The following is a 288,358-nucleotide window of genomic DNA, read 5'->3' as shown; positions in this document are numbered from 1 at the left end:
GGGGCCCAAGGTTGGAAACACACAGCAGATCAGAAAAAGATGCTATGGTTTGTCCCCATCTATGCTCCCTGTTTGTCTTCAGCATTAATAAAACTTAATGGAAAGCCCTACCTTTCGTTGAACTCATAATCTCATTTTAGCATTTTAATGATTATCCTTCATGATTTGTAGGGGCCACATTGCCCACAATGCACAATTAGAGGTAGCATGTCCTTTCCAGGGTCAATGGCTTTATGCAACTTTTGTAAATATGACCGGTGTGTTATACTTTTATTATTTGATTAGCTTTGGCAATCAGGAATTTAAGATATAATTGAATCATGTCAAGTACATTTACATTGCACATGTATCCAGGAAAAAAATGTGATGAGTACACCATAGGTTTAATTCAGGGTTATCTAATTGTTTTATCCTAAAATACAACTCCTCTCATCTCGCTGAACCCACACACTAAATTAGGGACTTCTGGCTGCCAGAATTCATTTGTGTTCTTGGATTTTCACTTTGAAAACTTCCAAAGGAGACCGGGAATCCTGCTGATAGCAGAGTAAGCCTCAGCTATGAAAGTCAAACTGGTGATAAATATGAAGAAAACCTTAATCAGTTTTAATGAATACAAATAGCATAATGCCTGGATCAGGGGAGTCCAGGGAAATGTTCAGCATGGTTCATGGGTGGAATTCAACAATTTTTTAAACAGGGAGACGGTTGCAGAAAAGGGCCTCTGGTTGTGGTAAACAGTAATGGTGGAGAATTTATTCATGCTTACAGAATACATCTTTCAAGGCATAGGCTTTAAAAAAACAACGAGTTTCCTTATTCAAGGCAGCATGAACTTCCATTGAGCTGCGGAGTGGGTAACTGTCATTTGGAAAGCATGGCCAACCGAGCTCTGTCCCAGAAGGTAGTCCAAGCAAATGAGAGAAGCCGAGTGCACCCTGGTTAGGCAGGTTCTTGATTCAGACTCCCTGGGTGTGGATCCTGGTTTTTCCAATTTGTTCCAACACTAGAAGAAAGCCTCACTGTGTTGGATTTACTGAAAAGCACTTATGTGTGTTTTCTCCAATTCTACCGGGCAAGTTACTCGGTCTCTCTGTGACCCTCTGTTCTCCTCTGTAAGGGGAGAATGTAATAACAATTCTGTACATTATTAGAAGAGTCTCTATATAATGTATGTAAATAAATATATATATACACATATGCATATATATATTTATTACATATAAATATAAATATCTTAGAAGAAGGCCTAGCATATAAACTACAAGCATCAGTGTTTGTTCTTATTGATGTGGTTGTAATTATAATAATAATTGTTATTGATGTTGAGTTGCAAATGAACTGGCATTACAGGAAAACAAATCAACAGCACGGCGCCACGGAACACAACTGTTTCTAAGTCTCTCACTTTCCTTAGAGTGTTAAAAACATGGAGTGATTGCTTTTGGACTTTGAACTGCCAGCCATGGGTTAGAAATGCACAGGCTTAGCCGGTGGGAGAAATGGCAGTGCTATAGATATTTGAGGAAGTTCCTTGAGAAGATGATGTCTAAACTGAGCTCTTAAGGAGGAAAGAAAGTTAGTTAAGCGAAGGCGGAGACAGAGGGCATGTGCAAAAGTCCAGAGGCAAGGGAAAGTATTGCTTTTTTACAGAGTACAAGTAGTTGAATTTCACTGGAAGTGGCAGCAGGTGGGAGAAGAGGCATGCAGAAAGCAGAGAGAAAGCTCTCAAGGGCTCCTAGGTCACGCCAAGGACTTCCTGCTCATCCCCAGGACAATGGGAAGCAGGTGAGCGATTTTACAGAGGGAAGTAACAGCTAGCCATGATCAAATCTGTGCTCTTGAGCTATCATTCTGGCCACAATAGGTAATGGTTTGATGAAAATTAATACCGGAGGATTAGGGTCTCTTTAGAAGACCTTCACTGTAACTCAGACAAAAGATGTTGGTACCTTTAAATCAGCACAGCGGAGTGTCGCCGTAGGTTTACTTGAATCAACTATAGGCTTGAAGTGACAAAGTGAGAGGTGGGAATTGGAGAAAGTAGAAGACGTAGAGAAATAGCCTATTAAGTAACGCCAGCCATTCCATTCTGCCATTTGTCCCAGAGAGAGCCCAGACATCTCATCAAGTGAAATGTCCATCTAGGGTTCAAATATAAGTGCATTTTCATCCAATATGGCCCCCAAATGCAAACCAATGTCTTCATCTAGGGCTTAGCTGAAGAAACAACCATTTGTTCTGACACTAGAGAGAAAACTGTGTTAGATTTGCTGAGAAGCAGTATGTCTGTCTCCACGGAGGCACCTTCCTGAGGAATTCTCAAGGGTAATCATAACTATACATGACTCACAGCCAGCCTCAACTGTTTAGAGCCTAATCCTTCCATGAGGTGTGACTTCCCTGCAGTGACAATGAGAACAGAAAAAAGGAGGAAGATTGGACAGATATTTAGTGGGTGGAAATGACAACACCTGTGGTAGCTTGAATGTGTACAAGGGGTCAGAAGGGGTCGAGATGGATACCCAAGGTTCCTACTTGACAATAGGGTCCAATCCTCACCTTTCATTCCCTACTATTGCAAAAAAAAAAAAAAAAAAGTAAGGAATTATCCCTCTACACTCTTGAACTCTGGACTTTATAGGGACAAGCTGGGTTCACCCGTGAAGAATAATATCAGAAAAATCATGCTGTGGACTCATATCCTCTCTCCTTATGTGTGTACAGTGATAGGTTCGGATTTGAAGAAATAAGAAAGACAGACAAAATTGAAAAGCTGTGATCAGATTTCTCCAATGGTTAAGTCTGCGGAATTCCCAGAAATTAAGCTACCCAGACCCCGTAATCTACCCAGTAGATTCAAAGCAAGTAAACTCCCTGGAGCTAAAAGAAATATAGTTGCCATCTGACAGGTGAATAAGCAGAGTGGCGATGAAAGGAAGAAAACGAGGGATTAGTCTAAACTCTAGGGAGGTAAATAATTTCCAGGGTTGACAGACAGTCAAAGGCAATCCAGGAAGATAGATGAGCCAAGTCCAGTAAATTGTAGTGTAATCCTTGTGCCAGAGGCTGCTCTGACATGAATGACTGGTATATATTCTAGGAATTTATCACATTTCTTTGGCTAGAGCCTCCATCCAGAAATCTGCCTAAATGCACCCATGCTAGCTCCTAGAGAGGATGAGTGGGAGAGGATATTGGAAGGGTGATTTGGGGGATTTATTTGTCTGGGTTCTCTAGAGAAACAGAAACAGTATGAGAAGGGATTTATTATAAGGAATTAGTTAGGTTAGGGGGGCTGAGAAGTCCCAGGATCTGCAGTCGGCAAGCTGGAGGCCCAGGAGACCACTGGTATAGTCGCCGTCCGAGTCTGAGTCTGAAGGCAGGAGAAGACACCTTGCCTTCACGTTGAAGACCATCTGGCAAGAAGACAAAATTCTCTCTTACTCCTCCATTTTGGTTCTATTTAGACTTTCAATAGGTTAGATGAGGTTCACCTCACTAAGTCTACAGATTCAAATGTGCATCTCATCCAGGAACACCTTTACAGACGATAATGTTTAACTAAGTATCTGGGCACTCTGTTGTCAAGTTGATACACAAAATTAGCCATCACAGGGCTTCAGGGCTCCACACTCTCGATTTAAATCAAGTAAGTCTGATTGGACCCTCCCGGTGGGATATGACTTGAAGACAGGGCACTGCTTTTAAAGGAAAGTTTTCTAGAGACTTCTAGAAGAGACTTCCTTTGAGACTTCTAGAGCTCAAGTCGCCAAAGCACTTACACTATTTGCTGACAAGAGTCCACCTCCCGCTTGCTTGTTTTCACAATCAGCTAGATGCACCTGCCGGTGGCGATCTTGTTCTCTTGTACAATGCCAATGCCGCGCAGTGCATTCAGTTGGACAAGGCTCGCCTTGCGTATTCCTTTGGGTTTCTCAGGTCCTGCAGGGCATCTTTCCTCTATGACCTGAGGCTTCTTCCCGAGAGGTGTCAGTCCATCTCTTGGAACGAGTTTTTTTGTTGTTGTTGTTGCAGAATTCACCCTTCAGTTCGCACTGTATTATGACACCATTACTTCTAATGATCCCATCACAACTAGAATCAAGGGCTTGTCTGCGGAAGGCTTGGGGTTGCCCTAAGAAGGATGCCAGCTCCTTCCTAGATCTTTCTCTAAGGCTCCTACTAGAGGCAATGAGAGGAAGACAGAATGGGATTCCAAGTCAAAAGACTTGCAGAGAAATCTTGGCCAGATTCTAATTTTTGCACCTCTTGGATTCCCATTTAGCATTGGGGCAACTCTTTAAACACCTAGATATTTAGGAACAGCAAACATATACTCCAGTAGGATAGTGTTTCACTTGGGTGAAAGTGAACATAGCCACCCAAAGGAATGGCATTTTTTTAAATGTTTTTTATTTATTTTTGAGACAGAGACAGAGCATGAGCAGGGGAGGGGCAGAGAGAGAGAGAGAGAGAGAGACACAGAATCCGAAGCAGGCTCCAGGCTCTGAGCTGTCAGCACAGAGCCCGACGCGGGGCTCGAACTCACGAGCTGTGAGACCATGACCTGAGCCGAAGTCGGACGCCTAACCGACTGAACCACCCAGGCACCCCAGGAATGGCATTTTTCAATAACACCATGAGTTTATCAAGTTTATATTACAAAATAAATATGTGACTGTACTAAATCAGGTATTACTGTCGACCATATTCTAGGAGAGGCCAGTGAGGCCAGGCGCCGAAGGTGTAGGCCAAAGCTGTGGAAGAAATGCTTAAAATAGAAAAGATGGTATCTATAAACTTAATTTTTCCAGGGATGTGGGGAATGGCTGCCATCAATCAATTTTAATGGTAGATTTCTGTGGCTCTTCTGAACACCACTGAACTAGGTTATCAAGGTTTGCCAGAAAAGGGGAGGTAATTAGAAAAACGATAGAACTTTCTAATCCCATAAGGGTGGATGCTCTTGTCAAAAATAATCACTCGGCTGACCTGTACGAAAAGGTTTACCCGGACAGCATGTATAGCCTAGAGTCCAGTTTTATTCCATGGCTGCTGTGGGATTGCTACCTCTTAATGTCATGTTCCAAAACACTGAATCCCTGTTGGGAAAAGCAGTCACATGCACTCAGGTTTTCCAACCTCTGAATGGTTCCATAAGAATTTGCCTTGGACCCTAAACGTTCCCTTGGAGAGATAAAGAGCCCTCATGGCCTGGTTGGGAATATTTGTCCCTGTTTTGGACTTGATGGGTACCTCTCTGTTCTGCTCAAGTGTGTGCACAGGATGGCGCTGGCCAACACCACTTGTATCTCTTCTCAGCGTGGAGGGAATGGGGTCCTTCACCTGCAGCCTAGAGGGCCGTGTGCACACCATTTCCCTGCATCGACTATACAGTGAGGTCTGCTGGCCCATGGGGGACAGACAGGCTAGGGAGGCTGATCGGTCTGTTGCTTATGTGAGTAAAGCATTGCCCCATCCAGTGCCTGCGTGAGTCATGTCTTTCTCGGTGCCCTGACACCTGCCAACCATGCGGCGTGTTGGCATCCTGGGACTGTCGCCTCTGGTCGCAGGCATTGCTATGCTCTTTGCTATCCTGCGGGCAGTGAGACTCTGCCGCTCGAGGTGTAACAGGTCTCGTTTGCTCAGACCTATTTCCTCCCAAATCTAAGGAACAATCTAAGTTTGAAAAGAGTCTCTTCTGCGCTGCTGTCCCTGGCACTTCCCTGCCCTGGCCTCTGCGGTGAACTGCCAGGGGTCAGTTGTTGAGATCTGTTGGGGGCGGGGGGTCCTGAATATGCACCTCAGCGTTAGAGGGAGGGAAGGTCAGAGGATTCATCTAACCACTCCAGCCACACTGGTGAAGGGCTCCCTGTGCCACCTGCTGCCGGAAGTGGAGAAACTCCCGAAGAGAGGAGTCTAGTGTCCAGCCGTGGTTTGAGTGACAGAGGAGTTAAGGCGGGTCACAGAGGTGTCTTGAGTTAATGCTTAATGTAGAAATGTGGACTGCACAGAAGAGGCAAAGATTTTGTTTTCCTCCTAATCACGCATCATCTCACCACCAGAGAAAAACCACTGGCTAACCTCCTTGCATCACTCTGACTAGGCATTTTTGTTCTAATTTCGCATTTCATAGCTTCTTTTTTAGTATACATGTTTCTATCTCCAATATATGTTCATGTTGAGAAATACTCCTCTCGGCATATTTTTTTATATGGTTGAACAGCATTCTCCTCTACAGAAGTGCTAAATAACATCCCTCACTTACATCGTGTTCTTACGGTTGGCTGTTTAGACTGTTCTTGATCTTTTGCCACTAAAACAAACAAACACAAACCCCTGCATAATGGTGCACTTGTTCAATTACTTCTTTAGCATTAACACCGAGCGGTGAAATTTTTAGGTCAAAAGTGTAAATTATATACATTTTAAGGCTTTTAGCCCCAATTAGCTTCCAGAGAAGTTATAACTACCCCCCACCAATGTATAAAAATCCCCATACTCGCCCCATTTGATGCGATTATTGTTTTCTGGCTTCTGGCACTCTAATACATGATTCTCTTTTACAATTAATTATTGTAAAATATTTTGGTTTTTTCTTTGACTCTCGTATCCTTCACTCTAGTGAATTCGAAAGTTTTCACAGGTTTGTTGACGGTGTGTATGATTATTTTTGTGAATTGTTTATTCATGTTATTTCCCCATTTTGCTATCCAGAGCGTCATCATTTTTAAAAAAAAAATTAACTTGCAATTAATCTTTTCCATATAGTGATGAAATTAAAAATAAAATATGTATCTAGCTAAAATATGGAAGTAATCTAAGCATCCATCGACTGATGAATGGATAAAGATGTGGTATATATACACAATGGAATGTGTAAGAAGAATGAAGTCTTGCCATTTGTGAGAACATAGGTGGCCTAGAGTGGAATAAGTGACATAAGCCAGACAGAAAAACAAATACCACATGATTTCAATTTCAGTTATACGTGGAATCTAAAAACACAAAGCAAACAACGACAACAGAAGAGAAACAGACTCATAAATGTAGAGAACAAAATGGTGGTTGCCAAAGGGGGAGGGGTGGGCAACATGGGTGAAGGGAATTAAGAGGTACAAACTTCCAGTTATAAAATTAGTAAGTCACAGGGGTGAAAAGTGCAGCACAGGGAATACAGTCAGTAATACTATCATAATACATTTATCATGGTGAGCGTTTCATAACGAATACAATTGCTAAATCACTGTGTTGTACACCTGAAACTAACTGAATATTTTTGTCAACTATATTTCAAATAAAAAATTCAAAGTAAATGAATACATTGCCATATACAAGTTTCTGTTATTTGCTCATTAATGGGGCTTTTTGACATTCAGATTTTAACTTTTGATGTAGTTGCATCTATAAGTACTTTATCTCAGGTACTCAAGCCTTTGCTTCAGAACTAAGTTTATTTATGAAGATGAATATGATATGTATGATGTCAGTTCTTATACCTAAGTGTCTTCCATTTTCAAAACCCTTATAAGTCTTTCTGAATTATATTTTTGGCTGTCTGGACCCAAGATTTATGATTTATCTTTAGTGAAATTTTATTACAGTGAGATTAGGGTATCTTCATTGATTGCAAACTGCTCTATTGAGCTAATATATGGATGGTGTGTGGGTCTATCCTCTCTACACAACCTCCCGTCCTCAGCTTTTATGGCATAAAATACAAAACAAGAAGGAATAAAACTTACTACAAACACAGAAGAATCCATATGCTGACTTCACATGTATTGATGCTAAAATAAATATAACATCCAAGTTGAATCTATCTTTAAAAATAACTTGAAGAGTGTAAATGGAAGTTTTGATAATGACATGAGAACCAAGAGATGGGGAAAAAAATCCCATTATCTAGATAAGGTGTTACTTCAGTAAATGGACCATCTGGCTCTGAAACAGAATGGTTTTTTTTTTTTTTTATAATGAAAAAACAATTGGCCAAGACAGGGTACGAATAATGACAAATCAGAAACATAGGGCATTAATACAAAGAATGGAGACCTTGTCACGAACAAGTATCACAAGAAAGAGGACGTTCACCCTGTAGCTTTAGACAGACATGAATGACAAGTTCTTTTAAGATACCCTCTCACCTGAATTACACATTGCACAAACCCTTGTTGAGCCCAGCTAAGTGCTGTGACTGAGGTACTAGGGGTTAAAGCATCAGCGATGTTGTGAGCCTTCCCACAAAGATATAAAATCTAGTGAGACAGACAGGTGGTAAAATAACCATACTACAGAGCTGAATGAGAAAACCAACAGAGAAATTCACAGCACAACATGGATGGTCTGTGCGATGTGCGATTGGGTGATTGAGTCAGGGAAGGTTTAGTTGAGTAGGTGGTACTGGACCTGAGATTTGAGAAATGAAAGGGTTTTGAAAGGAGGAAAAATATAATTCTGCACTGAAATAGGATCTCAGAAGAAGGCAAAGGTATGTGAAAATGCATGTACACTTTTGTTTAGGGTCTGTTGAGTAGTTTAGCGTGAGTAGAACAGAAGACACATTGAGGCATACAACAGGAAAGAGAGCCAAATAAAGTTCAGCTATGACTCTTTTGAATGCATGTGATAGGATTCCAAATGAGACCAGCGTTAGCAACAGTGGAGTCAACAGAAGTGTACAGAGTAATTTATTTCACGGACTGCCCAAATAACAGAGAGCACGTGGGGATCTGCGAGCCTCAGAAACAATGAGAAACAGTTCCTTAACCATCAAGGCCACCTCATTCTCTTCTCTTTCCTCCCAGAAATGGTGGCCTTATACCTCTCTGATTGGCATGAATGCAGTGGCCCGCATGGTCACGAGTTTTACATTCTATGGTTTGGGACTTATTCACCCAGCTTGGGTCAGGTACCCACCTCAAACCAATCACCTTGGTCAGGGGCAGGGAAAGACACTTCCTTCAAGAAGAAGGGGCGTGTGGGGGGGCTATGGAGCTATAGAGATAGTTAACACAGGTTTCTTCCGAGACTAGGTAATGACAACCCCACAATTAGTTGCAGGAGTCAGTTGGTTTCTTTGGTGCGCTAGGCTTCTTTAGATAAGTATCTACCAATTAGTGAAGGTTGCTTGTCACTAAATATTAAAAAATAGTCTTCTATGAAAAATGTGCCTGGTTTAGCTTGTAACTTAAATCATCACATAAGGGCTTTTCCTCGCGGCAACCGTTGAACTTTGGTTACACAGCAGAAATGCTATGTGCGAACTCCCTACCTGACTACATAAGAATATTTAAAAAGCACGTACTTAGAGTCACATTTAATAAAATCAAGAATTTTTACTGCTTCGTCAAGACCATTCCTAAGTGAAACTGGCAGAGTTTTACTGCAAGCGTGTGGCAGAGAAGAATTCAACGTTTGATGCCTTAATTCATTTGAGTTACCAGCCACCTTAGTCGCCATTTGCTTTTATACCATCGTTGCAAAGGTCAACAGAGCGAAAAAGGTAAATAACGTATATTATTATGAAAATAATTTTGACCTCGACACCCTTCTGTGACACACTAATGGCATAAATGCTGTGGTATTGGTCTTAAGAATGACTTGGTGGCATTACAAAGTCTGCAGCCACAAACTGCCTCCACTGCTGGTCCCAGGAGGAGTCGTGAGTTCTGAAAGGAGGCTCCTCATAGCTCAGGATTCACCTCTCTCAACCTTCCCAGCTCTCCCTTCTCACCAACAGATCTAACAAACTTATCCACAGGAACAGAGGGGCTAAGAGGAAACATTCCAAATTCAGATGATGTCAGCAAGGTCCTATTAACTATAATCTTGGACAAATTATCATCGCTGGTCTTGCTTCCATGTTTGAATTTGTCAAATGGGGCAACCGGTTGGCTGTTTTGAAGATGAGCAGAGTTAAATAATACAAAGAACTCTTATGAATATTGTAAGCTATCGGGAAATTGGTTGTTGCCATTGGTATTATTTAATAATTTACTCCTGTTAGTGAGATTTGCACGTGAGACAGGAATGTGTTGGGCAATAGTATTGAATGTTCAACGATGGAATTTCAAGTGCAGTTAGCAAGCAGGTTGTTGTTGTTGTTGACTTTTAGGATCTTGTTTTGGGGGAGGAGAGAGGCTTCACGGCCCCTGAAGTCATCCATGTAGTTCTAATTACTCATATTAAATGACTCTGTTAATAAGCTCATTCTTAATGTTCAGCCAGCACTATACTCCCAGAGAATTCACGAGGAGGTAGTTATGTCTTTGTTCAGTTTTTATGCTCTACTAACATCGCTCTCCTAAATGGCTCACACAGCAATTTGCATATGGTCAAGGCCTGACAAGTGCATATAAACTACGGATCCTTACAAGAGAAAACATTCATTTGCCAGAGAACCGTTCCTTGGAAAAAAGAACTCTCCGCCAGCAATATTTCCGGAGTTTCACTGAACAAACCAAACGCAGTTTTTCAAAACAGAAAAGAAAACTTGAAACAGCGTGGGTCTTCTGGCTCTAACACCCAGCGGTACACACTTTGAGAAAGCTATCACTTCCCTCGCCCCTTTGGAGACTGAAAAAGCAGCTGTTGGTTGAATTACAGAAATGAAAGCTTAGCAATAATTTCCCCACCAAGAGAAGCACAGCTTGTTGCATGTATCCATATTAGTTTCTTCTCTAGCAGCCAATGGCTGGTATAATTGCATTTTGAGAACTCTCTTGTAGAGAGAGATTCATCGTTTTTTGCTTATAAAAACCTATTTCTATTTTAAAATATAGACTCTTGGCAAGTGTCACCCTGAAGAATTGGGCCCTGCTAGACTATTTTGTTACATTTTAGGGGATAAAAAAGCATGCGGCAGTTACACAATTAAGCCACAGAAATGGAGCTGCCACTCGCAACCTCATTACTCAAGACTCTCTTTAGTTCAATTATACACCTCTACAGCTAAGGAAGATAGATGGAGGTCATTTGGGAGCTGTAAACCACAATGCCTTGAATGCAGAACTATGTTCTTAAACTGATTTACACCTTGTTCTCTAGTGTTCTACAGCGGAGGCTTGGATTGAAATGCAGGGGCCATGATTGAAAAGGCTTTTTCTTGGTTTTAGCATGACAGTCCACGCAGGCTGGCAATTATTACCTCCATTAAATGGCAAGGGACAATGAATGTCGCCTTCATTACTTCAGTAGTAGCAGCCAAACTCAACCCAACCCAAAGGGAAACGGGGTGGGGGGCGGTGTTGGTCAGAATATCCCTTGGGGAAGGAGAAATGACATGTACGTCTCTGGTAAGTTTTAACTTGATTGTCTGAATCGGTCCAGCCAGAAAGGAATTGGGTAATTGAAAGGAGCGATTTGCTTTTCCAGCAGTGACAAAAATACCGTCATGCTGCTCTGATTTCACTCACATATATCTCTCAGTGCCAAAGACGTAAAGTGTACTCAAGGAAGGTAATTAAACAAGGCAACTCCATATGAAACCGCACAGAGAAATGAAAGATCTTCACGAATTGAAGGTAAGTGTATTTAATGTCCTATAGCCATCCTCCTTGATTGCCCTGGTTTGACTTCTGCAGCTTCACCCCTAGCTGCTTCTTTAGTGTCATTTCAGACTGCTGTCGCTACTGAGAATTACGAAGTACATTAGCAAAACAATTAGCAAAAACAACCAAAAAACGTGCCTAGAAGAACATGATGTTCTTCTTTCCCTTCCCTTGTCTAAAGGTGGATGGGAGGATGTATCAAGACAGAGGACAGCGTGAACTGGGGAGGGACAGAGAGAGAGAGGGAGAGAGAGAATCTCAAGCAGGCTCCGTGCTGCCAGCACAGAGCCTGATGTGGGGCTTGAACTTACGAGACCGTGAGATCATGACCTGAGACAAAGTCGGCCGCTTAACCAACCGAGCCACCCAGGTGCCCACTGAGTTTATCTTAATGCCTCGCCAGAAATGAAACAACCTAGATTTTTCAGTTGTACGTGATTCCATTGGGCATATATCCACAGTGCCAAAGTGTTTCATAAAAGTTCACTTCAGAATTACAAGCTATAAAGAATTTTATTCCCACAGATATATTTTCATTTGGAAAGGAATAGATCCTTTCAAGAACTTACTGGAGGCCAGTACAAAATCCATTCTGTTTCCTTCTCAGAAGAAAATAAGAATTGAATTCAAGTCATGTACCTGGTCTTCTGCGACGTATTTTCTGTATGCAGGTTAATTTTAAGTTAGATGATTTTTTTTTTATGAGATGGTATTTAAGAAATTCTTTAGACTCCTGACAGGCTTCAAAACAGCGGACTTATGAAACATTTCATTCACATTTAAAGTTATCTCAGACACACTGCTGAGCTGTAGAAGGTGTTCTTAAGGGCTAAACGTTGTATGGCCATCCTAATGGTGCCTTATAAAAGAGCCAAAACATTCTAGGGCTCTGTTCAGCCTTTGGGATTCAAGATATCTTATGGAATGAGTAGAAACTGAAATGAGAAAATGTTTCCCATTCTGCACATTTATTAGTTTGCCTTTGAAATTATACTACTGCTGTTAACAAAGACTCTACCCATTCCCTCTTTGAATACCTACAATGTATCCACATTATCAGTCTTCTTTGTTGACCTCGTTCCTAAATCACACTTCTCCTCACACACTCCAGCTGTACTGGCCCTTCTGGTCCTCAGACATAGCAAGCTTGCCCCATTAAGTGCCCTGTGCTTGGCATGCTGTTTCCCCAAATATGTGTAGGACTAGTCCCTGGTCACCTTTGGGCTGAGCTCAAGAGTCCCTCCAGATGACTTCTGTGACCCCCCTCTGTTCTGGGTCACTTCCTACCTCATTACCACACTTATTGTTATGTTCTGTGATGTCCATCTGAAATATTTTATTTGTGTTATTTATCCATGTCTTACAACTTTAACAGGAGCTCCCTAAGTGTAAGAACCCTGTCTTCTTAATGACTGCCAAGTCTCCAGACCTTGGAATGGCAGGCATGTAACAAACATTGCTTGGAATGGATAAATGATAAGTTTCAGAAACCTCGAGAAACTCATAATTCTTAAGAAGGTGAATACTGTTGCATAGTTAAAAAAAAAACAAAACTGAGAAATCGGTATAAGTAACTTTGAAACTTTCCAGGAGTAATTGTTATATGGGAAAACAAGCTATAGAATAATTCATTTAGAAGAACATATTCCTTTGGTTAAAAAAAAAGAAGAAAGCAATACGTGCAATGTATTTACATGTAAGTTGGTATATAAACAACACAATTTAGAAAAAAAAATTATAAACAACAGTAATTATTTCTTGGAGAAGAAATTGCATGGGCTTTTGCTTTCTAAATTATACTTACCTGTAATATTTTGATTTTTATAACAAATAATCATGTATTCAGCAAATAGCTAATGGTCATCTACACTGTGCAGGGACTATACTTGTTGCTAATTGGTATATTAATCAACAAAGCAAAGTCCCTACCTTCAGGAGCTTCCATTCTATTGAGATAAATAGATCCAATGAAGGAAATAAAGCCAAGCTGGGACAGAGAGAGAAAGTAGGGAGAGGGCTACTCTTTTGGATAAGGTGGTCAGAAAAGACCTCTTGGATGAGGTGACTTTTGAGCAGAGACTTAGATGAGGTGTGTCTATTAGAAGAGTCTAGGTTATTCTGGAGTAACCAACAACCACAAAACTTCAGTGCTTACAATGACAACGGAGGGTTTGCTTCTCACTCACGCTGATGTCCAACATGGGCTGGTGAGTCATTGCGTGGTCATCCTGGCCAACAAGGGCTTTGCCATCTTGTAGTGATGCCATCTGGAGCCCATGTCCTATCCTGATCACGACAACAAGAGAACAGAGGGCTGCAGAGTCAAGCAACAGAATTAGATTCGCCTAAACCCTTCACTTAGAAGTCACATGTCCCTTGTGTTCACATGTCATTGGCCCATCATTAAAGTAATCCTCTGCGTACCTGGAAGCGAAAGAAAACTGGAGTTAGTGATCATTTGTGATGTGCACTGTAAAAAGTAAGCTGTGTCAATATCTGGAGGAAGAGTTTTCAAGGAAAGGAGACCCTGAGGTGTGTGTGCGCTTGTGTTCCCTGAAGGTAGGCGATGTAGCTGAAGTTAAGAGAAGAAAAGACGAGTTTGAAGAAGTTGTCAAGGGGTGGATCATGTAGGTTCTTGCAGCTCATCATTATTATTCTAAGTACGATGGGAAACCACCGGGACAGAGTTGTGGATGTGCCTGATACTATCTGATTAATGAATCACTCCTGTTATCACAAAGAGACGGCAACAGAGCAACAGCAAACAAAGATAGGCTATCAAACTGAACAGATACGGAAGAGGAAAGAAGATTCACTAATCAGCTGGATAAATAGAAAGAGACCCAAATGGTTTTAAGATGCACACAGTTCCAAGGCTTTGACTGCACCTGGGTAAATCCCTCAGCTCTTTTTTTTTTTTTTTTTTTTTAACACCAGCTGAAGCCCTAAAATGTCAAAAGACACAAAAAGAATATGAGCTCCTTTAATATGGATAAACAAATTGATTATGCTCAGATGGCTCCTGCAGGGAGCAGGTGATAGGGTAGCTTTCAACGGAAGGTGCCCAGAAGCTGCTGCTGCTACCACTTAGGGAAAGAAACCCATGGGCCCTTTGAGAGGGTCTGCCCATTTTAACACAGGTGTTTTATAGTCTCTAGTTCCTTCTCAGTGTTTCTGGAGACTCTGGGGTCATGTGTGCCTTCTTGCTAGACTCAAGTAGCCAGAAACAGCCCTGGTGTGTTTAGTATATTTCTGAGTGCTTAAGGTGAAGCAAAACTCAGTCTCCAGGGTCGCATTGCTGAACATCCTGTCCCACTAGGAGACCTTCAGGCTTGCTCTGGTCTGCAATAATTAAGTGAAATTGTAAAGGGCAGATAGTGCCATAGGAATATAAATTACCATGAATGGAAGACATCAGGCCTCCAGGCCTTGCAGGATATATGTGGTGTATTTAAAATGAAAGCAAGAAGTTAAGCTTTCCAAAAAAAAAAAAAAAAAAAAAAACTGGCTCAGAGGCAAGAAAAAATTCAACTTGTTTGTGGCTCTCGTCTTATTGGTACTTTCATCTATTTATTTCAACAAATAAGACACTCCCTCTTCTCCTTCCTAACCCTCCAGCCAAGGCATCGCCGAATCTTATAAGTACCCCGCTATATGTCACACGTCACACCATTCATTTTCATCTCTGCCTTCTGTCCTGCTCCCATCTTGGCCCAAAGCCCCATCATCTCCTGCCTGAACTTCAACTTTGCATCCTAACTGACCTCTGGCCTCCACTTCTCTGCTTCTGTCCGACGTCCATACGGTAGGTACGAATACGTTTTCCTCATCCGAATCTGATCGTGTCTGCTGCTTTTCTTAACCTTTTCGTGCCTCCCTATTGTTTTCAGGTAAAGACCAGGGTCTTGGTTCATAAGAAACTGATCCACAAACGGTTGCTTGGTCTGGCTCCTGATTACCTGGCCGCTACGTGCCATCCTGTCACCCCTCCTCCACTCGTGAATTCTAGCCACACTGTTCCCCTTTCCCTCAAAAACACCAAGCCCCCTTCCCCTGTAAGGACATGCATCACAGCTCTTCTCGAGGCCTAGAACAGTGTCTCCGTAACTTGCACTCAAGGACTGTGCGTGCATGCGCCCTCTCTTTCTCTCTCTTTTGCTTGCTCTCATTTATTTATTTATGTTTGCTTCTTTTTAGAGATGATGCTGTCTGTAATGCAGCAATTCTTCGATCTTTTTGAGATTTGCTTTGGGGTATAACGTGGGCCCAATTTTTAGATATGTTCCAGGCGTGCTTTAAAAAAAACCCAAAACAAACAAAAACATGTATCGGGACGCCTGGGCGGCTCAGTCGGTTAAGCATCCAACTCTTGGTCTCATGGTCATGGGTTCAAGCCCCGCATCAGGCGCTGTGCTGGCAGGGTGGAGCCTGCTTGAGATTCTCTCTCTCCCTCTCTCTCTGCCCCTCTCCGATTTGGGCTATCTCTGTCTCTCTCAAAATGAATACATAAACTTAAAGAAAATTTTTTAATATGTTCTCTGATGGTTGGATGTAGTATTCATAAACATTTATTGACAGGTGTATAAATTATATTACTAAATGATACAAATATTTAATTTAGCTTTATTACTACTGAAAAATGCATGTTAAAATCTTCTGTGGGCATGAATCCATTTCTTCTTGTGATTCTCTCAGTTTGTCTTTAGTTTTTTGAGTCTGTGTTGTTAGTGGCATATGAATTGAGGATTTTCTTACAAAAGTGTCTTTTCAGCATTGGGTATTGCTTTCCTATGTCTCTTATGTTTTTTGAAAAAGTTAGTGCCTTTTCCTTGAAGCCAATTTTTCATTGGAGAGTGATCTATCTTCTTTATGATTGCCTATTTTTTTTGAGAGAGTGTGCACAAGAGTGGCAGGGAGAGGGGCAGAGGAGCAGAGAGAGGACCTTATGCAGATTCCACACTGAGTGTGGATCCCAACACAGGGCTCAATCCCACAACTGTGAGATCATGACCTGAGCAGAAGTCAAGAGTGGGACACTCAACTGGCTGAGTCACCAGTCTAGGCCCCCTTTATGATTGCTTTTAAGATTGACTTTTACCTCTAGTATTTTGGAGTTTTACTCTAAGTCTAGGTATGGATTACTAGTTGTTTGTCCTTCAGAGGAATTATTTTGCATCCTTAACCTGAGGATTAATTTCTTTGGTCAAATGGGAAATCTTTCCTTCTTATCTTTGAAAATTACCTTTCTCATTTTCTCTACTCTCTTTTTTTCAGAAATGCTACTAATGGATACTAGACTTTTTTATTCTATCCTCTACTTACCTCTTTTTAAAAGTTTATTTATTTATTTTGAGAGACAGAGCACATGTGCATGAGAGGGGGAGGGGTAGAAAGAGAGGGAGAGAGAATCCCAAGCAGGTGGCTGGCTGTCAGCTCTGACTCAGGGCTCAGTCCCATGAACCATGAGATCATGACCTGAGCTGAAATCAAGAGTCAAATTCTTAACTGACTGAGCCACCCAGGTACCCCTGTCCCCCTGTCCTACACGTATCTTAACTTCTTTAAAAAAAAAATTCCATTCCTTTATCTCTCGGAACTTCATTCTGTGAAAGTGTCACATCTACTTTCCAGTTTACTATTGCTTTCCTTAGTTTGTCTGATACTAGGTTTAATCTATTTACTGAGCTTTTCCTTCCAAAGACTTTGTGTTGTTGTTTTTAATTTCTAGAAGTCTCATTTGGTCTTTTGCTTAGAGTGCTCCATTAGGCTTTTGATTTTTTTATTGGTCTTTTCTTTCTTTATCCATTTTAAACATGCTTGTTTGATACTCCCCTGTGATTGTTTCATGTTATCTCAAGTTCATGAGATTCTAGTCTTGCTATTTATTGAGTCAGCTTTATAATTATTTCTTTCATAGCATAGCCCTTCCCCTGAAATATTCTTCATGACCTTTTTGGGGATCATATCTTGAGAAGAGTTTTCGTACTTCTTCCAGGAACCACCTTGGATAGTATTGTCCAAACATCAATTTTTATATTACCAGACCATGAGGGTACGTAATAGCTAGGCAAACATAAACAATGTTTTTTGTTGTCTACATAAGCCAACGGGAATTTTTTTTTCTTGCCCACCCTTCCATGAAGGGTATAGTTCTTTGAGGATTTTGGCTTTATGGGGGGGTATAGGTTCTGACTCTTTGCCTCACACTGACCCACGAGCTGCTGACATAAAAACTCATGCCCCTAGACTACAAATCCTGTGGTTCTCACCTGTGTGCTTATTCTCAGTGCAGCTTCACTGTAACTGCATTGCTAGTCGTTCTGGTATTCTCATATTCAATATTCCCTGCCTTTCTAGCACTTTACAATTTCTCTTTCTTTATTTAAATTCAGCTATATAGATATATATATGAATGTTTATTATCTATGCTGCATTCACACGATATTGTGAAAATGAGGAAAATCATTGTAAACTGGTATAGAATTATTTCCAGGATATATTGTTGAATAAAAGAACAAGGTACAAGAGAAAACACATACTCTGCCATGTTTTATGTAAGAAAGAAGATAAAATATAAATGCATAAATAAATCTGTGTATGTGCATGCAGGCAGTTATTTTTTGCAGAAGAAACAGAGGAAGGCTAAGTCAGATTCCAATTAGAAATGGTTTCAACTATGGGAGTAGGTAGACACATGGAGGAAAGGTTAGGGATTAGAGTGAGATATCACCAGTATATGTTTTTATATATTTTGACCTTCCAAATTTGTAAGAGTTCTACATGTTCAGAAATAAGGGCATCTGGGTGGCTCTTGGCTAAGTGGCTGACTTGATTTCAGCTCAGGTCATGATCTCGTGGTTCATGGGCTCGAGCCCCATGTTGGGCTCCACACTGTCAGTGCAAAGCCTGCTTGAAATTCTCTCTCTCCCTCTCTCTCTCTGCACCCCTGTCACTCTGTCTCTCTCTCTCAAAATAAATACATAAAGTTTAAAAAAATTATAAATAAATTATAAATAAATTTATATATAAATTATAAATAAATATATATATTTATATATATTCATATATATTTATATAAATTATAAATATATATATATAAATTATAAATAAAAAAGATATAAAATTTAATATATACAGAAACAAATGGAGCTACCTGTATGTTAAACTGATAATGTAATCACGCAGATAAAATTATTAACTTTTATAATTTTTACACACAATAATCTAATGTATACCCTTAATGAGCTACAGACAGTCTAAGGTGAAAAGGAACTGCAGAGAAATTTTGAAGTTTCATTAGAAAGGTTCTTTTTTTATATATTAATATTGGTGTAATAAATATGAAACGAACTTGCATGAATTATAAGACAAAACAAATGAGTACATACATTGGTATTGTTAGAAATCAGCATTGTGACTACGGAGGAAAGGAGATTTTGATGTGGAATGGAGAAAAATAAGAAAGAAACCTATAAAGCTGCATCTGAAAATCTCAGGATGAACCCATGATTTAGAACTCTGAATTCTTAGCTCTGTCCATTGAAAGGGCCCAAGAAGGAGTGACATCCAGTAGGGACAAACACACTAACTGCCTGGGTCTTGCTTTCCAAATGACTTCCCCCCACTGTTCTATGCTTGTATGGATACAGAGAAAGCTGAAAAAAATAGACACCAAAGGGTTTCAATGATAATGGAGAGGAGATGGGCAGCGAGCAGACGGAAAAACGGAAGGGAACATCTTCACACAGATTAACCTGTTGCCATGATCAGACACTACTTGTACATCAAAAATTCTAATGCAGTAAATAAAAACAATATACACAAAATGAAGAGAGAACCACATACGTGTCTTTTAAGCAAGAAAGCAAAATAAACCTTGCTCTATTTTTTTGTAATGTTTATTTATTTTTGAGAGAGACAGAGACAGAATGTGAGTTAGGGGCAGAGAGAGAGGGAGACCCAGCATCCGAAGCAGGCTCCAGGCTCCGAGCCATCAGCACAGAGCCTGATGCAGGGTTCGAACTCACGAGCTGTGAGATCATGACCTGAGCTGAAGTCGGACGCTCAACTGACTGAGCCACCCGGGCGCCCCGATATTGCTCTATGTTTTCTTTAAAAATTTTAATAGTATTAAGGAGGATGCTTGCTGTGATGAGCATGGGTGTTATATGTAAGTGATGAATCACTAAATTCTACCTCTGAAACTAATATTATACTGTATGTTAACTAACTGGATTTTAATTTTTTTAATGTTTATTTTATTATTTTTGAGAGAGAGAGAGACAGAGCGTGAGTGGGGGAGGGACAGAGAGCGAGGGCGACACAACAGAATCTGAAACAGGCTCCAGGCTCCGAGCTGTCAGCACAGAACCCCACTTGGGCTTGAACTCAGACACGGCGAGATCATGACCTGAGCCAAAATCTGGCGCTTAATCAACTGAGCCACCCAGGCCCCTGAACGAACTGGATTTTAAATAAAAACTTGAAGCAAACAAAATAAATAAAAGTGAAATTAAATTTTTATTAAATGCATTTCAAACTAACGTTTGAAAATACGCTTCATGAGCTATCCCATGCCATTCAAAGACGGAAAGGCAATCTCCTGTACTCCTGCATCTCTGAGGTCATAAGAAGACACATGCTGTGTATCTCTATATGTCTTTCTCTCTGTCCTACAAATATCTAGAATTTATTGCTTTATGACGTCAAGTTGGGGTCCAATGTTATCTTCTTCTATATAGCTGGCACCATTTCTTAATTTTTTCTTTTAATACTTTCTTTACTAAATACATTCCTGAACCTTTCTTCCCATGAGCAGCCCAGCTCCCTGGGGAAAAGCTCTCTCTGATATTATGCTAGCTGCTTATTCGGTGCCTGGATATTGTTGATACTGATACTCATATATTGGCTGGGAATAGTGTACCTGAGTATAGCTGCCCTCCAGGGGGGGCTTTTACAGAGTTTTATTGCAGTTTGAACCTTTACCTATTTAAGTAACTTGTTCTTTCTCCAAAGAAGTGTACGAGTGTCTCTTTATCCTTGAGATTCAGCAATTGGATAAGAATATACCAAGGGAAGTATCTTATGGATCTTTCTTGGCAAACCCTTTAAAACTGTAGGCTCAGTTCTTTTCAGCTCATAGAAATTTTCTATCACTAGTTTATACTTGGTCCCTTCTCCATCTGTTTATTGCTACCCCGCGTTTATCATTATATATGCATGAGACCTCATCTGTCTATCTAGGAAGTCTCTTACATTTTCTGTCCCAATGCTTTGCATTTCAGTTCTAGAGCTTGAGAGATTTCTTCTACTTGACATTTTAGGAACATTGGGACAGTCCTCTTTTTTTTAAGCTCATTTATTATGTTTTTTAGTTCAAGACAATATTTGTCATCCCCCAAAGCCTTTTTTTGTGTTGGTCTTAAATCCACTCTACTGTTCTAATTGTTCAAGTTGTCAGCTGTCCCCTTAAACAGCTCAATTTCAGTAGGAGACTATTTATTTTCCGTTCCCTGGCTCTTGAGTGTTTTGTTTTGTTTTGTTTTCTTCTTTCTTCTCCATTGTGATCCTAAAATGTCAGATCTCCAGCTGCAAGGCGATGCTAAGAGGCAGTGGTCCTGTGGGCTAATGGTGCAACAGCTGACAGGTACAGTGTTTAGAATTCCTGATGTGATCTCAAGGCTCTCCTTGTATCTTGGATGGAGAGGACTCTACCCTTCTGCTCACTCCTCCTAAGCCCTTGTGGGCAAAGATGGTCCAGCATAGTCCCATGGGCAGAAGGTAATTTCACTGAGAGTTCTTGGGACCACCCCCCCAATCCCACCCCGGCTCCAGGTGATTCTCAGGTGGCTGGTGATCTCCTCAGCTGGTTCCCAGGACCTGAGCATAAAAGGAAATTTATGGCTTTTTATTGATGCTTTCCAACCTCACCTGACTGCTGGCCTCAGGAGTCACTTGCTGAGAAGAGACAGGTGAGTTGGAACGAAGTTGAAAGTAGAAAACAGGGGAGACCCTTGTCTTCCCAGAATCCCTTGCCTCCTCCTGAATTTAGTTTGATGTTAAGTCATTTCTCTTCTCTGGAATCAATACCTCAACCCATTAATATTTTCATAAGCTTATTGGTCTGAGGGCAGTTGTCTTGTGTAAAGGTGACTACAATTAAAAGCATTGTCAGCATTATGAAAGGACAGTAAAGCAAATAAAATATGCTTGACCGTCAGTTGAACCTCTGTTTGGGAGAACAGTTACCAAAGTAATTTTTTTTTTTTTGGAGGGGAGAGAGGAGGAGGAGGAAGGAGGGAAAAGGAGAAGGAGGGACATTGTAATGACTCCTGATGTCCAGATGAAAAGAGCTTTGTAAATTTTTAAAATTATTTAACAACAGGCCCCTTATGACCCTTTCTCTTACTTAACAAAATACTTCTAAAATTCATAAAGTAAGGGAAAAAAGAAAAATCCTGGATTTCTTTCCATAATTACACATACATTAATGCCTTTTTAAAAATATTCATGGGGGGGGGGTGCCTGGGTGGCTAAGTCAGTTAAGCGTCCAACGCTTGATCTCAGCTCAGGTCATGATCTCACGGTTTGTGACATCGAGCCCTACGTGGAGCCCTGTGCAGATACTGAAGAGCCCATTGGGATTCTCTCTCTCCTTCTCGCTCTGGCCTCCCCCCCCCCCCCGTGCTCTTTCTCTCAAAATGAATAAACTTACAAACGAAATAAATTTTCTTTTCGAAGTGGGAAAGTTTGGCCATAAGTGGTGAAAACAGAATAAACCAAAACAAAATTTTCTACTTCTATCTGATGGGTTAGAAAGAGGCACTAAAGTGGTATATATATATTTTATGGTTCATCATTTTAGGCTAGAAACACGAGCAGGTCCTTCCTGTATTAGTTTTCCGTTGCTGTGTAACAGATTAGCACAAATTTAAAGGCTTAGAACCACATGCATGTATTATCTCATAGTTTTTATGGGTCAAGAGTCTGGGTGCAGCTTAGCTGGGTCTTCTGCAAGCAGCAGTTGAAATGTTGGCTGGGGCTTTGTCTCATTCAAGGCTTGTCTGGGGAAGAATCCACTTCTCCACTCGTAATTTTGTTGGCAGCACTCAGTTCCTCGTGGCTGTAGGAAGGAGAGCTTCAGTTTTTTGCTGGCTATTGACTGGAGGTCACTCTCAACTTCTAGAGGCCACCCATAGTTCTGTGCCACGTGACCCTCTCCATAGGGAGTTCACAACATGGCAACTTGCTCCTTCAGAGCCACCAAAGGAGAAAATCTATCAGAACCAATCTGTTAGTGAACGTGATCGTGAGAGTAGCAACCCTTCACTTTTGGCATATACCATTCATTAAGAGCAGGGCATGGGTCCTGCCCAAACTCAAGGAGAGAGGCTTATACAAACCTAGGAGCATCAGGAACCCAGGAACCAGGAATCACAAAGAGTGGGGAGAGTTAGCTTACCGTCTGTCTATGATACCTTCTATATTATAAGGATTGATTTATTTGTATGCTTACTTCTTTTGGATTCTATAACTATACTAATATTGCATAGTAAGTGGTTAAGAGGTTAACTCATGTCTGGGTTCAAGTTACAGGTTAAATATCTCCAACTTTATATGAACTCAGGTCATTTTCATAAACCTTTGTGTCTCAGTTCCCTCATCATTAAAATCAATATCTTAAGAATACCTACCTCATAGAGTTGCTGTAAGAATTAAATAATACTAATAATTTTAAAGCACTTAGTGCCTTAAATATGTTCCTGGCACATATTAACTGCTTGTAATACTTAATGAATATAAAACATAAATATATAATAGGACACCTTTAAAGGTAATTTTAAAATAAATGCAAATAAATAAAGTTCTAATGAGTTCTTCCCATACTCTGGAAATTGTTTTATATGCCTCCTATGGTCCACAGACTCCACTTTGAAACCGCTGTATAAACTACCATGTAGACTATGGAATTCTGACAATAATCCCATTCATGAAGTAGAATAGACATCCATTTACATAAAATCACAGAATTCTAAAGCTGGAAGAAAGTTTTGGAACCATTTTCCCCAGCCTCTCCTGTTTTACAGATAAAGAATCAAAAATCCAGAGAGATTAAATGCTGTGCCAGAGGTTAACATGGCTCCAGAGTACTGGAAGAAATAAAAGAAAGGATCTCCCTTGGATCTCAAAGAAAGGAGCCATGAGATAAAAGACAGTCATGCTTTATCCAGCCTAGAGTAAAACAATCTATATACAATTCAACATTATCAGTATGTACCAGTATGTTCCTGAAAGTATCTTGCCAGTTTGGGGGATAGCCATTTCAGATATGCCGATGTCTGACTTTTGTATTAGATTTAAAAAAATCTTCCTTAGAAAACGCAGAAAACAAGTTGTGTTGAGTTGGTAGTTATGAGACATATTTGCTGGGGATAATCCCCATAAAAAAGAAGAATTAAATACTACTTAATCATAGTGGGATGATAGATAACATACTAATATTATGTGAGTCCAATGGGCATTGTCAGATGATTGGAGTCCCCCATTTAGGGTCCTACTTAATTATACTTTCTATCATGGCAGAGGCTTTGGTGCCTTTTGTTAATCAGTATCACTCTAAACCACTATGGGACATTCAGCCAATCAGACCGCTCAATTACTGTGGTTGAATGTCCTGACCTCATGAATATGAATAGTGGATGTACACAATAGCGTAGTACTTTTAATGACAATGAAACTGCCAGGAGGGATGAAAGAAAGTGTGGATTTAAAAAAATAATTAAAATTGCAAAGAGAAAAATCATAATTAGCTGTGAGGATTACATATATTTGTTAAAATGTTTCTCACTTGCCTTTTGGACAAAGAGCCAGAGTGAGTCATTTTATACTTCATTTCCTCTCGATATGGATGTCCCAATTGCTGACAGCTGGACCGATCTTGCATTTCAATAATATAAAGGTCCATGTAAATATTTGGAAAACGGAAGCAGAAGGATGAGGGTTCACACAAGCCCTTAAACCAAGTGTCATAAGGTTCAACTGTGGATATACAACTTAAATGGTGCCTCCTCATAGGTTGAAGTTCAAAGGCAGCACAATGCAAAGGGTGTCCGTCAAATCCTAGGAAACCAAACAACATTGTGAAGGAAGAGACCGTAGAAAATGTGTAACATTTAGTTGTCCAGTCCTCTTATCCCACGCTCGCTCCATCCAAAAAGTGCTCTGCTTTTGTTTACGGAGAGACAAAATATAGAGCAAAACGACACAGATTCAAATCATTTTAGAAAGGTAAAACAAAAGGAAGTAAAGGAAGACACGGATAAAGTCAATGTGCACACGTACACGCCGTGACATTTTCCTTGGAGGGGGCTGGTGTGATCTGAATTCATTTGCAGAGTCCCAGAAGTTACAAGGACCGCGTAAGACAGGCAAAGGCTTCAGGAAGACATTCACTGATGACTCTGAAAATGATCTTTCTTAGCCGTGGCACCCATCCCCACCAATGAGTCTTCTATCCATCTCTCCCCGATTGTTGCACTTGTACGATGGAAAATAGGGCGTTGTACGCTGAACTTGCTCATCTTGAAAAAGATGCCGGGCGTGGGGAAATAGGTGCGAGTCAGGTGGAAACTGCCTGAGGCACAAGCCCTTGGCAAATGAGGATCTGGCAGTCAGGTTAGGTAACAACTAAATAAGGGAAAATGGATGAGGAAGACGCCATTGGTACATACTTCAAAAGCGAAAGATTTGAATATCAAAGGCTTAAGAAAACCCCTTGGGAGAATCAATGAAGCTCTTGAATATTTCTGCAGAAATGACCTTCTATATCTCACTATGAAAGTCAAATGTGAAAGATGTCTTACTGAGCCATCATATAATTTTATCAGAATAAAAGCACCAAATAATCACCATAAGGGCATGTTTTCTATTTGGCAGAAAGTATGTCAAATATTTGAGAAAATAAACTTTTAAAACTAAGTGTAATGTCACTGTTTTGAGATAAGATTTCTGTAATCCTCTCTACGCCTGCCAATCTTCCACCCCCACCACGACTCATCCCCCACCATGATCCTTTACTAGAGAATTCTGCTCTTTGATCTAAACGCTTCTTTTTTAGCATTAATTATTGCTAATAATAAGTGCCATATATGGCTTCTAAGAGTGGAGCCCTATCTTCCAGTAGCAAAATCCAGGTGCAAAGTGCAATCAGTTGTATGATTCATAGTGTGCCTGAGATTTAAAAAAGAGTCAGCTGCTCAGGTTTGAAAAGAGACATTTACTCCTGCTACCTAGCCTGGACCCACACAAGCAGGATACCGTGAGGTGTTAAAACAAAAACAAAAACAAAAACAAAAACACAATTCTTTTTCTTGTAACAAGCACGACTATGGTTTCCATGGGGTTATGTTTTCACTGTAGCTCATGAGATAAGTGAATGGTTTCTCACCAGAGCCGAATTATTATGTAAGCAAGTTGTGTACCAGACTGATGTAGTTTTTGCTTCAATGACCAGCATTTATATTTACATTTTTAAAATTTTTTTTAAAATATATGTTATTGTCGAGTGAGCTAACATACAGTGTATTCGTTGTGCTCTTGGCTTCAGGAGTAGATTCCCATGATTCCCCTGCTCACATACAACACCCAGTGCTCATAAGGAAACCATCCAAACCTTAGAGGAGGAAACAGACAACAACCTCTTTGACCGCAGCCACAGCAACTTCTTACTTGACACGTCTCTGAAGGCAAGGGAAATAAAAGCAAAAATGAACCATTGGGACCTCAATGACCAACATTTAGATAATCTTGTTTAATCCCAGAATGGAATTTAAGAGTTTGTAAAGCAGTGTTTCCCAGAATGCGTTCCAGGAGCATTACTTCCAAAAGCTTCTCTGGGACAGAATGGGGGTGGGGGAAACGGTCCATAATCAAACGAGTCTGAAAAAGAACAGACGGTATTCTTAGAGATTCCCTGAGCATGTGACACTGCTAGGAATTTGGGTAAATGGCTATAGCATGGTTTCAACACCCCAGACTCTAGAGCTCAAGTGTCTGGGCTTTCCACTGGCTTTTCCACTTACCAGCTGTGAAGCATACTCTCCCCACCTCGGTGTCCTCATCTGCAAATGGGAATAAAAATAACAGTACCTTCTTCATGGGGTTGCTATTTGGCTTAATTTTTTCATGCACGATACCTGACACCAACAGCTACTGCATAAGTAACAACTATAGATTTGTCCTGAAGAGTAGCTAGCTCAACATTATTGAATTCTGTATTCCATGGCATATTTGATCACAGGAGCCTCCTTTCGTCCTTATAAAAAGCTATTAACAACTTATAACAGCTACTAACATGCTGAAAATTCCCGACTCTAGTTTTCAAATAGATGTGCATATCACAATCACTTGTAAAACTTTTTTTAAAAAGAAAAGACCCACCCTCCACCACCTCAAACCGAGATACTGATTCAATAATGTGAGATGGACATAATTATCTGAATTGGAGAAAGTTTCCTAGGTGAGCCTGAAATGGTTCTTAACCACTGTCGGGAGCAGTGGTTTTCAAGGTGTTCTTGCATCAGCATTACTGGGACTTGTTACAAATGCAAACTCTTGGTCCATGCTCCAGACCTAACAAGATTAGAAACTCTGTCGTGGGGACTGACGATCACCTCTGAGTGGTTCTCTTTAAGAGCCAGTGATACGGGGGAATGAGTAGAACTGACTGCCTTCAATCATTTTTCCATATGTTGAACTTCTTTCTGCTGATTTCAGAAAGATGTGATAAATTTCAGGTAGATTTCAGTGAGTCTTGATAGTATCCCCCTGAAAAGAAGGGTAGTTTTTGCATCTTGCCGATTAAATTCAGAGCCAATGGTTTTAGAACTCTGTTGAGCTTGGATCAAAATTAGCATTGTCCCTACAAGGAGCTGCGTCTAAACAGAAGGTCACCTGGGGTGGTTTTGCACATTGTCAGCTTAGCCAGACTGGAACCCGTTTCTGGTATGGCTCTGGGTCAGGGCAGGCCACAAGAAAAACATGCATAAGGTTGAGAAAATAGATGTGAAGTAGCAGCCATCACTCTCTGAAGGTCCACGTAGGGTGTCAGGTGCTGTTAAAGCCCCTGGATGTTGTAATGTATGTTGGCCCGCCTTGCTGGCAGAGGCCAGGAGCTAGTCCCATAGCTGTTGTGTCCCAGAATCTCCTCCTAAGCTTCTCCAGGCCTGGGCCAGTGTGTGTGTAGCTCCTTGGTGAAGGTCTCAAGCTTCTTTTACAGGTCATCCACATCGCTGGGGTTAAACATGGAGGTTCCAGTTTATTTCCACTCTCCTCTGCTTGACGGTCACTCTTTTTCCTCTTTGCCTGCCCTGCTGACCTGTGGTCACCTGAGTCCCCTCTAACTCAATTCAGAGACAGTTGCCATTCATATACCCCTTGCGCCGTCCCGTCACGGTTGTTGGTTAGCGTCTTGTCCTTGATCCCCCAACAGCCCCATTCCAGAACGTGTGCTTCCTGCCTGACATCAAAACTGCGATGCAGAAGTGTGTGCTGTGTGTGTACTGGTGTCCATTCTCTTGTGTAGAAGGTCCACACAACTCTAAGCAAAGAATTGTGTATCCTAAAAAGAGTTGCAATGAGATGAGCTATCTATAAACTTCCCTAAAGGCAGAAAGTTTATTCCTCCCTAGAGCAGGAGGGATAAATGGCTTCTGGCCCTATTGGTGGACTTGACAGTAACCGTGAGCTACGGTGCGTGTTTACAATATGCCAGGGCTTATGCTAAATGCTTTGCAAGGATCGCCATTTAATCCCCACAATACTATCAGACTGACACATTCATCCCCCTCATTTCACAGGTGCCGAAACTGAGGCTCAGGAAGCTTCCATTGCTGACCAGCCTCTTGCACTTTTAAGAAGTTTTTGTGAGGTTTTGTCCCAACCAGATGAGCAGAGAAGAGTTCTGACTCACAGGAAACCACACTGCCTCAACTCCGTGTTCATTAAATAAACTTACCATGATTTGCCCATTCTTAGACTTTTTTTTCCTTATGACAATAGTAAAATATTTATTGGAAGAAAATTGGACAATTCAGACAAGTGTAAAGAAGTAAATAAAATCACCCAGAGTCCCATCAATTAGGTAATTTATGTAAAAATGGCTTCCTACTTCTTCTACTTCTATAAAGATAAAATCCATTTTTATAGGTTTTCTGCTCCTACCATTTTCATTTTAAATACATGTCTGTTCCTATTAAACATAAGATGATTTCAGCTTAAGTTTTATGTAAGAATGGGCTCTGGTGTGAATAGAACTAACATTTGAAATGCAGTCGTTTTGTTAATGGTTAACATGCCAAGAAAGAGCTTAAGACACAATAAAAAAAAATGGCGGTGGTGGAATTTGCCTTTAATGGCCTCTGATCAGTTTTTACTTGCGTTCTGAAAAAAAAAAATCTTTTATACCCTTTTATGGAGATGCCACGAAGTCACTGCGATCAAGATTTACTGTTGTTAATATGCCCTTCAGTAATGCTAAATTCAAGTATGAAAGGCTTATGAGGCTCCTTGTGACATAAAACTCCGTGGGTTCCTGGACTCACCGTCATAAATGGTTCCTTTATGGGAGGAACTAACCAACAGGTCAGAGAGTGGCAACAAAGGGCAGGAAAAGATTTTTTTTTTTTTTGGCACTTCTTTGTGTTTTCAAGTGATATAAAGATAAGTGGGTTCTAAGGGTATAGATCATCATTCATTGTGAGTTTCCACCTCTTAATATATAATCTTGCGAATGATGAACTCTGCGGTGTCATTGTGGCACTGTGCAATTATCTAATAGAAAAGTGAGAGCCGTTCTGCATTTTTTGAGTAGCACTCATCGGGTCAATTAATTAAATGAGTGCAGTGCCTTCGAGTGAGAGATTCAGGTCCAAGCCAGGCTGTCTCATGACATCAGACTATAAGAAGCTAAAAAATGAGAGGAGACTGGGGGAAAGAAAAGGGAGGCCATTTTAAAGAGACTATTAAGATTATTCCACTTACATGAGGCACCTACAATTGCCAAACTCATAGAAGCAGAGAATACGATGATGGTCGCCAGGAGATGTGAGGAGGGGGAAATGGGGAGTTGTTCAATGGGTATAAAGCTGTAGTTACAAAGATCATAAAGCCTATAGTGAACAATATGGTGCTGTGCACTTAAAAACTTAAGAGAGTAGATCTCATGCCAAATGGCCTTAACACACACACACACACACTCGCACACACACAGCAAAAGGACACCAGAAAGTTTTTTTTTGGGGGGGGGGGTGATGGATATGCCTATTACCTTGTTTGTGAGGATGGGATCACAGGTGTATGCATGTCCAAACTTATCAAAATATATGCATTAAATATGTGCAACTTTTTGTATATTAAGTATACCTCAATAAAGTTGAAAAAAAGACCGAGAATTCTTATTCTCTGCACCCAGAGATAAGAGTCATGTTAAGCCCATATTGGTTTGGCCAGTATGAATCCTTGAAACCCCTTCCTCACTACCATGTAGTTACTTTTTGAGCATCTCTCCGTTCAAGCTGACTTGGATCGTAGCGTCTGTATACAGTTGACCCTTGCGCAACCCAGGGGTTGGGGGTGCCGACTCCTGTACAGCCAACAATCTGCTGTAACTTTCAACTCCCCATAATCTGAACTACTGCTAATAGTCTACTGTCGACCGGAAGCCTTACCAGTAACATAAACAGTCAACTAACATACTTTGAATATTATATGTCTTCCGTGTGGTATTCTTACCATAAAGCAAACCAGAGAAGAGAAAACGTCATTTAAAATACCATAAGAAGCAGCAAATACTACTTCAGTACTGTTCTGCATTTATTGAAAAAAGCCTGAGTATAAGTGGACCCGCACAGCTCAAACCCATGTTGTTCAAGGGTCAACTGGTACCCTGAAAATAGAGCACTGTGAGTGTATATACAGTCTTCTTACCAATTTGGATTTCATGACACTGAAAGAGCTACCTAGTTTTTTCTAGGTACTTCGCTCTTAGTGTAAGCTTCCTGTTTATGGGAAGTTCATCTGCGGCTATGATATTTGATGCTATAACAGGGAATTGATTTAGAGAATCCAATGCACACGTAATCTTCACCAAGCCAAGAAGCAGGAAGAGAAAACCCTGTATTAAAACAATGGGGCAAAACCCTTAAAGAGCATAATTTCAGGCCAAACACAAGAAAATATGATTCAAAGAAATTAGAAAAGCCAGATACAATTAGACATCGCATATTATTAACCCACATCCCCTCGGGAGGCCTTCGTACCACAGGAGACCCATCAATTGAACGGACCCTCAGAGTCGGAAACCCGTACTGGTTCTGCACGTATTTGCTCCTCACCACCTCTGCCTCCAAGACTGTTTTCTTCTTGAGCTCTTTGTCTTTCTCATTATACCTTCCTCGAAGTAGCATCTCGTCCCACAACCAACAGCAATAACAAAATCATTCTCAAAGACTGTTCTGTTTAGGAACTTTTACTAAACATTCGAAAGGGTAGCATGAAGGCGTTATATTTTCTGCCCCTAAACTCTGCACCTTGTTTCTTGTTCCACCTCTCCTCTTTGTCCCCTCCCCTGCCCTCCCCTTCCCTCCCCTCCTCCCTTCCCTTCCTTTCCCTTTCCTTCCTTCCCTTCCCTTCCCTTCCCTTCCCTTCCCTTCCCTTCTCTTCCCTTCCCTTCCCTTCCCTTCCCTTCCCTTCCCTTCCCTTCTTCCTTCCCTTCCCTTCCCTTCCCTTTTCTTCCCTTCCCTTCCCTTCCCTTCCCTTTTCTTCCTTTCTCTTCCCTTCCCTTCCCCTCCCTTCCCTTCCCCTCCCTTCCCTTCCCTTCCCTTCCCTTCTCTTCTTCTCTTCTCTTCTCTTCTCTTCTCTTCTCTTCTCCCCCCTTGGATGCTCAATCTATTATGGGGAACACTTTTCCTGCCCTTTCAGAAACCTTGGCACACTGACACCAATGCCTCACATAGGGCAGCAAGTGGAAGGTAGAATAAAAGGGAAGGAAAGAGGCCCACCTTCCACCTTGTGTCCCGATCAACGCATTTTTCGAACGGGCCAGTTTTCCCTTAAAGATCATTTTTTATCGAGGCATATTTTATAGTCTATAAAATGCATCCATCTTAAGAACACAGTGCGATGAATTTTGACCACTTTATCTGATGGTGCTTGAGTAACCATCACACGGTTACTCAGCATGTATCAGTAGCTTGTTCCTTTTTATTATTAAATAGAATTCCACGGGGTGGATACGTTATCCATTCCGCACTTGGACATTCAGGTTGTTTCCAGGGTTTTGTTCTGACGAACAAGCTGATCTGAACCTTCTTGAACAACCCCTTTTGTAGACATGGTTTTACTTCTCTTGGGTCAACAAAGGGTACAATTGTTAGGTTACGGGGTCAGTATAAACTTAACTTTATAAGAAACTGCCCAGCAAGGTTTTCAGAATAGTTTCAGCACTTTATGCTCACACCAGCAATCTAAGAGAGGCTAAGTGTTGCATATCCTCACGAGCACTTGGCATCGCAGTCTTTTCGATTCTGGTTATTTTAGTGGTGGGTGTATAGTTGTTGCCCACTGTGGTTTGTGGAGAAATTTTGATGCTAGCTCTTCAGGTAGTCAAAATTTCTCCACCTTGTTACAAAAACCATACCTGAAGTGTTGCTAATCACTGCTTGATGTGATCCCATTATCTCCAGTTTTGTAAGCAAGTAATTCGCCCCAGAATTTTCTTTTTCTCTGGAGTACATCAGTGTTTTTGTTCATGGTTCTGCAGTCACTAGTTACTTTTGAAACCAAAAGCCCCGCCTATACTTTTCCCTCCATCCAACAATGTTCAGCAGCTTATTTAAAAATATATATATATATATTTTTATAAAATCATTCTCTTGTAGAGACGTGTACGAAAATATTTATCAATGAAATTGGATGATAAACGGAATTTGTTTCAAAAATAGCGTAAAGTGGGAGAATGCTGTCTAGTGGTTAGGATATAGACAAAACAAAAGAAAACATAAATTCCTAATTGTGAATATGGGTTTGGGTACACGAGGTTCTCCTTTTATATATATTTGAATATGACTTCATGAAAGTTAAAACATGTCTTGAATTTTTTGTTGATCTCTGCTCCACCTTATTTCATCAGTAATTTGTGGTGGCTAATAAGCTATTGTCATAAGATGGGAAACTACAAGCAGATAAAAACCATGGATCACTAAAAACAAATAGAAGGGCAAACACAGAATTGAATGGACAACTGTGGCTGGACGTGGCAGGAAGATGCAGTGAGGGACGATGGGCTACGTTACAAAGTAAATGAGCAAGAGGGGATACAGGTGAATAGCTTCCGCAGGCTCTCTCCAGCCAGCAGGTGGGGGACATTGCCTTGGGACTTGGGAGAGAGCCCTGGAAGAGGGGGATTGGAATTGGGGTAAGGAAGGGCAGCGGGGCGTGGAATTGGAATCAGAATGCAGAAATGCAGAACCTAGAGTCTTACATCATGGATGTTGGGACACAACACGGGCTCCTGTCTTCCTGGTGGATAAAGCCCAGGACGAAATATGATCAGTCACATAATTTTCCATTTCACATGAGGGAAAAAATCTATCTGGTCTCTAGAGACAGCACAGTTTTTCCTAACACATAGTACTGAATATATATATATATATATATATATATATATATATAGTATTTTAACATGGGAATTGGCCTCAGGGATGCTGAGAGCTGGTTTAGCCAATGTGGAAAAACATTTTGAGCCCTCCAGCAAGGGCAGATGGAGAAAAGACAAAAACAAAACCCGGAGCTTCCCACAGCATATGCGTGCCTCTGAAACACCAGGGGCCTGGCTCCCCCAGGCCTCTGGCCAGTAATGTACCCAGGTCTCTTCACTACCCACTTGGGGCCCTGACTGGCTCTCAGTGATTAAGAAGGAACACTTTTTCTTCCCATTACCCCTGTTCTCTCTGCAACACTTTATTCTTATATTCTTGTCTGTGAAAACTCAAAAGAAGAAAAATAGCTGATAATTTTGTGCCTGGCTGAAAGGAATGTCTTCTTTCTCTTTGATTAATTGATCAGACTCCTCTCCCATTAAGAATATACCTTCCCGGGGCGCCTGGGTGGCTCAGTCGGTTAAGCGTCCGACTTCGGCTCAGGTCATGATCTCAAAGCTTGTAAGTTTGAGCCCCACATCGGGCTCTGTGCTGACAGCTCAGAGCCTGGAGCCTCTTCAGATTCTGTGTCTCCCTCTCTCTCTGCTCCTCCCCTGCTCATGCTCTGTCTCTCTTTCTTTCTCAAAAAGAAATAAACCTTGAGAAACATTAAAAAAAAAAAAAGAATATACCTTCCTCAGTGGCCTTTAATGATTAATTTGAGTGAATAGAGAATTTAGATCTTTCTGGGTCTTTAGAAACCTCCTGTTTAATTTCTTCACTTCACAGATGAGGAAACTGAGGCCCAGAGAGATTGAGTGATTTTGCCCAAAGCTTCTAGCTGGCTATGGCTGACCCAGTCTCCTGGGTCCCAGGCTCAGGCTTGTCCCTGTGAAGAGACAAGCGGCCCCTCATCATTGCTTGCGGGTTCCCTGCAGGTTTAACCCCCTCGGCCGCACAATACAGATGTTCTTTTTTTTTGTTTTTAATTTTTTCAACATGTATTTATTTTTGAGAGGCAGAGAGAGGCAGAGCATGAGCAGGGGAGGGGGAGAGAGAGAGAGAGAGAGAGATACAGAATCTGAAGTAGGCTCCAGGCTCGGAGCTGTTTGTTAGCACAGAGCCCAATGCGGGGCTCGAACTCACAAACTGCCAGACCATGACCCGAGCCGAAGTCAGACGCTCAACCGACTGAGCCACCAGGCGCCCCCAGATGCTCTTCTTTTTAAAGAGACTTGCTGTCTCTCACAGACCTTCACTTGCGTAAACACTTTCAAAGAGTTTGCAAAGCTGGGTAGAAAAACGATTGTAGCTCAAGCTTTGGCAGAAACATTTGCTGTTTTCCATCTCTCCTCTGCGATTCCAGGGGCGAATTTCTTCACACAACACGTGTCTCGGACTCTCTTACCTTTTTAAAAAACAAGGACACCCATCAAATTCACTGAATGGTGATGCCAAAACAGCTGGTCCCATCGCAGCGTCCCAGGCTTGCGGCCCTCGTCAGGACATCACCCGGGAGAGGAGAGCATCTGCCAGGAGCAGAGAGAAGGGTGGCCGTGTTCTGTGTGCTGTGTGGAAGCTGCTGCATCCAGAAGGCCTGTGTATGGACTGAAATGTCCACAGGGTCCAGCCGGAAGCTTGGTGCTCACGCAGATTTCCAGCCCCCTGCCGTAGACTTTCTAACCAAGGTGGGGAGACGCAAAGGAGGGGTTCTGGGGAGAAGGCTCTGAATTTGCGTTTCCAGGAGGCATGGGAGGAGACCCCGTTCCGGGCGTAAACCTGGCTTCAATATTCCATCTATAGAAACAGGGAGGATGAGAGTACTTTCCTCACAGGAAATAATGTGAACCTGCCCTAGTATTTCTACATCAGGCACTCTTCCAGGGGCTTTGCATGGCTTAATCAACAATGCAACGGGCTCCATATCATCTCTGCTTTACAGATAAAGAAACCGAGGCACAGAAAAGCTTTTTTAAGAAAGCTGGCTCGAGGCCATGCAGCTAGAAAGCCGCCTTGGTGGAACTGAGGGTAAGTAGTTTGAGCTGAATCTTAGATTTAACCACCACTTTAAACCTTATCTTAATGTGTTACCAGCTGTAGTTGGGTCCTGCTTTCTGCGCAAAAATGTGTGCAAAACAAAATTCAGACTCACAAAAACATAGAGCTGGGTTTTATTTCTTTTACTGACACAGTTTTTATGGTAATCTGGAAAGGGTCAACGCAAATATTAGTAGTAGAATAACAGTCTTATTTTTATTTACTCTGGTGAAGAATATATCAAATATTTATTTCTGAAATACTATAGTTAGGCTTTCACAAAAGAAATACATGGAATCGATCCCTAATAGAGGAATGACTCTTTTTTCCTCACCGAAAATTCTCACCCTAGATATTTAAAACATTCATTCGGAATCCCGTAACTTAAGATATAATCGCCAGTCAAGTTATGGATAGTCCTGGGAAGCTGAATGGGTGGCCATCAACCCTTTGTATGTATAGACTTAATGCCCTCTTGGTTTTGGTAATTTGGAAGAAGAGTCAGAGGCCTGGAGAACTTGCCAGTTTGCTGTGATAAAAATAATAGGCTTATTTAGAATAAAAATTAAAATTACAGTTGGGCGTATTTAGAACAGTGCCTCACTATTTCAACACACCACTGATTGACATTGTGCCAGGCCCGGAGGGTATAGCAGAGACCAAAGCAGACATAGCCTCTGCCCTCTTGGGATTTACATTTAGGGCCAGGGATTAGCATTAAACAAATAATCACAGAAATGACTTTGAATGTGGAAGTGTTAGCAAGGCAAAGTAGATGGTGCTAGAAGGTCATATGGCAGAAGCTAGTTTAAGTTGAGAAGGGATCATCATGGAAGAGGTAAGTGTTTACCAGGAGTTGCAAAGGTCAATGTTTTGTGATGTAAGGAAGGTGTGGGACACGGGAGACTCTTACTGGAAGAGTGACTCAGAAGCAAGTCCCAAAGCCACGCAGGAAATTCTACACTTGCAAAGGTAGGGATTCAACAAGGTCTCCCGAGCATACCCTCGCGAAAAAAGGCATGTGTCTACCATATATAACCAAGTATGCACTGCGATATCAAGAACAATCACCTGGCTTTGTGAGAAACGAATAAAGGAGCAATTTCGCTCTTTGAAGCACCTTAGGACCTGCAATGAAGGAGCCAAATACATTTCGAAACAAATGAAGACCGGACGCTTGAATTGAGCAGAATACCGCCGTCCAATAGCTTCAGAATTAAGACGTCCATATCCCTTCAAAACCTCCCCCAAATGTCCCCCTTCCGATTATCATGGGAAAAAATAGCAAAATGATTTGGGGTTGGCAAGTACGCTTTCTTAGAACCGTCTGGCGTGCTCTCCTGCCCTGCTCCTTCCACCTGTCCAGGTAATTACTCCTATTGACGTGTGTGGATCCTTTCAGAATTCCTAGGTGTATGCAAGAAAATACGGAGATATTCCCGCTCACGTGTACCCACAAGAGATCCTGTTATACAAACGGTCCTGCACGTTGCTTTTTTGGCTCTTATCAGTCTGTTTTGGAGATCGATTTCATTCTTTACCTATTTGCACTCTTCTCCACAGCCTCACACCAGTCCATTTTATGAATCTGTCTAATGTATTTTATCAGTACTCTCTTGATGGGCGTTCATATTGTTTCAGTTCTTTGGCTGTTACAACCATGGCACATGAATTACCTTAGAACTATCCATTAGTCTGCATGAGTGTATCTATTTTTAAAAGTGTTTTTTTTTTAACGTTTATTTATTTTTGAGACAGAGAGAGACACAGCATGAACGGGGGAGGGGCAGAGAAAGAGGGAGACACAGAATCGGAAACAGGCTCCAGACTCTGAGCCATCAACCCAGAGCCTGACTTGGGGCTCGAACTCACGGACCGCGAGATTGTGACCTGAGCTGAAGTCGGACGCCTAACCGACTGAGCCACCCAGGCGCCCCTGCATGAGTGTATCTAGAGCATAAACCCTGTGAGGCTTAGGCACTGTCTCCTTTTTCTAGATATTGCCAAATATCCCTGTGGTTCCGTTTGTTTGCCCGCAATTTTCCAACCAAGTGTTTCTTTAAACTTTTGGAATTTTGTTACCGTGATGGGTGAAAAAAAAAAAATGGTATCCAGTATAGGTTTGCTTCGTTTTTATTTTATCTTTAGTGAATTCAGGCAACCATTCGCATGTTTAAGAACCTTTTTTATTTTTATTTTACTTTATTTTTTTGGCCAGGTCATAGAATATTCCATGTTGAATGAAATCACTGGTCTTTTTTATAAAATCAAGGTTTTGTTTTGTAACATCTGCAAAATTAAGCAGCCTCTATGTTGTTGTTCTTATCCTTCCATAACTCTAAGCAACTGGGCTAACTTGCCTAAGCAAACTGCTTAAAATAACTCAAACTAAAAACAAGACCATTATGGAAATGAAGATAAACAATTCTCCAACTTGACATAAAATTCCTTTTGAGGTTTTAAATCAATTTGAACCGTGCCTCCTCTTTTGTGGTCACGGGCTTTTTAGAGCACAGCTTGAAGAGAGAAAAACGTATTTAACGCATTTAAAGATTTTTTTTTTTAACCGGAAAACTAGAAAAAGAAAGAGAGGCACTTTTGTACTCAATCTCTATTGTATAACTTGGATAACAATTGATCGTCTGAGTGTAATCAACACGTCATTTCCATCCCCGTTATGCTCAATGAAGGATTTATTAAATGAATATGAAGTTCACACAGGATTAAATGAGTGACTGATCTTTACGGGGGTGATTATGTTGTGTAAGTATCTGGACATTTGCCTATTTATTCTCTTGACTTTAATCTAGCCAGGAGTACGGATTCTTAAAGTAAATGCACTATAAAAGCCAGTTAGTCCTCATTTAATATGTGATAAAAGTACAGACTTGTTCTCTTTCTTTACAGGCATGACTACTTTTTGTCTGTGATACATAAGACTTTGTTAGCAAAGTCAAGATTCTCCAGCTATTGAAAGGCTGATTTCAGCACCCCCTGGAAAGCATTCTTATCTCCTAACAGATTCCTCCTTTGGCCACTTTGACTTTCCCAGACATCCAATGCAAGTGCTCACAGTCTAACTTGGAAGCCCCAACTAATGGATAGATGTGTCTGTGGGGAAGCTTGGTTAACTCCCATCCATTGCCATCGACCTTGCCCGGCACAGCCCCCTGTATACACTTGAAGCACAATGGCTTTGCTTATCAGATTAATCAACAGATACTCTATCTTCAATCTTGATGCTTACAACTTTTCAGTTGTTTTATAGAATAGGTTTTCAGACTGTGGAGATTTTAGAGACAGCTATTGTAAAAATTGCTGCTACATCTGCCCTTTACCTCTCTTTAGGCTTTTCACCAGCCATCCATGAATTCTCAGAGATAATGAACTGTGGTTCTGTGCGTTCAATTCCTTAAGTGCCCCATGACGTATCGTCAAGGCTCATAGAGATGATGGCTACATCCAATTTACTTACAGAATCTTCCTATTTTATGGTGGCTTTTGATTCTCCAATCACAAGTGCCTCTTATTTTATATCATATGTGACCCTCTTTATTTAAAAAAAAAAGTCTATTAAAAAAAGCCTCCTAAATTATTGAGAATAGTCTGTCTTCTCAATGTTGTTGATTTAGAGACATTTAAAATGGGTAAACCACACAGTCATAAATACCCTCTGATTTGTTATACAAAGATAATAGAGGACGTTAAAAAGTTCAGTTGAACCCAAGCAGCTCATTACCATGTGTTGATGATAATGTCTATGTCTATGAAGAGATCTTGGGTTTTGAAAGCACAATGACCACCAGGAAAAAGCAATCTGCCCCCTCCCCGTTCCCTATACTCCCTTCTTTTCTTTTTATCTATTTTACACCCTATACCCAGAGAGCCCACTGCTGCTTCATTTACAGGGCCACTATAATTTTTCTTGACATGGCAATTACTTTTTAATCTGGTTAGCATAGACTGTAATGGAACCAAGTTGTAAAACATCCTTTCTTGTTATTCTTTTGTTTTGCTTTTAATTTATTGCCTTGATTTCAATCCCTTTTATAAACCCATTAAAACTCAATTACTCACTTTGAAGTCAATCACTAATCAATTCCATTTATTTTGGTATTAAGGGGAGTAGGGAGAGTAGTTACCCAGTATGTCTCAATTTCAATAAATTTTGTGATAAAAATCAGATTATTTTAGGGTTTGCTATCGAGGCAGAGGGAGAATTCTACGCAAATAAAGAGAGAAGAGGCAAACTCCATAACCTGGTTGATGTTGTAGGAGGTAGAAAAAATGAGGTATGTGCAGTATCTGAAACGGGCACTGACTTCATGAATTTAAATTGATTAGTGAAGATAAATGAGGAACTGTCACTCTCTTACTGGCTGGGGTCTCCTTTATGAAACTGAATCTAGGAGCTCAAAGCTAGGAAGAAGAACATATTTTAATAACAGTTCACAATTTTAAAAATTCTTATGCACACATGGATTTCTTCATTTTTTCTTCAGTGTGACTTTTGAGATACGTAAGGGAAGGCATTAGTTTTTCCACTGTGTAGGTGATGGTATGAAGGCCCAGAAGAGATTCAAGCAATTTGCCTAACGTCTCATAGCTTGCAAGTGGAAGACTGAGGAAAGTCCTAGATTTTGGTGCTTTGGTATATTTTACGCCATGCCATTCTGAACAGTGAAGTTTCCAAGGCTTGGAGCTATGTGCTTTACTTACAAACGGTGGCTCTCAAGATTGCTAAATGTATTTTTCCTATTAGATCGGATTCTATGAAGGCACATGGGAATTCTATGACTATTCGGTTGTTGACAGTGGTGTACTAGCAAATCATTCTCAAAAAACAAAACAAAAAAAGACAAAAAACAAAACAAAACCCAAACCCTGACGTGTAATATTTGCTGAGGGCACCTGCGTGGATCAGTTGGTTAAATATCCAACTCTTGATTTCAGCTCGGGTCATCTCAGGGTTGTGGGATCGAGCCTTATGTCAGGGTTTGAACTGAGTGTGGAGCCTGCTTGAGATCTCCCCCCACCCTCCCTCACTCTGCCCCTCTACCCTGCTCATGCGCATGTGTGCACGTGTTCTCTCGCTCTCTCTCTCATAAATAAATAAGTGTAATATTTGCTAGTCTCTGTGGTGTGAATACTATCACTGTGATTGGTTTCAAGCTTACCCAAAAGATGTCACTGAACTCAAAGTTGGGGAACACACCCACACCCACGTGTTTTTTCTAAACCCATATAAGCTAGCTCAACACGACACCTTGCCATTTCACCGATACAAATGAGGCTACTCTGTCCCATAACGGCAGGTTCTACTGCTCTCAGGACAAGATGCATTATTTCACGAAATGTGGCACATATATGCAAAGTGTCAAATTTGGTCATTCAGCAAATATTTAAAGAGTATCTATGACGTACAAACTTCTATGTTGAGCACTGTGGTTGGAAAAAGGAGTAAGTAGGAACTGGTCTGCTTCCAAGAGTTGCACAGTCTAGTGAAGGCAAGAGGGATGTACACAATAAGCAGTCATTCAGGAAAAAGTCTACCACCCGGGATGACGGAGTGCATCACAATAGTGTGTCAGTGCCTTCTTCGGAGGAGAATTGGTGAAGAAAGAATCTATGGAAAAGTTAGCAGTTGCACTGAGAATTTAAAAATAAGCCGTTTTGCAACAAAGTTGAGAGAGTAAAGAGAATTTCCTGGCTTGAAGGGCGTAAAAGCAAAGGACAAGTTCTAAACATGTTCAGTTTGTACAAATGGTGGGTTAGACAAAACCATGAACAAGGAAATTAGCCTCAAGGGACCATCTTAGGGTGGTGTTTCTCAGATTGTGGTCTGAGCCAACTAGCATGTGAATCACCTAGCAAATTTGTTAGAAGTGTATATATCTCAGGAACACATTTCAGGCCACATTCAGAACCTCTCTGGTTCACTCTACATAGAAAAGTTTGAGGACCAGTGTATCCAGAATAAAAAAAAAACAATCAAAAGAATTTGAGTAAGAAAATGTTGTTTTAGAGAAAAAAGATTCTGTGAGTGTATGGAATCTAGGTAGATGAAAGAACATACTGGAATCCGGAGGACAGGCTGGATTAGGCAGGAAGTAAAGAGGGTTGAAACTAGCATGGAGGCCAGAGAAATAAAAAGAATCATTTAGATTGGAAAACTATTTCGGAGTTGGGTTCTCAACTTGAGTCCCTAGACACCTAGAGAGTACCCATATGGGACTTGTGGGGTCCGTTTATCCTAAAAATGTCCTATGAAATTTTGTACACTTGGGTGCATTATCCTATGGAGAGGGTTCATGCTTTCACAAATTCCCAAAAGGGTCTATAAATGACAGAAAGGTGGGAATCATTGTTTTAAAGGAAAAAAAAAACAGGGAGTGAAAGAGGTTTGATTAACTGGGTTGGAGGATAGGGAGGCTAAAGGACTGGGGGAAAAAAACAATAAAAAGTCCAATACGTCTCATTTTTCAGTTGGGAGATTTCAGCTGAGAGATTGATGATATTATTAATCAAAATAAGGGCAATGAGAAGAGTGAGCTTTGTTGAAAAATAAAGCAAGTTCTCTTTTATACAGAACAAACTTGGATATTTGCACTTCATTGATATAAAGATGCCCTTCAGGCTCATAGAGATATCATAGGACACAGTGACAAATAATAATATTTTATTCAGTGCTAAATATTTATTGGGTGCTAAATATTTTATCAGGTGCTTGCTAAGCCCTTTATATACATTCTTATTTAATTCTTACAACAACCAATTAGTTATTATTTTTCTAATTTTATAGAAGAATCACGGTTCAGAATATTAAGTGAATTTGCTAAGGTCATAACTCTGGTAAAAACCTTGATGGTCTCTTCCCAGCTGGCTCCAGAGATGACATTCTGAGCTTTTCTCCTATGGCTGCTACCTGGGTATTCAGTAGGTGAAAATCAGGTCTATTTGAGCAAAGGGATAGTACATTTGTATGGGGATGAAGCTTAGCTACACTGTCTACAGACTGGATTGTGTCCACACATTTAAGAACACTTTTCTCTATGACTAAATAAGAAAGAGACCATTGCTATGGCAAGAGATGCTGGTGAGAATATCATTAATCTACATGGGAATTATCCTAATTCTCCCAATTCTCTTGGAATCAATCTCTGCACCAAACCCAATACTCTTTCTCTACACTATTCACTTCTGCTCATATTTTTGTTACTGTTAGGAAAGTCATTAATTTGATTTAAAAGTCCATAAATTAAAACTCAACTGCAGTCAATGTATTCCTTTAAAAGGTTCTATATGACATTGTTTGAGCCATGTGATAGACATGCGATTTGAGCATAACATTCAAAATAAGAAATTAGTAGAAGCATGTAAATATGTAAATGACCTGTGATATGTGTAAGGCAATATTTAATGCCAAAGTAATTTTTCACTGCTTTCTATGGCGTTAGAGGTCAGAGAAGGGTGGTTCCAAGCATTTTATTCCCACTTCTTTAGTTAGATGGATTCCTTGGCTTAGAGTGAAAAGAATCAAGATAAAGCACAGTAGGACTCTGATTGTATGTTAACTTACTTTCTGGTTACCTAGCTCTGTCCTGTTGGGGTTGAGGGCAGAGAAAAGTTCTTGGTAGGAAAGGGGAGAGCTGAGAGCAGTCATTGGAAAGGAAGAGGAAGCCTGTCTGAGTTGCAGGGCACAATGCAAAAGAGTATTTCATATTAGTGGTTAGGAATGAGAAATATGTAGAAGGTGGAAGAAGGCTGTGTCAGGACAGAGCAAGGGAGAGGTCTAGGGTCTCTATACCATCAACAGGGTTATAAGAACACAGAGCAACAGGCACGGAGTTCTACATTTTCCTCTTTATTGATTTTATTTCTCAAAAAATATATACACTGACATTGCTGTGATAAAACAAAAAATGCAATAAATCAGGCCCTTCGTCAAATCAATAACTTTTCGTATTTGAAAGGACTTCTTCAGAAATACCATTTAGTCTCCTACCCAGCTTGGACAGAGTGAGAGCTAGTTTTTGTTTTTGATGTTGTTTTTCCAGTCCAGATTCTCTTTAGGGAAAACCTACAGGGAGTCTCTTCTGGGGAAAGAGACAGGAGGTCCTTCCTAAATCTTTGGAAGACTTCCTTCTATGGGTTATAACTGTCCCACTTCCGGCCTTGGAATCACCTTCAACAATGCCTGCTCCCCAAATCCTCAGTCACCACACCTTTTAAAGGGCTCCCCAATTTGGCTTTGTCTTCCTCCCTCCTCTTCAATGACGATGAATGCAAGTCCCCGTTGCTGAGTACCTATTTCTCTAACTTTCCCCCAAACTGTGCCCTGCTTAATCAGTTTTGCACACCGAGGCTGCTTTCGTCGTGAACTCCCCTCCCAAGACCCTACAAGAAACTCTATGGCTTGTGGCCACAAGCCCAAATTCTTCTGTTGAGTTGTCAAGGTCCTTCATTCTGTTCCCATGACACTTCACCCATCTTATTTTTGACTCCCCTCTACTAACAACCTATGTTTTGTCAGAAAGACCTTCTGCCTTTCTGCCACATTCCTATCCTAATCCTACTGAGTCATGCCAACTGTTTATTTGTGCTGCTCCCCACATTTAAAATTTCATCTCCTCATCGTGACATATTCAAATGCTGAGGCTCAAGGTCCAGTTCAACTGTTATCTCCTCAAGGAAGTATTCTCTGAGCGTGCCAACCTTCATTTTTCTCCTCTGAATTCTGAGAGTGGGCTTAACATCCACACCCCAGGACTCCTCTGGCTTGATCAGATGCTATTGGTTTTTCTCTCTGTCGTTGCTTTGAGTAAGTTAGCACTGCTGTCCAAACGCCCCCTTAAGCTCTTCAATTACAGTAAAACTGCACACCACACTTCAGTATAATTTTCACAGGAAAGGACACTTAACAGGAACTCAGAAAGTTCTTAATGCTTGACATACAATCCACAGATCCATAATTTAGACCTAATAAAATTGATTCTCCTCAGTATGCAAAATCTGTCCTCATAGGAGACTTTCTGAAATTTTGTATTAGAACAGAAAGAACGTTCTTCTGGAGAGAAGCCCTCATGGGCAGGAATTCGGCTGTCTAGTGTTCTGGAACATTCTTCTGATATGTGCACAAAAGCATACCTTACCTAGGGAATTTTCTCCCCACCGCGGCAATATTGAAGAACAAGTGTAGGAGAGTTGAGAGCTTCTGTAACTCAATGGTGATGATATTCATTGGTGAATATCATCTCTTTTGCCTGTGATTATTTCCAATTCTACCCTAAGTACTACAGAGCCAGAGCAGTGATACATGGGGTCAATACTTGCTCAATTATTAATAGATTTGGGGGAAAAATCCTCACGAAGCCACTAACTACGCTGTGCTATGAAAACGGCCGAAGGCCTGGAAGGTTAGAGTGGCTCTGCCCCGCATTCAAGTTTTCTGGCCACTTTGCTGGAGATTCTCCCTTTGATGAGATTTTTACAGAATATCTGTGTACAGCTCTTAAAATAGCGATCCCAGGGGCAAAAGGAGTATTTGGTTGGAAATGAGAGGCTAAACCTCTTGGTAGCTTTTCTGCTTTCTTTTGGAAACTTTTTCATTTAAATAAACAAATTAGATATTCTGAAATTCAAAGGCCCATACAATGAAAGCAGTCTCTGTTCATGATGGATGAGTCTGATGTTTAAAAAGAAGGCAAAAAAATGCAAAACAAGCTGCCACCCCTAGTTACAGAAGAAATAGATCACAGGTGACACTGGCTTCCCTTCCATCTGTGGGAGTTAAGGAATGCATTCAGAAAAGAATACATTTCACTCCAGGTGTAACTGGTGGGAAGCTTCTGGGCTATGTTTTGTATTATTCTTTTGAGAACATGTATACACCCCCTGAAATTCTAGCTCTTTAGAATATTTTTCAGCCCCAAACTCAAAACCAAGCTCGGATTTATTTATTACCACTAACTACCACATTTGTAATGTGTTTTCTAAATCCCCAGGCCCTAAAAGACAATGGTGGGTCACTTTGTTGGTAAAGACTCAAGTGTTTTAAGGGGAAAGAAGTCTTGCGACGTTGCTTTTGAGTTCTGGAAATGGGTTGTTTATTCGCCGCATGTGAGGAATGCGAAGGGGCACCTGCGTGGCTCAGTCAGTTAAGTGTCTGACTCTGGATTTCTGCTCGGGTCATGAGCTCACGGTTCGTGAGTTGGAGCCCTGTGTTGGGCTCTGCGCTGGTCGTGCAGAGCCTACTAGTGATTCTCTCTCTCTCTCCCTCTCTTTCTGCTCCTCCCCTGCTCCTCTGTCTCAAAATAAATAAATTAAAAAAAAAAAGAATATGTAGGTCTGTAGGCTGCATATGTCTAGGTTACTGGTCTGAGATAGCGGTAAGTATTTGTGGCTAGTTCAGGGTGGGGTAGCACAGACACAGAATGTATACAAAGACCTCCCTAGGGTAGTTGTTTACCCTCCCAAATACTCTGACATTATCTCAGGTGGACTGTGGCAGCTTGTAGCAAATTCTGAGTTGATGTCTTCACTTCCGGTCTTCTACCCCTAGCGGTTGCAAGTAGGTCCTGAGGAACTGCCGTCACCCTTTAAATAACTTTTACTTCTCCAGCTAGCCCATCTACTGCCAGATTGGAACCTTCTAAAGACAATTTCTAGCCAGCTGCTGCAAGATCAACCCCCAGCCCTCCACTTCTATTAAATCCAGATTGCCTACAAAAGCGTTCGGGAGCCTCAACCATCTGACCCCGAGCCAATTTCGCTTTGACTAGCTTAAGGGGAAATTACGTTAGCATCACCTTACCACTGGCTGGCTTTCTAGATGCCCTGGGTTTTTATGTTCTCCTGTCTCTACTCACTCTTTTTTTTGTTTTCCTGGCTATTGTGCTGGAAGTTTTCGATTCAAATTCTGCTGCCAACCTCTTACGTACGTGAAAAACAGCATATTTGAAGGGAGACACGTGGATTTATTCGGGGATGGGAGTTTGTTCTGTTAGCAAGGGATTTCAACCTCAGCACTAATGATATTTCAGGCTGGATACTTCTTTGTGATGGAAAATTACCCTGGGCGTAGTAGGGCATTTAGCAGTATCCTTGGCCTCTGCCGACTAAATGCTAGAAGCTACCCTTCCCACAGTGGTGACAACTAAAAATGTTTCCAGACACGGCCCAGTGCTACCCCTATTTTATTTCCAAGGCAGGGGGAAAAACTCAACCTACTAAGAATCACTATTAGAAATTTCAGAGACATATTATGTCCGCATAACTGTCCTAATACCTTGAACACAATTTTCTAAAAGGACATAGTTCCTGCCTCAAGGGCCTTATGAACTAGGGGGCAGACAGATATGTAAGGAACTCCCTGTAAAACATGTCCAAAACAAATGAATGTTGTGAAAGAAGCATAAACTCAAGATTTGAGCCGTTAGAGGCACAGAAACAAGGAGCCATCCAGATTTGGAGAGTGGAGGTTGCAATACATGGAAAGGACAAAGAGACATTGGCCTCAGCCATCTGTCTGGAGATCAGAAAGGCAGCCTTTGGCTCCTGGCTAGCTCACCATTGAAAGTCAATTTCAATACAGTTGTTGCTAAGGGAAGATTTTCCAGAGACCGAACAGGTGAAAGTTTTTGCAGAGGAATTGAACTCTAAAAGAAGCAAGGGCAGAGATGAAGAATGGAAATGGAAGGGTCCAGGAGAAATGTCAGACTTTGTAGAATCGTCATATTTTAAATTCCTTAACTCTTGCGTGAAAGCAATCATCCCTGCCCATTCTGGTAGTCCCTTTTGCTTTGCTTTCCTTTTCACTATTCCTCCTTCCTACAAAATGGTTTTTATATGCTCACAGTTCAGGTTCCTGAAGCCATTGATACAATCACGCCTTCTCCCAACACGCGTGCACACACACACACACACACACACACACCCCTTGATGGTATCAGAGTGGATCTAAATTACTGAAACCTTCAGGTGAGCCATAGCGGTGGCCTTTCCTATTTTGTCACAGGCAAGGAGACAATCAACACTGAGTGTGCAGAGTGAGGACAGTTGGGAACTCAGTTTTAATGTGACTCCTCTATCCTTATCTATAAGAAATTAGAGAGGTAGTCAGTTTAACAATGGGGGCTAAAATACACTTGCGAGTGCATAGCTGTATATCTGGTTGTCACGGTGGGGATTAAAAAACTGGAAGCCGGAGAACGTGCCATAATTGACAGGGCCCAGCCCAGGGTTTTTGAGGTCATGGCTACATGATACCAGCCTTTTATCCCACCCTGCTCAGAGAATGCAGAAAAAGCCAGGAAGGATGGAGCTAGCGTGATGCAAAACACAATCACTGTAAATATCTCAGCATGCGTCTTGCTGACAGTGGGAAGTCCAGCTCTGGAAGAAACACTGTCAGCAGTAGTATCTATTTATGTGAAGGATTAAGCTAGAAAATGCTTATTCTTGTTGATATTTTTAGTAGTTCTCTGAGAAATTTGAAACTGTTTTCTATATGCTTTTTTGCTTGTTTGGACTTTCATACTTATAACTGATTCTATCGAATGCATCCATAAGGTTTAGATTGACCAACAGACTTTTAATATCTAAATTAAATAGCAGTTGGGTGGTTAGAAATATTGGGGGGGGGGGCGGAATCCTGCATCAAATGTTAGGAAACCTGAGTTGAAACTCAGATATATCAACTACTTGACCTTGACAAAGTCACGAGTCTTATTTGTAATACTCAAGTATCATTCTCGTGGTCGTACTTCTTAGGATTCTATGAAGGTAAGATAAATCGATATATGTGAAAACATTTGGGAACTTTATGGCTAGAAAGGAAGGAGCCCACACGGTTCAATATTCTATTTTAAAGCCTTGACCAACTCAAAACACTCTTTTTTTTTCAGCTTTATTGAAGAATAATCAACAAATAAAGCTACAATATATTTGAAGTGTACAATGTGATGATGCGATATATCCATTGTGAAAAGGTCCTCCCCATCAAGTTAATTAACACATTGACCCATCCATCACCTACCTCACATATTTGCTTTTTTTTTTTCTTGGTGAGAAATTTAAATTCCACTTTCTTAGCAGAATTCAATTATAAAATACGGTATTGTCAACCGTAGCCACCATGTTATACATTGGAGCCTCAGACTTTATTCATATAATAACTGGAAGTCTGTGCCCTTTTACCAGCCTCTCCCCATTCCCCCACCCCCCACCTGCCAAACGCTTTTTCATCTTTGTATCTGTGAATTCAAGTTTTTAAAAACATTCCACATTTAAGTCATAGCATGCAGTATTTATCTTTCTCTATCTGGCTTATTTCACTTAGCATAATGTTCTCCAGGTTCATCCACATTGCCATAAATGACAGGATTTTCTTTTTTTTTAAGGCTAAATAATATTCCATTACACATATATCACATCCCCTTGACCCCGTTCATTTACTGGTGGACACTTACATTGTTTCCATATCCTGGCTATTGTGAATAATACAGCAATGAACAGAAGAGTACAGATACCTCTTTCAGATAATGTCCACATCAAACTAAAAATCTCCTCAGCAAAGGAAACCATTAACAAAATGAACAGACAACCTATGGATTGGGAGAAAATATTTGTAGACCCAATATCTGATAAGGGGTAATCTCCAAAATATATAAGGAACTCATAGCAATTGAAAGCAAAAGCAAAACAAAACAGAATACAGTTCATAAATGGGTAAACAACTTGAATAAACATTTTTCCAAAGAAGACATACAGATGGCCAACAAGTACATAAAAAGGTGCTCAACAGCATTAATCGTCATCAAAACCACTATGAGATACCACCTCACACCTCTTGAGATGGCGATTATCAAAAAGGCAAGCGATAACAAGTGTTCATGACGATGTGGATTAAAGGGATCCTTGTGCAGGTGGGATTGCAAATGGGTGCAGCCAATGTGGAAATCAATATGGAGGACCCTCAAGAAATTAAAAATAGAGCTATCGTGTGAATCAGCAGTACCACTGCTGGGTATGCATCCAAAAGAATCAAAACTCTTTATAGTGAGATGAGAAGTATTTCTGACAGAGAAACTCTATCCGGGTCAATGGCCATCCCGTTACACACTGTGCGTGTATTTTTAGGTTGTGGTTTTTATTCACCTTACTCTATTGTCTTCACCATATTTCTTGGAGAGAAGAGGGGGTAAGCAACTTCCTTTTCATGTGTGAAAAAGCCTGGTTAATAGCAAAAGTGTCACCTCCAACGTAGATCTGCAATTTGGCTGATGGCTCTTCACCAATGGGTGAAGCCAGTCTACCTGAGACCCTTTGGGGAGACTTATTGTTAGTAGATGCTCATGTTTCATGTGTTTCCTTTAAAGGGTAAACAGTAGCTACAGAGCTAGGGTAGTAACCTCATTTAATATGACTGAAAGGGTCAGTTCTGACACAGTTTTGTTAAACTGTTTGCGCCCCAACTGTTTTTGAGGGTAATCTCGTAGAAAGAGCATTTAAATTTTGAATAAGCAAACTTAAAAATTATATATTATTTACTCATAATAATAGGGGGAGGAGGCACAGAGTGGCAAAACTGGTTTGTAACACCTTAACAACGGATGGGGTTTTTTTTTTGTTTCTTTGCCTGATTGATTCAGTGTTGTAGTTGTTTATATTTTCTTATGATAAGTGACTGAGGACATTTTTTTTTTCCATTTTACTTTCCCATCAAAGGAGATTCCTACCATCAACCAACCAGATCCAGATGTAATTTCACTGATGAGCAAGACATCTCTGCCAACTGAATTCCTATTGATTAGCATCTGATTTTGTTTGTCAGCAAAAAGAAAACCTTATTCTTTAATGGCATGTTTCAGTACATAACCAGCGGGTGTACGTCAGGGGGAGGGTGCAGACGGAGGGGTGTCTTTCAAAAGCTGATGAAAATATATTAGTGTGTATAATCATTTTTGCTTGCAACCATATAAATAACACCCATAATCTTAAAGCAGCCAACATCTTGCCCTGAAAATGAAAAGAATAGTTGGCTTGATGTTCTTTGGAATTGGAAGCTATCATGGGTTGGGATGGAGGAGACACTTTGCTGGCTCTGGTATCAGTGTCACTGTCCACACACCTCATGGGTTCCGCCTCCCTGGAGGGCTCAGAGGGGTCACACACAAGCCAGTCATTCTCTCCAGATGGGAAGAATGACAGCTTCTAATGACGGAGTGTATAGCTGTTTTGGGAGATAGGTTTCTCACCAGAATAGTCTGAATGGGATTTTTTTTTTTTTTTTTTTTTGCAAACAGAGTAGACCTAAAGTATTATAATCACACACCAAGACAGATTAAAGTTACAGAATACTTCAGCATTTACCAAGAAGATTTTTACATGTTATTTCATTTGATCATGAGTACAGTCCCATGAGGTAATTATTATTATCTGTACTTGAAAACTGGAGAAAGAAATCAAGACCCGGAGTGACTCAATGTCTCATCCAATATTCTACAACTTGTAAATACAACTTGTTATAGACTTAAGGTTTGAGCCCATGCTTATGGCCCTAAGTTCAGTGTTCTGTCCAATACAACAGGCTTTCTATCTGGTTTTACTAAGGGAATATATATATATATATATATATATATATATATATATTTTCTTTTGGAGAGAGAGCACGCAAGCTGGGGAGAGGGGCAGAGAAAGAGAGAGAGAGAGAGAGAGAGAGAGGGGTTGGATCCCATGACCCTGGGATCATGACCTGAGCTGAAATCAAAAGTTGGCTACTCAACTGACTGAGCCACTCAGGCACCCCAAGGGAATATATTTTCTACACTTTTCAGGAAAAACCTTAATTTCCCATGGGTAAGATTTTTTTTTCTCTTAATGAGGACGTTTTATCACTCATCATATAAAATTTCAATAATTTATGAATGCAAATAATATATTACTTAAGCATCATAAGGAAAAAGCATAAGGAGTCATTGTTAATATTACAACTAACCCATATACAGCTGTTACTTAAAAAGCTTGATTTCTTTGTCAAATGGATATGCTTCTCTCATATTAACCTGTGTGTCCTTACATGAGAGGGAAGCAAAAAGGTGCGCAAAATACTTAATAGAAAAAATATTCCAGGAATGACTTCAACGAAATAGATGTTCTTTTTTTTTTATTTTTTTTAACGTTTATTTATTTTTGAGACAGAGAGACAGAGCATGAATGGGGGAGGGTCAGAGAGAGGGAGACACAGAATCCAAAGCAGGCTCCAGGCTCTGAGCTGTCAGCACAGAGCCTGACGCCGGACTCAAACTCACGGACCGAGAGATCATGACCTGAGCTGAAGTCAGGCCGCTTAACCGACTGAGCCACCCAGGCACCCCCATGAAATAGATTTTCTTAAGTGATTGACCAAAGACCTATCAAGTGTTCTTTTCAACTCCCCATGCAGTTGAGAGTATTTCCAGTCAATTGTAGCCCTCAAGGAATGAAGAGGCCAGCATGCCCACACAGGGCTAAAATAAAATACAGAATAACAAGAGGAAAATAGAGAAATTGGCATCAAAATGTGGGACCATCCAGGCTGTACAAGCGCAAGGTTTCTGACAGACCCCACCTGCTCTCAAGTGGTAGTAAGAATTTAGTTAGCTGAATATCAGCAAGCTATCTCCTTCAAGCCAATGAAACCCTATTTTGTATAGCCTATCAGGAAGCACAGTTCAATAGGGAAAAGATTTTTGTCACAGAATTTTTATAAATGGAATTTTAACTCTGAGAGCATGCAGGAGACTCTCATCTTGGCTCTTCAATCCGACTCCTACTCAGATAATCTTTCCCAATAATCCGGTCACTTACTGTCCATTAAGACAATATCCTCTTAACGAATTCAGAAATCTCCAAGCCACACCCGTTCTCTGTAGATCCTGCTGGAATTTCACAGTGCCCTGCCCATGATCTCGAATGATCTTCCTTTCTTGGCCTGTTCCCTCAGAGACCCTATTTCACTAGACACCCTTCTCCTGCTGCCCACCCCAGTAGTCACGTGCCTAGTTTATACTTTTTCATTTTTTGACTCCTTCTTTTCACATCATTGCGTCTGCATCTAATGTTTTCTCCCTCTACTTTGCCCCTGAAGTTGATGTCTTGCTGGCTTTAAGGCAACATAAACATGGTGGCGAAGCACCTGTGGCAGTTTCAAAGAGGTGGCTAATTAAAATTTTCAAATGTCTTCTCTTGATTTAAAGAATCAGCTAAGGTTCTAGGTGTAATATTGATAGCAGGGAAGTTCTTCTTAATTAGAAAACCAAGAAGTTATATATATGTATATGTTACTATATGTATGTATTTGTATAAATATAAAAATAAAAATAAATATGAAACAAAAATATATATATATACTTCTCTGTATAATTGTAATGTATACATATAATAAAGTTAGAGTGGGATACAGAGAAGGGAAAAGGGAGAGATAGAGAGAGCTACATTAGGTACCTAGGAAGGTATTAAAAAACAGAGTATAAAAAAGATCTTTCCCTAAAAGATCACTCAGTCTTACTGACTTGCACTTCAGTATTATGTTTTGAACTTTTTTCCATATAAATTTCATGTTTGTATTTCTGTGAAGCCCTCATTGAAAATGTTATTATACACCTCAAATGTGTCTCCTACTAACACAATATGAAAAATATTTTTGGCATGGAGTCTTGGGAATAAAAACAAAATAAAATACAAATTTTCTTTTTTTTCTTTTTTTTTAAATTTTTAATGTTTATTTATTTTTTCAGGGGGGGGAGGGGTAGAGAGAGAGGGAGACACAGAATCCGAAGCAGGCTCCGGGCTCTGAACTGTCAGCACAGAGCCCGACGTGGGGCTCGACTCACAAACTGTGAGATCATGACCTGAGCTGAAGTTGGATGCTCAACTGGCTGAGCCACCCAGGCGCCTCTAAAATAAAAATTTTCTAAAGACAACCACCAATTTATGTAACCTGTCACGTATCCATTTTCAACTTGGCTGTTAGGATGCATAGACCCAAATATTGTGATTAATTACAACACACATTTACACTATGGTTAGCATATGTGTGTCCTCTTTTTCACAACTGTGTTTTCCTCTTTTTTTTTATTTATTTGTTTATTTTGAGAGAGAGAGAGCACGTGCACGCGCACAGCATGAGTGTGGGAGGGCAGAGAGAGAGGGGGAGAAAGAGAATTCCAAGCAGGCTCCCTGCTGTCAGCATACAGAACCCCGACTCTACTCGGGGCTTAATCTCACAAATCACGAGATCATGACTTTAGCCGAAATCAAGAACTCAGATGCTTAACCATCGGTGCTACCCAGGCACTCCTGTCTTTTTCTTTATTTCAAGCAGCTTAAAATCACTTTCAGAGGAATCGAAGTATAACTAAATTGAATAAATGGATTGAAAGTGTGCTTTCAAGGAGAAGAAAAATATCAATTAAGGGAAAGCATTTATTACGGGATGAGTATGTATATATTGAGAAAATGTAGATATGGTACATTATAAAAATGGGAGGAGAACAGAGAGAAACAAAGCTTTTAATTGTTAACAATAATTATACTGGTGGTGATAGTATGAACATTATTACTTAGAGACCATGTATGTGACATGGAATAAAGGTAATGAATAATTACGGAATGTTCTCTTTCTATAACCTTCAGTGTCCAAGGGAACCAGGTCGTTTGGTGTGGAAGAAGAAAAAGATATATGAAGAGGTTAAGTGAAAAATCTCTGTAGTTTTCCATTTGAACTGGAATTGAATTCAATAGAATTCCAATCCAAAATCCCGGCAGAATTTTTTTTGAGGGAATTGATCAGCTAATTCTAATGCATTTCCATTTGAACCGGAATTGAATTCAATAGAATTCCAATCCAAAATCCCAGCACAATTTTTTTTTGAGGAAATTGATAAGCTAATTTTCAAATGCATATGGTAATACAAAGGAACGAAAATAGAACAATTTTGAAAAAGAGTAAAGTTGGACAACTTACATTACTTGATTTCAAGACTTACTCTGAGCTATAGTAATCAAGCCAGTGCAGTAATAGCAAAAGGAGAAAGGTGTTATATCAGAGGAGTGGAATAGAATCCAGAAATAGGCACACATATATATGGATTAATTGATTCTTTTCAAAGTTGAAAAGGTAATTCAGTGCAGAAAGGATAGTTTTTTTCAGCAGACGCTGTCAGAACAATTGCATACCCATGTACAAATACAAACCGTCATCCGTATCTTACTCCATATATAAAAAATTTACTCATGGGCACTTCGGCAGCACATACACTAAAATTGGAACGACACAGAGAAGATTAGCATGGCCCCTGTGCAAGGATGACATGCAGATTCGTGAAGCTTCCATATTTTTACAAATAATCCAGCGAAGAAATGGGCAGAAGATGTGAATAGACACTTCTCCAAAGAAGACATCCAGATGGCCAACAGGCACGTGAGAAGATGCTCAACGTCGCTCTTCATCGGGGAAATACAAGTCAAAACCACACTCAGATAACACCTCACGCTGGTCAGAGTGGCTAAAATGAACAAATCAGGAGACTCTAGATGCTGGCGAGGATGTGGAGAAACGGGAACCCCCTTGCACTGTTGGTGGGAAAGCAAACTGGTGCAGCTGCTCTGGAAAACAGCGTGGAGGTTCCTCAAAAAATTAAAAATAGATCTACCCTATGACCCAGCAATAGCACTGCTAGGAATTGACCCAAGGGATACAGGAGTGCTGATGCAGAGGGGCACTTGTACCCCAATGTTCATAGCAGCACTTTCAACAATAGCCAAATTATGGAAAGAGCTTAAATGTCCATCAACCTGATGAATGGATAAAGAAATCGTGGTTTATATACACAAAGGAATACTACTTGGCAATGAGAAAGAATGAAATATGGCCTTTTGAAGCAACGTGGATGGGACTGGAGAGTGTCATGCTAAGTGAAATAAGTCATACAGAGAAAGACAGATACCATATGTTTTCACTCTTACGTGGATCCTGAGAAACTTAACAGAAGACCATGGGGGAGGGGAAGGGGGAAAAAAGTTACAGAGAGGGAAGGAGGCAAACCATAAGAAACTCTTAAAAACTGAGAAATAAACTGAGGGTTGATGAGGGGTGGGGGAGAGGGGAAAGTGGGTGACGGGCATTGAGGAGGGCACCTGTTGGGATGAGCCCTGGGTGTTGTATGGAAACCAATTTGACAATAAATTTTGTATTAAAAAAATTTACTCAAAACAGATCATAGACTCCATGTGAAATCTAAAACTGTAAAAGTTCTAGAAGGAAGAAAAGGAAAAAAATCTTGGTCTGCCGTGTCTTTATAGCCCCTCCAGAAATGAGGGAGATTTTAGTCTATTTATATCGTCTCCTGAAATTTGCTGGATGTCGGATCCACAGGTAGAAGGAAATGGTGTTTCTGGGGGGACCTTGTGACTGTGGGGACCCTGTGGTCTAAAATAGTTCCAGAGTGCTTCAGCTTTTATGACCCAGCTGCAGCAGGTGCAATATAGCCATTGATTTGGCACAGTGGAGAACATCATATATTCTCTAGCTTTTCCCATTTGTGCAAGTGGCCCTACTGGGCCTAAACGGCCATTTGGATGGAGCCAGCCTACTTTTTGTCCTGTGAGTGAGAGGGAAGAGCTCCTCTTGCCCAATGATGGAAGAAACGTGTGGCGTTCCTCACTCCCTTTCTCGCCGATGATTTGTTTTGCAGCCTCTCCCCTGGTAGAGCCCTGCAGCATCTGTTCCTTTTCTTTGCTGTGTATATGTCTCCTTTTTATCTTGGCAGACAAGGCAATTTCTTTGAAATAAAGGCCCCTTCTCTGTAGCAAGTGACCTTGAGACATTCGGCGCTATCATTTCCCAGCTGTATTAGTGGCTCCAAATTCAATTTCAAGGTTCTTGAAAGCTTTCCCTTGTCCACCTTGTGCTCACTTGCCTTCGTTTAAGTGTCCTCCAAGGCAATTGCTTTGGGATCCTTGTATCCATTTTAGCATGTGTCTAACTTAGCCAAAGAGAATGGCAGCAAGCGTGGCTTCAATGCCTGGGGCCTGGCAGCGATCAGGGCATCACAGTTGGGGCCTCTGTCATGTCTTTGGATGCTGTGAATAGCCAGTAATGAGAAAAGAGGGAAATGTCAGGCTAGGACCTCAGGGTCCAGATCATGCAAATCACTTAACAATATATAGTTGAGACTCAATTACTCACAGTATATGGGACTATGAGTGCTTTTCCAACAGTCAACTTGAATAATAAGCAATTATAAGCATATTTTAAAATGCAGATGCTTGCTTCTGATTGATGGGTGGGATGGTGTACATGGTGAGGCCATTGAAACATGCTATTTATGGTTGTCATCAATTATGTTGGTGTTCGTCAAGGAACAGCCTCCTGAAACTTAGCTTCCTCATTTGTAAAATTTATGTCTAAGGCATTTTTCAAATCAGGCCTGCTAGGCCACCTGCTTAGTGAGTATTCAGAAATCTATTTGATTCAGTTGTCCATGATTTCTCATCTTTTGTCCCATAAATCCTATCCAAAAACAAAAAAACAAAAAAAAACCACAGAGAAATGTGTTTCCTCTCTAGTGCTCACGATCGTTGAGTGGTTTTGGCTGCCTGAGTTGTGAGGGATTCTGAAACTGCACTTGGGATAACCTAGGCACAGGATGGAGGTGATCCCAATTATATTCTCACTTCCCATGTCTGGTCCATTTTACTCCTCTCCTCCATCTTTCTCCCTCTTGGTAGAATTCAGATTTCCTGAATGAAAGCTATCCCCCCACCTCCCCTCTGGTAACCAGCAGTCTGCTCTCCAAAGTTAAGAGTCTGTTTCTTGGCTTTCCTCTCTCTCTCTTCTTTTTCCTCTTTGCTCCTTTGTTTTGTTTCTTAAATTCCACATATGAGTGACATCATATGGTATTTGTCTTTCTCTGACTGACCTAAGCAGAATACTCTCTATCCTAGCAGAATACTCTCTATCTCCATCCATGTCATTGCAAATGGAAGGATTTTACTTTTTAGGGCTGAATAATATCCCATTGTGTGTGTGTGTGTGTGTGTGTGTGTGTGTGTATGCGTACATACATACATACATACATACACCACATCTTCTTTATCCATTCACCAATCAACGGACACTTGGTCTGTTTCCATGATTTGGCTATTGTAAATAATGTTGCTATAAACATCGAGATACATATATCCCTTTAAGTTAGTGATTTTTTATTCTTTGGGGAAAGGTCTAGTAGTGCAATTGCTGGATTGTAGGGTGGGTCTGTTTTTAACTTTTTGAGGAAACTCCATACCATTTTCCACCGTGGCTGCACCAGTTTGCATTCCCATCAACCGTGCAGGAGGGTTCCTCTTTCACCACATCCTCGCCAACACCTGTTGCTTCTCGTGTTTTTGACTTTAGCCACTCTGACAGGTGTGAAGGGATACCTTATTGTGGTTTTGATTTGCATTTCCCTGACGATGAGTGATACTGAGCATCTTTTCATGTGTCTATGGCCATCTCTGTCCTCTTTGGAAAAAGTCTGTTCATTTCGTCTGTTAGAGGGGAGGGTTTCAGTATTCCCTAGACAAATACACAGAGTGAGTGTTGGGAGGATGAAGGTGAAATGGAGCAGTGGGTCCTAAGGCATCCCAGACTGGTATAGGCTTGGCCCTACACTTCTCCGTCCCTTTGCCTTCCGGGGTTTATTCTATCCCATTCTAGTAGCTCTGCTAGAAAGGGTGGGGAAGAGACCTATTTCCATATGTCAAGATACCTCAGGGTTATGGGTAAGTTCCTAAACTTTCCTTTAAATATGGAGATGATTAAAAAAATAAGGCAGACCCCATTATGAGGTTCTTCAAAGAGTCTTGTGAAACATTGTTATGTGTCATGAGAAAGTATCTATATGTATTTTCACGCCTAAATAAGCAATTCCCTTTAGCTGTGGCTCCAGTGCCTGAAATTAAGCAAAGTGCAGAGCAGACGGTCAATAAATGCCACTGAATGGATGCAATTATTCAATATTGGTGATATTTTTAAATGTTATTTTCTTAGAGTCATAGAATTTCAGAAATTCAAGAGGGCTTAGGGTTTATCCCGCCCAGAGCCTTTATTTTTAAGTAAAAAAACTCAGAGAGCGAATCTTGTTTGTAGGTCTTGATAGCATAACATGAATTTACTGTTGACTCTGAACAACACAAGGGTTTAGGGGTGCCAATACCGTGTGCGGTCAAAAATCCATAAAAATGACTGCTTGAAGGGATATCCTAAGTATAACAATCCTATCACTTCAATATATTTGGTATATAAAAGTCAGAAGCACTGGAATGGAGGCATTAGTGAGTTATTTTTGTTTAAACTCTCTGCATTTTCCCTAGAGATTCTGCCTTCTGTCAAGATTAAGTTGCCCAGGCCTTAATATTTGTTGTGAAATAAATGGCTTTGATCTCGCAGATGCCATGGAGACAGAGGGTGGAAGAGCCCCATTACTCAGGAAGAAAACAAATTTCATGGGCTGTAGGCATACATTCTGCATGTCAAGCCAGATACAGTAGTCATTCTCAAAACAGAAATGAAGGACCTGCAGAGAAATGGCTTCCCTAAGAGGCAGTTCATCACGGAAAGCATGACAGATCAACCTCCACATGGTCAAACTGGGCTTTACTGATTCGAGGCCAATCTGTCCGGGGAACAGTTAGACGTTCATGTGTACCACCAACTTTCTTCTTAGACACATTTCTGTGCGTCAACGAGACACAGCTATCTAAGGCCAGAACCAGATTTTTCCTTTCCCCCCAGCCTGGGATATAGTGAGTACTCAACAGAAGAGTTCAGAATGAACCGATTTCTAACAAATAGAACCAGAGTCTCGGCCGGTGGTTCTCAACCAAGGCCAATTTGACAAGGTCTAGAGATATTTTTTAGTTGTTGCACCTCAGAGCAAGGAGGTTATGGGCTATTAGTGTCCAGTGAGAGGGGCCCGAGGATGCCACTAATATCCCACAATGTGCAGGACAGGGCCACAGCAAAAACGTATCTGGTCCAAATTGCCAATAGGGCTGAGGCTGGGAAACTCTGGCGGGGGCCATTATAAGGACAAAGTTGTTTCTCACCTTGTTAGCTTTTTTCTCCACTGAAGGTAGCTCCACGTGCTTAACACCCAATTCCGCACAGAGGAGAGTGGGTGATTTCTCAGGCTGGTGAGACCTGGCTGAGGACCTGGGAATGAGAAGACCAGCCCTTCCTTACCCCTTTTGAGGATGATCAGCCCACAGGCTCCTGCTCTGTTTCTCCACACCACAAGCTTCCTAGTTCAGACCCCAAGAAAGCCTGCCCAGCCTGGGCCTGAGGGAACGAGTCTAACTTGGCATTTCAGTATTAGGGGGCCCATTGTCCTTCCTGACTTAACACACGTCATAAACCTCGCACTTGATTCAGAATTCAGACGGGAAAAAAACCAGTGCTATTTATGGCCATCCCAGTTTCCCCACTAAGTCATGTTCGCTACTCATTAAGACGTGTGAGTTGTTCCATTAGGAATATCCTGTGCTATGCCATCCTGGAAAATTGTGGGTATTTTCTCAGCGGACACTCCCTTCCAGGTACAGGCCCTGCTCAGACAGGTGCAGTGAAACACTCTTGCTTCCAGGAAAAGGCCCTTAAATTATTAGGAAGCACAGGGCTTAAAGGTATGTTTGAAGTCATTGCCCAGCCAACCCTGCTGTGACAGTGTCCTCACAGACATAAGCCACAGGGAAGTGAAGGTTTCTGATTAATGACTGGATGGCTTGGGGGAAGTAGAGTATGGCCCTCAGGGATAAGGTGGTGATATTCTCTCAGGCTACAGAGATACAGAGGGTGGCAGAGAACCAACCTTTTCTAGAACGTGGCCGCGCACGTCCTCGCTGTACTGACAGCAGAAGGTGTAACTTTTCAGGACACGATCTAGGCCTGAGAGGTTTTGTTCACGTTATCACTCTTCTATAATAATGAGACTTACCAAAAAAAAAAAAAAAAAAAAAAAGCATCTGAAAATGCTCTCACCAAAAAGGGCAGAGAAAAACGACTCTAGTGATTTTGAATTCTCACAGCTCGGTTCCCCGAAGACACATTTGTTTTTATTTTTAGTGCTTTCCCTATAGCATCATTGATTATATCTGATTCATAATTAACTTAGAAAATATGAGGGAGGCTTGTGATTTCCATTTAACACTTAGATTGAGGAAAGAGAATACCGATGATTTTGTTCGCTTATGTGAGTATATCTCAGTGAACTTGGAGCAGACATCAGTTTTACGTTACCCTTTCTACCACATGGAATAAAAACAGACGTTTGACGTGGAGCAAAACCAATTTATTCTGTAGGAAGTCTTCCCCCAGTCATTACTGCTAATTTGTTTTGCAGCTTCCGTTCTTTCTTTCAGTTGGTAAGACTAAGCTAGGATTGGGGCGCCTGGGTGGCTCCGTCGGTTAAGCATCCGACTTCGGCTCCGGTCATGATCTCGCGGCCCATGGGTTCGAGCCACGCGTCGGGCTCTGTGCTGATGGCTCAGAGCCTGGAGCCTGTTTCGGATTCTGTGTCTCCCTCTTTCTCTGACCCTCCCCTGTTCATGCTCTCTCTCTCTCTCTGTCTCAAAAATAAATAAATGTTAAAAAAAAAATAAAAAAAAAAAAGATAAAGCTAGCATCATCAATGTCCCCAGCATCATCAGGACCACGGTCACAGCTCTTATTACTTGAGTACCTACTTTGTATCCCACATTGTGTTGGGTTCTTTACGCAGCATCTCTTGGAAACCTTACAATAATCCCATGCAATGGGCATTATATTCTAGATTTTACAGACAAGGAAATGGAATCTCAGAGACGTTACATTACGTAGTTTGCTCAAGGTCACATTACTATGAGGGACAGAGTCAGATTCAACTGAGGTTTGTCTGACGCTCGTATTGGGAATCCAGGCACAGGATCATCTCAGTCAGGCACAGAGGGATTCAACCAGTATCAGTTTTTGAATGCCCTGTGCCAGCCACAGCGAGGAATAATCAGATGGCAACTGCAAAGTAGCCTGGCCTCAAGGAATGCCATGAACAAGGAGGTGGAGGATAGCAGGTATGGCAGTCACTAGCAGTGTTTCTCAAAGTTTTTACCAATGGGGCAGAAAAGATGACTGAAGTACTGTGTTAAGTTCAACAACATGTATCACATTCTTCTCCGCAGTATATCCATGCTGTATTAACATAAAAATACACTTAAGAACTGCTTACCATTGACTAGGGGTGCCTTGGTGGCTCGGTCGGTTAAGCGTCTGACTTCCGCCTAGGTCATGATCCCGCGAGTTCAAACCCCACTGCGGACTGTGTGCTGACAGCTCAGAGCCTGGAGCCTGTTTCAGATTCTGTGTCTCCCTCCTTCCCTCTCTCTCTCTCTCTCTCTCTCTTTCTCTCTCTCTGCCCCTCCCCTACTTGCACCCTGTCTCTCTCTCTCTCAAATATAAATAAACACTAAAAAAAAAAGGTTTTTAATTATTTACCATGGACTAGAAAGGGTGGTCCCAGGAGACAGAGAATTTTCTCCTTGTGATTTCAGGTACCCTTGGCACATCGCACCGCGATGAAGTTCTATAGGATAAGTCATCAAAATGGACACCCAGGAGAACAGATCATTTTGAAGACAGGCAGGCTTGCGACTGATATTTCAGTTCAAAGGCAGTCAGGCAGGAGTTTTCTCTCAGCATTTTTATTCTATCCCAGGTCAACTGATTAGACAAGCCCCACCCACGTTACAGAGAGCAATCTACTTTACTCAAATTTATCTTTTTTAAAGTTTTTTTTAGCGTTTATTTATTTTTGAGAGAAACAGACAGAGCACGAGTGGGAGAGGGGCAGAGAAAGAGGGAGACACAGAATTGGAAGCAGGCACCAGGCTTTGAGCTGTCAGCACAGAGCCCAACGCGGGGCTCGAACTCACGAGCAGTGAGATCACGACCTGAGCTGAAGTCTGACATTCAACTGACTTGAGCCACCCAGGCGCCCCTGCTTTCCTCAAAATTAAATGTTAACCTCATCCAGAAACACCCTCAAGGATAAAACACCCAGAATAATATTTGATCAAATATCTGTCCACCTCATGGTCTAATCAAGTTGACACATAAAATTAACAATCACAAAGCAAAACAAAAAAAAAAAAGCAAATTGACAATCACAAAGCAAAACAAAAAAAAAATGAAAATAAAAAATGAAAAATATCAAGATATCCTAAAATAATAAAAGCTTTCATTTTTTTAAAAGTGAAAAAAAATATCTGTAGATAAAGAGAAAGTAAATCTGGACCTGATATAGATAATAAGATCCTGGACTCGGAGCTTGATGCTATGATTGGATAAGAGTTTGGAGGTCTTGGGATGGGGGTGGGTGTATCTTTCAAGGAGAAGGGACGTGAATAATCATGACCATGAGTGTGGACAATACTAGGTTAAATGATTAGCTTCAGCTTTTCACTCCGTTCTGCATCCATATTGTCATATGACTTTGTAGCTCTTTCAAGTAGACTCAAAGGACTCCCTCTGCTCCCTGTCTTTGGCCTTGACCATCGGCTTTTTCTTTAGCAATGAGATATTCACAAATATGACACAAACAGAGGCCTGAAATCTGTTCTTGCTGATGACCGGCATGCTGCCCGTACCTTGACACCAGCCCCAGCTGAACCCAGCGTCAGTCACTTGACTCAACTGATCTTCAAGGATACGAATGAGAATCATACAGAGTTAGTGTCATGTCTTCAAGGCATAAGACCGAGTGCTTCTGTGGTGTGCCCTGTGCTAGCTACTGCCATGAGTAATGGCAGCTACAGCGTTCCTTCCAGATTGTTGTTAGCCATTGAATTTTGGGCCACCTAGTTTCGCAGAAAGCTAACTGATCCTACTAAGTTAAAATACTGTTCTTTTATTCCATAAATATAGGAGTACATACTCCATACCAGGAACATCTGGGAAAATGGTTGTAAATAAGATGGACATGTTACCTGCTCTCCAAGAGCTTATAGTCATGAATCTGTCGTTCTTTGTGTGAAAGAGAAAAAGAATTCTTCCACATTGAAAATAATCGCCCTCCACTATCTACTGCTTTTAAAATTCAACTCAGGTCTTGGAAGTATTCATGGTCATAACAATTCGGGAAAAGGCTATGGTTCCAGAAACTAGACAATGTGCAGAGTTTTGGCGTTTTGGTTTTGTTTTCGTTTTCTGCAAATCAGAGCAGTATAATCGGGAAATACGTTGGCTGAATGCGATAAATAGCACGGTGGGTTTCTGAGTGTATAAACCTGAGTGTGTGTGAGTGTGTGTGTGTGTGTGTGTGTGTGCATATGCATATAGAGAATCTCAATAAGTGGCATCATCTACTAATTTATTCAACTGGAAAACCTGTGTTACCTCTGACTCATCTTTTCCCCCAATGTTCCTAAATGTTCCTGGAATATGTGAATGTCTCTCTCATAGTGTCATCCTAACCAAGTCATTACCATCTGCTCCTGGATTATGAGACAATAGCGTATTACCAGGTCTCTCTGTCTTTGCTCAGTCTGCTGTCCTTGTTCATTCAGCACCAGAGAGATTTATTAAAACTGTGAAACCGGCCTTTCGCTCCCTTGCATTGATGCCTTTTGAGGTTTTCCTATTCCTGGAGAACGAGGTCCAAGTTTTCTAAGACACAAAACAAGACCTTTCCTTATCTCACCTTTGCTACCTCACCTCCTACTACTCTCCCCTTCAGACCCATCCACCAGGAAGTAGACACATCGTTAGGATGGGAATTGGTTGGTGCTGCCTCTTGGCATCCTGTAAGGACACGTCCGCAAATGCTGTGCCTTAGGAATCTCAGGTGCCTCACTTCCTCGAGGGATCTCCACCTTGCCCTGCATGCTGTATGACGTGTTCTACTCCTTGGCTCCTACTATTTCCTTTGCCAGAATATCATTCTCACCTTCCTTTTCCCATCAACACGCATTCGTATATTTTAGACTTGCCTTCACCTGGCATTTTGGGGGAAGCATTCCTTGACCCCCAGGTAGTGGGAGTTTACTCATAGCCTCTATGCTCCCATAGGGGGTTTACTTCTATTTTAGCTCTTACCTTTAGCAGGTCACAACTGGTTATTTACCCTGCCCCTTGACTCGAAAATCTCTTAAGATGGAATATTTTGTCCCTCATCTTTGTAGCATAGAATGCTAGGCCAGTCATTCTTCAAACTCTCCCTCTCCCTAGTCTCCCATATGCAACCCATCACTAAATTATGTGGCCGTTGCCCCCAAACATTTTTCAAGTCCGGCTATGTTTGTTCATCTCCATCCAAACCACAAAGCTAATATCATGTCTTACCTGCACCGTTATAGTAGCTTCTTACTGGCCTTCCTGTGTGCCGTAGCACACCCTTACCCCCACCACACCCCCCTCATTCATTTTTTCATCGTAGCCAAGGTAATCATCTTTGCAAAATGCAAACGCGATCTTATGCCTCCAAACTTTAAAGGCTTCTTATTATTCTTAGGACAAGACTCATATCCTCAGATTGCCCTAAAGCCCCCCCTGTATGGTCTGGCCATGTTTGACCTCGACAGCTAATTGCACGGAACTTGTGCCATTGTTTTTTATAGTCCAGCTTTCTTTAGGTTCTAAAACATTCCGTGCAGTCCTCTACCGAATGGTCTGGACACAGGTAGGTCTCACTGCTTGGAATGTTTTACCCGCCCCATTATTTCACCAAATTAGCAGTTCCTCTTCCTCAGGTGAGTCCAGGAGTCACTAATCCAAGCCTTCTTGATGACTCAATCTAGGTCAAGCTCTCTGCTATTCATTTTCCTAGTTCCATGTTCCATTCCTTCAAAATACTCCTCTCAGTTCATATGTTTCATGTTTCCAGGCAATTGTTTTTGTTTAACGGCATCTAATTTTCTTGGTGCTCAGAAAAAAAAAAACAAAAAAACATTTTATTATGGAAATTTTCAAGCACGCGCAAAGTAGAGAAAATATAATGCACCGCATTTCCTCCTCCTGCTTTAACAATTAACAACCTATGCATCTTTTATCTCTTCTGTCTTTTATACTGCCCTACTTCCTCCCCAAATATCATATCTTACCCTTAAATCCCTTAGTCTATATCTCTGGACAATAAAAAACCGTTTTTTAAAAAACCCACAAAACACTTTCACGCTCTCACACTGCCAAAAATTAACGAGTGTCCTACAATCATCAGCTAGCCTGTCACTGTTCAAATACTGTATAAGATTTTGATTTAAGTTTTGACTTCCCATCATATCGGAGACAGAAACAATCAGTCTGCCACACTGCTTGCCACATAGCAGACAGTCAAAATATAGCTGAGCAAGTGACTGACTGAATGAATTATTACTTAATGAACTGGACACCGGAGTTCAAGGAGACCTGGGGAGCAAGACCGGAAAATGGCCAGTTAAATACGATTCTACCACTTTCCTTATGGGCCATACCTCCTCTTCAGGTGGCATTCTTGGGTCTTGGGGCAAGATGGTACACTGTCACGAGGGGTTTTCCTTTTTTCCTTCCCCTTGTTCCCTTTCCCAGTCCCAAAGAGCACTGGACATCTACAAGTGCCCACTAGTCAACCGGGCTGAACTGGGCATCGCAGGGGTTGGTGTTTGATCAGGAGGCTCCGCGTTTCTGCGCAGACACTTGATCACTGGCTGAGTGTGCTATTAAGTACCCCAAGGTTTATGTGATCTCACCACTGGGGAAGAGAGCTGTTGTAGTCAGATTTGATCAAAGGGAAAGCTAACCTTTGATGCTTGTTACTTCTATTTTCTTTTCTTTTTCTTGTTCAAATACGCAGTTGATATGATATTTTTATACAAATAGTACTTAACCCTAGTTGCAATTTTTCACTCTTTTGTGAGAAGTTTTCTATGTTATTATAAACCCTTTGCATTATCTTTTACTCCATAATATTCCATGAGGTGGCATTTCCAAACTTTATTCAGCGAATATTTCAGTTGCTTCCAATTCTGAACTATTACAAATAATGCTTTGATAAACAACTTTGTACGCAAAGCTTTTTCTGCATCAAATTTTCTTAGGGTAGGTTCCCAGAAGTAGAATGACTAGGTCAAAGAATACGAACAATTTAAAAGTTTATGTATGCACATTACCAAATTGCTTAGAAAGCATGTTGTTTGCTTATAACATTAGTTTGCCTTTAAATTTAATTTAATTTTGAAGTAACTTTTATTATTTTTCTATTGCCTGGATGGTGCATATTCATTATAGAAAAACTAGACAACACAGATATGTAGCAAGAAGGAAGCAAAGAGCATGAACTACTCCAGTACTCAGAGTTAACCGCAGTGTCTTACTGCATAGGCTTCCAGATCTTTCTTTATGCATAGAAACAATGAGATTATGTTTTGCATATATATCATTCGGCTCTATAAAGTCTCAAGGAAGAAACATCATAGATGACTATTGATAACAAGGATATGTTTCAGGGGTAACACAGGGTCCTGGATGGTGAGGGAAGTCAAATCGAGAAGCAGACCAGGGCTTTCTCTTTGTACATCTAATCCCAGTTCAGTAAATGCTTTTAGCATTTTTACTTCCTGAAAAAGAGATTCAATTGGGCATTTTGGTGTCCTCCAGATAGAACACTCGTTTTTCTTTCCCCAAAACTTTATTATTATTTTTTTTAAATAGACCACCCAGTGCTCACCCCAACAAGCATCCTCCTTAATGCCGTTCACTCATTTGGCCCATCCCCCCACCCACCTCTCCTCCAGCAACCCTCAGTTTGTTCTCTGTATTTGAGAGTCTCTTATGGATTGTTTCCATCTCTGTTTTTATCTTACTTTATTTTCCCTTCCCTCCTCCTATCTTCATCTGTTCTGTTTCTTAAATCCCACATATGAGTGAAATCATATGATACTTGTCTTTCTCTGACTGATTTATTTCACTTAGCATAATACGCTCTAGTTCCATCCACGTTGTTGCAAATGGCAAGATTTCATTTTTTGGATCACTGAGTAATATTCCATTGTATATCTACACCACATCTCTTTCTCCACTCATCAGCTGATGAACATTTGGGCTCTTTCCATACTTTGGCTATTGTCAATAGTGCTGCTATAAACATTAGGGTACCTGTGCCCTTTCGAATCAGCATTTTTGTCTCCTTTGGATAAATACTTAGTAGTGCAACTGCTGGGTCATAGGGTAGTTCTATTTTAACTTTTTGAGGAACCTCCATACTGTTTTCCAGAGTGGCTTCACCAGTTTGCATTCCCACCAACAGTGCAAAAGGGTTCCTCTTTCCAGATGGAACACTTCTGCCTCACTGTTGGGGAGTGCTCACCTCAAGCCATCTCTAAGCAGCTGTGTTCTCTCATACGCATATCCATTTATCTTGTGCTCTTGTATGGAGCCTTCCATCAACTGTGGAGAGAGTAGCATGACTGGTTCTTCTCCCATCCGGCAATTTATGATGCAAATAACTAAGTCAAGCCACTTTTCTGGAAGTGCAGGATCTCCGGAGGATGTCCATTTTTGAACTGTCATTCATATTGGTGTCAGTATAATATAACACTAAACGTCAACCCTGACTTCTAGCCTTCTATGGGAGGAATGTGCCAGATATGAATTATCCAGTCCCTTGCAACTAGATACGAGCCTGCTTCCAAATTGGGGCCATAGATTTTTAATAACAGAATCTTTGTAAACAAATTCTTTTTGGTTTTTTTCTATCCTATAAATGTTTGTCCATCTCTTTGATTTTAACGATTTTAACCCTTATAAGTCATTTCTTTTCTTCTGCTTTTTTTTAAATTTACTTACAGAGAGAGAGAGAGAGGAGAGAGTGGGGAGGGGCAAAGGGAGAGGAAGAGAGAGAATCCCATGCAGGCTCTTTGCTGTCCATGCAGAGCTCAATGTGGGGCTCAATGTCACGAACATGAGATCATGACCTGAGCCCAAATCAAGAGTTCATAAATAGCAAACTCGGCCACCCAGGCACCCTTGCTGTCATTTTTAAAAAATTGAAGTATGGCTGTACGTCATGTTATTTTAGGTGTACATCTTAAACTAATGTAAAGTTTTTGTTTTTAAATTAGAAAGTTTGGCCTATTCACATGGATTTTAATAAGCAAACATATATTATCTGTTTTCTTTTTTAAATGAATCTCTCTTTTTAAATACAGCAATTTATATAAACAAAAAAAAATAAATTCACCCATTTCTCTCACCCCTACTTTCTATCTATGTGGTTTGTTGTTTCCTTGTGCATCCTTGATTATGTTTTTCCTTTTAATCTCATTTATTACGTCACTTGAGTTTTACTTGGAAATAATACAGTCTCTGATTTGGAAGAATACATTTCATTTTTCTGCTAGCTATCTTTAAAAAAAATCTATGCTTCCCTAAAAAATGAGAAGTAGAATCTTCTAATGTTTCTCCTAGAGGCTCATACATTTAGAAAAAATGTAATTCTTCTGCCTCTTGAACTTACCAACCAGATTTTTATAGGAATAAACTGATCATGATGTGTAAATAAGCACATTTTATTCCTCCTTACTCAAGAATTTCAAGAAAATGTAAAATCCCAAGAATTTTAATGTCTTCACTAAGTTTTATAGTGAATCATTACTTCTACATAAGTTATGATGTATTGACTTTATTTATCATCATCATTTTATATACCTTCCTTATTCTTTAGTGCATTATTTTTATTAACTTATTAGTCAGCTCTAGTGTTTCTTCACTTAATTTGATGAGTAAAGCTATGCGGCTACTATATTTTCTCAGGGCTTGCTCGTCTCAGAATACGAGGATTTCTTGGTTTGATTTTATAGTATCTGAACTGTTTTTTTGTACTAGTCAGTCAGCTACCTGTGGCCCCACTTCCTTCTAGAATTAAACTTTCATGGAAACCCAGTCTTCTCTGGCCGTACTTCTCCCCTTTTCCATGACTCAGTGTTCCAAGGAATTATATTGATCCTATTATGTATTCGATCATTTCGAGAGATCGGTTTCTCTTTCTTATTAGTGGCTTCCACAGAGGCATGTAATCTCGTTCCTCAGGTTGGTCCTTCAGAGTCTTTTAACACCTTGTGATTTTTTTTCTGCATTACTAATTTATGAATCTGAGTGTGGGTGCATGAGTATATATCAGCGTGGGGTGGAGGTTGTCTTTATAGATCCAATTCTAGGAGCTTAGATGGTTTCCCTCATAGAGTCTGTAAGACTCAGTTAAGGGGAAAAGGAGCATTGGCGCGTGTAGTATGTGTTTCTGTTTGTTATTGCACCATTTTGTCTGTGTATGTGTGCAGTTATGTCTTTGAATTAGTGTTTAAGTTATGTGTACAGATGAAATGATCCTACAGTTAGAGGCAGACCTGTCAGGACCTATTATTAAGATGTAGGGGTTTTTTTTCCCTCTTTTTTTTTTTTTTTTTTTTACGAGAGAGAGAGAGAGAGGAGCAGAGGGAGCGAAAGAATCCCCAAGGAAGCTCCACGCTCAGTGCAGAGCCCGGACGCAGGCCTTGATCCCACGACCGTGAGATTATAACCTGAGCTGAAATCAAGAGTCAGACGTTCAACCGACTGAGCCACTCAGGAGCCCCTCCTCCATGCTTTTGTGGCATTCTGAGCTCTTCTGGGGGCACTCTTCTGAATCTTTTCTCTCATTCTGTCTTCTAGCTAAGCTGTTTCCACATCAACTTTATGTTGTTACAGACTTAAACTTATTTTTTTTTCCAATTTTTTAATGTTTATTCATTTTTGGGAGACACAGAGAAACAGAGTGTGAGCAGGGGAGGGACAGACAGAGAGAGGGAGACACAGAATCTGAAGCAGGCTCCGGGCTCCGAGCTGTCGAGAGGTCAGCACAGAGCCTGTCGCAGGGCTCGAACCCATGAGAAGCGAGATCATGGCCTGAGCCGAAGTTGGACGCTTAACCGACTGAGCCACCCAGGCGCCCCTAGATTTAAACCTATTAATCTTCTAATAAAAACATAACTAACTTTCTTATCTTGCTTAGGAAGGTCCCCTTCGCTTCAACGTTTAACAAATATTTGCCTATATTTTCCTCTGATATTTAAAAAAAAAAAATTTTTTTAATGTTTATTTTTGACAGAAAGAGACAGAGCATGAGCGGGGGAGGGGCAGACAGAGAGGGAGACACAGACTTGGAAGCAGGCTCCAGGCTCTGAGCTGGCAGCACAGAGCCCAAAGCAGGGCTTGAACCCACAGACCACAAGATCATGATCTGGGCTGAAGTCGGATGCTCAATTGACTGAATCACCCAGGCGCCCCATGGGGAACTATTTACCTTTGAGAGAGAGAGAAAGAGGGAGCAGGGGAGGAACAGAGAGAGAGGGAGACACAGAATCTGAAGCAGGCTCCAGGCTCTGAGCTGTCAGCACGGAACCCGACGCGGGGCTCGAGCTCACAGACTACGAGATCATGACCTGAGCCGAAGTCGGAAGCTCAACCGACTGAGCCACCCAGGCGCCCCCGCCTCTGATATTTTAAATTTACACAGATATTCAAGCCTTCTCTGAGTTATTTTTGTGTATCTTATGAGATGGAAGTCCTTCATTAGTTTCTCGCAGACAGCTGGCCAGTTGTTTCCGTGCTGTATTGAATAATCCTTCACTTTTCCATTGGCCTGTAGTGTTACCTCTATCATATACATCTCCATATGAACATGCCTTTATTTCTGTGCTTGAGATTTCAGTGAGATCTAATAATATCTAGATTTCAATGAAATATTTTGCTGATAATATGCCCGTATCAAACTCTTTTGATTATACTTGCTTTTAATGCAGAGAATTATTAAGTTTTCTTGTAAAGTAAAGCTAGTCTTTTGGGACACCTAGGTGGCTCAGTTGTTAAGCATCCGACTCTTGAGTTTGCTTCAGGTGGTGATCCCAGGGTCGTGGGATCAAGCCCTGCCCTGGGCTCCAAGCTGAGCATGGAACCTGCTTGAGATTCTCTCTCTTGGGGCCCCTGGGTGGGTCAGTCAGTTAAGTGACTTTAAGCGACTTTGGCTCGCGTCATGATCTCATGGTTTGTGAGTTCAAACCCCGCGTTGGGCTCTGTATTGACAGCTCAGAGCCTGGAGCCTGCTTCAGATTCTGTGTCTCCCTCTCCCTCTGCCCCTCCCCTGCTCGCACTCTGTCTCTCTCTCTCTCTCTCTCAAAATAAATAACCATTAAAATAAATTAAAAAAAAGAGATTCTCTCCCTCTCCCTCCACCCTTGCCGCTCTTCCCCACTTGTGTCACTCTCTCTCTCTAAAATTAAAAAAAGAAAAAACTTCTCTCCCTATTTTAAAAAGTAAAAAATAAAGTAAAGCTAGGGTTTTTGTTTTTACAAGAATTCATTTTTAATATGGGATTTATTATCATTATTCAGCCAAATTTTACTCTACATATTGCATCATTTTTTCATATGTTGTCTTTCCCCATCTTAAGTTCTTGATCTGACTCATTTTTCATTAAGTGGAAGTAATTCCTCGGTCTTTAGCAAGAATTCTTTGGTGGTATGCTTTCTGAAGTTCCACCTATCTGAAAATAGTCTCCTTTCCTCCACAGGTGAAGGACGTCCTCATTGGTTACAGAAATCTTGGGATTCACAAGTTTATGCTTCCAGCTTCCAGGTTTACAAATACCTGATATGTTTACAAATCTGGCATGTCTCTGATTTTCTTTTTTATGTAACCTTGTTTTCTTTCTTTCTCTCTTTCTCTTCCTTCCTTCCTCTTTCTTTCTTTCTTTCTTTCTTTCTTTCTTTCTTTCTTCCTTTCCCTTTCTGCCTACAAAGAGGGTCAGATCTGGCCAGCTGCTTCTTTCTGTAAATAAAGTTTTATTGGGACCCAGCTACAACCATCCATTTTCCGCATTGTCTAACGACCGCACAGGCAACAAGGCACAATTGAATGGTCGCAACAGGGACCATATGGTCCACGAAACCTAAACTATTTACAATCTGGCCCTCTACAGGAAAAATTTGCTGACTCCTTACTTAACCTAACTCACGGAACAGACCTCGCAGAACAGATCTCCAGTATGGCATTTCAGACCCGACTCAACAGCGATGTGATAGACTCTTTGGAGCTTGGCGATCTTAGGGCGGTGCTTCTCACCCCACGCCTTGACTGTGGCCTCCTACAAATATGGGAGACCAAGCTTGTAAACCCTCCTCTGAAAGGGTGAACAAGCCAGACATCTGATACCCAGATGGGTCTGTACCAAGTGTAATTCCACGCGGCCTGCAGGTGCCAATTTCATTCTCTGGGAGTGAGGTGGGCGCCAGGCAGAGAGAAGAGGATGACCTTTTGGAATGGCTTTATAAATTCCGTGGCAGATCCAGCTGTCATGTTATCGAAGCTGCTTATTGCCTGAGAGCAACACTTCCTTCAGGGCAGTGCAATCTTACTAGTGGAAGACGTTTAATTTATAAGCAGTCTAATTTAATTTTCTCTGTTTGGACAATCTGTAATTTGGTGCTAGAAAGAAACCCTTCGAAGAGCTTTGTTGTCTTAGCTGACAATTACATGGCTTTAAGTTGCCCCAGCTCAGAGGCCCGGTACTCACACTTACGTGGCAGATTTATGTTCTTTTTTTCCTTTAGGTGCTATTTCAAATCAGCACTTGGGTGATAGCAATTTAGGCAGACAAGGTAGCTCGTCTAATTCTACTTATGCCAAATTATGTTCGGTACAAGGGAGCAGAACATTTTAAATCATAGAATCCAAAATCTACAGATTCTTTTAGAGCTCCTAATTGGGGAAGGTAACATATTCAGGAACACCCTGGGACTCTGGCAGAGCTAATTCGTCTCACCAGAAGGAGCAATTATTATCAAAGACCAGTGTGCCTGGCTCACTCCACATAGGACCAGGCTCACAGAAAGGAATCAGGCTTTTTTAGAATACTGCATTATTCTAAATTTGCTTTCTGTTCCATCTACGAGAATTTAACTTTCATAAACCACTGAGCAAGCAACACAAGTTTCAAGACCATTCTAGAGTTCACTGTGTTCATATGTGTCTAGAAATAGTCCAACAGTCTTAGCAGAGGGAAAAATCAAACCCATCTGTTTTGGACACTCAAAAAAGCTCCCCTTTTCCATCACTGAGTGTTTTGAATTGAGCTCTGGAAAAGCAAGTCATATGGGTCAAGTCAGGCACTGCAAGGTCCTTATTTCTTTTCTGTCTAGCAAACACTGGCGTAGCACTTGCTGGACTGACAGGCACTGTGGTAAGCACTTGAAAAGTTAACCTTTTAATCTTCACAATAGCCCTATTAGAACAGATAGTATTATTAAAATCCACTTTGGGCGCCTGGGTGGCGCAGTCGGTTGAGCTTCCAACTTCAGCCAGGTCACGATCTCGCGGTCCGTGAGTTCGAGCCCTGTGTCGGGCTCTGGGCTGATGGCTCAGAGTCTGGAGCCTGTTTCCGATTCTGTGTCTCCCTCTCTCTCTGCCCCTCCCCCGTTCATGCTCTGTCTCTCTCTGTCCCAAAAATAAATAAACGTTGGAAAAAAAAATTAAAAAAAAATCCACTTTGATGAGAACACAGAGACATGAAGCGGTTAAATAATTTGTCCAGGATCATGGAAATAGGAAAAGCCAGGATCAGGATTTATACTCAACAAGACTGGATCGCAAAGCCCAAGCTTTCATCCACTCAACCCACGCTGCCATCGTGCCCTCTCCACCGGCATCGCCAGCCACAAGAGAGAGCTACTCAAGTCTCATGTCTTCTGGGAAGCATCCTTGACTCACCCTGAGCCACCAACGGCAAGCTCTCCCACCACAGAACTCCTACAGCATTTATCTGCTTCTCCAAACCTCCACTGAGGATACTTGTCTTGGAAATAACATTTCAGAGGTATGCTATAAATCTTACATTCTAAATTTCTTGGGGAGAGTGGGAGCTCAGCACCGTGCTCACTGAATACTTAGTACTGACTTCTGCATTGATCCCTATTGTTCTTAGAATGATTGAGACCCTGTGGATATTTTATTTACTAAAAATGGAGGTGTCCTTTTAAGGTGAGTTGTATGGGAGACGGATTGCTGGATAGCATTACAGCTATCTCCCAGCGAGATGAAGACATCTCACTCAGTCCATGGTGATCTGAGGGCTGTGGCCCCCACTATTTTTGAGTGGACATTTGTAGTTCTTATTCTCTGTTGATAAACCAAATTCCACAGTTTATAACAATCTTTCCCCTCCCTAGCATGAACTAAAATTGCACGTGTTCAAGGTTGGTGTATGAAAAGAAAGTCACTTAGCTATAGAGAGACTTGCTCATCAACCAGTTTTCCTTTCAATGCAGCATGGTGGTCTCTCTTTTTTTCAAAATATGACTGCATTTAACTCCCACAGCCTGTGATGTAATCATTATTGGGACCACTTTGCAGAAGAGAAAACTGAGAACACTAATTGTGTGGTCATTATTCGCAAATGCTACTTTGAGACTCGCGAAGATCTCGGGATCCAATTCTGGAGACTACCAAGATTTTCTTGTAGTTAGCAACTTATAGACTGATTCTGTCATAGACCACACCTTTTCAAACACATTTATGGCAGTGGAACTTTCTGTAAAACGAAATGTACACGGAACCAAAACATAAAGCAAAAAAAATAAAAAGGCAGAGCTCCTCAACTTGGCCTCCAGGACTTTATAGAACACAATCTGAAAACTACTGCTATAGGTCAAGGATAGCTAAGGGTTTTCTGTGTTATTGGTTAGAAAGGATACAGACAGGAGCAGGGAGTGGGCAGACTGCATTTTTGATAGCTTTGTGAGTATGTACCTTTTGATTTTCATTGAATACTTTCACATGCAAAGATGCCAAGAGCAGAACTTGTTGAAGTTGCTTAGAATTCCATTTAGATTGTTACTTAAACATCGATTTAGTTCCACTCAAAGCAGATTTTTTACAAAGCAGGAATTCAAACTCTCTTATTTCACTGGGAGGACATTCTCAGATGAATTAATGGTAGTCTGAAGGACCTCTATCTACCAAGATGGCTCCATACGTTCATAGTGTGAAATACCTTTTCATCTCCTTGGCTCCAAACATTTCACTAAGACTGATGGAAAGCAGAAAGGGGGCAGAAGGGTAACAATGAATAGAGCTGAAATCCCTGTCCTGATGGGTTCCATTGCTGGAAGCTAACAGTAGTAGCTGAGAGTGCAACTTAGGAAGGGTAGCAGGGACTAAAATGACAAAATGGAGAATTAGAAGTCAGTGCCCAAAGATAAGAGCTGGGTTTTAACAAAGCTTGCAGACTTGTTAAAATAGACCAAGGCGGGGGTGGGGGGTGGGGGGTGGTTGAAATGCTGCCCAACTGAGTTCTGGGCTTAGGGCTTTAAAAGAAGCTGTGTAGTAGTTATTTGCAAATACTACTTTGAGACTCATAAAGATCTCAGGATCCAATTCTGGAGACTATCAAGATTTTCTTGTAGTTAGCAACTTATAGATTGATTCTGTCATAGACCACACCTTTTCGAACACATTGATGGCAGTGGAACTTGGGTGCCTAGGTGGCTCTGTCCGTTGAATGATTCGACTTTGGCTCAGGTCATGATCTCGTGGTTCATGAGTTCGAGCCCCACACCGGGCTCTGTGCTGATAGCTCAGAGCCTGGAGCCTGCTTCAGATTCTGTGTCTCCCTCTTTCTCTGCTCCTCCTCTGCTGTCTCTCTCTCTCTCTCAAAAATAAACATTAAAAAAAGTTTAAAGGAACCTGTGTCCTGACATTTGTACAAACAACCAGCAATGAGGCAGCTCATGGCACTGGATCTGTGACATCTCGATGCCACTGCAGAACAGGTACTCCTAATTGCATAGTAAGGCATGTTTTGAAATCGGAGACAAAGTGCCTCAATGCAGAAAAGTCAAAATTATGAAAGTGATAAAGGCATAGAAATAGAAAAACAAAAATAAAACAGAAATCAACATTTCCCTGAAAATGAACCTGCAAAGCCGACTTTCATGCTCAAGAAGAAAACTAATGCTATGAAAGACAGTAATATTGACAGAGGTTTTCTATTCTGTTCCATGAGTTTCTCAGTCCCTCTCTTTGTCAATATCAAACGCTCTTGATTATATGTTTTACCATATGTATACATTTTACCATATAGGACAAGGTCCCAATCTCTTACTATTTTTCTTCAAAATTGTGTTGGTTTTGACCCTTAGCTATTCCGTCGTACTTACTAGATAAGCTTGCCACATTCCATTCAAATCATGTTGGGATACTTATTGGAATTGAATGGAATTTAGAAAGCATTTGTATTTTTACAAAGATATAAATGAGATTTGCTTACATATGAAGCTGGACTATTTATGAGGCTATCCAAGTCTTTCTGTAAATGCTTTGTAATTTTCTTCAAAAAGGTCTTGGACATATAGTTTTTTTTGCTATTGTGGATTAGACTTTAAACATAACATTGTAGATTAGTTGCTACTGTTGTGTACTTTACCTTACATGAATGACCACTGAGTTGACAAAGATTTCTTGGGAGCTGTAACAGAGACCAGGAGACGATGAACTAATATCGTCATAGTGTCAAGGAGAAAAAAAATGACCAACTTAGAATTTTATGTTCTGCTAGACTGACATTCAAAAGAGAAAAATAAAAGAGATGCTCTTCAGAGTACAAAGGCTATGAGAATTTACCACCTACAGATCCCTGCCAAAATACAGATTAAAAAATGATGATTTATTTTAGCAGAAAAAAAATAACCCGGTGAAAAAGTGGAGGAAGCAAAACCATAGGAGATTGGTAGATTGTTTTTTTTTTCTTATTGTTCTTCAGCTTCATTATCATTTTTCTAGGTGTGGATTTATCTAGATTTATCCTGCTGAATATGCAAAATATACTTTGTTCTGAGATCCTTTCTTTTCTTAATTCTGGAAAATTCTCAGTTATTATCCTTCCACATTTTCTCTTTTTTTTTCCTTTGAAACTTTTATGAGAGTACCCTAGAAAATGCAAAAATGCTATATTTTTGGTGGATGTCATTCCTTTGCTTCTCCTTTTAAACGTCTTTGACATAGTCACTTTAAAATTCTTTATCAGTTTCTCAAAATCGGTTTAATTTGGAGTGAATCAATAAAATAAAGACAAATGACCAGATAGTGAAACGGGCAAAGGTTATATCCAATAAATAAATAAATAAATAATCACAGGATAAGAAATCTAAATGGCCAAATAAACATACAAATGTTTGCTCTCATTATAAAAATAATGAAAACACTCACATAGCATTTACTGATGCCAAGCACCATTCTAAACCCTTTATCTTAACTCATTAAAACATCAAAAACTCCTATTTTTTGATGAAAAGGGAACATAGAAATGGAAAGACTAAGTAACCTGCTTAAAGATAAACATGGGGTAGTGACCTGGGATAAACCCAGGCAGAATGGTTGGCTTTGAGCTGTGCTATCCAGTATGGTAGCCATGAGCTACGTGTGGTTATCTAATTCAAATTAAAATTAGTCAACATTAAATAAAATAAAACATTCAGGTCCTCCATTGCACTGGCTACATTTCAAGTGCTCAATAGCCACATGTGGCTACATGCTTTACCATATTGGATGGAGCAGGTATAGATGATTTCCATGATGCAGCATCACTGAGAAGGGAAACTGAACCTCAGTTTTTCTTCCTGCCAAGTAAGACTGTTTATGGGCTTTACTTTCTTAAATTTTTACAATGTGCAATATACATTTATATTCTTCTCTGAGCCTTCTACTCCTTTCTATTCCTCCCCATGTGGACTAATGAAATTAACTAGGCAGCCTCTGCCAGATTTGATGACAAAGTCCATTTCTCTACAGTAGACATGAGCCCAGGGATTCAGGGGAGCTGTGTGATGCCTAAGCTCCCCTTCTGGCATCTCAGGATAAAGTCTCATCATCTGGTACCTGAGGTGTCTCTTACTTTCAACCTGAAAGAGCCTACTAAACTTAGAATACTTGGTCTTCCATTTCAAGCTGGTGCTCACACATTCATTACTCATTATTTTTAAAAATGTTAAATATATATATATTTATATTAAAAGAAAATATTAAAAAACATAAACCATTGTCAATTCTGGTTATTCAGAACCTAGATGTTTGTTATATTATGTTTCGTACTGCTCTGTAATTTGTAAATTTTCCCTTCAGAAAATAAATATTATGATAAAAATGTTGTAATACCCATTTGACAGATATGACTCACGAGCCCCCAGAGAAATCAAATAACCCACGCAAAGTCATAAAGCAAATAAGTGATTTGAGAAATGGGATCTCACCTGGGCACCTGGGTGGCTCAGTCGGTTGGGCATCTGGCTTCGGCTCAGGTCACGATCTCACAGTCCGTGAGTTCGAGCCCTGCATTGGGCTCTGTGCTGACAACTCAGAGCCTGAAGCCTGCTTTGGGTTCTGTGTCTCCCTCTCCCTCTGCCTCTCTCTCTCACCCTCTCTCAAAATAAATAAACGTTAAAAAATAAAGGGTTCTTATCTTATGTTTCTCAGAGCCAAATTAGTTAGCTACCCCACAACTGAAAGCTCCTAGAGTCAGTAATTTATTTCTTCTTTGCTGCCACGTAGAAATAGCCTGGTTTTACTCTGCCTTTGGAGAGCCTGGAAAAAAAGGAAATGCATGATTTTCTCTGGGACTGAAAGGTGATGGGTCTCTCAGAGGACAAGTGCCTCATGATGGGCTGGTGCATGGTAGTCACACTGTGAAGATTTGTTGGGTTGAACTAAACCGAACTAAATTCAATTGAACTGAGCTCAAAGAAGAGGGGTGGGGATTCCCCTTCCCGAACATCTTGGGTGAAAGATGTTCTTCTCCAGGGCTGGTAGAATCCAGGCATGCATCCACAAGCACAATGTAGCTACAGTGTTTATAGCTGAGGTGAGTTATGCCTGTTGAGTAAAGCAGTCATCTTTCTAATTTCATAAACAGCGACGGAACTCAGGAAAAAGAAAGAAAAGACAAAAGGACTCAGGACGATTTGTCACTGAAAATTTATTTTCCTGGTTTTGCTTCTGTTTTGTTTTACTAATAACTTCTTTACATCTGGGAACAAATGTGTCAAAGCATTTATTAGAATGGATTCTTTCATTTTGTTCAAAACAACTTGAGGAAATATTTTTTAGATGTCTAGAAAAGGCATCGTAGGTAACTTTGGAATTAGCATCAGAAAATCCTTTCTTTTATTACAATCTTCCAGTATTTGCTGGTTTGTCCTTCACTCTCTATGTACATGTTGCCTTTAACATGTCACTTTTCCAGGTGACAACTGCCCTAAAGAGGCCAGGTTCCCACAGCAATATGTCAGAAACGATAAGCTTTTTTTTTTTTTCGTTGCACACAGCTAAACTAGGACTTTTAAACATGAAGCTTTCCAGTCTATTACATGCTTAAGAACCTTTGTTTTGCTGTGACTCGGAGGGAAAAAGTGTACAAATCAATTGGGCCAGGGTTGGTTTTTTTCTTTGAATTAACTAGTGCAACCTTTTTCTTCTCTATTCCTTTTTACTTACACGACTTGTAGTGTCTTAATTCCTACTAATGGTTCCAGCCAACTGTACCGCCTGGTCCTCCAAGTTGCAGGAGGCACAATGCTTTGGGATCAAATCAATCATAGCTCTACAAACGAGAACAAACTACGGAACTCATGCTAAAATAGCAAAGCCAATTGTCCCTACTTTTAATAATGCAGCTTTGCACACGGAGCACATAATGGCCTTTAAATTAAGAAATTAGTTACATTTCCTTGATAGCTCACATTCTTATTAGCATGATTGGCATGCTTCCTTGGCCTCCGTCTAATTATTCATAAAATGTCATCTTATACGAGAGGTCTCATTTTCCATTTAATTTTTCATTTTTAAAAAAATATTATTATTATTACTAGCATTATTATTATCAGCAGCATTATTAAATGGCATAAGCCCAGTTTTTGTGTAAAAGGAAGAAAAAGAAATGAAAAGATCTTTTCTGTGAGATGGAAACTGGTAATTACGCTCCGCTAAGCACATCACGGACGCCCAGCTGGCGCAATTAAAGAAATAGCTGATCAGTTCCAGTTATTGATTCTGCTAACATGTTTGTTCACGGTTGCTTCTTGTCTAATTAGTTTTTTCTGCTTTCTTAGTCTAAAAGCATACCTTTCCACACAGGGCTATTTTCAAACATTAGTGAGCAAGACTTCCTTCGGCGGCCTTCTAGGGTTTGTTTGTTTGTTTTACACACACAGTTTGTGTATTCATTTGTTCATTTGGCAATGAAAACTAGACTTTTCTCTGAATTCCTTATTGAATTTCAAACCTGGATTTTACATGCGTCTCCTTTTAAATGGATATCCCCGTCGCGTTGCTACAGCCACGTTTGACGCTGTTGTCATCGCCCATGACGTGCGACTAGGGCCGCTGCGCAAACACTGGACAAACTGAAAATACCTCCAAGATGTCGCGGGTCCTATTTGGCGAGGCTTGGGGGAAACGATTATTCTGTCTTCTGCCAAAAGGAAATCTCTAACTCACTGTAATTTCCATTTCCTTAACGTAGACTCTACCGGAACAGCGAAAACGTTTTCGCTGTTAACAAACCGCAGGCAACCTGCGTCAATTTCCAGGAACAAAAGCTCACGATCTGGGTCCTGGAAAACTGACCGAACGAACGCAGCGCTGCGGCAGGAGCGAGGGCGTGTGGTAGAGACGCGCTGCCTTTGTCAAAGTTGCGGAAGTAGAGCCTGAAAACACGACAGCAGATGCTGGTGTGAAACGGAGGCAGAGTGTCCCTGGCCCAGCAGAGTTGTTTACCAATAAATCCCGCCCTGGCTCTGTGGTCCTGCTCTGTAGAAATGGCAGCTGTCACGAAAGCCCAGGGACGCTGGTGTGCCGTCAACGTTTTAATCACTTCATGGGCAGGAAAAAAAAAAAAAATGTTGCTTTTTTTTTAAGACTGCTATTTTTTTTTCCCCCAATGCAAAATTTAGGAGCAAAGGCGTTTGTTTACCTAAGCATTAAAAATGAGACAGAAAAAAAGTTGAGTCTTTCGGTAAGAATTCCTACTCTCTGGGTAAAATAGGATGGGACCCATCCATTTTCATCTGGTGTTTTTACTGGTAATTGCTGATTTAGTTGGTCCTGTTGCTATAAACCTTTCAAACCATGGAGGATGAGCCAGTTTTCCTTCTTCAACAAAAGAGCATCTTGCAGATTATAATATTCCATTAACTTTACAGTTTTACTTTTAGCACCACATCGAGGCCTTGGGACACTTTGATTCAAACGATAGAAAATTAATTTTCACTTTTTTATTACATTTGCCATGGAACACTACTGATGACATCGCTGCTGTGGCATAAAAATGACACAAGAAATTATGAATTTTATTTCCTTCAGGGAAAAGAAAGCGGACAATTAAAAGCTTTACTGTTCCCTGTATCCATCCTCAAAGTTCACAGAAGACTGACGTTTGGGGGTGGGTAGAAAGAAAAGGAAAATGCAAGACAAGAAAAAAGAAAGAAGGAAAATACGAAAAAGGTTAAGCTTTTAAAAGTTCTGTTCAAATCATTAGATTTGGGTGTAACACATGATATCAAGTAAGAATAAGAATGAATTATAGCAACGCAAATAGAAAAAAAATCCGACAACAGAGGCAGACTTTAAACATGGTAATGAAACCCAACTATGGCTCTTGGGGCAAACCCAGCCCACTACCTGCTTTCCTAAATAAAGTTTTATTGAAACGTAGTCGCATTCAACCTCCGTTTACATACTGTCTAGGTTGCTTTTGCATTAAAATGGCAGTCCTTAGTAGCCCGGACAGAGAATATGGCCCTCAAAGCCTAAAATAGTTACTATTTGCTTTGTACAGAAAATGTTTGCCAACTTTGGGCATTTTATCCTTTAAAAAGAAAACAGAAATAATGTAGGAACTCCCTTGTTTGATAGTTCTTTTTTTCTGGCACAAAAATAATCAGTTTAGTTGTTGTTGTAATGATTTATAATTCCAGGTCCTTTCCGAAAGGGAATCCCAAAGGAAATCCAGTGAGAATCAAAGCCTAAAGGAAAACTGGAACTTTGGAGCACTCTTCAAGACATAAATGTGCTGCTACAGTTCATTTACTCAGATATTTAGAAGGCACTGAGCCAAATAGGAGATCCTGTCTGCACACTTTTTATTCAGTGTATTACAAATCGGTAATTTGTGGAGCCCGCTTGGGATTCTCTCTTTCCCTCTCTCTCTCTCTCTCTCTGCCCCTCCCTCGCTTGCTCACTCTCTCAAAATAAATAAATAAACTTAAAAAAAAATCAAACAAAACAAAACCCGAAAAAAAATTGGTAACGCTTTAGCTTCCGTAATATTGCTCAAAGTCGCTCGTTTCCCTACTAATTTCTTCCATAGCTTCTGTCACTATCTGGCTTACCTCCTTTACATCTGTTTAACTCCATCACCTCCACTGAGCCACAGAGTTCATGTCCCACTATTCTGTCCCTCAGGATCAGTTTACCTTTTTTGTCACCAGCCCCTATAAATCTCTGCCTCCCCGTTTCCCACCCTCATTTCTACCTCAAGCATTTAGTCGTTGGAGACTCTCTTTTTCCCATTCAAAACTCATTCAAAAGGGAGGATCCACACTGAGGTCACTAGGGTATGGGAACCGATCAGATGAAGACCACTCTCATCAGAACCACTCTCATCAGGGTGGTCAGATGAAGACCACCCTGGGGGATATCGTTTCTAGAGGGCAGTCTGTGAAGGTTGGGGTGAGGCGTGGCCTCTGAACATGAGGCTTTGATCATCGTCTTTACGCTGCTGAAGGTATGTGACCAAGCTTCTGCCCACATCTAAGACTTGTGGCCAACCATATGCTTTCTCCACTACGCTTGCTCTGAACCCACCATGTCCCTTCATTAGGTGGCATCAGGGACCAAATTCTCCAATAAATTGCGAAGTCCCTGAGGGCAACAGCTGTTTCACACTCACCACTGTATCTCCAGCACGTGGCATAACATTGGGTCTGAAACCCAGGCTCACTGAATATTTGAATACGTGAGCATATTCTGCTGCACAAAATGCCCCCATAACTGTCGTCTTGACTCAGAGTAAAAGCCAAAGTCCTCACCAGGGTCCCCAGGTCCCAACATGGTCTGGTTCTCATTTTCTTTCATTTTCTTTCTGACTCACCCTTTGCTCTGTCCTCTAGTGACTCAGTTTTTCTTGCTGCCACCTCAGGGCCTTTGTACATCTTGTTTCTTCTGTCCAGTTATACCCATGGCTTACCACCTTCCTTTCTTTCAAGTTTCCTCTCAAATGGCATTCTTTCCCATAATCCTCCGTCCTCTTAAGCCTGCTTTATTTTTTTTCCCCACATACTTGTCACCTTCTAAGATGACACATAATATGCCTTCTTATTTTTCTTGCTTTGTACCTCTCTCCATTAAAACATGAACTCCACAAAAGCAGGGTAATTATCTGTTTTCCTTGTGATTGTCTTCCCAGGATGTAGGACAGTGCCTAGGACACAGCGGGCACTCGGTAAGTCTTTTTTGAATGAATTTTTTTAAAGCATGTGAGCAAGAAGCATTACTCCCTCCATCTTCCCACCTTGACTCTGCATTGTAGATACGCACAATGGCTAACTTATAAAAATGTGCTTCTTTCCCTGCTCCCCACCGCCCCCCTCCCACACACTGTGTTTTCTATTCCGTGAGCTTCATTTCACCTTCCCGCTGAAATCTTCTCAAATTAAAACAAACAAACAAACAACACAACACCTTATTCCACAACAACAACAACAAACACCTTATTCCTCCCATCCCCAGCTCCATATGCATTAAGACCCTTGTTACAATGGACTCCTTCAAACCCACGCAGTATCACTGCCCTGCTGCTTGAAAAACCACAGGATCTACACCCCAAGTGGTCGTCTTGGCCCATCCCACCGGGTCCCAGATGGCACAGATTTTCCAGACAGCGAATCTAATATATGTGGAGTCAACAGGCCACGATGTCCTATGCCTACAGAGGAGAGAACCTCTACAGAGTGATCATCATTATGTAGCCATATGACAGTCCTTTCCCCTGACATATGGGCTGGGAATTGGGATGGCTGTCACCCCACATAGATCGTAAATTGCTGAAGGGCAAAAGAGCATTTCTTCGGACCAGGTAAAACCTCATCGCGGCTGGCGTGGTGCTTTTGTCTCGGTAAGCATTCGGCAGAGATGCTGATAGACAACAGAAATGAGAAAACAGAAGAGAAAGCGGGCAATGGATTAGCTATTTGTTTAGAATTATGACACCGCCATATACAGGTAATGGCGCTAGTGGGAATGGGGCGCTGCGCACAGGGGAAGCTGTTTTGACAACATATGTGATGTGTATACGGAGAGACGCAAATGCAAAGACTATGCATACGTACAGCGAATCCAGATACGTTTATATCTGGATGACTCCGTGCTCTTTCCACGTAATATCCAGTGTGCAAAACAGATATTCACGGAAAAATTTATTCTTTTATTTCTGCAATTTTCAATGTGTAAATATTTTTTAAAACTTTTTTAATGTTATTTATTTTTGAGAGAGAGAGAGAGAGAAAGAGAGACAGAGCGCAAGCAGGGGAGGGGCAGAGAGTGAGGGAGACACAGAATCCGAAGCAGGCTCCAGGCTCCCAGCTGTCAGCACAGAGCCCGACGTGGGGCTCGAACCCACAAATGGCGAGATCGTGACCTGAGCCGAAGTCAGACGTTTAACGGACTGAGCCACCCAGGCGCCCCAATTTTTAAATATTTTTTAATGTTTATTTTATTTTTGAGAGACAGAGAGTGCGAGCAGGGGAGGGGCAGAGAGAGAGAGAGCGGGAGAGAGACAGAATCGGAAGCAGGCTCCAGGCTCTGAGCTATCAGCACAGGGCCCGAAGTGGGCTTGAACTCATAAACTGTGAGATCATGACCTGAGCTGAAGTTGGAGGCTTAACCAACTGAGCCACCCAGGCAACCCTGCAATTTTTGATTTTCAAGCAAAATTACAGTATGTGCTTTTCCATAACAAAATATAAGATGTGGCATTTCCTGAGTAAGCTTTGAGTCTCATAGTCGATAGGTAATTTTAAATTGAATTAAGCTAATTCAGCTCTTATTTATGATATCAACTTATTTATTTTTCAGTTGGGGAAAAAATATGACCACCTTACCAGGGTGGCTGATGATTAAAAAAAAAAAAAAACCACAAAAGTATAAATGATTAAAAGGTGATGTGAGCTTCCTCTGGGGAGTGTGGGAACTGAAATCTGCATTAAGGTCTGGGGTGACAGCGCCCGCTGCCCTCCCGCAGAATCTGTCCCTTTGTCGCACTTCTGTATCTGCTTTTGTCTCCTTCTACTGCAACCTTACTGTTGTCTTTCCTTCCCTGCCCTATTATCCCTTCCGCTGCTCCAAATACCCTTCTCATCAGCTTCTCCGTGATGGCAGGACAGGTGAGGCACAATGATGAAGGCAAAGGAGGAGGACGGTTGGCCCTAATTCCACCGTCACAGCCGTGAACCAGTGTCCCCATCCCCGCCTTCCCTGCTGTCCACCACCACAGTGCCTTCTCATCTCAGTCCTGATTCCCTCCTTTTCCCCCGTGTCTGCTCCCGGTGTCTCAGGATGCCTCTCATACTACACGCCTCATTCCAGAGTTCCTATCATGGTTCTGTATTCAGAGAGTAAGGAACTTTTAACGCAAGCCATGGATCTCCTTTGTCTGGCCATAGGAGCCCCACCCCCAACCTCAGTAGCTTCAGACCTACAACCAACACATGCAAGCTGAATGGTGTGAGAAGAAACCTCTGCTCTCACTTCCAGGCCTGCGGTAAAGAATAGGAGCGTTCCCCATATTCACCTTGGCCCTAGTAATGCACTTCCCCCCAGGGACATTGTCATGCCCGGTGACTGGAGCGTTCAGTACCATAGAGCAGAAGAGCCTCAGTAAGTACGTGAGAATGGGGGTAGGTGGATCGTGGCCACAAACACCCAGCCACCAAGTTCAGAAGGGAAGAGAGAAACCTCGCAACCGTTGGAAGCTTTTTCTTTAGCTTTACTGAAATATAATTGACATATAATATTGTGTTCATTTAAGGTGTATGTATGATAATTTGACACACGTATCTATCGTGAGATTAGTACCACCGTAGGGTTAGGTATCTCCTGCATCACTCACATAACTACTGTGTGTGTGTGTGTGTGTGTGTGTGTTGCGATAAAAAGCATTTAAGGGGCGCTTGGGTGGCACAGTGGGTCAAGTGCCTGACTCTTAAGCTTGGCTACGGGTCATGATCTCAGGGTTTCTGAGTTCAAGCCCCGCATTGGGTTCTGCACTGATGGTGCAGAGCCCGCTTGGGATTCCGTCTCCCTTTCTCTCTGCCCCTCCCCTGCTTGTGTTTTCTCTCCAAACAAATAAATAAACATTAAATTTTTTTTTAAACTTTAAGGTTTACTCTCAGCAATTTTCAAGTATATAGTACAGTCTTGTTAACTATAATCACGACGCTGTGTGTTAGATCCCCAGAACTTACTCGTATTGTAACTGGAAGTTTAAGCCCTTTGACCAACATCTATTGACCAACACCTATTTCCCCATTTCCCCCACCATGCAGGCGTGGCAGCTACCATTCTACTCTCTGTTTCCATGTTTGGATTTTTAGATTCCACATATAAGTGAGATCATATAGTATTTGTCTCTGTGGTCACAAATGGTAGGATTTCCTCCTTTTTTTACGGCTGAATAACATTCTTGATGGAGGTGTTATCACTGTTAGCTTCCTTCTTGGAACTGTTCTTGCTGTATCCTCTACGTTTTGATGGATTGTGTTTTCAATTTTGTGTGTTTCCAGATATTTTTTGGTTTCCCTTTTGATTTCTTCTTTGACTCATTCGTTGTGCAAGAGTGTATTGTTTACATCACACCTGTTGTGAATTTTCCAGTTTCCCTGCTGTTATTGATTTCTACTTTCATACCAATGTAGTCATAAAAGATACTTGGTATGACTTCAATCTTCTTAAATTTGTGAACACTTGTTTTGCTTGTTTTGTTAGCACTCTGTTCTGGAGAATGCTCCATATGCACTTTAGAAGAATATGTATTCTGCTGCTGTTGGATGCACATGTCTTTTTGTGCACTTTCACTTTGAGCCTATGTGTGTGTCCTAGAAGCTAAAATGATTGGAGAGTTTAATCCATATGTTTAGAATAATTATTGATAGGTATGGGCTTATCAGTGTGATTTCTTAAATTAATTTATTTTTGAAAGAAAGAGAGAGAGAGAGAGAAAGGACAGAGGAGAGAGAGAGGGAAAGGGGCAGAGAAAGGGAGAGAGAGAATCCCAAGCAGACTGTGCACTGTCAGTGCAAAGCCCAACACAGGGCTCGAACTCACCAACCATGAGATTGTAACCTGAACTGAAATCAAGAGTTGGACATTCGACCGACTGAGCCACCCAAGCACCCTTTACCAATGTGATCTTATTAATTATTTTCTGACCCGTGTTACTTCCTTCCTATATTGATGTCTTTCTTTGAGAATTGATATTTTCCATGGTGGTATGTTTTGATTCTCTTCTTTTTATCTTTTGTGCATCCACTATATATTTTTTTGCTTTGTGGTTACTATGAGGCTTGCATAAAACATCGTAACAGATATAGCTCTCTATTTTATGTTCATAACAACTTTGATCACATACGAAAGCAAAACAAAACAAAACAAAACGAAAACCACTACCCATTTACTCCATTCTTTTATGTAGTTTATGTCAGAATTTCCTTCTTTTTATATCACATACTCATTGAAAATTATTGTTGCTATCGTTATTTTTAATACTCTTATTCTTTAATCTTTATGCTTGAGTTAAGCAGTTAGCACATCCAACATATTACAGTATTAAAGTATCCTGAATTTGATTATATACTTACCCTTACTGCTATAACGTTTCTGCTGAGAAATCTGCTGATAGCTTTCTGGGAGTTTCTTTGTAAGTTGCAAGCTTCTTTTTCTCTTGCTTCTTTAAAGATTGCCTCTTTGTCTTTGATTGTTGACCGTTTTGTTGTACGTATCTCAGAGAAGATCTCTTTAAGTTGAGTTTTTGGTGAGCTTATGAGCCTTGTGAACTTGGACGTTGAAATCTCTCCCCAAATTTGGGAAATTCGTAGCCATTTTATCTTTAAATAAGCTTCCTCCCCCTTTCTCTTTTTCTTTGTCTTCTGGGACTCCAATAATTTGCAGATTGTTTCTTTAGAAGGTTTCCTATAGACCACAGACGGTTTCTTCACTCCTTTTTCATCCTTTTCTCTTTGTTCTCTTCTTGGGTAATTTTAAAGGTCCTGTCCTCTAATTCACAGATTCTTTCTTCTGTTTGAACCACGTGGCTATTGATGCTGTCTACTGCATTTTTCTGTATTTTATTCATTGTAATCTTCAGCTCCAGAATTTCCATTTGGTCCTTTTTCACAATTTCTTTTTGTTAAACGTCTCCTTTGGTTCATGTATTCTTTTCCTGATTTCATTTCATAGTCTTGCTTTGTTTTCTTGTAGATCATTGAGCCATTTTGAATCCTTGATGGGGTAAATCACAGATCTCCAAGTCGTTAGAGTCGGTTCCTAGAAAACTTATCGTGTCCCTCTGTATTGTTAGGTTTCCTTGACTTTTCATGGTCTTTGAAGTCTTGCCTCGCTATCTTCACTTTTGAAGTGGCACTCACCTCCTCCAGTCTTTGCTGACTGACTTCAGGAGAGACATACCTCCCATCAGCACCGCTAGGGATCCTGAGACTCTCAGACCTTCTACGGATATACCTGCTCCACATTTCTTGCTCTCTCTTATGGCAGAATTCTTACGTTTGTATGCCCTCTCTAGATCCTGCAGGGCCAAGCCATATGTCCATACCCTCAGTTTTGGTTTTCCAAGGGGATTCTCTCCCAGGCCCACAGATTCAGAATGGCTTTCTGTACATGCTTACTAGCCGCCTGCAAAATCTCACTCCTGCCGCCATCTGGACCATGCACAGGCAATCCACCACAGAGTGAAGGCAGGTGTGTGGATGAGGCACATGGAATGCTGCGGGTGCCAGTGGGCCAGGTGGGGGTATCTGTGGGCAAGACATCACCGGTGGCTCACAGACAGGCCTCCTGATTGAGTCCTGATGTGCTCAGAATGATCCTTGTCCCCTACATATGTTTTGTTCTGAGTCCCAGCTGCTGTTCCTCCAGTCTGTCATGTTGCCTAGCCATGCAGCTCATGACTCAGTGCTCTGGATGTGGCAAGAGGGAAATGGGCCCCTTTGGCAGGGTCCCACAAGGCTAGGGAAGCCAGGAACTCACTCACACGCCATCACTTTCCCCCACAGAAGAAATCAAGGCTCTCTTGTCATCAAGCTATACTTCCCTGGGGGAGGAGGAATGCAGGAAAAGTTAAACGTTTCCTCTCACCCTCTCCAAGACATCCAATCTTATTATTTTTCTTTTCTACAATGGTATGCTAGAAATTTTTTGCTGGGCTCTGGGACTTCCACAAAGCCTCTCTCCTCTGTGAGTGATTATCTCCAGGGAGTCTCAGACCATGGTTGGGAGGGGCGGGAGCCAGTCTTTGGGGCACTTTGGGTCCACAACCAAGACTGCAGTCTTCTATATGCCTATTACCTGATGCATAGGTGGGTGAGAATTCTCCCAGGTCCCTTGATGTATGGCTGCTGACAGAACTAAAGTAACACGGGGCTGTAGTCAAGTCCTTGGAGGTACAGAACTGTTTGCTGGTCTAGTGCTGGGACCATGGTTGACAAGTCAGCTACCTAAGTGCAGACCTGTTTTCTAAAAACAGCTCTCCTCATTTGTCGACTACACCGGGTTTCCCAGTCTCCTATCTGGATCCCTCAGCTCCCGCAAAAACACTTTTGCCCATGGATCAATGCCAAATTGTTGCTGTTGAGGGCAAGACATGAATGAGGGATATCTTATTTGGCCCATGCCACTCTCCGGAAACTTTAAAAGTTGTCAAAAATGTACAGCCCAGTTGAAAACTGTCAGCCTGAATTCCATGATAAAACTTCCTTTATCTTTGGTTAAGCTTCATCTGTGTAGATATTTACACTCCAACAGTTAACTAATCTACCTTCCATACCAGTTTGGCCTAAACTACGTCCTCCAAATTCTAATGTCGAAATCTTAATCCCAAGTACCTTAGAATGTGACTATATTTAGAGATAAGATCTCTAATGGTGTCGTTAAGTTAAAATGAGGTCACTAAGGTGGGCTCTAATCAGACATGACTTGTATCCTCATAACAAGAAGAGAAGGACACAGATACACATAGAGGGGAGACCACATGAAGACACACAGAGAAGATGGCCAACTACAAGCCAAGGAGGGAGGCCTCTAGATAAAAAACAAAACAAAACAAAACAAAACAAAACAAAACAAAACAAAACCAACTCTGCTGATCCCTTGATCTCTGGGATTGGGAGAAAACAAATTCTTGTAGTTTAAGCCACTTAGTCCATGGTAGTTATTACAGGAGCCCTAGAAAACTAATACAACGCCCTCCTATACACTGTCAGTGATTTGCAAATGACATGGCCCTAAGTGACAATTTAAATACATCTAACTTTGTTTCCATGTGAATATTTTGTGCAAACTCTTAATCCATTAGGGAAAAACTTTCGAAATGCTTTCTCTGTTGAGGACTGCTACCCAGAAGGGATATCAAGTACTTTTCAGATCCCACTTTTGTCATTTTAAAGACACACACTAGAGGTACCTATCTGAGAAATCTTTCTAATTTCTAAATTCAGGGATTAGAGATCTGTCAATTCTGGCAGTGGCAGAGACTGCTATCGTTCTTTCTCCCCTTCTCCCACTATAATAGAGGCTTTAGAGAGGCAAAGCCAGCACCAAAGTAAGAGTATATATCCCAGTAAGGAAGGTTTGGCCATAAAGCTAAGATCTGGCTAATGAGATGTGACTTGAGGTATACATCCTCTGAGATATATCAAGAGAGTAGAAAAAAAACATGCCCTTCTTTTCTTTCCTTTTACCCTTGAGTCCAAGTGGAGAAATGGTGACGAGTGGAAATGATGACTACCTTGGGGACAAAAGCAATGCCTGTAGGATCGCAGAGATTGAGATGGAAGAAGTTTGGTTCCCAACACAGCCGAGCTACTCAACATCCTGAGCTGTTCAGACTGCTACGTGAGAAAGATATAATTTCTACCACCTTTAAGTCACTGCATTTTGGAATTCTTATTATAGTAAACTAGATTGTATCTTGACTAATACAGGGGGAACTGTGAAAGAAGAAAGCAGGTAAAGATCTGGGAAAAAGTGCAAGTTCCTCACGTATATGATTTATCCCTGCATTAATAGTTAAAATCCATACTTTTCTACAAATCAATAAGGAAAAGACAGATGACCAGGTAGGAAAAAGGAGCCAGTTACTTGAAAAGGTGCTTCCCAAAGAAGCTATCCATATGGACCACAAACATGTGCAAGGGTGTTCCGTCTCATTAGTTATGAAAAACAATACTACCTCGCAACCTCTGGAATGGCTAAAATAAAAACCATTGGTGACACCAGGTGTTGGTGAAGATGTGAAGAAACTGGAATTTCCTATGTTGTTTGCTGATGGGAAGGTAAATGGAACAGTCATTCTGAAAACCATTTGGCAGGTGTTTACCGCCAAGAGTTGCTCGTGTCCCACCACTTAAAACACCTAAAGAAATGTGTACGTGTATTTCCCAAAAGATATCTAGTAGAATGTTCATAACAGCATTGTTCATCCCGGCCCCAGATTGGAAACATGCAAATGTCTCCCAGTAATAGAGTAGATGAATAAATCGTGGCATATGCATACAATGGAATAGCATACGGAAATTATACCAGACAAACCACTGCTACACAAAGCAATATGGATAAATATTGCAAATGTGATGTTGAGTCACAGGAGCCCGTACACACAAGTAGAGAAACTCTCTGACCTAGGGCTTCCGGCCAATGAGAATCCTGGGTTCTAGTAAATCCTGGCCCGTTCTTCTCCGTTTGCTTCCTGATTCCTTCGTGACATCAACACACAAACACAACTTGAATGAGGATATTCAGGACTTAAACAAAGAGATATTCTTCTTCCTAATCTAGGCTAGCCAATTAAAATAGAAGGAAAGGCTAAATGATACATGATCATAAAAAGGTAAAACTTTATAAGTAGGAATTTACAAGACAGGAACGCAGGAGTTTTAGATTACAAAGCAAAGGGCATAAATTTCCAGTATCTGAGTGCATTACTTGAAGCTGAGATTCATCAAGGAAGGGTTGTAATTGACTGACAAGAGATGAGATGGGCAGAGAAAAGCGTTGGTAATAGGAATAGAGAAGAAAGCCCTTATTAAAAAGTCATCTGAGGGGCACCTGGGTGGATCAGTCGGTTGAGCTTCCGACTTCGGCTCAGGTCATGATCGCATGGTTTGTGCGTTTGAGCCCTGCATCTGGCTCGTTTTTGTCAGCACAGAGCCCACTTCGGATCTTCTCTACCCTGCCCCTCTCTGCCTCTTCCCTGCTTGCTCTCTCTCTCTCTCTCTCTCTCAAAAATAAATAAATCTTTTTTTAAAAAAGACGTAATCTGAATATGGAGTGCCTGGGTGGCTCAGTCAGCTAAGCGTCCAACTTCAACTGAGGTCATAATTTCATGGTTCCTGAGTTCAAGCCCCACATCGGGCTCTCTGCCATCAGCACAGAGCATGCTTGGGATCCTCTGTTGCCCTCTCTTACTGTCTCTCCCCTGCTGGCACATGCTTTCTCTCTCTCTCTCTCTGTCTCAAAAATAAATAAACATTAAAAAAAAAAGACATAATCTGAATATATGGCAGAAAGAAGCTGTGTTTAGAAAACTAGGCTTTGGAGCCAGACAGCTCTAGGTTCAAATCAGAGCAATTTCCTACGTGTGTAACTTTGGGCAAATTAGCTCTCTAAGCCCCCATTTGCAAAATTGGAGAATGTTTGTTTCCACCTTCCAGTGATTTGGGGAGGATTAATGACTCCACAGAGCACCTGGCATGTACATAATGCTCTGTTAATTTAAGGTCTAATTATTTCTATAATTACTGAAATTTTACTATTATTATTAACACATGCACAGTTTAGGAGGGATATCGTCATTAAACTATATGATTCTTCATAATTCTGGCTTACATGGTTTATAAAGTGCTCCTATGCTCAGTATCACTGAACCTTGGGAAGACTTCATATTTAGAAGATTTACTAACCGAGAGTCGAGAGTCGTTGTCCTTAAAACATTTTCATAGGCCATATTCTGATTGTCCTTGTCTACACATACATTGTGAGTGCCCTTTAGAGGTCCCCAGTCTTAATATGCAAATATAAAACTGAAAAATGCCATTTAGCCTTTGTTTATCATATCATATGGTTGTTTGAGGCTCCTTATGTCTCTGTGACTCTATGCCACACACACTAATTGAAAAGAAAAGCAAGGATAGTTATCCGCATCATTCAAAGAGCAAACATTTGCTGGAAATAATTAAAAGAAAAACTTTCTTGAATTACGTTTTCTATGATACAGCTCACCAAGGAGCTGTTCAACTTAGCAATTTCTTCTATTTGTGCCCCTTTTCTATGCCTTCTAACTCTGCCTTTACTTGCTTTCATAAAATGATGTTTCGTGTTTGCATAAATGGGCCTCTAAAATATGGAAATCTTGTTTATAGACATGGCCTTGTAGAGAAATACCTGAGATAATGCTCACAGTCAACTGTTATTAGGAACAAAGAACTCTCTGGCTTGCTACAAATTGGAATTCCTAATCTTACCCCCAAAGAAAGGTGTACGTTCTTTATGGCAGTCTGAATTTATAGACTGTTTTGGATTCTCACATTTGTATAGTCATTCGCATAGAACAGAAAACATATTACATAACAAGTCAGTCAAGCTAAATTATAGGCAGCTCTTTTCAATCAGGCCACTGCAGTTCTGCGTTGCTCAGTTCAGCTCCTGTCTCCCACTGTTCAAATGTTGCCATGGTGACCAATTTTTGTCATGTATATTCCCAGATCCCGTGCGGCCTCCTTATTCATAGCACTTTGCCATCACTACAGCGACCGCTAGCTGCTGTCTTATTATCTAATCTCCCCTTAGTAATACATATCACCTTTAAACTACCTGGGTGAATTCTTGAAACCTGAGTATAAATGATATGTTACAGAAACCAGAAAATAAATTCACATTAGATAACGTTATAATGATAATAACAAATAAATAAGACTCCTTAAGCCAGCCATAAGCAGGGGCTTTGTGAATTCACTCCCTTACCATTGCCTCGCTGTGTCACCGTCCATGTCACTGGAGGACCCATCTGATTCTTTTACGACAAATGGAATAACAAGATTGCAGAACTGTTGAGCTGAATTTGATCAACCGTGTCGCAATTCATCTGACTGTTGAGCTTTTTGCTGTTATGACAGCTGAAAAACACAAATTATCGGCATATTGGAAGAAGAAGCCGAGAGGTGCAGAGAGAGTCTAATTTATCCACGCGCCTAAAAAGACGAGGTCGTCTGGCTAAACCAAATGTCGCCCCTTTTTCCTTTTTAAATATTGTAGGCTGACTGTCTTTCGAGTAAAAACACAACCTTAAAAAGAATCACAAGAAACCAGATCAAAGACATAAATAGAACAAAATATGCACAAGAGATCTCCTCCAAGATCAAAGATGTGAACGGAATTGCCATGAATAAGAAGTGTAGAGCTCACCAGAACAGAATGTCTTCGGCATACATAGAATTCTACCAAAAAGAGAAAATAGAAGAAGAAGAAGAAGGAGAAGAAGAAGAGGAGGAGGAGAGGAAGGGAGAAAAAAAGTCTCTGGGAAATCAGGCCCTCTGCAAAGCAAGTAAGATGTCTTTATTTTTCCCTTTGCAGTAAGCAAAATTTCTATGTCATTTCACTGAAATGACCAAATACAGAGCACTGTAATCTGAAGGAGGGAAGCATAAGAGACCCTTTCCTTTCTGGGGGCTAAGCATCTTTCATGTTGTTTTTTTTTCTTTTTCTTTTTTCTGTCAAAATCCACTCCCAAAACTTCAATCTTTAAATGTGTTTCACTGTAAATCAACCCGGTACAGAGAGTTTTCAAGAGTGTGAAATATTGAGGTAGTAACATTCGAGAGAGCAGCTTTGCTTGTGAAAATGAAGTAATTAATTTAATGCATATGGGGAAAAAGAAAAAAAAAAGTAAAGGGAGTTCCCTTTATTAAATATTTATCACTGGAGCCCCGGTGGATGCCACTCAGAAAAGCAATCATTAGAGATGGGACATTGATTGAAGTGAATATTAAGTAGCACTCTACACTAAATAACAGTTGCTGATTTCTTGGAAGAAAAGTTCTTGGGCTTCTTAGCTACTTCTCTTTGAGTGTCTTACAGCATGTGCTTAATTTTAAGTAATTCGGTCTTTTAAAAATGTGTCTCTGTCCCTGACCTTATAGAACTTTCATCTCATTCAAGTCAATGAACCCAACTCTTTTCTACCCTCTGTAGGCACAGCGTGCAGGAGAAAGAGGGACAGGGAGCTTGAAACAGTGAGGGAGAGTGGCTAGTTATCAGAATGCAAACTCATGCCTGCAGAAGGAGGAAAAATAACAAATTAATAATCCATGATTCTATTTAGCCTACTAGGGGGAGGACAAATTTATGATTCAAGGTAAACTTTGATCAGATATGTTAGCGCTGAAGGTAAATTTTCTGAACTTGAGTCTTTAAAGCAAAAAAACATTCACGAGGCAAGATATTTCCTAATGATATTTAGTCTTAAATACGTACATTAACATATACATTCTTTTTTACCCTTAGAAGATAAATATAATAATTGCAAATATATATTTTTAAGTAGGCTTTCCACTCAACATGGGGCTTGAACTCACGACCCTGAGATCAAGAGTCACATGCTTTACTGATGGAGCCAGCCCGGTGCCCCCCTTTTTAAAAAACTCATGCGATTTTGGAGCAATCTCTTTCTATGAGGCTCCTGTCCCCAACAAATGTGACTGAATTCATGTTGAGACAATTTCTTATACTGTAGTATCATTGCAAAGAGCAGGATTTTCATATTATTCTAGATCCTGAGTATCAGCGGACTTCTATTCTGACTAAAGTCTTTACGTGCTTTGTACTCCTGAAGAAGTAATTGTCTTCCTGCAGTATCTGGAATTTCTAAGAGAACTCCTTCCTCCCTCCATCTATGCACGTTAACGTGACAACGGGCAGGCTGCTTTGGAGGAATTTGATTGACTCCACGGGCAGGGACGTTAGACATGCTGGGATAAGGTTTTTTAAAAAATGGACGTTTTTTTGGCACAGCCAAAAAGTACAATGTTATATCGACAGTTTGGGGCCCTTTTCTTCACAAGCAACAAAGTGGTCTGGTAAAATGGAAGAGCATTCCTTGGAGTGATGCTCACTTTAGAGTAGTGGTTCTTAACCAGAGGCAATCTTCCCTCCCTCACCCGGGGATACCTGGCAACGCTTGGAAGCATTTTTGATTGTCACAATAGGGCGAGGTGCTCTGGTGGCATCACGGAGGTAGAGACCAGAGACAACGCTTAACGTCCCGCAATGCAGTTCCCATGACTTATCCTTGGATTTCATGGGAACATTTTTACCAAGAGATGAAGTTTATGCTTTCCTTAAGGGCAACCGAATCACAATTTTTCGCAGGTAACCATCACGTATTCATGATCCATTTACAGCAATGGTGCTTATGATGCTTCCAATTCATGTATTAAAATTGTAAACTTTTATTAATATTCAGCTTGAGGTTTGAATTCATAATTTAGCACCCTGGCTTAAGCCTATACGTTTCGTTGGAATAAAGTGATTCTCCACCCTGTCATTTCTCTCTTGCGTCCCTCTCGCGATTAGGGTCTGACGCCCAGAAATGGCTTGGCAGCTTTACAGACAACACTTCCACACTTTTCCATGCGTGGGAACTTTTGGGACATGATACGTGATTGCCTTGGAAATTATTTGATGTTGACGAATTAGGTCCTTTCCAAAAAAGAGAAGTGATTTTCAGCCACCTTGAGACGCCATTTTCTCCTGTTACACAAAGGTAGACTTCTGGCAATCTTCTCAGAAAGCTCAAATAGTTTTCTTGAATGAGGGACTCGCTATGGTGGGGATTCCCGAAAAAAATAACACGCTCTTTTCTAGTCTTTTTGACTCACAGAGTCCTGCTAGTTCAAGTCAGAATTCTAGATGATTTGAAGTTGGTAAAGGAGGCTTAGAGGTTATCTGTGCAGCCATCCCTTTAGAATGCAGCACCTTCTTGTAGATGTTTCATACTTCGGTGAAGGAAATGGCCCTGGACGCCATTATGGTGTCAGAAACCATCACTGATCCACACATTGTGGCCGGATCCACAGCACAGTAGGTCACCAAGTCGTTTGGTGACGTGCAACGTATTCGTCACTAGTCATTGATTTCTAAGAATTCTAATGAAAAAGGACCAAGCAAGTTGGTTATTTGAAAACTTCCTTTTACCAATTGTGAGGCTGCCCTTGAGCTTTAGGCTACCTTCCTTTAGTAATGTTCTATAATCTTCGGTTTTCATACAATTAGTCAAAGATATGTGTTGAGTATCCACCGCCAAATATATATGTAAAGTCTATATTTTTGCTAGGCTTATCTCTGGTTGTCGAAGTATTCTCTTGAAAAGCAAAACGACAGGGGCGCCTGGGTGGCGCAGTCGGTTAAGCGTCCGACTTCAGCCAGGTCACGATCTCGCGGTCCGTGAGTTCGAGCCCCGTGTCAGGCTCTGGGCTGATGGCTCGGAGCCTGGAGCCTGTTTCCGATTCTGTGTCTCCCTCTCTCTCTGCCCCTCCCCCGTTCATGCTCTGTCTCTCTCTGTCCCAAAAATAAATAAACGTTGAAAAAAAAAATTAAAAAAGAAAAGCAAAATGACAAAAAAACTACACAACTTTTTACTTTTCTCAAAGTCAGTGCTTTCCAAAATGTCCTCAGCATAAAAATGACGTGAATTGCTTATTAAAAGAAAAGACACTTAGTTCCACCCAGACCTCTCTGGGAAGACCCTAAAAGTCTATATTTTTGAATAGCACCCAGGGAGCCATATGATTTGGTAATTTGGGAGACAGTGCCATAGGAGAACGCACATATTTGGAGACCACAAAAGACACCATATTAAATTATAAATGGATTGAGTAGCTGCCCTTCAAAAGGTTGTGTGATGCATATGCAATACTTCGGCAAGTGTCTGTATCCTTTCACAAGGTGAGCCTTCCAAAGCCATTAGCCTTTTCAGCCACTTGTATTTAGTATATCCTTTCATCTTTTTACTTCGGTGTTTGACCACATTCCTGTCTCTTTTTCACTAACTCTCCTATTTTGGTTCCTTTCTTCCCTCTCCTTTTAACTGAGTGTGCCTCCTGATACTGACTTTCCCAAGAGTCCTTTAATTCTTTATCTGTGCACACAGGAGCCCTTCCTGGGAATTCTAGCATTCCGTTGATAACTATCAAGGTACGCTCCTTGATCCTACTCTCTAGACCCAATTAACCTGGAACCTGGAGCCTGAGACTGATTATTTAAAATTTATCTATAATGTCCAGGCATCCGTGTGGCTTTCACCCTCCAGAACTAATGTCACTTCAATCCGCAAATATTTAAATGCTAGTTTGGAGTGTTCCATTTGAGTGGTCTAAACCACCCACACGTTGCACCTGCCGTGGGGGATATGTTGAACCTGAGAGCACCCAGACGACATATTGATTTCTTTCTACGATTCAGAAGGAATCTCTGTGCTCATTCGCTGGCTTATCCATAACTACAGCTTGTATTCTCTTTTATAGAATGCTTGGAACAATTGTAAGAAAAGAACAGGAAAGACTGTGTGCATAACCAATCTGTTCCTTTCTACATTACTCATGCTTGCAGACTCTCTTAAGTAAAAAAAAATATTTGCTGCATCAATGAGACATGCAGTCTATGTCATTGAGCTAAAGAAAGAAAGAAGAAGCTATTACTCTGGACTCTATCAACTCATGTACATTTCACTTCTGCATCTAATATGAATACCGTTGGGCTGAATTTTGCACTTGAGAGATCACTCCACCTTTTGTCGGGAGTTCATGCGTGTATACAGATGGCTTTACGCACAAAGAGAATATGTTTTTCTCTCTAACGAAGACGCGAATTCTGAAGTGGGTGGAAAACACACTCGTGTGTATTTATTTTGCCTACCGAGTCTCTCCGTTTAGACCTTAATGAATTCTATCCGCGGCACCTCTGGAAATTCCGAAATGGCCACAATCGCTACCAGTCCTCTGGTGTTAAAAGAGGTCAAAGTGCCCAAAGACATAATTTCAAGTCTTAATTGAATGCTAGCAACTGAACCATGAGCAGGATCCCTGAAGAATGGTAAAGTCCTCTGTGGGCTTCACACAATGGGAATGTGTGGGTAGATGCCATCTGTAGCTCCGGGGTGGGGAAACAAAAGGACATTTGAGGAAGAGGGGATTGCTTACAGATATGATATAATGGGAAAGATCTGAAAGTCATCCATCATGCCCGTGACACACATCACACCCAACAACAGCCAAAAGCCACGAGATGTCACACACCGCCTGCAGCGTGTCAGGCCTTCTGGCATCAGCACTTTTGTGCACCCTGCCACCTGCCCTCTCTGGCTGCTCTGCGTGGGGAGGCCCAAGAATGCCTCTGCCTGCCCCCCACCCCAACGTTTGCTAACGCGGGCTTTAGCCTCACAGCCCCCCCCAGGCGCTCGGGACACATTCATCCCGTGACAGGGAGTGACAATCAGAGCCGAGCAGGGATGCCAACGCTACCAGATGTTGCCGAAGCTCCTAAATTGGGTTAGCCCAACCACGCTGCTCTGAGACGGTCAGAACAATGTGGCCCAGGCGGGGACACAGGGCCGCTCGGAAGCTCCCATGCGGGCAGCGGCTCAGCGGCACGGAGATTAGGCCGAAGCTTCCCTCCTCTTCTTTCCGTTTTCCGTAACAGGGCTTGCTTGAAAGTACTCATCTCGGAATATCAAATGCAGATTGGGTTAAGATGAGCAAGAAAAATATATAAGCTATGTTTTCGCATCACTGTGTGACAGCAACCTGTCACATCCAAGGGTTGCTCTTTAATTTTGAAGGAACACATGGCACACACACACACACACACACACACGCACGCACACAAACATCAGAACGAGTTGTAATTAAATTTGTATTATGTTCTCTGGCTTTCACTTCTGTGGACTCTTTTTATCTCATCTTCCCAATGAAATGGCAGGGTCTCCAAGTGCAGGGGCCGTGGGTAATGGTGCCCTTTGGCCCTCACAGGGCCTAAGTCAATATTAAACACACACTAGTTGCTCGATGACTAATCAGTCGGTTTCAAACGGGTTTGTTGTGGTTTTTGTTTGTAATATTTCCAAAGGCTAAAGAAGAACACTGAAGACAGCACGCAACGTGAAAAAAAAAAAAAAAAAAACCAAGGTGGGAAATTATTAGCTGGGACCAGGTTAAAGAAATATAAAGCCAAGCAGTTAAATTTTATCACTTGAATGGAGGATATTAGTAGCCTGAAATTCCTAGGCTTGTTCACAATGATTTTACAGGCTAATATCCTAAATATTGTGCCAACATTTCACGTTCTAGGCTTGTTTATGCCCCAGTATAAATAGCCCACTGGCGGTGCATTTAGGTGTCTCTGTTACTAATTCATAGTGACCCATAAAAACTACAATAAAGGACAGTTCTCCAGAGCAATAACTTGTTGGGGTGCAAAATAATTGGGACACTGGGACTCCTGCTGACTGAATGAGTTGTAGTGTTTGGAAACAACCCTAGGAAAATAGCAACCATACCCTGAAGCCAGCCCTTCAACTTTATCTGGGAAAATCCATATAATTTGGGCATCGCGTACTGTTTTCATCCCTATTCCAATATCTTTTGAATACGTCCAGATCTTTCTAGATCGTATCTAATCGTGTTTCTTCTAACATCTTGTGAATCTTTACCATACATGCAAGGAGAGTTCATTTATATTGAGGTCAGGTAATTGTATCCATTCCTTGAATATATTCTCTTGTTTGAGTTCCAGAACTTGGTACCATTTCAATGTTGTATTGCATCCAAAACAACTTATATTTTGGGCACTGATGCGATAAAAATATTGCATATTTATCATGTGTACTCGTTGTCAAGAGGACCTGATGGCAATGACAGATTCTTACTCTGTTTGATGGAAACTTTCCATTGAGCTCCAATTTATAAATTGTGGACGAAAATGTGGGGTGGGAGAAGTAACATAACTAAATCAAGCACGTGATTGTCAGTAATTCTTACGAACAAGTTGATGTGTTGAACACACTGAAGATAGCGCGTCTGACCCAATTCTTAAACTACAGGTCAAACCAAAAATATGAACCTGAGCACAGAAAGGATTTCCTTAATGTATATTTCCTATAAATAATGTTTCCTTGTTAGATTTAATCTATGATTGAAGTAACTAGACTCACTGCAAACAAGAGGTTGTGGTAAAAGGTATTAATCAGTATTTTAAATATCTGTGCCTTTCTTGCTGGGATGAGCACTGGGTGTTGTATGTGAGCCAATTTGACAATAAATTATATTGAAAAAAAATCTGCGCCTTTTTGATCAGGCACCTGGAGACTGACATTCCAGGTTTTCTGCATAGAGAAAATGAATAGATTCAGATATATATATATATATATATATATATATATATATACATACATATATATATATATATACGTGTATATATATATACACACGTGTATATACGTATAGATTCATATATATTTACACGTATATATACGTGTATATATATATGTATATATAGCATATTCATTATGCATACAACGGGAAGATATTCCGTCTAGGCATGTATCACCTTATCTGAGTGGCCTTCCCTGATATCTTATTCCTGTAGCAGCCATGGTCCCCCACTTCTGGCTGCGACTCCCCTTATCATTTATGATGTTACGTGATTTGCGCATTTGCCTTGTTCTCCCCCTCCCCCCCCCACTGGTTTACCTCTAGGGCGACAGAGACTTTGCTACTTTGGTCCCTACAGGATTCCTAGCACTGCACAGTGTCAGTGCCTGACCCTCAAGAAGTACGTGCAAACGTTTGAATATGTATGAAATACACGTGTTCTTTTAGAAGCAGATGAATGAAGGACACCAAGACGGCTACGCGTGTGTGTAATTAGGATCTTAGAGTGTCAGTTGTAATATAAAATATTTCATTCAAATTGAGCGCTTCACCCAGAATGGTTTAGTAGGCATTGCACAAATAATCTTTTTCAGTAAATCATTTTCAATAAGTGCTTTTTTGGAGAGCAAATGAAAAGGGAGTGTGAAAGAAGGTTAGAGACAAAACATAGCAAAGCTTTATGATTAACATTTCTGAGATCCTTAAGGTAGTAATCCATAACTCAAGAAATGAAGGCCCATAAAATCAGTTAAATGAAACCAAGTTCGGTATGTTGTATTCGATAGATTTTCTGAATTTTAATGTTTCTTTATTTTTTGAGAGAGACACACAGCACAAGTGGGGGAGGGACAGAGAGAGAAGGAGACACAGAATCCGAAGCAGGCTCCAGTCTCCCAGCTGTCAGCACGGAGCCTGATGCAGGGCTTGAACTCATAAGCTGTGAGATCATGACCTGAGCCGAAGTCGGGCGCTCAACCGACTGAGCCACCCAGGCGCCCCGATTTTCTGAATTTTTGTATAATGTTAATGTTTGCCAGAAAGGATGCATTATTTATGCTTATGTTAGGTGTGCTGATGGTAAGTAACTACAGTGATGAATGGGGAGAATTTCCTAATCACAGAGAGTAGCATATAAACTGTTTTAAAAGTTTCCAAGAATGTGCATAATTTTAGAATAATTTATAATAAATTAAAAACAATGTAAAATCTTGTATGTGGCAAGCACTTCTAATTCTAGTTAGCTCTAAATGTGTGGATAGATGGAAATGTTAATAAAAAAGGAAGTAAGTTCTGTAATAAAAGATTTAGGCTGTTGAAAAGTTTTTCTCCTAGGAGACTTGAGATGATACTTGGGGCAAACTAGACAAAAATGAGGGGGATTCCAAAAACTTAAGAATTTACACTTCTTACCAATTGTCTAAGATATTTCCCTTCAGCTTATTACTAACCACCACGGGTGCCTGACTTCAAAAACCAAATAACTCAGACATTTGGCAGGAGGCCAAATTTATCAGTACCATACCCAAGGATAATGTGTTTTGAACATTGTGTACAATGTAGTTCTAGAATTCTCTCCTTGAGAGAAGACCGAAAAAGCATGATATTTATACTCTAGCTCTTGCCTTTCTGTAAGGAAAATTATTTATTTGTTTTTTGCAAAAATTAATAGACATTTACATGAGTCAAACAGCAAAAAGCCCCAAAGGTATGTTGCCAATAACCCCCTTCCCTTACAAAGTGTTTTGGAGTTGGTTCCCCAGTTTCACCAAGAAGCAAATTTGTATTGTTTTCCGTGTTACATCTTGGTCTTGGGAGTTTCGAGGAACAGGTGTTTATAGACCAATGTTCATCCCAGAAGTTAAGGATCAAACTAAGGCCCCTGATTTTTCCCCCAATACGTTGACCTTTCCATTGTATTCAATGGCACCTGCCTGCCTGGCTGATGGAAAACTTTTCTCTATGATTTCGTATCTGAAAAAGGGAAATTCTTTCATCAATCTCGCCCTTCTCCCCCACCCCAGGTACATTGGTTCTCCTGTAGTCATCAGCACCAAAGCTCTTTAAAGACTAAGCCAGATTCATCACCACTATCTCTTCTACCCACTCTTTGATTTTGTGAAATCCCATTTCTACACCACGACCATCACCCCCCATACACACACACACACACGCACACACACACACACAGATTTCAGTGTAATTTCTCTTTCCAGAATCACTGTGACCCGCACGACATCCTAATCAACAGTGTCTAACACGCTGGCAGCTCCCCAGGCTCTCCCTCCCTGCCCTCCCTCCCCTTCCCCCCCTCCCCTCCCCCCCCCCCAACCTCCAAGCAGCTCCTTCCTTGGGGATTCTCTTCTTGCTCAACCTGGCTTCCTTCTCCTGGCCTTAAGATACTCCTTGTTCCCTTCATTGGTATTCTTTCTTCTTTCCTTTCTTGTTTATTCCAGAGCCTCTGCCTTTTATTTTATTTTGCCTGTCTGTCTGCCTGTATTATGTATGTATTGTCTCTTTGTTTTAAACCTTCTCTTCAGATATCCTGTCCACTATTGCTTCTTTGCAAGATAATACAAACATCTTCCCTTTGGGCTCTTATCTCTCCCTGGAATTTCAATTAAGGCACTCCCCAGGGCTCCTGGGTATTTTACCTGATTGTCCCACCACTACCTCAAAGTCCACTAACCTCCCATTCTGTTTCCTAAATCAGTGCAGCTTCCGAACGGAGGGTGATTTCGCTGCTGCCCCCCTTCTCCCCCAGAACACTGCAGGCAACATTTAGCAATGTCTGCAGACATTGCCACACTGAGCAGGGGTGCTGCGGGCCTCTGGTGGGTAGAGACCAAGGGTGATGCTAAACATCCTGCAGGGCACAGGACAGTGCCACAGCAAAGAATTTTTCTGGCCCCAAAGATGAATAGCATCCAGGCTGAAACTCTGTCCTCATTTATCACAGAAAGGAGGACTTTTCTGTCACCTACTCGCTTTGGCAGAATGATCTGGATTTAATCCTGTGTTGTCCTTCTTTTCTGCTTTCTTCATGCTGCTCACTCCATTTAATATCCAGAGTCTCACTTGGGTTTTTTCCTTGGAAATTTCTGTCCAGTGATTATTTCCTCGATTCCTACTACTGCTGTCCTTACATGCGTGCACTTGGGTAAAAATATATACGCTTCACTGGTCTCAGTAGCTCAAGTTTCTTCTCCCTCCCACCCTGACATGCTGCTGCTAAATTAAATGCCTTCAGATACTGTTTTCCTCACATCAGCCATGTTCAATGGCACCTTTCTGGAGCCTCACTCTTTTAGGATTCTTTGGCAGTTGGACCCTTACCACACCTCCCTCCTATAGGCCATATGCGAACCTTCCATTCTGGCCAAGTTGGCCTACTCATTTCATTTCTGTCCTAAATGTCATAACCAAGTCAATAATTGCACTACATTAGTAGTTCTTTTCGATAACAAAATAGTTGATTAGTTACCCTCATTAATGAAAATTGGTTTATTGTTTTGAAGTTTCCATGGCAGACATCTTGGAATATATCTAAGGATTCTGGAACCAAGCTAACAGGGAATCAGGTCTTGTCTCTGTCACTTGTGAGGTTGGGCCAGTAATCACATTTCCTCACCCGTAAAATGGGCTAGCAACAATGCCTGGCACATAGGGTTGCTGCATAATTTAGAATGGTCCCCAGTATCTAATAAGCACTAGATAATTATTCACTCTTATTCCAAAAGAAAAGTGTTATATTATTTCCTTCATAAACCCACATTTGAAGACTAAGCTAGACTCATCACCACTATCTCTTCACCACCATTACCCACTCGGATTCTGCGAAATCTCATTGCTACACCACGACCATCACCCCGTGCGCGTGCGCGCGCGCGCACACACACACACACACACACACACACACTTCAGTGTAATTTCTCTTTCCATCATATTACTGATGCAGGGTGTTAATAATATTGTTGTCACTACTGGTGTGATAGCTAAAGCCATGCACTCTCCAATGCACTAAATTGTTTGATCAGTTGTGGAGAATTTTCCAGAAATACCATCCACCAGATATTTAAGTGTCTTGTTTTTCTGAGAGGCCCCGAAAGATTCTGGAAACATGAAAATGGCTACCAGATGCAAAACCTCAATATACTCACTATTCCCACATCCGAGATGTTCTCCTTGTTGCCAGGGTTATAGAGTTTCTGAAGTTCAGTATTCAACTTGTTCACTATTAATTAATATGGGGCTCTGATCTACTTGGGGAAACTGCAAAAAGCAATTAAGAGCAAACCAGACCCAAGAATAAAGCATCGGCTTTCTTTCTCCTTTTTATCTTTTCCCAGAGTTTCAATGTTTTTCGGGGTAGCTCCCCCTGGGTGGGTTGGGAGGCAGAACAATTCGTAAGAATTTATTTTGAAATCGGTGGGGCTGACGGAATCTGCGTTTCTCCCTAAACCCTGTGCCTGCCTTGTAAAGTTGCTGTTGTCAATCCCGTTCTTTCCTCTCCTTCCCCTGGGTGGTCTCTCTCCCCTGAGTGATGGTAGGAAGCGGGGAAAGCCAAACAAATGGGGCAACGTGGATGTGTAACCACACGACATTATCCCCTGGTGTAGAGGCTCCCAATAGCCGTTCTCTTTTGCAACTGGAATCCTTCCCTCTTGCGATCCCTTCCATGCAGTCCCAGGCTCTCCCCAACTCCTCTGTCAACCACCACCCCCTTAAGTGGAGCTCGTAGAACAAGTGAGGATCTGCCTGTAATTACTGCTTAATTCATTTGCATGTGGATGTTCTCATTATAATGTCATTAGCATGGGGAGGGAGTCTGGTTGCCAGAGCAACCAGGAGTGGGGCAGGTGCAGTTCAGCCTCAAATGGATTCTCGGTTCTGTTCGGTCAAACTCCACCTGTATTCCTGGCTCTTATCGCTCTAGTGGTTGCCAGAATGAAAACATTCCGCAGCTTTCCCCCTCTTTATTTTGGCTGTGTCTCTGGAATTTCTTGGTAACCTGTTCTGCCTGGTTTTTACTGAGAACTCCCTTCATTTTAACTAGCCGTGCTCCGGGACTTAAGCTCCTAGTCTTTGCTGCCCAGGGTGGTAGCCGTTCGTTCGCAGCATATAGTTTTGAGCCCTTCAAACCGGATCAATCAGAACTGAGGCATGCTGTAGGCGTCGTATATACAAAGGTCGTCAAAGACAATACAAAAAAAAAAAAAAAGACTGTAAATTAGCCCCATACATTTCTTAATTTTGAGTACCTATTGAAATGGAAAGATTTCAGATACGTGGGATGACATTAAAAATATATATAATTAAAGTTCATTTTACCTAGCTCTTTTTATTTTAAAAGTTCAGCGCCAAAACATTTCAGGTAACAGAGGTGTCTCATATATATGGTCTATATTATATTTGTATGGGCAGTCCTGTCCTTGATCATAGATTCCTCTTCCAGGTCTTTGACAAATACTGCCTCCTTGATCTTTACATAATTTACAATAGCAGTCATTCCATGCAAAAGTTCCAGCCCGAATTCTTTCTGGATGGTCAAGCAATTTGTTTATTTTAGCTATCATTTCACGAATGCTCTTAGAGGTAAAGGAATTCTATTTTCTCAGCAGGATTTTCCTCTTCAAGCCACGCTGATAAATGGTTAACCGGGTTCTGCAGGAGTCTTTCCTTGCAGGTCACTGCTTCACAGAACATCAGATAGAGAAAAACCCCAGTTGTAAGAAAGTTTCCTTTCTCACATTGACAAGAAATCTGTTTCCTTGTAAAAGCTACCCGCTGATCTCATTTCTGCCCTTGGAACAAAATAGAGTAAAGGTTCTCCTCTTCCACATGACAGCCCTCCATTTCCTTGAAGACAGCTGTCATGGTCTGCTAAGCTAAGCTTCTCTTTGTTAAACATGACCCACTCTCCTCAACAATTTCTCACAAGTCATGGCCTCAAGGCTCAACCATCCTGCTGCCCTCCTCCAGATTTTGGTCATTTGTCAACGTCCCTGTAAAAATGTGGAATCCAAAAAAGGACATCCAGCTCCAGATGTGGTCCACGCTACGTAGAAGACAGTAGGACTGTACCTTCCATCGCTTCATCTGGACACGGGAACTTGGTTTATTTAGCCCCAAGATTGCGTTTGTTTTATCACCTCCTCTCCTTCATGGCGGACACGTGTTGAGCTTTCCATCCACCATACCTAACAGATCTTTTCTTCACATACACTGGTATGAAGTCATAATTTTTTTTTTTATCACAGACTTATAGAACTGATTTTTAAAAATCTAAACCCAAGGCTTTATGTTGATCTCAGTAAATTTCACGTTGGGGCTTTATTCCACTGTTTCAGTAGACCGAGATCATTTAAAACCCGATTCCTGCTCAGTAAATTAGCTGTTCTCACTTGTGTACCAAAGACATGGTAAGCTGGCTTCTGATTTCATCTTAATCACTGATAAATGTGTTAAATTGGACAGAGCCATCTTGTCCATTACGATATGAGAAATCCTGTGAACTATCTTTCTAAAATAAAGATACACTGTGGTGTCATCTGATCAAACTATTCCACCAGAAAAGAAGTCGTCAACACAATTTATTGTGTGCCTACTATGTGCCAGAAGTTTGTGAGGCACTGAGGTGTGACTCGAGTTTAGTGAAACAATTCTAGTTTTTAAAAGTTTTTAAAAGCTACTTATTTAGAGGGGGTGGAAGGGGAAAGAGGGAACCTCAGGCAGGCTCCACACTCTCAGTGCTGAGCCAGATGTGGGGATCAAACTCACTAACTGTGAGATCACGACCTTTGCCGAAATCAAGAGTTGGTTACAAGAGTCTGTTACAAGAGTTGGATGCTTATCCGACTGAGCCACCCAGGCACCCCAATGAAACAATTCTAATGCTTAGCGATCCTCTCTTCCATCCCTATATGTTCCCAAGCTGTATTTTTAACAACTTGTTAGGACTGTTAGGGCATTTTGCCAGAGATCATTGTTAATCTTACTGGTCTTTCATTTTTGTGGTCTAGCCTTTTCACTTTGCAAATAGCAGAATGCCATATGTCGCTTGCCACTTTTTTCATATCCCATTCATTCTCAGGGTGTCTTAAAGATGATCAACCAGGACTCCACAATCATACCTGTAAGTTATTTTGTTTTTCAGGGGAAGAACTGAATGGCACTTGAAGATTTCTAGTTACTTGAACTTGCTCTCTCTTTTCTTTTCCCCGTCCTGGGGAGGCTATCTGCTTTCATTATCACTGTAGCCGAGCACCTAACACAAGGCTTAATTGTTGGCTGCTTAAATTTTCAATCTTTGTTCCTTCCTTTTCCATTTTGAAAGCCTATCTCTTCATTTCAGCAAAAAAGAAGGAAAATGAAGCTAACTAGGTCTTCTGTCTTCTCTTTTGTTATGAATATTAAAACATCTTTCCTCAGGCGTGACCAACAAATCTGTCTCTTATTCATTTTCCAAAGGCAAGAGGTACACCTCTTCTATTTTTAATGTTTATTTATTTATTTTGAGAGAGAGAAAGAGAGAGAGAGAGAGAGTATACGCGTGTGAGTGGGGGAGGGGCAGAGAGTGAGGGAGACAGAATTCCAAGCAGGCTCCTCACTGTCAGGGCAGAGCCCGACGTGGGCCTGGAACCCAGGCACCTTGAGATCATGACCTGAGATGAAGTCTGACGCTCAAGGACTGAGCCACCCAGACTCCCCACCTCTTTTTTTTTTTTTTTCAACGTGGAATTTTCATGAAGATAATGACGCTAGATTCCAAGAGGCTCTCTTGTTTCTATTCCTGGGTTTACTAGTGGATCGTCTAGAGGTTTTGTAAACTTCTTTTCCCCTTTTGTACTATGTTGCTAACTTACAAAGTTGTGAAAACGTAGTCAATGAAAATGAACCCTTTATCAAAATCATCATCAGATTTCTAAAGAAACAAATTTCCGATTTAGGGCTAATCCTTTATTTTTTTTGTGTTTGTAGCTTCTGAAGACGCTTACAAGCTCTTGACATTAACACATTTTATTGAATGGACCGATAAAATCTAATTAAACTCATTATGCACTTAATTCCAAGCTCAATGTTTACGTCATTACCTGTATTTTGTATATCGTACATGCCGCAGCGGTTGGCAAAAGTTGTATGGCGAGAATGGTCTAATGTCATACATGGAACTCTTGTAGAGTGATGCTACAGGGTCCCAGAGGAAAAGTTCTAACATAGGCGCTTTTGGAGAAGAGGATGATAACTTGTTACTATCTATGTTGCCAAAAGGTAAGTGATTATGTATAATTGGATGAGTCTTGAAAGGTACTGTAACCTATGAGTTCAGTGTTCTGCATCTATAAATGTTACATCCACACTTAGATTGTATCTACTCACATAATGAGAAGGCAAAGTCTGAAAGAGTAATTTGATTAATTCAGTCAAAATTATCATATCAATCATTGGGATATTTTAGAAGAAAGTTTTAAGTGCCCAAATTATGGAAATAATTACTTTATTTCTCCATTCCCTTTTACTTTGTGCATATGAAAAGATAATCTGATAGACGACTTTTTTTTTTTTCTTTTCTCCTTAGAAAAAGACAGCATTTAAAATTAGGAACCACCCAATATAATCCTTGAAAACCTGGCACAATTTTGCATCTGGCTTCTTTTGATGAAGATTATCTTCTCACTTTTGTAGTAATTTTTCCAAAGCAGAGAGAATCTTTTTCCACAATTATTTGTCAGTATAATGCAAATTAAAAACTGAAGCATAATATTGTCGATTCTTTCCTTCTAGCATTGCAAAAACGGCCTTGAATTGAATTGGATTATACTGGCTTACTTAACTCTGTTAAAATCAGTAAACATAAAAGAAACTAGATACTGATGTTAATTTTACTCATGTCTCAGGTTTACAATAACCTCAAATTATTTTGTTTGATTTGTTTCTCCACCAATAATTTAGTTTAATTTATCACTATACAAAATCTGAATAGGTTATCAAAGTATTGAGATATATAGTTCTCTCAGGAAACCTGTGATTCTGAGATTGTCCTTGCTTTTGTACTCAGCGGAAGATTTTGTACAACCTGCAAGAAAATTTTCTAACCAAAAGATAGCAATGGATTGACTAATTAAAAATGCATCCATCTGTTGCCTTGCTTTTTGAAACATGCAGATCTAAGTGGGCTGTTTTATTTATGAAGACCCTTTAACTCTGAGAGTTATGAATTCATAAGCTTGCATTCATAAACACAATAAAAGGTTAACACGATAACAGAAGTTAACTACACGGAGCATTTCATATATTTCTCTCACACGCTCGAGTTTTTACATGTGTCATTTTGGAAAACGGAGCTTTTTAATGTAAAACCCAAAATAGGTTTTAAGTATTCTCCTTACAGAATTTGTACAGAAATTAAAAGGATTTACACACAGAAACATCAAGTTTCATACACCCCACTCGATGTTTGCTTTGTTCATGAATAGTAGATAATTATTTGGAAGTGATTGAATATGAAGCTTTATTCTTCCCCAAGGAAAAAGTGTGGAAGTTGCTAGAACTGGGATCATATTATTTTAGAGTTGAAAGGAACCATCTTGATGATCTAGATTGGAAACCGAGGCTCACAGGGAGGCAACACTTCTGCAACATCCACCAGCCCAGGACTTTTGCTTTCTAATATGGCATTCCTTTTATTGTTTGACATGTGTTTGCAGCCCCTTTAGCTAAATCGTTTGATTTCCATACTCTGCTTTTTAATATCATAAACAGCATCCACATTCCACGAATTAAGAATTGGTCATCTGTGTTTGAGAAAGAGCCGTTTTGACTGATATCTATATTTCCATGTAAATTTCAGCTCTAGGACAAAAAGTTATGGCTCACACTTTGTGACAGTCAGGCAAAAAAGCAGTTTGTACATGTGCACACACATTCTGCAATAGAAGAAGCCTAATGTACAGATTATCTAAATCTAAAAACAGATTAATATCTACAAGAGATGGGGCATGGGAGGAAGGCAATCCATTATGGACCACCAATGAGTCCAACTCTGAATTTAAGACTAGTAACAAATCAAAATATAATCATCGGCAGAGAAATTGTTGTCAGGCTCTTTAAAAACATCTCTTAAGGGCGCCTGGATGGCTTAATCAGTTGAGCGTCCAACTTCGGCTCAGATCATGATCTTAAGGTTCATAGGTTCGAGCCCCATGTCAGGCTCTCTACTGACAGCTCCGAGCCTGGACCTGTAGATTCTGTGTCTCCCTCTCTCTCTGCTCCCCTCCCCCTGCTCATGCTCTCTCTCTCTACCTCTCTCTCAGATATAATAAACATTAAAAAATATTAAAAAAAAATCCTCTGGACAATTAAATTGGAAAAATATAGTGGAATTAAAAAAAATGGCTTACCACAAATATTTAGCCCCTCACTCACTGAACACCAAATTAAGATACAATACTATTAACAAAAAACAATTATTTTGTGCCTGGTCCTCTGTTTATGGCAGTAGGTGGAGTATCTCACTTATTCCCTACAACAATCCCGAAATAGGCACAATTATTAACCCATTTTACAGATTAAGAAACTGAGACTCTCACTAGGGCATGTATTTCTCTACTAGAATGTGGAAAATGTAGAGAGAATGACTGTGTTTGAGATGAAGAGCAGAAAACATGAGAGCTGAGATGAGGTTGAATGCCAGATGGACAGTTAGTGTCCTTTAAGTAAATGGCACCTTCTCTTGCTTTAGCTATAAAGTGCATAATTTAAATTTGAGTCTCAGTGATGTTAGAAATCACATGCCATTGTCAATCAAATGGTCAAAAACTCCCATGTCGAGTCTGTATATGGCTCTGCTACACCATACCATGAAGAAATAGATTTTTGTGCAATGCTTAATTCTGACAATATTTTCAAAAGGTCAATGAATTCTAAGTTAACTTTGACTTCTGGAAAAAAGTGAGAACAGGGGGAAATGACTTTAAAGCATCAGTTTCTCTAAATCTCATCTTAATCAGCAATTTGAATCTTCTAAACCATCTAACTTTTAAGCGTACTTGCGAACAAATAGCTAAGCTATTTGCGTTTGTTTGGGGTTTTATTTCTCTCTTTGTTGAGGGCAAATAATCAGCTAGCAAAAAAGCCGATGTCAGTGGTTTTTGGGGACAATCTTCAAGCTCCTAAAATCAAAAGTTGACTGAGGAGACAATGGGGAATGTAATTAGATACTCTGTTTACAGAAGTGGGCACATTTGTCCAATATGGTACAACATAAAGCCATTCATTTTGGTGTGGCAACAAGCAAGTAATTGTGTGAAAATCTACATTTATTCCCCAAATGGCTATAATGAATGGGCCTCATAAGGAGAGTCAATGCAAATCTCACGTGGTCACACAAAAGAAGCAAACCTTCAAAATTTTGGGGAAGTTTTTACCATCAGCTAGCTCAATTTTATTTCATAGATTAATTATACTCTGATTTAATTATGAATACACATATAGGAAAACACCCCTCCATGCACAGTATGACTACCTACTGAAATTCATCTTTTATGGTTATTACTTCCAAATTAAATACACTGAACATAAAAGGAAAAATGTATGCTTTTCTATGGTGAAGAAAGAATTAAGGAGAAATTCAATATTAGGGACTTAAAAGAGAAAATCAATAACTTATTTTGAGGTTTAAAGAGGAAATTTTATACAGATGCCGATTTTTAAGGAGTTTATTTTTTTCCTTAACAATCCACCGTCCTTCCCCCCTTCCCCATATAAATTGCTTTTATTTTGAGTTAGAAGGTGAGATAGGATTACACGAAGGTCTGTTCTTTAGGGATAATGACCTTAGTGGAGTACCAAGAGTATTTCTGGGTTTGTGTGAGTTTGTGCACACACATGTATGTGTGTGTGTGTGTGTGTGTGATATTTGTACAGATAACCTCCTGGTACGCTTCATATTGAAATATACCAAATCAACCCAAACTGAATTCTAAAGACCAATATTATTTTGGGCACCATCTTACTAAGAAGACAATTTACTAAAAGCTTTCTTTCTACCTGCAACCAAGTGTAATTTATTGGGGGTTTTCAGAGCTTTAAAATATTAATTCCCAGTATTACTTCATTTGTTCTCACCGATTTCATCATTTTGAAACTTGATCAACCGTCAAAAAAGTTGAACTCTAAGTGATATTACATTTAAATTATGCATGTGTATTTTATCAGAACATGAAGAGCAAAACACATTACAGAATGGTATACAGGTAAATTATCCTTGAAAAAGATCTATGTAAACTGAGAACAATCAATAATAGGGCTTTGATTTTAAAAGTTAAAGGCTGCTCTCTTTGCCACTCTTCCGCTGTGTGTGTATATAATTTCCCAGAATTCTTTACATTTAAACTGGTTTTATTTTTTATACTAAGTACCAGAGAGTCACTGATTTTGAAGATTAACTGTGTTCAGGCAAAAAAGGATAAAAAGAAAAGAAAAAAGAAAAATCACAAAATTGTTTTCTTGGTAATTATTGGCTTTATACTTGATAGGTTTAAGGCACTGGTGAATCAAACATTTGCCGAACATTCCCCATGGATTTGCCAAGCATCTGTGTTAACATCCCAAATAAACTCCAGGGTTATAAAGTTATTGACTCAGGTTTATTGGTTATACTCTTGCCTCTGAACAACTGCGGCTTATCTTCTGCCTGCTAGAAGACAAACCCAAATGTTACAAGCAACAATGCTCCCAGACAGCAAAACAATTTATATGCAGGATGGGAAATTATAATATTCAAATTTATATCATCACACTTTTTACTTTCATATCTTCTTACCTCCAATAAAACAAAAATAAGAACACATTAAAAGTAGAACTTGAATGTAGCTAGTACAAAAAGTAAAATGTAATACATGACGATGTTGTACGATGTTACAGTGTATAAAATATTTTGGAAGACATACACCTTAGTGGAAACAGAGGCAACTATATTTCATTTCCCGAGACAAGGTGAAAATTAATCTGTTTACTTTTAGAGAATATCAGGGCTCCCAGTGATTTTAACATAGACCTGGAACATTTTGTTTAAAGATCCTGCAACTTCAGCGGATTGAGAAAATGATGTCAAATTTAAGAGACGCTTATAATCAGAATGCCGATGGCACCAAATAAAAACAGAGTAATTAAAATAAGGCCCACATCTTAATTCAGGCTCTCTTTCTAGAGATCAAAATTTGAATTTGTGCTAATGACCTATCTGGCTTTTCAGGGAAGTAATCTGCTGTACAAATAGAAATGTCTCCAAAGTGTGGCTTTGTATTATAGGACGCGACCTCCTCCCAATATTAAGACGTTAAACGGTGCAGGATGCAATCCATACGAAGCCATATGCAGAACGTTCCTCCAGCTACTCTCCAATTAGCAAAAATAAATATACCCAGGCAATTTTTATGCAGAGATGTTAGTACTTACAAGTCGGCTAAGAATCGGTCAATCCAAGACGGGGAAGCTAGACACATGTGATCAGTCACACTAGGAGAGAAACTAGGTCTATTCTTGGATTCCGACCCCTGATAAAATTCAGCAAGGGTGCTTTATTCTTTGCATCAGCAAGCCTTGGAATGCTTGCCCTCCCAGGGTGCTTTTACATCACGTTGGTGCTGGGCTACAGATGTGGGGGTTTGGTATATGTGTTTGCATTTTTGCGTGTGTTTGAGAAAGCCTTTTCTGAAGGGCTGTGGGCCAAAACTCCCCCACTGGTACTTTCCCACCCCCAGTTTTCCAAGAAGAATTGGTTATATCCCCCCCCAACCCTTTTCTATCTAAATGTGGTGCTGGGCCTCAGGAAGCCTTGGTGCACAAAGCTTCCATCGAAGACTGTCACTTGACTGACAGCAAAAAGGTTGCAGGAAGATGGGCAGCTGGGTGTAGGTGGACATGGGGAAAAAAAGACACCCGAACAGATTAAATCAGAACACAGCAAGAGGAAGGTTCTAAATCACAGACCTGTCCAGACGGAGAAGGCTTTAGGAGTTTTAAAACCAGCTAATCTTATTTTTAATCGAAGTCAGGTTTTTGAAACAGCACCCAAGTTTATAAATAAATCTGCAACACATAAATACATATTGTAAAGGGGCACAAGGAGTAAATTGCTGAAGACAGCTGGAAGTGGAGAGGCCCAAAGCATCCTAAATTGTCTTATTACTTTTGCAGTGGTTTCTGCAATGCAAATTTAGATTCGTGTGTCGCTTAACCAGGGTGGCCTGCTAAGCAGTGTGGGTACAAGGAGGCATTTATCAAAGTAGTTTAAATGATAACAATCCGAGGGAAAACTGTAAAAGTTTCAGATTAGAGCATAATGAGAGGAAATGGGGCCCAGCTTTACTGAGCTGCAATTGATCATTTGATGCAAGAGACTTGATTGATTTCCTGCCAATGTTCAATTACCTCTATAAGTGTCCAATGTAATATAAATAGGCCGGTTGAAATTGCAGAGATAGGACCTCACTCTTAAAGTTAAAATATGTTGGAATCTCCCTCATAACCACCTGTGCATGTTTTGACTCAAAAAAAAAAATTCTAATGTTTATTCATTTTTGAGAGCGAGCGAGAGAGAGAGGGAACAAGCACATGAGTGGAGGAGGGGAAGTGAGAGGGAGACACAGAATCTGGAAGCGGGCTCCAGACTCTGAGCTGTCAGCACAGAGCCCAAGGCGGGCCTTGAACTCCCAAGCCGCGAGATCATAACCTGAGCGGAAGTTGGTGCTTCACCAACTGAGCCACCCAGGGGCTCCTGAATTGACATACTTTAGATGTCACTTTGAGTCAAATGATCCACTACTAACTGAATTCTTTTTACCCCCCTGCTTCAAATAAAACTCATTTTTTGTCTGAATTTACCCCAGTCTATTTGTGCAGATAGAGTCAAGGTCTAAGAAAAGGTGGTCCTACCTATAACTTAGGGGCAGAGGGCTGCTTAGTACGTTTAAAATTGTGTGATGCAGGTTTATGCATACACTTCTGAGCTGGCATTTGCTTTATAGAAATTCTTCATTGTTTTCAACATTATACATCCAGAATGCCCCCAAATAACGCTACCTGAACCGAACCCTGTTCATGAATCTCACTCTTGTATTTCTTTATATCGGGAATGTATTTGTGTTCAATTGATTTTAATAAGGTTTCATTAATTTACAGTGGAACTCCCATAGTGTGTGATGCAGAAAAGAGCATATGCTATGCTTTCTCGGAGTTTTGACTGAGTTTCCTCTTAGCCCCTTTGAATAACCAGTCAAGAGGCCTAGTCTTTTACAAAGAAAATACTTTTCCTATTTACTGTTTGGCATAAATGATTGGGTTACAAAAATGATACATAAATATAATTTCAAAAGGAACATTTCCTCTATAAATACACTTTTAAGTTTCCATTATCTAAACAAGCATTTACCAGGATTTATGTTGTACATAAGGAAATGCATTATGTGTCATTTTAGACGTTGTCAGAATATTCGGAGATCTTTGGAAATTATAAAACAAATGTTTGGGACATAAAATAGTCTGTAAATGCTTTAGACTATCATGGGGAAAAGAAAAGTTAGGTTTCCAAACTTACATTCTCATTATGCAGTAAATCATCAAGTATGTTCATGGTTATGTTCTTCTTCCTACAACATTTCATTGCAATTACACATTGTTTTTGGGGGGGGGAAGAGGGCTATTACAGGACTTCCATAAATTGGTTCTCTAACTAGATAATTATTTCTCTGGTAAAAATGGCTTTAAAAAATTGCACCAGTTTCTATTATCCACGTATATATTATCATTAATATTTCATCATAAAACAACTATAATTTCAAGTTTTTTAATGATCACAAATCAATATAACTATTAAATATCGAAGTATTTAATCACTGTAACTTGAAGCCTTATGTTGGCATTTTGAGATACACTGAGTGGACACCATTTCATAGGTGTTCTTCGAAGGTTTCCAAGTAAACAGCATTTTCTGTTTCTTTGCGAGCATGGATTTCATGCAAAATACAAAGCAAAATAGTTTCAGTGTTTAACTCCTGTTCCCAATGTAGCCAAAACCCGATGCAAATGATCTCCTCCAAATTCTCTTGAACAAAGGTTGATTTTCTCCACAAAATGTTTAGTTCTTGGGATCGAGAGCTGTCCCAGGACTGAACTGAGTGTCTTTCTCTCTCTCTCCACCACCCTTTGAGGAGTCCTGAGGATGACAGAATGTTCCTGATGGTATCCGCCCAGCCCCCACATCCCCATGTGGTAGGTATCACGCATCATCAGGGCTGAGAAGAAACCTCTGTTGACAAATGTTTGTTAGAGCTGAATTAGACTTCGGGTCCAGTGCCAAAGTTTCAGAAAAGCCTTCTTCCTGGAGAACTCCTTGTCTGTTTCCTTCTCAGTGACTCAGAAAGGCCTCCTTCTGTGTCCCGCCCTCACTCTTCTGACTGGTCAGGACCTGAGCTCTGGGGCCATTTTTCTCACTCAGGTGTTAAGGGCTCACAAGAGTCCTGCCTTCTTATTTGCATCAGAGTTAACATCAACGTCTCGGTATCAAAGGATGATATCTCCAAAAGGGTTTTCTGGGAGCTTTAGGAGGCCCACCAAATGTTGTTTCAGGATACTATATTTCAGGCGGTAGCTTGTGGTCAAGAGTGCCCTCTTGGCTGTGTCATCAGACAGAGCATCGGTCACTCATGATCGCAGATATTTTGATTTGGTGGTGGGCGTTGGGTTCCCCACACCTGTTTCACTTAATTGTTTTTGAAACTATTAAATTTGGAGATAAGTGTAATCCTCAGGCTCAAATCCAACTGTACCATCTAAGAACGTGGGTTGAATGTGAGCTGTAACAAATCAACAACGAAAGAAAGGAAGAATTGAGAAGTTATTTCCCTCCGGACTCCAGGAGGTGCTGAAATATAACACTCCCCTCTCAGGGAGCCTGCTGTGTAAATCACAGTGCCAACTTTCCTCATGGAAGGGAAGCTTCAAGCTGAATAAATGATTGCCCACTTAATAACATTAAATTATTAATATTAAATTGATGATATAACATGATTAATATTAAGTTATTAACTATGAAAAAGTTATTAGTAAAATATTATTTGAGAGTAATAATAACTGTCGACCGCACGTCAGAGACCACACCAGGTACTCTACAAAATTCACTCCATTTTTAGAAGAATCACATAACCTAGATGCAATTCACACATGAGAAAACCGTATCTCAGAGAGGCTAAATGCCTTACCCGAAGACACACAGCTCCCAACAGATCAGCTAGAGGTCTGTCTTGAAAACCCTGCTTCTGGCAATGACAGGGAGTCATTGCAGTACTGGTGGGGGGTCCCTTGATAAAAAGACTGATGGCCAGGGGCGACTGGGTGGCTCACTCAGTTAAGCATCAACTCCTGATTTCAGCTCGGATCATGATCTCAGGGATCATGAGCTAAGCCCCGTGTCGGGCTCTACACTGACAGCTCAGAGCCTGCTTGGGATTTTCTCTCTCCCTCTCTCTTTGCCCCTATCCCGCTTGTGTGCTTCCTCTCTCTTTCTCTCTCTCTCTCTCCCTCCCTCTCTCAAAAATAAACAAAAAAAAGTGATATCCAAGGAGGTCCAACAAAACTAGCTTTAAAGAAATCTGGCAGTGTTCAGTAAAAGGCCGAGTGGATTCATCTTCTTGGTGTTATCCTCTCTCTAGCGTTTATGTATTTTTGTCATTGCTTACTTGTCCAGAGGTCAAAGGTCCTTTTGTTACCACTTTGGTGAAAGCGGCCCCTCCACTTAGAGGTGGAAACTCTGGGATACTTGGCACTTTTTTAAAAGGTCTTTGCAAATTAAAAAGTAGTTCAAGTCTTTGTGGTATAGGCACTGTACAGGAGGGGAAAAAATGTATCCAAATTTTTGAAATACTGGATCACTATATTCATTACGCTTATAAGCACATACATTTTGACATGTCTTTTAATGGGTTCAAAATACTCTCAAATTCTTTTTTATTTTTTAGATTTTTTTTTTAAATTTTAGAGACAGCATAAGTGGGGAAGAGGGGCAGAGGGGGAGAGAGAGAGAGAGAGAGAGAGAGAGAGAATCTTAAAACAGGTTCCATACTCAGCACTGAGCCCCATGCGAGGCTTAATCCCCCCCACCCTGGGATCACGACCTGGGCCAAAATCAAGAGTCAGATGCCGAATTGACTGAGCCACCCAGACACCCCAGTACTCTTGAATTCTTACAGCATTTAGGAGGCTTGTTTTATTCTAAAGCCTAGCGAATTTATTTTAAAAGATGGTGGTTTTAGGTAATTTTTGAGATTATGGTATTCTATTGTATGCTCCTGACCCCAGTGGATTATTGATTTGTTGAAAATTCTTGTGTCTTCCAGTAAAGTGGTTCCAGGCTGAGGACAGACTGGACCATGATCTTTTATTCCACTTTTGCCTGATTTGGGGGCAGGAATCATGCCTCTTAGGTTAGAGACCTTTTCCTCTAAGTAGAGGAAACAGTTCAGTTTTCCAAGATAGCATTTCCCGCCTCTTGGTCTTCCAGGTTACTGGGTCGCTTTGGGGTCTGAGAAAGGAAAATGAGAAGAAGAAAAGGGGGAGTCACTGAATGTACCCCAGCCAGAGCCTCGCTTTCAGGCAGTCGGGGCTGGAAAGACCATGTTCAAAATTCAGTGCACGTATCCCAGGAGGCGAAAAACGGTGCGTGTTCTAGAAATGTTACTGTTTTTAGGAAGGCAGGCCGTGCATTTTCCATTCCAACCACAGGTGCACGCAAAACGAAAACTAAAACTTAAACTCTTGTGGAGAGGCAACCGGCAACTATTGTTTCAAAACGTTAATCGCTCTTTACTCTTTCCAGTGGCTGTGCCAAATGGCCGGGACCAAATTCACCTTTCTTTTTCTATAAAACCCAGGGAAACACAACAAAGCATCTAGAAGTGAATCCCTTAAAGGGGCTCCGTGTAGTTGTTTAAATAATTGATACATACACATAAGGGTACATCCTCCCGTCTGCATTCCCCACCTTCTCACTTGCGTGAAAACAGTAGCTACAATAACTGACATCCACGTCCTCAGACTGTGACATTGCGGGTCTTTCACCGAGAAGCCAAAATACCTGGGGCCCGCGCAAGCTGTCCCTCTAGGCCGCCCACCCGCACAGCTGCGGCCCACGCCCTCGCCCTGCGAGCTCAAATAAAACTTGCCCATCTCATCAGCCCGCTGCGAAGTTTGCAAGGGTGCAGCTGTCCAGCCACGGAGGAGACACGATGCGCTGCGGTGGCCGACGACCCGAAACCGCAGCCGGGACCCCCTCTTTCCTCCACACCGCCCTACCCCCACCTCTTGTTTGATCTAGGATTCCTTTTTATGTTTTTCAGGGACAGAAGCGACTCCAGCAACCTTGGGGGTGTTGGTTATGAGTTTCTCCTTGAAACGCGTTCTGATTCCATTTTCCGTAACCCAGCTGGCGAGAAGCACGGCCCCTGGGTCCTCGGCACCCCGGCCGGCCACCACACCGCAGGAGCGGTCGGGGTGCGCCGGACGTGGGCGGGCGGTTGAAAAGACACCCCGCGGACACACCTCCACTCCGCGGGTTGCAGGTTGCGGGTCTTTTGTCCGCTCGCCTTTCCGCGGGGGCCGCGCACTCCCGCGCCTGGCCGGCAGGTGGCGCGGTTGCCTCATGATGAGCCGCTGCCTGCGCGGGGAAAGGCGCTGCCACCTCCCCGCGGTCGCCCACCCGCTGGGACCCGGGCTCCGGAGAAAATCCCGGTCCTACCCTGGAGGTTGACAGAGGAGGCGCGGCCTGGGGGAGGGAAGAAGGAGGCTTCAACGGGAACCGGGGTCCCTTTTAAGGTCCGGAGGAACGCACCGAGTCGCTTCGGGGGGCCCGTCCCGGGGCCGCCCGCTGCGTTACGGTCGCCGGGCGGCGCTCGGATGGTTGCGCCCGCAGCCGGGACATCTGGGAACAGACCGAGGCCCAAGTGGGGCCTGCGTTCCCCCAAAGGTCGACAGTGACACTCGCGGGCCGGGGCAGGGGCAGCTGCGAGGATTTGCGCCGCCTCTGCAGCCCTCCACCGGCCCCCGGGCGCGGAGAGCGGTGCCGAGCAGCGGCCGGCAGCCGTCGGAGCGCAGAGCTGCAGCGGCCGCGCCAGGCAGCCTCCGCGTCCCCACCTGCGTGGTCTGGGCAGCAGCAGGCACCCCCGCTCCCGCTTGAAGCCCTTCGCTTGTGCCCCGGCGCTCCGGACTGACCAGGCCTGGTCCCAGGGACGACCCCCGGGTAACACGCAGTCGGTTCCCTGCAGCTCAGGCCAGGCCCTCTCCGGGCGTCCTGCGGCGATGGGAAGTCCTGTCCCGGCCAGGGCGAGACCCGCTGCGTGAAAGCCAGGTGCAACCAGAGGGCTCTTCTCCGCTGCTCAGAAGTCACTGGTTCCGTCTCTGGAGACGGTGACTGAGCCTTGCCTCCCGCCGGGAGCTGCCCTGGACGTTGGGGACCGATCGGGTCTCTGCTGTCCAGGCAGCTGGGGAACCAGGGAAGAGAGAGATACTCAAGCCACAGAACTCCCCCAAAGAGCATTCATCTGGAGACGCGCCGTAAAGACACAAACGGGGCAGGGTAGCAGAGGGTGCCAGGGGGCGGTGCGCCAGCCCGGGCGCTCGAGACGCGAACGCTCCGACCCTCAGAAAAAAGCGACAGCAAAGCGGCAGGGTCAACTTTATACTTATTTTATTGCAGTAAAAGAACCTTTTCTTCCATCTCAAACCGCCCGTGGCGGGGGGAGAGGGGGTTGCCAATCTTCATCGGATCCCCCCCCACCGCGCCCCCCACCCCCAGTCGATTCAGTCTTCGAAGCTCCTTCCACTGCTCAGGGGCTGGACCCCTGAGGCGACGTCCAGGGACCAGGCCGTCTCCCTCCGGCGGGGGCGCGAACCTGGCAGAGCTGGGGCCCCGAGGCCCCCGGGAGACAGCGCGCCCCGCGGAGCCCGGAGGGGGCGGGGCCTCGGGGCGGGCTCTGCTCAGTGGGGCGGGGCCGGGCCGCCCCGTCTGCGCCACTATTGGCCGCGGGCCCCGGACTGGCGGGTGAACGTCACGGGCTGGGCCCACCCCCTTGGCAATGTCTTCAGCCTGCTGCACTCCTAACTTAAGCATTTATTCCACTGGGATAGAAGCGGCAGGAGCAGCGTTGGCACCGGCGAACCATGGCTGGGATTTTCTATTTCGTCCTCTTTTCGTTTCTCTTTGGGATTTGCGACGCTGTCACCGGTTCCAGGGTGTACCCCGCGAATGAAGGTAAGAGCGAGGCGGTCCTTCTGCGGTCCCGGGCAGAGAGGTGGATCTGCGGGCGAATGATCCCCGGGAGCGCGAGGCCGGAGGGTGCGAGGGATCCTGGCGTGAGTGGCGCACCCCCACTTCGGAGAAGGGGACCAGGACGAGGGGATCCGCGAGGAGGAGGGGGGAAGCTGCCGGGCAGCCTGCCCGGGAGGTGACCGTGCATTCGGCGGAGCTACCCAAGTTTGTAGCGAAAGGACAAAGTTTATCAGCATCCGCCAGCGAGGCGAGCTCCAGGCGTCCCAGGGGATACACGGGAGCTAACGCCAGGATTTAAAAAAAAAAAAAAAAAAAAAATGGACCTACCACCGTTCCCACCCCAGCCCCGGTCAAGGGGGGGACGCAAGCCTGGAACCAAGTGAGTGCTTGGTGCTCCAGGGTTCTTGCGAAAGCCTTGGAGCTCAGGTTTCTGCAAAGTTTCCCGAGCCCTGGGCTTCCCAGGACCCGGCTGCGGGGCCTCAGCTGCACAGCGGTCGTGGCGCCGCTCGCAGGTCGCCAGTGACCTGATTTCTGTAGCGCCCGGCGTCAGACACCTTTCTCCCCGCTGGGCCGCGCGCTCCGGGTGCGCGATCGCTGGCCTAAGGGCGCCCATGCTCTTCAGATAACCCCGCAGACCCCGGGAGCCCGCTGGCAAGTTGAACGTACTAGTTTTCGGGTTTTGCCCCCAGAACTATACACTGGGTTAGTTTGGATGGAATGTGCGAAACCGACCGGACCCGTCTGGGTGTATTTTCCGCGCGTCTCTTCGGACGTGCTGGAAAGATTGTATCCGTGTAGGAGAGGTGGAGGTTGATCATTTAGTTTCTGATGATCTCAGAGAAAGGCGAATTGAATGCGTGTGTGTGTGTGTGTGTGTGTGTATGCGCGCGCGCACAAATGCGTGTGTGTGGGTGCGCGGGTGCCCGCGTGGACGCGGACGATTGTGTGTGCCTATGCGTGAGTGTCCTGATTGTGTGCGCCTGTGCTCGGTGCTGCTTGTGTTCAAGTCAGCGTGCATCTAGCCTTGCACCCGTCTCGTCGCCTCTTGCACACACACCCCCGCCCCCCGCTGCCTCCCCCAGCCATCTATCCATCCATCCATCCATTCATCCATCCATCTATTCATCCGTCCATCTCTCCAGAATCCGTCCACGCGTCCCTGCGCAATCTATCATTTTTCCTGTTCCGAAGGAGGGAGCCAAAAACCAACTTAGCCTTGGCTGGGCATCCGGTACCCAGGAGCTCGCCAGACGGAGGCGAGATTCGGAGAGATTCGCACACCTGCCGGCAGACACTGTTTGGAGGAAAGGGGCGCCCTCCCACCCTCTCGATCTCCTCCCTTCTTCCTTACTGGCTTCTGGTGCCATCGTGGTCGCTGAGGCCCCTCGATCCCCAGGGTCATTTCTTTTAGGGGAAGCATGGATCTCGCTTTCTCTTGACTACTTCGCACACTTGTTAGGACGTCCCTCAAGACCTCTCTGGCACCAGACGTAACAGAGATTTTTTTTTTTTCTTTTTTCTTTCCTCTTTTTTTTCTTTTTCTTTATCTTTTTCTTGTTTTTTCTTTTGGAGGCAAAACTTGGGAGCGCTAGAGAAAAACGGTGTTGATAGAGCTGTAGACTGATGTAGAACGAAGGGGGGTGGTATCTCCCCTCCCCCCTCCGGCCGCTCCTCCCCCTTAAAAATTTATTCATTTTGTTGCTTTTTATTCCCATCACGTTTCCTTTTCTCCCTTTTACCCTCCCTTTCTACTCCCTCCCTTTTTTTGTAAATTGGGTCTTATTGTTCCCTTTGTGTCCCTAATCCACCTTACATAAATCCAAATGGATGTAGCGGGCTTTTCTCTAGGGACCCAGAAGAGGGAATGAGGAGGGGGGGGGGCGCAACTCCGGGCGGGAGCGACCCAGGGTAGGGCTCTACATTTTAAAATAATTAAGAGGCCCTAGGAATTCTGGCTCCTCGGGAAAACCGGGAGAAAGCGCTGATTTGAAGCCCTTTGACTTGGGGATGAAACGAGGGAAGGTGGGCAGAATTCAGGGGCCTGGCGGTGAGATGGTGAATCGGAGTGCCCAGGAGCAAGGTTGCGGGCTCCCTATTCCCACCCCTCCCCCAGCCTAAAGAGCCAGCCTCACTGATCAAATTAATAACCCGGGGGTTCCTTTGAGATGGGCCTTTCGACCCCCAGGCCTGCAGATCTCGGTGGGAAAGGGAATGTGGAGCGGTTAAGAATCCATTGTGTCCTTTTCAGTGTCCTCGGTGCCTAGGACAGTTCCAGCCTGGGTGGGGTGTAGCAGCTCTGTGGCCTTCATCCCCCACCCTCTTAGGTGCAGCACAAGGACACTAAACCTGTTAGACAGCACTCCCTCACCTAAAATTCAAACCGGTGATGTCCTTCTAAGGCTGAGGAGAAGTCTCTGGTTGTCCTCCAAAAGACCCGGGGAAGAGAATATTCCAGTGTGTTTGCATTTTAATTCTACAGGTCTGCCATTACCCCTCTCTGAAACTTCCATATTTAAAAAAAAAGGAGCAGACACCACATCCGGGGCCTCTTTCTCTGGTGGGGGAGGGAGAAAAGAAATGATAGAGAGAGCCTTTTCATGACCCTTTGAGTACTCTCTGTTAGAATTCACTTGATGATGAGTTATGTGATCATCTGAAACTTGCAAAAACAAATAACTCTAGTAGATGCCACACAGAGATGAATGCAGGTTGTGCTCTGGAATGTAACTGCCCTACATAGATATATTTATTTTTTTGAATTGTACTTGAGATTCTCTATTCATCCTTTTTCGAAAATGAATCAACTCCGTCCTGGGATGGAATTTTAAATGCTAAGCAAGTTAAATAAATAAGAACGTGCAGATTTAAAGAGGGGAGAAGATCAAGTAAGTAATGATTATTTACATAAGTGAGACCAAGTTTAGGTTTTGATCAGAGTTGGATATGCACACCCTCAGCACATATGGAAACGCTCAGGCAAATGGTTTTTGTAGTATTGGGTTTTTTTGCCATTGGAAATTAATCCATTTTTTTTTCTTTGTTTTCTTGCAGTTACCTTATTGGATTCCAGGTCTGTTCAGGGAGAACTTGGGTGGATAGCGAGCCCTCTGGAAGGAGGGGTAAGTTCCGAGTTGCTCTCTGATCCAAAGGGTAAAAAGGAGTGATTAGCAACTTTCTGAGAGTCCTAATGGCTTGATTCTTGTTGATTGTGGTGAGGGGGTCAGATTTCCACCATGGCCTATGAAGTGAATTACGCTTTGTTGGAGAAATCCTATACTCCCTTTGGATGGCTCTGTCATAGAAGAAGTAGAAACCAAAAGGGCAGAAAGGGGTTTCAAAATTAGGAGATTGGTGGAGGCATAGACTTAGATGCCTATTTAAAACTAAAATACCCTCAAGAAATACAATCCAGGGACCAAATTAGAATTCGTGCCTATTAATGTGATGGCCGTGAAGTCCTGACAGGGTTCATTTTAGAGCAATTGTTGTGTTTCCAGATGAGGAAAATGTGTAAGTAAAGAGACCAGGGAGAAAACATTTTCTGATTGCAGCAGGTACAGGTTTAGTTCTAGGTGTAAGCAACAGGGCGGGGGTGGGGGTAGGGGGTGATGGGGATGGTCCTTACCTTGCTATCTGCAGCTCTCTTGCACACAAAGAGAAAGACCTATGAACTTGTGCCAGACGCACAATATATGCAGAAACAAACAAACAAATGAACGAACCAAAACAACAACAACAACAACAACAACAACAAGCTTTTGAATTGTTGGTGCTGAATGTGGAAAGTTTAAATATTTGGAATCTTGAATCTTTGGGAAAGGGGAAGCTAGAAGATAAAGTATGAGAGAGTTCATCACTGTTCATTTCTTTTCAAATGTGCCATCCCCGCCTCCTGAAGATTTAAGACCACAGTTAGGTCAATGGCCACATCTTCCCCTTCCACCCTTCAGAACAGGTCAGAATGCATCAGCTTTGGAAAGAAATCCATTTAGCATGTTAACTCTGGCTTCTGCCAAATTTAAAGTAATTCTCAAATCCTTTAAAAATTAAGTAGATCATTCTACTTTTATATGCTTGATAATCTATGACAGAGTCAGTTGATTCAAAACAATGGAGGTGAACGAGAGGGAGTGTTTAGCAGGCGAAAGCCCTAAGGCCAGCTCCCGGTATGGTGCCTCACACCACCTGTCCATTGAATCAACAATAAAGGATGAAAAAAGTAAAGATTTACAGAAACTTGTAAAAGGCGGGCTTCAAAAATAAGGCAAGAAAGTAGTAAGGCAAATGGAGACTCTTAGGCGGTCTTTTTTCCAAAAGAGGTCGTGTAATCCACATGAAATAAACCGGAGGTCGCCTTGCCTTCCTGTTTATCCGCCTGAACTTGACTGCACTTGGTTGGATCTCTGCTGAAAAATTCTAGTCGGGCCTCAAAACCATTTTTTTAAAGGGAGGGAGAGTGATTGGCAGGCCTCTGGCAGTGTAGACAGGCTGTATTCACTGCTGATTGCAGGCAATTGCCCTCATCCTTTGAATGCGAAGAAAGGTACAGCTTTATCTTGTGAGAGTCAGCCTCTTGTTAATCCTATACCCTGGAAAGGTCACTGATTCAGGGAGGCTTTCCCATGCTGTACCAGGTGGATAGCTCTGTAGGTTGGCTGATTTAGAACTGCTAGCAAAATTGAGGATGGAACGCATCAGTACTTTGAAAATTTAATGAGCCTTATTTTCTTACTGGCCACTCTCAAGTTTGAAGGGAGAAGGCATCGAATATGATTTTGGACCTGCCTTGCTACACTAAATATACATGTGATCTGTTTAAAAGCAAGGAATGACACATTTCTGAGTACAGCCTATGGTCTATCTAGTTTCTGGAAAGCTTTTACCGCAACTTAATATGCTATAGACATCCCACATCCTGCACCCACCCCCCAACTGCTGACAGGACACCTGCTCACTTTTTCTAAACACAAAACTTCTTTCGGTCGTCTTGAAGTCTCTTAAAATAATACTGTGCGTATATAGCTGATTGTGTACAACCCAGAACTTTTTATGGACCTAATGTGGACTTCTGGATGCAGAATGTAGTTGTTTGTTTTTTTTTCCCCCTCTCCTTAAGTATTAGGGGTGTAACATTTTAGATATTATTGCAAGGGGCTGGAAATGACATTTTGTTTATGTATAATAGAATTAGTCATTCCAAAATATATAGTAGCCATTGAGAAATTATGTGCCGAATTATAAAGTCTCATTAATCTGTAGATCTTGTAATTTAAGAAGACTTTTTCAGGCTTAGAATGAAGGTATGAATTGGATTATCTACCAAGTATGGATGGATTGGCTTTAAAAAGTTCTTTCTAGCTAAACATAAAAGCACATTTGTATCTTTTGGTTATTCTGAAATTTCTACCTGTAGGGAGAACGGCTTATATCTTTCTTGGCTGGAAACTTGGGATCACGGTTTGGTCAATAAGTGTTGTCCTTTATTTGTTGTTATTGTTATTTTTAAAGAGGAAGGGAAAACTTGACAATACCACAGAGGCAGATATGAAATATAGTAAGAGACAACTCCCTGTTCTCTTTTTTTCTGTAAGAACAACTAAGCAGAACATAGAATAATTGAAAGGAATGGCTCCTGATGGCAACATTGTAGCAAAAACCTAATTTCTTGGCAGCGGTCCTTTAAAGGAGTATATTGAGTTTCTGATGCTGATTGTAAAATACAAAACTAAGGCCGAGATTTGTCATTGTTCTGGTGAATTGATCAATGTGTTTAGACAATCAAGGTCAGGCTGGAAAATTCACATTAGACCCAAACTATCCTGTATGAACTCTATGGAGATATTCCTGTGTGCTTTCATTTACATTGATAAATGTGTTTTTTTCCATAGTCCCTTTGTTCTGAGATGAGAAGCACGCTGAGTAGGGTTTTTTTGAAGGTGGAGATCTATTTTTGGATTTACATGAATTTCCCCAAATAAGTAAATTACTGGTGATTTATTGCTTAGCGGATAAAAAGAAATTTTAATCACCACAGGGCACTTATCCCTCCCAGTTCCAACTTTCATAATGGTCGCAGATGAAAGGGATCCAGAATTGTATGCAGTGTGGCCCTTCACAGAGTAACATTTCCATCCATTAATAGTTTTCCAATGCACAGATGGAAAACCCGTTAAAAGATGCATTATGGTTGTACGTACTTCATTGGATGAATGGAGCTTTAAGTGGAGCTATTATGGAATACGAATTTTTTTTAAACTATCTTTTTTCTCTTCTAATTATATTCATGTGTTAGATACTTAAGCTGATTTATACCAGATCTATATAAATGCATCACTGTAGATATTAGGGAAGAATTGGAGGCTTCCTGCTAGCCCTCTAGGAGCCCCCAAACAATCTTGCTGCTCTTAGGATTATTTTTAAAAGCTGTGGCAAGAGTGAAATTACTACTCTAGTCACAGTGAGTTCAGACTGTCCCACCAGTAGAATCTTTATGTGAGGAAGTCGATTGCAAAGAAAACCCTAAAAGCCTTCTTTAATTTTCTTGGGCTTTCAATCATAGATACCACCTACTATTGTATTTTCAATGTCCACAGAATATTTGGAAGAGGCATATGTGCGTTCTTGTTTCCTTACGGGTATGTGTTTTAAAAATAGGAATACGTATATGAAAATCAGAATATACATAATTCATTGAATCCATTGCTCTGCAAAGGTGTCTCATTGTTATGAATGACAGTGGATTTGAGAAATCCAACCATAAAGTTTGCTCTCTGTCTTCCCAGGATTACCAAAACCAGAAGAGTGAGATTTTCTTTACCTCTTTAAAGAATAGGGACAGTGCCAAAAAAAAAAAAAAAAAAAAATCGACTGACATTTTTTTTTTTAGGTATTAGAGAGCAAAGTTCTGACAGGAGCACCACTAATTAACTGATAATTGTCTTCCTTTGGCAAGCTTCTTTCTTCCTGCTCTTAATTTGCAGGTCTCTGCTCAGTTGTTGAAACAATACACATACTAGTTTTTCATTTATGAGTAAATTTGAACTGTTGCCACTTGAAATTGTAGCTGTTGTAATAGGTGAATTTGAGGTTGTTAGACCACCACAAGGAGCTGCTAGTGAACTCATACGCGATAAGTCTACCAATGCCTCTGGATTTTAGGCAAAAGAATGAAACCACCACACACACACACACACACACACACACACACACACACACACACAAACCAGAAAACAAAAAATAAAAAAAATACTTCCCCAATAAAATGTTGTCTTGTCTCCCATAAGACGGTTTCATTAGTGAGGGTTGATGCTCAGGAGTTTGCTTCCTCACTGGAACAAAAGTCATCACTGTCCTGCGAGGGTAAAACGGAACGGATAAATCACTGTATGATGACATTTTGTAATTGATACATTTCCTCTGGATCTTTGCAGTGGGAGGAAGTGAGCATAATGGATGAAAAAAATACACCAATCCGAACCTACCAAGTGTGCAACGTGATGGAACCCAGTCAGAATAACTGGCTCCGAACTGATTGGATCACCCGAGAAGGGGCTCAGAGGGTGTACATTGAGATCAAGTTCACCTTGAGAGACTGCAACAGTCTTCCGGGTGTCATGGGGACTTGCAAGGAGACGTTTAACCTGTACTACTATGAATCGGACAATGACAAAGAGCGTTTCATCCGAGAGAGCCAGTTTGCCAAGATTGACACCATTGCGGCCGACGAGAGCTTCACCCAAGTGGACATTGGTGACAGAATCATGAAGCTGAACACTGAGATCCGGGATGTAGGGCCACTGAGCAAAAAGGGGTTTTACCTGGCTTTTCAGGATGTGGGGGCCTGCATTGCCCTGGTATCGGTCCGCGTGTTCTATAAGAAGTGTCCGCTCACCGTTCGCAACCTGGCCCAATTTCCAGACACCATCACAGGGGCTGATACGTCTTCCCTGGTGGAAGTTCGAGGCTCCTGTGTCAACAACTCAGAAGAAAAGGATGTGCCAAAAATGTACTGTGGGGCAGATGGTGAGTGGCTGGTACCCATTGGCAACTGCCTATGCAATGCTGGGCATGAAGAGTGGAATGGAGAATGCCAAGGTAAGGAGAGCCATATTGTACTTTTCATTAGGGCTTAGTGCACGTAATTAAATCAGAGATGAGACTAAATGGAGTAAAGCCAGTAATTAGCAGCCCCTGTGGGATGTGGTGGGACAGAGGGGTCTAATGAGTAAGTGCTATAGCTCCAGGTGGCAAGGCTAAGACATTTCTAATACTGACAAAATAAATGATGCTGTGTAATCAGCAGAAGGCCAAACACATTTGCTAACAGGCACTTAGATCTGAACTGGCTTGATGTGCCCTCTGAAATGTAAATGAACCAGTGGAAGAAACAGACTCGAGTGATCCTTACTTTAAGCAGGCAGACACGTTTTCAAACCATAGTTTTGCTGTCTACAGATCTGGGAAAATGGCAGCAATGGTTAAATATCTCTCGTCACGTATGTATGTACAGGAACGACTTAACTGTGACATTAGGATCGCATTCTTGCAATTCCCTCCCACTGATTAAAATCGAGCTGTGTGAAGAAAGTCCAGTTTTTCCTGTCTCATGGGCCGGTGTAGACGAGTGGAGTGGAGTATAGACAAAATGGAGTGACAGAGTTTCAAGTACACTCTGTTCCACCGAGCACCCATTGATAGGGTCTGCAAGTGACATTAATCTTGATGAAAGACCTCTTGATTTCCCCGAGGAGGTGATAAAGAGCTAATGAGAGTCTTATTTGATCTGTATGGTCGGAAGCCATAGTGAATTGTGATCCATTTTGGTTATTGAGTTTTTGAAGAAATCGAGACTTTTTTTCTATCACGTTAATTACTACTTATCATATTACCAAGAAGATTTTCTTTCCTGAAGTTTAGTGTATGCAATTCTTCCTTCCCTTATTTCTCCTTCCTGGGGAGTTTTTGTAAAAGAGTTTTCTTTGCAGCGGCTTTGTTTCTGAGCAGGGGGATGAAAAAAGTTCATATTTAGATGGATTGCTCGTGTTGTGTGTGGATTAAGGCTTAAAAAACTCAGTCATGCCTAGCGTTGTTATTTTTGCTTGATGTTTTATTTTTAGTGGTTATCAATAGTCTGCTGCCACCAACCTTATGGTTACTGCTAAACAGTGTAACTCTGGTCCCGACTATGGAACGGATCCGATTAATCTTTTCTCAGGGTGACTGTTGAGCTGTAGACTGATTGCCACATGGTTCATCTGATTTGGTGATTAAAGACCCCGCAATAACTGACTGCCAAACAATTTGTCTGGCATTTCAACCATCTTAATGACAGGGTGGGATTAGCCATGGGACAATCCACTTGACTGACTGGAAATCAACAGTTATAACCTCAAGAAAGTTGCATTTGTGGTAATTTGATGTCATAGGTTATGCATTTTTCTCCTTTATACTTTATGCTGTTTTAAAGTGGCACTCTTGATTTGCTAGTTATTTCCGGGAGTAGCTAACAAGGAATGTCGTAAATCCATCGTAAATAAAACAATAAACCTTTTCTGTTGACCCAGAGTGAAAAGGTAAACTTGTAAATTTGAAAACTTTTAGGTTGGTTGTTAAAGTTGTTTGTTTGTTTACAACGATTAATTTCTTGGTCACTGTGTGGGCTCTTGACTTCGCAGCTAGTAGATCGGCTCTACCAAACTGAAACCCTGAAGTATATTCTGGTAGGAGTATTAGAACCTATATGAGAGCATTGTCATTGGCACCTAGATGGCAATCATCATAGCAGGAACAGTGACGTGAACAGGACAATGACACCGCATCACATCTAGAGTAAATTATTCTGCCTTTTCGATTTTTGTAACACAGGACTTGCACGTCTTCCCATGTCAAGATTCTTATATGTATTTAAAAGAAAAAAAAAAAAAAACACCATTGTCTTCCATTTCCTGCTCTGGCATTAGGACATCTCTGTATCTAATGTCATTGATTTTCAATTGTCACAGAGCCCAGTAACTCATACATTGCTACCCTGTGAAAGTCCTTGACAGTTTTACAGCCCAAATGAGAAGAAGAAGAGAAAAAGATGGAGGGGGAAGTGAATGTAAAGGCAATTGAACATTTTAGTGGTTTGCTTTATGGAAATAATCTTGGGAATCCAGTTAATCATATGGTTCATGGAAAGGGTGGGGCTCCGTGTTTTAGGTCCAGTTCATTTCTAAGCAAACTGTTCCTAACACAAGGCCAGATATTTAATGGAAGGGGAGGTTGAGGCCTTTTTTTTTTTTTTTTTCCTTTTGAATCTTTATTGTTCTCACTCTGGTATTTTCTTTGCTGCTCATAAAACGATAACTCTTTCAAGAAGACATTTTTGACCAAAATCTTGCACGTTGTTTGTTTGTTTGTTTGTTTTTAATACTACCAGGGAGGACTTGCTGATGCATTTAGGGAGGAAGGAAAAACTTGAATGGCAAGATTCTTCAGATCCAAACTTGAGTGAAACTTTTTAAAGATGACTCAAGCCCGTAAAAATCTTAACAGTAATAAAAATAGTCGTCTCCATCCTTGACGTCATTACTGGGACGCATCCAGGTAGAGCAGAGAGAGCACTGAGACAAAGAAATGTGTCTCAGTGTGGTCACTTAACTGTGTGACCTTGAGCCCGTTTCTTAAGCCCTCTGAGCTTTGTTTCTTCATCTGTAAAATGGGTTGACGATAACTCTACTTAGCTTGTAGTCATCGATGAGGACACAGTGATGTAGGAGTAGTAAAAGTCACCTTGTAGACCATAAAGCATTAAGCCCATGTTAATGCTAGCAAGTTTTTGATCACTTGCTCTTCCCAAAGCTGTGGACGTTTAAGGGTATTGGGTTGGAAAAGTAAAAGAGAAACTCAATCTCCCGGCCACTCGGGGACGTCAAGGCTAAAGATAGGAAGGAAGCAGGGCCCTTGCCTTAACCAACAATAATGTCTATTTTCACACTTCATGTTGAAAATGGTATCTGGAGGGTGTCATTTGATCTCTCCCCTGCAGGAAAGAGAGCTGTGCTTTGAGTGAGAGGAAAGTGATTTGGGGGCGGGACAAGAAAGACCAGGGTTGCAAAGAGAGCTTTAGGAGGGATATAAAGGGGGAACTGGCAGTCTTCAGAACTCTGGCAACAGGTTCCTCCCCAATTGTCTTTCCAGTGGGCCTACTGTTGCAGGCCCACTAAAGCAGGTGAAAGGTCACCCGCTTCCTCATCCATCTTCCCTGGGGTCCAGGGGGTCAGAGTGAAGACGGATTCAGGTCTTACATGTTTGACAAAGGATCCTTGGACAAAAATGGCCGGCGGGGGGGGGGGGGGCTTGCCCGGGGGTGCTGTTGTTTGAATCTAAGCCTCGTCATCTGCCGGAGTCCTTAAGGGACTTTGGGGACAGAACGACACTTCCTCTTGGCGTTCTTACCCCCAAGCAGTCCATGCTCATGGAGTCCTCCAGGGACGCTGGGGACAGTTGGGGACAGAACGACACTTCCTCCTCCGGGAGAACCTACCCCTGGCTGGCTTTGGCAGTGGTGTGAACTTGCCTCGTGATTGGCCGCAGAGGACAAGTAAGTTCTAGTTTGTCTGGTGGCCGGGTCTCCTCAGGCTGTTGGAAGAAGGAAAAGAAAATATACACCTTGGACCACCCCCCACCTCCCCGCAGAGCCCCACATGTACCCCCCATTGAGGAAATGGTCCAGATGTTTTATACCTTTGTCTGCATTCCTTCAGAAACATTAAGCAGAGGAAGAGAGGAGAGGATTCTTTATTAATATAGTCTTTGCTTAATTAAAAAGCTGAAAAATGAAAGGAAAGTCACTGATTTACTCTTCGTGAAACATTAATGAGAGATATTTTAGAGAGTATATATAAAAATAATACTAATAAAAAAAGTCTTTTTTTTTTTTTTTTCTGGAGTCACTCTTAAAGTCAAAGAATCACAACTGTGACAAAGTTAAACTACATAGGAATCAAGCCTTACTGAAATACACGGTTTTGCTGTAGATTGTTTGGGTTCATATATATCTATCTAGGACCTCTATTACCTGTTATTAAAATGTGATGCCTTCATATCAGCAAAAGGGATCATTAAAAGCTCTTCTGAGAGAGAACAAGATACAAACGCTTTGATGGCCATAACAGAAATATTTCAGATTTGTGCTCTGAAAAGCGGGAGAGAGTTATGTTAAAAAAAAAAAAAAAAAAGACAACGAAGAAGAAATTACTTTGTTTTCTTACTATGCTGTAGAAAGAGTTTAGGAGAAAAAAGTAGCGGAAAGGAAGCATTACGAATATAGTTCAGAGAAATGTTGCTCCATATCCTTTCCACCTTTGAAATTTTTCTTCTACCTTTGAATCAGGTCTTTAAGAATCAATTACTTGAATCACATGGCTGCTTTTATCTTCAGCTTTGAAGCCTGGCTGTGATCACTGAAAGACGCAATTCTTTATATAAAAGAGCAGGGTTTAATTATTGTCCCCTTTCTGTCATACTTTTTCTTAACTCTTCCCTTCTTCGTGTGACCAGGGTTCTTTTGTAAGTGTGAAATCATGGAGTGGTCTCTATTTTGGGCTCACCGGAGCATCACATAGGAAATTATCTCAGTTAGGGACTTTTGAATCTGCTATTTCAGATTTGATGACTTATTTGAGTCTCACCGAGCTTTCTCGTACCTTTCAAAAAATGAATTAAGACGTCGTTATTCTGTTAAGACTTGAGTCTTTGGAAAAAAAGACTGTGTAAATGGCTTTTCAGTTACTACCGTGTAAAGCAGAGGTGGTCCTGAGAGAAGTTTGACTTTTTTATCATTGAACTTTTGACTCGGGGTTTTGGGTTTGCTTTTTCGTTTTGTCATTTAATTGAAGAATTTAACATTACCAAAGAACTATATGCCTCAAACTCTTCAACTTTTTATGAGTGACCACTCTTTATAATTTGGCAGGCAGCCCGAATGTCATCTGTCTTCATGTATTTACAAAATTACCAGAAATAGAATCATCCCCTTGATTATCATCTTGTTTTTTACGACGCTTGACTATTTATCATGGACATTACTCCGTGTTAGAGGATATGACTTTTCTTCATCCTTCATGATGGATAATTAATATTCTGAAGCATGAACATCCGACATTATACGTAATTTTTCCCTTATTGATAGATATTTGGGATTTGAGTTTTTCCTGGTAATATTTTTGCGGCATAAGCAGACAAGTGACACCAGTAATGAATACGGAACATAGTGGGATCTCATTAAATGTTCATTGAATGAATGAGTTCCTTAGTTCCACCCAAGGAACTGTGGCCTGCTTCATATTAAATGCTTAGTTGGTGGAGTAATGTTTCATGGGGTCAGCATGCTCTATCAAAATCTTTGCATGTGACTAAATGTATCAGTGAGGTCCTTGTTTATAATTCCTACTTCAGTTGGGTCTTCTCTTTTCATCGTGTTTATGAATCATCTCTATGCCTGAACATTCACAAATCTCTGCAGCTCATGGGTTAACATAATTCTTAGTATAAAATGGCTAAGACCTGGTTTTGGAGTTTGAGACTTGGGTTTAGTTTCTAATGGTGCTACTTCACCAGTTGTGTGATCACGGACACTAACTTGACCTCCAGTTCACGTTTGCAAATTGGCGGCAACGGTATGTTACTATGCACGATAGGCACCCATAAGCATGTTTGGAGAAAAGGGTTTCATGCAGCGTCTAGAATCATTAAGCACTTGGTCAGGGGAAGCTGTTACTGTTAATTTTATTGTTGTTAGATACAAATAGGTTGAAGGGATGGGTTATTTGACCAGTGTCTGTCCAACACTGAAAGCAATTCATTTAGGTTCCAGAGTAGAAGTTGGTTTGTTTTTGTTTCTCTTTGGCGGGGGAGGGGGGGGAAGATGTCACATAAGCAAGGGTAGGAGGTGACATGAAATGATGCATCTTACGTGCATTGATTTAGATCCTCTGTTCCTCCCATCATTGTACCAGGGTAGTGGTTCTCAAAGTGTGTTCTAGCTGGATTCCCCAAGACCCTTTCTTGTGATCTGCAAGGTCTAAACTTTCTTAATTAATACTGAACTATCATTTGCTTTTTACCTCTTTTTCTTTCATGAGTGGAGTTTTCTAGAGGCTTTTCTATATGTGATAGATATTGAATTGAACGCAGTGGCAAATATGAGAGTCCAGCTGTCCACGTTAAAGAAATTTGCAAAACAAACAAATAAATAAATAAATGTAAAACAGTGTCACTCTCATCGCTAATTTCGTTTTGGGGAAATATAGTTACTTTTTCATTAACATGTAATTTGCGTAAAGATGGTTTAAAAACCATTTTCTTTAACTTTTTTTTTTTTAATGCTTATTTATTCTTGAGAGAGAGGGGGCAGAGCACAAGTGAGGGAGGGGCAGAGAAAGAGGGAAACACAGAATCCTAAACAGGCTCCAGGCTCTGAGCTATCAGCACAGAGCCTGACCTGGGCTCGAACTCACCAACCGGGAGATCATGACTGGAGCCGAAGTCAGAAGCCCAAATGACTGAGCCACCCAGGCGCCCCGGTTTTCAGAATGGATTAAGAAATAATTTTCAAGTCCCTCAATTTCAATTTCTATCGATAGCTTTAAGTCGTGCAAACAAGAGCATTTTGGCATCCTCAATATTTTTAGAAGTGTGAAGGGGTCGTGAGACCATCAGCCGTTTAGTTTCCCTGATGGTATGTAGAATGCACCCTTCTGCCTTGCTGCAGACACGTTGAAAATGAAAAGGAAATAGGAAAGTTTTGAAAGCTTCCAGAATCTGCGAAATGAAGGTAGCTTAGAAGAATGGCCTTTTATTTATTCAACCCTTTAGATGTTTCTATCAACTTAGACAGCAATTTGTAGCTTTTAGCCCTTTAAAGCTGCTTATCTGTGTCCAATAAGGTGGCTCAGCGCTCTTTAGTTTTATTGTCCTTGTGAGGAGGCACGATTAATGAAGGCCTCAGCTGTCCCCTGGACCCGGAGAGACTGTGGGGCATAAAACCTTTCTCATTGTGGGCCTTACAGCTGGTACCTCTGAGCTGTTTTGGGGGGAGGAGAGCAGGTGAGGTCACCCAGTTCCATGATCTGACGGGTAATTAATAGTCCCATGACTAAATGGACATTTTATGAATATTCAGGGTCTGTTTCGGCTTCTTGGGAAACAATCCTGTCGGAACCGCTTACAACTCCCTTTGGAGCCGCCGAGGGTTTTGTGGGTGAATGCGGGTCCTCAGCTGTCGGCCCGGGGTTGCTTTTCCAGGCTGCCCAGTCTTCATTTGCATTTTCTGTATGCGCCCTCATGCAAAACAGCACACCCATTTCCCCCCTCTCACAAAGGCTGTGAGGGCTTCCTTTGGAAACTCCAGCCGAAATCTCCTTCTGTTTATGCAGAACCCACTGATTTAGACACCATGCAAATGAATTCGGTTTTGATTTGAAAGCTTCCAGAGATTGGGGGCGGGGGCAGAGAGTGCACTGTTTGCACTGGGCTCTTTCTATGCGCCGCCCCCCCCCCCCCCCCCCCCCCCCCCCCCGCCCAGGGTGGCTGCTTCTCACTCCCCGGCCCCTTGCCCCTTGCAAAACAACCCGGCTCCTGCTGCTCATTTTTTTTTTTTTTCTGACCTTTGGAAAGTAACCTAGTGTTGGTGAAGCCTTTAGCTTGTCTGTGTAGTGACAGCTTCAGCTGGAATCTTGCCGTTCTTTCTGAGTGCACAATTCAGATTATGCTAGGAATGTTTAGAAGTGTCCCAACAAAGGGCTGGAAAAAAAAATTGTAAAGTAAAAAGATAAAATTCTTTGAAAAGCAATTGTCAGATCTCAGGAAGTTCCAGAAATAGGCGTTAGGTCACTGGTGGGCTGGAATCCATTCATTCCTTCAACAAATAGACACTGAAGGCATATAACTTGCAGACCACTGTTGGCATTTTCATCTGTTTCTACATAGATGAATGAGTCCATCAGGCTTTGTACCGAGAGTCGCAATTAAAATCCCATGTCTGATTTTATCTTCAACTTGTCCCAGATAAGTTTCCTTACAAGGTGTATCGACTGTGTTCTGTTCCGTATCTCATACGTGCATTCACGGGGGGTTGAATGTCGCCTGTCCAATTCCTGTCTTCCCATCCCACCCAGTGTCTCCAAACTGACTTAACCTTTGCTTTATTCTCCTAGAAGGGCAATGCAAGCACCCTGCGTGTATAACCCAACGGACTTCACCCTGCTTGAAAGCAGCGCTATCTTCCGTAGGCTGTGATCATATGCATCCTATAAAGTAGAAGAAGAGGACTTGGCATGAAATGTTTTTGAAGTTCGATTAGTTGTGAGTTCGAGCTAATTTCACAGGGCAGAAAACGGGCATAGCCAGACTTCGCAGTGCAATTAAGTGGAGGCAGGGTCAGCTAAAACAACATCGAAATATGGAAGAGCTTTGGTTGAGCTCCACATGGTCTGACAAAGTTTGATGATGCTGTTCAAAGTCCATTTGGGATGGATTATTAGGATTAAAGAACAGCAGAAGGCTCTGTACTTCGTGTGTTCTCTGGTGTCATTAGTGGATGAGAAAATTCAGCTGCTTATCTGGCTCTTGTTTCTAAGGATGGATTTAAACAGACCCACACTTCTTAAAGGTGATCTTACTAACCTCTTCTTAATAAGTTACAGATCCCAAATTGCTCAAAATCCTTAAAATACCATTTGAAGTGAGTTGATTGATAATTATCATTTCCCCTACGTGTACAGATATTTTCCGCAGCAGTACAAAGCTAAAGTACAGTTTCTTAATTACCCAGATAATCCTGTTTGCTTGTATTTTTAAACTATGAAGTGCTGGGTAATTATTCAATTCTTAATAGAAGGCAAATGGCAATGTAAACAATAATTAGGATGTTAGACAGACTAATGCGCTTCAAAGCAAATTGGATTTTTTTCATACTGTTCAGCATGATGTCCCATAAAGCTAACAATTTAGAAGCAAGACAGAAAAGGTTCCATTCTGTTCATATTTTATGGCGTTATCTCTTCACGGCTTGTTTTTGTGAATAGCAGTTTGCCCCAATGAAGCTGGCTGTGCCCACGCCAAATGTTTCCGTAACAATCGCTTCCCTGCTGTTTGACATTTGGCTGTGTGCTCCCAGGGCTCCAGATTGGTCCTTTGTCTGCTTCAGATCCCAGGGGTCAGAGGTTAACAGAATACTGATTTCCTCCCATAATACCATGGCAGGTAAATATGGGCCAACCTCATGATCAGTTAAGACACAGCTCAGTGAGGAATGCTTTTCTCATGGGCTTTTGTCCTTAAGAACTTCCCTGATTTAAGACGCCAAGTTTCCCAGCTATCGTTTTCCACAACGGATCCTTCATCAGGAGCACCGCCGCCTCTTTTATGTGGCATTTTCCATTGATAACCATTCACAACTCAACAATGTATCCCCAGAAATACCCGACCTGGAAACTATGAGCAAATCATCGCGTTCAATGAATTAATTTCACAAACTTAATATGGTAACACTTTGCGGTCGTGTCTTGTTGTCTTATCTGCACTGCATGTTTCATTGATGAAATAATAAACTGATAACAAAGACTGCAGCCAAAGATACTTTAATAATGGTGCTATTATTCCCTCCGCCTTTTTCTTGTCTGGCCCTAATGGGGTGTCACCGGTTAGAGGTGTAATTAAATGAACGATCAATTTTATTTTCCATTTTTATCATGTATGGAGACGTCCAAGCATTCACCAATATAATGTTATTAATGTTTTACATCAGTTTAATGCTAAAAGTCCTATTTCTTTTTCTCCCAAGGATTCATGCGGGCTATACGATAGACTACTTCTGAACTGGTTGTGATGCACACACAGGCTTTAGAAGTTTAAAATCTGTTTTTAAACTTCCAAACTTTTTGTTACCATCAATGAGTTTTAGACCACCTTTCCATATATGACCTATCCGATTTCTTTTTTTTTTTTTAATGTTTACTTATTTTTGACAGAGGGAGACAGAACATGAGCGGGGGAGGGGCAGAGAAAGAGGGGAGACACAGAACCCGAAGCAGGCTCGAAGCTCTGAGCTGTCAGCACAGAGCCCGACGCGGGGCTCGAACTCACAGACCTCGAGATCATGACCTGAGCGGCAGTCAGACGCTCAACGGACTGAGCCACCGAGGCGCCCCTGACCTATCCCATTTCTAATTGGCCAGCCTCCTTCATGTTGCACTGTGAACTTGAGGCTTGGGCTCATTTGTTTTCAGTTCTAAAAGTCTGAAAAAGACATCTCCACTTTGAGAAAACGGTTTCCTTTGGAAGGGTCCAGGTTGGCAATGACTGTAGCAGCCCTCAGGCAAATTAGCATGTTAAAAGAATGGATCAATACCTTTCTGGCTCCTCCACCCTTCTTACTCTCCTCCAAGGGGGAAGAGTTTTGAAGAACCCTGGGAGGCCCTTGACAGATATGCCGGGGGGAGATTTCAAGAGGATCCTTCATTGCTGAGTTGGGAACATTGACAGCTTGATCTAGTGCCCAGAATGATTCTTCGCCGGTCATTTGAAAACGGATGCAGGAGGAATTGACAGCTTCAGGAAAGCTGTAGCAGTTCGTGTAATTATGAAGAGGATTAGAAGAGAAGTGTTGGGAGAAATAAGAGAGAAGTAAGGGCACTAGTTGACCGGACCCACCTTTGGCTAACCGTTAGAGCACTGCCTTTTGTAACATTTAGCCTGCGTGTAGAGGAGCCATTGATATAGATTTGTTTTCTTTTTTAAGGGTTGTGCAAATCTATGCGTACAAAAAAAAAAAAAGCGACTGATTTTTGAGAGTGGACTGGTAGGTAATTAACAGCATAATGCTTCCAGTACTTAAGATGCAAAGGTGGCTAATTAACTAATGGGAGAAATTGAGATGTCATTACTCTGTTTTCTAAGGAGGTGCCGACAGAGAGGTACAGCCTAAAGTAATACTTGAACGTTCAAGTTTCCATTTGAAAAGTTGTCTTTGGGAACTCCCGGTCTGTATCCTAGACTTTTTGTCTTTGTTTTTCATTTGTATGTTATTTTATTTGTTTATTTATTTATTTTAACATACGGTGTTTTATTAGTTTCAGGTTTACAACTCAGTAATTCGGCAGTTCTGTATCCTAGGGTTTTAAATTAATGGTGATGCAAGACTCCAGTAAACCAATATAAAAGTGTGGTTTCATGTGAAAGGAACTCATGTTGATGGGAAAATGAGAACGTTATCTTTGCATGAATGAAAAGAAGCATTAAAAAAAAAAAGAAAAAGGTTGGAAACACGCCGCCAGAGAGTCGCAAACGGTCTTACATTCTGGAAGTTCTCCACAGGGCGAAAAGGGCTACTGTACTTAGCTAAAATAAACCAAGTACATAATTTTTCCTAATCTTTGTGACGGACTCTGGGACTCTCATTCACAAAACATTGTAGCTATGACTATGTCAGTGATGTGTAAATGGGTACTTGATACGGTAAGAATCTTGCACTACGATTTCAGATTTCAGCGGTTGTTCTGGAATTGTTTTGGTTCTGTCTTTTTGGTTTTTTTTTTAAGTTCATTGTTAGATCTTTTCTTTTTCTTCTCCTAGGGAGACATAAAGTCATTTCTTTTGCAACTTTAAAAAATAGGTATCCTCCTCAAAAATAAATAAACGTTAAAAAATAATTTAAAAAAAGGGGGGGGGGCGCCTGGGTGGCTCAGTCGATTATGCACGCATCCAACTTCAGCTCAGGGCGTGATCTCGCGGTCCGTGAGTTCGAGCCCCGCGTCGGGCTCTGTGCTGACAGCTCAGAGCCTGGAGCCTGTTTCAGATTCTGTGTCTCCCTCTCTCTCTCTGACCCTCCCCCATTCATGCTCTGTCTCTCTCTGTCTCAAAAATAAATAAACGTTAAAAAATAATTAAAAAAAAATAGGTATCCTCAAAAGGAAGCCCTCCCTGAGGAAAGGGTTGTTGACTTCTGCTACGGATAATGACTGAAAAACACAAACCTATTGAGTTTTTCCAATATTTTCCTTTAGGTCTTCTTGCTGGTTATCACTTATCTACAGGAAAGCTATTGATTTTTGTATGTTTATCTTCCATCCAATCTTTTTATTGAACTGTCTTGTGAATACTAATAGGTTTTCAGTTAATTCTCTAGAGTTTTCTAGGGAACTGATAGTTTTGACTGCGTGAAATTATATAGTTTTTCTTTCTTTCTAAACATAAAACCCCTTATTTCTGACTTTTATCTTACGACATCGGTCAGAATTTTCAGGCCAGTAATAAATGATAGTATCAGTTGTGGCTGTCTTTATTTTATTCCCAATTTCAGTGAGCATCATTTACGAATGCTATGGGATATTTTTTTTCTTAATATCCTATTCCCAATATCGAAACACTTCTTAAAAAGAAGGAATTTTAAATTTGGTTAAATTACTTCAAGTATCACTTTTAGTTATGTGGCTTTTTTGACTTGTTGTGTTTATAAGATTAAATATATTCAGCTTTTCTGAAAATGGTCCATAAATTCTCTTTGCATTTGTGGGGGGGAAAAACCTATTAGGTGGCAGTAAATTTTGATAAAAAGCTTTTTGAATTCCATTTTTTGATTGAAAATGGTGGATAAGAGCCAAAGCTTTGGAATAAGAATTTAATTTTAATCTCAGCTTTTTGGGGGGCGCCTGGGTGGCTCAGTCGGTTGAGCGTCCAACTTTGGCTCATGTCAAGATCTCGCCGTCTCTGAGTTCGAGCCCTGCCTCAGGCTCTGTGCTGATGGCTCGGAGCCTGGAGCCTGCTTTAGATTCTGTGTCTCCCTCTCTCTCTGCCCCTCCCCTGCTCATGCTCTGTCCCTCTCTGTCTCAAAAATAAATAAACATTAAAAAAAATTAATCTCAGCTTTTTCACTTACAGTGTGACTATGGGCTAGTTACTTTAGCTTCCGTTTTCTCCTTTGTTGTGTGGGGATGATGATACCTACCCCATGGGTATACTTAGGATTAAATAATATGCATAACGTGTGGGACAATGTACATAAGTTTCACTTGGGAGATGGTATCTATTCAGTGGTCAATAAAATGTGGGAAGTTTTATTATTAGTTTATCTTGAATCTTTAGGAAATATCCAACTGCTATTAGCCTATATATTCTCTCTCCTTGTTTTCTCTCTCTTTCCAACTGTATGTCATTCTTTCTCTCTCTCATCTTACTCTTTTTCATTGTTATTTGTTTTTAAGTTTTATTTATTTATTTTGAGAGAGAGAAAGCACAAGCAGGGGAGGGGCAGAGAGAGGGGGAGAGGGAGAATCCCAAGCAGGCTCCACATTGTTAGCGTGGAGCCAGACTCAGGGCTCAAACTCACGAACTGTGAAATCATGACTTGAGCTGAAACCAAGAGTCAGATGCTTAAACTGACTGAGCCGCCCAGGCGCCCCTCTCTCTTATTTTATTCTTAGCAGGTTTTGGTATTATAGTCGATTCATAAAGTTAATTTTGATAGTTTTCCATTTTTTATTGGCATCGCAGAAAGTTAATGTGTGTGAGAATTAGCTTTCCTTTGCGAATTTGAAAGCTTTCACCATTAAAGCTGGCTCTGGACTGTGCTCTTAGGATTTGGGCACTTTTCGGTATATTTGCTAGAATTCAATAAAAAGTGCAACAACCCCATAAAGGAAGCTGGCTCTGGGACTTTGTTCGATTGTCTTTCAAATCACATGGATGGCTTTTCAACCCTAACAGAATAGACATCCTCTTTGACTTTGATTCAGGCCTTTCCCAGCCTCCGCTGACTTTAGGAAGAAAGCAAAGACGTCACGTTGCTCTCATCCCTAATTTCATTATTGAGCTTTTGTGTTACTTGTGCGGATCTTAAATGTATAAGGTGAAGAGAACGGGATCGTTAAACCTGGAGTTAGTGCAGTGGCATGGTTGAGCCACTCATTAATCAGGAGCCTGGCTGTTAAGGAGAATCTAGCTGAGAAAATATTTAATATCCCATTGGGGAAAGCTGCATTTTACTGCGGGTCAGTGTGGATGTGGCCCCTCTGAGCTGTGGTACTTTGCTCCCCTTTTTTATTGAGAGAGAAAGACAGAACGTGAAATGACAGACCCACTGTTACAGGAACGTCTGGTGTCCCTCAGAGCCACAACTTTGACATAATAATTTGTAAATATCTTATATCGGTTTTGAGGAAGGGCAAGTTTCATTTTTCATTTAACCAAGCAGACAGATTATTTTGTAGGCTGCAACAGGCAGAACGAAGGCCAGAGGACAGATGTTGCCTCGATAGAAGGAAGAACTATCTAGTATTTTGAACTAGGCAAGAGTGGAGTACGATGCCTTTGGAGGCGATGAGCTCCGTATCTTCGGACATGTTCGCACTGGCTTGATGACCCCAAGGCATCTAACAAGTTAGAGACTAGAGACCCTGTGTTTCTCAGAAGGGACACCGTTGTCCTTCTGGGCAGGACAGTTTCTTCCTTGAGTACTCCATCAAGCGTTGCAGGTCTGTCCTGTGCCCACTGGGCAAGCATGTTACACAGCATTTGGTATCCTGAGTCGTCCCCAGGCATGAAATGCCTGTGGCGTCCTCTGTCACTGTGACGGGCCCAAACCTCCCCTCATATTTCCAAATACCCTGAGCATGCATACTAATCTCAATTGGAAACTTCTGGACCAGACTAGAAGATCTAAGATTCTAAGACGTTTGGACATTTGGTGCCCACCCTGCTTTAAATATTTCCTTTAGGGTAAGTAACCTGGGTCTAGGATCTCGTAGCGGAAAGATGGAAAAGCTTTTCAAAGAATACCTGCTATCAACCTCTCTACTTTAATTTTTCTTCAGTTTAACTGAACACCATAACGTCTTAAAATCACTATAACGCTTTCCCAGTAGGCACCAATTAAAAGAGATGGGGAATGTCTTTTGGAAGAAATTACTAACACTTTATAAAAGCATCCATAGCAATGACCAGCAACCAAGTGCTCTACTAGGTTTAATTTATGAAGTCCCAAAACAGCCTTAAAAGGCTATTTGTTATTGTTATTATGCCCATTTTGCAGCTGGGAAAGCTGAGGCACGGGAAGGTGCCTGAGGTCATGTAGACTACCCAAGCCGATTTGAAATCAGACAGACTGGCTGTATCCCCCACACTTGCCAACTCTCCACCATACTTTCCCTACGTAAGGACTGTTAGAAAGAAGGGAAACTATCCCCAAGTTAACAGTATGGGATCACCTTCTATTCTAACAAGGTAAGAAGAATATTTAAAATGCCTGGGTTATAGACTTATGTAAACAGTGCCCTGTGTTGACTCCCAAGATTTGTCAAACATTCATCTGCCAAATGGGTGGCCTTTGTGTTATTCGAATGGCCCTACAAAGAGCAAATTGTGACTTTGCAATTATTAAGGCTGAAGACCTTGCCACAGAGTGTGTTACTGAGCAAATTATTCTTATTTTGACTCTGTATCACAGCAGAGAGGAGAGTTATAAGTATAGACCCAAGGTTACACAAGACAGAGCATCATCTCATCCTAACAGGAGCACAGCCCATGCAAACGAGAGCTTTTTGATTTCTGAAATGCGGTATAATAAATCCAGGGAGGTTTACAAGGAAAATCAACCTGCAAAGGAGGGTGAACTTTTAATTATATAGATGTTGGGCATGTGCGTGTCAGCTGATGCAGGTAGAGTATTTACTTGCCAATGTGTGTGGGAAAAAAATGGCAATGAAACCACGCAGGGGGCAATACCTTTCTTTTTTTTTTTTTTTTTATTTATTTTTGGGACAGAGAGAGAGAGACAGAGCATGAACGGGGGAGGGGCAGAGAGAGAGAGAGACACAGAATCGGAAACAGGCTCCAGGCTCTGAGCCATCAGCCCAGAGCCTGACGCGGGGCTCGAACCCACGGACCGCGAGATCGTGACCTGGCTGAAGTCAGACGCTTAACCGACTGCGCCACCCAGGCGCCCCGGCAATACCTTTCTATAAGAAAGGGGAAAGAGGAAAAAAAGATGGGGAAGCAATTGCAAATAGTGGTATAGTGCCCCCCCCCCCCACATACCTTATCTTGGACACATTCCAAGACCCCCAGTGGATGCCTGAAACAGCAAATAGTACCAAACCCTATACATACTATGCTTTTTTTTCCCTATACACACCTACCTATGATAAAGTTTACTTTATAAATTAGACTCGGCAAGAGATTAACAACATAACTAATAATAAAACAGAACAATTATAACAATATACCGTAATGAAAGTTGGGGGAATGTGGTCGGTCTCTCAAAAATCTTAATGCACTGTACTCAGCCTTCATCGAGTGATGGTGTGAGATGATCAATGCCTACACAATGAGATGAAATGAGGCGAGTGATGTAGGCACTGTGATGCAGCGTTAGGCTGCTACTGACCTTCTTATGACAGAAGGGAAATCGTCGACTTCTGGACTGTGGTTGACTATGGGTAACTGAAACCACAGAAAGTGAACCGGGGGTAAGGGGGACTCCTGTATTTGTCAATTCCTTTAGCCCCCCCCCCCCCCCCCCCCCCGCAACATCCACTGACCCCCTACTGTGCTGCTACCTTGTGCTTTCAGTGGAAATGGCTCACCTTTCAGCACCTAAAAGCAGTTACATCCTGAGTTGTTATGTAACTCACAAAAAATCTTGTTTCTTTTTCCCTTTCTTTCTTTGTTTCTTTCTCTCTTTCTCTCTCTCTCTCTCTTTCTTTCTCTCTCTCTCTCTTTCTTTTTTTAGATCAAGCCATTTAGAATCAGGTGTTCTCTTGCTTGCAATGCAGTCCTAATTAGTAAAGGAGGTCATTACTTTAGCATGGCGATTACTTTAACATACTAGTTTTCTCTGCACAAACATCACACAGTAGAAAACATAATGTGTTTGCCCAGGCTGAGCAGTTGCCCCTCCAAAAGCTTTCTTTATAGTCCTTTAAGCAACAGAAACATCTTGGATGGCTCGTGGTCCTCCCTTCTTATCCTGATGGCATGATGCACTAGGTTGGAGTCTTGCTGAGAGAGACAAAGGGAAACCATGTTCCATACAGTTGCTTAATGAAGTGGGACATCTGTCTTCCTAAGAGTGGAGAACGTTCGGGGCTCCTGGGTGGCTCAGTTGGTTAAGCGTCTGACTCTTGATTTCGGCTCAGGTCATGATCTTGCGGTTTGTGAGATCCAGCCCCACCTTGGGGGCAGCGCAGAGCCTGCTTGGGATTCTTTCTCTCCCTCTCTTTCTGCCCCTCACCCACCTCCCCCCAGATAATTAAATAAACATTAAAAAAAAAGAGTGGGGAATGTTCAAGCTGTAAAGACCTTAGGAATCTCGTTTTTAGATCATGCTTCTCATTTTACATATGAAGAAACTGAGGCTCAAATTAATAAAGTATATAATAGATGAATAAGGACAGGCTCCTGAAGTCTGACATTGTAGAGTCCTGCCTTTTTGTCCCGCTAAAGGGAGTATAAAACTCAGAAAAGACGTGAGCCACCAAAGCTACTCCTCCGTTTCGAGAAAAGATCAAACTTCGTCCCGGATTGCATTCATTGGGGTTTCAGCAAACTGTTTCCCCCCATATAAAGTTGGCCTCCTTGGATATACTATTCCTCTCTCTGTCCACATCAGGACATACTGAACTCTCCATGCTTTCTACGCACTGCCGCCTTCACGAAAGAGTTCACAGTCTGAGGGAGCTGGCGGCTTTGTAAAACTGTTTATAATCTTTGATAAGTGAAAAAAGCCCGGTGAGGTCTTGGAGGAGGGAAGGCTGAATATCATTGCAGATGAGGTGTGAAGGAATGGTTTTGGAAAATTAAACAGAGTATTGAACAGCAGAGGATTTCAACTGCAAACATTTCTTAAGCATCTACTGGGACCAGGCAATGGGAGGCAAAAATGCATATGGCATGAAACCCACTCATGGATGTGGTCATGGTTTTAAAGATTTTTTTAAGTTTAGTGCTTTATTTTGAGAAAGAGAGAACGAAGGCATAAGGGGGGAGGGGCAGATAGAGAGGAAGAGAGAGAATCCCAAGCAGGCCCCACACTGCCGGCTCAGAGCCCAGCGTGGGGCTGGAACTCACGACCGTGAGTGAGATGGTGAGATCATGCCCTGAGCCAAACTCAAGAGTCAGACCCTTAACCGACTGAGCCACCCAGGCGCCCCGAGGATGTGGTAATTTTTAAGGGAGGGTGGTTTGGTGTGGCAGGATGAAGGCTTAGTTTATACTCGTGAAGGGATGAATGGATGAAAGTGTTGGTCCAAGAAAGGACAATCACATTTTTCTTTGCTTTTCAATTCTGAATTTGACTTTGTAGAAAAACGGCTTTTCGGAGGCTTTTGTTTCACACCCTTTGGGAAATGCCTTAGGCTTCTTGGGTTGCCGTGAGAGAATACCATCAACAAGGAGGCTGAAACAACAGAAATGGATTTTCTTACAGTACTAGAGGCCAGAAGTCCAAGATGAAGGTACCATCAGGGTTGATTCTCTTCCTGGCTGTAGACAGTCGCCTTTTCTTTGTGTCCTCACGTGGCCTTTGTGTGTGTGCGTGTGTGTGTGTGTGTGTGTGTGTTGGGCAAGAGATTCTCTTAAAGGATACCAGTCCTGTGGGATTAGGGCCTCGCCCTTATGACCTCATTTAACCTTCATTATCTCCCTAAAGGACCTGTCTCCAAATATAGTCACACTAGGGGTTCGGGCTTCCCCATATGAATCCTTAGAGGACACTTTTCATTCCATCACAGGAGATGAAACATGTCTCTGTCCTGGTCTGTAAAACACATGTGACCATGTGGCAGTCTGTTACAATGTTTCTGTCACCTTGTCTCAGAGTTTATTTTATACGTCCATCTATGCCTATGTGGCTTTCTCCGGAAAACAATGCAGCTTGGTGGCCTAGAACTAGGGACCTAGTGACCAGGGTTCTATGGTTACAAACCAAGTAACCTCTCCAAGCCCTTGTATTCCTCATCCATGAAACGGAAATACTATTACTTTGAATTTTGCAGTGTCATTCATATGATCCATATACAGTATGTGTTACATTTATTATGCATGTATTATGTCTTTGGTTAAAGAATATAGTAATTTTTAAAATTTTAGCTCATTGGCACTTCACCAGACTCTGACATAGCTTTCTCATGAATTGTGTGCTGGCTTTATTATGTGCATAGCTGCCAGGTATAGCATAGAAAACACCACTTACTGGGGTGTCTAAATATGGTTTTAAGCCATGTTCAAGGGAACTGATGAATCACAGGTTATCAAATTCGGGAAAAAAAAATCGCAAGAAATCCACAAGTTGTAAAAAAGCAGTAACATAAGCAAGTAAAAAAAAAAAAAAGACTGGCAACATCGTCTATAATGTGAATCATGCTTTTAGCATTTTAGTTCCTATGCTTTCAGACTTTTTTTTTTGATATCTACAACATATACACACACTAAGATTTATTGATCATGTAGCATGACCATTACATCCTTCCAGATCAAGAAAGAAGAGTTTTCTCTTGCTTAGACATAGGACAGTTTCTTCAGCCAGCCGCCCACTTGAGTTGGACATGAGTTGCTTTCTGTTTGGTGCTTTTGGATACTATCGCCCTGAATATCATCTCAGCAAAATCTCAAAATCGCGCCTGAATTATTTTCTCATAATCGTTGGTTTGAAACACTGTGCAGTTTTAAGGGTTCTGACACCTCGTGAAAAAGGCTCAGATTTGAGATGCTGCTTACCTGAGCTTGAAACAAACAATGAGGAATGGGGCACCTCTAGGGACATTATATGTTAATTTCCAAGCAAAACTCATTATCGGAAGTGGGAGATAGCTTTACTTATTCCACTTGCCTGTGAGAAAACTTTTTTTTTTTTTTTTTTTTTTGCCTACAAAGCCTTTCTTTTCATGCTAAAAATCAATTACTTCTGCTTGTTTTAAACAAATGTGGGATTCTTTGTCTACCTGTGACAGCTGTTGGCAGTTACCGTTTAATGTAAAGGATAACCTTTCATATAAAGGATTATATAGTTTAGCTACCTGATGCAAATTATTGCCTATAAATCTACTGTAAGTTTTTTCTTCTCCTCGCTAAGGAGCATCATTGCTCTTAAAACCCAGAGAAATGCTGCCTTTCAAGAAGACATTGTTAAAGAGAGCTTGATGGGGCTGATTGTCTTTATGTAATCGCTTAGACAATGTTGCCTTGCAGTTTTGCAGAATGCCTTCAGGGTTTCACCGGCTGGAAAGGAAAATGACTTCATGGGCAGTGCGTGGACTTTAAAATACACACGTAGAAACCAGGAGTTCAAATCCCTGTAGGACTGGCTGATTTCCTCTTCTTTAGAAGTTAAATGCATTGATTGCTGTGTAATCAATTGTTTCTGTGACCTTAAAATTCATCTTGTTACACTTCGGAGCTTGAACACCTTTAAACTAGGTCATCCAAGAGCCTCTGCTAGCATTCCTGCAGTTATCTCCGGGGACCCGCTTTTTCACTATGAAATATTAATTACCCAGTTCAATTTTGCACCTTCCCCATTTTGAAACAAACGAAGCACCTTGCAAGTTATTTTTCCAGTTGCGTGGACGGAATATGGAAACTGTTTCATCGGTTCTTTCCCACCTTCTCCTAATCCTCTTGGCCTTCTCTTTCTCAGTGAGAGGCTCCTACACACGTTGGCCCTAATCTGGAGGAACTTGCCGTTTGGAAATAGCGCCGAGTCTCCACGGACAATGAAACCATGAGTGCGTTTCTTCGCACCTAACACATTCATTCTGCTTTCTGCAGCTAACCTCTTAGCAATATGAAATATAGAGCCATGTTCCTATTGTTTTTTCTACTGAATGAATGAGCACATCTTATTCACGAAACCATTACTGTTCATTGTAGAGCGTTTCGAAAATGCAGAGATACATTTTCACACGCCGAGTAAACTTGAAGTCCTCTTCGGGAATATGCTGGTATCTGTCCTCTCTGGCTTCACGCTGGACATGTCTAAAGACAGAATGATTTTATTCTGCTTACGTGGTGGGACTTGTCTTTTCCTCTCACCTGGCAGGGCAGACCAAGGAAGTGGTTCATTGCTGACCTCAGAATCACCTACTTGCCGGGTGGGGATTCATTTTGCTGCTGCAGACTGCATTCCTGTCTTGCTTGGGGTGAATGTTGGCATCGGCATGCCTGTGGTGTTACGGCTTCCCACACACTTTATTGGCCCAGAAACTCTAACTACTCCTGTCTCTTTCCAGCTCAGCATTCCAGGCCCCTACTGGGACCGGCACCTTTGGCTGTAATCCCGAAATCCTCTATGAATGAGTCGGCCGTTCCCTTCCCCTAGGCTGCTGCCACCCTGTTTCCCAATCTCACAGAATCTTACTCTGAATCATCAGGAGCTTGAATGTGGATCGCCTACCTGACTTCCAATATGATACCTTCTTGGCTCCCCCCGCCCCCCGCCCCCGCCGCCCCCAGCTGCTTCTGTTCTCTACCCTCTCGATCAGAGTCCTGAGAGTTTGACATTGTCCCAAATCAAGACTTGGCTTCCGCAAGATTTGGGACACTAATTTGGCCCTACATCTGTTTCTATACACTTAGTGCCTCTGGATTCCAGTTACCCCCTATCTCCCTCTGCCTATGTCGGTGAGGTTTCTACAAGCCTGGGCAGCCAACCCATCAAAGATAAGCCGTAAGCCCTCTGCCCCAGAAAGTGTTTAAGCCGAAACTAGAGGGAGTCTTTAGGAAGAGGAGCTTCAGCGAGTATCCTTCGCTGCAAAGGAAGACTGGAATAATGAACTCTGGTCCCTTATAATTTTAAGGTTATTATAATTCAACAGGACTTGCCCCTCCCACTCACAGATTCAACAAAAACTCTCTCGCTATTTCCCCCGTCCTGTGCGGAGAGGACCAGTTGGTACCCAGTTGGTGGTATGCCCACCGACTAGAAGACCAAGTTTTAAAAAGGTCGGATCAACACAAAAAGAGGAAGGATAATAAGGTGACCAAACATAACCTGTTTGGTAACTTAAGTTGCGTTGGGCAAATTCAACCACGGGTCACCTTCTGTCAGAGGTGAGGACAACTGTGGAAAATGACTCGGTTCACTGACTACAGGTATCACTAGTTGGATGTGTATTTGCTTTGTCTTGCACGTAGAAACTTAAGTAATCCCAAGAGCGGCAGCTGGATGTTTTGCCGTGAACAGAGAGAATTTATGGAACTAATTAAGAAAAGTGTCTTGTAAAAATAGACAAGTGCTAATAAATGAGGTAGTTTTGGGGCGTGATGACAAATCTCTCCTCCTCTACCTGCTCCCCTCCTCCAGACCTACCCGGCCTTCATTATAGACGCTGGATATACAATTACCGTAGGAGATGGATATACCGGAATTGTAAATATTACTGAACGTGAGAGCTGATCACAGATACTCGTACTTTGAAACAACTGGTCCTCACCTATGGCCCTTTAGGGAAAGGTGGTCCGGAGCTCTTTCTAAACGGTTCCTCCGCTGCATTCAGCTGCTGGGATTTTCCACGGTTCAACCTGCCCCGCATCCTGCCTGTCTCAGTGGAACACATTCCTCAAGGCGCTGTCGAAGAAGCACTTTCTTCTCCCTTGGAACTGTCTTTCGGAACACCAAAATACGTTGCTGGGTGTTTTGAGTACATTACGTAACGTGACTTATTTTCTATCGACACGTTCTGACTTTTCAGGGCACAGAGTATGACTTAGTAGATGAGCTCCCTGCACCTTATTAACGGTTTGACTTCAGGCAAGTCCATTTGTTGCTCTGTGCTTAGTTCACTCGCCTGTAAAACGTAGATAGTAACGATACCTATCCTATCACGTTGTTGTGGAGACTGGACATGTAAATACTCTCAGAGCACCCGAATCATGCCTGGAACATGTAGTCACTCAAACATAATATTAGCTATTACTACTATTTATTACTACTGGGTTGTTGTGGCCCTGTGTTCGGGAACAACTCATATAGCTACATATAGCTGTATATAGTTCAGTGCCAGAATCTTCGTTCTTCCAGGATAAATCTATATTCCATTTATCTTTGTGTCTTCTCTAGTGCCTGAAACAGTGTAGGTATGGAGGGTCCTATTTTGTCCAGGCGCTCTGTTTGTGAGTTTTGAAATGAATGAATAAATACATGGGGAAAGGAAAAAAAAAATGTCATTGTGATTTTGTTTATTTATAAACAGTCCATTGATTTTTGAAGCACAGTCAAAGCATGCATCATGCGTTTTCAGTAACAAAGCACTATTTGTCGCCGTCTTGTTACGATACTGGAGATGTCATAAATTTAAAGAGTGTAATTGAGGCTGAATTTTCTGTGGGTTTATTTACTAGATCAAAGAGTGACTTCAACTTTCAGCACTTACTTCATTTGCCAGCATAAACTCATGGGTTTCGTCAAGTGCCAAGAAAAGAAGTTAATCATCTGAATTATGTGGATTCTGGCAAATCACTCTTTCTTTCTTGGGGGGGGGGGAGCTTTGAGCCTTTATCTCCCTTCAGCAAATCCAACTGATTATAATAGTAAGAATAAAACTCTAGTAATTAATCTAATAGCTCCAGGCTGCTAATCATTCCGGAAAAGTGACATTACCCAGAATATACTGGTTACCCTTATTCCGTGTCGTTGATATATGATTCGATTGATTTTCACACTTTTTACATTCCAAAATGAAATACAGCTTTTGTCATGTCACTAGATTGGAATTCTTTGACAATGCATTAACATGCCAAAAATAATATTACACACAAGAATAATGTAGAGATAAATTACAGGTAGAGCTGTATCCCTAAGGAGATTTTCATTTGTGTCTTAGAACAGAAGACTTATAACCTTACCACACATCTATTTCATGCCAGTATGTTTTAGGCTCTGGTTCAATTCAATAAATAACAAATTTTGTGCTTGCTGTATGCCCAGTACTCAGTTTTACTGAGCAGAATGCTTACACAAGTCTGTGTGAGTCTGGAGTGCAATTTTTTTTTTTTTTTTTTTAAGAGCAAATACAGAGTCTTTCATGCAAATGAATCCCTGAAAGTGGTCACCTTGATGGTTTTCTAGAATCTTTACAGTGCCACCATGACTTTGGAACCTTTTTGGAACTGCCTTTTCCAAACTGTCTAACGCCTTCTTTTCAAATGTGCTTAGCATTGGGCAATTTTGCTTTTTAAGGTGGATTTAAGTTTTGGAACTCGTAGACAAGGTTGTCGATCAGTGAGAGGATCAAGCGTGCTGTTTAATTTTGCTTTCTTTCGAATCAAGAACAAGGCATGATTGCAAAGTAACAAACTCTTTTCGAGAGTAACTTTTAACTTGCTTTGAACGCAGCTTCAAAATAAGTATATTTGGAAAGTTGGTGGCATCAATGGAATCAGGATGTGGTAGGTCTGTGGCATTTTTAGATTTATCTGTCAACCACAATGCAATGTGCGTGAAGGCGGAGCCTCCTTGGTTCCCGCCAAATCCCCCTGGCCTAGAGCTGAGCCTGACGCGTCGTTGCTATTGAAATGAATGACCCAGTGAATGAAAGCGTGCATGAGTGTTCACAGCAGTGCACAAAGGCGTGCAAAGGTTCGTGGCATATAGTGGTTTATCTTTTTTTACTTTCTGGCATTAATTCAAATCATTTGTTGGGCTGCCTGGGTGGCTTCATCGATTAAGCGTCCGACTTTGGTGCAGGTCATGATCTCATGGTTCGTGGGTTCAAGCCCCGCGTGGGGCTCTGTGCTGACAGCTCAGAGCCTGGAGCCTGCTTCGGATTCTGTGCCTCCCTCCCTCTCTGCCCCTGCCCTGCTCACGCTCTGTCTCTATCCGTCAAAAATAACTAAACATGAAAAAAATTATAAATCGTTTGTGTGGAGGTCACTGTGCACCTACCTGGCGAGAACTGGGGTCTCTGCTAAGCATTTGACTTTCGGTATTTCCTTGTAGCACCACAACCTGGTGGAGGGGTGACTGTTACTATCTTCTCATCAATGAGGAAATTTAGGCTCAGACAAGGAGAGCAATTTGCCCAAAGTTACAGTTAGTAAATGGAAAGTCTGGATTCAACCGGAGAAGTCTGGCTACTGACTTAACATCTTAACCAAGATTCTTTGCTTCCTTTCAGTGTATCTTTGTTTTTCTGATTTGATACATGTTCTCACATTTCAGTCATCCTAAACTGGGGATATAATAACCCCCTTTCAGAGATAAGGGAATTAGCCGAAATGTGGCTTATAGCATGACTTCCTAATTTCAGAATTAGCGGAGATTTGGGGACATAACTTTCAAGAAAGTCACAGTTAGGGGCACCTGGGGGGCTCAGTTGGTTACGTCTCCGACTAGGGCTCAGGTCATAATCTCACGGTTTGTGGGTTCAAGCCCCACCTGGAGCTCTGTGCTGACAGGTCAGAGCCTGGAGTCTGCTTCAGATTCTGTCTCCCTCGCTCCCTGCCCCTCCTGCACTCATGCTCTGTCTCTCTCTCTCTGAAAAATTAATAAACATTAAAAAACAATTAGGGACGCCTGAGTGGCTCAGTCCATTGAGCGTCCAACTTTGGCTCAGGTCATAATCTCACGGTTTGTGAGTTCGAGCCCCGCGTCGGGCTCTGTGCTGACAGCTCAGAGCCTGGAGCCTCCTTTGGATTCTGTGTCTCCCTGTCTCTCTGCCCCTCCCCCACTCATGCTCTGTCTCTCTCTCAAAAATAAATAAACATTAAAAAATTTTTTTAATTGAAAAGAAAGAAAGTCAAAGCTCTACTGTAAACCCTCTTACGGAAGGTACTCTGATGGTCAGACATCAATAAAAGCGTAAGCACTAGAACATTTATTAAAAACAATTTCTCATCTGAAGTCCAAGCTCCCAGAAGGCCTACGCTCTGCCTGAGAAAGAGTCCTTCAGTGTGAAAAGACGTTGAGTTTCTAATTTCTTCTGAAAATATCCAGTTATCTGATCGTGGATAAATTCCTTAGCTTTCTCACATCAGTTTCCCCATCAAGAAAATAATTAGCTGGGATAAGTCATCTGCAAAATACCTTTTAGCTCTTCAGTGCCCAAAAGTGTGAGAGGATAGTAAATCTTGTTTCCTTAGAGATTGGAAGGAACCATCCATGTTGACTGGAGTTATCTGGGAAGGCTTCCAAGCAAGAGAGGAACTCAATAAAATGTGGGTAAATAAAGATGACGGAAGAGGAATGGGCGTCCCTGAGCCGGGAACAGTGCTGTCTTCCTCAGAGGCTGAGGAGACTGGATTTGGGGAAGACTTTGAAGGGGAACAGACGGGTTTGTTCTTTGCTCTGGCTTATTCCTCAAATACTCATTGATTGCCTGCTCTCTTCTGGCTATTGAGAGCCATTGATCTCGGTAGGGTCTAGATATTTCATCCAATTGAAGGGAAGGTGCCACCGATAGCAAGATTTGTAATGTTTACCAAAATCTTTGTTCTGCCACTTTAGGTATGCAGAAGAAAGATAAGGAAAGCCTCAGAGTAAAGTTGACCTGAAGGTTATGGCGTCACTTAAGCAAAAGGGGAAAATAACAAATCAGCTGTTGGAAAAGTAAAAAAAAAAAAAAAAAAAAAAAAAAAAAAAATGCTCTCGGTTTGGTGTGATTGATGCTTTATTACCTTGTAGATGGGTAGTTCAGGGCACTAAGCAAATGATGATGTTTATTTAGATTTGGAATTTGGAACTGTCCTAGAAGGTCGGCCCATGGTTGTTACTTTGCATAGTTGTAAGAAGGGCATAATACTCTGTGGAGGATGATGGCTTTTTGGGCTTTCCCCCGATGATGAACCCCGAGGGTTCTCAAAACGAACCCTTGTTTTGTACGTTAGAATCATTTGGGGTGTTTGCTATAAATACACATTTTTTTTTTTTAGTTTTTTTTTTTTTAATGTTTTTATGTATTTTTGAGACAGAGCATGAGCAGGGGAGGGACAGAGAGAGAGGGAGACACAGAATCCAAAGGAGGCTCCAGGCTCTGAGCTGTCAGCCCAGAGCCCGGCGCGGGGCTCGAACTCACGGACCGTGAGATCATGACCTGAACCGAAGTCGGACGCTTAACCGACTGAGCCACCCAGGCGCCCCTATAAATACACATTTTTAAGGACTCATCACAAGAGTTTGAGTTTGTGACCTGAATTTTTAACAAGCTCCCAGGTGGTTCTGGTAGGTGGAAGAATAGAATTTGGACTCCACTGTGAGCCCCTCTGCTCCCCGCACCGAGAAGCCTGGTTGACACGGAGGTGAAAGTGAGTTGCTGGCCCCCTTGCCACCAAGTACAAGATTGAAGGGAGGTAATCGTGTTGCTTGTTTCTGTTTAACTTGGTAGGAATAGAAAGGCCTGTGGATCCAAGAAAGTGCAGGACCAGCACCCATCTAGGCCAATCAGATCAATCCCAGACAGGTAGAATTCAGCCGGTTCCACATATGTTTCGATTGGGTGCTCTGAATAATGTTCTTTCCAGTTAATTAAAAAACAAATAAAAATAAAACTCAGGTAGATGCTTAAGGGAGAAGCAGTTCTGTCTGCTGGAGCGATACGAGTGCTTCTTTTCTAAAAATTTGTTTTAATGTTTATTTAGTTTTAAGAGACAGAGAGCAAGCCGGAGGGGGGCAGAGAGAGAGGGAGACACAGAATCCGAAGTGGGCTCCAGGCTCTGAGCTGTCAGCACAGAGTCCGAGGTGGTTCTCGAACTCACAGACCGCGAGATCACACCCAAGTCCGACGGGGACGCTTAACCGTCTGATCCACCCAGGCGCCCCTAGGGCTTCTTTTCTATGGAAACTGTTTCTGGAGGGGAGGAGGAGTAATCTGTACAGCTCCACAGAAGTAATAGGCTATCCACTTGGGTTATAGGCATAAAATTATTGCAAATCAACTAAACAGTTATCAACTAAATAGCAGAAAAAAGAAGACCCAGGCAAATTATCAACTACTAAGACTTTCAGAGCGAACACGGGGACTAGGGATTCTAGGGGGAATCACAGCTTGCGGGTTGTTTGTTCTCTTTTCTCTAAAAACTAGGGAAATTCCTCCCCCCGCCACCCCCCCCCCCCCCCCCCCACACACACACACTGTTGCCAAACCAGGGAGGAAGGTCGTTTCAGGCCCTCAGGCACCTGCAAGACGTAAATGTTCCAGGAGGGAGGTCCTTCCCTGTGTTAGAATTCGGAGCTTTTGTAGATAAAAGGTATCAGAATTTTCTTGAGTTAAGCAAGCATTTGGTTAAAAAGAAACCGTGTTGGGAGCAGGGCTGGATGTAGATTATTAGCCAAGAAGACCCAATAAATGGAAGTAGAATCCAGGCCAGCATCAGAGCTAGGAACGGAGCAATTTCCCGAATCGCTTGTGGGTGGCTGGATCACGGGTGATGTGTTTATTTCTTGGAAGTCTGTTTTGCATAAATTCATTCTGTGGTAAGCGGGATGCAGGCTCTTCTCCTTCTGGGCCATTCTCAAATCTTCCTTTTAGTTATCCTTGTAAAGAAGTTAGGTAAAATGGGGTCTGCTGCTATCCTTCAAGGGAAGCATTTGGATTGACGTTTGCCGTCGAGTCTCCGCTTTCCGGATTAGACAGACTGAATAGTCAGCAGTAGAGAGCAGTGGGTTGCCCTCCTTAGGACTCTTGTGAACGTACATTTTACTCACTTAGGGCGGAGACACATGTGGTGACACAGAGGTGTGGGGAAAGGCGGTCCCACTGAGGGGCTTTTGCCCTAACACCTCTGGGGTGGCTCTCACGTTGGCAGAGTCTGGAAAGTGATAGCCCTGTGGAAGGCTGTTCTGATTTTCGTAGAGGAGAGAGTGTCCCTCCTGACACCTACCTCAAAGGCATGTTTTTGACGTAGCTGTCACAAAACTAATTGCCAGGATGTGTTTGAAATCATACTGATTTTTTTTTTTTTTTTGGAAGGGACACGGCCCCAGGTGCCATCGTTATTACATATATTTTGAAACGCCATAACCTGGAACTCATTCAGTGTGCTTTCCTCTGTGTCTGGAAGCTGTGTTGACTTTAGGAGTCACAGATGGGTGTAGACCGGGGTTTCAACATTTTTCTCTCAGGGACACACCTTTGAATTTATGCTTTGAACACAGTGTCTTCCTCCCTCAACCATCAACTCCCTTCGTCATGTGCACATCTGTATTCTTCACCGATACAGATGTGGGGGCAGGGAAAGGATTACCTCCATTTCCTCATTCCAACGTTCTAACAAGGAACCACAAGCAGGAAAGGAGAAACCAAGTCAAAGGCAGACCAGACCAGGCTCATGATTGGTGGTAACCCATTTCGAGCGCAAAGATGCCAGTATTTGGAGATGTAGAGGGTTGGATCAGTAATGGGTTTATTATAATGCGTGCACATTGTTGAATGTAACTTTGCCATAGGTTCTATGCCATGGTTGTTTGTGTGGCTCAGAGACATTTGACAACTTTGACATGACTACTTTGAGTGTTTGCTTATCCCCTGGAAGCTCACAAAATGGCTCAAAATGGTTCCTGGAGCAGGAACTGGAAATTAATATTCTACCCTTATAATAATGAGGGATTGAGTTCATTCATGCGCCTACTTAGCAAATTAAAGTGGCCAATAACTAGATTGTTAAATCTTTTTTTTTTTAAATTTTTTTAACGTTTATTTATTTTTGAGACAGGGAGAGACAGAGCATGAACGGGGGAGGGTCGGAGAGAGAGGGAGACACAGAATCTGAAACAGGCTCCAGGCTCTGAGCTGTCAGCACAGAGCCCGATGCGGGGCTCGAACTCACGGACCGCGAGATCATGACCTGAGCCGAAGTCAGACGCTTAACCGACTGAGCCACCCAGGCACCCCAAGATTGTTAAATCTTAACTGTTCAGCTTTTCTTATCTTGCAATAGGATAAATAGAGACTTCGTATATTATAATAAATAATCAAATAATTAATTTTTTTTGGAAAGAAACAGAGCACATGTTAGGGGGAGGGGCGGGAGAGAGAGAGAGAGAGAGAGAGAGAGAGAGAGAGAGAGAGAATCCATACTAAGCGAGCTGGACTCAGGGCTCCATCCCTAGAGTTTGAGATCATAAGAGCTCGAATCAAGAGTCTGAGGATCAACCTACTAAGCCACCCAGGTGCCCCACAATAGGATAAATTTAAATATCTTTGTGGCAGTTGATCCATGGTTGAAATTAACTTTGCAAACATCCCAGTGTATTTGCTTTGTCTCAGTCAGCCCCCTTCGAAAGAGCACCGGTCACTCCCTTGATGAAGGAAAAGGGTCAGTGATGCATTTAGAATTTCTCGCTGCTGACGCATTTTCATTGGGAAATTCGGCACGTGGTATCTCTTCATTCATTTCTCCGTTCTTTCAAGCAAACATTTGTATTTGAAGTCTCTGAAAATCCAGCCATGACCTTTACCCAAAGAAAAATTCTGACTGGGTTTGAGTAGCTGTAATGTAAAAAATAAAATAGACATTTAGATAAAATATTTTTCCCTGTATCTAGAAACACAGCAATTGTTTAGTCCAGATTTGGCATGATACAGATAGATGGATGTAACTTATCCTATTTATATTACCTTTGTTCTTAAAACAAAACAAAAATAGCTTTTCGTGCACATCAAAGAAGGAAAGGGATATCATCCAGAATCAGCCCTGAGTTGGAAGGCAAAAGGACTTATTTGTATAGGAAGTAAATTTGCATATTTTTCCTTTCTCTCATGGTTCAGTCTTGAATTAGAATATCTTTTTGTTTTTCTACTTCCATTTGTGATCGCTGTGAAATCCTTGCCTGAGGAGTGCCAGGAATTTTGTAAAAATTATAGAATGCAAAAGTTAGTTGAAAGAGGATTTTGAGTCCCAGGCAAGCTGACTCTCAGCTCGAAAAGTACGTATGGCTTCTGCAAGCAGAAACACGTCTAATGCTTTGAAGAATGTGAGAAATGATCAGTATTTTGGAGGCATTGAAGTGGTTAATCTATTAATCTATACTGGAGTAATAAATCTGCCCGTGTAAACATTTTCCAACTGGATTTTCGTGTTTAGTTTATTTCGGAGAGAAAGTTTAAAAGTGTTTCTAATTTTGCAGTTTCAATACTAAGCATGGTTAGAAACCCTTCTTGGACTTTGCTGGTAATTCTTCTTGCCTGACCTTGCTTTCTCGAGTGGTCTTAGGACATTGATTTGCTGCAATTGAAATAGTAGTATTCTTTTCTCTTTTTTTTAAATGCTTCTTTTTATTGAGGTATAAGTGACAACATTACATTAGTTTCAGGTATACAAAATAGTGGTTCGATATTTGAATTTTTTTTCTAATGTTTATTTATTACTGAGAGACAGAGAGAGACAGAGCGTGAGCAGGGGAGGGGCAGAGGGAGGAGGAGACACAGAATTGGAAGCCGGCTCCAGGCTCTGAGCTGTGAGCACAGAGCCCAACGTGGGGCTCGAACTCGTCACCTGCGAGATCATGACCTGAGTTGAAGTCAGATGCTCAACCAAGTGTTGCAAAATGTGTTGCAAAATGATCACCGCAATGAGTCCAGTTAACATCTGATTCTTTTCTCAACCTGACTCTAGCTAGGTGCACTGGGATGAACGAGTGACTGCAAATTAGCCTTAGTAAATTAATTCCCGGGCCCTTGAGGTGTCAACGTGTCTTCAGCCACTTCCAGCCGGTATTTGAAGGACTTCCAGGGTACTTGGCATTGGGGGGGGCAGGGGGCAGCGCTTAAAGAATCAGATTTACCCACCCTACAGGGGAGTCGTGGAATCTGGGCAGAGGGGAGGATGTGCTGCCTTTTTCTCAAGTTCATTTATTTATTTTGAGACAGAGAGCGAGTAGGCGGGGGAGGGGCAGAGAGAGAACCCCAAGCAGGCTCTGCACTGACAGGTATGGGGCTCGAACCCACGAAACGTGGGATCATGACCTGAGCCCAAGTCAAGAGTGGACGCCTAACCGACTGAGCCACCCAGGCGCCCCAGGACGTGCTGCTTTTTGACAACAAAAGGAACTGCCTTCCTGCAGACCGCAATGTCCTGTGGCGATTCTTTCCTTCCTGGCTCCACGGGGCTGTGGACACACCCAGTGGGGCTGGAAAACAGAATTCCCTGTGTGTCCCATTCCCGCATCATACACACCAAGCCGTCAGCCCACATATTCAAGGATTCCTAGCATAGCAGCCTTTCCTGCTGGTTGCGCTGTTCCACCGAAGGATGTGCAGGGTCCTCGTGTCCCCAGGCACCCCCGCAGGGCTCTTCTGCTGGTGGCAGAATCACTCTACTGCCATACCGGGCACAGGTAGGTGCCCAAACCTGTGTTTGCGAGCCCACCCTGGTAACCTGCTGCTACACTGTTCCATTCTAGAATTTGCTTCCCGATGGGCTCAAACGCTTCACGTTAGGACGTTAGGGAATGTCGACTGCCATCGCTTCTGTAATGGACAATGCTAAGACGAAGGCGGTTGAAAGTAACAGTGTGATCACATCCTTTCTCTTCCTGTTCTGATGGGTGAGTCAGTCTCCTGGCCTTCGTGTTTACACAGATCCTCAATAACAAATAACAGCTGATGGCAACTTGCTGTGGCATGTACAATAAGGAAAGGAATTATATTACGTCTTAAAAGACATGGCCTTGGTCCCAATTTTTTTTTTAAAGAGGAAGAAGAAAAGGAGGGAGGTAGCGAGGGCCTTGTGCTAACAACCAGTTTGGGCAACACTGGTCCCTCTTTCAAGCCTAATGAGGTCCCATTCCCCCAAGGATTTTGATTTATTACCTGTTCCTTCTGGCCTGTGTGCCTTTGGTGTTTATTATTTTGATATTCAGTTAGCATAACACTGGACATCATTTCACTTCCTGAATCCGTTTTTCTCCCCTTTCACGAGCTTGGTTTTGCGGTAGGTCGGATTTCCTCGTGTGAAAACAACACTCACATTAAAACACCTTTTCTGTTTCCAGGGCTCTGTCTTCACGTTGAGGAAAATATACTTGAGGGTTTGCCCAACTGAAGGAAAAAAAAAAAAAAAAGAAAAAAGGGCGCTCGATTTGGGTGTCAAAGCTCCAAGTGTCGCGCCTACAAACCTTTACCCTTCATGCCACATTCAGGGACATTACCGCAGAGCTATGATACATTAAAATCTGCTCTAAGACTAGGCTTAAAGGTAGCATGTGATGATCTTGGAGATGAATTTGAGTCAGAGATTTGATACCAGGGGGGATCTCCGAGCGTTAGGTCAAAAAAATTAGCTCTGCCTACAGGATACTCAACTCCTCATCCCAGATCCAGACCGTCTGCAAACTTGTCTTAGAAGATAGGCATTTTCTGGTTGGCACAAGTCAGGGTGTTCAGAGGCGGAAAGGATTGCCGGCCCTCAGGGAGGGGTGGCTGTTTCCCAGAAGTCACGGTCCCCGTGTGGAGAGAGGGAGCCTTCTGGTCAGTTTCCCCTGTGCTCTGTGGATGGTGGTGACCGCCTTCACCCCCAGCTCCCCGTGGCTCCCTCGGACCCAGCAAAAGTGACTCTCGGTGACCGCTGCCCCTTTCTGTCCTTCCTCAAGAGACTCCTCATTTTAGTGTTTTCTTTGCTTAGCAATTTTTTAGATAATTTTCTCCTGCCAAAGCAGCGTAATATATACTAATTACAGAAAATTTAGAAAGCATAAAGAAAGTACTGGAGTGGAGTGAACAAAATGACCCATGAGCCTATCACTCAGACAGAACCATTGTTAATATACTGTGTATATTCTTGAGACATCTCTTTTTCCTTTCTTTTTTTTTTTTTTTTTTTTTGGCAAATGAATAGAATTTTTTTTAACTCTTTGTTTTTTGCTTTTAAAAAAAATTTTTTTTAATGCTTATTCATTTTTTGAGGGACAGAGCGTGAGTGGGGGAGGAGCAGAGAGAGAGGGAGACACAGAATCCGATGCAGGCTCCAGGCTCTGAGCTGTCAGCACAGAGCCTGACACGGGGCTCGAACTCACGGGCTGTGAGATCATGACCTGAGTTGAAGTCAGATGGATTCTTAACCAACTGAGCCACCCAGGCGCCCCTGTTTGTGTTTTTGCTTTTTTAAAGAGAAAAGAGGGAGTGTGAGAGCTGGGGAGAGGGGCAGAGAGGGAGGGAGAGAGAGAATCCCAAGCAGGCTCTATGTTCAGCACAGAGCACCACTCGGGGCTCGATCTCTTGACCCTGGGATCATGACCTGAGCCGAAATCAAGAGTTGGACGCTCAGCCAACCGGGCCACCCCGGCACCCCTGCACTCTCTCTCTCTCTGCTTTGAATTTATTTGAAACTGCATGTTCTTCTTTATTATTGATTTATTGATTTATCTGTGTGTGAGAGAGAGCATGTGCATGAGTGGGGTGTGCAGAGAGGGTCAGAGAGAGAGAGAGAGAGAGAGAGAGAGAGAGAGAGAATCTTATGCAGGCTCCATGCTTGGCATGGAGTCCAACACGGGCTCCATCCCACGACTCTGGGATCATGACCTGAGCCGAAATCAAGAGCTGGACGCTCAACCGACTGAGCCACCCAGGCGTCCCCGAGACTGGACATTCTAATTTGATTCTCTGTTTATTTCGGAGGGCTGTATCTGACAGAGGCTAAGAGCATGCCTTTAGTTGCATGACTACTTAAAACTATTTTAAATTCCGGGGTCTAGCACATATGGGGATGGCACCAAAGAGCATAGGAGCAGCAAGCTAGATAGAAAAGGAAAACTGTGAGAGGTGTGGCCGCCAGCTCGGAGGGGGTGACACAGGAGCAGCACTGGATTTCTTCTAATCAGATCAGGTTCCTGCTCTGCTGGCTGGACAACCTCGCTGAAGCTGTTTCCTAATCCAGGAAATGGAAGAACTCCTACTTTTCTGCGTTGTGTTGACGATTCAGTTTATTAAATGGGGTACTGTTTATGAAAGTGATCTGTCGATCAGCCCTGCAAGAAGCAGCTTAATAACATTATAATTGAAAAAGGTGTTCAGGCTTGACCTTGTTGGCTCGGGGGGAATATGGACAGAGTGAGCAAAGGTGGCTGGAAGCTGCAGATGGGCAGGCAGGTAAAAACAAAGATCGTCTGTTTGATTTTTGTTGTTGCTGTTGTTAATGCATCCGTGTAGTGGATGCGTGCCTTCTGTTAAGGTGGTCATCCAGCCTGAAATTGGGATTATTTTATTTGCTATTTCATGCTGGGCGCTCTCTCTTCTTTAGCCTGTTTATTTTTAACTGGATGGGTACATTCTCCTCTAAAGCTAATATGTTTACTCTCTCACCTAAGAGACTCTTATCAGACATTTACTAGGGATTACAGGCTTCTATATCAGGAATCTTGCTGGATTTACACAAGAGTGAACAGGACAGGCATAGCTCTGTGTTTTAAACAACAGATAAGGTTTTGGAGAAGGGAGGGGAGGAGAAATGGGGAGTCCTGTTGGGTGGAGATGAGGCCTGGGCAAGATACATAAACAACTTTAATACGCGAAAGAATTTCTTTGTCTCTGCTCATGAGCCTCAGAAGCGGGAGGACTATTAAAAGGAAGGGTTGGGGCGCCTGGGTGGCTCGGTCAGTTAAGCGTCTGACTTCGGTTCAAGTCATGATCTCACGGTCCGTGAGTTCGAGCCCCACGTCGGGCTCTGTGCTGACAGCTCAGAGCCTGGAGCCTGTTTCAGATTCTGTGTCTCCCTCTCTATCTGCCCCTCCCCTGTTCATGCTCTGTCTCTCTGTCTCAAAAATAAATAAACGTTAAAAAAAAAAATAAAAGGAAGGGTTGGCAGGGCAGCACCGAGAACTCTGAAGTCGGACAGCCTCAGTGTAAACCCTGCCATACCCATTCCTTAGCCAGATGCTGGGCACATCAACTTCACCTTTTTTGTGCTCCCATTTCCTCTTTGGTAAAAAGGTAAGGAAAATAGTACCTGCCTCATAGGGCCGTTGCGGGGGAAATATAAGCCATTAATATCTGCGGGACTGGGGCACCGGGGTGGTGCAGTCAGGTAAGCGTCCGACTCCTGATCTTGGCTCAAGAGTTCGAGCCCCCAGTCGGGCTGATGGTATGGAGCCTGCTTGGGATCCTGTCTCTCCTTCTCTCTGCCCCTCCCCTGCTTGTATGTGCACGCACGCGTGCGCTCTCTCTCCAAATAAATAAACTTAAAAAAACCATCTGCAGGACTGATCCGTGCCTACTTTGAGCGGAATCCTTATGTAGGGTTTGTGAAGGTGGTCCTGCGAAAGAAGGGCTTCTAGATATTATGGCTCTGAGCAGACCCATGAGGATCTCTTGTCTGGGCTGGGGGCCACCACACCTGGCTGTAAATATCTAGGTGGGAATGACGGTGGAGTGATACGGCTTCACATCATGCTATGACCCCTCCATCCCATGGGGCTGAGTCATTGTTCTAAATCTGGAGATTGTGAAGGTCTGTCCAGGGCAACTTTGGAAGAATGTGTCTATTCATTTCCGCTACCTCTTTCCAGGGTCATATTTTGCATTTCTCCCTTTCTCTCTCTGTTTTCCCATGAGGCACTGGGCAGGTGCACATGGACGTTAGTCAGAGATGCTTGTCATGGAGGAATAGAACATATTTATTAATATAAATCCTTTGAACCAAGAGTAGTGGGCGGTGGTGAATTTACTGGACTTCCACACATTTCTAGTTTATTCTTTTGTGTTGTTCTAAGACAGATTAGTAGACTGGACTTGAAGACCGCTTCTCAATTTAAACACGTGTGTGTGTGTGTGTCTGTGTGTGTGTGAATTTTTCTTGACCATGGACCCTAGTCCCTGAGCACCTAGAGGAAAGACAGATACTCGGGAGGCATGCTTGCGTTTTACGCCCTGGTTCTGGAATTATACTGCTTTGTCCAGACACTGATTCCAAAACCCAGTAGCCATGTGCTCTCAACCAGCTGATTGACCCTTCTTGCCTCAGTTTCCTTAGTTTAAAATAGAGGTAATGTATTTCCTCATTTGTAAGATCATCTGAAGTATTTATAAGATAATGTTAAGCGCTGACCTATAACCATCCGATAAACATGAGCTGTAATTATTTTGGGGATGTGGTAAAGCTCACTTTGCCTCCTGCTTTGGCCATTTAACTGGTTGGCACCTTCGCTGGACCTTCGTTTTGTCGTGGTGAAAATCAAATAGAAAAAAGCAGGATCTAATTCAGAGTTGCAGATGGGATCGTAGGCAGTAGCCCGCCCTACTGGGGACATGGACGGAGCCTGAAACTACTCAATAGGATTTTTCTTCCTTGCCCACCCCGAGCCTCTTTTCTTGGCAACACCTTTTCAGGGGAATCCCCATGTCAGGAGGAACCCGTTCTATGTGGAGGGTGTAGGATCCACGTTTACATTTCCCGGGGAGGACCTCAGGGCCACCTAATGGCAGTACATTTTGAGTGCTAGGCCAAGTCCTGTGTGGCCCGTTTCTCATCGGTCTTCACATAACGTCCCCATTTCCCCGAGGAGACACAACTGAGGGTTAAATCCCCCACGTCACTGTACAGGACAGCTCCCTCGTGCCATTCCAGCCTGACGTCGGCCGCTGGCCTCACCGCCCCGATGGAAGGCGGCTCAGGTGTCCCCAGTGAGCATCCCGATTGCTGGAACTAATGGAACTACACAGAAGACATATCCCTTCCTCCCCCCCTCCCCCCCCCCCCCCCCGGGGTCTTGTTTCACTTGAAAGCTCATTTAGGGAGCATATGATGATTCGTTTTCCTTCACAGCTCTAATATCCAGACCACGAGTCAGAAAATTAACCTTTTAACTTAATATATACGTGGTACATTGAGGCCGGTGCCGGTTTGCATCCGCCTAAGTGGTAAGTTTCAGGGGGCTTAATGGACGTCAGGGGGAGGGGGACCGATGGCGGCAAGCTTTGCCCTGAGGTCTCGGTGAATGCCGCCTCGCTTGACCGATCGGTCTAGTTGCCATCATCAATGTTTATCACATTCTTTTATGAGATAGAAATTTCTATCATGGGCATGTAATTTGGTGACTATTGAAAATCGTCAACTCTTTCAGAAGGTTATCAAATTATATATTTATGGATGTAGGAAATTTGCCCTCTTTTTTTTTCCCCTCTCCCTCGCATTTATCCCAGGTAAATGAGACAAGAGATAAGCACCCTTTGGGGAACTTAAAGCGCTATAAAAATAAATAAGGTTGTTATTTTAAAAACGGCATTCTCAATCTCTGACTTGAGCCAACACATACCTTAAATATGAGCATGTTTATTTTTAATTTATTGGCAGTAGCCATAAAATGCGATCTCGTCAAATCTGGATTTTTGGATGCGAGTGAAGATCTCTTATGTGGTGACTGATCCAGGTGGTAGTAATCTGAATTGATACTTGAGATGTTGCAAGTATTCAGAAGTTTAAGTACAGATTTCTTTTTTTTTTTTTTAATTTTTAAAGTTTATTTATTTATTTTGAGAAAGAGAGAGAGAGAGAGAGTGCAGGCAGAGAGAGAGGGAGAGGAAGAATCCCAAGCAGACTCTACACCATCAGTACAACGCTGGATCAGGGGCTCGAATCCCCATGCTGTGAGATCACGATCTGAACTGAAATCAAGAGTCAGACGCTTAACCCCGTGAGCCACCCAGACACCCCACAAATTTCTTATATGTTGTGTCTTCTTGTCTTAAGCCATTAGGATATACAGCTGATCTTAAGCCAAATGGTTTTGAATTGCATGGGTCCACTTACAGGTGGAGTTTTTTTCAATAAATACAGTACAGTGCTGTAAATATGTTTTCTCTTCCTTACGATTTTCTTGATTTATTTTTAATTTTTCAAAAATTTTAAATTTAGTTTGGAGAGAGAGAATGCATATGCGAGCAGGGGACTGGTAGAGGGTGAGGGAGAGAGAATCTTAAGCAGACTTCACGCCCAGCATGGAGCCCAACGTGAGGCTTGATCCCACGACCCTGGGATTATCATGTGAGCTAAAATCAAGCCACCCAGGAGCTCCCCTTGTGATTTTCTTAATAACATTTTCTTCTCTCTAGCTTCTTTTATTGTAAGAATCCATAATACATATAACATACACCATATGTGTTAATTGACCTTTATGTTATTGGTAAGGTTACCAGCCAACAGTAGGATATCAGCAGTTACATGTTTAGGGGAGGGGGAGCGGTGACCCCCCCCCCCAACCCTCACATTGTTCAAGGGTCAACTGTATTTAAAGTTTATGTAGATAATTGAGCCTTTGGGAAATTCTGAAAGGTCAGCATCTAGGACCGTATTTCCTTATCTTTTCTAGTTTTCCTGTCCATTTAACACAGGCAATGACAATTGTACTTCCCAGGTAATGTTCGTTCTCATATAAGACTGGTTATAAGACTAACGTGGTGGGTCATAATGACTTCTAGATATACCACGAGTCAGCATGGACTAAACGTTGCCCTGCACTTTCATTCTCGATTTGGCAAAAATACCTGCAAAGATATGGAGGAAAGATCATTTAATTTACCACTTGCCTTATGGAGTATAGTGCACAGGTGATCATACGTTCTCTGGTTTCTCAAGGTTTGCTTTTCTTTCTTTTAGCCAGAAGCCTACCGTTGAAGTCCACTCGGGCAGAATCTGATGGGTTTCATGCTCCCCTGTGGATTGTGGAGTACGGATACTAAGGAGTGAGGGTGGTAACTGTCAGGAGGCAGAACCCAGGAATGTCCAGAAGCCTCTTGCTCTAGAGTCATTCTCTTTGCCTCTGGCCTCCAGTCTACCACGTAGTAAACATTTCACTGCCCTCTACAAGCCAAGCATTGTTTGGGTGTCTCATTTTTCTCAATTGAAATACATCTTATTTTTTATTGCCCCTTCAAAACACTTGTAACCACCTACCATTGTTTCCATACTTTGAGTATTTTATTTTATTTTATTTTATTTTATTTTATTTTATTTTATTGTGTGTATGTCTGTGTTATTCTCTTTCCCCACCAAATTGACAAGGAATTTTTATTTATTCCTAGCACATAGAACACTCACTGATACACGCTAGATGTGTAAAAGTATTTATTCAATAAGTTGGTTAATCCGTAAATTCACTGATTCAACTCACACTTCTTAGAGTTTGACCTCTCAAACTCTAAGTTAAGGTAGCAAAAGTGTGTTTCCGAGCCCCAGTAACTTTGCTGCTCATGTTACTCAGGCTATTAACCAGGTTCTCAAATTCTAGATGGTTCTAGACAGTTTTTTTTAAAAAAATAATTGTTAGGATTTAATGTTTGTTATCACTTTTAATTTATAGCAAGGGGGGTAGTGGCTTCTAAGTAAAGATATTAAGAATGCGATTGAACTCTCAGAAGGGAAGATGCGAGGAAAATGGAACCCAAGTAAATGAAGTGGGGAAAGACCCTGTTTGAACCATGTTCTTGGGTGGGTGTTTATTGGATATTTTGGGGGGGGGGCGGGGTTAATTCCAGTAGCTTCCCTGAGCTTTATTGTAATAGCAGTCTGTCGTCTTTATATAATGTCTAGGTTAGTCATTGCCTAGGGGTTGTTAGCTAACTTTTTGATTCATTGTGGTGGATCAGCTGAACCATTCCTGCAGTAAGCTTCGACCTGCACCACGTGTTCTCAAAGGTTACAAACACCTCTGATGTTGACAATCCCAGCCTCTTGCTAGACCTCATCCTCCTTGACAGCTTCCTTGACTGTTTGAAATTCTAATTTTGTACTTCCTTCATGTTTCCTCCATGATGAATATATATAGCATTTGGCCATTGGCATTGGACACTGAAATTCTCAGGTGCTTTGCATGCACGGTGGGTACAACGGACAGTGGCCGTGTCGAGAGCACATGGGGAGGGTTAAATGAGGTCCCATGTTTAAAGGGCAAGTTGGAGGTGAAGTTGGCTGCTTGAAGTTAAGCAATAGCTGTTTGATTGACATTCACAGTAGGAGGTCACGGTCTGGGGGGATGAGAATAGGGAAGGAATTATTGCAAGATGTCCCTGGGTTAACACTGGGGACCAAGCCACACCTCACTGTGTGTGGAATAACCAGACTCTCACAATCTCTACTTTTCAACCACCTGCAGATACCATTAGGGCTGGTAAAATGCAAATCGATTTTTAAAGAGTCACTGAATACGTAGTAACCTTTTTCATTGTATAATATGTCAGATAATGCATACTGAAAGTGCAACTCTCAGAATGTTAGGATGTCATATTATGAAACGTGGATGCAAGGGTGATTGGCTTTCTTCCCTTCGTTTGGGCACCAGCACATAGGAAAAAAAACAAAAAAACAGAGCTTACAGGAACTTTCAAACGTAAGATTTGGGGGAGAGAAATTGAAATTGGAAACCTTGAAGGGCGCCTGGGTGGCTCAGTCGGTTGGGGGTCCGACTTCGGCTCAGGTCATGATTTCATGGTTCGTGGGTTCGAGCCCCGTGTTGGGCTCTGTGCTGACAGCTCAGAGCCTGGAGCCTGCTTTGGATTCTGTGTGTGTCTCTCTCTCTGCCCCTCCCCCACTCATGCTCTGTCTCTCTCCCTCTCAAAAATGAATAATAAACATTAAAAAATTTTAAAAAAAGAAACTGAAAACCTTGAAACACTTGAATAGTGAGTTTCGGATTCATACTTCCTGAAAACACATCTGTTATATTCAGGATAAGATACTAAGCTCCGTGTGTGTGTGTGTGTGTGTGTGTGTGTGTGTGATGTGACGTGACTATGTCTAGGATAAGTCTTATCCTCTGAGTTTATCAGTTGCTTGCTGGATCATAAGGGAATAAATGTGCAAATCAGCATAAAGGTGCTGTGTACACAAAAATAAACTTGAGTTCTGATTCCTGAAAGCAGCAATGCTTGATAGAAGAGGCGATGGTTGGTTTTAGGCTTTGAAGAGAGGTTAAGATTTTCTTATTTGTAAGTGAGTGGGACTGTGTGGACCATTCAAGTAACATCAGACGGTCCGCAGTCTGGTTTGATTGCGTGTAGGATATTTGAGGGACAAATTAGGGCAGGATGTGGGGGCTCTTGGGTTTCTGTACTCTTCTGTTTGACTTTCATGGTATATACAATGGGGCGCATGAAAGATTTTAAACAGGCTTGTCACCATGAGCGTGAACATTATATTTTAGTTATTATGTGAAAGGAGTATTGAAAAATTAGCCTTGGGGTGCCTGGGTTGCTCGGTTGAGTGTCCGACTCTTGATGTCCACTTAGGTCATGATCGCATGGGTCGTGGGTTCGAGCCCCACTGTCGGTCTGCATGCTGACAGTGCAGAACCTGCTTAGGATTCTCTCTCTCCCTCTCTCTGTCTGTCCCGTCCCTATGTGCTCCTTCTCTCTCTCTCTCTCTCTCTTTCAAAATAAATAAACTTAAAAAAAATCTATAAAAATTAAGTCAAATTAATGGCGAGTAAAGACAAGGGGAGACGAAACAAAAGAGGTGAGGATAGGGAGAAAAACTGAGAAACTACAGAGGAAGAAACATAATCCTCCAAGAAATGGAAGAGGCATGGCTGGGACTCTAGATTGTGCTGGAGGTAACCTGCTTTTGTTTATTCGGACTGTGAGTTTAAAATGTTCCCTTTGCCTTACATTTGAGAGGTTGATTTGGTGGTTCCCCCACTACGCACAGGTCTTTCCATGTTCTGTTAGCCATAAAACTTGACAAGGCTCCCTTCCTAAGGGACAGTTGTAGGACTAGCTTTGAGTGCCAGCAGGGGTAATACCTTCGGACCAGAGTCTCCTGGGGAGGATGCGTTTATAGCCGAACAGAAGAGAGTTCTTTCGGATTAGCCTGAAGAACTGCAGAAAAGGGAATGAGTTTTCTCCATGTCAGTTGTCCCTTCCTTTTCTCCTCTTCTCTCTTTCCCTCAGTCTTGCTTTCAGCCACCAGCCGTTTTCCACCTTATAGTGCCCTGGGATTAACATCAGCTCTGCTGCCCGTGACTCAAGGTCCAAACACCCCCTTTCCAGAAACAATGCCTTACTTACAGTTACAGTGAGGAAATCTGTGTTACCTTTGTGGCCACAGGACCCGGATAATCTTCGTATTTACTAGTCTCAAAGCACAGATCTTGTTTTGTTATTTTCTACCCCTTTGATGCTTTCACAAATTCATGTAAAACTACATTTACGGGCACCCTAGCTGTTATACTGCACTATGATTTGTTGAAAACATGTGGCTGCTTTGTTAATAAAGGAACCTTGGCCAAGAGCATTGTGTGTGGGAGAGTGTGACTAACTAGGCAAAGGGGCTTATCTCTTATCCTATCTGTCTCAGCTCTCCGGGCTGCCTTTGATATGACTTATTTCTTCCCCCACCAGCCCCAACCCCTCCAGCCTTTCCTGCTATCATTCCTCCCCAAGTTATTCATGTCTAAATATTTTCGCTTTTCAGAACTAATCTGTTCTCTGGATTCATTTTCTGTTAGGTGATCTGAACCACGCTTTTCCTACTTCCCTGAGTGACGGGTACTCACAAACAGAGAGCATTAAAATCCTGCCTCCCCTGCTCCTCTGCCCTCTAAATATTAGCAGCAGCCCTTCTTGCCTTCTCGTGTTAGGATCGTCTTGTTCCCCTTTTGGCAACTTTTCAACGGAGCCTGTGATGCTGCGAGGCTGTTTGAGGGGAAATCTCAGTCCCGATGGCCAAGAAACACAGAAACAGGAAAGCGAACCCGAAAGGAGCTCTGTAAAGTCACAGCCAAGAGTTGGACTGGGCTACCTTCTGGGTCCAAACTTCTGGAGGTGGTCATCAAAGTTCAGATGCTAAAGAAGCCATTTATTCATCCATCTATTCACTCTATAAACATATACCGAGCTGCTACCATTACAAGCTACTGTCCTCAGTATTAGAGCTCTCATAGTAAACAGGATGGGCATATTGGCTGCCGTTGAGCTCCAGGGGAAGATGTGTTCTATGGGGGAAATGGACAGTAAACCTCTAAATACACAGTTCATTACTTAATTACAGTTGTGCCGAAGGAGGGGGTATAAAGAGGGTCTGTAAGAGAGAGACATTCTCATGGGAAGTTTCCTCATTTCTTTTTTTTTTTTTAACTTTTTAAAATTTTATTTTTGAGACCGAGAGAGACAGAGCATGAACAGGGGAGGGGCAGAGAGGGAGACACAGAATCTGAAACAGGCTCCAGGCTCTGAGCTGTCAGCCCAGAGCCCGACGCGGGGCTCGAACTCACGGAGCGCGAGATCATGACCTGAGCCGAAGTCGGCCGCTTAACCGACTGAGCCACCCAGGCGCCCCATCCTCATTTCTTACAAGCTGGAGATACGGACCATTTTACACTGAAGAATAAGGACTGAGTTCCATGACCGTAGGGGCAATCAAGGGAAACGGGCATGAATGGTACTGGATCTGAACAAATCTACTTTGATTTTTCAGCCTTCCTGGTAACCAGCCAGCTAGTCTCCCAATTAGGTCACCAGCAGTTCTGTGCGGAAACAGGAAAGCAAGGTCCTCACTTGCAAAACACCAGCTCACGGCCCACACCAAGAGCTACCGAATGTCAGCTGGGAACCTCATAAACTTCATCTACTTCTGCTGCTGTTGACAGGGTCTTGTCAGCTGCACTCTTGCTTCCGGTTCGAATCACGCTCAGGAATCTGGCCCCTAGGCCGGCGGCTGTCAGTGGGTGCGGTCCTGTGGCCGCCATCCGGGTGTGGCCTGCCTTAAGCGGCCTGAACCCTGGGCCTGGCGACCAGCTCCTAAAGGCTGTTGTGTTAGCAAATGCACGAGGTGCTTGGTAATGAACGGTGGAAGTGATGGCCCGGTCTGCTCAGGTGCATCTAGACATGACTCATATGGAAGGACGGAGCCAAGGGGAAACTCCAAAGTTCCTTCTTAGGTCATTTGTTTGGTGTCTTAAGTCCACTGCAAGGAACACCTTGTGACCGTGGGGAGAGCGAACTGAGCACCTCCGTGGCTTACTCGGAACCCAGCTATTAAGCCCAGTTCCACTGTCTCCCCCTCCCCTAGGTGACCATCACGTCTCTCTGGCCCCCGTAGCCTCCCTCTGGTCCCTGTTCCACCAGCAGTCAAACGATCTTTTGAACGTTTGCAGCAAACCGCGTTGCCGTGTTGAGAACAACCTTGAAACTGTGCGCCGAGTTCACGTCTTATAGTGCGGACCCCGCTGCACTCGGAACTTGGTCTCAGCGCTCTTGAAGCATTGCCCAGAGACAGTGCTGGTCTTTCCATCCCTCTAATACCCACTCAGCACAGGGCCACCGCAACGTTTTCTTTTTCCTTGAATGCTTCTCCATGTAAAGTTTGACATGTGTTGACACCCGTTTAGCTCAGCGCCCAACTCACTGGTCCCCTATGAAGGGCGGTTCCTCAACACCTGTTCTCAGCCCCTCCCCACCTCACGCTTCCACATCACACGTGTCATTCTCCTGTTAAGTGACACCCTGCCACTCGAATGTCCGCAACTGGAAGCACAGACCTTCTCAGTCCTCCTCCTGAGCCAGGCGCGTGTAAGTGATCGACAATATATGGAGACTGAGTGAACCCTGACACCAGAAAGAAAAGACATTTCTTTCCTCCATTCTCTTTTCTTTGACTTTAATAAGTGGCGAAAAGAACACAAGAGACACTCAGAAATCTCTGCCAAGACAGGTAAAGAGAAAGTTCGCTAAAGAGTTGAGAGTTAGGGGGCGCCCGGGTGGCTCAGTCGATCGAGCATGCGATTCTTGACTTTGGCTCAGGTCGTGATCTCCAGGGGCGTGAGATCGAGCCCCGTGTTGGGCTCCACGCTGAGCTTCGAGCCTGCTTGGGATTTTCTCTCTCTCTCTCTCCCTGTGCCGATCTCCTCTGTGCTCTCTCTCTCTCTAAAACGAAACAAAACAAAACAAAACAAAACAAAAAATTAATGGAAAAAAAAGTTCAATGTTATGAATTTATTGGAGGAAAAAAAAAGGTTGTTTCTGTGAGGCAGTAAATCAGACCCTTGCTCCTGGTTCCACAGCTGGTAAGTGGCAGAGCTTAGATCCTGAGTTCTATGGATGAGCCTGCACCAGTCCCAGAAGGGAGAAGTCTGGTGTCCTTACAAGAAACCAAGGCCCGGGGGTGCCTGGGTGGCTCAGTCGGTTGAGCGTCCGACTTCGGCTCAGGTCATGATCTCACGGTCCGTGAGTTCGAGCCCTGCGTCGGGCTCTGTGCTGACAGCTCAGAGCCTGGAGCCCGTTTCGGGTTCTGTGTCTCCCTCTCTCTCTGCCCCTCCCCCACTCATGCTCTGTCTCTCTCGCTCCCAAAAATGAATAAGTGTTAAAAATAAATAAATTTTAAGAAACCGAGGCCTGGAGATCTTAAGCTGGTAAGTGTTGCGACCGGGATCCAGGTCTGCTGTCTCCAGAGCCTGGCCTCCTGGCAGGCGTGCTGTCTGAATTCACTTCCTGCACTTCTACGTAAGCGTGGAGTGGATTCTTGGTTGTGTTTTTGACATACCATGTGTAACCTTGACATAGCCTTGAGGAAGAAGAGCTTCATTTTGTTCATGCAAATGATCATTCACCTGCCAATTTTTTTTAATGCCTTCCTCCCTCCGCCCCCTCCCCCGCCAGGCTGGGGAAGTATTTATGACTTCATCATTCTTTCTTTCTTTTTCTTTTCTTTTTTTTTTTTCACCTCCCTTCGAATCCAAGCCTCCTTCAGAATGACTCAGCCTCAGGGCTAGGAAAAAAATGTTTCATATCCTAATACGTAAAATGCAGGTCCTCTCTTGGTCACAGCTTTCTAGACACAAAAGTGATCTACTTTTGATGGCTGGTTGGAAGGACTTGCTAATGATTTTCCATTGCTTTGTGCTATATAGGAAGGAAGAGTTATTAGCAAAGAGATTAAACCATTTTCGTATACCTAGATGGAGGTCTTGTAAATCGAATCCTAGAAAAAGTTTTCAATTTCCTATGCTGTACGTAATCATGTTTGAAGGTTGGTCTAGAAGTTTGTTTTGGATGAGTAAAGGTTTTTGTGCACCTGAGATGAGTTTAGTTTATGTTAGTGACAGACATGCGGTTCGTTCGTGTTTGATAATCAGCGTGATTTGTCCTCCATATTTCTTCAGATGGGTCACCATTCACTTCCCTCCCATCTATATTTTACAAAGGAGAGGGAGTTCTACTTTTTCTTCCTTCATGACCCAACCCTGTGGGAACATGTCAGCATCATGGTCTCATTTTTGTTTGTATTAATTGTATTAATATCAATTTTCATCACGGTTGCTCATGTTTGATATCTGGGAGGAGACACAGACGCACGAGCAGATTATGACTCGGTATTTCCCCTGACATCCCTCTTTGTGATTTATAATTTATAACTGGGAAAGATTTACCGACCAAACTGATAATCCTTCCCAGCAAAAGATAAACACACTTGTTAAATCATCAGTGTAAGTCAGATGCACTTGAAAGGGACGAAGAATTCACCTGCAAGCACTTTTGGCATCTTGCTCTTTCCCACGGATCCAGACTGATGACAGAGAAAGCTGAGGCTGCCAAAGCACTTTCCCCGGGAGCACCTCCCAGAGCCCCTGGGGGGTGGGACCAGCCCGACCTGCCCTGTCATCCTGAGGATCTAGAGATCAGCCCTTTGTGCTTTACCACAGGAGATCAAATGAAGGCACGGATGTGTGTATTCTAGTGCTGTGGATCTGTGGAGTCCAGATCCGTGAATGCACAGGTCCCCTGACCCCATCTTGTTCCTGTGGTTCTTTAGGAAGCTCACCTGTAAGCCCCCAACAAGGTACCAGGCCATCCTCGTCCAGGCCGGTGCATGTGGGCTCTCCAAGCCACCCTGCACATTCCTGCTAGCAATTGAAACTGATTTCTCAGGACGCGGGTCTGTCGACCGGATGTCTTCAGAAAGCATTGAATAAATGATCAAATGCTCCCCGCCTGCATGAGTGTCACTGAGCCAGTGGGAGAGAATGCGTGGGTTATACACTACTTTGTATAGTAGCAAACGCATCACTGTTATCTCGAGTCTGGTTCTCTGGTTCTTGCTCTCATCTCTTAGATTGCTACTCTACTGCACCAAAAACAGACCGTGCAGATTCCCCATAAATTTCACTTGGTCTAGACTAGCACTCTCCTGGGAGCTCCTTGGGAATTTTTATTTTGTTCTCCTCAGACATAAGCAGTGTCGGAATGGTCAGACACATAGAATATTAAATGTCGGCCGATAGTTCTGAGAAATCATTAATCCACTACCTGCAGTGCCAAAAGCAGACGTTTAACCTGATCGCATCCGTTACACATGAATCACTCTCTTTTTATTAGGAGTACTCAGAATTTGAAAATTCTCTTTAAAACATTCCCAATCGTGTTCAAAAGGCAAACAGCACAGGAACTCACGATCAAAACCCTCAGCAGAGCATCGTGAGTGCGTTGCTAATAACTGACATGGGGGAAGTCAGTCTTTTAAAGCTATTTTTTTTTTTGTTGCTGTTTTTGAGATCCTCAGGCCCCATCAACATAACAAAAAGGAAGAAGGGGCGCCAAGCAGTTATTACCGTGCTGTTATTCCCGCGGCGTAAATCATGATTTGTGACAACCCGGGCTGTAAAGTCGTTGCGGTGACAATGACGAGCAACGCTGCTGGAGTTAATCAAATAATTATTTAACACGTGTTTCTCTTGATCTGGCCCTGCCTTCAGACCATATTTCATTCTTTCCCAGTCTTCTTTACCACCTTGACTTTTAAATGGAGCAAATGAGCACGTATAGGATGTACGTGGAGTTAATGAGGAAACCACTTCTGTCTCCAGTCGGGCTGTGAGCTCCCTAAAAAGAGAGTCCTTGCCGCAGTCAGCTTACTGGATGCCGGGAGCACCCGCTGCGGTTGGCCGTCACTGTCCTTTTTGAACTAACGGGGTAGCTTCCTGGCTTAAACTCTTTCGGAGTATTCCACACAGGGGTCGCTTACTCTTTCAGATGCCATTTTTCTACTCCATTCCTTCCACAAGCAGATGGCCCGGGTTAGGTGCATAGGGAAGGACCCCATAGTAGTCTGCAGGCCCTTCTGCCAGAGAACATTCCTTAAGATGTGAGGGTGAGCAGGGGCGCCTGGGCGGCTCAGTCGGTTGAGCGAACGACTTCGGCTCAGGTCGTGATCTCACCTTCGGTGGGTTCGAGCCCCGCGTCGGGCTCTGTGCTGGCAGCTCAGAGCCTGGAGCCTGTTTCCCGTTCTGTGTCTCCCCCTCTCTCTGCCTCTCCCCCATGCACACTCTGTCTCTTTCTGTCTCTTGAAAATAAATAAATGTTAAAAAAAAAAAAAAAAAGAGAGAGATGTGAAGGTGAGCAGTGGTCTGTTCTGTTCCTGAAGGCAACAGCTTCACATTTCTCTCAACTTTTATTTTTTATTTTTTATGAAATACATCTTATTTTCTTTTATTTGTGCTTTAGTATTTTTTTTTTTTTTTACTGTTTCTTTATTTTTGAGAGAGAGAGAGAAAAAAAAAACAGCACGAGTGGGGGAGAGGCAGAGAAAGAGGGAGGCACAGAATCTGAAGCAGGCTCCAGGCTCTGAGAGCCTGACACGGGGCTCGAACTCACAGACCGCGAGATCATGACCTGAGCCGAAGTCAGACGCTTAACTGACGGAGCCACCCAAGTGCCCCTTCTGTCACCTTTTAGAGCCTAGTACGTGTTCCATAAATATTCACTATCGTTATTACAGTTACTGTTACTATGTAAAGGTTTAATAAATGTTTGCTAAAACATGAGTGGCCAAGTGAACAAATAAATGCACATGCCTCCTAGTGGGGTAGCTTTCTACATGCCGATGCTAATCACACAGACTCAGTATTAAATTCAGATGCGGTAGCGTTAGCTGTGGAAGATAAGACAGCTGCTTCCTTTATTCAGTGCCTTGACCTGGTATTTGTAATCAGTGGATATGTAATGAGCCACCACCAGTCTTTATGGACCCAAATACCAAAGGGTGAAAGAGACAATAGCAACTCATCAAAAAACCTGGCCCTCTCTGAAATGTCACGGGTAATCAAGTTCCATGTTAATGGCTTTAGATACGGATAGTACATCACTCTGAGTGATGTACTATCCACGGTGAGGATTGATAGTTTATATGGCAGGACTTAATCGAAATCTTTCCGAAGTATTCCCTTCAATTTTCAGTAATTTATGTTCAAATTCAAGGCAGAGATTAGGTGTTTTTAAAAACATGATTAAACGCTTTCTGCCTTTAGCTCATCTTAAAGTATTGTTTGTTCTTGATCGTCTTTCTTTATAGGGTGGTCATTTGTGTTTTTAGTAACCATCTGTTTCCTTTCTTCATACAGATTTTAACATATTAGAAAAGCCGATAAGCTTACATTTTGTCATAATCTTAAAATATTTTTTAAGTCATTCAATTAAGTTCTGCTCCATATACGTGAACATTATGTCTTCAAATAGAATAGATAAATGGAAAACAAATATCAAATTAACATTTCTTCAATCTCGAAGTTTACTTACGAAAGTCATGGTTGTGGATATGTGAAATTTAGGTATGAGATAAAGGGAAAAAATACAAAATTTGGAGAGTTTAGGGATTAGATTGTTTCCCTGAGTTAATTGTTTTTCAAGTCAATGTTAAAATCCCTTACTTTTTTTTTTCACATAGAAAATTTTCAGTGCCCTATGCGGAAGAAGAAGAACAAGGCTTAGAGTAAGTGTAGGGAATCTTTTATCTAACAAACTACACATTAAAAAAGAAATTGTTCGGGGTGCCTGGGTAGCTCAGTTGGTTAAGCATCCGACTTCAGCTCAGGTCATGATCTCATGGTTGGTGGGTTCGAGCCCCGCGTTGGGCTTTGTGCTGAGCCTGGAGCCTGGAACCTGCTTCGGATTCTGTGCGTGTCTCTCTCTCTGCCCCTCCCCCACTCATGCTCTGTGTCTGTCTCAAAAATAAATAAACGTAAAAAAAAGAAATTATTGCAATTCCAGTAATAATCACAAATAGTAATTTGCTGTGCTGCCTTCTACTTTGAAATTGTCATCCCTTATCAAGCCGATGTAATTTGTTTCTAACAGTGCTCTATCGTGATCCATTACAAATTCATAGTAACTCTATCTTAGAATTGTCCTGATTCAATAAATAAAAGTTTCTAACGGCGCTGTAATCAAACCTGGTAGCAACCTCGGGGTTTTTAGAACAAACGGAATAGATTATGTCTTTTTCAAAAGTCCCAAAGCCGCCCTTCACTTTATCTATCAGTCAAGTAACTTACATCTGTATTTGGAAGCCTGATTGCCTTTGTTGGAGCCCTTAAAAATTCCCCCACGAGGGAGAGCCCCAGGCGTACCAGCCAAAAGTTGCAGGTACAGAGATGACAGCCAGAAATCTTCATTCCCATCACTAACTTTACACAATAAGGAGGAGGGTTGTGTAGAGTTTCTGACAATGCAATGAGGTCTTGTCAACGTGCGGAGTCTGCTAATTAATTCCATGTTTAATTGAACTTTGTCTACTTCGGACCTTCTGTTGTTCAAGTTGACTCCCTCCAAATTCACCAAAAGAGAAATAGCTCCTTCCATAATTAGATTGTCTGTTTCCCAGGCAAGCAGGGGAAATAATAAGTTATTTCTCCACTGCATTCTTCTTGTTTGTGTTCAATAATTTTTTATGGAGTTAATTTAAATTGAGCAAGCTTTATGTGAACTTCCTTCCAGAGGATTTACTGCATCTTACGTGAAAACCGTCTACATCTGACATTTTAGAATTACCCACCTATTTATGAGATTATACTGCATTCTCTTCTTGAAAGAGCAACTCAATTTTCAGCATAGATTTTTCGTTCATTGTTTTTTCCCTCCATCTGTTTTTATGAAAGCTAGCTCCCAAGTCAGAGTGGAAACAATAGAAGGAGATGGAATGGAGAGAATGGGACAGGATTGTGGCTAGCTAGAAGAGAAGGTCTGGATCATAAATTATCAGTGGAAAGAAGAAACCTTGAATCCCCTCCCCCACCCCCCACCCCCCACCCCCCACCAGTAATCTATTTCATTCTACAAATGTGTTTACATATTTTTAATAAAAAAGAAATTTTTACCTGATACCTGCGGTCACTAAATAAGCTGCAGGTGCTATGAACTGGAACTCTAAAGTTTTCTCTATCACGTTAGCAGGGGAAATGAAACAATTACGAGTAAGTTATCTTGCAATGATTTAGAAATTGTGTCCAGTACTATGTAAAATACGTGGGTTATCCACACTCTCCTCAGTTGCAGGCCACCCACATGACACTGCAGCCGTAACAAATCACCCTTTTAATGAGTAGCTAATACAGGCCAGACACCAAACTTCACCCCTATCCGTTGTCTCATTTCATCATGACATCAGCCCCGCGCAGGAGAAAGTCGAAGTCCGAGGACTTAGTTTGTTCTAGTTCACATATCAAATAGATGGCGGGACTAAGAAGCAAATACGGGTCTAGAGGACTCTAGACCGAAGTGCTGGCCTTTCTCATTCTGTCCCCTGCTGCCCCTGCTGTAGACTCTTTTGGGGTCGAAAAAGAAGTCAGACAATGAGTAGAAATGTTAGAGAAAAAAGTAACCAGTGATTTATTTCTGCACTACTTTTTCCTTTGGTCATTTTTTACTTTTACTTACAATCTTTTTGTTGATGATTATGAAGCATCTCTGCCCTAAATATCTTAAGTTCCTGAAACGGATGTCCAGTCTATTCCTTTATAAACTTGATTGAGATAACCAAAATGAAATATTTTCCTTTTATCTGAAACCTTCTGTTTTCACCACCTCCCCTAAAGCCATCTCAAAATAATACCCTGGGGGTAGTGAGGACCCAAAGTCACTAAAATCAGGTCAGAGCCTTTACGATTCGTACAGCTTTTATGTATTATTCAGGTGTTCGGTACAGGCTTGTACCTCGGCATGGATGGGACAGACTTGATTCCCATCTGGCCTTTCAGAACGAGAACCACTGTCTTTCAGAAAGTATTTTCTCCAGTGTATATTAAAAAAAATCTCTATATAATTGTTCCATTATTTAATCACTTAAAAAACAAAACACAACCCTGGGTTTTGCCATCCCGAATGTAGTATCCAGATAACAGAAGAGTGTTCTGAAATCAAATAAACAGGAATTAAACATGCCATTTAATAGTCTTGAAGCACAATGTCAAAAGAAAGAGGGGCAATTCATAGTACCGGAATTAGGGGACAATTACTTATTGGAGACAGTGCTAGTTTAGTAAGTGTCCTTTAGATTTTTGGATTAATCCATTTTTTTTTTTTTTAAGATTTAAAAAAAATTTTAAGTCATCGCTACACCCAGCGTGGGGCTGGCACTCACCACCCTGAGATCAAGAGTCCCATGCTCTACTGACTGAGCCATCCAAGCGTGTCGGATTAATCCATTTTTTATGAAAACATTCTACAACAGGATCTCTTCTATAATGTTGGGGTTTATTACAAAGTGCAATTATACTGGTTTGAAGAATAATTTCGATTTCCTATGGAAGTCTTTCATTCTTTCAGTTTCAAAAAATGTCACATTTCTGGCACGTTCTCTCCCACCCCCCAAACCCAATTACTCTCCCCCTGATAATAAATGAGGCCCAGTTGTCATTCCCTGTAGCGTTTGGGTCCTAGAAAAAGGATGAGATGGTTTTACCTAATTTGAGATGAACTGTCCTTTGACATTGTTACTGAGAGATGGGTCTGTTTGTTTACTGTTGGGCAGTGGTTTTCTTTTTTTTCTTTTTTAATTTTTTTTTAATGTTTATTTATTTTTGAGACAGAGAGAGACACAGCATGAGCAGGGAAGGGGCAGAGAGAGAGGGAGACACAGAATGTGAAGCAGGCTCCAGGCTCTGAGCTGTCAGCACAGAGCCCGACGCGGGGCTCGAACTCACGAACTGTGAGATTGTGACCTGAGCCGAAGTCGGACGCTTAACCGACTGAGCCACCCAGGCGCCCCTGGGCAGTGGTTTTCAAACTGTGGTGCCCAGACCACATTGTCATCAACCTGGAAATTTGTAGGAAATGCAAATTCTCGGGCCCCATCAAACAATCCAAAACTTGGACTGGAGTTCAGCAATTCATCTTTATACGAGACCTGCAAATCATTCTGGTGGATGTTAAAGTCTGAGAGTGACCGCTCCCGGGAATAGAAGCTAGGCATCCTTGCCAAATTCGGCCTATTTTAGTTTTATTTGTTCTATGATTTTAGCGGCACGAAGAGCAAAGGCGAGTGTCATTCTTTTATTGTGTAGAGGAAACCAATTGGAGCTCAGGATTCCCAGGAAATAAAACCTTAACACAATAGAAAGTGAAAGTCAATCAGAATGTCTAATTGCCAAAATGTATAGCATCTAAGAGATACTGTCCCCCAAATCAGGTTAAACGTCATTTAACCAAGAGAATCATTTTAAAAGTGGATTTAGTGGATACTAGTACTGAGTCAGGTCAGTCTTCCAGTAAGGGGGTTGATGGAAAGTTTATTCTTCTTCTGCAGCAATAGTAACAAAGGGTTTCTTATTAAGCTTCACCATTCAGAACTAACGGAGGCCCTGTAGGGTAACAGAGACCACAGAACCTTGGATTCCAAACCTAGTCCTGGAATGCTCCAGAAGGAACTACCATCGAAGATGAGTATGTTGGACTAGATCAAGTGTCAGCAAAGCAGTGCCCTCAAGCCTACCACCTGTTTTTGTACGGCCTGAGAGCCAAAAATGTTTTCTACAGATGACATTTGCAATCCATTCCATAATAGGGGACACTGTCCTTGATACCTGAGTAAGCCAAATGTTATCTTTCCAGATAAGAATTTCATTCTTGGGACGCCTGGGTGGCTCAGGCCGTTAAGCATCCCACTTTGGCTCAGGTCACGATCTTAGAGTTCATGAGTTCGAGCCCCGCATCGGGCTCTGTGCTGACAGCTCAGAGCCTGGAGCCTGCTTCGGATTCTCTGTCTTCTCTCCCTGCCTCTACCCTGCTCACCCTCTGTCGCTCTCTCAAAAAGAAACCTTAAAAAAAAAAGAATTGCATCCTTACCCACAGCAAATCTGTATTTTTTTAAAAACGACTTAATTATTACTATTTTACTTTGAATCCCATTAATAAAAAAATAAAGAAAATGCGTTAGAATTTTATCTTGCAATAGAAATACCTTCTTAATATTCTTAATCGTCCCCTTGGCCTGCAAAACCTAAATTATGTGCTGTTTGGCTCTTTACAGAAATGTTTGCCAATCCCTGGACTAGTTGATTTTTAAGGTTCCTTCAAAAAACTCAAATGTTCAGTCACTCTCAGTGCGTATCAGTAAAACCAGTGTTGAGCCGTGTTTTCCTCTTCGGGAGTGAAATCTGATCAGATGGGCCCCCAAACAGAGCCCCATTTCTCTCGCCGTCCTCCCCCATGAGTGCAGTAATTCAGTCCACACCGCCTAGGTTAGAAAATCAACCCTGCTTGGGACAAATCCTTAACTTTGTTTGCCTCAGTTTTCCCGTCTATGCAGTGGGAAAACAGTTCATGCTCAGGGCTTCCCCGAAGATGGCTGGGGCTTGCGTTGTTATAAACACCGCAAAGCGGAAACCTTATTTGACAGATTGTTTTCCTTTCCCATCAGTTTTTCTTACATCATTCATATAATAGTCTAGCAAGTAAACAGTTAATCAGAGAACTGAGTTTGATAATGCCCTTTAAAAGTGACTCTGATATTTCTCAAGTAGATTTCCTAAACCTACCAGACCTACTGTGGAGCCTGTCAGTACTCCGAGGGCAGTGTCCCCATAGAACCTATTTGGAAGTGTGTGTGGAATAGCATGCCTACACGAAGAGGCTGGAGGGACCCATGGGCTCTCCCCAGCGCCATCTGTTCCCTGGAGACGAGTTTGCATATAAGGTTCAAATTTCCTGGGCGCCTTGGTGGCTCAGTGGGTTGGCTCGGGTCTTGATCTCGCTGTTAGTTAAGTTCCAGCCCTTGGTGAGTTCGCCTCTGCCTTGGGCTCTCCGCTCTCAGTGCAGAACCCACTGGGGATCCCCTTTCTCCCTCTCTCTCTCTCCCTCTCACTCTCCCTCTCTCTCTCTCTGTCTCTCTCTCTCTCCCAAAAATGAATAAACTTAAAACAAGACAAAACAAAACAAAAAACCAAGGTTCAAATTTCCCCCAGAGAGCCACTGCTAAAATTTCAGCCTTGACCTTCAGGACACTGTATTAAAATGCAAATTTGTTACCTAGGAAGGTAATTTTTAACCCTTTTGTGCCTATTTATGAGTACTTGGGCCAAAATTAGGTTTTTCAAATTAGCTAGGTGCCTGAGAGCAGCGCTTAAATAGAAACTGACCCGATTCTCTGATTCTCTGAGGTGGGCTTAGGCTAAACCTTATGAAGGTGCTGGGGTGACTGTGACGCGTGCCCCAGCACTTTCTGCACTCCGACTTTAGGAGAGTCCCTGGGCGCATGCGTGCAGCCACAGGCGCCTTACTATGAGGGACTTTGAGAGTAGCACTGTCCAACAGACGCAGATTGCAAGCCTCTCAGATAATTTCAAGTTTAGTAGCCACGTGAAAAAAAAAAAAGGTGAGATCTACCATGCGGAATTAATTTTAATGGTACATTTTTCTGACTTGCTATACCCCCCTGCATTATTGCCTCAATATGTAATCAATATAAAAACTATTAATAAGAGACTTTGCTTTTGCGGCCCTAAGCCTTTGGAATCCAGCTTGTATTTCACGCTTATAGCCTGCTTTGGACCAGATCAGTAGCTGCCTATGGCCTAAAGCCGTCGTACCGGCCAGTGCAGCTCTGAGAGCCTTTAGAAACTGCTTCGCAGGTTGCAGAGCATAGCACTGGTTGTGAAAACAACCCCAGGATGGTCTGGGGGCACAAGTGGAAGCTGGGACCAACCTCAGTTCTTTTGTACTCTGTTCCATCTGTGTCGGATTTTTGCTGACGGTCAGTGTTCACCCTGTGTAACTGCATAAAAACTTTCATCAGCACATGAGCCGGGGTTAGATACTGACTTCCACTTAATTGTGTGACCTCAGGCAAGTTACTTGCAACCCTCAGTTTCTTCACTTGCAAAACGCGAATAGTGATAAAGTCTCAAGCTCAAGGGATCCTTGTGAAGATGAAATGAAACGATGCCTATGAACACCTTAAGTGCTTGATCTATCATCACAGGTGCTGTTATTGTTAGATATTCTTGCAACCAGAATGGTTTCAAAATGAACTGTAAAGACAGTCTTTATTTCTCTAAGAAGGGGGAAAACGACCACACCATCTATATACAATGTTTTTAAAGAGTGGGTTTAACTAGCTCCTTGAATTTGGCATTGCACCTCGTGTCCATCATCTGTGCACCGAGAAATCCTGAAGGTACTACATCATCTTAAGAACATTTTGGTTTTGTGTTTCACCGGAAATTACGATGTGTAAGTAAGTATTCCACAGGGAAACTTCTGTAGAAGACTATCCTTAAAATGCAACCCGTTATGGCACTGGGTGAGCCAATGAAAGAAAAAGTTTTGCTTTCTCTTCTTGTCCTCACTTGTCTTCTCCTTTTGTTTAGAGTCAGCAGAAAGAGCTCATTACCGCAAAACTAAAGGAAGTGAATTCAGAGTTTTCACTGCACACGTGAACTCGTCCTCCCACAATGACGTGTCTGAAAGGCCAAATAAGGCGCTCCTTCCGACTGTACTCCAGCGAGGGGGCAGAAGGAATTACACACGCTCTTGGGTGTAGAGTGTACAATTTGACTCACTCCTAACTTGCTTCCCAAGCCCCGGCCATAAAAAAAAAATACAGTGGAATAGTTCTCACCTCTGGGAGAATGAAGGAAAATCCCAACACATGTCAATGCTTGTTAGACCACATACACCTTTCGTGGGGATTTTGTTTGGAATGAAAGATGTAGTGACATTTTTAAAATGCAAATAGGTGGTGAATAAATATGGGATCTACTTCCACATTCATGCACCAAATGCTAGACGACTGTGAACCACAAGAGCAAGGAAACGTACCTAACCATCAATTTACTAGGTCATTTTGAACGTGGGCAGCACAATGGCCGCATGCACGAAAAACCACTCCTGTATTTTGAGAGAGCCTTTCTAAGAATGCTGAAATATTAATAACATGGTCTTAATGTAGTTGAAGACAAAGGAATGTGTTAAGGGCGGCAAGGGTGGCCGAGAATAGCACAATGACAATGTGGTATTTTTCCTTGCGCTTGTAAAAGCAAGAGGAAAAGAGAGTAAAAATAGTCAGTGCGTTTAAAAAACAACAGCCTTCAATTTTCCAAATGGGTATAAAACTCCGTATTCCACAAATGAATTCACATACACCTAACTCTTGCTAACACATTCCTACCAGCTTCAAAGAAACGTAGACAAACTATAAACTTGCGATCTCATTTTTCCCTGAAATTAACATAAATATACAATTAATTTTTGAACTTGAGGAAATTCAAGACATCCTCTCATTTGACTTCTGTGAACTCTGAATTTAATTTTTTAACTGGAAGTAGTCTGATCAGAATAGAAGTTGATGAAATAGCAATAGTCTGTTTTTCTCTTCCTTACAACTTTCTTGACGTGCTCTGTTTTTGTGTTGCGGTGAATAAATCATAGGCCAATTTTTCTTGTCACTCTTCCACCTCCATTGTGAGTTTTTAGGTTTTGCTGCCTGGTGAAATGGAGGTGCATAAGGATCATCAAGAACATGGAGAATTTAAAAAAAAATTTTTTTTAATGTTTATTTAGTTTTGGGAGAGAGAGAGGGAGAAAGAGAGAGAGAGACAGAGACAGAGACAGAGAGAAAACAACCAGGGGAGGGGCAGAGAGAGTGGGAGACAGAGAATCAGAAACAGGCTCCAGGCTCTGAGGCTGTCAGCACAGAACCTGATGCAGGGCCCGAACTCACGAAACCACGAGATCATGACCCGAGCCCAAGTCCCACCCTTAACTGACTGAGCCAGCCAGGTGCGCCAGGAACATGGAGAATTTCAATCCACCATCCAGATGCGGAAAAATAAAGCAATTTATGCCTTCTCCTCAGTCCTAGCTCTACCAAACCTGCAGCACGTTTCCACAACTTGCCTTTGTTGGCTGTGACTCAGTAACCCCCAGGACCCAGTGGATTTGTTTCTGAGTTCAGGGACTCGCTGTGTTTGATGTGGGAAGGACAAGCTTGACCCTCAGTGCATCTTTCTCCCCAAGCTGGTGTTTCCGATTTTAGTCGAAACCCTAGGGCCATCTTAAGCATGACCAAAAAGCACCTTGCATATTGAACCATCCCTAATTATGTGATGGGTATAAACTTGAGACACATAAATCTCAGTCATTGGAGCAACCTGTTTTTCTAAGATTCTCCGGTCCAGTGAAAGACGAAAGCAAATAAGGGAGAGATTGATTTCCTAGCACTTTTATTGTCGGTGCTCCACACATCATAAAGTTTTGGCTCGTTAAAGGAAATTCCATAAACAACTTTAGTTAATAATAGTGAAATAACCGTGTGCCTTTCTGGAGCTTCTGCTAAACTCCCTTTCCGCTTGCCATTACCAGAGCATGATTAAGAAAATACCAACAGGCTGTTCAAAGGGGAGGAATAGACTCCAACTGGGAGCCGTACAGATGCTTGAGGGATGAGTAATGAGACAAGGGAACGTGGCCATATCTCCTCAGAGAATCACGCAGTTTTGCGGATGTCTTTTTTTGTCTCCTCATTCGAGTGAAACCCGCTGGGTTTCTGGCGTGGTCGGTCTCCTTTCGTGGTCAGGCTGATGGCACATGCCTAATGGGTTCTTCTCGCAGCTGGTATTTTTGATAGTTTAGGAACATCTTAAGGACGAGATAAATGGACAACACTGAAAGTGAATCGTACTGGAAAGGTGGTGGGTATCTGTCACCTTTTTTTTTTTTAAACCTCTGGTTGCCCGAAACAACTTTATTTTTCATGGCCTTGTCGCTGTGGGTTTACTACTGATGGTGTTGGTCAATTTTTATTTCAAGTGGAGACAGATTTGGGAGGTGATGGTGAAGGGCAGAGGGGAGAAACGGGGGCGGGGGGGGAGCAAGGCCCTATTAATTATTTTTTATTGTGAAGTTTCCCAGAATTATTGAGATTTTCCACATTAGGAAAAGCTGCCATTGGTGTCAGTGTGATGTTTGCGAAGATGAAGTCATGGAAAGCATGTCAGGTGCATAAAGAACTATATGGCCCATGTTCTCTGCAGCAGCCACTTAGGGTGTGTGAGCATAGGGAGGCAGGGGGCTGTTGAAAAAATAGAGGGGAAAACAAGAGGGTTTTATTAATCTGAAAATGAACATAAAATATCGGCTGATCTTAAAAAAAAAAAATCTTAGTATGTTATAGTCCAGAATCTACGGTCGGTACTTTACATTACTTTCCCTTGAAACCGTGACCCGTGTCTTACCAACTCTTTTCTTTCATGCCTCGTTGCCTTTGTTGGCCTTTTGCTTTGGTTCCCTCTGTACCAGTAATTAGGAAATAATCACCGATAATTTTTCTGTGAGCGTTTGGATACGCTTCCGACTGTTGGTTCAAGACCACGCTCTCAGATTCCGTAGCATGTAGCCAAGAGCGTAGGTTTGGGGGAAAGAACACTTGGCGTCCAAGCTGGTCCCTGACCTTTACCTGTCGCGTGGTCTGCCACCAAGAATGGACTTTTCAAAGCCAGCATCCCAAATTTCCAAGGGAGGGCTGGTAACAGTACTTGTGCGCAAGCTGTTCATCGGGATTGGACACCATCCTGCATGTAAGCAGCGTACCTACACGCAAGAAGCCCTCGGGAAACATAGCTGCAATTTGACCGATTCCGCTGGTTTTAAGAAAATGTCTCCCGTCGGGCTCCTTGCCACCTGACCGGGAATGTAATGACCTTTGAAGAATGACTGTAACCGATTAATGTTTTTCGTTGCTTTACCTGCGTCTCAAGCCAGGTGATCACTAGCGATTCACAGAAACGTCCCCCTTCTGCTGGGTCAAGGAGGTGACGTTTTGCTCTGGTCTGTTAGTGGTGGCTTATGTTGGTGTGTGTTTCCTTCTTTCCCATAGCCTGCAAAATTGGCTATTACAAGGCCCTCTCCACGGATGCCACCTGTGCCAAGTGCCCGCCCCACAGCTACTCTGTCTGGGAAGGAGCTACATCGTGCACCTGTGACCGAGGCTTTTTCAGAGCCGACAACGACGCGGCCTCTATGCCCTGCACCCGTAAGTTGTGTGCTTCTGTCTCGTTTCTTCGATGCCAACGGCTGCCGTTCCCGCCTGGCTGGGTCTTCTCCCAAGATGACCAGGCAGGGGGCAAGTTAGAGCGACTGTGAAATCTTTTGTTACTCAAAGCAGGAGGAATGCTTATGAAAAGGAAGGATCTGTCTCGCTGTCCGGGTCGCCTTCAAAATGCACAGCTGACCACAGGCCACTTTCTGGAGCAGTGATGGAGCTCTCAGGGGTTGTCCGGCAGTGCGATTAGAGCTGAGATTGGAATTTATACATGGCTCTACCGTCTCCTTCGGGAGTCTTGGGGAAGCCTGACAGCTGCGGGGGAGACAGGTCCCGGGCAGGGTTCCGGGGACGGGATCACGTGTGGGCTGTGGTTTCAGTTTGGGCACTGAGGTCATGGCTTGCGTTGTCATTACCCTTCTTCCCTCTTTCCTCATAGTTTTGTGTTCATAACATTTAGGCCCGGGTCCTAATAAACGCCTGTTTAATGATAGGCACTCAATACATGCCGGGCTAATGAATGGATGGGGTTGGCCCCTTGGTATGCAGAGGAGCAGGGAAGTCTGTTCTCCCACTTTCTGTGGACCGAGCTGCTAGTGTTGCCATTGCTTCCACCAGCACTGTGGGCTTCGCAGACCCTGCCGTGGCTGTGACCTTGACCAGAATAGGCAGCGGGGGGGCCCAGGCGTTCCACTCATGGTGCTTCCACCGCGTGAGTCAGTGTGTCGAGGGACAGAGCCAGGCACGCAGGGTTTGCACATGTTCTGTCTTTGTTTCCAACATCCCTCCCTCCCCACAGTTAAGAGCAGGTTGGCGGTTTAGTCTCCTAAGTTTCGTCTCTGGTTCCTCATCTGTAGAATGGAGTTAAAAATAGTACCTCCGTCATCGTTGTTGGTATTTAGCACCGTCCTGTGGGCCCTGTTAGCATAGAAATGCAAAAAGTGACGCTACTCAGTATATTTTAGCTTTTACTGTGTTTATGGCTGTTACTGTTTGGTTCCCTATTACAAATTCCATCTTGGCTGGCCTGGAGCCAACATCCCTCCAGATAGAAGTATTTTCTGGCTGTGAGGCCATTGTCTGGTTAAGGCAAGTATCAGCCTTAAAAGGAGTGGGAAGAGATTCCAGATCCATCCTAAATTTGGACTGAGATTACCGGACCCTCCAGAGTTTCTTTTATAAACGACGACAGCAGTAAGAACCATTTCACAGAGGTGCCTGAGTGGCTCAGTCAGTTGAACGTCTGACTTGCTTTCGGCTTAGGTCATGATCCAGTGTCGGGCTCTGGGCTGAACGTGGAGCCTGCTTGAGATTCTCTCTCTCCTTCTCCCTCTGCCCCTCCCCTCCTCACACACGTGAGCTTCCTCTCTCTCTCTCTCAAAAAAAAAAAAAAAAAAAAATAAGAAGAACAAGAAGAACGGGGTGCCTGGGTGGTTCAGTCGGTTAAGCATCTGACTCTGGATTTCAGCTCTGGTTATGATCTTCTGGTTCTGTGAGTTCAAGCCCTGCACTGAGCTCTGCGCTGGCAGTGTGGAGCCTCCTTGGGATTCTGTCTCTCTTTCCCTCTCTCTCTGCCCCTCCCCAGCTTGCCCTCTCTTCTCTCTCTCAAAGTAAATAAATAAACTTAAAAAACAAAACAAAACAAAACAAAAAAAACAAGAAGAATCATTTTATGATACCCAGGTAATGTATCAGACACTTTCAATACACCTCATCACAGGGCTCATAGTAAACCAAATCTATAAAATAGGCATTATTTTCCGTTTATACACGACGTAATTGCCAGCTCAGAGATGTTAAGAAGGAGCCCAGGACCCCACCCCAGCTTGGGGATAGAGCTGCACAACCAGAAGACTCATATTTTTCTTATCACAGGCAGGCTCTTCTTGCCCACTCCCCCCCACCCCCCCCACCCCCGAGTCGAACTCAAACTCCCTCCTGATGGAAGGAGAATACGAGGGCCAGCCTTGGGTGTAAGTGTAAATGGGCAAAGACTTCCTCGTTTTCTTTTTGTGTTCCTTCCCTAGACTAAGTACTTTCTCTAGATGGCCATGATGTTTGATAAGCTCAAGTCCCAGGCTTTTTCTTTTCCAACCTGAGTATCCTCATCCTGTGTTCCACTCTGTGGGATCAGGTAAACTCTCCTCCTCTGACCACACTGGCTGCCAACAGTTCCCTGGGTGTGGGATTTTAGGGCACCAGAACACTCAAAGGGCAGTATTGGGGCCAGACCGTGTGATGGCTGCCTTCACCTTGCATCAGGCAGTCTGTCTTTCCATACAGAGAGAACCTTCCCCAGACTGCAGCCCGACTGTGTTAAGAACCTCATAAAATTCATCTTTGATGGCAAGATGGTCTGGCTCTTGCCTCCAGGCATTTTCAGTCTCATGATTCCAATCTGTCACCAGCATTCTAGGACCATGGGCCCATCACATAACTACTGCACCTTGCTACGTGGGAGCAGTTTAGGGAGACCCCAGAGGTCACCACCTGCTTGAGTTACTGGAATGCTTTGCCGCGTGTGTAAGTGTGGTAGCCGAGCCCTTGGAATTTTATGTTTGCGTAGGCATAAATTGTTGGCTGTATCTTGAGGATCCAAATGAGAAAAAGAAAATATGGGTTTTAGCAATTGGGGGGGCATCAAACAGTTTCAGAGCTAAAGTAACTTTTGCATTTGTCGGCGATTGCTTTCAATAACGTGAAGGAAGGAAAACTGGCAGCTTTTTGTGTCACTGATAAAAGACCCATGAAAATACCGACGCAACATGTGATCTTTTTCCCTCCGGTCCATCCTCTTAGTACTCCGCCTACACTTGACTGACTCAAGCTCTTTGTGTTATTCTAAGTTTATTGCGTCCCTCTGACTCGAGCTAGGAGGAAGCACGGTGCTGTTAACACCACAAAGTTCTGAGGTTGTTCAACCCCTCGACGCTGCTTACCCATCGGTCAACTGGGATTCTCATGATCTGCCTGTCGGGTTGTTTTGAGAATTAAACAAGAAAATATTTGTAAAGGTCTGGCACATGGTAGGGATCTAACAAATGTTTGGTCCCTTCTTGTGTCCCCAGCTGGTCACTTCCTCCCCCAAACCACGTCCACACCACACTGCCAGCGCGTCTGACTGCCTCTCTATGGTGCTTTTCTCACTTGACCGTGCAGTTGAATTGCCCAGTGGCTGCACTAGACTCCAGAATCTCTGGGGATAAGATTCAGGCATCAGCATTTTCAAAAGCTGCCCCCGTAATTGCATTGTAAACACAAAGTTGAGCCCACTTCTCTACAGAGTTTATTTTTAAGCGTTTTTTTTTTCTTTTAATTTAATAAACATTAACGACATAAGACTCTTAAGACCTCCTTGGAGACAAGGATAATGGGGGGGGGGTGACCATATTTTGCTAATAGGTTTACTAGTAAATTAAGCAACAGAATTATAGTCTCTTCTACTTTACAGCTCACTTTAGGTTTTTCCCTTCCTGTACTATCCCATACTGTAGCCACTAGGCACATATGACTCTTTAAATTTAAAATTCAGTTTCCAATTTATGCTGTGCCATATTTCAAGGGCTCCCTAGCCACATGGGGCCAGTGGTGACCATACTGGACAGCTCCTCTGTGGAGTATTTTTGCCATCGCAGAAAGTCCTGGACGGCACTTAGTAGGCATTTCAATAGAGAAGACAGTGGGAGTTTCTCCAAGAACCTCCTGTTCAAATAACCCACAGAATGAAGCCCTTCCCCCTTGCCTCGCCCCCCCCCCCCCACCCTGCCCCAGCTTTATCGGATTCTTTTGACAAGATGTGGGGGAGAGAAAGGAACATAAACATCAGGGATCCTTTCAAACCGACTCCAGCCTTTAATCAGTTCTTACCAGTTGGTTAAGCCAGGTGACAAAGCCAATTCCCTTGTGCTGACAGCCATGATAATCAGGCACCTTCTTTGTTCATTATGCTATCTTTAACTCCAGCATTCTCATGCAGCCCTGCATTTAGTGATCGCTCACTGTGACGGCACGCTAATGAAGAAATAAAACACACTATCTGAGCCTCATTCTTCTAGCCAAAGAGAGACTCTGCTCCACTGGTTTGTAAAATCAGGTTTTTGTTCACTCAGAACGATTAGACCAGGTGAACACAAGCAGCATCGGCTAATTTAGAAGGAAACACCTAAGAAGGTCTTCATACCATGCACGCTGCTTGAGAACTTCAAAGGATTAAATGGCCAATAAACACTATCTTTAGGAGTGCCTCTCTTGGCGCTTGTGGTTAAGGTTAGCATAAATGGCCGCCTGTGGGATAGGCTGTATTTCCGTGGAAGCATCACGAATATTTTCGAGAAAATAATCCGCACCCCGGTTAGAATTGAGAGTTAGAAGAAATGCTTCTTAAATATCAATGCACGTAGGAAGCACCCGGAAGTCACCTAGGGGTTAGCAGGAGAAGTCGGGCCTGATAGGCTGCATTTGTGACAAATTCCCAGCTATTGCTGATTCTGCTGGTCGGTGGACCATCTGCGGGTGGTGAGGATTTAGATCCTTCCTGATGGATGGCAGGAGACAGGAGGCCCTCTTTTCCGTGGCTGTAACTGTCAGGCCTATTCTCCAGCTCAGTGGTGTCTCTAGGAAGATATTTCAAGGGTGGGGGACATTCTCCCTTGATGGAAATTGAATCCTTCCTTTGTCTCCCAGAAGAAAACCCAACCTGGTTTGGAGTTACATCATCAAATACACTCACCATGGAGCTTTGTTTGTTTGTTTGTTTGTATTTTCTTCCACAGTCCCCACCAGGTTACTGCCTCAGAGTGGAAATGTCAATGTTCACCTCAGACACGGGTATCAGTCAAGAAAGGTGACAGGGTTTTTGTGACTGCCAGCAACACAGACTCCCATACCTGTCTACACACAAGGATGCCGTTCAAGCTGATGAAGAAATTTTGATCTTGTGAATCATTTCTTAGAGGGAATTTGAATGTGATTTTTATTAAAGAGATTCATGTCATTTAACTCTACTGATAACCAGCCCCTCCCCTCCAGATCTCTTTCACCTCCCTCTTACCTTTCTCTGTAGTCAGGAATGTGGTCTGACAGTCAGCAGTGGTGGGAGAAGCCAACTACATGCCTGTGCAGGAAGACTTTTGATTACCTTAGTTATTTAGTTGCTTGTTCAGTGACGATAGTGAGAAAGGTCTTTCCCTCCCCGGGAGACCGAACCTATATCATATTTAAGGTGACTTGCCAACCCCTTACTGTGTTGCAAAATGTACTAGACAAAAATGCCTTCTAGAAGAAGTAAATTGGCTTCGGATATCTGGGAAGGAAAAGCTAATTTGTTATTTTGCCACCTTGACTTCTGAACACCATTACCAGAATGGTTTTCTGTACGTTTCAGTTGGAAATCTGTCCTTGTGCTTTGGGGTGCTCTTTGTTTCACTTGTTGGATGAAACTTATTAGAGCCTTCTGATTGGAGCACTCTGTGAAATAAGAGATTATGATTTTGGATTGCCAACTTGAGGGGTCTTCACAAATCTGTCTCCAAGTCAACGGCCTTGAATGATTCAGTCAGCTGTGCCAAACAAACAAAGAGTGATTGATTGATCCTCAGACGTGGCCTAAAATACTCCAAATTTGCAGCTTTTAAGACAATTTATACTGGAGGAGCTTAGAGCTAATGAGGGCAAATTTCCCAAGGTCTATGACGAAACGTCCTGATTTGAAAACGCTGGTCTGCAGGCTTAGGTTATTGAGAAACTGAAATAGCTTAGCTCCAAACAGCGAACATCACTTACTTTGTTTCTACATTTGCCTTTTCTAATTGAATGTAGTGCACCACTGTATTTCCTCCAGAAAGTGTATTGTTTTAAAATTACCATTTCAGGTCTATTACTCAAAGCCCTCACTTCTAATGCCTTCTGACAGTTATCAACATAATGAACCATAATGAAATGATGAGCAATTTTCAGTGGAAACCCAATGTGGATCCCAGTGGTGCTGTGTGACTGTGTTGTTAAAACTTGCAAATTAAATGCAAATTAAAATAACATCGTCCTTACTTGTTTCCAAGGTCAGGAGAAGAGAGACCCTTTTTTTTAAGTGCTTTAATTTTGGAAATCTCACATCCATTTTCAAACAAGCCCTTGAAGGTGCCACTGATGTTCGGTTCAGTTCTCTGCCCCAAAGATTTACATGCTTAACAGTCTGGCTAAGGGATTTGGGGAGGGATGTCTAGCGTGAGTCTTTGATGTATAAACCATAGCATAAAAGGCAGCCTTCGGTTTTAAGTAAGCTACATTTTTTTCCCCCACCCAAAAGCATATATCTTTTTGCTCTAGGGCTTCCAATAACTAGCAATATAATGGTGCAAGGCGGGACATTCTATGAAATTGATCAATGAGAGTGTAGTCAGCGGCCGTGAAAGACCTGTTGGCGTAGGAATGAAAACAAAAGCCAAAGATTCCTACAGTTTCGTTGATAAGTGTTGCAAGAGATCCGTTCGTTGATCTCTGACCATATCCCAGTTTATCGGCCATGTAATCAATCATTTTTGTGAACCTATTTTTACGGAAATTCTTGGATCTGAAATTTACAGGGGAATTTGTTGCTTCATGTCATTTATCGAATTTGTGAAATGAGAGTACAACTTCATGCTACATTCCGTTTGTCACGGGACAAAAACTCAGATTGAGACACCAACTCTCCCGCTGCCAGATTCTGTGACAGGGATTTTAGTTCGCAACATATGGTCATGCCGCCCGGTAATCAGTTGTTAAGCCAATTAATATGCCTGTCCTCGGACCATACCCAACAGATAAGAACAATCAAAGAGATTTTGATGATTCGGATGCAGTCTTCAACAGGTAAATGAACCTGTTGGCTTATTTGGGTAGATCTCAGTGGTTCAGAGTCTGGTATCGGTAATGAGTAACCCACATCCTTGCCTCTCCCTTTCTGATTGCCTTTCGGCATTTTGACTACCAATAGAAAAAAAAACACCTCTGGAGAGGCCAAGAGTGTGATTCTTGTCCAAAGACAATTAGGGCTCCAGGGGGAAAGATCACCAAGTAGTGCTTATTGGAAGAGGATGGATGCATCCCAGTCTGACCACTTGCCATTGGGCTGTTTATAGAATTTGAAAAAGCTTCAGGGTATTTAATAAAGATCAAGTGTCCTCTCCTCGAACTGTGTGTTTTAAAACAATGCTGTTTTAGCCTTCTCTTTCCCCTCCAGCCTACTTTTCATTTTATACAGATCAACAGTCCAATGTGGACATTGTATAGGGATTACTAGTACAACGTGGATTCAACTGGAACGTGCATAGGTTTGAGGAACACTGATGTGATATATGCCCAAGTGAAAGACTTAAATAATCTCTGCCAATGCCATTTAGCCAGCTTATTGCAATTTTTCCACCACCATGAATGAGTCAGAGTGGCTTGTTATCAATCGAGCCCTGTCATTTCTGGATCGCATTTTTGACACTAGTCACGGAAGTCATACAGTGGTTGTGCCCAGCATGCTTCTATGAAACAGGGTCAATTATACATTGTGCTGAGGTCCCCTGGGGTGAGAACTGGATACCTTCTTTGCTCTCAGTATTTTGATTTTCCTCCCATAGTTGACTCTTATTCTACACGTGATCTACAGCTCAACAGAAGATGAACTCAGAGAAGAGTTTCATTGCATCGATATGATTGTCCCCCGCCCCTCGTGTGACCTTCTCCCTGCGCCCCCGCCCCCCTCACCCCAGGGGAAAAGCCTTTAACAGAAACTCCTAATTGCCCTCTTGAGTGGAAGTTAGGACCAGAGAGAGAGGTTAACTCAACTAAGACAAGAGCACCATCTAGGAAGTCATGGCAGCACATTTCAGCCTTAAGGACAGGCAACTAGAAGAAACGTGATTCTGGGAGGAAGTGAGAAAGTGAGGAATGGTCCACAAAAAGCTCAGAGTTGTGCTTTCTCTTTTCTTTTTTTTTTCCCCCCCCCCACCCCACCCCGCCTTGGATTGCTTGTATCTTTGTGACAGGGGCCATTATAGCCCCAGAATCAGACTTTCTGATCACAGTACCTTTGCGCATTTGGATCGTATTCATTTGGGCGACTTGCGAAACTTTTCTTATCTTCGGTTTGGTCATCAGATTGCCGAGGCTGATCGATGCCCTTTGTCAGATCTTACTATGAGGATGAAATAAGTTAAAGTATGAAAAACCAGCTCGCAAGAAATGTAAATTAATTCACAGCCTGGCTACTTTTAAAGCGAACTGCTCAAAATTTCGAAGAAACGGAACAAAGCGCCTCGCTCTGCCTTTCCCACTGTGGCCTCCTTATGACTAGTGGGGAGTTTCCTTTTAAAGCACTTGAGCCATAAACTAGTCGTCCTCAAATAAATAAACCGAAACCTCCGGGAGCCCAGTAAAGACGAAGGTGTCTGGAGAGGACGATGTGAGAATAGGCACTCCAGAAAAAGTGGCAGGGGCAGAATTGCAGCCAAGAATGTTTCACGGAGCAACAAGTGGTTGGTGCATCCAAATGGTTCTATTTGTTAATGACGGGCAGTTACGCTTTGGCTCTACTCATCGTTGAAACACAGAAACTGCACTGTTCATCTATCTCAGAAGAGGTGTCCCCGAACAGCAGTCTTTGTGTAAACTGACCCACAGCCGCAGGGACTGAGAGAAAGCGATTAACAGTGGCAACACACACAACTGTCGGTGGGAGGAAGCCTGGGCTTCGTTTCAGGCAACACTTACACACCCCAACTGTTGACTCTGTGTCCTAGCCTGTCTTTCAGCCGGAGAGAGATTAACGCAGGCTTATCTGAAGGGGTGGAAGGTTTTACGGCTAAGGCACTGAAGTATCACTGACAGTCCAAAAGGTGGACATGATTAATGAAGCCTTATGAAGTGGAACTCGAGACCCACGGCCCCTCTTCCTCAGAAGAGACGTCTTGTACTTGTTGCCTTGGCATTTTTGTAGGGTGACAGTTGCAGCATTTGAAGACATTGATCATTTAAGAGTCAGGCTTCTGCCCATGCTCCTGGGGGATGTTTCTTTCCACGTCCAGAATTAATTTCGTGGCTCGGGCGTGGAATTTTAAAATGGTGATTAAAAATCCGTTAAGTATTAGGTGTCTGTGAGGGTTCTGGAAACCACTCTTGACGTGAGCCCAGCTACTTTGTTCTCCTGTCAACTATCTCATTGCTTTGGTTGCAGGCTTGCATTTTTTCAAACTTCTAGCCTGTGATTGCCTTTTTTTTTGGTTTTTTTGTTTTGTTTTGTTTTGTTTGGAATATCCTATTTTATTTTATTTATTTTAAGCAATGTGGTATTTTATTTATTTTTTTATTTTTTTATTTTTATAGAGAAAGTGAGAGCAGAGGAGGAGGGCAGAGGGAGAGAAAGAATCTTAAATAGACTTCACGCTCAGTGCAGAGGGTGATGTGGGTTCGATCCCCCGACCCTGGGATCGTGACCTGAGCCTAAATCAAGAGTCAGACACTCAACTGACTGAGGTGCCCCTATTTTTTTTTTTTAATTTTAGAGGGGAAGGGTGAGAAGTGCAGAGGGAGAAAGAGAATTTTAAGCAGGCTCCACACTCAGTGCAGAGCCCAATGTGGGGCTCGATCCCACGACCACACCGTGGGATCCTGACCCGAACGAAAATCAAGAGTCGACGCTCAACCAACGGAGCCATCCATATCCCCTGGAATATGCTTTTGCAACATACACCAGTGCTGTAGTGGTGACACCTTTGATGAGTGAGCTGGACTGGGTTCAGAATCGTCATTAATTCGTTTATTTATTCAGTAGATACTTAATGAATATCTATTAATAAATGTGGCACCTTCCTAAGGGCCGGGGATACTCTCATGAACCAGAAAAAAATATTTCTGTTCTAATTGGAATATGAATAATAAATAGGATGATCAAAAATTCTCACAAGAAGGAAAAAGATGATGTGATAGAGTGCAATGGAGGAAACGGAAGCGTTTCATTTTGCGTGGAGGGAGGAGGGAGGAGGGGGGACCTGAGCTGGGACCCCCTGAGGGGTAAGGAGGCAGCTATTGGAAAAGCCAGGGGAGAGAATTGCAGGTGGAACTACCAAGTCTAAAACATATGAGCTGCGTGTCTCGAGTTGTGCTAATAATGGGAATTTTCAACTTGACTTTTCCCCCTAGCCTTACAATCTGTTAGCATTTTAACAATTGTTATAAGACATTGCGAATTTTGGGTTTATATAGCATATCATACCTTGCATCCATATAGATTTATAAACCTTCGGCAGAACCCACTTCTAGCTGCAGTGATCACAGTATCCGTCTTTTTGGTTTCCAACTTTTTCTGAAGTACCAATTGCTACCTCTAACATTGAAAAAAAAAAAAGCATTTTATCTGGCTTGTGGGTTGGGGGTGGGGTACGTAGAGAGCCCTTAGCTTGACATTGACTTTCCTTGGAATGGTTTACACCAAGCTCCTCCTTCGCATCGGAGGCATTTATGACTTCAGGTTCAGTGTTGGCTGATCCCTTTTCAATGACTTATTAATAAGTAAGGCTCATACAGATTTCATGTGGATATGTTAACATTGGGTTCTCCTACATGGGGCTACTTTAAATCCTGACGTAAACCAGTGTGTTCTCTAAACCACTTGGGAATTATACTTTTGCCTAATGCACAGGAGAGAAGAACTAAGATTTGTAGAGTTACTAGAATGTTCTTTTATACTTGGAATGTTGCCCTTCTTAAAGGTCACATTCACTCACCTTCTCTAGATAGAGTATGCTTTATTTCTGGAAGGTTGTCTTTTCCCAGAAGAGAGTACATGATGGGTTAAGGGAGATCAAGATTCCTTTTATGATATAATATGATATGATATTTTAGTATATGATATGATAGTCCTTTGCTTTTGCTATAATTTGGCTAAGGTTTCTTTGGGACTTCATATTGTCAAACTCCTGTCAACCAAATGCAACCTGACATCCCACTAGAAAATAATAATTACCCATTGCAGCACCTTTCACAAGTATCTGCTGTGCAATCGAGAAAGTATTTCGCGCCAGTGAAGCAAATGGATGTTCATTCAATTTATTCACAGTGGCAGGAGATACGGTGCCCATCGCTTTCAGAGCACCGAGAAACTCAAGAAATAGGCCATAATATTGCACATATTTTATTTCTTCCTGAGTCCGTGAAGGTAGATGTAACTTCAACCTTAGAAGCCAGGGCTGTCGGAAGATATAAATCAGGGGTTCTTGGACTGAGCTGCCTAGATAGTTTCAGGGTATGCTTGAAGTCCCTAGAATTAATGTGCCAAATCGTGAGGATTCTAACGAGCATCTTTTTGAAGGGAGGGTGCACTTCTGCGAACAATTTCTTTGTAGCCAGAGCTGGTAAACTACGGCCCGAAGGCCGAATTCAACTGCCCCGGTCTTTGAAGATAACATTTTCTTGAGATGCAGTCACAGCCATGTGTTGAGGTGATGTCTACGGCTGCTTTCGAGGTACAGTGAAAACTTGAGTAGTAGCTACAGAGAACGAGTGGCCCATAAAACCTGAAATACTGACTAGCTATCCGGTCCTTTACAGAGAAAGTTTTGTTGAATACTATTGTAATGGACTTGTAAGTTAAAGACTATTGCATTTGACCCTTGGCCCTGGTAGCAGAGTTATTACCTATGCCACTAACTTATATTTCAAACACGAAGGACATCCTAAACATGAGACGTTTAAAAGAGTTTAACATTCTACCTCCACTCGTGGAGGGACTTCTATACATGAATTCCAAAGAAGTTAAAAAAAGATGTAAAGGAAGTACATTTATTTCCCCCTACCGACACTCCAGCATTTGATTGATTTGTATTTAAAAATGTCTTAACGTCGATGGTAAACATAAAATGTACAGGAAACTGTGGTTCTAGAAAGGCTACTAAGGAAAATGCCAGCCTACCTTTGAAAATGTAAAACTTAACTTTCTTCAGGTATAAAATTGCCCACAGCTTCTGAACCAAATAAACCATCGGCTGGAACCAAGATGGGGAAAGAAAGCCGTAATAACCAGTCCTAAATTAACAAAACTTTGATTGAGGGAGCTCACATATTTTTTTTTTAATTTATCTTTTTAAGATTTTGTTTTTAAGTGATCTCTACACTCAACGTGGGGTTCGAACTTACAACCCCTGAGATCAAGAGTTGCATGATCTACCGGGCCAGCCAGGCACCCCATGGAGTCCACATTTTAAGCTCCCAGCCATGCTGGGCTGGTAATGGAGATATAAAAAATGAGAGTGAGTCCAGGGCCTGCACTATACCTCCTCCTGCTCACATCATCCATATTTAGCTTCCTTTAGTCTTTTCCTTCCCCCTGATTTCCTGCCCTTTCCTTCTTCAGGTATCCAGGAAAGCATCAAAATGGGTCTGATTTGTCTTTCCCTTTGTCTTCTAGAGCAGGCAACAAACAATAAGCATGTGAATGAGTCCACAATCCCTCCCAACGGAAGTGATCACTAAGATATGATGTACAGCCCTACTTCCTTTTTGCAAAGTATTTTTAAAGTGTAGAACAGGGGGACTTGAATTAAACGAGGTATATTGAGATACCCCTCTCCAGGGCTGAATGCTAGTGAGTCTGTGAGAACTGACTCCCAGCTTTAGCTCAGGGAGGGCTGTATGAATTCACACACTGTAGGTAGGGGGCCTCAGGTGCATTGCAGGACTTTGTTAGTTTGCCATCCAGCCATTCATTCATTTGTCAACTCCTCAAACGTTTACTGTGCTTATTCTGAAGTGGGAATCAGGGTAGACACTGGGAAACGATGACGACATCAGCTCTCTTGGGGAGTACATAGACCGGTGACAGAAACAGATAACGCAGCGGATGTCTGAACAGCAAGACCCCATCACATGGTCCAAAGTTAGACAGAGAAATAAATGTGACCTGTACGGTGGGACGATGCCATAAGCGGGACTGCTGACGGTACTACATAAGGGCTAGTAGTGGGTAGTTTTGGAAAGGATAAAAGGACAAGACCCTGTAACGTATAATGACCTATAAGCTACCTGAGGCTAGGTACTTAGTAGGTGCGATCTCAATAGGGAGACTAGAAAATTTAAACAAAGAGTATGATTACCGTGTTTTGTTACAGATCTCATATTTGTTTTTTTAAAGAATTTTTTTTTCAACGTTTATTTATTTTTGGGACAGAGAGAGACAGAGCATGAACGGGGGAGGGGCAGAGAGAGAGGGAGACAGGCTCCAGGCTCTGAGCCATCAGCCCAGAGCCCGACGCGGGGCTCGAACTCACGGACCGCGAGATCGTGACCTGGCTGAAGTCGGACGCTTAACCGACTGCGCCACCCAGGCGCCCCACAGATCTCATATTTGTAATTGGAGACTTGCTTGCAAGTTGACCTGTTTCTGGTGAGACAAGCAAAATCCCTTGTCAGAAACTTAATGGTTCCCAAATATCCAGATACACTACTTACTTCATGTAAACAGAAGACAAGATGATCTGAGTTACGTTTTTTTTTTTTTTTTTTTCCTTCTGGATGCCTTGTATTTACTGAGACAGCCCATGTTACTCAGAATGCTATTTTCTTTTCATTATAGCCATCTCTACAGGTAATTGTGTTAAGGTGCTGCTATTAATATTAGGTATTACTGTTGGATCTGGATGGAGTTTTGGGTTGTATTAAAGCGTATACTTTCTTGTCTTGAGAATACTTTCTTTTCTGAGGAAAAGAGGGCGCCTCCTTATAAATGGAAATATACTTACCATCTTTCAATGGACATGAGTTTAAAAACAAAGAAAGAAAGAAAACCACGATCCTGCAAACAAAATACAACCACCGTTATGATTTTAATTTATAAAGCATGCACTCTTTCCCAGGCCTTTGCAGAACACCGTGATTATCGTACTGGGTGGGCATTTTTCTATCTGCTACCCCCCCCCCCCAGAAAAACCCACAAAATAAAACTCTACCATAGTCCAATTTTTAAGCCCATATAACATCACTCCCTATGGCAGCAAAACAAAACATATGCAGTACAATTCACCAAACCATTCATGGAGGCATCATTGAACTTGAACTTGCCTAGTCCTCTGTCTTCCCGTTAGCATCCACCGCAGGGTCTTCTTTAAGAATCGTTGCCCAGAGAAGCCTGTTCCAGGCCACCACTTGTTTGGGGCCCAGCCCTCCATTTTGAAATCCTGCAGCATCTTTTTGTTTTGTTTTGTTTTCCTTTCTTTCCCATGGGGCAGTGTTATATCTCTGAGTCCTGTGACCAGTTAGTTTTCTGCTCCATTTCTTCTCTGTTTAGACACTGCCATGCCCCGTCCTACATACTAATTACTGACTTTTTGCTTCTGCATTGCTTGATTCATTGTGTCACATTTTCCCATGTGAAAGTGGATCAGGAACCTTGGCAAGGAGGTTAATGGATTTAAGAGTCACTCGTATTTAACCCTGGAAGTCATAGCAAAGTAAGAGCCAGTGGCTGACCCATTTTATAAACCGAGCTGCGGTAAGTTTCAGCTGCAGACTACTAGTGGATTTCACCGTGGTGGCAAGCATCCATAAAATTTGAACAGGATTGAAGATACACCCTCCCTTTTTACCTTTACCTCTTAAACTTTGGCTGAAACTACTGCTTTTGTTGTTATTACACCTCTATGGGGAGCCACATAACGGAGTGCAAATAACCCCGGAGTGGGAGTCAGGACTTTTGGGTTTTAGTCCGACTCTGTCACTAATGAAGTTGCATGGAATTTCAGTATTATCAGGTCCACTTACTGGATCTCAGTTCCCTCGTCTTTTTAAAATGAGGTTATTTGTTTGGCCAAATCATCTTTAACTTCCTGTCTGTCTCCAGGACACTAGGATTTTAAATAACTGTTCACGTATTCAGAAACCACTTACTTACCTTTATTATATTCCAGTCGCTAAGCTAAGGACCGTAGCTATAAATATGAAACCTCAGCAAGAAAGAAGTTCGTATTTTCTTTCTGCAGACTTCTGTGGGGGTACTCTTACTTTTAAGAACAAATTTGACGACACTGGACGGGGCCTAGATCTCAAAATTAAGAGAGGCTGTTGATAATTAGTCTCGAGGGGGGATCGGGAAGCCCAGGATTAACCCTTTTTCAGCATTACCATCAAGATCCTTTAGCAGTCCAACAGCATGAGCTGAGTAATAAATATTGGGTATGACTCCTTATTAGTAGGTTGCCTCGTTCGATTTTGTCCCCGTGGTTACTTTGGAACAACGCAGTCCATTGTGGTTGACTAGATAAAGCTTCTTCCCAGTTCACACAGGCCTCCAGTTAACTTCCTTTTCCTGAGGAACATGGTCACATTCCCCTGAAAGCAGTTCAGTGCAAATACATTAGAATAGATAGAGTGAGCCAGGAACCTGAAATTTCCATTAAAACTCACTCTGGTTCTTTTCTTGGAAGACCAAAATGGGGAAGAGAAAGGAAGAGAGGACTTTCCACATGTCCCTTTGAGGAGGTATTTGGCATCAGAGTGGGGCAGATATCTTTCCAGCCTTTGGTACTGGCTCAGTCCAGGAATATCCCCTCCCTTCTCCCACCCAGATTCTTCTCCTTGAAGGCAGTTTGCGTTGCAACTCTTTGGCACGTAAAGACTAATCTCCGGCAAGAAACAAGGGGGTTCGTCATGGCTCTCTAGTCTTATTATTATTATTATTATTATTTTTTTATTGCTATCTTTAAAACCAACCACTATGTTGTTTGCGGTCAGTTGTTCTGTTTCCAAACAGCCACCACCACCGTTCATGTTTCACAAACTCTTTGATGTCAGCGGGAATGAGTAAGCTCAAAAGGGCCTGGTCCAGCCTTGGCTAGCTGAAGGGCAGGACGTGGGGCCTGAGAGCCTTTGCACGATCCCTGCCCCAAGCTGGGATCTCCCAACGACTCTACCTTTGACATCGCTGCAACCAGGTTACACGAGTTCCTACTAATTACCTATGACGAGCTTAACTCCCAACTGCCGTGCGGAGCTGAAGAGGCGTGTCTATACGATTCGGTTAATTTTATTCCGCATTGAGGACGCGCTGTACTTAGGAATCCCAATTTATCTTCAGAAGTGGCACATAACTCTTACTCTACCAGGGTCCCACACTAGCCCTGGGAACTTGAATCACGCTCATATGTGCCTGTTTGCAGATGGTGAGATAAAAACCAGATAAGTTCTATCTTCTTTTTCTGCCGCTTCAAAGAGAAGCCTGGACTTGGAACGTGTTTGATGTTGATGTCGAGATGCACGCCGTCTCAGGATAGCAGTCAGTGTTACCGATGTAGCAGCCTTCTTTCACGGTGTGCTTTTTTTAAAAGATTTTTTTTTTTTTCCTCGCTGGCTTGATTGGCTTTCTGCTTTCTTTGCCACATGGGCCCACCTTGCTTCCCATCGCTGCAGAGAATAATAGAAACTCGGAGAGATTCCAAAAGGATAGTTTAAGTTCTTGGCGTGATAATGTATGTGTGTGTGTGTGTTTTTTTTTTTCCTTCTCCAGGCCCACCATCTGCTCCCCTCAACTTGATCTCAAACGTCAATGAGACGTCCGTGAACTTGGAATGGAGCAGCCCTCAGAACACAGGTGGTCGCCAGGACATCTCCTACAACGTGGTGTGCAAGAGATGTGGGGCTGGTGATTCCAGCAAGTGCCGACCCTGTGGAAGTGGGGTCCACTATACCCCCCAGCAGAATGGCCTGAAGACCACCAAAGTTTCCATCACTGACCTCCTGGCTCACACCAATTATACATTCGAAATCTGGGCCGTGAATGGGGTGTCCAAGTATAACCCCAGCCCGGACCAGTCGGTGTCTGTCACCGTGACAACCAACCAAGCAGGTAGGAATCCGATCTACTTTATTGTATGATATAAATAGAGAGAGGGGGCGCTCGGCTGGCTCAGTCGGTTGAGTGTCTGACTTTGGCTCGGGTTGTGATATCATGGTCCGTGGGTTTGAGCCCCTCATTGGGCTGTGTGCTGACACCTCAGAGCCTGGAGTCTGCTTCAGATTCTGTGTCTCCCTCTCTCTCTGCCCGCCCCCCATTCTCTCTCTCTCCCTCTCTGTCAAAAATAAAAAAAAAATTTCAAAAGTTTAAAAAATAAAAAATAAATGTACAGAGATAAAGGGCTTATGTAGGTATCCATGAATTAACTTAGACTTACTTCTACAATTAAAGTGGAACCCCATGGATCTGATTATAATCCTGCGAGCTGCCTTGTAATACAAAAGATTCTTAGAAGAAGGATCATTCGTTCCACCAATACTGTTTTGGACACCCAACTGCATAGCATGCCCTATGCTAAGTGGTGACGATCACATGAGATTAAAAGACGCTGTCTGGTTGAAAGGGGATGACAGTCGGTGAGATGGGTCACTCCATGCTGGACTTCTCTTGTCAGGGATTCATATCAACCATTTTGATCACAAGGCCCATGGTTGGACATCAGAGCATTTAACAGATTATTTTGGCTTATAAAATTCTTTTTACCAATGCAGAGCACCATATTGGCATGTGCTGTCTTTTCCAACAAAAGCATCAGTGGCTATGTTTTGATCTTGTTTGAATTAAAAAAAAAAATGTATACCTGCCTCTACTAGAGTCATCAGGTAAATCTGTGGATGGTGAAGAGATTAATGGGCAGCTCTCTCTGTGTAGTTTGGCAGAATTTTCCTCAAAACACATAGTAGGTTTGCAGCCCCTTTGCTAGGTGAATCCATAATTGACACGTGGGGGGAGAGCGCATTTACCCCATTTTCCGCGTCACTTTCCTCTTCTAATTCAGCCGACTTGAAGACATTCTCTGTTCATGAAGAGTTTCTGCTGAGTTCATTGCAGAACTGTTACGAAGTCTTGAATATCTATAAAATGTTTCAAAGAGCAAAGCCAAATCTGGGTTTGTAAATTGCAGCTCCTGACCCACTGGTTCCCGCTCATCCCTTGCAAACGTTTTCACACTTTCTCCAGCTAATTTTCCATCCTGGGTCTCTGCCACCTGCTTCACATTGCTGGCTCCCTGTTATTTATTTCTGGCGAGTTAAAGGGGAATAGGGAAAAAAAAAAAAAAGAGCGATAGCTTATCCTTTCATGAGGCCCTTAAGAACAACAAACTTCGCCCGAAAAGGATTGTAAATTGCCGATTAGTCCTATCACCTCTTACTGTACTTCCCTCTCAAATGAATGTTTCAGTAAGTGCACTCAATAGTTAAGTAAAATATATCTGTATTAATTGATCCTGTAGTGAAAAGTATTCCAGCGTCCCACTCCAAAGCCATTATTTTTCCCCTTGCCCTGAACTCTCTAGAATAAATACAAAGTTACGACTCGGGTGGGGGCTTTAAACTGGGGCTCGAATGGCGAATCTTACCGGAAAGTAGCTTCAAGTGTACAGCTGTGACCCGTCTTGTAAAATACGTGGTGTGAACAGATCATCTGCTTTTGCTCTGGTCTTTTATTTCTGCGCTTTCGGGTGTTGAACACGGTTAGCGGTGATCGGCTTTACTTTTCTACAAAGACTGGTGTGATTTAGGAGGTTTTGATAGCATCGCAAGTACTCTGTCTTTGCCAGCTTTTTATTGGTTCTTTTTTGGAAATATTGCCCGTGGATCCCGGGGAACATATTGGTGCTACTGCTGTCTCTGAGTTAGATGGGGCCAGCCTCTCTGCACCCGTTGGGGAATCTGGTTTATGATTCAATCAATATTCTTATGTTCGGCCGTGGCGTGGCGTATCCTCAGACACATCGCTACTTTGTGTTCTTAACTGATTTAAAAGTAGGAAGGGACTTTTTGAGGCCTCAGCTGTACAAGGTGAAGTCATTCTCTTTGGCTGAGAATAGCCATTGGGAGACATGCTGAGGACAGGCTTGGCTCCCACAGATTTTGTGGGGGGACCCCTATGACTCTCTGTATACGTAAGAATGCGGGCCAAGGGATTATGTCAGCTCCGACCAGGCCAGAAGGCCCAAGGAGTGCAAAGGAGGCAGGCTAAAAAGCCTCCGAAAGAAGAAAACGTGCAAAAACAATACGAGAGAGGGAGGGGAAGAAAGTCTAAGTTTTATTAAAAATGTAGGTGTAATTCTTTTCGATCTAGCAGAAGGGGGGGGACGGGGGATTCCTCTGACACGGTGAGGTTTTCTCTGCCGTGGTGAGCAGACCCACCGGGCGGTTTGCTGAACAGGACAAACTTCCAGCTCCCTCTTTTAATTTTCATGAAGGGTAATGCTGGGAAGCTGTTCAAAATTAAAAATAAATCTTTCAATAAGGAGACCTCCTATGTGGCCAGCCAGAAAGCTTTTGCTTAGCAGAGAGTTGTGTATGTGCGAAGCACTGCCTCATTACAGGATCTGGAGTTCCCTAATTCGATATCAGCGGAATAGTTTATCTTTGATTAACAAACCCTTTCTTCATAGTAGGGCAAATTAATAACGCAGGCCAAAATTCTGGGTGAATGTGGCAACCGTAAACTCTATCAAAGCTCCTCTAAGCGTATTTACGTACACACAATTATATTCTAATTGCAGTCATTCCTATCATTTCATTAAACTCAATTCCTTAGGGAACCCAGTAGGCAATGATGGCTCATTCTGTAAGGAATCCATAGAATAAATGCATATTAGCATTTACCACCTGAAAGCCCTGGTTTAGGGGCTCGCCTGTTCTGCCTTGTTTTCACAGGGTTCTTTCTCTCATCAGTCACTTATTTAACGACCACAACAAACACTACGGGCCTTCCTTAGATACCTGGTTTTGTCACCAGGACCTCTGAGACTCTCAGAGCTGAACAGGTTCAGGAAGGTGGCCTGACTCACCCGAGCTAACGTCAGGGCCAGTACCTGAAACCAGCGAGCACCCTCCCTGCTCCTGAAAGGACAAAGTTGCTTTCTTTTACCATTATTGGATAATTAATAGCATCCCTGTATTCAGCCTGGCATTCTCCCCTTTTAGGCGACCAGTATCTGGGCACCAGAAAGGTAGGTCTGACCGGCCTTTGATGCTTTAGTTGTGGAATGTGGTGTGAATGGGCTGGTGTTCTCACATGGTTATTTAAATCATTCTCACCCAGGTCCTATTGTTGGGGTCTTAAGAAGAAACTAACAAGATGCTCTTCCTCCCCTCCTGAATTCAAACCCAATGGACACTGGGGACCAGACCCCGGGAGCTCAGGATGTCAGCTTTATTGCCGACCATCTGATTGAAGGATGTGAGCTTTATTTCCGGGGCCAAAAGGGCTGGCTCTTAAAGACACTTGCCCAGTGTCACCCAGACGGTCTGGCTCAGCTGGCTGACGGCAGGCTCCCTGAAGGATCAAGCCTGTGCCCCCGAGGTTGTCCACTCTGTGCAGGTGGGAGGGTGTCAGACAGCAGATTTCTGTGAGAGAATTCATCCCCACCCCCACCCCATGCCAAGAGTGGGAACGAGAGGCCGGGAAGAGGGTGAGGGTGGGAAGCTCCCACGGAAGTCCCCCGGTAGGAGAAAAACAGACCAGGAAAAGGCAACTCCTCCCTCCCGACACTTCCCTGCATTACAGTCCAAAAGGAACAAAGTGAGATTCCCCGGGAAAACTGAACCTGTCCCTTCCTCCATCAAACATCCTGTGGCAACTGTTGCGTGTTTTGTTTAGGAGAAGATGGTTCTGGTGTTTATGAAAAGGGAATACGGAGACGGCCGGGTGATTTGTTTTCCAAATGGCTTTCCTTTGGTTTACTTTTACTCAAGTGGACCATCTCGGGCAAATGAATACAGGATGTGTCGCCAGGAGAGAGAGAGGCTGTATAAAGGAAACAAGGGTTTTTCCTTTTCCTGGCCAAGCAACCGAGCTGTGAACCTTTTTGCAAAAAGACATGCTGAGATGGCAGCCAGCAGTAGATCTGAAGATCTCAGAGTCAGCTTGCACCGTCTCACACCCCCTTCCAAGCCCCCCACCCCTGTCTTTCAGTTCTGCGGCCGAATCGTACTCAAGGTTGTTTTCCTCTGTTTTACATCGTTACGAACTGCTATGGGTAGTATTCATTCCCTCCTAACCCCCAGTTGCACCTGGCACGGCGAGCTGTGGCACATTTATTTATTTGATTGTTTCTTTGTTTCTTTAAGTAAACTCTACACCAAACACGGGGCTCAAACTCACGACGCCCCGACCGAGGTCAAGAGTCATTATGCTCTACCGACTGAGCCGGCCAGGCGCCCCAGTGATCACAACTCTGATTTTTCCTTTGCATGAGATACTCTTCTAAATCCTTGACAATGAAATGGCATCTGGTAACCTCTTGTCAGCACAGCTGCAGTGTCCTAGTGACAAACATCTTTAACACACTGAGTTTGGAGGAGTTCAGATATTTGGTGGATTGCATAATTATTTGAACCTAGCTGATCTCTAAGATCTTTTCTAATTCCAAAAGTGTGTGATTCCGAGAATATAGCCATGAGTTATGGGCATGAAGAAGTCAGGCTTACTCCCACAGGATGTTCAGGAATGGGCTCCCAAGGCAATTCCAAGGATGGGGGAAATTCCAAAAAATGCTTCCACAGAATCAGCAGGGTGCACCTGAATCCTGCCTTCTCTCTACCCCTCCAAACTCACACCTACCAAGGTATTTCCTTGGAAGGGCAACACAGTAAGCTAGCTGCCTCTCGAGTATGGTTCTTCCATACGCCGCCCTGGACATTTGGCAATGCCTGGAGATCTTTCTGGCTGTCGCAGGTGGGAGCGCCATTACAGTTCGTGGGTGAAAGCCGGGGATGCTGCTAAGCACCCCATCATGCGTAGGACCGCCCCCACAATGAAGAATTATCTGGTTCGAAATGCCCATGGTGCCAAGACCGAGAAACTCTAGTGATATACATTTGAAAAGGAGATTTCATGACTTCATAGAAATTCCGACTTTCCAAGGGTTCCATCACCAGCCTGTCTCTGCTTGGTTCCACTGCTCCATGCCAGGAACATAATCCTTCCAACGCTGCTCTTAGAGGGTTATAAAAAGCCCTTTGGGGGCCCTTGTGAAAGAATCCCAGTTGCCTTGCCATTGCATGAACTGGTGCTCCTTGTCATACTAGCCTTGTTCTCTAGGATGGACAATCAAGAAGACTGAAAAAGCAAAACAGAAACAAAAACAAAACCCACCACATCACCAATAAAATGACAGGACACCTCGACGTTAATGCCACCGCACAGTCCATAGCAGATACTCAAGTCCTGTTTGTCACTTAACACGTTTATTTATAGCCAAAAACAATCAATGAATTCTTTCTCAAGTAGTGATAAATTTAATAAAACCAAAATAATGAGTAGAGAAAAGAAAATAACTGAGTACAAGAGGCATACTGTCTTTTATTACTCAACTGGCAAGTTCCCATTCTTTCTTTCTCTGTCATCTTTTAATTAGACAGATTATGTTATTTGAGTAGGATAATGGAGAACAGTGGGAATTCTCATCCCCACTGGGTATAATTGCTACCTGTCTTCTACATGGTAAGGGGAAGGCTTCAAGGAGATGGTGGGAGAAACAGAAACATCTTAGAGCAATTGAGCTAGGAAATGTGCTCCAGGAATGGTGGCACCAGACTTTGTGGGGTCTGAGGCTTAGACAATTTTTGTGCGATTTCAAACATATCCTACAAAAGTGCAAATATCAAATGAAGAACAGAGCTTTGGAAAGGACCTGTGCAAACTTCTTTCACTTCAGTGTGTATAATTCTGCCCTTGACTAGGGTGAAATGAACACAGATGTCAGGTAATGGGGCCATTGTGTGATGGCAACCAAGGGTAGGAAGGAATAGGAAGAAGGGAGAGAGATCAGGAAGGCCAGTTTGGCCTGGTGTGAAAAGGCCTTGGAGAGCAAAGTCGTTCTGGAATGGTGCTGGTCACAGTTAGGCGTGAGGGGCAGCATGGGAGTGGCCTCAAGTGTGGTTCGCAATCAAAATAACAGGCAGAAAGCACACCCCTGGCGACTTGGAGAATGGTGATGGAATATTAAGCCAAATAGGACGTGACCAGAATTGACGCTTTTCTGTAAGTTTGAGAAGTGAGAGGAGCAAGGGGGAAGTTCTGTTGATATTTTTGAAGCACAGATGTCTGACTTTTCTGTTAGTGCCCTTGAGGTTGGCAAACCAAAACCCAGGGGCCAAATCTCCATCGTCTCCCAGGTGGTGTATATAACCCACTAAAAATGGTTTTTCTATTTCAAAAGGGTTGAAAATAACCAAAAGAAGAAGAATATTTTGCAACACTGGGAAATTATATAAAATTCAATTTTCTGTGTTCGTAAAGAAGCTTTGCAGGAACGAAGCCCCACTCATTCGTTGGCGGACTGCCTGAGATGGCTTTCACGGGGCAAGAGCAGAGCTGGGTAGTTTCAAGAGAGGGAGTGGCCCATACCGCGTGTATATTAACCATCTCACTCTTTGTGGGAAAAGGTTTGCCGATCCCTGCTCTGGAGTACTAAATCGAGAAAGAGGACCAGTCAGGAAGGAGGTTGGGAAGGTGTTGACATGCTGGTGTCATTTGTCAGAAACCACCCTGGTCAAGGTTGTGGTGGATTAACATTGAGATTAATCTCACATTCGAGACAATTTTCCTAATTGGCAAGACCCCTTCCATTGCAGAGGTTTGGGCTACATAAACAAGGTCTCAGGGAATCAAGGTCTCAGGGAAACAAGGCCTCAGGGTACTCTCCTGTACCACAGACCTTTTTCCCAGTGACCCTCAGGTTTAAATGTATAATGTAGAACCTGCTTGAAGTGTTCTGATCAGGCGATGTTCAGTTTTCTTGAAAATGTGCATTCCGAGCACTGTTGGGTTGCTAGATGCTGACAGCGATTTCCCTCTTAAATAGTCATAGACGCTGTCTTATACCTTGGCCCTTCGTGGAGATGATCTCTCATTTGCCTTTGATCTCTTGTAAATCATGTTCTATTTTTCTTACGCCTAAGAAAGAGGAAAAACACGCGATGAAACTAGTTGAATGTTAAGTCGGAAATCTTTCTCAAGACCCATTTTTAAAATTCTTTAAACAAGCTGTAGAGCAATTCTGTTGAGAGATTTTGCTGGGAAGTTGTTTGCGCATCCTCGGTGGTTGGTATGTAATCCTTAGGACTTCTGAGTGGAAGCTGGTTAGAGTCCTTTCTGTGCATGAGTAATTACAGTCCCGAACCAGGCACACAATGGGCTTCAGAGAAGCCAGGCTATGGTTTTCTCATTAACAGCCCAGATCCTCCTATGGGCTCCTGGTTTACATCACAATGCCTAGGAAATGTACATTTTATTTTTTTATTTAAAAAAAAATTTTTTTAATGCTTATTTGTTTTTGAGACAGAGAGGGACAGAGCATGAACGGGGGAGGGTCAGAGAGAGGGAGACACAGAATCTGAAATAGGCTCCAGGCTCTGAGCTGTCAGCACAGAGCCCGATGCGGGGCTCGAACTCACGGACTGTGAGATCATGACCTGAGCCGAAGTGAGATGCTTAACTGACTGAGCCACCCAGGCACCCAGGAAATGTACATTTTAAAACATGCAGCACATTTTTATTTTTTTAAGAAAGGGAACGGTCGCTTGATTCTAATGTTATACATAAAATAATTTCATGTCTATTGAATATTGTTGCCGCCTTTATAATTATTAAACATACTCACTAATTGTGATCATAATTAACAATAAAACAAACTTGGGGCGCCTGGGTGGCTCAGTCGGTTGGGCATCCGGCTTCGGCTCAGGTCATGATCTCACGGTTTGTGAGTTCGAGCCCTGTGTCGGGCTCTGGGCTGACAGCTCAGAGCCTGGAGCCTGCTTTGGATCTGTGTCTCCCTTTCTCTCTCGTACCTCTGTCTCTGTCTCTTAAAAAATGAATAAATGTTAAAAAAAAATTAAAAAAAAAGAATAAAACAATCCAGGAGATGTATAGTGGTACACAGCTTCTTTTGTGTGGCACCAGGGTCCGTGAATTTATGCTCAGGGTGGGTGCCACAAGTCCTGATGGGGAGAAAAAAAAATAAAAGAACCTACTAAATTATCCAGCTTCAAGGCTGACTGAACAGCATAGACAAATAGTGTGTATTGAGCCTACTAGTAATTACTGTATATATAAAAATTGCGTTGCATTTTAAAAAAGGTGTTGGTACAGTTGACCCTCAGACACTGCAGGGGTGAAGGACATCAACCCCTATACTGTCAAATGTCCACATACAACTTTTGACTCCCAAAAGTTAACTACTAATAGCCTACTGGTGGCCAGAAGCCTTCCAGTAACATAAACAAGCGATTAACACTTATTTTGTCTGTTATGTATCTGATATGCTATACTCTTACGATAAAGTAAGCTAGGGAAAAGTAAATGTTATTAAGGAATTCATAAGGAAGGGAAGATACATTTATAGGACAGTCTTGTATGGAAAACAATCCACATATAAGTGAACCTTCTCAGTTCAAACCCATGCTGTTCAACAGTCAACTGGTTTCCCTCTAAGAAAATGAAAGTTTTATTTACACCCAAGACTGAGGACACCTTTTTTCCCACTCCCATCCCTTCACTCTTACATAAATGTCCATATTCACATACGTGTGTGTGTGTGTGTGTGTGTGTGTGTGTGTGTGTGTGAAGGCAAATCCATTCTCCGGCATTCACCCTAAACACTTGACGTCCTCATTCTGATTCGTTTTTCATTTCTCAGTGCTGTGCTTATTACTTCGAACACGAACACTGCCTTTGCACCCTCTGGAGAAGCCATCAAGAGATTTGAAAAATAAGTGCCTGGCTGAGATGAGAAATGAACAGCGCAGGACTAGCAAAGGTTTTAGGTGGGCTTCTACATTGATGAGGTATCACTCCAACTGGCTCAATTAATGACTACCTCCTCCGAGGAGCTAAGAGAGACCCTAGAGTCTAGTTTGCATTGAACATTAATAAAAAGATCCAGAGAAACTTTATCAAACCTCCCATTAGCCCCCTACTAATATCTTTAAAGGGTTTTTTCCTTTAAACACCAGGAAAACCAAGAGCTGTGCTGCAGGACTAATCTTGCATGGAGAGATCTTAAATCTACAGGGACTTATTAAAATGTGTGTCCAGATTACCCCCGCCGTACAGAGCCTTCTCCGCACGTCAGCGTCCGCGTGCTGTTTTCACGTGGGTGTACAGCAAGAGAGTATTCCAGATGTTGTCTTCAGGTGAAGACTTGGGAAGATTTTCTTTTTCTTTCTTTCTTTTTTTAGGTTTTACATTTTAATCAGTCAAGATAAGCAAGCCTTAACTCTATCCATCAGTGTTAAAAATAGCTTTAAAAAAATTCATTTATTTTGAGAGAGAGACAGAGAGAGCACAAGTGGGGAAGGGGCAGAGAGAGAGAATCCCGAGCAGGCTCTGCACTGCCAGCACAAAGCCCGAAGTGGGGCTCAAACCCATGAAGCTGTGAGATCGTGACCCGGGCCGAAACCGAGAGTCAGACGCTTAACTGTCTGAGCCACCCAGGCGCCCTAAAAATAGCTCTTTTTAAGAAGGTCCTTCCCCCAGCATCCACCTTTTGCGCCCAACACACACAGGCGTACTTCTTCCTCCTTGGCCTGTGCCGGAAGAATGAAAAAGATTCCATGGGCTGCCCCAGAACTACAGTGACAGAAAAGAGAGGTATGTCACACATCAGTGTGGCCACTTCCCTGGGGACCACCCTGGCTTCGTTGGAAAATGTCACTAATGGTTGGATCTCACGTGTGAAGGCTGGTACCCGGAGCGCTGTGGGAATTTGGCTGATTGGTCAGCAAAATGGCCATCAATACAGACACAGAACTGAAGAAACAGAACCTTGCATTAAATTCCTTCTTCCTCTATTCTGATAAGTTGGCCAGCTCGTGCTAAAGGAACTCTTTGTGGCTCTCCTGACCCATCTGGGGTTTTTTTTTGTTTTTGTTTCTGTGTTTTTGTTTTTTTGTTTTGTTTTGTTTTGTTTTTTTAATTACAAGCCACGAGGACTACCTTTCTAAAACCCAATCTACCCAAAATATCTTCTGGGTAAATGACAATGATTTGAAATATTTGTTTTATTTTGTGATCCCTCTTGGAAGGAGAGGGAGAGGGAGGGAGGAGAGGGTGGGCCACTTCTTTTTGCCTGGCATCTTCCAAATGATAAGCTCGGTGTATGAATTTCTCAGGCAGTGGGATGCTCACTGTCAAAAAAAAAGCCTCTTTAATGAAGGCTCTGGGGTGGATGATTTTTAAAAACTTCTTATCTAGGAACCTTTTGATGGTGATGTGTGCATCCCAACAAGACAAAAATGTGACTGCGACTTCTCAGTGGGTATTAAATAGGGACTGCCACCAATGAGCTCACTTGGGTGAGATCCATCGATTAGCACAAGCACTGAATGGGGCAAGCTTACAATGGCTCCCCGGAGGGTTGCTATTTTCTAGATAACATACTGCAAGCTGTCAATCTGCCTCTTGAATCAACCCTAATTTATTTTTTTAGCATACTAAGGGTGTATTTTGAGCATAGAAAGTGTCCAGGTGGGCAGAGAGCACAGCTTCTTCCACGTTCCTGCATCAAAGCCAGAGGCACACATATAAACAGGCTAGAGATTTTGAATATGCAACTAGCTGAAAGCTTATTCAAGTGTTCCCTCCACTTTCCAAGATGATCAACGACCATTTTTTTTTTTTCCATCTGAAAAATTGAGATGATCTGAAGAGTTGTTGGTGTAGCCCTTATTTGCACGGAAACTCACTGAATCCTACAGGGCTCTAGCAGAGCCTGATTTGGGGAATCTTCCCAGGAGGATGCTTTAGGAGACTTGAGAATTCGCGAAACTAACATCAGCTCGTTTCTCCCCATTTTAACATCGGGGTGGTGATTATCATTACAGTATGTAACTGGGATTCTTGTTGCTTTGTTTTCCACCGAAAGCAGGGAGTACAAACATGGCAGAATAGCAGCCTGGGAAAATTAGTGTCATAGAACTTAAAAAGCATAAGTTGTGTTCGCAGCCCTCATCGCAGACACCAATGGCGAGTAGCCATCTAATTCAGGTGTGGCTCGAAGAGGCTGGTGACATATTTAAAGAATCTTTGTGTAATATAAGAGGGTATTGTCTGGGGAAGAATGACAGATGAGAAGCCCTTTAAATCTCACTGTAAACTCTTCAAGAGTATAACCTTCATTGTACGCGTGCTTCGGATGATGGCTTTTTCTCTTTCTCTCCATCCTCTCTCTTCCCTTCCTGTTTCAGAAGGACATGAAATAGTTTCGGGAAAGTGCCTGTAGTGTGCTGGCGCCCTGCTCCACTGTGTTTCTTGGAGACCATGCTGTGGGACTCTTTCTAGGTGATGTGTTGTTCTAATGAGGTCCTTTTGGGATTTACAGAGTGACTTCTGGGTGGGGCCAGTAATACTGAATTTCACACCTCAGCAAGTTCTGTTAAAGAGGGGTCCCGGTGAGATGCTGTGAAACCTCCTAGTTAAAAAAGAAAAAGAGAAGAAAGAAAACAAAATTCAAGCCCTAAAACAATGAGAGATTTCCTAATTCATTCTTTGTTATTCTTTAAGACTACAAAAGTTATCTTGAATTCTCAGACACAGATCCAGTCGGAGACATCTATTGGCCTTAATCACATTTTAAAATTTAATAGGTCCGCTGTTTCAGCTTCGGTCTTATAATGCCTGTAGGAGTTTAAACTATCTGGCACATACAATTTAGTTTCTGGCTGATACCCCAATATTAAAAAAAACATTAATTCTATGGTTGCAAATTCCCAAGCTTAAAATTCCTTCTCATAAATTATGCTCCTTTCTCTAACCTCGATCATAGCTTTTATGACAATTGCCAAAAAGATAGGGTTTCAAATATGAGGGCTGTAAGAATATCATTTCGTGGCCCTAGTTTTGAGAGCATAGCATGTGGTGACCATTTGTGTATGAAGCATTTTCCAAATGTGCTGGTTGTAATTTAACCCAAGGTCTCTGTCGCTTCTCTCCACTTACCAGTCACTTTGTGCTTGTCTCTGTAGCGACCTAGAAACTGGGCAAGAAAGATCTGGCTACAAGGAAACAAAGCTTTCCCTAAGTAGTACTAAAAACCAGCTCCTCAGCATTCATTCTATGGCTTATGGATATTGGCCCCTGAATATTTGATTCCCCTGTATTCAGACCTTTCCCAGACTTCCGTGTATGAAGCCAACTGGGAATAAAATGGAGAGTCTCAGGGTTGGATTTCTTCCCGTTTCTCTCTCCCTCTCTCCCTCTCAATCTCTGTCTCTCAATCTCTCTCTCTGTCTCTTCCACCTGCAACACTCTACTTTATCATCCATGGCCATCATTTCTCATCATTTAGCCCTCGTTGTTTAAGCCAAGCAACATTTGGACTTGGAAAAATTCCAAGTAGCACAGTACACATAGATTCGCGACCAAAATTGTATTGAAATGTACCCTCTGCCTATCTATCTTACCCTGTCAGTGATAATCTGTAGCTTATAATTTCATGCTCCACTTTATTCTTTGTCAAATACTTTTCATTTGTGTGTGTGTGTGTGTGTGTGTGTGTGTGTGTTTGTTCCTGCTCTGTCCATGTGTTTTGAACTGCAATTAGAGAAAAGGACATTGAGTTATTACCCAGTAGTTTTGGATTTTAAAATGACCATGGTTGGTGAGGATGCTTACTATTTAAGGAGCTAACATCCTCAATTTTAGGTTACCATAGCTTGCTTTTTTTTTTTTTTTTTTTTTTTTTAGCAGCTCATGTGGTCTTTTTAAATGACCATTAGGAAAAATAGGTATCCTATTCCAATTGTATATGTGCTGGGGAATTGGATGGCTCAGGAGATGACTAATGGGACTCTAGACCTTTCCGTCTTTAGGTCACCTCCTTGAATCTGGACTACATCATAAGTGGTCCAAGTCCTGACCATCTGGCAGCCATTGAGTGGCTGTGGTAATGAAATTGGTCTCAGTCCAGGTCTTAGGCGACAGGTGTTCACATCGTAAGTGACACTAATTGACTTCCTACTCTTTCAATTTGGAAGATGGTGGACTGTCACTGAGCCGGTGATGGGGAAGGAGTTATTCATGATATATTCAGAGTCCAGCGAAAGCCAAGGAATTCAGGGCCTTGAGCTGGCACCAACCTGGCACCTCACAAATATTGTACTTGTCTCTTATGGGTTCCATTAGCCTCAGAAATAAAAAAAAAAGTAGCAATCTAATTTCAAAAGATTTACAATAACTCAGAATGGCTAATGCTGCTTTTCTGTAGGTCTAGGAACCTCGTGTGTTGAGGTTTTTCTCTTCCTCTCGTATTATGGTGATTGGATGCCTCCTATGAAGATTCTATGGAAGGAAGAAAGAAAGAAAATTACATTCTGGGCCTCTATGATAATATCAGGCAGACTCTTTGTTTCTATTCTTTCAATTTTTTCTTTGTTTTGGGGTTGATCAGCAGGTCACCCAGTCGTAACACATGCTATGGAGAATGTGGTAAGTCTGTCTTCAATGCTCTTGTGAAATGAAGACCAAGGTGGAGAAGTAACTTTGAGACCTTTTATTAACAATAAATTTCAGTACACAGGGTTCCGAGGCTTCATCCAACACACACTCTTTCCATTGTTCCAGGTGTCTGAGTCCAGAATAAGCTACCATTTATTCACTCTCACTCGGAGCCTTGACCTGAGGGTAATTTGGCCTGACTTGGAGGCCAGGTATTATTCGTATTATTAGGAGCACTAGCATGAGTAGTAGTGATGCTAATTAGTACTGGTAGTACTAGGAGTAGTAACATTTTGTTCCCTGAAGTTTATCAAATAACTCTTTTTTTTTTTTTTTTTTTAACTACACACATTATTTGGATGTCCCCGTAGCAAGGGGCAAAGAAAGCCACACTCCTGAATCAGTTATCGCACTTACAAAGTCAAGATGACAACAGTCACAGTGGATCTATTTATTGAAACAGACGACTCTTTTAGCGGAATGATCAATGTCTTACCTCTTTCTGAAAGGCTTTTCAGGGGTAGGAAATCATCGGGCATCTGATATAAAGTAATGAACAAGGCCTTTTATTGGTCAGTTTCTGGAGCAGGCTTTTAAGCATGTCTGCCTGTAAATGTAGAAACCTGAGTGTGGAAAGTAAAAGGCGAGAGCAAAAGATTTACTGGGGGCATCTATCTTCCTGGCTTTTAGAGTCTTTGTGATTAATACATCTTTAATAGGGGACTGATCTAGATGCTTCGCATGTCAGAAAGCTAAATGTTACAGCATTGTCTCCTTGGTTCCAAACACAGCAGGACGATTAGCAGCTGTCTGAGTAACAAAGACAACCTGAAGCCCACAGCACAGCTTTTATTTTCCAGATTTGGAAGGCTCGAAGCTCTCCAAGAGCCGAGTTGACAGCTCGAGGAATAGAAAGAAGCCTTGATTCAGAGCAGCTAACCCTTTGCTACTCTCTATGCTGTATTTCTGCTCAGCAGAACAGAACCTTTCCTTTCCACCATCCTCCGGATTCCAGAATAAGTTTGGCAGACGTTGTTGGGCATGGAGGGGCTCACGTTGCCCAAGGCTCGTCCTCCTGTCTCATCAAGATACATGCAAACTCATTGCAACTAAGAGCTTTTCCTTGATACTTTTCAACCTCCTGAGAAGCAGTGAGAAGGTTCATCTTCCTAGCGGCATTCAGAGAAAACAAAATATCTAATTTTTTATTCTTGCTAAACTTTGCCCATTCCCTTATCTTAAAACGGTTGCCTTGCTCAGGCAAATTCTTACAAGTTGCCTTCCAGTAGAAAGACTTGTTTTTCTATTTGCCTCAAACTGGCATTCGTACTTAACAGGAAATACACACTGAATCCTGCCATGTTTCTGTTGGCAAATGTTGGGCTACCCTTATTGGAACCTGCCAACAAGTTTCTTAGTAAGCAAATAGAAAATAAAACAAGCCGCTCTCAGAGGAAACAGAATACACACTTGAACTACAGCAGAGACACTCGGTGCCCCTAAGCCATCCCGTTATTCTGGGGGATACGTGCCTCGGTTCCAAGTTGAGCTTTTACTCACTTGTGATTCTACAAGTGACGGTATGGCTATACAGGTAGTAATGCTAATTTAAGATGGTAATTGTTATTTTATTTTATTTTTTATGTTTTTAATGTTTATTTCCTTTTGAGCGGGAGAGAGAGCACGAGCAGGGGAGGGGAAGACAGAGAGGGAGACACAGAATCCGAAGCAGCCAGCGCAGGGCCCGACCTGGGGCTCGAACTTGGGAACCATGAGATCAGGCGCCCCTAAGATAATAATTTTTAAAAAGTAAGGGGTGCCTGGGTGGCTCAGTCGGTTAGGCATCCGACTTCAGCTCAGGTCATGATCCTGTGGTTGGTGAGTTCCAGGCTCACGTCGGGCTTTGTGCTGACAGCTGATCTTCTCTCTCCCTCTCTCTCTGCCCCTCGTGCACGTGCAGGCAGGCTTTCTCTCTCTCTCTCTCAAAAATAAATAAACCTTAAAAAATAGTAAAACAAGCATTTAATTAATACATTTTCTTTACTACAGAGAGCAGGGATTGCTGTAGGGCTCAAATATGAAACAGAACGATTAACTCGTTACAAAAGTCCTAAGTTGCAAAAACTTAGATCTTTCGTGACACCTTTAGACCTTTACCCAAAAGATTAAACATTTTGGATGGGTCTAATATTAATTTTCGTATTCCATCCCTAATGTTAACGCTTTTCTTTGTCTTTTATAGCCTTTTGATTATGAAATATACACACATACAGAAGAGTGGATGAGACGTAAACATATAGTCAATGAATTATCCCAAAGCGAACACCTGTGCCGCCATAAACCAGGGCAAAGAATAGAACGTCGCCAACCTTCCACGGGCTTGCCCCGTACTCCCTCCACCTTCCCTAGCTTCACATACTGTTGTTTTATTTTGCAATTGAATTTTTCCATTTTAGACAGTTCTTCCCTTAGCCCTCTAAGTAGTTCTCTCATGAGGTGATCCATCTGTAAAAGCTTTAAGCTTTGTCTAGACACAGAGGTCATGTCTAAATTACCTCTGGATTTCTGGCAAGCAGGAATGCACATAGGTGGCCCTGTACCTGACTGACGTAGAGCAGACCTAAGATTTGCTCTGTTACTAACGCTGCTGCAGGAGAGCAAGCCATTTAACGTTCAGATCTCTCATTTCTTACCAGTGAAAGGAGGGGAGAGACCAGAGGCCTTTTGTGGCTCAGGGGTTGAAAACTGTGGGCTCCGGGACCGGACTTGTGAATTCACCGTTTACATGCTGTTACTCGGGGCAAGCTCTTCAAACCCTCTGTACCTTCGTTTCCTGATCTGTAAAAGGAGAACAATAATAATACCTGCCTCATAGGGTTTTCGTGAGGGTGATAGGATTAATTTATTCAAGGCCTTTGAAACAGTGCTGGGCACGTAGTAGTTACTCAATAAATGCTCACTTGTTGAGCGTGTGTTTACAGGCGCGTCATACGGTAGGAGGATTGTATGCTTTTGAGGCAGGCACTCTTGGGCTTAAAAATTTCATTTTATAGCGCTGGTCCGATCACTGAACTTCCGTGTATTACCTAAGTTTGCAGATATGAATCCAAAGGGGATAATTCTAAGCGCTTCAGAGGAGATGCAAGGATGAAGCGATGTTACCTGTGTGCCCAAGGGCCTCACCGAGGAGACCAGTATTTGCTCATTTGCCCATTCTTCTCTGTTTTCCTCCACTTCACGTGGCCCAGGCCACGCCAGCTGGTAACTAAGCAACGAAGAGGAACCCTTTTCTGAAAAGAAAACTCAACCGAGCCATCTGGAGAACACCACTGTCTTTTCCCGTTTAACGTTAAGACGAGCTCAGCGGAATCTTTGAGCCCAGGAATGTGGGACTCTGCTGAATCCACTCACGGGTAAAAGACCCGTGGCCGATCGTGTCCCTGCAAACCTGCATCTTCTATTCCGCGCAGGGCCGACCTCAGGGCCGCGCTCGCCAGAGGAGTGCGTCCATATCTGCTCAAGGTGCATGGTCATAGGTGCATCTCCAAGAGGGGACCTGAAGGCCGTTCAGGCAGCTTTAGACCACTGCTCAGTCTTCTGTAGCCACAATACACTACACTTTATTTAGTTATTATATGAAAACGGTATTCGAAAAATGCCCTTTTTTTCTTTTTGCCAAATGGCTACACTTTACCTGAATGAATATCTGCTGTAACCCCAAATGTCAGTGAGTAGGTTAACTGACATTCAAAATTATTTCTTAGGGGCGCCTGGGTGGCTCTGTCGGTTAAGCGTCCGACTTCGGCTCAGGTCACGATCTCGTGGTCCGTGAGTTTGAGCCCCGCGTCGGGCTCTGTGCTGACAGCTCGCAGCCTGGAGCCTGCTTTTCGATTCTGTGTCTCCCTCTCTCTCTGACCCTCCCCCGTTCATGCTCTGTCCCTGTCTCAACAATAAATAAACATTAAAATTATTTCTTGCCCAAGTTACATCCAGCGGGTGGTGATGAGGGAGGGGCTGGTGGGAGAGCTTTCAAGACGGACGTGGGCATCAACATCCAGCGGGCAGACTGTAAGTTAGAGAGGATGGAAGAACCCAAAGACGCGGGCCTAGAAGAGGAATGGTCACTTAAACCCACATTCCTGGGGCGCCTGGGTGGCGCAGTCGGTTAAGCGTCCGACTTCAGCCAGGTCACGATCTCGCGGTCCGTGAGTTCGAGCCCCGCGTCAGGCTCTGGGCTGATGGCTCGGAGCCTGGAGCCTGTTTCCGATTCTGTGTCTCCCTCTCTCTCTGCCCCTCCCCCGTTCATGCTCTGTCTCTCTCTGTCCCAAAAATAAATAAAAAACGTTGAAAAAATTTTTTTTTAAAAATTAAAAAAAAAAAAACAAAAACCCACATTCCCTTGCTGAAATTCAGTCACGTGAACCATCTGACATGTAAGGGAAATGTAGTCCCTGTCTGAGCAGCTCCATCCCAGAACAGTTATTTATTCTTTTTTTAAGTTTTTGAAGTTTATTTATTTTGAGAGACAGGGAGAGTGAGCAGGGGAAGGAGAGAGAGAGAGAGAGAGAGAGAGAGAGAGAGAGAGAGAGAGAGAATCCCAACCAGGAACTATCAGTGCAGAGCCTGAAGCAAGGGTTGAACTCACGAACCGTGAGATCATGACCTGAGCTGAAACCAAGAGTTGGACGCTTAACCGACTGAGCCCCCCAGGCGCCCCCAGAAACAGTTATATAGGGGAGGGGGGCTCTCATCTTTTGGGCAGTTAGCCACAGAGGTTAATCCCAACACCTTCACCTTTCTTCTGCAGATACTTAACACGAAAGGGAAGAATATCACATTCCATCATTTAAAATATGGTTAATAGCTCCCTATAAAAGGTTTTTCTAAGATCACCTGCCACCCATTCCTCTGGAAAACTAAGTAAAGTAAGAGTCTGAGCTTAATGTTTTGTAAAGTCTTACTCTTGGATCACTTAGTGAAAGCACCAGGAGTCTCCCAAAATGAGATTCTGAAAATCGTTGTAAGCACGGGTCTGTTGTACCTTTTGGTAAGTGTTATGGTGCCCTGATTTACTTTATACAGTATTTGTTTAAAAATAGACTCTTCGTACTGACCTTGGAAAGAAATCACCTTCTGGAAAAAAAATGCATCCCTCCTATATTTTAAGTGTATGCTTAATCAATATTAATACATCCATATTTAAATATAAATGAGCTTCATTTAATCCAGAGTCTTCTAAAGGCTTCAATCGAGAATTTGGTTCTAGATCTTTTGTTGAATAGGAAAATAATTCAGTATCGATTTTGGAATCATCAACTTTTTCGGTACCTTTTTTTTTTTTTAATTTCTTTGATATTTATTTATTTCTGAGACAGACAGAGACAGAGAGAGACAGTGGGGGAGGCGCAGAGAGAGAGGGAGACACAGAATCCGAAGCAGGCTCCAGGCTCTGAGCTGTCAGCACAGAGCCCGACGCGGGGCTCAAACTCACAAACCGTGAGATTGTGACCTGAAACGAAGTCAGTCGCTCAACCGACTGAGCCACCCAGGCGCCCCACGGTACCTTTAAAAAAAAAAAAAATTTACAGATTTATTTCTTGACTATGATAGAATGTGCTTAGGTGCTTATTAATGGTACAGCAGCTAAAAGCTGTGGGGTGCAGAGTGGCGTTCTTACATTGGTGATGTATCGAGGAGGGTGGACAGGAATGCAGTCTTAATGACTTTTACCTAAAAAATAATGGAGGGCTAACCCAGCTGGTTGAGTGTATTGCAAACGAAATCATGTGTATATGAAAACACTGCGGGCGCCTGGGTGGCTCAGGACCATTCCATTCTTGCATGATCTCAAGTTCCTGAGTTCGAGCCCCACATAGGGCTGTGCGCTGAGGGCACTGGATTCTGAGTCTCCTCTCTGCTCCTCCCAGGCTTGTGCTCTCTTTCTCTCTATCTCTTTCAAAGGAAATGAATAAATGTAAAAAAAATAAAATAAAATGAAACAAGGCACACTGTTGAGTACTCTAAAAGACCGCAGTGATAATAGTAAAAACAAAACAAAACAAAACAAAATTACAGTGTTGTTCAATGCCATTGGTCGTACAAAGCTCAGAGGAGAAATCCTTCCCTCCCTTTGGTGGGATGTGAAGAAAGCAATTAATATTAGCACGAGAGTTCTTAGCATTGCTCTGACGACAAAACCCTTAATCACAAGGATATCATTAGTGTTCTGGAGCATTTAATTTTGATGCCTGACAGCGTTTTAAAATGCACAAACCTTTGATAAAGAGCAAATCAGAGCTGCGGTGTTGAAATGAGAGAGAAAGGGGAGAACAAAAACCACCTTAAGCTCCAAGTAATTAAATTTAAATACGCCATTTGCATTAAGCAGAGATATGTATAAACTTCGGGTTTATTTTTCCTATCCGTGAAAGACCCCTAAGTAAACATCGTCCCTTTACATTCAGATCCTGGGGAGGGGGAACCCCGCTGTGGTTAAGAAGTCCTTTTCCCTCTAAGCACTGGGCATTGTTGTACCACTGACATCCTTGGCTTTTGGTTTCTTGACTTTCATAAAAGGCTGTTTTCACTCTTCCTGGCCTGCAGGCTGGAGACCTTTCACTGCATCTGTTTATTTCCTGCCTTCCTCCCTCCGCCCTCCTAATTTGGGCCAGTAGTGAAATGCAGCCGGTCTGTTTCAGTGCTTTCCCCCTCCCCCCCCCCGCCCCCAAGTCCTCCGAACTGTTTTTAATTCATCGCTCCTGATACTGGACCCAAGCAAACAGTTTGACGGCCCGCGGTGATTCACAGCAACTCCTTCCTGCCTTTCTTTGCTCCTTATCTTTTTTTTTTTTTTTTTGCTCCTCTCCATCCTATTTGGGTGTCAGAAGTACCAAACTGCTGCAGTAAAATGACTTGTAGGTGTTTAATGGCAAGTCATTGAGGAAGCGAATAAAAGAAAATTGTAGCACTTGCGTCAGTGGGGAGCAAGAACTGCTGAGCTTTGAACCAAAGAAAGTTAAATTTACCATTTGCTTAAAAGGAGCCTCCTCTGTTTGACATCAAAGCATCTCCTGTAATTCTTCCTTGTGAAATGTACCACCGTTAGAGAGTCATGATAGAGCCCCCGAATCTGTGCTGTTTCTGTCTATCAAAAACACACAAGGAGATAAAACCCACACGTGCTTTCTGCGTGCATGGGGCCAGGTCTCCCACCAAGCGTAACCATAGGTACATAGCAAATGGGGATTCTATTCAGAAAGCATTGTCAGTTTCCCAGGGATGTGTGGAATTCTGAATACAGAATTATTTGAAGGGGGGGGGGATAATTTATGTTGGCTTTCTAGTAGAAAGCTCAGATCATTCAACCTTCAAGCTTTGGTGAGTTTTTTTTTTCTTTCATCCTCAATGGTTTTTGGTCCATCTTTAAAAAAATGATATTTCACTACCATTTTATTTGTTTTCCATTTTACTTGTTTTCAATGAGTGTGCGGAAAGATATCTGTTCCACATGCTTAATCTTGCTGCCCTTAACCTGATTACATAGGGTTCTGTACTCTATTACCCCGACGCTTCATCAGTGATGTCCTTTTGGTGGGATTTCGGGGATCCACGTAGTACCTAATGGCTTCTTCTTTGTTCACATTAGCGCATCTTTGGAGATCACTCTGGTCTTACAAAACAAGAGAGTTGCTTAGGGCCCTTTCTGGATTCAGGATTATGACTTGGTGGGAGAGATTTCACCACCACGGTACCTTTGTGGTTAGGAGAACTATTTACATACCCTCCGGATATAGAGGTGAAATCCAGAGAGGACTGTCAACACCTCCGTCAACCAAAAGAACAAATCCCTCAAAATGCTGTCTGTAACAGGTGCAGTGGAAACTAGTTTTAATGTCAACTCACATTTGAGTGACATTTTACAACCTGTGTGCTTGAAAGAAGTTCAGAAGCATCTCATATCTCTTAGAAAACAGAGACTCCGTTTATAATTAGAATTGTCCTTTGCTTTAGTCCTAATTGTCAATAGCTTAGTTAACTTAAATAGCAGAACCAGACCCACAAAAGGTCATCTGAAACAGGTGCAGATAAAAAGTTGTTTTAGGGATGACTTACTTCTGGTGCTTTATATTTAGAAAACATTTCAGTGTCTACAAAGATTTTTTTAAGCTCTATTTTCACATTTAGTTCACTTTTATTCGTTTGACAAATTTATAGAGCACTCACTGTGTGCCAGACACGGTCTTGAATAGTTTGGATATAGATATGAACAAGGGAAAGCCCTACTTTTATGGAGTGTACATTCTCGTAACGCACATGCTTGTATCTGAGAGGAAGGTGGTTCAGAAATGGGAGAATGGAGTGAAGGAAGTTTGAGCGACTTGCCCAAGACGGCAGCTGGTAAATTTCAAACCCAGAATTTTGCCCCCAATCCTTCTAGAAGTCATTGGTCTTCCCACCAAATTACTAAAGCAAAGAATACTTGTAAGTATATGAATCAAATATATTTTCATCTTTATCTCATTTCACATGTCCTAGATGAGCCCTCCGTGCTCACAGAGTCAGAGTGCTAAGTGTTTTCTTGAAATTTCCAGTCATACTTGGAGCAGGTACACCTCTATTCAGCCATCTTTCACCTTTCCGCCTCTAGTTTGTCCCTCCTAATCTTGACCGTGTTTCACCAACTTTACTCCAAATCCTTCTAGAGTTCTTTCTGCAATTTGCGATGCCCTCCTGCCTATTCTGGCTTCTCATCTCAGCCACTATGTTTATTTAGCCAGAGAGCGCTTAACTGTCTAAACATAAATGCCACCTTAGCTCTTTGGATTTTAAGTTCTTCGAGCAGAGGCTTAAAGGGCATTTGTCGAATGACTGAACGGTTATGTCAGCGCGATTTGTAAGCGAAAAGGAAAGGAAATAGAGAATATGGTTTGGATTAAAAACTACCGAATACCCTTGAGATTAATAGGATGTGGTCTCAGATGACAGACAGCATCTCAGGACAGGAAAGTGGACACCTGTCGGTCATTGGAAATACTGCTCCTAACACTTGAAAATTAAGGACTTAATTGAATCAAGTCACAAACCTTTCTTTCAAACTACCCCAGAGTAGTTCTTGCCTTTGTGATGTTCACATCCATCAGTCATCTTTCTCAACCATGTTACTGTTGACTAGCATGACCAGCTGTCCTAGTTGTGTGTTATTCCAAAATTCTAGCCACGGAAGAATTCTTCCTTATGTCCGGGGGCACAAAACTTTCCTTAAAGCAAACATCTGTTTTATGAGGGAAGTCTGTGGGTAGGTAAGAATGCTTCCAACCTAAGACGTGTCTTTTTCTTCAACTGAGGATACTTTCATCAGCCTTCCGCTTCCTCCCGACTTTTCCTCTGACTCTTCAGCAGGTGTTTGGCGTGTCTAAAACCACAGTGGGATAAGGAAGCACCCACCTCACCTCGTACTTCTGTCCGTCACTATGGGAGAATCTGGAAAAGAAGAGGTTACCAGGAACTGTCTCCTCTTGAGTTCTAGAAAATGGGTGTCTTCTCTGTGAGACTATCATAAAAATTTCCTTTGGCTCCTGGGTGGCTCAGTCAGCTGGGCGTCGGACTTCGGCTCAGGTCATGATCTGCGGTCCATGAGTTTGAGCCCCGCCTGGGCTCTGTGCTGACAGCTCAGAGCCTGGAGCCTGCTTCGGATTCTGGGTCTTCCTGTCTCTCTGCCCCTCCCACTCTCTCTCTCTCTCTCTCTCTCAAAATAAATAAACTTAAAAAACAAGCTGATGGATACGATGGGTCTTAATTTGATACCAAGGACTGGATTTGATTCCGATTTGTCTGCCCCTTCCCAGCTTTTCCTTGTTCTCTTGGTGCTCACTAAGTATGTGCTTAGTGGATGAGTTAGTCAGTACTGAGGAAAAACTATGTGTCCACGGTTTTCAGAATGTAAGCCAGAGAACTGAGAGGCAAGCAGGACCTTTTTTCTGCTTGGTGTTTTATTTTATTTTTTTAAGTTTTTTTTTTTAATTTATTTTAAGAGAGAAAGAGAAAGAATGAGGGAGGGAGGGGGAGAGAGAGAGAGATAATCCCAATCAGGCTCTGCACTGACAGCACGGAGTCTGACGTGGAGCTCAAACGGACGAACCTTGAGATCGTGACCCGAGCTGACACCAACAGTGGACACTCAACTGACTTGAGTCACCCAGCCACCCCCTGCTTGGTGTTTTTATGTTGACCCAAATTTCCCCTATGGTGAGGGGCCCTCTTTGGAACTAAGGCACGGATTTGTTATCTTTGAGGGAGGAGAGTGTTCAATCTGTTATTCTATCAGTAGATCGTCTTGCAAATTTGTTAGCAGAGGACAGAGCCCTGGGGTGTCTGGACCCGGGATCCGAAACCTTTCTAATTGACAAGGACTCGACAGGATTTACCAAAATGTGGAAACATCCCAATGGTGGCGTCAGAGATCATGTTAGTGAAAGTCCACGTGGACGGTTCTGTAATACTGAGTTGCCCTGTGTGAAAGTTTGTTTCTTCCCAGTTCTCTCTCAGTGACTCCAGAATCTCCACCTGGTGCGGGGATTATCCTTAATGCGTCTCTCACCCAGGGCTAATCTCTATTTTTGGTAAGGCACGGAGAGGAGGCAAGAATGTCCAGCCAACCTTGATAGCATTGTTTATTTCCATATTCATTTTTATGGCTACCCGCTATTAACTGCCAGTGATAACAAGATTTCATGTATATCAGGAATGGGGCTTTCTTTTTAAGTACAACTCGAGTCAATAGAGGGTGTTGGCTCAAGAAAAATATCGCTGAAAGCACAGTACCCGTCGCAGAGGGATGCGGCAGCAGCTACATGGACGGCATGAGAAAACGAGCTCGGGGACCACTGGGGTTGGAGAAGGATCGAGAAGTGCCATTGCCCAACTGCCTCATCTGGGGAAGCGAGCTGCAGCCGGGCCCACGTGGCAGGCGATGGCTTCCAGATGTGGAGTTGGAGGCTGGATTGGAAGCAGGGTAGGAAGGGCGAGGGAGGAACCCCCTACGTGGCTTACGATGTGGCGCGGATCCAGATTGCCTCTTTCCTCCAGAGTGGCAGTGCGGTGAAGCCCAGAGTTTTCCAGACTGGTGTTCTTTGTGCCAGCGAAGGTAAGACGCTCTCCTCCGGGGAAGGAAGGGCTGCCCTGTTAGACTGCTGTGCAGTTGGTATATTTCCTCAATCTCACTTGGCGACGGAATGCCTTTGTCGCTGTGGCCTGGTACACAGGCTTTCCTGAACACGTCCGTTCAGAAAGACCTCAGACATGACAGCCACACGGCATAATACCTTTCGGGAATTAGAAGGACGCTGCATTTCTCTTTCTGTCTCGTTTTCTCCCATTTTTACGACAGCCGAGCCAGAGCGCGCACTGTTGGTTTATTTGCACGTTTGTGCGCACGGATTCTCCGCCTCGAGCCGCATTAGGGATATTCTATTAGTGCACGTGATTGTGTTGCGAACTCCCTGCCTGCGATGTTGTGAGCACTTGGGTTGCGTTCATCTTCCCCTTCAGTGGGCGCGGAAACCCTGCCGCCCCACCTTCTAAAATGGAAATCAGGTTCAGGGCCCACGTGCAGCAGTTTAGCGGTAACCCAACCAGTGAGAAACCCAGCTCAGTTCGTCAGTGCGCCCCAAGGGCAGCCGGGCAATTCTTTCCCGAGGAATCTGCCACTTATCAGGATCTAACCCAGGCCGTTTCTGAGAGAAAGTCCATTTTATAACTTTATGATTCCCCCCCCCCCACCCCCACCGCTTTCTTTCTAAAGTCCTTGCTTTTCTGTTTCACTTTCCAATTCCGAACATCGGAGTTTAAAGAGCCCCTTTTTATGGAGTGTATGCTAAAGTGCTCTGTTAGGCAATGTATTTATTACCTGGAGTGAAATAGCTTTTCACAGCCGGGCAGCTTTCTTAGCCTTCTTGTGATCTCCGTATTTCAGAAAGTCACTGCTGGCATTTTGCTGGACAATGCTTCCGTGTCAACCGGGAAGGAGAGAGAGAGAGAGAGAGAGAGAGAGAGAGAGAGAGAGAGGGGGAAAACGTGCGTGTGCGTCTGTGTGTGTTGGGGGAGGGAAGCCTAATGCCGCTAATGAGCACATTTCCGGTTTTCATTTTCTTCAGATGTTCAGTGGCTTCCATATGGCTGCGGCACACAGCTCTCTGTGCATCCAGTTGGGTATTGTTACTAACCTTGGGGTTGCCTTTGATGGAGGACATGTGTATCCACTGTATCTTTCACTGGTGTTTATGCCTGAGATTCAGTCTGGAATAGCTTGGGGGGAGAAGGAGAGGGAGAGAGAAATAGGGCGGGGTGGGTGCGTGTGCCCGCGCTTGGGGACGCGCACGCGCCCTCTTGAAGCACCCCTAGGGGAGATGCCAGGCTGCCCAATCCAGGCCTCCGGGAGGTGCTCCCTGCTGGATTAACTTGAGCTGGAAAGTTCCCTTGTGGGATGATGGCATCTCTGGTTGCTTTCCTTTCCATCAAGATACCTGTCAGATATGGTCAAGCGTGTTTGAAGTTAGCCCCGGTTCATTTTTAGTGACAATTAATTTTCACTTGTTCTCTTGTTTCCTCTGAGTTAGGGTTTGGCTGTCGTGTGTGTGCTGGGAAAGAGCAGGACACTATGATGTTGCTCCCCAGGGGCCATTGTTTGATGTCTGTTTTCGCGTTTTCCCCCGATTTGGTAACAAACAAGTATATGCATTCAATTTAGGAAGATCCCCCTAATCTCTGGTTGTACAGACCAGCTTTGTTAGGTAAGATTACAGATTTCATGAATGCCCCTCTTCTCCCTGTAATGGCACATTTGTGTCATTGTCAGTCATAGCAGAGCTCGACAACAGCGGGCTGGAGATGTGACCGTCACAAGGAAGAAGAGGGCAGCCTGGTTTTAAAGATCTCAAAATACTCCCCCCCCCCCCCCCCGACAACACACCCGGTAGAGGACCGTTTTTGTGTCTGTTTTCGGGGAATGAAGAAAGTTTGCTCCTCAAGAGGCAAAAGCAAGATCTCAGCTTCTGCAAAAATAGCTGCAAAACGTCACACATGTGCAGAGAGAACATCGTCGCTTTATTTGGGTTCATCATAGTTTACATCATCGTGCCACACGGCAGACGTAGCTACAATGGAACAGTACTTACATCTATGTTGGAAAGGATATAGATTCTTTGCATGTCCTACAGTACTCTGGGAAGAGTTGCAAATTCCCCTGCTGGTATAAAATTAAAGATCTGTAAGATGACTCTGGAGGTGGGATGAGGTGCAGTTTTACTCAGCTCAAGAGGAGCTCTTCCAGTGCCTTTCCTGGTTTGCCAAAATAAAGAAGCAGGCGGTGTTCTCTGTACCTCCAGCCTTTTGTGAGACATGGCTGCAAACTCTGTGGAGGTGACGCCACAGGCCTGTGGACCGACCAGGCTCTTACTTCAGAGGTTATCTTTCTAAGACAAACCGTATGCCACAGTATTGAAGAGAATCATATGACTGGTACGCCTCTGTCCTGGGAAGGAGTGAAATGGGGACCGGGGGCGGGGGGGGGGGGGGAACGACAAGACAATCCTTGACACTCTTCTTAAGTAGAATGAAATTATTGACTGAGACCGCCATTTTCTTCCCCGTTAAAGCAAGACGTCTTTTGTTTTCGTTTGTTTGTTTGTTTGTTTTCCCAATAGCACCATCGTCCATTGCTTTGGTCCAGGCTAAAGAAGTCACAAGGTACAGTGTTGCTCTGGCTTGGCTGGAACCAGATAGACCCAATGGGGTGATCTTGGAGTATGAAGTCAAGTATTACGAGAAGGTATTACTTGGATGAGCAAGCTTCCTTCCTTCCTTCTTTCTGTTCCTTCCTCCCTCCCTCCCTCCCTCCCTCCCTCCCTTTCTCCCTTCCCTCCTTTCTTCCTTTGTCTCTCTAGTTCTTAGCCAGTTGTAAATCCAGAGTACCAGTGAATTTCAAAACCAAATGCATTTTGTTCCCCAATCGAATCCAATTATGAATTTTATGTATTAAATCAGTTATCTTGAAAAATAGGAAAAATACATTGTGTTCTAATATAACCATTTTTTTTTCTTTCGAGTAATGGGAATCAAGATAGCGAAGAAGTTCTTATATATAAGCCTTCTATCAGTGAGAGTGACTCATAAAAGTCGAAATAATGATCTGTTTAAGTAGATCACTGCTATTCAGAATCAAGGTGTGGGTTTTGATGACTTTTAATAGAAAATCGGGGAAGGAAAATTACATTTTTCAGCCTCTTAAAGTTATAGAAAGACATTATTTTTACAAATAACTTGTCTCTCATAAAGGACAGGATTCTGAAGAGAGCTATTTGCATTCAAGATTGTCTAGAAAATGAACAATTGACTTCTCTTTCTTTTTAAAGATAATCACTTATTGGCTTCCTTATTAAAAGCAGAAAAGGGACAGGATTTATTTTTCACTGAAACCAGATTACAACATTTTTGACATTTTCTAGACAGAAAATAGAAAAAGACAAGAGAACTTCTTACAGCTATTTCTCTTAAATTGTCAACTGTGGAGTGAGAAAAGCCACCAACCATCGTCTGATGTTCTTTTCAAAAAAGATTATAAGTAAAGGTCTGGATGTGGTCAGCGTCAATGGTGATCATACCTGAACTCCACGTGTCTTTCCACATCCAACATGTAACAGTGGTACTTCCCACATCAAAGAGAATATAAGGTTTAGAGAGTTTAGCAATCTCTACTTACTTTCAACTTCTGAGTGCCCTGGCCTGGTTCCTTTAAAATTGGGCCTAGAATAGGTGAGGGATTTATTTACCACCTTCCCCAATTTTATCGTCCCCACGATGCAGGATCAGAATGAGCGAAGCTACCGAATCGTCCGGACGGCTGCCAGAAACACGGATATCAAAGGCCTGAATCCTCTGACTTCCTACGTGTTCCATGTGCGAGCCAGGACAGCAGCCGGCTATGGAGACTTCAGTGAGCCCCTAGAGGTCACGACCAACACAGGTATCAGCTGCTGAGGCCCTTTTTTACAGTCTAGGTGAAATCACATTACAGTGAAATCCAAGGAGCTGTACCTAATCTTGGGTCAGGCAAACATTCTGTTGTAACGAACACTGCGTGGAAATAAGATGTCTGTAACTTGGAAAATCCCGTGCTATTTAGAAAAGAGCATTTTTCGTATTATCTAACCTGTCTTTTTGTATGATTGAAAATGTTTTCTTCTTCTTCTTTATTTTTTTATTTTGAGTCTTCTATAAATGATGAAAGATGGGGCTGCTAAGTGGACCGATTGAGCCTTGCATAGCTCTCTTGCATTAAGATAGGAAGTTTTCTCCCTGGGAAGAGTAAAGAAGGGGCCCCTTCCCCCCCCCCCTTTTATTTCTTTCTAGGAATCTGTTTTAACCAAGTCAGATCGGTTTTTTTTTAAAGCCTCTTTGGACCAATATATCAAATCTTTCAACATTGTGAGTTGGACCAACTAATTGATTGAATGGAAAATGTTAACAAAGGACATGCCCGATGCATAAGCAGTTTCCATAAGATGGCTCCCCCTGTGTAATTAACCAACCAAAGTTGAGCTTACTTGAGAAGGAGACGGTAGAGAAGAATTTTCAATGTCAGTTCTAGAAAGTAATTTTATTCACAAGTTGTGAAATAAAATATGAATATAAAAACAGAAGAGGAAGTACTCTAGAATTGAATCTGAAGGGGTTTGACATTTTGGGGGGATATTCCTGGAAGGCTTCAAAGAGGACGTGGCTTTTGAGCTGGGCAATAGTAAGCAGGGTTTTGATAGATTTGGGGTGAGGGGTGGGTAAGTATTCAAACCTGCTTGTCGTTTTTGAAATTTCCAAGTGTGCTTCTCACTAAGGAACACACCAGATCATTAAATAAGCGTTAGGGCTGAAACTAGAAATGGAAAGAAGAAAAACAACGGGCGGTAATGTTTACCAGGGGATTTAAGAAGAATCTTCTGGTTGAAGTTCTTCATGCAGTTATACAGAGAACGTCTTCATCCCATTAAAGCTCTCTTAGAAATCCCATTGTGTAAGCACTTACCGAAGGGCAAGAGAGGCTCTGAGCGGTCCACATGGCTTCAGCACTTTGGAACTTGTGCCCCAGGCAGACAGACGTTCTAGCTCCTCGGACCTTCCCAGAGGTGATTGTTGTGTCACTGTCTTTGCCAGTGCCCTCCCGGATCATCGGAGATGGGGCTAACTCCACAGTCCTCCTGGTCTCCGTCTCAGGCAGTGTGGTGCTGGTGGTCATTCTCATTGCGGCTTTTGTCATCAGCAGGAGGTAAGCACTTAAGCCACTCACTGCCCACCCCACCCCCCATCTCGGGTTTTTATGAGGGAGCTTTTTGTCTCCTCCCCACAAAGCCCAGGCTTTTGATTAACATCATAAACAGGGCATGTGCGGTGGCCAGCTCCTTGCTCTTGGCTTTGATCTCCCCACGTCCCTGCTGGAGCTGTTGGCTGTGACTGGTGGCAGCTGAGAGTCCTGGAAAGACCCAGCTAATTCCTGGAAACCCAGCCGAAAAGCAAGCCAATGAGAGATTTCTAGATACTCTGAGCTGTAAGGTGTTACATTTATACCTCTCTTAAGCTCGGACTTACTGCCAAAGCAAAAAAGAAGCCATATAAAACGTGGGTCCAAAATTTGAGCCCTACCATTGGTCAGCTCTATTACTTAAACTCTTTCCGTCTTTTTTCCCCTTTTATAAAGTAGGGATAGAGGATCTTAGAAGATCTGCCCGTAAGAGTTACTGACAGAATTTTGATGGGTAAAGTAGAGAAGTCAGCACACAGTAGGTGCTTCAACGTGAGTTCGGTGAATAATAATTGCAACCAAAGCAAATAATTGGGCTCCGCGCTCAATCTTCTTTCAGGAAAGGCCATCAACAAGGAGAACCGTTAAGCATGCTGTGGGCATCGCACTGTTCTTGGAGATGAATCTAAAACAGCAGATTACTTGTTCTTCTGTGAAAGTCTACAAACCAACTTGATACTTGAAAAACAATCTAGAAAAGAGAGGGAGAAATGACAATGACCAGGCAGCCGATGTTTTTGATTATTGCCCTCCCCAGAGGCTCCCGAGGAAATGGGCGGGGCGGGGGGGGGGGGAGGAGGGATGGCCACTTAGCTCCAATATGTGCCCACTTCTAGGCTTCTCCAACCTTCACTCCCCTATGCTGTCCACTATTTCACAAGGTGGAGCTTTTGGCAAAACAAATCTAAAAAATTAAAAAAAAAAAGAAAAGCAGAACCTGGGGATGTCAAAAACGATCATCTTAAACATAACCGCTTTCATGTAATAGAAGAGGAAAATGATCTCAGAAAGGCGCAGTACTGGTCTAGGATCATTGCGTTGCCTTAACAGGAGACCCACTATTGGCTTACCCAGTAGCCATGCTCGGCTCCCTGGCTAGGGTCCGTTGTATCCTGTCTCTCTCTGCCTCTGCTGTTGGTGAACTAACTCGGTGATATCACGACAATGCCTCTGGCCATTGCCACTGGCCTGAGCAAGCCATGGTGCTTTTTCCTCACTTTGTGATACTTTATAATTAGGGTGATGACTGTATATCCTAATTTGCCCGGATGGTCTCAGTTGTCACATGTATTTATTAATATCATGCCTCCTCTCCCACTGTCCCGAATGTCCAGTATTGTAGAAATCAATCACGGTCACTCTCCTACAGTATGGAACAAGAACTCATCGTGAGCACGCACCACCTACATTTGTCATTGTGTTTGTTCTTTTCGGTGCAAAGTCCATAGCAGCATGTTTGATTAGAGCCATGAGTTCCATCCCGAAGAACCTCGAACGGCTTATTCCTTTTGCTGTGTTACATACATGAAACATACATAGACGTGCCTGTCGTACCCATGTATTGCTATATGTCAGTCTTTGGAAACTTCAATTTGGCCTAAACAGAATTTGACTTTTTTTCTTTAAGATTTTTTTTTAAAAATGTTTATTTTTGAGAGAGAGAGAGAGAGAGAGAGAGAGAGAGAGCATGCAAGCAGGGGAAGGGGGATCTGAAGCAGGCTCTGCACTGGGCAGCAGCCAGTCCAACGCGGGGCTCTAACTCACAGACCGCGCGAACATGACCTGAGCCAAAGTCGGACGCTCAACCGACTGAGCCACCCGGGCGCCCCCAGAATTTGAATTCCAGACGGACTTACCTTTCCTGGCATTTGATTGTGGAAGTCAGTCAGGATGAACCTCTTGCTTGTCCATTGCCTTTGGGTCTTGCGTATGTCCACATGGCGGGCACACAAACACACGGGCAACTGTGTGCAATAATCTATATCCATTTCTGATGGCGGGATAGGGGGGTTATGAAAATCACATGGGCTCTTGCTTTCATTATCATACATTTCCGCCTCTGAAAATTTGACGGTGCATCGCAATAATTTTTAGCAGAAAGGAAAGACATTTAAAAGTCTCAAACTACGAAAAAAATTCTTAATTTCCTCCACCTCAAAATAACATTTGGCTAAAATTCAGCACCATGTGATGCTCGGAACCATCTGAGAGGATACTCGTTTGCAGAAAGTGGGTCTCGTCTTGTGTCTCAACCTCCTCTTTGATGTTGATGGGAGCCTTCGTCTATGCGACCAGCGTTTCTTTAGCGTTACCTTTGTCTTTTCAAGTTACCTTAATGATACCAAAGCAACGGGAATAATTAGGAAGAAGTCACCCCATCCTAAGTTTCTTCCGGATGTTCTGCTTTGACAAAAAGAAAGGAAAAGCGCATGAAAATGTCATGCAGGAAGACAGGCTTATTAAAAGCTTGGAGCTATAGAACATAGAATCGCAAACTTGATGACTCGATTTCCGTGCTGCCTTTATTGATCACTTTATTCTTTAGGACAGAATGGATAGGAGGATGCATTGGATTTCCAATTATGAGTCCCCACCTTCGAGAATTGAGCCTGTCGAGTTACCCAGCGATGATTCTTGTCCCTTCTCCCCCATTAAAAAAAAAATGTCACTTCCCAAGGCTGATAAACACCGCTTGGTGATTGGTCCTCAATGGATCACTTTTTAGAAAATGAAATGTCAACCCCTTGCCCTCCTATTGATTCTTCTTTAGTGTCGGCCATAAAGCTGTCACGGGAAAGCCGCCTGGAGCCAGGTAGCTGACAGGCTTTGCACCCGCTGATGCACACTCAGCTGCTTGTCCTCCGCATGCAGGCTGTGTGTTCTGTCACGCCGCAGTACAGATGTTTCAGTGCGACAAGAACAGGTGAAGAGGGAGGAGACAGGTAGTGCGGACGGAAGTCTGGTCCGTGCTTTCAGTGTGAAAGGTAGTAAGCGGCACCCCCAAATGATCTCGCCGACCAGTCTGGAAACCAACCCGTGGAATATCCTAGCTGGAAAATGATAGGGCTGCTGCTTAACGTTTTAGAGCCACAGAATGTTGATGGCGGAGTCAGTGCTAGAGACGGAGAGACCCCCTTTTAAGGTGATCCCCCTCCAACGGAGGCCCACATGATGCCATGTGAGATTTTTTTTTTAAGAAGTAGAGGGCAGGGACCCACACAGCGAGAAAAGTTTCAGCCCTTCTGATCACCTCAAAGAAAAATCTGTCTGGTGCTAATTTGTCATTGAGGAAAGAGGAAACGGCCTCAGGCTCACAGCTGGTATCTTGCTAGAATTTTTTTTTTTCCCTTGATAGCAATTGTTTCATTTACTATATTTCCTTTCTACTGAGAAGCCTGAGCTGTAGGCGAGCCAGGGTAATCTCCATTCCTTTCTCAATGAGAAGATCCCCTTTTTCCTTTCGGCCAACTTGCGTGTATAAACCATTCAGGGAGCTCAGAGAAAGCATCAAACCCCCACATTTATAAACTTTATTTACGTATTTGAAATGATACGCCGAGTACGTTGGCTTAAGACGTATTGTTATGTTTTTACCACCCACGTGATCTTAAGCTAACTACCTTACATTTTTTTAGAAGCGTCTACGGTCCGTGTGTCCTCCGGCCCTTGAGTTGTAATTAGAAGACCGTGTCAGCTTTGTGGGCACACAGTGTCCTTGCTGCGGGGCCGTTTACGTGCTGTTCGCCTTGTATCTATGCGATGCTGTCCCTAGAAAGTTTCTCCCAAACCACGCGTGTGCGTTCTCTCAGAAGCATGACACCGTGTCCCCATACTGCTGCGGGTATTTATTTGTGGTCTCCGCAGTGGAACCACTTTATTGCTAGCTAAAGTGATTTTTGAAAGGACTGTTAACAATGACATCATAAAATGCAGCGAGAAGGTCATCACCTCCGGGACTGATGATCGAATGTGTTATGTTTCTCTGATCCCTGCTTCTTTATTTGTGATTTCATCAGGTTATCCCAAATACTATTAATCTGGGTTGCTTTAAGCCAGTGTGCCCTTCCCCCAAAGAATATTTGATTATTCGAGAAAAACTTCTAAGAAGAGGCTAGAATACAAGATGAGTCTCTCCTCTCTCTTTTGGTGATCAGAGACAAGTATTGCCTGATAACCAGGCATGGAGGTTTTTGTACTGACTTTCTAATGATGGCTGGTTCTACTGGGTTATTGTTATGTCCATTCATGTTGGGGTATGCTGACTGTCCCCTTTTTATTAGAATTAAAGAAAAAAACAAGTGAATTGATTCTAAGAAAATAAATGAGGTGGTTGCCACAAGATTTCTGAAAACATATATACCCCTGGCTCTGGTGTACGAAACTACTTAATTCTAACACTGGGATCTTCTGTATTAGGATCTCGAGGCCTGGCGAGGAGGTTAAACAATTAACTAAACCGAGGTCCCACAGCTACTTAGTCGCCTGATCAGGACAGGAATCCATCTTCCCTGGCTACCGATACTGGCATAGATATTTTCATGTCTTCCGAACTGAAAAAAACTGACCTACGTCAAAAGCCCACGCGGACGGTCCGAGCGGACCCCGATCTCAGGAGTCTTAGGGCTGGTGGGAGCAGTTGCAGTCTGTGAGTTCATGTGCACGCCTAACGCACACCATAAAGTCAGACTTGGCACGTTGATTTTGTCTTCGAATGAAGGCTACGATTTTCCACTTTGGAGCTAACTGTTCGCATAACGCTGAGCCAGTTCCCATTCAGTCTGTATCTATCTTGCCTGGTGTCCTAATTGGAATATTATGATCACATAAGAATGAATGCACTCAAATGTTAGCCTCAATTGGCTCTGATGGAGTCATGTAAATTCATACAATGAGGGGGCAGATGGTACTCTGGGAACATTTCTAAACAACTTGCGTGCAATTGTACGGTTCAATTCCAACCATTTCAAAATGTTGCTCACGAAGAACATTTAGACATCATTTGGTGCAAGAACAATGACAGCTTAAGGAAGGGGAAAAAGAAGGATGGCCTCTATGAATCTTCATGGGTGATGCCATTAAATGCTGCAAAGGGTCCTCCTGGAGCCGTGCTGGTTATTACATTGCTTTATCTTCTTTAATCTGCACTTTAGCTGAATAAATTACTTACCTTTTGCTAATTAGTTTTGGAACAGTGAACCACATCAATCAAATCCATCCACTTGATCAGGGAAGTTAGTATTTTAATAAAAGCAGGGTTTTCCTGTGCTGGGCTCCTGCCACGCGCTCCCCCTCCAAGGTTTTGTTTGTTTTATTGAATAGTCAAGGTGCCAGAAGGACACATGGGTTGGGAGGGCAGTGCTTGGGGCTCACGCTGTTCCTCAACAATGCCTGCTAATACCCTGATTCCGCCCCCCCTTTTGACGGAGGGCTGGGGAGGGCTCAGCTCTGCCTCCCAGCTCCACCTGAAGGGGAGGCTTTCCTCTCCCTCCTGCAGATGAAAGGTCCCGGCTTCCTTCTGGAGCATTCACTAACAAGCCCCTCCCCCCCCGCCCCACCCTGTTACAATCAGATTGCCCAAATCCCAGGAATTAGAAGATCTTCAGCAACAAAGGATTCCTTCTGCCATTCAGGTGATCGGCCTTGGATGTCAGTTTAGAGTTAGCACTTTTTAGGCTGTGTGGTTTCCTCCAGCCTGGCCAACCCAACTTCAGTGGGCTTTCCTGGAACACTAACGTCCACTTTGTCCAACCCTGAGCCAAGGAAAAAGAGTCATCAGGTGACATAGATGGATCCCGACTTGGGCATTTCCGTTTCCAGTGTATCATGGAAAAGCTAATCAGGCTACCATTCGTCTTTGAGCAGTAATTTCTTGTGTTTCTTTCCCAGCATTTTCTGGACTCCTGGAGGGTCCTCTCCAAGGAACACTGCAAGTCAAGAAGTTTCTTTAAAACTACACCTTCCCCTCTAATTTACTTCCTCCTTCTATGTTTAGAAGTCTGAGGAGGGGGTGGGCGTGGCCACCTTATAATTAATGATCCCTGCCATTTTGCATTTCCTCTGGCTTTGCACATATTTAATGGAGGTGCTTGATGTAAAACAGATAACTGCACTCCTGGACAGCTGGAGGCCCTTGTTTCTGTTGGGATACTTCAGGGTCTTTTTGACCGACTCGCTGGCCATTTAAAGTTGGTACCAAAGCTCTCCTCTGCTCTATGCATTGTTTTGCTTCTTTAAAGGAAAGACATTCAAATCAGTATTGGAAATCTTAAGTGGTTCGAGAGATATACTTGTAATTTTAGATCATGCTTTTAGGAACGCTGATAAGATACAATCGCACAGACTGGCAGGACCCTATCACACCCCTGGGACCTCGCCACGCGTTTCCCTGACATAAAATCTTGTTTTCATAGTCCCTGACCTAACACTTCTATTTCCTTTAAAAGGGGAAGGGGGCGGGGAGGGGCCGACTACATCTCCCATCCAGACGCTTGATTTCGGGACATTTCGACGTGTTGTGTTTCCTTGACGAAGCAATGGCTTTTCAAAGCGGTGGAATCCAACTTAAGTGGATATACTGATATAAAATACAGTATTACTTACAATAACTCTCATCAGATATCTTGATATAACTTCATCTCCACTACGAGGGGCATGTGAGATAGTGAGCAGATCAGGGGAGACGCACTCCTGTCCTTGCTAAGAGGGTCGTGGGTGAATCGCTTGCCCCATGTGCTGTGGAACTGAGCATGTCTGTCTGGCTGCCTACTTCCCTGGGGTTGTCGTGAAGGTAGGATTCAATAATAGACACGATGGCTCTTTAAAAAGTTGAAAGCAAAGTAAAAATGCAAGAATTCTACACGCTTGTGTAAGAATGAGTGACTGAGGTCTCTGTTCACCAAGCTGCTTCCTGCTTTGTAAACAGTTAGCGGAGGGGATGATAATGTGTCCGGAACACTCTGAAAAGTGAAATGCGCTGTACAAGTGGAAGGTGGTATTACTTGCAGGGAAATGACAACGCACAGAGAGACATCTGCAGGCCCTGAGGGCCCGATCGCAGAGCTGGATCCTGCACCGAGGACAATCAGGAGCTGATGGGGGACCGTGATGGGACTGCATCTCCGGTTGTCCAGTTCGGCCCCGTTAGGTTCTCTGCTGTTGTCTCTTTTACACGATCATCCCACCCTTCTCTACTTTTTCAAAGTTCAGGGGTTCAGGGGTCCAGACTCTGATAGGACCACACTGCCGAGATGCTTTATGGCCTCAGTTTCCTCATTGTAAGAAATCTGGACTTCACTTGTCTGTAAAGCTCCTAGAAACTAGGAGATGATTATAAACTCCAGTGAACTCCAGTGCACTTTACATTTGGGACAGAAACACAAACGTACACATCTTATTCACTTATTTGACCTCATCGTCCCCCAAACTTTAGAAATCCGTTATACCAACTGAGTTGAGCTTTTGATTCATTTCAGTGATATACACACATACACATATATATACACACAGGCATGCATATATAACGTATCAAAATTATTGATTTAAGATGTATACGTATTCAAGATTTCTGACTCCCAAGACTTTTGTAACACCCAAAGCTCATTTCTTTAGGACATTTAGAGCAGAATACCCAATGTGAGACCATACGCCATTTTTTTGGAAAGAGATTTCGGCTACAAATGGAAACTTCTCATTTTTACTCTTTCAAGTTTTCTACAAACTCTTAAGGAACGTGATCAAGTAGAAAGCGCAAATATTTACCTTTTAAATTTTCATTAATAATTTAGGAGTTTGTAAGCAGCAGCTGAAACCAATAACCACAAAAGTATTGTTTTAAGAATATCATATAATATGATAATGAGGTTTTTGTCAATAACCACAAAACTATTGTTTTAAGAATATCATATAATATGATAATGAGTTTTTTTCTGGTAGTGGTTTTTGTGGTTGTAGCAACAGGACTTACTTTACTTATCACATACTGAACCTTATCGCCATTTGATTTATCCATAATTCACCCATGGAAACTTATTTTACTTTGGAATATGTATGGGAAAACTAGCCAATAAACTTATAATTTATCTTCAATAAGAGAAATTGATTCTGGAGATTTGAAATTATATTATAAAATATTTGCTTTATCACCTTAGTTTCTAACATTGTGGGTAAGAGCAGAGACTCTGGGGCACCTGTTTAGTGCAGTTGGTTAAACGTCCAGCTCTTGATTTTGGTTCAGGTCATGATCTCACAGTGGTGAGATCAAGTTCTGCTGAGGGCTCCACAGCCCTCAGCTTAAGATTGTCTCTCTCCCCTCCCCCACTGATGATTTCTCTCTCTGAAAAAAAAAAAAAAAAAAAAGCAGAGACTCACAATCAGTTCTGATTGTGTTTGAAACCATTATTCACCAGCAAACTTTCCATAAACCTCAGTTTACTTGCCTGTGAAATGTGCACAGTATTTTTATTTGCCTGACTTATATATGGTATGGTAGCAGAGAACTTATCTTGTGGCTTACTACTTTTGAAAATAATTGTGTGTATTTTTTTTTTAATTTTTAATAGACGGAGTAAATACAGTAAAGCTAAACAAGAAGCAGATGAAGAGAAACATTTGAATCAAGGTACAAAAATTGGATTAAGAATAAATTTTATTTTTAGACTCTGTCTCGTGTTTTCAGTTTAGAAATGCCTGCATTAAATTCATGTGGCCATCAGTATTATAGCTCTTTCATAGAATTATCTAAGTAATGTACTTATTTCCCACTGAAATAAGTGATTTGGGATTGTTTCGAGTGAGGTTAAAGATGGGGGTTGGGGAAACTTCCTTTCGATTCTTCTTATTCCTTATTTTACTGTCTACCCTGAAAAAGTATTGGTCTTGCTGGTCATTTGTGTAGCTAGGTGACAAGGCTTAACAGGTGACAATTTTTCTCATCTTTGTAAGATACAGTTTTTGGAGAGGAAAAGAACAAGGAACGAACAGTAATCGCTCTACCCCCAACAATATGTGCTGTGGCATTCAGGACTACTAATATCTCTTTAGTGGGTTCTGCTTATTCGGGGGTCAAAGAATAAGTTCAAAGAACTGGCCCTAGAATGACTTGACGAGGTAGAAGATTCTTAAGATCCAATAGAACGTTTTGAGATGATGGCGTTGTCCTCTACCTGCTCTGTCCAACACATTAGCCAGTAGCCACGTGCACTATTGAATACTTGAAAAGTAGCAAGTGTGAATGAGGAAGCACGGTTTTAATTTCTTTGATTTTAAGTAATTTACATGTAAATAGCAAGGTGTGGCTAATAAGTGCCCTATTGGACAGCAGCACAGGGAGGTGGAAGGAAGAGAGAAACTAGGGGTAGGAAGAATCATCTTGAGAAAGATTTTCTTGGCTACAGCATATAAAGCAATAAAGGCTATGGAATGTCTGACAACCTTCCATTTAGTCGCCTTATTTTCTTTCTAAAACCATATTTTTAAAATTTGCATGTGGTATATATATTTTTAAAAACAAACGTGACTTTCTTTTTTTTTTAATTTAAATGAGATGATGAGGACAAGACTGATAGTTCTGGAAAATCAAGGAGATTAGGCCAACCAGTGCCCTACCCCCTTTCTGTGCCCCAAAGCCCTAGGAGCTCTGGCAGGGAAAGGAGGGGTCCCAGTAATTACTGATGCTTCTTGTCCCCGCAGCCCTGGGACATTCTGAATTTCGGCTGCGAGTTGTCTGTGGGGTTTGGCTGAATGACACTTCCTGATATTCCAACCATTCACAACTAGGCTGTAACATTTTCTCCAACTGCAGCTTTCCGATGACCTTCAGTGTCTTTACTTATAACACCTTCTTTCCAAAGCAGAATAAATGTGGAAGCCCAATACAGCATGTATATTCTCCAGTCAGCTAGCTAGCATTGTCCCTCTTATCTATTTTAACCTAGCTTTCATCTTCATTTGTTAATTATCGGTCACGTGCTTAATTGGTCCCGATATTGGGCACCGTGTAAACATGGCCGATTAAGAAAGGAAGTTCCCATTATCTTCCCTGAGCAAATATAGCTGCAGATGGTGGGTGGGACACGAGCAACCGACTTGCACAAAGGTATTCAGCTTAACACATTCCAAATTTTCTTGTAGAGACTCTCTTTTCCTCCATGGGATGGGTTGTTTTTAAAATTTCCTCCTTGAAGGGTGAAGACATTCCAGGAAGTCAGTAGAGCTGTGGCCTCTTAAGTAGCTAACAATTCTTTGTTTACCCACTAATGAAAACCAGAGCAAGAGTTTAAACATTTCTGTATGTCTATTGCTAAGTATGTTTGTCATGCTAAGAAAACTTCCTCTGCTAAATATTTTTAGACGCAGACAACTTAAGTTCGTTAGCGGTTTCTGAGAAGTATTCTGCCAACCTGTCACGTGTTTATTACTTAGGTGTTAGAACTTACGTGGACCCCTTTACCTATGAAGATCCCAACCAAGCAGTTCGAGAATTTGCCAAAGAAATCGACGCATCCTGCATTAAGATTGAAAAAGTCATAGGAGTTGGTAGGTGTTTGAGTGTCTCTCTAATAAGCAAGCCTATTTTCTTTGTGGACATTAAATATACCTATGCGGATTATACAAACGTGTACGAACATATCGTGTGTACAGGTATGTATGTAAATATCTGTGTACGTGAAATTCCCTTGATCTATGTAAAACATTAGCAGAGTGCCTGGCATGTAAGTAGCACGCAACAAATGTTAGCTCTTACTTTCATCTTGAATGTGTTTCTGGTCCATCGTTGATTCGTTTTCTCTCCCAAAGGTGAATTTGGTGAAGTATGCAGTGGGCGTCTCAAAGTGCCTGGCAAGAGAGAGATCTGTGTGGCCATCAAGACCCTGAAAGCTGGTTATACAGATAAACAGAGGAGAGACTTCCTGAGTGAGGCCAGCATCATGGGACAGTTTGACCACCCGAATATAATTCACTTGGAAGGCGTTGTCACCAAATGTACGTGGGGCGCTCCTTTTACAAAGCCAAGTTAGAAGTTCCTGGCAAATTAAACACACATTTTCTTTCCAGGGAAATGACAGATGGAGCAGACCCACTGATTGCTAATGGGAGGAAATCAGTGCAGGACAAGTCATTAATCTTGCAGTCAGCTCTCAATGGGTCTATGGTTTAGGCTGATACCCTATTTCCAAGGCAGCTTGTGTGAGATTTTAGGGAAATTAATATTGCAGATTTTTGGTATGCCTCGCCATCTTTCAAACCTTTGCTAGACCAAACTGATTGTCACAGGGTAGGCGCAAGCAGATGGTAAGCAAAATAAAATTTAAGTACTTTTCTATGAAACACAACAAAAGCTCGCCACGCCTCGTGCTTGAACCTTCAGTTCCAGATGCAGGGAGTGAATCTTGGAAGTCTATTTACAGTAACACCTGGTTGAACCTTCCTTTTTTAGCCCATTAGCATTCGCGGAGCCTGCGAACCATGCTTCGGTTAAAATACGACACAGCTCAACAGATGCATTTTGTGAAGCAAACCCTGAATACATCTGTAAGGCTGGCTAAGACCCATTTTTAAGGCACCACATGGACAGTGAGCTGAAGCGGTTACTACTGAAGGGTGGCTCTGTTCCAGGAGCCGCAGTACCTACTATTTCACTACACGGCAAAGATCTTATAAGCCCCGGGGCCGTGTCTCCAGGAAGGCCAAGGTTCCTCTCACTTGATTCAAGGTGCCTGTGAAAAGCACCCTCAGTGAACACGTGCAGAGTGGGTAAAAGGGAGCCGTGGGGAGAGAAGAGTAGGTTAAAAGAGTAAAACTTTGGCCATTAGCTCTGGGGTAGAGCAGAAAGTGAGACCCAAGAGCACATCATCTTTTAAGATGAGACAATAAGGAGGTTCCTAAAAAGTGAGAGAAAGTGTGCCTTCATTCAGAGGTCCTCTTCAAGCTTAAACGTCCATCAGAATTCTGGAAAACGTGTTCAAACAGTTTCCTGGAGCAGGTTTTATTCCTCAGGTGGGGTGGGGCCCATGCGTTCACATTTCTAAAGATCTGGAAGGTGAGGCAAAGGCTTCGGGGCACCGGACTTGGAGACTCCCGTGTCCACGCCACTGTAGGAAAGCATGTGGTCGTGAGCAGTTAGTTGCTCAAGATTTCAGTTTCCTCATCTACAAAATAGAGATGAAAATAGAACTTGCCAAAGAAGGTTATTTTGGATGAAAGACTTCCCGTGTTTAGCATAATGTTTGGCGAATTTAAACAACAGAAAACTTCCCTCAGTGTTAAATGGTAACGCTATGTCTTAAGAAGTACACCTTTCCCCATCATCAGAATCCCTCAAAAACGGAACCTTGGTGCTAAGGGTATATGATTTCCCACCTAAGGCGAAGGCTATGATTAGCACAGAATACCTCTCTTTGCTTTTTAAGATTAGTTTTGCAGACAGGATATTTTTCTGTTGCCCGTTGGCCTTCGGAGCTGCCCAGAGCCCTTCACTACCTTAATTGAAAGATAACATTCTGTTTAAATACTTCTGCAGGGGTCCAGTTTCTCAAAAGGAGGCTCTGTTCAGCTTGGGGTGTCTTTTCCTGCTGCAGACAGTGATTTTTGTAGCACCTCTGCAGAAGAGAGAAGAACCAGGGGATCTCTGTATTAAAGTCCCACCGCGCCTCTAAAACCCATAGCTATTACAGCTGTAACTGTTATAAACGACTGGATGCATTTGCATAATGCAGTTGTCACTGAGTTAAAATGATTTAAAATTTCCACCAGAGGAATTGGCCCCTTCCCCCACTCCACCCCCCCACGCCCCCCCCACCACGTCCCTGCCTGTTTCAGGGGAGGAACCACCTTCCCTCCGTGAGCCCAGCTGAGCCCCATTTTATAAGCCCCTCTGCTTACGGAGACATTTGTCTTTAATTCTCTTGGAGAGCTCATAAAGATTCTGACAAATGGATACTTTTAATAAACAGAAGAAGGAATGTAGAAAAATCGTGAAGACCTGCCAACAGTCAGAGGAGGGAGGCGCGAGGGCACAAAGGTGATGTGGGAGCGTGTGAATTCATTACCAGCAGTTACTTGAAGAACTTTTTAAACTGATGGGGAGATGATACATTCCCTCCACCACCCCTCCCCCCGCAACTCTCTTCTGGGGCTTCTACTCTCTTGTCCACACCTCCAGAGGGATCTGGTGAGGTAGAAGTAGGTGTTAATGCAAGAGAGTCCATTTCACTCATTGGTTGACGAAGTATCTTTTGATTGAGTTGGGTTCATTACAGCTCACTTGGATGCATTTGGTCTGTCCGTGGCCGCAGATGTAGAGGGTACATGAATCTAAAACAGAGAGCTTCGGGGCACCTGGGTGGCTCAGTGGGTTAAGCATCGACTCTTGATTTCGGCTCAGGTCGTGACCTCAGGGTTGGTGGGATCGAGTCCCCCACCAGGCTCAAGCACCGAGCCTGCCTAGGAGTCTCTCTCTCTCTGCCTCTCCCCACACCCTCCGTACTTTCTCTCTCTCTCTCTGTCAGAATAAATTAATAAAATTAACTTACTACAAATGTATTTAATAATTTATAAAATAAGTAAAGCAAAGAGCTTCCTATTTATTATATTGAGGGAAGAACAGAAAAGGTGTTCAGAGATGACTCCCTCCAGCTGAGGGGAAAGACCAGAAGTGGTTTTCCTCACCCTTTGATCGAAGCCACGACTTCCCCTTTTTCTGCCGGCTTTCTTTCATTCATCACTGAAAATAAACTCTCCGTGGTATCATTTCCTCATCCAAAAGTTTTACCTCGGAAAGATTGCTTAGACATGATACCAAAAACACAATAAAAAAAAAAATGATTGGGGTTCCTGGATGGCTCATTTTCATCTCAGGTCATGATCTCAGGGTTGGTGAGTTTGAGCCTCCCGTCAGGCTCTATACTGTCTGTGAGGGGCCTGCTTGGGATTCTCTGTCTCCCTCTCACCCTGCCCCTCCTCCCTTCTCTCTCTTACAAGTTTAATAAGTAAATAAACTTTAAGGTAAAAACATTAAAAATAAACAAGTGATTTTAAAAACTGATAACTTGGACTGTTTTGAGATTGAAAATTTCTGTTCTTCCTAATTTTTGCCTCTGAAATAAAGACATTTCCCCCCTCCGCACATCAGAACGGAGTCTATTCTGGGTGAGAAAGGTAATTAAGTTAGGATGGTTACAGGAACTTTCCAGCAGTGACCTACCCCAGTCCATTTTCCCTGACTGAATGTCTAAGTCCAAACCGTCCACAAGTATAGCAATGAAAGTGAATATTTTTGATTTATCAAACGAGCATTTTATTTTCCTCCCGGGGAATCTTTTATGTTCTCTTTGCTTTAACCTTTCCCTTAGTACAATATTGAGGATTTACGTCCCCACCCCAATTCCCTCCCACAAACACTATTTAAAAAGAAGGAGTTTCAAATCTTGAGTCCATTGGCAGCCATGAAGAAACTAAAGAATGATTCCTATTTCCTAAGTTTCTCAGAAAGAAAACTAAAGTAAACTAAAAGTATTGTTCCCCCCCCCCACTTCTCCCAAACCTTAAATTCATTTTATTCTCTTTGCTAAAAACAAACAAACAAGCACACACACACACACAAAAACAGGTGAAGGGGGAGCAAGGATATCCTAGTGCTGAATTAACTTGTCTCAGTTGAAATAATTTCCTGCAACTTTTCTCTGATTTTTGTTTTTTTGTTGTTGCTGTTGTCGCTGCTGCTGAAGTTGTCCGCTTAAAGGACCAAATAGGATAACTTCTTTTATAGATAGGAAAGGGAAAAGAAAGGAGATATCTCCCGATCTGAGTAAGGTGGGGTGGGAGGGGGGGAGAGGGGTTAATATTGTGCATGCTTGAGCTTTAAGATGTGTCTGAGTAATGAAGTATCCTGCGTAGTTACTGCTCTTAGAAACTTGAGTTTCTCTAAATAAGTAAAAAAGTTTCTCTGTCCATTGATTCCTTTAGCATCACACAAGTGGCTCTTCTGGGGACAAAATAAATTAATTATCCTAAAGATTTTTTCACCTTTAAACAGGCCGGCCCATTTATCTTCCTCCCCTTTTGCTTGAGAGAGCAATTATCCATTCATGTGCTCCCTGGATACCGGAGGCCACTTTAGTTAAAGACCTTGTCAACAGGCCACCCAAAGGGTTAACCTTCCAGATGGAATTTAAACCTACCCGTCCTTTTAATATTTCATTCCTAGCTCCCCACAGCTGAGGCATAAGCTTGGCTTGTTTTAATTAAATTAGATCGCACAAGACAGGTGTCTTGGCAGTAAAATTGTGCACAGCCCATTTTTATCTCATTAACTGCAGTGCTCATCAAGGGTTTGTGTTTTTCTTTCTGAAAACTCTAGGTAAACCAGTAATGATCATAACAGAGTACATGGAGAATGGCTCCTTGGATGCATTCCTCAGGGTACGTGACTACTTTATATTAAACCCAAGAATGTCGGTATTTAGAAAACTCTAACAGACTCCTTGTGTCCATTCTGTTTAGTTGTATTCATGGAATTTTTTAATGGGGCAAGGGAAGAAGAGGAGAAATAGAGAATGATGTGATTTTTAAAGGCTATTAAATAATCCATGTTCAATGAGGGTGGTATTTGATTTATTCTTGCATTGTGGGGCTATGTGAGCCGTAGATTCATTACAGTTGGATAATTTCCATCTACCACAGGAAGGAAACCCAGTTCTTAGGATACACTCTGCTAGTGAATTAGTGACTTTGGTCAGAAAGGTCCGGAAATAGTGTGGCATTTCATTGCAGGCTTGATACAGAAATCAAAAAAGATCTAAGTAATAATAAATGCTTTGGTGAAAATTAATTTGGCCTAATGCTAATGAGATTTTTCCTTATTCCTTTCCTATGCAGAAGAATGATGGCAGATTTACTGTCATTCAGCTGGTGGGCATGCTTCGTGGCATTGGGTCCGGGATGAAGTATTTATCGGATATGAGCTATGTGCATCGAGATCTGGCTGCACGGAATATTCTGGTAAATAGCAACTTGGTCTGCAAAGTGTCTGATTTTGGCATGTCCCGAGTACTTGAGGATGATCCGGAAGCAGCTTACACCACCAGGGTAAGGAGGATTTGCGACCTCTGGGTTTTGACTCTGATGAAACTGTTCCTCTTTTCTCACTTTGATGTTTAAGCCCTTTGTGATTTTGTAAGTTTCCTCATCCTTCAGAGCCTCTTCATATCCCCGCATTCATTTTCAAGCTGTATTTCTGAGAGGGATTTCGAAACTGCCTTAAGATGTGTGACTGCTTTAAAAACGGCAAACTTGGGGCGCCTGGGTGGCGCAGTCGGTTAAGCGTCCGACTTCAGCCAGGTCACGATCTCGCGGTCCGTGAGTTCGAGCCCCGCGTCAGGCTCTGGGCTGATGGCTCAGAGCCTGGAGCCTGTTTCCGATTCTGTGTCTCCCTCTCTCTCTGCCCCTCCCCCGTTCATGCTCTGTCTCTCTCTGTCCCAAAAAAAAATAAACATTGAAAAAAAAAATTTTTTTTAAAAACGGCAAACTAGAGCTTTGAGTAAATATTGTATTTATTACACTTGATTTTTCTTCTTTTCCTTCCTTCCCTCCTTCCTTCCTTCCTTCCTTCCTGTTTTAGATTTTCCATTTGATTCTTTTCTATTATTAAAAAGTCTTCTTATTTTAAACAAGGTAGAGCAACGTTTCTAGTTGGTTGGCCACTGAGTCTGAGAATGTGTATACAGGATTTATAAATCATTTACACTGTGCAAGGAGTTTTCAACTTTAATGGCCTTCGTTTTACTCCTGGTAGATAGGCCGGATTAGGGCACAGTTAAGAGTTATCAGTATACAGTTAATGGCTATCCTCTCTTAGCTGGACAATCTGAATATAAGATACTAATGGAATAAACAGAATCCTAAAAGTGTTTGGCCATTAGGGCTGGGCACTGCTGAAATCAACGGAAAGCAGACATCTTCCTCCTTTGATGCTCACTTTGCATTTACCATCCTAAGCATTGTTTTTGTTTGGTTGGTGGGTGGGTGGGTGGGTGGGTTTCTTTTTTTTCCCTGGTAGTGTTCTATGGCCGTGGCTCTAGCTTTGAAACTTACACATATATCCACTTTTGAATTCTAAGTCCATTCATGTAAGAAAGAATGCATCTTTGTGAATACTGAAGATCTTGTATTTTTACCAGTTATTTGGAGAGGAAGATTAAAGGAGGCTTTGAGAATGATCCATTTACGTAGATTAAACCTTAGCCAACTAGTTAAGGAAGGTGGAAGGCAGAGCAAGTGTCCTTCTGTATAGAACAAGTAGAAATGTAACACGCTGGGTTTTCAGTGTTTCAGTCACACTGCAGTGAATCAATGTAATTTCTAGGACTGTTTAGTGTCTTGTTTAGCAGCCTCAGTAAAGCAAGCTTTCAAATGATGTTCTCTGGAACGGCTGGAGTTTCAAGTTAAGTTGTATTAATTTCCCCAGATGGAACCTGAGGAAATTTGAAACTTGATTCAAAACCCCTTTCACCTAAGTGTAATAACCAACAATAGACATTTGGGGCAAAGAAAAAAAAATCAAGCACCGATTTTAAACTTTTTCTGGGTAATAGTCAGTTCCTTTGCCACGTTTGCAGGTGCCCTCCCTCCATTAAAGTCAGTAATGACATTAGCATCTGCTACTTGTCTTCCTCTAAGAGCCTGCGTAATGTATTACCTTCTAACCATGTTAGGCACCTTTCTCATGCTATGTAAAAGTAGGATGGCAGTGTGGAGGATAGAAAATTTCATATTTAACTTCCTTAGTTCATGACTCCAGAAGCAATATTAAATATCGCCATTGTGCTGCTGGGTGAGAGAATTCAGCAAGAAGTCAAAGTGAGCGTCAGCTACGCATCCACTGATATACCGTCATAACATATGCATGTTGTAAATCCTGCGATTTCCTTTCTCCTACAATATCGCCTGAAGCAGAACTCAAATAGGTAGGCTCTTTAAAAAACAATTAAACAGACTACTTGTTCACTTCCCTGTGACCAAAGAAAACACATGAGAAGTGTCTCAACTTAGAAGACTAGTTAAAATAAACAAGTCTCTTATTATTGTTTGGAGAGCTATCTCAGGAATGCTGTTGTCCTGCTTGGCAAACAGTAAGAACATTCAGGGACTAAAATGGCACATCAGTGATGTACTTAGGGAATAACTTATGGCTCGAATGTTCACAGGGTGGCAAGATTCCTATCCGGTGGACCGCGCCAGAAGCAATTGCCTATCGTAAATTCACATCAGCGAGTGATGTATGGAGCTATGGAATCGTTATGTGGGAAGTTATGTCATATGGAGAGAGACCCTACTGGGATATGTCCAATCAAGACGTGAGTCTTTATGTTCTGAAATATATGTCTCTGCATTGAGATTCAGGAAGGATTGCATCAGTGTATGATGGAGTAGGCTTGAGCTTGAAATGATACATGAAACCCAAGATTCTCAATACAAATGTGTGTAATAATCTCGTTAAACCCCACAGTCGTGGATTTCAAGGACCAAAATTACGTCGCCTAAATGGGGATAGCATGAGAAACCAACTCAGTAGATTTATATTTTTATCTATAAATTTATAGATTTATATTCGATAGATTTATCTTTTACATGATTAATGCTCCAATCCACAGTGGCATACAATTCAACTTTGATTTCTAGGAAAATACAAGGATATATGAAAAACGCAAATTTCACATGTGAAAAAAATGGACACCAAGGGTTTATCTGAAGAGAACTAGTGAATATTTTAAAGCTGGCATAGTTGTAATTAGAGCTTGCCCCTTGAGGACTCTAAAATAAAGCTTCACTAAATGACCCTTTGTAAATTATGCACATCCCTTTAAATGTACCATCTGGACTACTTCGTAAGGGAGTATCCACAATGCCTGCAATTTCAGAAAAGCATTCAATAATGACACTAATAAGATTGCAGAGTAATAGAATTTAATTACAAACATCTCCAGTGAAAAAGAAGGAAAAAAACAGAAAAACAAAAAACTTGGACCAAGGGGTCTTCCCAGAACACTTGTTAGTTGTACGTGTGAAGTAAAATATTAGCACACAGGGCTTCCAAAGGCGTGGCCTTCAATTTCTCAGTAAAAATTACAGCTTAGAAAAAAAAAAATCTCCTTTTCAAAAATTTTCTCTGATGTGGAATGCTACGTGCCCACCTGCTTTGTCCTGAAACAGCAAGAGGTTGCACAGCCTTGGCTATTAGATGAAGAACTCGAGAAATCGGATGCTGGTTGCCTTATCAATAAAATAATGTTCAGAGCGATAGAGAAACTAATGCACTCCACGGCGAGGGGCGCAGAAAAGAATTCGCTAGCCAGATTAAGAGGAATGATGGTGTTGGCATTGTGTTATCTGTTAAGTTATACAGAAAAGTTCACAGCGGATAGGAAGAAGGCCAGCAACTAGCATAACTAGTAGGTAATTGCAGGCTGGAAAAAAAACTAAAGAAGTGAGGGGTGTGTAATGCGTTGTTTGATGTGATTGTGCTACAGACACCTTCCAGTACCTACCTTGTAACAACATTTGTTTTCGGATTAGAGACTTGACGGAAGGACAAAAACAACCTAAATGAGCAAGTAATGCATACCTTGACTCCTTTAACGATGTGATACTTCAACTCTCTTTCAGTTGGCGGTCGTGACCAAATGCTCAGAAGAGCAGCGACTCTCAAGATCCTGTCCGTTTCCCTGCCCTGAATATTTTCAGACCCATGGTTTTGGCAGTTTCTATATTACGTTAAAATAATTTTTACTGTTTTAAACTTTTCAGTTGTCTGGTTTTCTCCGTGAGGAGCATTTGAAGCCATTTCTCTCCCACAGATCATGTCGATCTGTCGTTCCCTCGTGTTTGTCTCCGTTGGGTTCTGCATAGGACAGGAATCAATAGGAAATGTAACTGGGAAATCACTTTCATGAGTAGAATTCATTTGGCATATGGTGAATGGACTCAAAATAACTGTCGCAAATGTGGCAAACTTACCAAGTTTTTTGTTTGTTTTACTCTTCAGCCCCCCAAAAGCATTTAGCAGTAAACTGAGAAAATATGCTTTGTTAACCCACAAGCCATCTTCCAAGCTGGCAGTGGAGAGGGAGCTAATGAAAGAGTATTAAGCAGTCTGAGGGTTCATAACAAATTGTGTTATCCTGGCGTTAGCCCAATATTTCTCTCATTCTCATCAATTCAATGTAAAATGTTGTCATCAAGTCTAGAGTCAACACCATGCACCTGGGAAGATAAAAGAAAGTCAGAAGATCAAACTGACTTCATGTAATTGCCAGAAATAAAGAGACCAATGTTTAGTAAGATAGCATGTAGAAGTCTACTCTAGAAGGAGTAGTAAATAATACGAATACAACAGGATGTTGGCAAAAATACACGGGAGAAAAAGGATCAGGGGGCTTAATAAATCACAAGAGGACTGTCAAACTGTGTGCCAGCTGAAAAGACAATAATCATACTGATACATAGAAACTGGACCCAGCTGAATTAACTGTTTGCTGTGGAAGACCAGTTGTTGAACAGGAAATAGAAACCCCACTGCAGGGTGAATCCAGTGTGGCCACTGAGATGGCTAGAGCTCTGGTTGTTTCATTAGCAGCTACCCATTTTGATAGAAACCAAACGAAACTGATTTAAAATGAATAAAACTTTTTAAAAAATCCCAGACCCAAAAAAAAAAAAAAAAAAAAAGGACTTTTAGAATTTCATCGGATTCCCATAAATGATGCTAATGTGTAGCCAAGAAATTATGAAATACTCCCCCTCCTTAAATTTGGCATGAGTCCTACGATATTACATTACTGGGATTCATACCCTAAAGATGGGGGGCTTTGCAAAAGGCCAGTAAGAAAACTACTGTAATACCTGTGAAGACAGATGCAAAAATTTTGAATTAGAAGAAAGACTGTTAGAGAGTTAACTCACGTCTTACTAAGCAGGGAGAACTCTGGGCAATGAGACAATTACCGTCTACCATTATAACTTCTTTCCTTAGATGTGGAGAGGTCCCCTTCAGAATGTGAATGCTCGAAAAGAATTTTTTTCTTTTTTAATTTTCTTTGCCACTACTTTTTTTTTTTAAATCCACTTACTAACACCTTTTAACAGGGCCAACTGTCAGACAACTGAGACCCAAGAATGTGATGTAGCGTTGGTATATTGGTGTATTTTGGTTTTCCAAAAGGAAAAATGGTTGGCCATGGGGAGGGTTTGAGGAGAGTGCTATTTTAGAGAGAAGGAGTGTCTTCTGGATTGGGAGGTCTGGAAGGAGGGCTCCTGTACTGACCCATGAGCTGTCTGTGCAAGAGGATACAGACTTAAAAGGATACAACGAGACGTTCATCTTGGACGCAACTATGAATGCTTCTGAAGGAAGATCTGTAACGCAAGGCTAGAGTGTCTTTTGTTACGAGGGCTCAGAGGATGCTGGATAGCAGGAGGAGGAGGGCAGTCACCATGTGATCTCCGAGAGCCAGCCCAACACCAGGCTGTTGATCTGATTGTGTTCTAACCACTTCGGAACACTGATGCGTTCTTCACTTTAGAATTTCAGATTGGCATTGCCTGTCATCTGAGAACAGCTCATGGCAACAGCTGGCTTCCCTGTCCCGTTGCCAGCAACACTCAGGTCCAGCTTTGGCTTCTGCGAAGAAATTGGTGCTGTTCCCATGCTCGAGCTTGCCGGCAGCTGCACGTCCAGGGGAACTTGCGGGTCAGGAGGATGGACCTCTGACAGCAGCTTCCCCTGGCCACTTAATATACAGCGTTCTGTTTTCTCTGATAGGTGATCAAAGCCATCGAGGAAGGCTACCGGCTACCTCCTCCAATGGACTGCCCCATTGCACTCCATCAACTGATGCTAGACTGCTGGCAGAAGGAGAGAAGTGATAGGCCGAAATTTGGGCAGATTGTCAACATGTTGGACAAACTCATCCGCAACCCCAACAGCTTGAAGAGGACGGGGACCGAGAGCTCCAGGTCGGCCATGCCTTCTTAATAGTGATGTATGAAATAATACATTAGAGGTGGCAGGCGAGCGGTGGCTCACTTTTAATTCCTGCCTTTTAGTCAGAGGCCACTGCACAGCTCTCTGCAGCCTGGGTGGCTTCTGTCTCAGTTAATGGAGTATTTATGGTAGTTTTGTTCACCATTTTGTAGAGCCTAACACCTGTCGGGCCTCAAAAAGTAGTACGAAAACAAACATAAAAAAAAATTTAAAAACCCAGCAACAAATAGCTAAAGTGCTTACTTTATTATGCTGGACCTGAACATTTAGGAAGAAAGATAAAATGTACTTTGGGAAGACATTCAGGTCACTAGATGCTATACTTGGGGAAGGGAAAGGAACACTGATTAGTAAAAAATGAGGAGAAGAGGACAGCTCTTCATGCACTGTTTTTAAATTTTTTGTTTAACATTTATTTATTTTTGAGAGACAGAGAGAAATAGAGCATGAGTGGGGGAGGGGCAGAGAGAGAGAAGGAGACACAGAATCTGAAGCAGGCTCCAGGCTCCGAGCTGTCAGCACAGAGCCCGATACGGGGCTCGAACCCACAAACTGGGGGATCGTGACCTGAGCTGAAGTCGGATGCTCAACCGACTGAGCCACCCAGGCGCCCCTTTTCAGGCACTGTTTTAGGTTGACTTCTAAAGGGTTATAGGCGCATACAAGCTCACAAAGCACAAAATTCATTCGGTTTCAGTTCCTAACATTTCTCTTTACTGAGTCTTTCAAGAGTAGAAGGAAGCAGGACCAAAATAGAAACTGATCAAGTTGCAAAGCATATGGCTGAATGTTTGAGAAGGGTTTTAAAAATGAATATAATTGAACCATCTGTAAAATAGGTAGTTGTTTCATTGGAAAGGGCAAAAGGAAGAAGCGTGATCAGTCCAGAAAGAAGATCCCAGATACTCCCGAGTGCTCTTAACTCAATAGGAACTTTTCTACCTGGTGTAAGATTCCGGATACCTTGATACCGGTCCCACCCCAAAGAGTATAGACCGCCCTTGGTAGTTAAATGATTTAAATGAAGACTAGCATAAGATAATCAGCTGCTTCGAGCCTGCAAGAAGTAAGGTATCTACTCACCTCCAAATCTGCAATTCTCCAAGGCTCCTCTTTCATCATGACGCTGAGTTAAAAATTGAAGGATGTTTTTTTCTCCCCACAATGTCCAAGACCTTCCAGTCTCGGTCAGTGCAGGGAGCTCCCCCTCCAGTCTTCTGCAGACTTAGCCTAATGGTTGCGGAAGAGAAGGTATATATGCTGATTATTTCAGTGCACGAAGAATCTGGAACAAGCAGCAGAGACACCCTCTGTTCTCTTCTGGGCTTTCAGATGCCTTGGCATTTGCCACAGCCCAAGAGCTTAATGATCAAGCTCTTCTGAAAGAACACTTGGGATGGGCTAAGTTCACATCTTATTTCTGCCACTTGATAGCCAAGTAGGCTACTCTTTGTTCTTTAATTCTCCGATATCCAGTTCAATTCTGGCCTCTTCTATTCCAAGGTGAATTTCCTCCAGCTTTTAGGTCTCCAGCTCCGGATCCCATGAATTTTGTCTAAAGGTCCTAAGGCTGGTTCATTGGTATTTGGGGCTTCTCCTGCTGGTATAAACTCTTCAGCCACTGATCTTGCATAATGTGTGCTTCGTACAATTATGAAGAACAAATTGAGAACAAACTGAGTTATTGGATATACTTTTTAGAATTCTAAGTTCTTCTCGCTGATGGTACTTCGGTAGCTTTGATGCTGATTACTGCTTGCTGATAATGGGATGTAGTATAACATTGTATGTGATTCAGCACAAAATTAGGCAGATGTCATGGTGTTCCACAGAGAGCACAAAGACTTCCAGAGCAAGCTTGCAAATAATCCTTAGAGTTCATTGATAGTGAATGAGGTTATTTTCATCCTAAGGTCATTTTGACCTTGAGCCTACATGTTGCCCTATTCATGCTCTTGGCTTAAAGTTAGAAATGCAAACTATTGGTCTTCTCTAATGATGAATATTATTGATAAACATGAACACTAATGTCTAAAATTCTATGTGATGTTACTTGTTATTGGGGGAAGAGTTAAATCTTGATTATTCTTGTCATAAAAATTCACACAATTTTACTCAGAAAATTGGACTTAATTGAAATAACGGACATAAAAATTCACAGTGGCAAGCTACGATTTGGACACAAAACTGATTGATAAAACAAGTCTTGTTTGAAATAGTTACATAAGAAAGAATTTTTGCAAACCAAAATAACAGGTAAAAATTGTAAAATAAACAATGGAATTAGATTAATTTTGCCATGCAGAAAATTAATCAAGGCATTATACCGACTTAATTTTGTTTTCACAAGAGAATATATTCTCTTTGGCTAAAAATTCAGTAATGATGATATTCCTATTTAAACATTTCTATTTAAGCAGCGCAGCCTCAGGAGGAAAACTAGGTCAGAATGTGAAGATCAACCCCATTCTATAATTTCTAGGGAAACGGGAGCTCCAGGAAATATAATAAACAAGTAGCCGTGTTGCTCTACAGGTGATTAAAGTAAAGGTGGTATAAAATACCCAGTGAAGGTCTACCCAATAATTATTAAGTAGTTTGATGATAAAGAGGACTATGTTTCTCTTGATAATAATTATTGTATTATCAGTATCACGAGGAATGGCAAAATTCCTGCCTTGAACTGTAGTCACTCTTGACAATGACCTAACGTAAGACACCTGGCCTGAGAAATGCGTAAACTAAGAAATAAGTTCATAAAAAGTGCCTAGAGTTCATTGAAATGATTATTTAAGAGCCCCAGCAAGGGAAGACGAGAAGCGCATTCCGTAATCCACGCGGTGATCAAAGTGGCCATTCTTCCTTCCCGTCTTGGCACACATGCTGGTCAGGCATGGGCTGATTAAAGAGGGCATTAACTCCCTGCTGTCCCCAAGTTTGTTTGAATGCACTGAGCCTGCCTTGCAGACCTGGCTGGGAGCACGCTGGACTTGAACTCTTGCTGTTTTCTCCGCTCCGTCAAGTCTGGCGAGTTGCAAGCTCACAGTGTTTTGTTTTGTTTTTTTGTTTTGTTTTTTTGTTTTACTCCTACTTCACTAGGGTTTCCATAGCTGCTGTCCTGAGGTATGTAATAGTGCTGGCAGGAATTTCCCTCTTCCTGCAAAGACTCAACGGGTATCAGCCACAAGGTCTCCCCCAATCTTTCCCCCCAGGCTGAGATGTGAAAAGACTGGGATGATCCTTAGTATACCAAGAGGTCCCCAAGAAACAAATGTGGGAAGTGGAATCAAGGGCAGAGAAGGCGATTGATACATGTTTTAGCGACTTTGTGCGATGAGGGGCAAAAAAAAAAAAAAAAAAATCACACGATGACATTTGACAACAGGCAGTCCTCTAAAAAGCCCGTCCTTGGCATTTCAATGCCTATCTTAGGCAATCTGACTTCTGAGTCTTGCTGTCTCACTGATGGTTCTCGTCTGTCCACACTTTCTCGTTCCACCGCCAGACCTAACACCGCCTTGTTGGATCCGAGCTCTCCCGAGTTCTCCGCCGTGGTATCCGTTGGCGACTGGCTCCAGGCCATTAAAATGGACCGGTATAAGGATAACTTCACGGCTGCCGGCTATACCACACTAGAGGCTATAGTACACATGAACCAGGAGTAAGTACTCAGCGATGTAACACCAAAGGGTAAATCTAGATTTAATAGTATTTGCCGTTCTTGCTTTGAGCTGCATTATCATCCTACTCATTAAAAAAAAGAAAGAAAGAAAAAGAAAACTGGAATGCCTTTCATTTTGATCGCGTGTAATTTTTGCACAGCCTCTCGAGCACCTACATTGTTGCATTAAATTGCTTAATTAGACATTAGAACATACCTGCCTTGTTGTGCCGTATGAGCTGTGGCTGATTCAAATGTGTGTCTGCATGAAGCCCCGAAACGAGATTCTCGGCCCTCATGCCTTTTTCTCTCCCTCTCACTTCTCCCCCTACATCCAGTGACCTGGCAAGAATCGGCATCACGGCCGTCACACATCAGAATAAGATTCTGAGCAGCGTCCAGGCGATGAGAACCCAAATGCAGCAGATACACGGCCGAATGGTTCCTGTCTGAGCCAGTGCTGTTGAATAAACTCAGAACTCTTGAAATTAGTTTACCTCATCCATGCACTTTAATTGAAGAACTGCACTTTTTTTAACTCCGTCTTCGCCCTCTGAAATGAAAGCAAGAGTAAAATAACCTGCAGCGTCGCCCGGTGTACAGATTTTGCTGAGATCGCGGGGCTTACGGAAATGACAGACCGTCACTCGAATCGAGACCTGGAACCCATTGTGTCTCAGAAGTACTCCGTCCGTCACCAGTTTGTAAAATACACGTACCTGTATAAATAGAACACCACCTCCGGGTTTTGATGAGTATTTGCTGACAGACACTGAGCTTCTCTGAGACATCCTTGATCCTCTCTCCATTTGGAATTACAACTACAGTATTTTGTTTGTGGTGTAAATGACCGTCCTCTTGCTCTCACCGGAATGAATACCATGCCCAGGAACATTTGGGAAGGACTCAGTCGTAGCTTCTAAGGCTTGGTTCTTACCATGGAAAACAACCTAGGTGAAAACCGCGTAGCTCATCGGGCCACCTCGTGGCTTATGGTGACCTGAAAGTCATCCTAAGGGTCTGGAAAGAAAAGGAAAGTGGATTTTAAAAAATAAAAATAATAAGAATGATAATAATAAAACCCAAACACCTCCCTCTCACTGGACAAACAAGGTCTGTTTCTTTGGGCCTGAGGCTGTGCCATATAAAGTCGTATTTTGGGACTCTACAAACTTCTTGTAACTACCTTATGGATAGTGGACCGTGACAATCTTGAATAGGGAACTTTCACACTTCCCTCCTTTAAAGAAGCAAACCCAGACCTACAAGGTAAGGCAAAAGAATCCGCAATGGATCTTTCTCCAGTGAAAACTCTTTTTCTGGTTTTCTTTTTAACTCGATCCAACTTGAAACACCAACCAATAAATATTCTTTCATGACTGTCAGGCAGTTAGGGGTTCTTTCAGGATGTTAGTCCTCTCTTGACTGTGGGAGTAGAGACCGGTATGGAAGCCAGTAAGTTCTTCCCTGTTGTTCTTTCGGGAAGAAGTGAAATAGGAACCATACGAAGTCAGGTTTGGGAACATGGCACCTAGACCCCCACTGGCTCTCTCTCACACTGAGTTCCTTTTACCCTTTGGTGCCCGTCATTCAGGCCACAAATACTTCCTATCTTTGGGGTACCAAGTAATCACCTCTAATCTGGGATCATGCCTCATTCTTTGGAGACTTTGCTGCAGTTGAGAAATCCTGGAAGGTCCATCCATTATTCTTATTTTCTGCCCTGCTCCTGTAGCCCCGGCACCAGACAGGGTCAGTCAGGGAGGATTTACCTCGAAGTCAGGCGTGAGACTTGGAACTTACCTTGATGTCCTCGCTATTAGAATGTGACCTACCAGAAAACATGGCTTCTCATCCGTAAAGGCCGTGAGCCTTAGATCTTTCTATTTTAATCCCAGAATTTTCCTCGTGCAACGTGAATTAAATGGCTTTGTGTATTGTCAGAAACAAACGACCTAACTCTTTTTGCCTGGACAGATTTTAACTTCTTAAACGCTTCCATTTGCGCTTTTAAACAAAAACTTGGTTGATTTTAATGACCTTCCTCCCCCCGCCCCCCCACCCTTGGTTTTATGCTGAAAGCTATTTCTTATAGAGCAAAAGGCATGTTCAATCTGATGCTGTCAAATCATGACAGTTTAGTAAAAACCTTTTTGCCACGCTGGTTGTAAAAGCTTTTCTCTTCAGAAGGAATGTGAAATTTCTTTCTTTCTTTCTTTCTTTCTTTCTTTCTTTCTTTCTTTCTTTCTTTTTTTTTAAACTACTCCAACAATTTCTGTTTCATCACCACTTTTGCTGAACCCTAAGAGTTCCGGATATTCATGTTCAAAGTTGACAATGTAGGTGGGGTTTTTTGCTTGCTGGAAAAAAAATAAAAAATGTATATGTTTATTTTTTTCCTTCAGGGAATCTGTGGAGTATTTTGTTTTCAGTCTCCACGGTGCAATTCAAATAAGGTGGCATTATGACATTATCTTGTAAGTCAAAAGAGTGTTTCCTTGCATACACCGAATAATTAGAAGTCTTGCTTTCCTCGAGGCAGCAGCTTAAGACTTGAGCTATTTTTCTAAACGCTGAACATACTCAAAGCAGAACGTTTCTAAAAAGAGAACGTGTCAGCTCTCAGATACCCTAACGAGTTAATGCTGGACACTGTGCGGCCGTCGTTGTGTTGTTTTCTCAGCACGTATCTGTGTACGTGAGCTCATCAGGCAAGGATTGCAAGGTGGGACGTGAAATCTTACGGCGTTCAAAGGTTGCCTTCCGAATCTTCATTTTAACACAGCGTAGGAGGTAGAGTCCAGGCCAGTGGAAAGGCCAACGGAGGGCCTTCCGAGTGCCGACAATAATATCCGGTAGCTGTAAAAGTGAAACCTCACTGCTTCTGCGAAGTTACACATTCTAGAAGAGAAACAGGAGGACAGTGGGAAGGTTGCATTGTTTCCCAGGGCACGGAGCCAGGCTCTGGCGTCCAGACAGCTATGGATTCGAAAGCCAGCTGAGATGTTGACACTGGGAAATTCACTCCATGTTTCTTTATAACTCAGATCCTCCACCTGTAAATTAGAGATGGTGATAACTTCAATAATAACACCTTTCCTAACACGCGGCGTTGTCGTAAGCATACGTGACACGCTCTTATGTAGAACGCGCTGGACTTCACGGAAGGAAGGTGCGCTCTTCCTCCTCCAAGGTTTTCCGGGTGCTGCTCATCCGTCTTTCACTCGCGAACCCAAATGTTGCATTGCGACATGCTGGAGTGAGGTGAAATGAAGTTCAGTGGTAGGAGCCGTGCCCTCAAAGCCGCTTCACCTTAAATGGATTCGTGAGGATGTGATTTAAACGTGTGTCTGTACAAAAGGTACACCTACCTTTGTAGACCTACCAAATACTCCTTTGTCGCTTAGCCTTGAAATTCGTGACATTGTTTTATAACTGAAAAAGAAAAAATGAAATGCACAAGTCAGATCCCGTTGTAACGAATGGAACTGGATGGTAAAGACACTTTGATGCCTTCATAACGGATTCAGAGGAACAATGCTTTGTTTATTTAGATGCAGTGAAAGTCACATCTTTCCCTCATGATGCCACATAGACCACATGCTTTGGTCTTTGTCCAAACACTTCCCCATGATAAAGAGGTTGTCTCCATTCAAAGGAGCTAACATTTATTTTTCTCCACCCTAGAATATTCTGGCATCAGCTAGGTACAATCCTTCATATTTCCTACCCTTGTCACTTCAAACATCCAACCCTTTTCACATACACAGTGAGTCCCCAAATAGCCCACTTCCTATTACAAACTATTTTCATAACATGTATTTATATCCAGGCATTTAGTGAAGAAGAGGGTTGGGGAACTGAAAGGGAACAAAAGTGTTTTGGGACTCCTTTTTCTCCTCTAAGAGTGGGATTTCTAGCAGTACAACAAAATCACCTTCCAAAAGTGTGCCTATCCATATGGCGTTGGTTGTGTTCCAACAGTCTTAAGGTCATACTCCTGTTCTCCTTGTCCTGCATGTAAATACATGCCTGCCTGATTAAGTCTCTGCACAGTCAGGTTTCAGGAACTACATTTGATAGACGTACTAATTTCCAGAGAAGACACAGCTGGAAAAGTAGATCCAAATCCTTCTCTTTCTTTCTTTCCCCCCCCATAATTGTCAAAATGAATGATGTTGACAAGAGGCTTCTTGCAGGGAGGGCTTGCTAGTTATAACCGTACCCACATGTATAGTTTTAAGTTGCTTAAGAAGTAATCTCTATCTGAGTATTTTATAAGAAAACTTTATTTCTCTCTCTCCAAAGAGACTAAAGTGTTCTCTACAAGACCAAATCATGGTTATTGACCTCAAAGAAACTAACCTGGATTTATATCTCACACACGACAAACACACATAGGTACAAAACCAGCATGTAAACGATTGGTTTAATAAAACGAGCTCAACTGTCTTTGAAGATACGTTCTGGCCTTAATCCTTGCTCTCTCGATACCTGAGGTCATTCGTTGCCAAACACGCCGTTGTGGTGGAAGACACAGTCCCCAAAGCTACCTTGATTGTCAGTTGTCACAAAAGAAAGAAGAGGAACTGCTTATTCGGGTTTGCGTTGATAATTGTGAGGACAGTGAGGAGCCACGATGATTCCATTGCATCGCGCTGATCTGCCCAGTGCTAGACTGATGGGGCAGTCGTGACTGATTAGTTCTTGGTGGGCTTGCGCCCCCAAAACCTTTCTCACTGGCACACCAAATGTTTCCCCGTGCCACGGCCCAAAGGGTCCCTCTCTGTGCCTGGTCCATGCAACTCGTATGACTCCTTTACCAGATACTCTCCTTCATTAGAAGTTCCTTTGTAAGACAAACGTTCAATGATTTTTATTTCTTCGTTTGCATTTTTGCCAATCATGTCGTTGAATAATGGCAGATTGTGGCGTTTCCAGATCTGTTCCCACAACACACAATTTCCCTTTTTGGAAATACTGGGAGCTAGTATCCGGGGCTTTACCTGTAACACAGTTTGCCTTTCACATCATTTTACCTTTCTCCTCTTACACAAATGAATCATCACAAGTCAGAATTTTCATCTCACAGTGGCTGTTTGCCCAGTGGATAAGGCATGGCTATTGACTCAGACTGTGTGGGTTCGAATCCCCGCTTTGCTCCTTCGCCATGTGTGACATGACCGTGAGCAGATTGCTCGGCTCTGCTGAGATTCAATGGCCTCATCCGTGTGATAGGAGTAAGACGAGTCCCTTCCCCAAGTTGTTATAATTAAGCTACTAATAAACACTTTTGTTGTTGTTGTTGTTGTTGTTGTTGTTGTTACTATAGTGGTCCTGTTTCAGAGGAGGAAAGCAGGAATTCATGCTCTCCCTCCTGAGCTGCTTCTTACTGAGCCACACCGACCCTTACGTGCTTTGTTCTTGCCCGTAACGTTGGCTGACAACTGGCTGGCCGTATTGGTTAATGTTTTGTCTAAAATCTTGCTCCTTTCTCTACAGGGAGTAGATTCTGCTATCTTGGCCTCACAGCCCTTCCTGTCGATCACAAAGCCCGCAGAAGAAAACAGAACACACCCTCCTCAGTCCCTTCGAGATGTGTTTCTTCTGCTTCCCCTCTGCCAGTTCTGGAGCAAAGACCCTGATGAAACAACCCCTGTACCTGAAAAGAACAAATGGCTGACGTTCCAATCTCCTTTCCCAGTGAAAGAAACAGCAAACGTGCGAGGCTCAGCACCTGTTCTCCCGTTGCACTGAGGAACGGACTGCCTCGCAGCACCAACTCCTCAGAGCCCTTGTTCCTAAACTCCTTGTGGTTTTATTTATATGTATTTCCGTATCTCATTCCTGTGCGTCACTGCTGCATTGGTGCGGCAGCAAGTGACCCAAGGCTACAGGTCTTACGACGGACACCAGGTCAGGTGCCACTACGCAAAACAAAGCCAGTTCCCTTGAGCTGCCTATGATATGCATTGCTGAAGTCACATGTTACCCAGGGTGTGCCATTGCAGTGATATAAATATATTTTTTTCCTAGACTAAATATGAGCTGACTATCTCTTTTGATGTGTGTACATAGGTGTGAGTGTGCGAGTGCGCGGGTGTGTGTGCGCGCGTGAGCGTCTAACCTCATGCTTAGACCTGCCTGCGAATGTTGTGGAATGCTACACCCGGAGAGTGCTGGTTTTTCCACCGGTCCTGAGATTACGAGCCGCGTGCGACAGTGGGCCTGGAGACCGCACCCGTCCCCTCAGAAAGACAGCCCGGAAGTGTTCAATGCCCTGTATCTAGAAGTGTGTTCCGTAACTGCCACACTAACCTTAATAAGTAATTCGACAGCTTTGGATGGAGGCATTTTCACCTTAGCAGGGGGTAATTTTAGAATATAAATCCATGCGGGTGACGACCCATCGTCGAGACCATTAATGCGGACTGAACTTCCCATCTGAATCACCAATTTCTTGATGGAGAGAGAGAGAAGGGGATGGAATTTGTCTGGTGACCCCAAGTGGAATAGAAGTAGCCTTTGTTTTCCTGCATAAATGGACTCGTTGAATGAGAACAAATATATGCAACCCATGCGCTTTCGGAGATGAACGTAGACGCGTGTGTCAGCTTTGAGATGATGTGTCCCGGATTAATACTTTGTCTCTCAATGTCACAGAAAAATACATGCCAGTGACTCTTGAGGTTGGCATAGTTGGGATTAAATGTCCTCAAGTGATTTCAGGTTCCCAGTTTAGAGGATGAGTTCTACAATTAATTCATATGCAGCTAACTCTTATGGCCCTTAGCCTTCTAGAATCTGAGGTCCAGTGTGTGAAGATTCAGTTCTGATAGGACACGTGTACCAAACTCCAGCCAACATACTGCCATTTTTTCATAATCTGAGTGGCTGCCTTGCGTATTCTCAGCTACGGTTGCACAAACCGTGGCCATTTACATAAGCTATAACATCAAATCAGGGAAAAATGGGAAAAAAAAAAAAAAGATTCCGAACCCTATGCTATTGAAGAAGTAGAGAAAATCATCAATAAATATTTATTACATTCTGACAGGGTGTGTGGCATTGTATTCTCATAGCTATGCCAGAGTGACAAAGTGAATTCACCCCTTTTTGGGGACTTTACTATATTTTTAAAGGGATGTGCCTATGCATTGATGCCTGAAAAATATGTATAAAGAAATGAGGTTGAATCTCTGAGCTGGTCATCTTTCCCCAGAGGTCAGGGCAGGAGGCCAACTTCAGGGACTGGATTAGCCCCATAAGCGAGTGCTGGCCTAGTGAGTTCAGATGCTGAATCTTGCCCAGATCTTCCATTAGGGCAGCATTAAGCTGTTCCCCTGCACCAAATCGAGTAGCTTCACCATGTGTCTGCCGGCCCCAAATTATTTGTAACAGTCATGGATGAAACGTTCTGGTGTGTTCAAAGAGTTATTTTGGAGACAGGTTGTGTTCACGACACTACTGGTGTGTATGTTTTGAGAACTCTTGTATTCGATCTGTGAAGGATATGTGTATTAATCCATACACGCTTATCGCCTCAATGTTGGTCCGAAGACACGCAAATTCTGACCAGTCAAGGAAAGTTCTAGAAGCAATATTTTCACTTAACATTCTCCAAACATCAAGCGTTGATACACACTGAAGAGTGCATTTATTTTTTGTATCACTCCAAGTATGTTGGAATATGCAAGGACTGTGGTTAAAATTAGAATGTACAAGGCCTATTATAATTTAGTTCATACCATAAAGGAAATTAACAGAACACTGCTTGGTTCGTACATGTTCCAAAATTTGAGCGCTCTCTTGAGTTAGACATAGATTTTTCTATTTTGTTTTATTTTGTCAAGGTATTTTTCTTCCCTTCATGAACTTTAGGTACACATAACTTATGTCATTTATTTATGGTCTTTTATACCTAGTTTGTAAAATTGTAAAATAGCAAACTAAATGCAAAGAGTTTGCATTTGAAAATAATAAAGTAGTTGCCGTATACAGACCTGGAATCTAGTTGTCTCTTCAATAATTTGTCAACATGCATGCTGTTTCTAAACCCATGAATTCTTGGTTGTCCTTTGGTTAGCCCACAAGATCTTGAATTCCAATTGAGTGTGCTTAGTTAGAGGATAAAAAACGTTGACTTCCAAATGGCCCTGGCCCTTGAGAACCACGCATTAGCAAATCGGACTTAGATTCTATGAGTTTTGCACCTATCCCAATGTAATTAAGACAATGAACTTTGGTTGGAATTTAGTGTCCCCTCCTACCATGCAACCTAGGCTGAATTTCTTAACTTCCTGGGCCCATTTTCTGGTTTGTAGAGTGGCAATTATAATATCACAAACTTTTATAAAGACTACATATATTAGACCGTTAGCACAGTGTCTAACCAGATGATCTAGCCAGAACTCAGCAAATGGTAATTACAGTAGTCCTCCTTTCATCTGTGGTCTCAGTGACCAACGGTCCACCATGGCCTGGGCGCAGATGACCCAACTTCTGGTGTAGCATCAGGAGGTCAATAGTAACTTAATATTATGTCAGTGCCTATGTCATTCAGCTCACTTTGTCACCTAGGTATTTTATAATCTCAACATCATCACAAGAAGAAGGGTGAGTGCACTACAATAAGATACTTCGAGAGAGGGCGCCTGGATGGCTCAGCTGGTTGAGCGGCTGACTTCGGCTCAGGTCATGATCTCACAGTTCGTGGGTTCGAGCCCTGCGTCGGGCTCTGTGCTGACAGCTCGGAGCCTGGAGCCTGCTTCGCATTCTGTGTCTCCCTTTCTCTCTGCCCCTCCCCCGCTCATGTTCTGTCTCTCTCTCCCCAAAATAAATAAACACTAAAAGAAAAATTTTTATTAGAAAACAAGATATTTTGAGAGAATGAGAGACCATATCCATATAACTCTTGTTACTGTATATATAATGTCATTCTATTTTATTATTAGTGTTAATATCTTACTGTGCCTTATTTATAAATTAAACTTTTAGGGACACCCGGGTGGCTCAGTCAGTTGAGCGTCCAACTTTTGATGTCAGCTGAGGTCATGATCTCACGGTTGGTGAGACTGAGCCTCGTGTTAGGCTCTGCACTGACAGCATGAAGCCTGCTAGGGATTCGCTCGCTCTCTCTCTCACTCTCTCCCTCCCTCTCCCTCTGTCTCTCCCCCGCTTGTTCGTGTTCTCTCTCTCTGAAAATAAATAAATAAACATTTGAAAAACTTTCTCATAGGCCTGTATGCATCAGGCCTGTATGCATCAGAAAGAAAAACATCATAGATATGGAGTTCGATGTTATCTGTGGTTTCAGATGTCCACTGGGGGTTCTCAGAATGTATCTCCCGTGGATAAGAGGGGACTACAGTAGTCTCAAGAGCATTTTTAGTGATATAACCTGTCTTCTGTAACATCCTCAGTTCTATACCCTCTCTAACATCTTTGCTACTGATCCAAGTGACCAGCTACCCATCCTTACCAGAAGCTTTTATTCCTGGATCCTTGAGAGTGCATTGGGGTCCAAGAGTATCCCTAAAAGATGGTCCCAATGTTAATAGTGACATGTCTATGTGTGTTTTCATGGGGAGAAAGCCCATCAATTTCATCAACTTCTACATGAATGTGGCATACAAAAATAATAAGGGCCATGGTTTTAAGGGTGAATGCTCTCCTCATTACACCATTTCATTAAACAAACTATCAATTGGCTGAGCCCCTGTTAATTGAAAATCAGTCCCAAGACTTATTACAATGTATTAATGAAAGCCCTTAAGAGCAGCTGGCTTCAGAGAACGAGAGCATGCTGTTTAGTGTTATCAGAGACATTTTAAAACATCTTGAAATAAAAAGAATCTGGGGTATGTAAAACAGGTTATTTTGTGTTTCTTTCTCAGTTAAGTATCTCTCGAGATTCAGCTATATTAACATGTAGTCAGTAAGATATTTGTGAGACTGACTGGGCTTGGTATTTTCTGTCCCACTTGTTTAACAAGACAGAAAGTCAACTGTGTTAGAAATATATCTATATCTATAAATATATGGAGAGAGACGTTTTACGGGGATTCGGCTCATGGATTTATGAAAGCTGAGAAGTTCCATGATCTGTAAACTGGAGACCCAGGGAATTCAGTGGGGTAGTTCCGTTCAACTCCAACAGCCTAAGCACCAGCCACGCCAAAGGCGTAAATCCCAATCTGCGGGCAGGAAAAGATGAGATGTTCTATCTGAGAGAGTTATGGCAGAAAACAAGAGGGGAATGCTGCCTTTCTCTGCCTATCATTCTATCCAGGCCCTCAACATATTGGATGATGCCCACCCACACCGGAGAGGGCATTCTATTGAATCTACCAATTTAAGTGCTATCCTCATCCAGAAACACCCTCACAGACACATCCAGAAATAATGTTTAATTTGGACTCCCCTTCCATGACCACTCAGGTTGACACGTAATTAGCCATCTCAGTGACCAATAGTCTCCCCTAGGTTTTCTAGAATGAGCTGGCAGAATGGCATCAAAATTGCCACATGTCATCTGAAAAATAATTTTGAGATCGATTTCAGTGTAGTGTCATATGAGACGTTTGTATTATTTAGGGTCATGAATGCTAGCTTCTGTAATAAATGGCCCCAGATTTTCAGGGCTTAACACACTGAAGTGTTGTTTCTAGCAAACATCATCATAGCCTGATGAGGATGCGGAGGATCTTTCTGGCAACTTTGCAAACAGTGACGTGGATCCAAGCTCCTTTCCTCCTGTGAGGCTGCTATTTCAATCTGTGGCATCTAAGGACACCACCTAAGAGAATGTAGATGATTGTTTTATGGCCAGGCTTGGAAAGGGCTTGTATTTCTACTTCTCTTATCTTATTGGCCAAAACATCACATGGGCCTAAGCTACTGTTTGGAGGCCGGAAATAAGAATCTTGTGTGCACAGGAAGAGGAATTAAATCAGCTGAGCAGCTAGCCAGTCTCTACCACAAGTACAAAGGAGCACCGTGCACCAACGGGAGGTCAGGGAAGGCTTCCTGGGGAAGTCAAGTGCATCTATAAGCGTTTGATTTTCTCCCATAAATGTGTCTAATGCTCATTTCCCCAGAAATGCAGAGAAGCATGAGCAATGTTCAGACTTGCTATCACATTTGCATTCTTGTCCTCGTCTACCCAGATACTTCAGTGATAACATTTTTCTTTCTATAACACAGATCTCTATGCTTTCTCCAGTCACAGCTTTCTGTTTATATACAAAAGTTTCTGCCTTTTCAGGTTTTTAATTGCCTTAGCCACTCAGTGCTCCTAGGATGAGGCAAGGGAGTGGGGAACAGGGAAAAACCCCTAATCCTGGGCAAGCGATTTGAAGCATTATTTTTCCTCCGAATAACGATACAACTAGATACAACTAGAATGTGCAAAACCCTAACACCTTAACCCCTGGACATTGATCGGATGGGCAAGACCTTAATTAAAGTTCTTCCTGAAGCATCCTAAGGACTGGCGCTAAAGCTCAGGCTTACAGGGTTCCATCCCCTTTAGTATTTTTGAACACTTACCTACATGCCAGACATGGATTACGCTCTGTTTGTTTAAATGCAGCTGCCTGTGTCTGAGATGTAAGGCCTCATGCGTTCATTTCATGGTTGAAAATACTAACGTCCAGATCGGTCAGACAATTAGTTCAAGGCCACCTTGCTGATAGGGCTGGAATTTGAGATTTAAACCCAAGTAGCTGGACTCCAGCAATTTGCTTGTAACTTCTACATCACCCTGACCCATGTATGATAAACTCAATCCGATTGAGCAGCTTTCCAGGTGGGTATGTTCCAGCTTGATACTGATGCCACAAGCCATTGTTAGCAGGTAAGCGTGCCTTCTTCTTTTAAAATATTTATTTATTTTGAGAGAGGGAGAGAGAGGGAGAGAGAGAGAGATAATGCAAGTAGAAGAGGGGCAGAGAGAGGGGGGAAGACAATCCCGAGCAGGCTTCACGCTGTTAGCACAGAGCCTGACCCAGAGCTCGAACTCACAAACCATGAAATCATGACCTGAGCTGAAACCAAGCGTCCGGTGCTTAACCGACTGAGCCACTCAGGCGCGCCCCTTGGTGCCAGTACATTCTTTCTTAAGCACTGTTTTCCCCTTCTGTTGCCAGGTGGCTTATTTTTGATCGGTTTGTCATGTTGATTTTTTTTTTCTTTTGGTAAGCTCTAGTTGAAAGAAACTGTAACCGAAATACAGTGTTCACCTTACGCACTGTGTTTTGTAAGAGTTGATCTCCAAAGTCTACTGTTCACTTAAAAACAGAGTGTCGTCTATTATCACTAAAATACGACTATCTGATACGGAGTGGGGGAGGAAGTAGTGATTTTCTGGAATAATCACGTTTGTGTTCCAGGCATAAAAATCACGGATGGTGGCACTTCTCAAGAGCCATTCTTCACTTTGATGACAGTGTGTGACAGAGAGGCTGACCATTAACCAAACAGAAACAAAAGACGGCCCCACGCGCAAGAGAAAAATGAACGAAAGTGGAGCCTGAGCATCATGTAATCACAAAGTACGCAGATTTAACGTGAACTCTACCTTGGCTGCCCACTCCCTCTGGCGACCTTGAGCAAATCACTTCATCTCCCCGAAACTAAGTTTACTCACCTTTGAAACGAGAGGAAGAATTCTCTACTCGGTCAGGGTCTTGCAAGAATTCAGTGTCATCAATTCTGTAAGAAGCAGGGGCTGCAAACATGGGTGTCTACGCAAGCCAGTTAGGTCATGTGAATGTCGGTGCGGTCCAAATGTACCACAAGAGTATATGCTTTTTTTTTTTTTTTTAATTTTTTAATGTTTGTTTATTTTTGAGCAAGAAAGAGAGACAGAGCACGAGCCGGGGAGGGGCAGAGAGAGAGGGAGACACAGAATGCGAAGCAGGCTCCAGGCTCCGAGCGGTCAGCACAGAGCCCAATGAGGGGCTCGAACTCACGAACCGTGAGATCATGACCTGAGCCGAAATGGGACGCTTTACCCACTGAGCCACCCAGGTGCCCTGAGAAAAACGCATATTTTGATAAAACATTAGACAGGTAAGACGTTCACGAATATTATTCAGTGGATGGTACGGGTTGGGGCAAGAAGGGTTCTACAGCCAATTAAGATGGGAAAACCGTGATGCATCCCATCACCCTCTTTTGGAGATTCATAAAGCACATTGGCACATTGAGGGCTTTGAGAAGTCCTGCTGTGAAGAAACTGGTTTTGCCAATTTAACGTAGCATTTTCCAAACACATTTGAAAACGAAACCCTCCTCATGTCTCGTTGGAACGAAAGTCCTCTGTGTATCCTTTGGGATTTCAGATGAGGACTGAAGGAGAGAAAAGCAAAGGGATGCACCCCCTGAAGTACAGATTTTAGCTCAAGTTTCCTGATCCCCAACCCACCACACGCATTCTACCTTCACCACCCAAGGCATACTCCAAGTACCTATTTGCACCGGACTCATGACCAGGGCTAAGATGTCTGACTTCTTCTAGTCCTAGTAAAGAACCAAAGAGATTTTGGCAAAGCAAAAATGCACGACACGCTTCAATCACCAACCTAAGACGTGTTGCTACACCGTGGGCTCTGGCCTCAGTTCACCCTTCCCTTTGGAGGAAGTGCCTTCAGCCATGGACGGCTCCCCGTTGAATGGGTAATAGACCCCTGACATATCTTGTTTCTGGCGATCGCCCTGAACATAATTCTTTGTTTACAGTGCTGTTGTAGAAAACTTGATGAATACTTAGGAGAAAATAGAATTAGGACCTAAAGACCCAGTTAAAATCAACTTAGTAGAACATAGTCATTGCTTTGTGTAGAGCTGGAAAAGATAGCCATGAGAGAAAGTGGCTTAAACATACACCAGAGAAACTATATATTATACACATAATATGTAAGAGGCAATTATGGCCTAGTAATCTGCAGTATGTCACTACCTAGCAATCAGATTGACGGATTCTAATGAGACCCATGTTGTTTGTAATCAGACTGGCATTGCTTATTCAGAGCTCTATTCCGTAAGATGCACTTTTAAATGGCTCAGATTGCACCAGATGCTATAAGAAATAGCGTTCCGTTTTATTCCATTACCAGCATTTTTCCCTCTTCCAATTAGCATAATTTAAAATCAGCCCAAGGCAAAATGTGCCGGGCTGAAAAGTTGCGAAGAAGTTCAAGAAATACTTGAAAAGAAAAAGGCAAAAAGACACACATGCACAACAATTTTTTTTTTTTTTAAATTTGGGCGAAAGAACATTACAATGAATAGACCTCTTATTCTTTCAATTGCTCAGAATTTATTTCTGTGACTTATTGAAATACTAGAATCTCTCAGTGGGCTAATTGCCCTGGGGGTCGCTCTTGCTTATGCATTATCTTGTGGATGACATAATAGAATCACCACCTCATTTACCATTCAGTCAAGGTTTAATTGAGTTCATTTTTTTCCCCCTCCTCAAAATGGCCAGGAACTTAGAGAATCAAAACAAATTTTCATTTGCAAAATGAGAAGATCCTTGTAAATTGCCTCTTTATAAGTTAGGTCCCGACTGTTTATAAAATATATGAAGTTAAAACTTAGGCTAACGTACTACACAATTTTCCCTGATGTCATCTGCCGCGATAGTAAAAGCAGAGCTAGCTTGTTAAATAAGGATAGGCATCTGATGTTAAAAGACTCATTTTTCAATGATTTGCCTCCCCGGGGGCAACTTCCTCATAATGAGGTATAAATTCCCCAGGTATAAACTCCGGTAGCTCGCGTGGCATTCACTCCCCCTGGGGTCTCCTCCTGATAGCACCCGACAGATATCTGTTGAGGATCCAGGTTTTCTCTTGATGTCATTAGGGTGGGACTGACCCATCCCTAGCTATATTATCCTCGTGGGTCTGAACCAGAGTAAACCTCTGAACCAATGGCTGCTCCAGAGAGGTCCATTCAGGGTGAAACTTGAGACTTCTTACCCATAGTATGGGAAGCAATCCTTCTTGAACTCCCTCCCCGCCCCCCCCACCCCCCCCCCCCCCCACGTGAACAAAAAAGGGCAACTTTTGCTCTGGCAGCCATTTTGGAATCATGAGAGAAGTCAGCCTCCGGATGAAGATGGCAGACACATAGGTCAAGAGAATCTCAAAGAAACAGAGCCGTATCCAAGGGTGTACTGGAGCCGGTTTGTACAGACCAGCTCCCGAGAGCTGATTGTTAAAGTTGTAGGAAGCGTGTGAGGCGCCTGGCCGGCTCAGTCAGTAGAGCATGTGAGCTCAAGCCTCCCGTTGGGCATAGAGCTTGCAACTGGCCACTGTGGTAGTGTTTACACCATAATCATGGGCAAACACTGAAAGTGAGGGCTGCTGTTTCTTTTTCTCCTTCTCTCTTTCCTCCTCTTTCTTCCTCCTCCTCCTCCTTCCTTTCTCCCCTGGAGCTGGTTGTCAAACATTTCCCAGCTTTCCACTAGCTGGGATCCTGAGTCAGCGCCTAATGGAGTACTTCTTTATCCTATGAGTCTGAGTCACTAAGTCACTTCTCTTATCACCCCTTGCCTACCTTGTCTAGAGTGCTTTTAGCAATGCAGAGTGCTTATTGATTTTCTTGTCGGTTCCCCTACTAGACTATACGATCAACAGAATCTTGGAAATAACAGAAAAAAATCTTTAATTTTCTTGTCTATATCTTCATGCGTATAGGCATGCCTGCCACATTATAGGTTCTCAATCACTGCTGCCCAGGTTACTTGCATGGGTGAATTAACAAAGCCTCATGATTTGTTTTCACTGCATTGAAATGCAAGGAAAGAAGAAATACTCTGTCATTACCCTTAGCACGTATACTCACGCTAAATATGTGAATCATCCAAAAGCTATTAAAACTCCTTGACCTCTTCGTTTTCTTCATTTTTTCTCATCTTTAGTATTGCCATCTTTATCATCATGTATCGTCTGCCCGGGTGTCAGGCAAATGGAAGAGCGTGTTGAGGGCTATTAGAAAGATCATTGGGTTTTGTATCAAATAGACAGGATACGAATTCCAGTTCCGCTCTTTACTGCCTAAGTCTTAAGCAAATTACATGCTTTCCTCATATGTAAAATAGGAATGGTCTAACATTTAAGGTTGCCACGTGGAAGTAAATCATTGGTACAGGGCCAGATGCACAGTAATAGGCACTTAAGAAATGGTAGCTCTTTACCTTCATGTCCTACAAGCTTAGCCGTATTTTGCTTTATTTTTTTCCTAAGAACTATCACTTGAGATTTAGTATCTTATGTCCGTTTACTTCGTTTGGATGTTTCAAACTAGTGTTTCATCCTACTAATCCAACTGTGATTAACAATAGCCACAAACACTGCTCTATACCCCCATGAGGACTGGAGGCAAAAACAGTTTTTTCAAGCTGAAACCCTATCACTTACAGGTTTCTAAGAAGTTTCGTATTTTCAGGGTCAGGCTATGATTTGTTTTTGGATCCCTTCAATTTGTTTCCCTTTTTATTAGATCCATGCACACCCACCCACACACACACACACACACACACAGAGCACCAAAACTTGCTCACAGGAAATCAGAACGTGAGGCCAGACCATGACAGAAATGATATACAAATTGCCATATTTTCATGTTTTAATTTGGAAGACATACTTTGGGGAAGGAAAAAAAAAACTGGGCTAGTCTTAACAACTGGGAATGAGTGACTCTTGTCCTACATGTGGTGTTGAAATTGAATATGCCAGACTTTGGGAAATACCCTTTTGACTCTTGTGAATGCCACGTCTGAACTATGACACCAGGTCACATGCATCGGGTGGCAACTTTGTCCTGGATGGAAGGTTGATCACTGTCAGTCCTCCTGAAAGGAGGAAGTTCCAGGGCTGGACAGACGCTCCCCCTGGGACTAGCAGAGAGGACATTTTCTTCTTTAAGGCCTTAAGTGGTGAAATAAAGTTAAGCCATGGGAGTGTTTAGAGTATTTGAGTGGTGAGAAGGATTGGGTCGCTGCACAAAGAAACAAGCTGGAGACAGGCAGAGTGTTGACCGAATTAAGGAGATCTAATGAGAAATCTGGGAACGGGGATGGTTGCGGTTGGGAGTTATTCCCTGTCACCCTAAACTTCAATTCATTTGGGGTAAACCACATCTTCCCTAATCCTTTCCCAACTGTGATATGGGGAATTGGGTGAGCCGTAAGTTCACTGTTAGACCAGGGAGGAGGCAGTAGGGTTTGTTGTGAAAAGTACCTGCCCAGAAGAGGTGTGCTATCATGAGTATTTCAGCAGCACAGGAAAACCAAAAGGAAACTGGAGGATTTGTTCTGGACGACATGGGAGACAGGATGCTGGGAAACACTTAGAAAACTTTGAGAAGGCTATTAGCCAGGAATCGGCTGGGAAGAGATGAGATCCACCTGCCTCCAAAGACGATGCTCTTCCTAAAATACTATCGTGCTTCTTGAAGAACAGAGCTGGAGAGGGATGCGGTTCACTGGTTGACTTCCTACAGCATTTCCACAAAGCAGACCTGTGAAAACATTGCTTTTTCTTCGTTTCTGAGCTCTTTTGGTATAATATGCCCATCGTTATTGTTATCTGTCCAACCGCCTTGATGGAGGAGTGGGACGTAAGGGAAATTTGTGTTTTCATGAGAACCAGTAACATTTCACACCTTAAGTAAGACTTTTAACTCTCTGATCGATGACCTGAAATTGATTTTCCCCCAGCTATTCACCAACATGATAGGAAATCTACTTAGTGTAATAAGTACTCTCTGCTTGATGTTGTTGGAAAATAATACCATGCAGTTTAGAAGATACTAGATCTAGCCTGAACTCTGCTACAAAGAGCTATGTAAGTGGGACTATGTCACTCCTGACTCTTTGTTCTAAAACCAGGACTTGGGCTTCCCAATCTTTACTATCTTCCAGCTCAAAAATGTAGTATATGTTTTAAATGTCTTGGTTCCTAGATATGAGTTTCTGAAGGCAAGAGTGTTTATATACAGTCACAGAAAAGAAGGGCAGCACTGATATTTAGCAGATTCCCTGGTACTGCTGTAGCAGCTGTTATGATATTTAAGTACTTTCAGGTTATCTGGTGCATGGTTCGTGTTCTAAGACACACTGACTGGTCCCTGTTGCCTGAGCTGTCCCAATTATCACCCATGCAGCCCTGCAATCACTGAATGCATGTATTTCATAGAAATTTATTTTTTGAAAGGTTTAAAAATATCTTCACACATATAAAGCAATAAAAATTCTGAATAGAGACTTGGACCATAAAAAAAAAAAACAAAACAAACAAACAAATGATGATAGAGAGAGAGAGAGCAAGACAGAGAGAGAAAAGAAAGATCACCACCCAACCAACCCAAAGGTTGACCAGAAAACTTAACACCGTACTAGTCGTGGACAGTCTCTTACGTCATTCTGTGTCTTTTCTTTCTTTTTTCTCCCTCCTTCCTTTTTCCTTCTTCTTTTTTTTCTTCATCGGAGAGTGCAAGGGAAGAAATTTCTATTTTTAGATTTTTCCTGAACCTGTTACCTAGGATCGTCAATAGAACAGAGCTTTGACTAGTTAGATATCTTTTATCAAGAAATTAGATTTCCAGTACTTTGAGAATGGAAACACACAGAAAGAAGAAAAAACATTTCTTGTGCCATTAAGTGAACTCAAAGTGCTTCTTTTATTCTTTCCTCTATGCTAAAAATGAACAAAATATTCTGTGGTATTTTGGATGGGAGAGAGAGTGGGACACTCACAATGCAAGGTCTTTTACTGACCCACAGCCAGTGCTCCTTGCAAAAGGTAATCTAATAATCCTCTATTCCATTTAAGGCCTATAGGAGCTCGTACCTTTCTAGACATTTTAAATGATTTGTCCAATGACCCTGCAAGACCTTCTGATCCAAGCACTGTTATCACTCGTGCTCGATGGAAATTTCGGTGGGCCGAAGTCGACGGAGATCTTGGATGCTAACATATGCCCTGCTGGTGTGTGATTTTCTTTTTTATCTGCCAGCCACCTTGTCCAAAAGGGTCCCCCCAAGTCACAAGCCCATGTTTGTGAGGGTTTGTTCTTCCGATTGACGCAAGTAACTTTCAGAAAGCTCTCGGAGGTTCTTTGAGGATCTATTGCTATTCTTGACAGAGTTTTGTAGTTGATTGCTTTGAAGCCCACTTATCTTGCTTAGCTGATTGAAGATGTTGCTGATGTGCTTTTTTAATTAGTTCGTGAAGTGGGTGGAGTTGGAGCAAAGTCAATTTCATCTTGCTAAAATCCAATCAATGCTAGTTGACTGAATGACTTTAGTTTATTTAGATGATTGACCCTGGACTTCTTCAGAAGTTGTTTTCTCTTATTTTCAATTTTGATGATTAAAAAAATGATTTAATTACAGAAGTCACTTCTATGTCACTTAATATGTTGGCATGAAATTTACCCCCCCTTCCACCTTACGTATAACTCATAAGGCGTACCGTGAAGTCCTGCCGAATTCAATAATATTTGCTGTTCCCCACTATAAAAGAAACGACACGCTTTCGTCTGTGGATTTTTCATTTCTTTACTGTGCAGACAACTATTTATTGAAGGAAAAGATTGCTCAGTCCTTTGCAAAATATTTACAATGTGCTAACTTTTGTTGAGATTCACTTTAGGGTTTTTGTAAGGCCGTGTTTTGCAAATCCTTTCACTGGTTAAACTTTTCTTCTTGAAGGAATGAATAGAAAAACAGTGGTTCCCACTTATTTGGAGAAGAATTATTGTGACTGCCTGCCTGGGCATCAAGCTGAAATGCTTACAAAACCACTTCACATCCCAGACAACAACCAACCAAATTTTGTTTCTGTCAAAATAATAGAAACAAATGGTTCCAAAGCAGAGATGCTGCTAGTAAACATTTTCATCAGAATCAAGCACTGTGGCTGTTAAAGTTCATCTAAATTAAATGTGTGTTTCTGAAACAAATGCCTTCTTTGTGAAAGATTTGCCAGCAAAGATACCTCTGACCCTGCAGGGTGAGGTCACGTATATGAAAATCCTATGATTCATGAGAGCCTAATTAAATAGAGAAAACTCTAGTAAACTTCTCTCTATAGGAAAGGTGCTTTTTGAAGGTGGTAGTGAAAAGTTGTTCTGAAATTTTAATTCCAAATGTCATTTTAAAGAAATGCTACAAGCTGATTCACAAAGAGCAAGGACAGCTAAGTATCAAATGTACCAAGATACCTGAGTTGAGTCCCAAACTGGACTTAGGTCCTTCTTTCATCTTGATTACTTTGGTCCTGGAGTGTCTGAAGGGGACAGAGTGTGTGCCAAAACATTGGAAGGGACAGATTAGTGTCAACCCACCCCCCTGGCACCCCTGAGAGACTAACTTTCAGATCACAGAAGAAGTTATAAATTGGCTATTGCCACGTAAGATCTGCATACGTGCCACTCTAAAATGCCGCTCACATTTCAAGCTTCCGTGATGTCATACACACTAACATCCTTTTAACAAAAACACGTTACATGACTGAGCTCAAGAGCCAGAGGTAGGGAAGTACCTTCCATCCACCATGAGGTCAAAGCAAGGCACATGGTGGAGACAAACAGCAATGGGTGGGGGGCATATTCTCCTGTCATGAGGGAGGGGGAAGTGCGTAAATATTTCCTGAACAGTATTACCACCTACTGCAGGTGGTAAAGCCAGAAAGTAAAGGACACGTGTTCATGAAATATTTATGAGTTTCAGGGTCCAAACAGTGCCATAGATCATAGTGCAGCTTTGGTACTCCCAGCGTTTAGAGAAGCCATCAGTGGAGACCTGATGTGTGGGAAGCAGTATTTCTCTTGGGGCCTCTTGCCTACAGTCAGGGACCAGTTACCTCAGTACAATGCTGGAGCCGGGGAGCTGGAGAGCACTTAATGCTGAGGAGATATGAGATGTTTCTACCCCTGGGGAATCTGAAAAACACCTGGGTAGGGGAGAGTTTCAGGGGTGCTCAGTGCCTGAACAAGCAGGATAATTGGTACAGATTAATTTGTATTCGTTGCCTTTGAACGTTGTGTTCCATAGATCACATGGGAGATTGGATCCATTTTCTAGGTGGTTCTAAAATAGAGCCCCAAATAAGTCATATCCATATTGTGAAGATGAAAAGAACATGTTTGGCCTGAAACTACGTGTTTAGATCTAGGACAGACTAGGAAGCTTATTTTTAGACACATAATGAAACGGGCATGTGCATCCACTGGTGGTTTTAGTCAACAAACAATTGAACAATTTTAAACAATGGAAGCAGTTTGAAAGTATGCAATATAGTTTTGTCATCTTATCCTAAAAAGATACACAGCTTTTATTTGTAAAAGGAACTCATGATCCTACCTGCTCCTTCACCTGCCACCCTCTCCCTACGAACACATAACATATGCACATTGTCGCATCACGGTATATAAAAATATGAACATGGGATCTTTGCTATTCTCCCTTCAAAAGGTGGAGTATAATTTTCCTCCTTTTCAGCATACAATGGAGTTAATGACTTGTTTTCTAACAATATAGTAGAAGTAGCAGTGTGTGTCTTCTGAGACTCAGTCGTAAAAGGTATTGCGGCTTCCTCTTCTTCTCACCATTGGATTCTTTCCTTTGGACAAAGTCAGTTGCCCTTGGTGAAGACAAACAGCATATGAAGAGGTCCACGTGGTGAGGAACTGAAGACTCTTGCCGGCAGCCATGTGGTTGAGCCAACTTAGAAGCAGATCCTATAGCCCCAGTCAAGCCTTCAGATGACCATGGTCTTGACTACAGTTTCATCAGAGACTCTGAGGCAGAAATACCCACCTCTCTCTGACTGTGACCCATAGAACCTGTGTGATCCACAGAATCTAACTGGGTAAAAAAGAATGTAAGCCCATTACATTAGGGGGACTGATAGGTGTGTTAAAGTCAATAGAGTGGAAGTCCCAATAGAGATCAAAGAATTGTTGGAATGGGAAGGTGTTAGAATATGTGAATTAGAAAGACAGAGCAGATGTTCAGAGAGTACAATGCTTCAAGTCAAGATAGTGGAAGTAATATAATTATGGAGATGGAGATTATGAGATCTAGGTTGTTAAGTTCATGAGAGTTGATGGCTAAGGTGAAGTGAAGGAAAGATTGTTGGAAATGAGAAGCTAAAGTGATGAATGGATTATCTTGTTAGATGTTGAAGCTGCCAAGAGTGATGACAGGGGCAGGATTAATTTTGGCAAGAAAGGCAGTGAGCTGGGTGCTAATATTTTCAATATATGTGGAGGCCTAATTGAATACTTATTACACGAGTAAAACAAGGAGGGATAGTTGATGGTGCTACCTGATAGATGTGGCTCAAAGGAGTCTGTGTGTTTGAAGAAGAAGGGATGAGAAATTATGTGGAAATAACCAAGAGGAGCAAGTTAAATAACACCACATGTCCAGGCCCTAGGGTAGTAGGGAGCCATAGAAAAACATTGTTGTTGGTAGTGAGGGCTGTTGGAGAAGTAGTGCTGTTAGACAATGGCCAGATTCCATTAGAAAGAGAAGGAAAAAGAACCTCTGCCCTTGGAGTAAATGTTGTGATGAAAGGAATTTGGCTCATAACAGCCTCTAAGTTCCAGATGTAAGAGTGGAAGTGTTTGAGAGGCAGAGAAGTGGTGGCAGACTGGGTCAGATGAGGAGATTGTGAGGCTACAGAGACATAAAAGCCCAAGTAACAATGGAATCCAGAAGTCCTAACCTTCTGGAAGTGGCTGAGGTAAGCAGAAATTTAAAGCATGATTGGATGAGCTGTGGTGGCTTTTTCTATGAAGGTGATTAACAAAAGAAAACAAAAGAAAAGGCTTGTAGCCTTTTCTTAGAATTGTTCTTGGTCAAGATGGACTTAACAGATATATTGAGAACATTTCACACTGAAACAGCAGAATATACATTCTCTCCAGTCCACATGGAAGGTTCTCCAGAATCGATCACATACTGGGTCACAAATCAGCCCTCAACGAGTACAAAAAGATCGAGATCACACTGTGCATATTTTCAGACAACAGCACTATGAAACTCAAAATCAACAACGAGAAAAGATTTGGAAAGATAACAAATACTTGGAGACTAAAGAACTCCCTACTAAAGAATGAATGGGCTAACCAAGAAGTTAAA

General features: G+C 42.5%; 1 protein-coding gene, 1 long non-coding RNA gene and 1 other non-coding gene across 7 annotated transcripts; 2 read left to right on the top strand and 1 right to left on the bottom strand.

Annotated features, from left to right (window-relative positions):
* Window positions 1-54,564: 54,564 nt before the first annotated feature.
* LOC113598422 (U6 spliceosomal RNA) lies at window positions 54,565-54,669 on the top strand. Its single transcript, XR_003419073.1, has one exon. It is a non-coding gene; the product is annotated as a U6 spliceosomal RNA (small nuclear RNA).
* A 68,595-nt stretch (window positions 54,670-123,264) lies between these two features.
* EPHA4 (EPH receptor A4) lies at window positions 123,265-273,193 on the top strand. Of its 5 annotated transcripts, none has more exons than XM_027049599.2 (17): window positions 123,270-123,458; window positions 126,528-126,595; window positions 130,907-131,570; window positions 192,504-192,659; window positions 209,188-209,526; window positions 236,847-236,971; window positions 238,006-238,165; window positions 239,350-239,461; window positions 248,053-248,111; window positions 249,914-250,027; window positions 250,289-250,474; window positions 254,850-254,911; window positions 255,368-255,577; window positions 257,695-257,844; window positions 261,309-261,502; window positions 265,036-265,191; window positions 270,694-273,193. In XM_027049599.2, exons 1-17 carry the CDS (start codon window positions 123,368-123,370, stop codon window positions 270,698-270,700), a joined length of 2,853 nt encoding a protein of 950 aa, XP_026905400.1. In that variant the 5' UTR covers window positions 123,270-123,367; the 3' UTR covers window positions 270,701-273,193. The 5 variants fall into 5 exon arrangements, with proteins under 5 accessions (XP_053071823.1, XP_053071824.1, XP_026905400.1 ...); XM_053215847.1 differs by lacking the exon at window positions 270,694-273,193 and adding an exon at window positions 265,530-266,459; XM_027049600.2 differs by lacking the exon at window positions 270,694-273,193 and adding an exon at window positions 265,530-265,649 and having other exon boundaries at window positions 265,036-265,220.
* Window positions 238,529-240,216, bottom strand: LOC113596429 (uncharacterized). The gene is made up of 2 exons (XR_003417158.2): window positions 239,222-240,216; window positions 238,529-239,071 (listed from the first exon to the last, which is right to left on the bottom strand). It is a non-coding gene; the product is annotated as an uncharacterized LOC113596429 (long non-coding RNA).
* Window positions 273,194-288,358: the final 15,165 nt, after the last annotated feature.

Source organism: Acinonyx jubatus, chromosome C1 (assembly GCF_027475565.1).
Source record: "Acinonyx jubatus isolate Ajub_Pintada_27869175 chromosome C1, VMU_Ajub_asm_v1.0, whole genome shotgun sequence".
NCBI classification, from domain to species: domain Eukaryota; kingdom Metazoa; phylum Chordata; class Mammalia; order Carnivora; family Felidae; genus Acinonyx; species Acinonyx jubatus.
This window is presented reverse-complemented; position numbering and strand designations above follow the sequence as displayed.

Coding starts and splice junctions, on each gene's coding strand:
- EPHA4 (XM_053215847.1), top strand. CDS start 123,368: ATGGCTGGGATTTTCTATTTCGTCCTCTTTTCGTTTCTCTTTGGGATT. Junction 192,660..209,187: donor GGCCTCTATGCCCTGCACCC/GTAAGTTGTGTG, acceptor TTCCTTCTCCAG/GCCCACCATCTGCTCCCCTC. Junction 250,475..254,849: donor GGAAGGCGTTGTCACCAAAT/GTACGTGGGGCG, acceptor TGAAAACTCTAG/GTAAACCAGTAATGATCATA.